The sequence below is a fragment of the Dermacentor variabilis genome, chromosome 5 (assembly GCF_050947875.1).
Source record: "Dermacentor variabilis isolate Ectoservices chromosome 5, ASM5094787v1, whole genome shotgun sequence".
NCBI lineage: Eukaryota > Metazoa > Arthropoda > Arachnida > Ixodida > Ixodidae > Dermacentor > Dermacentor variabilis.
This window is the reverse complement of record NC_134572.1, coordinates 190,928,936-191,217,293: the sequence shown is the minus strand read 5'-3', so window position 1 is coordinate 191,217,293 and position 288,358 is coordinate 190,928,936. Positions and strand designations below refer to the sequence as shown.

Below are 288,358 nucleotides of genomic sequence, written 5' to 3'. Positions count from 1 at the left end.
GTCCGGTTGCACTCCGTTCGCGTCAACGAGATGTCCAAGGACGGTAATCTGGCGACGGCCGAATTGGCACTTGGATGCGTTGAGTTGCAGATCGCCTCGACGAAAAACGTCCAGGACTGCTGAGAGGCGCTCGAGGTGCGTTGCGAACGTTGGGGAGAACACGATGACGTCGTCCAGGTAGCACAGGCACGTGGACCATTTGAATCCGTGAAGAAGGGAGTCCATCATGCGTTCAAAAGTGGCAGGGGCGTTACATAGACCGAACGGCATCACTTTGAATTGATAAAGACCGTCGGGTGTGACAAAAGCAGTCTTCTCGCGGTCGAGATCGTCCACGGCAATCTGCCAGTAGCCGGAGCGAAGGTCAATAGAGGAGAAATAGCGAGCACCGTGGAGGCAGTCAAGGGCGTCATCAATCCGAGGTAGGGGATACACGTCCTTTTTGGTAACCCGATTAAGGTGCCGATAATCCACGCAAAAGCGCCATGAGCCATCCTTCTTTTTGACCAGTACTACAGGTGACGCCCATGGACTATATGACGGTTCAATAATGTTCTTGGCAAGCATTTTGCGAACTTCTGCGTGAATAACTTGACGCTCAGCTGGTGACACTCGATACGGGCGGCGATGAATAGGAGGGGCATCGCCGGTATTAATGCGATGTTTGACAGCTGTAGTTTGGGCCAAAGGACGATCGTTAAAGTAAAAAATATCGTGGTAGGAAAACAGAACGCGGTAGAGTTCACGAGCGTGCTCGGACGGCAAGTCGGGGGCAATCATTTTCTGGAAGTCGGCGATGGTACAATTTGCCGACTGCGATGGTAGAGGAGTATCGGATGAAGTGTCGTCAACTGCAATGGATGCTACTGAGTGATCTTCGAAGGAGCAAAGGTGGGCCAGAGACATCCCACGTGGCAGCACTTGTGTCGTCAAGCCAAAGTTGAGCACTGGCAGGCAGACGCAATTCTCCGTAACAGATAAAACTGTATGAGGTACTGTGATCCCGTGTGTAAGGAGGACGTCTTGCATAGGAGCCGCGATGTAGTGACCGTCGGGGACTGGTGGGGATGACACTAGGTCAACGTAGGTCAGTGCCGAAGGTGGCAAGCGAACGAAGTCGGCGGAACTGAGGCGACTGGGTTGAGGTTCAGCAGGATCGAGAACAGGCAGGTCAAGGCGGAGAGTCCTGGCGGAACAATCGATGAGAGCAGAATGTGCGGAGAGGAAGTCTAAGCCGAGGATGATGTCGTGGGGACAGTGGGCGATGACTGTGAATAGCACGATTGTTGAGCGATCGGCGAAGGAGACGCGGGCGGTACACATACCAATAACGGGGGCTGTTCCGCCATCGGCGACACGGACAACAGGCGTCGTGGCGGGCGTGATAAGTTTCTTGAGCCGGTTACGAAGGTCAGCGCTCATGACGGACAAATGCGCCCCAGTGTCTATGAGTGCAGACACAGAAACACCGTCGACTTGCACGTCAAGAAGGTTCAGATGAGTGGGCAACGTCAGGAGAGGATTTGGCGGCGTAGGGAGCAATGCAGCGTCACCTCGAGGCGCTGCATCGTCCAGTTTTCCGGCTGGGAGCGGCGTCCGAAGGGAGTCGGCGAATAGGAGCGACGGGGCTGGGGAGAGCGAGATTGTCCTCGTTGGGGTGAAGGCGAACGAGAATAGGGGCGGCTCGTTGCAGGAGAATCAGTGGCGGCATTATCGGAGCGTGCGGCATAGGGACGAGAAGGGCCACCTGGGGAGCGAGAGTAGGCAGTGTAAGTAGACCGGATCGGGGAACTCCAGCGACTGCGACAGTGCCGAGAAATGTGCCCGATTCGATGGCAGTAGAAACAAATGGGCTTGTCGTCAGCAGTGCGCCATTCAGTTGGGTTGCGGAAACGTGGTGGGTAAGAAGACGCGGGACGGGGCGGAATGGAAGAAGCCGGGCGGGTATCAGGGCGATGGGCCGAGCAGATGGTGTGAAGACCCATGTTTTCGAACTCCTGGCGGACAACTGCCTGGATCAGTGAGACCGTGACTGCAGATGTGTTAGTGGGACTGGAGTCGAAGGCAGCCGGATAGGCGGCCTCGATCTCACGCCGGACGATCCTGGTAACATCAGCAGTGTTGTTGGGACGAGGAGCGTCGGCACAGGAAGATGTCGCTGGGGTGTTGGGCAGACGGGCAAACTTCTGGTCAATACGTCGACTTTTGACGAGTTCCAGGCGGCGGCACTCTTTTATAACAGCATCCACCGTCGCTACGTTGTTGCACACGAGCAAGTTGAAGGCGTCATCGGCAATGCCTTTGAGGATGTGGGAAACCTTGTCTGACTCAGTCATGTGGGTGTCAACTTTGCGGCACAGAGCCAAGACGTCCTGAATGTGCGTGACATAGGGCTCTGTGGACGTCTGCACACGGCCGGAAAGCGCCTTCTGCGCGGCAAGTTGGTGACCGTAGGGGTTGCCGAACAAGTCTCGAAGCTGTGTCTTAAGGGAATCCCAACTGGTGAGCTCATCTTCGTGCGTGCGATACCAAACTCTAGGTGTGCCACCGAGGTAAAAGACTACGTTGGCGAGCATAATAGTAGGGTCCCACCGGTTATTGCGGCTGACGTGTTCATACAGGCTGATCCAGTCATCGACGTCTTCCTCATCTTTGCCTGAGAATACGCCAGGATCACGGGGAGCGGGGAGAGTGATGTAGGTCGTTGAAGTGGCAGCAGGTGTCGGAGCCGGCGGAGTCGGGTTGTCGTCGCCGGGAGCCATGAAGGAAGGCTCGACGTACCGTCCACTGCGAAGCTCCGTGACGAGGTACAGGGAACGTCCACCTCCACCAGATATGTTACGTAGGAAGACACCGACGAAAAGCTATTTACAAGTATATTTACAAGGCTACAAGGCAATACGCCGCGCTTGGCCAAGAGGCAACAGCCCGCGCTAGCTTCTAATCGTCGTCGTCGTCTTCACACTGCTCGCCTTTCGTGATCGCACATATTGTGCCGTAGCAATATGCTAATTAGATATGCGAAAGTGCCTGCTATGATTTCTCACTCACACCATGCTGGATAATACCATGTCACAGGGCAAATCTAATGTCATTTCCAACAAATGACATTTGTTGCGAATAATGTCATTATCACAGCGCGCTGTCACACAGCGAAAACTAATGTCACTTGAAAATGATGACAATGACGATAGTAAAAAAAAGACACGTCTCAAACCTACTTTTGTCCAATAATTATTTTCCAATATGCTAAATTCCACTAGAATATGTGATCGCTGCTTTAACCCTTTCGGCCCTGGCGTCGTCAATTGATCCCACAAAGTAAAACGTGTTTCTCACGTGTAAAACCAAAACTGAAAACAATATTTTTTTTGGGGTGTTCCTTCGAGAGACCTATCGGCACTGCGATCAGCAGCGGAGCGTTTTGTGGACGCTCACGTGATGACGACGACGAAGTGTTTGTTCGTACCATGGCTGAGCAGCCTTCGGCTAAGTATCGACTTTCACAATGTATAACTTTTGAAGTCTCGAGTATTTGTGGCTGATATTTTTTATATTTATTTCCTACTGTTAGCGTAGGCGGCATGCGAAAAATCGTAGTCCTAACCTGCATACTTTTTCTGTTGTACCCCTTTGTTTACATGTCCACTTTTGACGACATCAGGGCTTAGTGGTTGTAAGTCGTGCGTTCCTTGCTTTAGCCGTATTCTCTTCATATTTTTTTGGTGCACCGATACTGGCGGCCTTATTTTAGTGGTGCCATGTCAACGCTCACGACGCTTGCAAGAATGCACGGATAGACTCTTTAAAGAACTGGACGACGTTAAATTATCAGACGTGGAAGGCGAGTGCGACGAGTCTGGCGGCAGCGGTGACGAGGGGGACGACGCGCTTGGAACCCCGGCGGAGAGCGAGTGTGACAGTTGAGAAGCTGATTCGGAAGACGATAGCACACAACCAAAGGCAAGCGGCTGGGCGAGAAAACCTTTCAAGGTGCCAGAGACCTTATTCAAAGGGGCCGCTCACGAAGACCTTGACATGGAAGATGACATATTCTCACCATTTGGTTATTTTAGCCGTTATGTCCCGAAGAGCGTCCTTACTGAGCTTGCTGAGAAAAGAAATCAGTATTCTGTTTTTCAGTTTGGCACGTGTGTAAGCACGGATGAAGATGAAATCAGCCGACTGGTGGCTCTCCATCTGATAATGGGTGTCCTGAAATGTCCAAGGTTTCGCCTATATTGGAATCCCGCAATGAGAATTGCTAACATTGCATCAAGAGGGATCTTGCGCAACCGCTTCGAGAAGCTGCGCGACACTCCTCACATTGTTGATGCGAACTAGCCGGACATCAATGAGAGACTCTGGAAGGTGAGACCTCTGCTCAAGAATTTGCAAGCAAGGTGCCATGATCTCAAGGTATAGGAGCATCTGTGCATTGATGAGCAGATTGTCCCTTTCAAGGGCCGTTTGGACATAACGCAATATGTGAAGGGCAAGCCTCACCCTTTGGGTGTGAAGGCCAACTCACACCGACGCTAGGGCACAGCGGTGTAAAATGGACGGTTGCGCAGCGAAAGTTCGAATTTTTTGTGAAAAGTGCAAAGTGCCCCTGTGCTTGACGAAGTCCAGGAATTGTTTCAAGGGCTTTCACATAATGAAATATTCAATATTGTGCTTAGTTTTTGTTGTAATAGCCGCATAAAATAAACTAATTTTTTTTTCATTCCTACACCCACTAAGCCCTGATGTCCCTTTTTGAGGACATGAAGCCAAATCGGTAATTACTTCACACACAAGCTTTATATTTTGTGAGCATGTCATTTGGACCTTCAAATTGAAGAAAACGCAAGGCGAAAAAATCTGCGGTAAAAATAAAAATTCCAGGGCTGAAAGGATTAAACCAGTAGCGTTCGATCACTAACTTGTCGACATTGTCAATGAAGTCGAGTCGAGGCAAGCCAAGCCAAAGCTAAGGCAAGCAACAGGGCGAAGAGAACGATAGGCGCGTCCGCTACATCTGCTAAAGTTGTACGAGAAGGGCAGTTGCATGTTATCGCCGTTCTGATGTGCATGCGGGCTTCTAATATCCTCATTCTTGGCTCGTGCCACAGGAAAACACGCGCACGCTTTTACGCCAAGTCAATTGAAGCGGCCGGACGATGCTCCGGTGCGGACCAACACGACTGCTGCAGCGAAAGCTAAAGACGGCTGTCTGGTCACTGGACTGAGAGCAGTTTTCTGTATTTACGCACGTGATGGACCTCAATGTCGTTAAAGCAATAATTAGGTAATAAAATGGATAGAATAATAGTGATTTTTTGTTAAAACAAGAAAGAAGCATGTACTGTTCGCGAAACACTGGTAATCTCTTGGTGTCGAGGATACACATTCAGTTCCAAACGAATGCGAATGAGTTTGGCGAACTCACTCGTTCGTAAATGTCATTTTCGAAAATATCCTTACGTTTTACCGCGTGACAACAAACAAATGGCATTATCTGCGAATGTCATTCGTTGTAAATGACATAAGATTTGCCGTGTGACAGGGGTATAAGATGCCTATTTCCTGTGGCTGTTTCCACTTCTTGAATACCTAAAATAAAATACATTTGAAAATTACGAAAATATGCAGGACAGCAGCAGTAGAGGATGAGATGACACAATATGGTTTCGTACAAGAAGGTAAACTAATCTTTGATACATGGAAGACGAAATTTCTTTGATTAAATTGGTAGAAGAGTACGCCGCACTTAGTTTCATTCAACGCTGTCAGAGTTTCTTGGCATAACAAACTGGTATTTTCGCATGGAAGCAGTAAAACAATAAATAGCCTTCTATGTTTACAACAACATATCCTACAACGATTAAGCCAACTACAGCTGTATATACTTAAAATTTTATATGCACATTATAATAGCCAAGGCAGGATTAACTTGGTTTCATATGCCGCTCACTAGGAGGAACAACTTTGCAATAAACTCATTTCTGTTTGCCAATTATAAACACTAACTTAAAAATACAATTCAAGGACCATTCTTTTCATAAAACACAGGACACAATATAGAAAATCCAGTAGTATTACACATTCCCCCAAAAACACACCCAGGTTTTTTTAGGCCTAGTAGTTTTTGCTATATGAAGGTTACAGCAAGTTCATGCTTTTAAATGATCACAATAGTGAAAATAAGTAAAGATTACATGAAAAAGAATGCAACAAATATCGGTTTAGATTCTTGGCTAAGGTTTTTCTGACTTGCAGTCAAATACGCATTAAATTTATTCTGTTTCCGCACCATGCCTGTGCGCTGTGCCTCTTTCGTTTTTGCATACAGCCGTTTACCGCTACAAAAATATCTGTGGGGCCTCATCAGCCCACACTCTATTGAGCATTGTTGTGCTTTTATTATTCCCGATAATATAGCTGAAGACCTATGAATGAATGTTTGATTTTTAATGGCGCAAGGACCAGGTATGTCCAAAGAGCGTCAATCTAGTGTTAATGAGTTTGTAGCGGTCTAATGGGATCTGTGAAGCTAGTGTGACGTGGCTGTAAAGGGACCTAAAAGACGTTGCTGCAAATGGCATAAAATCTACGCGTAATAAAATTATAACAATGATTAATGACGTGTACTATGAACACTAATGCGCATTGGGAAAAATGATGCAATTTACAACGGACGCAAAAAACTTTAATGGAAAAAGGACCTGCGAGGTTGCCAGGCCGGGCTCAGGCCACCCGGGCATTATGTGCGGTGAGGTATAGCCTTTCCACCGCTGCCCGGGCCCGCTGGATAGCCCATAATTGGTCGTGTATTTCTGAGCTAGTCAGAGCGCTTAGCCATCGCTCCTCGAGAAGGTCCGGTTCTATCTTGTCCTTTACATATACTGATCTGATCTGTGTGCACTTTCATAAGATGTGTGCCATGTCTGCGTGTTCGTGTTTGCAGAGCTTGCAGCTCGCGTCTGGATATTGTGTTGAATTTATTCTGTTTAAGCGTACTGGGTCTCGGAACGTTCTGGTTTGCAATCTTCTCCAATCTGTTTCTTGAGACCTGTCGAGTTGTTTGTGAGGTTGTTGGTATGCTTCTCTTTGTTTCGTGTAGTGTGTCAGTATGTCGCGGTACGTGACCAGTCTGTCCCTGTCGTCTTTTATCGCTTCTCCATCACCTCCGCCGCAGTACTTCCCCCTTCCCCGGGGGTTGCGGGGTGTTGGACCGTCACTGTCCGTGCCGCGGTGGGTTAGTTTTCGCGTGACTCGGTGGGCCTTCTCGTTGAGGTTGGGAGGGGCATTCATGCTAACTTCTCCCATATGTGCCGGGATCCATCTGAGGTAATTGGGTGTAATTGTGCCGTTCCTAAAGTGTTCTGCTGTGCGGTTCATGATTTTGGCCGCCTCGGTGGAGACCCAGCCCTTTGTGAAATTCCTAATAGCCGTTTTGGAGTCGCTGATTATTGTTCTGTATTGCTGCCCACCGTTGATTACAGCCTATGTGATTGCCGTTTCTTCCGCTGCCTCCGACGATCTGGTGCTTACGGAGCCCGCAGTCACGGTCTTTCCTTTCGTGCATACGGATGCCATTGCGAAGAGGGAGTTACCTTTGTCAGCGCCGACACTACCATTGTCGTCCCGGTTTCAGGGGTACCGCGCGGCGTCTACGAAGAGCACCCCCTCCCGCGCGCCGTGGTTTTTGAGAATCGTTTTCGTGCGGCATTGTCTTCTCTCGACATTGTGCACGGGGTGCATGTTCTTCCGGATATTTTCCGTGTTAATTGCAGCTCGGACGTCTGGGCGAATCTGCATCTTGGGGCCGTTCATTCCGTGGTAGTTTATGCCGAACTTTTCCATGATTTCTCTGCCTGCCTTGGTTCCGGAGAGTCTTTCCAGTTGCGCTATCCTCTGTGCTTCTGCGATTTCCTCCAGCGTGTTATGCACCCCGATTTGTAGTAAAATTTCGTTTTTTGTATTGGGGGAGACCTAGTGCTGTTCTGTACGCTTTTCTAATGAGCGCTTCGATCTTGTCTTTCTCGGCCTTGTTCCAGTGGACAAATGCCGCCACGTACGCGACGTGGCTGATCGCGAAGGCCTGAACGAGCCGTACGACGTTTCTTTCTTTAATGCCCCTCCTGTTGTTGGAGACTCTCTGTGTTAGCCGAATGGTCACCGTGACTTTCTTTTCCAGGCGTGTTATAGTTTCCGTGTTTGTTCCCCTGGCTTCGATCCAGAGACCCAGGACTCTAATCTTTTGGACCATGGGTATCTCCGTGCCTTTCCTCGTGGTTAATCTGATACCTCTTTTGTGTAGTTCCGCTACGTCTCTGGGTGGTTTGCCGAGCCTCCTGGGGCGGTAGAGCAGCAGCTCCGATTTCTCCGGCGAGCATTCTAGTCCGGTGCCCTACAGATGATTTTCGATTGCCTCCACCGCCCCTTGAAGTCTGTTCTCCATATCGCCCTCGCTTGCATATTTCGTGGTCCCAAATCGTAATGTCGTCTGCATAAACGGTGTGATTAATGCCTTCTATTCGGTCCAGTTTTTCCGATAGTCCGATCATGACGAGGTTGAAGAGCATCGGTGACACGACGGACCCTTGCGCTGTGCCAGCGCTGCCCATGTCCACCTGGATACTCTCCTCCTCGTCCAGTCTGATTCTGGCTGTTCTGCCCGTAAGGAAATTTCGGATAAAATTATACGTTCGTTCGCCCAGACCGAGTTCCGCGATTCTGTCGAGGATGTCCGTGTGCTTGACCCTGTCGAAGGCCTTCTTTAGATCAAGTCCAAGTATTGCCCTCAAGCCCCGCGTCGTGGTGTCTATGACTTGCTCCTTTAGTTGTATCATGGCGTCTTGGGTAGAGAGTCCTCTTCTGAAGCCAATCGTGTTGCTGTGGTACAGGTCGTTCGACTCCAGGTAGCCGCTAATTTTACTCAGGCAAGCGTGCTCCATCACTTTACCAACGCAGGAAGTGAGAGAGATCGGCCGCATGTTCTGTATTTCTAAGGATTTACCCGGCTTGGGGATGAGAATCACGTCGGACCTCTTCCATTCGTCGGGTATCCCGCCGTTCCGCCAGGACTCGTTACTGTAGTGTGTCAAGCGGCTCGTTGCCTGGTCGTCCAGGTTCCGGAGCATCTTGTTGGTCACTTTGTCGGGGCCCGGAGCTGACTTCGTCTTGATGGTCTGCAGGACCGCCTTGATTTCTTGCTCAAAGAAATCTCTGTCGAGGTCTTCGTTGGGAGAGCCCGAGTAGTTCCGGTGTTGAACGGCTGGAGGTCTCTCAAGGTGCAGCTTGACGATTTCATCACCCATTTCACGGATGTTTCCTTTGTACTTGTGTCTGAGCTTGGTCATTTCCGCTTTCGCGGGGAACGAAGAATGTAGTATACAAAATATGTGAGAAGCTAAAATGGTCTAATAGCACTACCGCCTCGCCAGAGCCCTTGAAACACAAGAGCCGAGAGGCATGTGCTATACGAAACAACTATCACAGCGCTATCCCCAGGAGAATGGAGGCGCTACGAACATATAGGGCTAATTACATGTAACACATCTTTCAGGAAACCTAGGACTGCGTTGGTGTCAAAAAGCGGTTCTGGGCCGAGTAACATTACAGGATGAAGGGGAGTGTGCTCTCGGTATGCTACGGGAAAATGTTTCTTTCACTCAGAATCGGCTTTCCGACACTCCAGGAGGACATGGATGACGGTCAGCCTCTCCCTGCATGTCGCACAGGTAGGAGGCACATTTCCAGAGAGTAAAAAATTATGTGTGCCAAATGTGTGTCTTATTTTTAAACTACAGAATAGGACATCTGTCTGGCGTGATTTTGTTACAGGAGGCCAGAAACCTAATTGTGGCTTTATTACATGCAGCTTATTATTTTTTTCCAGGTCCCACAAGCGTTGCCAGTAGTTTCGCAGTTTCCTTCTTAAGAAAGGCTTCAGGTCTGTGACAGGGACCGAAGCAGTAGGATTAACTGCATGCAATGAAATTGATGCGGCCATCTGGTCTGATAGAACGTTACCCTCGATGCCTATATGTCCAGGCACCCGGCATATGATGACATGCTGGTTGCATATATACGCTTTACATAGGACGGAATATAGTTCATTGATTACTCGATTTTCGTACTTACAAAATGACATTAAGGCCTTCACAGCACTTAGGGAGTCCATGTATGTAACAAATTTTTTTCAGTTTTGTTTTCCTTTTATGCGGCACAGCCGACAATAGTGCGTAGGCCTCAGCCGTAATGATGCTTGTTTCCGGATGCAGTACATCGGATTCCGAGAAGGATGGACCGACGGCTGGATAGGATACCCTCTCGCGTGACTTCGATACGTCTGTGCAGAACTCCGTGCAGGAGAGCTTGTACTGGAGTTCCAGGAAATGCATTCGGATTTCGATATCTGGGGCGTGCTTTGTTACTTGTAGGAAAGATATATCACATTGTATCAGCTGCCACTCCCAAGAGGGTAGTAGCTTAGCTGGAGGCATTAAACGATGTTTGAAGAGTGGAACATCCATTTCAACACTAAGTTCCCTCACACGAAATGAAAAGGGCTGTCTTACAGAGGGACGATTACGAAAGAGTGTAGCATATGTCATATCATTAACGGTATTAAAACACGGATGTTGAGGATTACAGTGAACTTTCAGAAAATATGTTTGGCTGATTTATGTTCTCTACAGATGAAGTGACCACTCATTTGATTCTACAAAATTTCAATGGAAGTTGTTCTGAAAGCGCCAGTGGCCAGTCGGATTCCTAGATGGTGGACCGGATCTAGCATCTTAAGCGCGCTCGGAGTGACAAAATGATAGATCACGGCACCGTAGTCCAACCGTGATCGAATGAGGCCCTTGTAAAGATTCATTAAACATTTCCTGTCGTTGCCCCATGTTGTGTGGGATAAAACTTTCAGTAAGTTCATTGTTTTTAAGCATTTGAACTTGTGATACTTTATGTGTGGAATAAATGTTAGGTTAGAGTCAAGTATGATGCCTAAGAATTTGTGTTCTTTGTTCACAGGTATTCGCTGACCATACATTTCGATACTGGGATCTGCAATGAGCTCTTTGTTTCTTGAAGAATGCACACAAGAACTTTTGTTCGGATCCACTTTAAATCCGTTTTCGTCTGCCCATTTGGACACTTCGTTCAAGCCCTGTTGTACTTGCCTCTCACACACTGCAAGGTTACAGGATTTGAAACCTATTTGTACGTCGTCGACGTAAACGGAATAGAAGATTGCTGGCGGTAATGCAGCACGAAGGGTGTTCATTTTCACAATAAAGAGCATGCAGCTAAGCACACCTCTTTGGGGTACACCAGTTTCTTGCATAAAAGGTGGCGACAATATATTGCCGATTTTCACGCGGAATGTACGTTTGGACAGATAGCTTTCTAGTATGTTTAACATATTTCCACGGATGCCCATTCGCGATAAGTCTCGCAGGATCTCGTATCGCCACGTTGTGTCATACGCCTTTTCCATATCGAGGAATATCGATAAGAAGAACTGTTTACGTACAAATGCATCATGGATATTTCCTTCAATGCGCACCAGATGATCAGTCGTAGACCGCCCTACTCTGAAGCCACATCGATAGGGATCAAGCATATTGTTAAGTTCAAGGAAATGTATGAGTCGACGATTGATCATTTCTTCAAATAGTTTACACAGGCAACTTGTAAGAGCTATCGGACGATAACTTGCCGCCAAGGGAGGGTCTTTTCCGAGCTTCACGACGGGAATAACAATAGCTTCCTTCCATGAGGATGGGATGTATCCGGCAGCACAGATAGGGTTGAATAGTGCCAGAAGTGTCATGCGTGTGTCGCTGTGTAAGTTTTTAATCATGTCATATATGATTCTATCAGTTCCCGGTGCAAAGCTTCTACACGTGCTCAAGGCAGCTTTAAGCTCGGCAATATTAAAAGGACGGTTATAGGGTTCACCCGCATGGCATTTGCGATCCAGTGCCTTAAGTTCAGCTATTTGTTTATACTTGAGGAATGATCTTGTTTAGTGTGTGGAACTTGATACATGCTCGAAGTGTTCGCCCAAAGCATTGGCCTGGTCTTCCAAGGTAGTCCCTTGGAGGTCAACCAGGGGCAATGTGTGGATTTGCTGCCCCTTTAGCTTTCGTACGCCATTCCAAACTTTAGACTATTGAGTGTAGGATGTGATGCCCGAGAGAAACCTCTCCCAGCTAGCTCTCCTTGCCTGTCTACGCATGCGCCTTCCTTGCGATTTGGCCAGTTTAAGTTCAATGAGGTTTTATGCCGTCGGGGAGCGACGCAGCAAACCCCATGCTTTGTTTTGTTTCTTTCGTGCGAGCGAGTCTGCACTGTTCATTCCACCAGGGAACCCGTCTTTTACAAGAGGGACCGTGTGTCTGTGGAATGAACTTTTGAGCTGCGTCGAGTATAAAACAAGTAAAATATATTACTGCTTCTTCTATGTTAAAATTCTTGATAAAATGCCGTGATAAGTAAGTGGATGCGTTAAAATGATTCTATTCGGCGGAAGGTAGTTTCCACTGGGGGGCGTGTGGAGGGCATTCATGTTGATGTATCATATTTAACGTTATAGGGAAGTGGTCACTTCCACAGAGATTTTTGGTTACATGCCATTGCAAATCAGGGAAAATTGAGATAGAGCCAATTGACAGGTCTATTAAGGAATATGGATTATGATAACTGTTAAAATACGTTGGTTCCTTCTTGTTGAAGTGGCATGTACCGGAATTCAGAAGAGTTAGTTAGTTAGTTATTTCGGGTTTAATGGCGCAAAAGCAACTAAGGCCATGCTGCGCCAGCCACAAGATATTAAGAATTCAAATGTTAAAGCAGTGGAAGCTGCGGTATTTTAGAGTCTGTGCAAAAAACCGGTTTCTTCTAGAAAGCTGAACAAGTCAGCGAAAGGCACTAGCGGTTCCTCTCCGAGTATTGAGGCGGGGTGTAAAGGTATGTGTGAGTTATAGAGATTCTGTAAAAGCTTTTGTCTCTGTGTTTCAATATTTGGACATGTCATAATAATGTGCATTGCGGTGAGTGGTTCATGGCACTTCTCGCAAGTTGGCGGGTTTTCGTTTTGAAGTAGAAAACTGTGTGTCAGGTGTGTATGCCCGATTCGGAGTCTACATAGGATCACCTCATAGAAGCGTTGCTGGTGACAGCACGACTTCCATTCTCTCAGCAGGGGTTTTATTGTGTGTAACTTGTTATTTGTGAAAGAGTCCCATTCTAGTTGCCACTTTGATGTCAGGGCCTTATGAATCGCTCGGATACTGTCTTTGTATGGAAGTGTTGTTTGCGTTATACCTTTGTGCGCTGCCATGAACGCGCATCTATCTGCTGCTTCATTCCCTGGTATCCCGACATGGCTTGGGACCCAGCAGAATCGTAAGTTTCTTCCGTATTCATTATAGGCCAACATGTTTAGGATATCACCAATTAGGGGTTCAGACGCGGAGTTAATGTTTAGAGATCTGAGTGCACTTAACGAATCGGTATATATGATAGCATTCATCTGCTTGTCGCTGGTAATTTTTTTTACTGCCGTCCATATTGCAAAAACTTCGGCGGTAAACACTGAAAAAGAATTATTTATCCGAATGCTATTTTGCCAATTTTTTGTTACGATCCCGACACCTACGTATTCTTGTGCTTTAGAGCCGTCAGTGTAAAACTCCGTGTAATTTTTATATTTTTCTTGAATGGCTCGGAATTCTTGTATTATGTGTTCTTGTGGGATGTCTTTCTTTTTTAGATGTGTTAGTGTCCAGTCACATAGCTCTGAAAAGTTGTACCATGGTTGCAACCTTGGTGGCCTTTCAGCAACCTGCAGGGCCTCATGAGGAACATCATAATTCTGACAGTATTCTTCGTGTCGTAAGATTAGTGGTCGAATCATGTTTGGTTTGTTTGTGTAGTGTATCCGTGATTTGCACTGTGTTACGATGCTGTAGCATATATGTTGTGGTGATGATCGAATTCGTAGTACATAGGAAAGTGTAAATAGTGCTCTGCGTTGCTGTAAGGACGGCTCATTGCAGTCAACATATAAACTTTGGACAGGCGATGTTCTGTAGGCACCGCTCGCCAGTCGTAGGCCAAGATTGTGAACTGAATCAAGTCGCTTAATGTAGGACTGCCTAGCTGCACCATAAACTATACTACCGTAATCGAGAATGCTACGTACAAGAGACCGGTATATACGTAATAGACATGTTCGGTCAGATCCCCAGTGCTTGTGCGATAAAACCTTAATGATATTTAGTGCTTTATTTGCTGTTATCTTAGTTGAGTTAATGTGGGCAAGGAAATTCAGTTTTGTGTCAAAAGTTACACCTAAAAATTTGTAGTCTTCTTTGACCGGCAGCGTTGCACCATACAATGTAAGAACTGGAGTGCAGTGTATACCTCGCTTCTGGGAAAAGAGAACTGTAACAGTTTTGTGTGTTGAAAACCGGAAACCATTTTTGTCAGCCCATTGTGTCAGATTATTTATCGTTATTTGTAGTTGTCTTTCGCAGGCGGGTAGATTTGAAGCGCGGGAAGCCACTTGCAAATCGTCGACATATAATGAGTGCATAACAGATAATGGGATAATTTTATTAATAGAGTTCATTTTGACTATGAAAAGTGTCGTGCTCAGAATGCAACCTTGTGGAACGCCATTTTCTTGTGTAAATGTGCGTGAAAGTATTGTGCCGAGACATACTTGAAATGTTCTATTTGACATGAAATCACATAGACAATTTAGCATTCTGCCGCGAATTCCCAGGTCAGCCAGGTCTCTTAAGATTCAGTATCGCCACGTCGTATCATAGGCCTTTTCTAAATCGAAGAAAACCGTCAGACAATATTGCTTGTGTAGGAAGGTGTCACGTATTTCCTGTTTTAGTCGCACGAGATGGTCAATGGTAGAGCAACCCTTTTTGTATCCGCACTGGTGCATATCTATTAGGCGTCGTGTTTCAAGGATAAATGTGAGTCTTGTGTTTATGATGCTCTCATAGGATTTAGCTAGACAGCTTGTTAATGCAGTGGGTCTATAGCTACTAGGGGATGTTGCGGGTTTACCAGATTTTAGAAAAGGCACTACTATCGCATTTTTCCAATCTGTGGGCATTACCCCTGACTCCCATATCATATTGAAAAACTTAAGAAGTGTCCCTACTGATGCTTGAGGTAAGTATGCCGGCATTGTGTAGTGGACACGGTCAAGACCTGTTGCCGTTTTTTTACCGGCAGAGAGAACTCTGTTCAATTCATGAATTGTGAAGGGGTTATTATACATTTCAGCTGAAGCCCCAGTGGTGGGCAGTCTCTGTTTCTCCGCCGACTCTTTATATTTTAAGAATGAATTTGAATAGTTTGCCGAGCTGGAGATGCTGTAAAAGTGTTCACCTAATGAGTTGGCCTGGTCCTATAGTGTTGTATGTGTGCCTGGGCATGTGAGTAGTGGTATTGTGTAAGATGAGTACTCTCCTCTAAATTTCCTCACCTGGTCCGACATTCGTTTCGATGTTACCGTACTATTAATTGAAGACATGTATTTTTGCCATGATGATTTTTCAGCATGTCTACGAATGAACCGTGCTTTGGCTTTGGCTTGTTTAAAAGTTAACAGGTTGCTATAGGTGGGGTACCTTCGTAGGATTCCCCAGGCCTTATTTTGTGCTTTTTTAGCGTCGGTGCACGCCTTCGTCCACCAGGGGTTTAGCTTTTTGTGCACAATACCCGATGACTGGGGTATAGCCTTTTCTGCCGCGCAGATTATAACCTCAGTGATTTTTTTATTAAGTTTGTCAATACTTAGCTCTGGCGAAAATACATCTTCTAGTATCGCGTTCTCCATAAAGACCGGCCAGTCCGCGAGCAGTAATTTCCATCGACGTGGTCTAGTTACTAGGGTTTGTGGTGATGATAGGAGTTTGATGAGTGCGGGTAAGTGGTCGCTACCATATGATGTGTCGAGAGCTTCCCATTGCAAATCAGTAAAAAGGGAAGGCGAGCAAAAAGCTAAGTCTAAACAACTAAAAGTGCGGGAAGTTGGTGAAAAGTAGGTCGGGGCGCCTGAATTTAAGAGGCAGATGTCATGGCATAAAATAAAATCTTAAACCAACTGTCCTCTTTGGTCAGTTTTGACACTACCCCAAAGAGTACAATGAGCATTGAAATCCCCTACTAAAACAAATGGTTCTGGTAACTGATCTGTTAGACTTTCTAAGTGTTTATTAGTAAAATGTGTGTGGGGTGGAATATACAGTGAGCAAATGGTGATTGTTTTGTAAGATAGAATGGTGATAGCTACGGCCTCTAAAGATGTATTTAATTGGACATTTCGTGTGGGAGTGCCTCCCTGCACGACTATAGCCACTCCACCTGACAAACGGCTGGAACATTCGCGGTCCCTTCGGACAACGGTGAAGCCTTTAAGGAATTGAGTGTGTTTAGGGCCCAAGTTTGTTTCCTGTAGGCAAAATGCGACTGGCGAAAAGTTATTTGTTATGTCTTTTATGTCACCTAAATTGCGAATCAGTCCTCTACAATTCCAATGCACGATAAAAGCCATAGTGGCAGAGTTGAGAATGGTAATTTACATATATATGCTAAGTAACTGTAGGTGACATTTGTTAGTGGGAATGTACTATTGGAAGAACGGTAACCGTTCAGGTTACCGGTCCCTTTGTTCACGTAGTTATTGTGAGCTTGTCTTTCTTAGTGCGCTCCAGAGAGCGCTGGTGTTTAGGCGTCGATGACGCCGGAGTTTTGTTGTCGACATCCATAACCTTCTCCAAGGCGCTGGGATGATCGAGAACCAGGCGCTGAGACGCGCGTCTCAGGCCTGGGAGTTCGATTAAGCCTGGGGCCCTGTGGAACCGGGGTCTGCAGGCCCGTCTGTGATGATGATGATGGAGCAGCACTGGCTGCTGCCACCAAGGGGACGGATGGAGTCACTACTGGGCCGCTGACTGCGGTCCCTGTAGACTCCTGAGACCACTGCGGTGCTGTCTCCTGCCGCACCGCACTGGCGTAGGTTGTTTGAGGTAAGTGTGCTAGTTTCTTTCTTGCTTCATAAAAGGAAATCTTCTCTTTCACTGTTAGTGCAATTATCTCTTTCTCTTTCTTTCAGCAGGGGCAAGATCTTGAATATGCTGGATGATCTCCTTTGCAGTTTGTACAGTGTGGAGCAGCATTGCAGTTCTCCGACTGATGGTCATTGGCAATACACTTTGCACATGCCGATTTACCTCTGCATGATTGCGATGCATGTCCGAATCTCTGGCACTTGAAACACCGCCTCGGGTTTGGGATATACGGTCTTACGTTGATCTTAAGATAGCCTGCTTCAAGTGTAGTAGGTACAATACTGGTACCAAACGTAAGTATAACGTGTTTGGTCGGGATTTGTTCATTATTTCTTCGGAGAGTTATTCGTTGAACCTTGATTACATTTTGTTCTTGGAAACCCTCTAGGAGTTCCTCATCACTCAGGTTTAAGAAATCCTCTTCTGATATTACGCCCCTGCTGGTGTTAAGCGAACGGTGCGCTGAAATTGTGACTTTGATATCTCCGACACTGGCGAGATCAGCGAGCTTTTCAACTTGATCTTTGGTTTCGAGTTCAACGAGGAGGTCCCCACTTGACATCCTTGAAGCTTTGTATTGTTTTCCGATTTTTTCTATTAGGCATTTAGCTATTAGGAATGGGGATAGTTTTCTCATTGGCAGGGATCCTCCACTGTGAATCACATGGTAGCGTGGGCACGTTTCAGTGTTGGTTTTCAAAGTGAAATCGAAAATTGCTTCGGTGCGCCCTCTTTTGTTAGGACGATCTGCAAGGGGGGGAATGCATTTGCCATGTATTCTTAGAATATTCAGCGGCGATGGTAGCCACCTACCACCGAGCCCAACAAGGGGACGCTACGAGGTTAGGAACATACCTGTAGACGTCAGCTATACAACGCCGCTATAACCTAATATATGTACCCAAGGCTGGGTAGATACACACGGTTAACCCTTGCTGCCTGGAAAATGAGAAGTAAACTGAAGTAAGTAGACGACAGGAAAGATTCAAAGTGAGAGAGAAAGACGAAGAGTGGAGAGGGGGACAGCAAAAGGCAACTACCGATTTCCCCCGGGTGGGTCAGTCCGAGGGTGCCGTCTACGTGAAGCAGAGGCCAAAGAGGTGTGTTGCCTCCGCCGGGGGGCCTTAAAGGTCCGAACACCCAACATCGGCTCAACCCCCAGGATCCCCTTTTCCCCGGACACGGCTAAGCCACGCACGGTTAAACGCGGGAGGGTCCAACCCTCGTGTGCTCGGGTAGGTGGTGTCGCAACGCACCAAACGCCTGCTGACGCAGACGCCCCTGCGGGGTGGAATTCAGAAGAAAATTTTCAATAAAACGACCTCTCGCGTCACATCGCGCGTCCACCCACATGGTCTTGTGGGCGTTAAGATCGCCTACGATTAGGTAGGGGTCCGGGAGCTGATCAATCAGGTTATAAAAATCGCTCTTTCGGAGATAGTAATTTGGGGGTACGTATATGCAACATACCGTGATTAGTTTATTAAAAACAATTGCCCGAACTGATACTGCCTCAAGGGGCTTCTGAAGGGCCACATGATGACAAGCTACTGGCTTGTCAACTATTGCTACACCGCCAGCCGAGGCATTCGCCTCGTTGTGGTCTTTACGATAGATTGTGTAGTGACGGAGAAAATTTGTGTTCGTAGGTTTGAGATGTGTCTGTTGAACACACAGCAACTTGAGATTTTGTTTGTGTAGAAGTTTGCTAATGTCGTCTAGGTTATGGAGGAGTCCTCTAACATTCCATTGTAGTATTTGTGTATCCAATATGCGTTATGTGTATCCATTATGTGTTGGGTGCTGTGTGTTTAAGAGACTGAGGTTAATTCACGGGCCTTTTTCTGGCGCCGTGACGGCAGTTTCGTCTCTCTTGGAGCGATCGAGAGTGCCTCGCCGCTCCTTAGGCACTGGTGGCGCCGTCTTGCTGGTGGTTGTGTCCATTGCCTCTTGCCAGGCGCTGGGCACGCGCTCTTCCGAGCGCTTTGTTTGGCGTGAAGGCCTCGGAACGTTGGACGAGGCCTTTGATGTCGCCTGCCCGCAGGTAGATCTGCTGGGTTGGCGTAGCAGCGCTAGCTGCATCCGCTAGGAAGGCGGATGGAGTCACTGCCGCCTCACTGGTTGTGGGACGGCCAGCAGCCAGAGACCGTTGTGGCGCTGCCCCCTGACGCGCCACTTCGGCAAAGCTGCTGTTAGGCAGGTATGACACCCGCCTAGGTGCCTCCTTGAACAATATATTTTCTTTCACTTTGATCGAGACAATTTTTTTTCTTTTTTCCAAGACGGGCACGACCGCGAGTACGCGGCGTGCTCTCCATCACAGTTTGCACATTGCAAAGAGTTCTCGCAAGCTTCAGACGTGTGTTCATGGGCACTGCGTTTCGCACACCTCGGCAGCTCTGCGAGCTTTGGCCAAAACGTTGGCATTTGAAACATCTCAGGGGATTTGGCACATACGGTCTTACACGGAGCTTGATGCACCCGGCCTCGATTGACTTGTGCAGGACACTTGAATTGAAGGTGACTATTAGGTGTTTGGTCACAATTTCTTTACGATCTCGCCTCACCTTGATTCTTTTGACATTTATAACATTCTGTTCACTGAAGCCCTCCAAGAGTTCAGCCTCAGTGAGTTCTAGCAAATCATCGTCCGAGACAACGCCGCGGGTGGTAGTCATCGTACGGTGCGGGGTTACTACTACTTGGGTCTCCCCAAATGATACTAGTTTAGGCAGTTTCTCAAATTGTTTCTCATCGCGGAGCTCCAAGAGGAGGTCACCACTAGCCATCCGCGACGCCTTAAAACCTGGGCCAAAAACTTCGGTAAGGGACTTCGATACAAATAATGGTGAAATTGTTCGCACTGGTTTAGCTGGTTTTTCAGAATGGATGACGTGGAAACGAGGGAAAGATTCTTTTTGCCGACCAAAAAATTGGAATAGTTCATCAGTGCGCCCTCTTTTCTGAGGGCGATCAGGGAGGGGGGGGGGGGGGAAGGAGCTAGCCATAAGGACATGTGAGATTTCAGCAGTAACGCTAGCCACCCACCGTGCCGTGAAGTCCAACAAGGGGACGCTGCAGGACCTGTGAAACATGGCCTACAAACGCCAGCTGTACATTACCACTGTAATCAAATATGAAAAAACCTAGGTTGGCTATTCACACAACGTTAACCCTTGCTGCCTGGAAAAATTGTAAGTAAAGGGAAGCCAGAAGTAGACAGGAAAGGTGGAAAGTAACCGAAAGACGAAGGTTGTAGGGAGAGAGAGACAGGAAAAGGCAACTACCGATTTCCCCCGGGTGGGTCAGTCCGGGGGTGCCGTCTACGTGAAGCAGAGGCCAAAGAGGTGTGTTGCCTCCGCCGGGGGGCCTTAAAGGTCGGAACGCCCGGCATCGGCTCAACCCCCAGGATCCCCCTTTCCCCGGACACGGCTAAGCCGCGCACGGCTACACGCGGGAGGGTCCAACCCTCATGTGCTTGGGTACGTGGTGTCGCAACACACCAAACGCCTGCTGACGCAGACGCCCCTGCGGGGACCTGAAGAGCTAGTGAATCTTCAAGATACACAAGCTATCTTAAACGTTGTCGACGCCTTGTCTTCGCCAGCGAAAGTCGCACTGGTGGTACTATTGTATCTACATTTGAAGTTACGCAGTACTTGGGAGTCTGCGGATTTTTATGGCTTGTCAGGCCGCTTGTCACTAGGATCGTTAAGAACGGCGTCCCTAATGGCAGTACAGCGTTGTTATAACTTAAGATGCTCTCCTGAGGCTTCCGTCTGCCAGTAGTTTTCCCGAACACATACGCGCGCACATGCCTAAGAAACGTCTGCTTATTTATTTATTTATTTATTTATTTGCTTATTTATTTATTTATTTATTTCCTATACTGTAAGCCCTGCCGGGCTGTAACAGGGTTGGAATACAGAGCACAAAACTCACGCAAAGAACGCACTCAAGTTTTCTTTCTTATTGCTCGGAAACACACAAGAATTCAAGCTGTTCCACTCAACAATTGTCTTGACAATGAAAGAGTGCTTAAAGACATCAACTCATGGCACATAAGGCATTATAGCGTAATTGTGGTTAGTTCGTGGTGAAAGCCTTCCAGGAGGCTTCAAATACAAACTAGAATTCAGGTTCAGCTTATCGTGATAGAGTTGATATAAAAACTTAAGGCGAGCGATTCTCCTGCGCACAGCCAACGTAATGAGACCAGCCCTGGCGAGCATGGAGGTTACGGAGTGCGTTTTGTCGTAATCAGAAAAAATGAACCTAACCGCCATTCGCTGAATGCCCTCTAATTTATCTGTTATGTATTGTTGATGAGGGTCCCAAATTATACAAGCATACTCTAAATTTGGTCTAACAATGGTAGTGTATGCCTTAAGTTTAATATGTGGTGCAGCATCTCAATTTACGCCGTAACAGACCAAGCTTGGGCTGGGTTGATCCACATATGTTTTCGACGTGTTCATTCCAGTTGAGGTTACTAGTGATTGTTACGCCAAGCTATTTCAGCTTTGTGGAACGCTTAATTACATTATTATTTATAGCGTACGAAAACATCAATGGAGTTTTCTTATTCGTAACTGTCATGGAAACAGATTTATCAAAATTGATTTGCATATGCCATTTTTACACACCAGTTATAAATTCGACATAAAGCATCATTTAGTCGTTCTTGATCAGAAACACTTTTAACAGAGCAAAACAAGAGGCAGTCATCGGCAAATAGCCGCACTTCAATCATAGGATGTACATCAGTTGCGATATCATTAATATACAGTAGGAACAAAATTGGACCCAAGACCGAGCGCTGAGGTACACCTGATGATACAGGAAGGAAAGAGGCGCACTCGCCATCTATTTCAACAAACTGTTGTCTGTTGTGTAAGTAAGCCTGCACTTCATAATTTTTGAATTTACATTATACCCATAAAGCTTTTCAATTAGCTTCCTATGGCTAACCCTATCAAATGCTTTTGATAAATCCAGAGCGATGACATGAACTTGTTCGCGACAATTAAGGGCTTCTGCAAAACTGTGTATTGTTTCAAATAATTGCGTGACAGTTGACAGACGCCTTCGAAAACCATGTTGTTTGTTGTAAAAATGTTATTGTTTTCAATATATTCTACTAACTGTTTACTAATTATATGCTCTAAGATTTTGCAAGCCGTACAAGTTATGAAAATCGGACGGTAGTTCCTAATGTCTAGCCTGTCTCCAGCCTTATAAACAGGCGCAATTCTTGCTAATAACCATTGACTTGGTAATGCACCATTTATTAATGACAGAGAAAAGATTTCAATCTAGAAGCATGCAATCCATTCACAGTATCGCTTTAAGTACTCATTCGGTATTTTGTCAGGACCAGGAGACTTTTTTACGCCCAATTTTAGCAACATGTCGACTATACCTTCTTTAGATATAAAAATGCTATCATTAGTATGGTCCTCGCATTCTAAATCTATTGCAGCACTCTCATCTCTTCGGCTGAGTACAGAACCGAAAAAAGTGTTGAATTCTTGGGCAACAATTTGCGTATTGTTGCACACGGTATCATTTACAACTATTCCATTGATTGAAGGCTTTGATCGGACAACGTGTCGCCAAAATTTTTGCGGTGATGTTTTAAGGTAATTAGTCAGTGTTGTAACAAAAAAAGACGTTTTAGACGCTCTTAATTTCTGACGAACTTGAGTGCTAAGGGCCGATATTCTCTCGGGATTTTTTGGTTTTCGTTGCCGCGCATGACGTAGCTGACGTTTTAAATGTATTAATTCACGAGAAACTCATGGATTGATTTTATGTAAACACTTAGCTCTTTTTGGGACAAAGAGAGATAATGAACAGGTCACCACTTCTGTAAAGTACCTCCATAATTTATCTACATCATTTTCTTCCGGCATACGGTCTAAAGCCAATTCTAAATAATATAAGACGGCCGTATCATCGGCTCGGTTAAAATTATAGACCTGAGCTATCCGGTTTTTGTTTAAACATTTTATATTTTTTAGAGTGGCTACAATCATCTTATGGTCCGAGATTCCTTCCACCACTTCAACATTATATTCAAATATACTCTCCGACAAAAGGACACTGGAATTTCCTTGAATTCGCGTAGGTTTCTCGACCACTTGAACCAAGCCATGTTTCACCATGATTTCCAGCAAGCGAATGTTGCCAAGAGAAGAGTCGCGCAATATGCAGCCAAACTGGAAGGGCCGATTACACGCCATTTGTAAACTCGGGAACAAAAGCTGCTCACCTGAGGCGTTAAGAGAAATATGGCACAGGTCACTCCCCGCAGGTATACGCTTTCGTATGCATCTCGCCGTCTCTCTGCGTTGCGATCTCTCATATGACAATGAGAGATGCAGTGCAAACCGCAACACTTCGGGCGGTTGTCAAGGTCCGGCGAGTTGCATTTGCTCGATGTCGGCAAAGACGAAATCGGCGCCACGCTGCTGCTGGCGGTCCTCGTCGCAGTCACATAGCACAGAAACAAGTCGCCACCGTAACTTGCCGTAGTATCCGGTTGCAGTACTCCCAAAAGCAGCGCTATCAGAACCATTCGACAACGTACTCGCGCATGATACAACCATCGATACAAAGCAACTGGAAAATGGCGTCATGCCGTAGATGGCTTAGGCTTTGGATGATTTTGGACCGGCATAACACTTGCCCTAGTTTCGTTTTTTTTCCTCGCGTTGTAAAAAAAAAATGTTTTGGGTACTGATAATATTGCGTCGCGTACATAATGTTCACGAATCAAGCAGCCTTGAATTTAAATACCTGTCTTGCAATAGCAGCTACGTTCACTGCACAGGAGCAAAAATTGCTCGTCCGTGTTGGGATACGTCATAAATGTCTATCGTTGGGCTTTCGGAGCGTGCTCGAAGTGTGAAGACGCGGCGTAATTCTGCTTATTTTGCGTAACAATTACGGTGCGGCTGCTCTCGATCTCTGTCGAGTGCAGTTTTCTTTGATGTACGGTAGAACTATGAAGACGCCCATATTACAGAATAATCTAATACACCTGAAACCGCCAGAACTCCTGCATTTTCCCCACAAGTTCTTGCGTCAGTATGCCGCTGTCACCAACTGAGAGCGCAGTCATTTGGCAGAGATTTAGCTACACATATTTTAGGAATATTGCTCACAGCTCTATCACAGCGTAGAGGAGCAACGTGGTTTGTTCCTCGTCAAATTTTTACGTTTATTGCAACAGCAATTATATGGGCCGCACACTATACGTGTCGGCGTGGCCGTGAGCTTACGTATAAAGTCCAAGTGCGATGAGCTCATAACCTGCGCCGTTGGCTCTGCGCGTGAAATGAAGTGTTCGAGGGTAAGTCGAGATGGATAGTGTCTGGATGGGCGCCCCATATATATATATATATATATATATATAGGAGGTCAAGTGATAAAACATGCTCAAGCCGGGAGGCCGGTGGAAAGGAGACGCTGGTTTAGCCCGCTTCTCCTCCTCTAGCCGTTGCTCTAGCCCAGTCTTGAGCCACCCTCGCCCTGTCTTGGAGATAATCTGCCTTGGGTGCAAAAGTGGAACGCCGAGGAAGCGCAATTTCAAGTTTCGGGGACGCGTTGAAGGAAGAGGCAGCAGAAGCGTGCGGCACCCTCTGTTCACGCCCTTCACGCCAACGCTGTCACTGCGAGTGTTCGCTGACACTGAGTGAAATCTGTTCACCTTTACAAGTGAGCGCGTGACCCCGTGCTTGCTAATTTAGTTAGTAAGCGAATGTTTACTGCAATTTATGCATCCGATGAAACTACAACCTTGCTTCGTGTAGTTGTCTAATTCATTGCTATGGCTATCAAAGGTCCGCCTTTCGGGCGAAGCTGCTACATTTTTGTTTTTATATTTCTAATGGGGCTCAAATGCAGTGTTGCGTGTGCTAATGTTTCTCTCTGGTCGTGGAACGCAAGGCACCGCGGCAGCCTAGTGGGTTTGGTGTTGCGCTGCTGAGTTCGAGGTAACGAGTCCAATCACAACCGCGGCGGCCGCATTCCAATGGGGGCAGAATGCAAAAACGTTCATGTACCGTGCATTCCGTGCACGTTAAATCATCCGAGCTGTTGAAAAAGAATCTGCACTTCCCGATAGCCGTGCGCTTCATAATAATATCTTGGTTTTGGAATTTAAATTTTCTGAATCTAATTTTACGTCGCAGAACTACATTTACCATCGACACTGTTGAGTGCGTCTACTTAACTTATCTCGTTGCTGGGCTCAGTTTAGTAGTCAATACTTTTTTAGATTTAGATATGGTCAGAATCCAGTGTGAAAAGTCTAGGTATTCCTTACCACAAAAAACCATCTATGCGAGTTCAACAGAGATGGTCAAGGAAAATGAACATTTATAGCTAGAGGACATTGCAGAACACGACAGGAACGAAAGACACTGCACTAAAACCAGGACACAAACCCTAAGGATCTACCTGAGCCAGAAGCAAGCATAAAGTCAAAATAAATTATCTGGTAACTATTCTGCATTATAACGTTTCTCTCGCAAAGACTCATCTCGAGTTACGAAGTCGCGATTTTTCACGACGACTCTTCACAAGCCAATGGAGTCAACTGACTCATGCAGGAGAGTTGGCCATTATTTCGTGACTCACGCAAAAAGGAGACTTTGCAAAGAAAAAAAGAGTCAAGTTGCTGTGACTCACTTTTGACCCGTTTTGAGCAGCTGCGAATGAACAGCGCTCATGAAGCCACTACCTACCGCGGCGCACGTCCGCATCGGCGGAAATTTGTCAGCAGTGCCCTGGCAATTTCTATTAAAAACACCAGACGAACATCGACTCTATGGCTTCACTAAAAATACAATGCGAATATGGGGATGCAACAGTCTCGTAATCTTGGCCAGCACGTCGCACACACATGTCAGAACATACGCTGACCAAATAAAAGCAAATGCGATAGGAAACAAAACTGAAGCAGCACGCTTAATCAACTGCCCTGTGTGAGCGCTGCTGCTATTGACATACAAATGCCTACAATAGTTCGGTTATTCCGCCATTCCGTGGTTTTACGATTGCGCTTGCAATCACGGTTACGGAAAGAAAAAACTCATATGGTAGGCTAAATTAAGAGACGCGGTAAATGACCAAAGGGACTTGACAGAAATTTAATTACCAGTCAACACAAAGAAACATTCTCCATTACTAAAATTTCAACGTGCGCAGGAGCAATAGTCTAAGCGTAAATGTTTCGATCGTTAAAAACAGCTGAGACGCTTAAGCTTGACCTCACCATCAAACTAGCATGCACCAGACATCATGTAGATAAATGTAAATAAGCAGAAGTTCACAAGAAGCCGTCCAAAAATCTTGTTACTTCCAGAAGTGCAAGTTTATGGAACCGTTTGGCACAAGCAACATACCGCTCTAAAATAAACGCTTGGGAATTCAGCAGCGCGGCCGGTCAACCATCAAGTGAAGAAGGTGCTCCGATCGTGATGTCCAAAAACGTTTAGTCATTTCAACCTTACGTTGATTGCTCTCGCAGTTATGGTTAGGCAACGAAAGCTCAGACGACAAACTAAGCTTGAGAGACGGTTTGTCAGTGGAGTCGCGTGACAGAAGTGTAACTAACACTCGACAGAGACATATGTTTCCCCTTGATAAAAAATTATTAGACCGTGCAAACGAGCAATAGTGTAACAGAGAAGCTTAAACGTTTGGATCGTTACATACAGCTGGGACGCAATATTGAACACAGTATCATACTAGCATGCACCCGACAACGTGTAAATAACCAGCAGTTTCAAGAATTGCCCCAAAAGTTTCGTTATTCCGCGAGACGGACGTGTACGGTATTGTTCAGCACGAACGATATAGTGGCATAAAAGAAATGTGTGGGAAAATTGAGCAGCGCCGCCGGCTAGCCATCACGTGCAGCAATTGAATCGACCGTGAAAGAAATGCCTACAAAAGTTTAGTTACTTCAACCTTACGTCGTTTTACGATAGCTCTCGCAATTACGGTTGCGCAAAAAAACTGAAACGGCAGACAATGCTTAAGCGACATGGTTAATCAGTTAGGGCGGGCGCGTGACACATATTTAGCAGTCAACTAGCACAGATGTTCTCAAATCATTATCATCATCATCATTAACATCATCATCATAAGCCTATTTTATGTCCACTGCAGCAAAAAGGCCTCTCCCTGCGCAAATTAGGAAATTTGCGGGTGCTAGTTCGAATCGGTTGGCGCAGGACAGGGGTAATTTGAAATGTTCCCAATTACTAAACACTGGGACCACGTGCACAGAAGCAATAGTCTATGTAGCGTAAATATTTCGATCGTCACGGGAAGCCGGAATCTAAGATTCATCGTAATATGATCATCATAGCATGCATCCGACCACATGCTAATAGGCAGCAGCCTAACAAGTCGCCCAAAAGTTTCGTTATTTGGAGAATAGTGCATGACACTTTTTGGCACGAATATGCCAGTCGTAAAGACAATCGTGGTGAAGTTCATCAGTACGCCCGGGAAAATAACCATCAGGTGCAGCAGCTGCTCCGACCGTGATACAGATGCCTATATCTGTATTCCACGTCCCAAGTTCGTACACAAACCTACACGCTTATTCCTTCGCTTTAGGAACAGTGACTAGCTGTTCCATCATCCTTCAAAACCACGATTTCCACTTATTGTAAGAATCCCACTCCTCTTAGTAAAGCCCTACGTGAAATTCAGAGCACTGAAATAAAAGAAAGTGGTAGGTAACGCTAATCTTTTTTTCTTAGTGGCACTCGCTCCTCGGCGTTAGAGTTCTTTAGGTTACCTTTAGACGAGCGAAACGCACCCAACTAACTCTGAGGCAACTGTTTCGCATTAGTTAGCCAGTTAAATGTCATGCCACCTTCTTGTGTGTGACGTCATTAGTGACGTCATTACTTCCGGGTTTCCAGGAATTTTGACAAAGTTGTACTCACATGGCACGTCTCTAAGCTCTACGATTCAGTGCTTTGGTGTGTGGTAATCAGTAGTTTCAAGGTAATTCTAATTGTTTCAGACAATTCAGTAACTAAGCTTCTAAATACACTTATGCTCTGGTATATCTATATATATAGTGAAATCGATGAATTTTGTACTGTACTGCTGCAGATAAGTCAGGCCCGAATGGCGCCTCTTGGTGCATGAGTACATTATCGCTCTCCCTTATCTCTCGTCTTTTACACATATTTACGAGTTGCAAATAAACGGTTTCCTTTTGCTGCCTGCTATATCGGTGTGAGCTTGATCTCGTAACTGCCGGCTTAGGCCGGTAGGCGTAGCAGTACTATACTTGTATATTTTTTTCTTATTTATTTCGAATTTCTTCCGCGGTCTCCTCAGGAGATGAACGGGAAATGCTTCGCAAGAAACAAGAGTGTCACTTGATGCTTTTGTCGCTAATAAAGGAATAAACAAACAAAGAAAGTTCAGTTAATCTACCCTTACGCAGTTTCACGATTGCTAAGGCGATCGTTACCCAAACAAAACCCCAATGCCAGGCGAAGCTTAAGCGACATGGTTAGTCACTACGAGCACGTGACAGAGACAACTCAGACATTTTTTTATTATGGGGCTTTACGTGCCAAAACCATTTTCTGATTATCAGGCACGCCGTAGTGGAGGGCTCCGGAAATTTCCACTACCTGGCGTTCTTTAACGTGCATCTAAATCTAAGTACACATGTGTTTTCATATTTCGCTCCCATCGAAATGCGGCCGCCATGACCGGGATTGAGTCCCGCGACCTGGTGCTCAGCAGCCCAACCCCATAGCCACGGAGCAACCACGGCGGCTTAGGCCAACTCAGACAAACTTTCAGAATAAAAAAATGGGACCACATGCGAACGAGCTAATCAGCGCAAATGTTTCATTGATGCAGAGCCGAGACGTGAAGTTGACCTTAACGCCACACTAGCATGCAGCCGTTCGTGCGCAAATAAGCAGAAGTCAAACAAGTTGCCCAAACGTTTCGTTATTGCGACATCCTGCGCCACACTGTTTGCCAAATATTGTACTGTGACTGGGGCAGCCTGGCCCCGCTAGCCTTTGCGCCATTAAACCCGAACTGACCAACCAAGTATCTGTTAGCCAGAAGCAATACTAGCTATAAATACACGTGCGGTCAAATTCAGCAGCGTGACAGGCCATCACGTGCAGCAAGTTCTCTGATCACCACACAAACGCCCACAAAAGTTGTTATTCCAAACGTACGCAGTTCTACGATTACTTTGGCAATCGCGGATACGCAAAGAAAACGCCAAGGGCACACGTACCGAAGTTTAAGCGACACGATTATCACTTCGAGCACGTGACAGAAACAGTGAACTGAGAAAAGCTTTCACTCTTACGTACCAAAAAAAAAAAAATACGACCACGTGCGAACAAGAAATTGAATCAGCGCAAACGTTTTGATCGTCATACACAGCTGAGGAGTAAACTTCATTTGATGTCACGACCATACTGGCATTCAATCACGTGTAAGCAGAAGTCTAACAAGTCGCCCCAAAGTTTCATTATTCCAAGAAACGTGCACGGCACTGTTTGGCAATAGCAATCTGCCAGCCCTCAAGACAGACGTGTTAAAATTCAGCAACGCATATTGGCATAACGTGCAGCAAGTGCCCAGACCGCGACACAAATGCGTACAAAATTTAAGGTATTCCAACCTTAAGGAGTTGTGCGATAGCTATAACAATCGTGGTTACATAAACAAAACTCAAACGAAGTTCAAGCAAGGCTATTCAGGAGAGTGCGTGCCAGGGATAGTTATTATTTTTAATATTGTTCACCAGTGTTCAAGAAAGATAACGATAAACCTCGCGAACTCATCCTGTGGCCCACATGGGAGGACTTGGCGGCTCTGAAGTTTCTCATTCAGAAACTTCGTTTTGGCGGATTTCGGCGCTGCACGAAAACAATATAGCACAGAGTAAGCTTGGAAGTTCGCAGAAAAGCAGTACGAGCCGACCAAGCGCAGTATTGCAGGAGCACAACGGATGGTCAATCGCGAATTGATGTTATCGTTGCCGCCAAACAATGCAGATGTAGAAAGCCCAGCATTCGATTACGCGCAGACACGACGACACGCTAGTCGAAAAGATTGCAGGGCTGCTAATAGAAAAACCCTAACTCCACGAACTCGGGAAAGGCGGGAGATGGAAATTCAAGACGATGAGCGAAACAAGAACAAGGTGAAAGCAAGAGCCAACGTTTCGACAAATGGACTTGTCTTCTTCGAGGCCTTGTTCTCGTTTTGCTCAACTCCATAAACTGACACTTACCTCTCAATGGGTGCAAGACTTACAGGCGCCTCGGAGATAGAGCTCGAAAGTGCATGAGGAGAAGTTGGCCTAGAATTAACAAACGTTCACGCTGCCCAGGTAGCACACAAAGTCTTGAAAACGTCGTATTAAGGGATTCAACGTCTGAAACGGATTTTTGACCAATATCCACGCATCAAAGACGTTCCAAACAAGACAGCTTAAAAACGAGGGGTGAATATGTTTTGAAAACGTTGAAAGCCAAACAGCTTAAAAACGAGGGGTGAATACGTTTTGAAAACGACTTCACATACCTCGCTCTATCTGTTTAGTTATCAAGCGTACCGCGTAGGTTTTCGGCAGCGCCGTTTTCGGCGAGAGAATTCCGCGCTTGTCAAACAGCTCTCGTCGTGTCAATTGCTCCTCTGTTCGACCTACATCAGAATGAGTGCGGCAAGAAAAAGAAATTCTTTTGTGGTGCTAACCTCACGTCAGAAGAGACGAAGTAATGTAAATGAACGTGGCATCCCAAGGGGAAGTGTTTTGCGCCAACAGGAAGTGGAGCGCGAGTACAGAAACATCGAAGCCGCCCTTACGACAATGGTAGCCGGCCGAGCCTTCAACAGGAAGAAAGATCTGTATGACTATGCGGTTCCTTCCAGTGTGTTTGGCATAACAAAGGTGTCATCACTAAATGTGAAAATGAGCTCCTGGAAAATGAGCAGCGTCGCATGCAAATGCTTCAAAATTCCCGCTGGACAAGACAACTTTGCCGTGTTTTCTCTTATTCGCAATGCAGTGATGTGAATACGTTACCGCTGAACGGGCTCAATGCTTTTTTTTACTGTGGAGGCACAAGTGCTCTACAGTTTTCGTGCGTGTAAAGGTAACATTTTGTGCCCAGTCGTCTGAATAATGAAAACTGCGGTTTTAATATAAACAGTCCGAGCAATTGGATATATATATATAGATATATATATATATATATATATATATATATATATATATATATATATATATATATATATATCCAATTGCTCGGACTGTTTATATTAAAACCGCAGTTTTCATATATATGTATATATATATATATATATATATATATATATATATATATAAAATGTGTGTATGTGTGTGTTTAACTCCATATGAAATTTTAGGTGATATCTTATGCATTGGCAATACAGTAAGCGTACATTATTCATCGAACGACGCGCTTCCCCGTGAGACCCATGAACAACTTGGAGCTTGGCTCCAGAGCGCTAAATCATGCAAGTCACATGCAGCATAAATAGAAGTATCGAGTTAATAAGCGAACATCACTTTTGGTGCCAACGGAGGGTCACATCCGTACAGTCGTTTCTGGTAACGGTGCTTCGTAGGAAGTGTGACAACGAATTCTTTACTGTGAGCACAATGTACATTGCACAATGTACACAATTTGCAGAAACCATCGTCTATGATTGTTAATGCAAGGGATTAGTCTCAACAAGCGAGCGAACAAAAGAACGCTAGAGAAAGCGAGTGAGAGAGAGAGCAAAATATCGTTAGCGTGAGAGCGAACGAACGAACGCGCGAGCGTTTTCCTTGCAGATCAACAGTATAATAATATTTGGGGTTTTACGTGCCAAAACCACTTTCTGATTATGAGGCACGCCGTAGTGGAGGACTCCGGAAATTTCGATCACCTGGGGTTCTTTAACGTGCACCTAAATCTAAGCACACGGGTGTTTTCGCATTTCGCCCCCATCGAAATGCGGCCGCCGTGGCCGGGATTCGATCCCGCGACCTCGTGCTCAGCAGCCCAACACCATAGCCACTGAGCGATCAACAGTCCGACGACCGGCTACTGAACTACGAAAACATCCGACGGAGAGGAGACAGAAACCTACTCGCTTTAATATTTCTGAAACTCGTCGTTATAGGCTCGCCACGCTTGGGCGCAAAGCGTGGTGTCATCGCACCTATTAGAAGCGGCGATTGTTCTTTAATATGCTGAAACCACAATGACGCGGCGCTGAAAGCGGAAAGTGTCCGAAATGAGAGAGGAAACTGAAAGGCCTTGCGGAACGCCCAGTGGCAACTTACAGCCCACCACACAAATCCGCATCTCCTAACGGCAAACGAAGTAGGAGCCCATCCAGGCAGCCGTCCAGCGCCGCACAAGCGCCAGCGCCCCCGCAGCACCAGCAGTCACAAAAGCCTCAGGTGAGCTGGGCGACGGTTGCATCTCCCAATGCTCCGCAACACGCACCAAACACACAGCGAGATCCCGGTTATGAAATTCCTAAACAGGAAAACGCGCAGCTACGCGCACAACTTCGAGACGAGGAACGCAAACGACAGCGATCCGACGAGAAAATTAAGGAGCTACAGGAACGCCTCGCACGAAAAATACAACAGCTTGAATCAGATCGTAGACAATCGGCCACAGAACCAACACAAATCACCTCAAATACGAACACTCTCACACGTAGTGAACCAAAATCACCAACACCAACACCGCAAACACCAAATACCGAAGTGCCACCCGCAATGGCCCAAATCCAACTATTATTGGCAGAAACCTCTAAATCACTAATGCACGATGATGATGATGTATGGCGTTTTGTGGCGCAAGGGCCAGGTATGGCCAAAGAGCGCCATGTCTGTGCTAATGAGTTTGCAGTGTACTTATGATTACTATGGAGTTGGTGTGAGGTGGCTGTAAAGAGGCCTTAAAATATACGCTCTAAAGTGCGTAAAATCTGTATGATAAAATTATGGCGATGACGTATGACTTGTACTATGAAAATTTAGATGCATATAAAAAGAATGATACGATAGGTAAAATATATCAGATTATGAGAAATGCCAGAGCACTACTGCCTCCTTAGAGCCCTTGAAACACAAGGGCCTGGAGGCATGTGCTATGCAAAACAATTATTGCAGTGGCATCCTCTTGAGAGAGGAGGCGCTACGAATTCATGGGACTAATAACATTTAAGACCACATCTCTCAGAAAACCTAGCACTGAGTCTGTATTAAAAAGAGGTTCTGGACCAAGAAGCATTGCAGTATGAAGAGGAATGTGCTGTCGGTATGCTAATGAAAAATGTCTCTTTCTCTCAGATTCGGCTTCCCGACACTCCAGGAGGACGTGGAGTACGGTCAGCCTCTCCCCGCATCTACCACAGGTTGGAGGCTCACTTCCGGTCAGTAGAAAGTTATGGGTGCCATATGTGTGTCCTATTCTTAAACGACAGAATAGGACATCTGTTCGGCGCGATTTTGTTGTAGAGGGCCAGAGTCCTAACTGTGGCTTTATTAGGTGGAGCTTATTATCTTTTTCCGCGTCCCACATGCGTTGCCAGTGGGCCCGCAGCCGCCTTCGCAAGAAAGGCCTCAGATCTGTGACAGGCACCTCAGCGGTAGGGTTAACGGCTTGCGATGCTATAGACGTGGCCACCTCGTCCGCCAGAACGTTGCCCTCGATGCTCCTATGGCTAGGCACCCAGCATATAATGATATGCTGGTTAGATATGTACGCTTTACACAAGACGGAATATAGTTCATTAAGTATTGAATTTTGTGTCTATAGGGTGACATCAAGGCCTTCACGACGCTTAGGGAGTCTGTATATATCGCTGATTTTTGAAGTTTCGATTTTTCTATGTGATTTACAGAAGACAGTACTGCGTAGGCCTCGGCCGTAAAGATACTTGTTTCCGGATGCAGTACACCAGATTCTGAGAAGGATGGGCCGAAGGCAGCATAAGACACCCCGGCATTTGACTTCGAAGCGTCTGTGTAGAACTCTGCGCAGGAGTGCTTGTGCTGGAGTTCAAGAAAATGCATTCGGATTTCTATCTCTGGTGCGTGTTTTGTTACTTCTAAAAAGGATATGTCACATTCAATCAGCTGCCACTCCCAAGGTGGTAACACCTTGGTTGGATGCATTAGGCGAAGCTCGAGGAGTGGGACACGCATTTGATCACTAAGCTCCCTCACACGAAGCGAGAAAGGCCGTCTTACAGAGGGACGGTTGTGGAAAAGTGTAGTAAATGTCATATCGTTAACAGTGTGAAAATATGGGTGTTGACGATTGGAACGTATTTTCAGGAAATATGTAAGGCTGATGTAAGTTCTTTGTAGATGGAGGGACCATTCATTTGATTCCGCGTATAAGCTTTCAATCGGGCTAGTTCTGAAAGCGCCAGTGGCTAAGAGGATACCTAGATGGTGGACAGGATCTAGGATCTTTAGTGCGCTCGGAGCGGCTGAGTTATATACGATGGCGCCATAGTCCAATCGTGATCGAATTCGGCTCTTATAAACATTCATCAAACACTTCCTGTCGCTACCCCATGTTGAGTGGGATAGAATTTTAAGTAGGTTCATTGTCCTTAGACATTTATCTTTAAGATATTTAATTTGCTGCATAAAAGTAAGCTTGGAGTCTAGTATAATACGTAGAAATTTGTGTTCTTTGTTGATAGGTATTTGATGTCCACAGACTTGAACACAAGGATCTGGAACCAGGCCTCTCTTTCTAGTAAAAAGAACGCAGGAACTTTTGTGGGGGTTGATTTTGAATCCGTTTTCGTCTGCCCACTTGGAAACCTTGTTCAAGCCCTGCTGTACCTGTCTCTCGCATACTGTGAGGTTGCAGGATTTGAAGCCTATTTGTATATCGTCTACGTATACGGAGTAAAAGATGGCCGGTGGCTGTGAAGCACGTAGTGTGTTCATCTTAACGATAAAGAGAGTGCAACTCAGCACGCCTCCCTGGGGTACACCAGTTTCCTGCGTAAAAGGACGTGACAGTGCATTACCAACTTTTACTCGGAAGGTACGATTTGACAAATAGCTTTCTATTAGGACGAGCATATTGCCACGGATGCCAATTCCCGACAAGTCTCTCAAAATTCCGTAGCGCCACGTGGTGTCGTACGCCTTCTCCATATCGAGGAATACGGATAGGAAATATTGTTTATGTAGAAAGGCGTCGCGAATGTTTCCCTCAATGCGCACAAGATGATCGGTTGTGGACCGCCCTTGTCTAAAGCCGCACTGGAAGGGATCGGGCATATTGTTGAGTTCAACGAAATGTACAAGTCTGCGGTTAACCATTTTTTCAAAAATCTTACACAGACAGCTTGTTAGAGCTATCGGACGATAACTTGCCGCCAAGGAAGGGTCTTTACCCTGCTTAAGAACAGGGACCACAATTGCTTCTTTCCATGTGGATGGGAGGTATCCCGCAGCCCAAATAGTGTTGAAAAGTGTGAGAAGTGTAAGTTGTGCGTCAGTATGTAAGTTTCTGATCATGTCATACATGACTCGGTCAGGTCCCGGTGTAGTGCTTTTGCATGTGTTCAATGCAGCTCTCAACTCGGCAATACAGAAAGGCTGGTTATAAGGTTCATTCTGTCGGAATTTTCGTAAGATTGGCTTACGTTCTTCTATTTCTTTAGGTTTAAGAAAGGATTGGGAATAGTTGATTGAGCTTGACACGCGCTCAAAGTGCTCCCCAAGTGAGTCTGCCTGAGCTTGCAGGGTATCGCCTTCTGTGTTTACCAAAGGGAGTGAATATGTTTGCCGCCCTCTTATTCTAATAACCATGTTCCAGACTTTGGCCTCATCTGTATACGAGTTGATACCTGATAAAAAGTTCTGCCAACTCTCTCTTCTGGCCTGTCGGTGGGTTCGCCTGCCTTGGGATTTTGCCTTTTTAAAATTGATAAGATTCTCCGCAGTGAGGGAGGCGCGTAGCAGCCCCCACGCTTTGTTTTGTTTCTTACGAGCGATCCTGCAATCGTCGTTCCACCACGGGACACGCCGTTTGCATGCCAATCCATTTACTTGTGATATACATTTAGTTGCGGCATCTATTATGAAGGCTGTAAAATATTCCACAGCAGCATCAATTCCTAACGCGGACATGTCATCCCATGATATGCTAGTTAAGGTTCGGAATTTCTCTCAATCTGCTGTGTCAGTCTTCCACTTAGGAGCCTGTGGTGGATATTCGTCTTCTTTAAGTGTTCTTAATAGTATGGGGAAATGGTCGCTTCCGTAAGGATTGTTCGTAACTTCCCGATCGAGTTCAGGCAGTATGGATGGGGAAACTATGCTCAGATCAATTGAAGAAAAGGTATTGTTTGCAAGACAGTAATATGTGGGTTTCTTCTTATTCAGAAGGCACGCACCAGAAGAGAGAAGGAACTGTTCAACAAGACGACCTCGCGCATCTATACGAGAGTCGCCCCAGAGGGAGCTGTGCGCATTGAAATCGCCAAGAACAACATAAGGTTCTGCCAATTGATCTATAAAGGATTGGAATTCATGTTTTGTTAACTTGTAGTTTGGGGGTACGTAAAGGGAGCAAATGGTGACGAGTTTATTTAGAAGAACAGCTCGAACCGCCACTGCTTCGAGGGGCGTTTGTAGCTGTAAACGGTGACAGGAGATACTTTTATGAATTAAAATGGCAATACCGCCTGATGATACGACAGCATCATCGCGATCTTTGCGGAACTTGACATACGGTCGGAGAAAGTTTGTGTGTTGTGGTGTTAAGTGTGTTTCCTGTAGACACAGCACTTTTGGATTGTGTTTTTGGATAAGCTCTTGTACGTCATCAAGGTTCCTAAGGAGACCTCTGACATTCCATTGAATTATTTGTGTAGCCATATTGGAAGGAAATAAGTGCTGTGTGTATGGAAAGGGAGGTGTTGCGTTAGGTTACAGAGCTCTTTCGAGGCCCTGTAACGGGAGTTCTGCCCTTTCTGGAGCGTTCGAGGGAGTCTCGGCGCTCCTTAGGCGTTTGGTGCGCCTTGAGGATAGGTGTAGTGTCCATTGCCTCTTGTGAGGCGCCGGACACGTGCTCTTGCGAGCGAGAAGTTACAAGGGAGAGTCCTGCCTTGGAGGGCAAGAACCCTGCGCCCACCAGCCCGGAGGTCGATGGGGCACCCTGAGGGATTTGGCTGCGCCGGCTGTTGCCAGCGCTGGAAGGGGCCGGGGAGGTTGGGACAGCCTCGGCTGCGCCCACCTTCGGGGTCGATGGCCCCGTTTGCTGAGTAGGCGGAGCAGCGCTAGCTGCAACCACCGTGGGGGCAGATGGCGTAACTGCCGACTCACTGCCTGTGGGTCGGACAGCCGCCGGAGACCGTTGTGGCGCTGCCCCCTGACGCGCCACTTCGGCAAAGGTGTTCTTTGGCAGGAAGGACACCCGCCTGCGTGCCTCTCTGAACGATATGTTTTCCTTAACTTTGATTGTGACTATGTCTTTCTCTTTTTTCCAGGACGGGCACGACCGCGAGTATGCGGCGTGCTCGCCTTCACAGTTTACACAATGGAGAGTGTTCTTGCAAGCTTGAGAATTATGCTCGTGGGCACTGCACTTCGCACAGGTTTGACGGCCTCGGCAGCTCTGCGAACTGTGGCCGAAGCGTTGGCATTTGAAACATCTAAGGGGTTTTGGGACATATGGCCTAACACGGAGCTTGATGTACCCGGCCTCTACAGACTCGGGCAGAATACTTGAGCCGAAAGTCAATATAAGGTGTTTGGTCTTGATTTCTTTGCTGTCACGCCTGATCTTAATTCTTTTAACATTGATAAGATTCTGATCACTGAAGCCCTCCAAGAGTTCATCCTCAGTGAGCTCCAGCAAGTCATCGTCCGAGACAACACCGCGGCTTGTGTTCATGGTACGGTGCGGGGTTACTGTTACTTGGGTCTCTCCAAATGACACAAGTTTAGGCAGCTTCTCATACTGCTTCTGGTTTTGGAGCTCCAAAAGGAGATCACCACTTGACATTCTCGACACCTTATATCCTGTACCGAAAACTTCGGTCAAAGACTTGGATACAAGGAACGGTGAAATGGATCGCACTAGTTTGTCTGGCTTTTCTGAGTGAATCACGTGGAATCGCGGAACGTTGTGGACTTGTCGTCGGAAAAATTGGAAGAGATCTTCGGTGCGCCCCCGTTTCTGAGGGCGATCAGGAAGTTTGGGAAAAGAAGTTTCCATGAAATATATAAAAATTCGGCAACAGCGCCGACTGCCCACCACGGAGCCCAACGCGGGGACACGGCAGAGCTTGCATGCAAGTCTGCACGACGCCAGCCGTACGCCGCCACTATAACCAAATATGGTGTACCCAAGGTTGGATAGCCACACAGGGTTAACCCTTGCCGCCAAGAAGAAGGAAGTGAATAGAAGAGAGAAGGAGACAGGAAAGGTGGAAAGTAAGGGAAAGACGAAGGTTGTAGGAAGAGAGAGACAGGAAAAGGCGACTGCCAATTTCCCCCGGGTGGGTCAGTCCGGGGGTGCCGTCTACGTGAAGCAGAGGCCAAAGAGGTGTGTTGCCTCCGCCGGAGGGCCTTAAAGGTCCGAACACCCGGCATTGGCTCAACCCCCAGGATCCCCCGGACACGGCTAAGCCGCGCACGGCTACACGCGGGAGGGTCCAACCCTCGTGTGCTCGGGTCCGTGGTGTCGCAACACACCAAACGCCTGCTTACGCAGACGCCCCTGCGGGGCCCTAATGCACGAGATGATAACATTCGTGACTCAGAAACTCCTCGATTTTCAATTATAAATGCTGGTAGAATTAGAGAAGCACAAACAACAAGTGACGGAGCAGCTAAAGTCAACACTTCAACACCTTCTTCCTACAGGCCGATTTCTCTCCCGTGTACTTCCGTAAAGCTGCTAGAACACATCATCTGCAAACACATAACCAATTTTCTCGAGGAGAATCACGTTATCGATAACCGACAGCATGGGTTCCGTCGCGGTCTTTCCACTATTACTCAACTGATTGCAACTGTCCACGACCTGGCAGCAGCATTAGATAGGCAAAGTCAAGTCGATATCATTTTTCTTGATTTCGAGAAGGCGTTCGACCGCGTATCACATCATAAATTATTGTTAAAATTAAAACCCATATTAAAACCCGACTGCCTTCTCTCGTGGATTGAAGCCTATCTTTCGCACAGGCGTCACAGTGTAGTTGTCGATGGTGTCCTTTCTGATGCGGTCCCAGTGGATTCCAGTATTCCGCAGGGCTCTGTCCTAGGTCCCCTTTTCTTTCTAGTGTTCATTAACGACATTGCTGAAAACAAACATGTTAAACTGCGACTGTTCGCTGATGATTGTATAATTTATCAAGAAATTTCTAGTCCTGACGATCAACTTCTTTTAAGCGATTCCCTATCTACAATTGAAAACTGGTGCTCGATGTGGCATGTGACTGCGAATTTGAAAAAGACCGTAGCAATGACTGTCACACGTAAAAAGAATCCCTTAAGTTTTACATATCGCATAGCCAACACACCTCTTTTAGTCGTAAATACCTTTAAATACTTAGGAATTCACATAACCTCTGATCTTCGATGGAATACACATATCTCGTATATCGAAAAAGAAGCCCTAAAACAAGTGCATTACTTGAGGAGAACACTAGCTCAATCTACTCAAGAAATAAAGCTTTTAGCCTATAAAACCTATGTACGACCGCTATTAGAATATGCTGCGGCAGTATGGGATCCCTGGACCGAAAGTAACAAAGTGAAACTAGAAAATGTCCAACGCAAGGCAGTCAGGTTTATATTTAATTGTTACAGCTGGAATATAAGCCCAACAGACCTGCTGCACACCGCAGGACTCGAACAGTTGGACATCCGACGTCACCGCGAACGACTAAAATTATTTTACTTATATTATCATAATAAAATAAAACTAGAGGAAGGCATTCTAGTTGAGCCCCTTACCCACCGCCCTACGCGTTCCTATCATTCCAAAAAAGTCGGCGCAATCTTGTGCAAAACAAATGTTTTTAAATACTCTTTTTTTCCCCACACAGTTGTTCAATGGATTGATCTGCCTGGAAACGTGGTCAGTTCCGAAACGGTGATCTTGTTTTTACAAGCCCTGAATGAACAATAGGGCACACATGCAATTTTTTTGAGTCGAGTGTTTTGTTTTTTGATTCTACTGTGTTTTGCACTCCAGCCGAGTCTCGTTGTTTGCTTCTTTTGTTGCAATGTACGTTTTCTTTGTTCCTGTTATCTCTGTACCCCACTCCTGCCTAAGGCTTGTAATACAGGCTGGCAGTATTTGCTAAATAAATAAATAAAGACTGCAGCCGAAACCACAACGACTAAGAAACGCGCCATAGCAGTCGGCGCCGGATCGGCCAAGACCAAGACGGCCCACCGCATAATTGATACGGACGGCTCGGACACCGAGATGTCAAAAGCATAAATAACGAGTGGGAACCACGGCTACTATACTTAAAGAGAAAGCAAAACCAAACAACTCAGAACAATTAGAGATCTGGCAATGGAACTGCCGATCCTTCGCTAGAAAGGCGGCAGCCCTCCCGCAGTTTATTAAAAGCTCTCAGGTAGCTCCGGACATAATATGGCTTCAGGAGGTTGGGCCCAAACCGGCCCGACCACAGGGCTATTATGTTCTGAGCGACCCCCAAAATCCTAAGGTTGCCATGCTGGTGAACAAGACAATCACGGCACAAATGATATTCGTGCCCCAACGTACCGGGGAAACCAATTCCGTAACGATCAGCGTGTGCCCGCGGAAAAGAGGCAAAGCACACAGCATCATACCAAATATTTACAGCCCTTCCAAAAGCAAAGGTCTGGACCTGCCCCAAATTTTATCGGAGACCAAGACCATAGCGGGCACCAAAGACCGGATTGTAATATTGGGCGATTTCAACGCGCCCCATACAATGTGGGGTTACGCGTCCACATCCCCTAAAGGAGCCCTACTTGAACAATCGGTTGAGAACCTCGGCATGCAGACAGCAAAACACATAGGCACGCGCACACGCACAGGTAACAGCGTGAGCAGGGACACAACACCCGATCACGCGTACACGCTTAACATCAAAGACGCACAGTGGGCATCGCTAAACGAAAACTTGGGCAGTGATCATGATCTGATTTGTATTTCACTCTCGACCCCCAAAGTACGTAGAACGGTTGGTACAACGAAATTAACCGACTGGTCAAAATACAGGGAGCTCCAACGGAACCTCGACGCAGCAAAGACTCCCGACAACATACAAGAATGGACAAAACTCATCCAATCAACACACAAGGACACTACCAAAACCATAAAGCGCACGTCGGATGCCCCCGTGGTAGATTCCCACCTAGTAAACTTGTGGGACGAAAGACACAGATTAGTTAAGCGTTGGAAAAAGCAACGCCTCAACAAACAGCTACGTGCCCGCATAACACTTCTGGCGGAGGAAGCGCAACGACACGCAGACGAATTTGCGAAAAACGAGTGAGCTAAGTTCTGCGGGTCCCTCTCGGGGACCTTGGAAACGGCTGGCACGTGGCGCATCCTTGGTGGAATGCCATTTGTTGGGCGTGTTGGTAAACTGAAAGCATATTTAGCGCCAGCAAACAAGGACGGAAGGGAGAAGACATAGCGCATTGCAGTGTCTTCTCCCGTCCTTGTTTGCTGGCGCTAAATATGCTTGCGTGGAATGCTTGACCCGGATAGCACACGCACGGAAAACAACAAACGACTCCAAATCATATCGGACAGTTTCCCAGGCACAGACGAGGAACTACTAGAGAAACTGAAAGAACGATACATAGGACCAGCACTAAACAAAGACGCCCCAAACGAGACGCGACCATAGCTTGGAAAGGCGAATTCCAAATTAGATGAACCTTTCACATATGCAGAAGTCTTTGAGGCAGCTCAACCAGCTGCCAGAAACTCAGCTCCTGGCCCTGATGCCATCACGAACGCGATGCTTCGGAACCTGGGCGCTAGAGTCCTGACTAAAATCACAGAACTGTTCAATGACGAGAGCTGGATCAAAGGCCAATTGCCCCCGGAATGGAAACACGCTAAAATTATCATGATCCCCAAACCTAAAAAAGACCCCCTCAATAGACGCTCTGAGGCCCATTTCTCACACGTCGTGTCTGGGTAAACTGTACGAACGAGTAGTACAAATAAGACTGCAGCGGTACCTTGAAGAAATAAGATGGTTTCCAAACACCATGATAGGGTTCCGTATAGGACTATCCTGTCAAGACGCATTCTTACTGATCAGAGAAGCAGTTATAGCTAACATCGCCCCCGGAGAGGAAAGACTAGTGCTCGCACTAGACCTCAAGGGAGCATTTGATAACGTTTCACACAAAACAATTTTGGAGGAGCTCGAATTGACGGGATGCAGAGAACGAACATACAACTACGTGCGGGCTTTTCTCGCCAACTGTACCGCCACAATAGAAATCGGTCAAATCACTTCCCAAAAGTTCAATATGCCCAGTAGAGGAACACCCCAAGGGGCAATAATCTCTCGTTTGCTGTTCAATATAGCGATGTGTCGCCTGGCGCGACAGCTGGACCAAATCCCCGATTTGGGCTACACACTGTACGCGCACGACATAACACTGTGGGCAGCAAGGGGCTCTCTGGGACACAATTACTACTACTCTGGGACATAATTAGTACTACAACAAGCAGCCGAGGCAGTAGACAAATTCTCGAGGAGCAGTGGCCTCAAATGTGCCTCCGAAAAATCGCAGGTCATTCGGGTAGACTCGAGGGGCTACATATCTAACGGACCTGTCAACATCGTTGTGGAAGGACACACGGTCCAAGAAGTTAAGGCGATGCGGACCATGGGTTTCTGGCTCCAAAGTAGCGCGAACGCATCCCACACCATCAAAACGTTGAAAACCACCGCAAATAACATTGCGCAAATGATCCGTCGCGTAACTTATAGGAAAGTGGGCATGCAAGAACACGACACGCTGAGGCTCGTCCAAGCATTAGTGATAAGCCGAGTCACGTACGGCCTGCCCTACCACTTCCTTAGTCGCGAGGAGGAAAGGCAGGTCGACATCATAATAACATCAGCATACAAAGCGGCCCTCAGACTACCCAAGGGGACGTCCACAGATCGCCTGCTGGCTTTAGGAGTACACAACACATTCGAAGAACTAAAACAAGCCACACTAATCTCCCAGAGGGAACGCTTGAGCTACACTCACGCAGGACGGGCCCTACTGACAAGGGCACGTATTTCTCCACACCCACAATTTATCAGCGAGCACGTATTACCACTACCAGCCTCAACACGAGCTCGAATAACAGTGGCCCCCATACCCGAAAACATGCACCCTGAATACAATAAAGCAAGGCGAAAAGCACGCGCACAACATATTAGAACAATGTATGAAAATAATCCCACGCAGCCGCGTATTCGAACGTACACTCGAACGCCACTGATGCCCAAAAGAACATCAGGAGGTACGCAGTGGCAATCGTCGACACGAAAGCACAGCAACAATCTACGTCATCCGTCAAGGCAGGTACTCCGGCGGCTGCCGAAACTTTCGCCGTGGCAATGGCCCTCGCTCACGCGGAACGCACGCAAAAGAGCGTCACCATAATAACAGATTCACAAGAAGCATGTCGCCTTTTTCTCAGGGGCCACGTGACCAAAAAATGTCACTCAATAATACCGACGAAATTCGCCCATCATCACCGGATCCTTTGGTGTCTAGGTCATACAGGACTTCAGGGGAACGGACTGGCCGATTCGCTAGCCTGAGGTATTATTAACCGGGCCGATTCGACTGGGACGGTCCCAGATAGCTACTGTAATGACCCCAATCCAATGAATGCCCGGGAGATTCTCGCTCATCAGCGTGCAACCAGGAAAAAATGCCCTCCCCCTCACCCACAACTCAGTGGAGAGGAAGCCGCCAGCTGGCGCAAAATTCAGACTGGGGTATCCCCCCCCCCCCTTAAAAAACAGAATGCCATGTTCCCCACTCGCTACAGGCCCGACTGCCCGTGGTGCGAAGGCATACCAACATTACAACACATTACTTGGGATTGTGAATCACACCCGTTTGATAAAACACACCACACAATGGAGCAATGGGAGGCACAGTTAACCAGCTCAGACCTGTCGGGGCAACAGTCCTTCATAAGACAGGTCAAGCGGGCGGCCGAGGCCAGCGGGGCCTTGGACTAAAGGGTCTCCGACCACTGCACGTAAATCGTGTAGCCAATAAAAGTTTCTCTCTCTCTCTCTCTCTCTCTCCAGCTCGCCACTCTTGCGGCAGGTGGAGTCATTGTAGTGGCGACAGAACAACGGAAGAGCGCGCGGCGTCTTGCTCTGCGCAACATGATTCACGGGTCGAGAAGTACAAAAGCGCAATGCGCACGACACGCAAGACGCGCACAACAAGGCGCCACACCACGGCGCGTCAGCCTCTTTAGCGGCTTGTACAATACTCAACAACCCATCAACGCGATCCAACCTTGCGCAAGGTGGCGATAGCGTTGTCACATCATGTGACCAAGGTGGCGACGTGATTCGTGATGCCGGGCAGCATGCCGGGCGACCGGGCGAGCCGGGCCAGGCCCCGCACACTCTTAAGTTCAACAAATGGCCACAGAGGGCGAAAAAATCGACCGCACGCTGCTGCTGAGAAAACCAGCATAGTAGAATCACTTTGGGATGCTTACGTTAGTTTGAACATTTTCCGCTAGAGGCGCCGTAATAAGCGCAGTTTTATCTTACAAACTTTCTCTTACAATTACCGAAGCATTTTTATTACGTAAAAAAGAGGGCGAAATTATCATTGCTAATTAGATATTGTACTCTTTGTAATTAAGTTTATTGTTTCTTTGTCACTATAAACGCAAATAGCGTTCAGCTTCATCGATCTTTCACGTGACCTCTGGCCTGGATTTAAAATTTTTACCGGTATTTTCGAGTGCATGGCGGCACGGATTCATTCGTTCGTGCACTCAGACTGGTTGCTTCTTTTTTTGCTAAAACTAGTTTACTGCGCTTTGGTGTCTCGCGTTATTTAATCTGGGTTGAAGTGACGTGTTTGCAAGCGGACGTGTAAGCCCTTAAGTTGGGTATCTGTTGTGAGCCATTCGGAACACGTCTGCATCGAAACGGGAGCTGGATTCTGGTGCGGCTGACAACGGCAATAACGGTGAGTCGTTTAACACCGCTGCTTGAATCGTTATATAATATTCGTCTCATTAACGTACAGGCGGAGACAAGTTAACGAACTAGATCCTGCACAACATATGGCAGTCGGGAATCTTCGTTGGTGTTTCCTAAATAAATCGTTACTCGCGAGGCTGTCGTTATACATACACAATCGCGAAAGAAAGAGCGATGTTGGAACGCGCGTCTCATTTTTCATCTTATCGTAGCCGTGGCCATAGGTGACTGGGTAGCCTTAACAACATATATAAATTTCGAGTCCGCCGGCAACTTCTTTCGTCCACAAAACCAAATAATCCTTTGATGTGAAATCATCCTTTGATGTGAAATGATGTGAAAGTACAGAATTTAATGTATTAAAGAGTTGCAAGCGGGATAATTCACTCATATTTCGTATTTGTTGGTTCGAAATGTTCTTGCTGTTCAGTTTGGTTTACCGTAGGGCATTTTTTTGCAGTAGCGAAGCAGTGCATCACGTTCGTGCAGAAAAATAATTCATCAGTTCTAATAGCTTCATGACTTCCATGCATTTGCTTGTGCAACCAACAGTGTGATCTCTTCCAGTGTATAAATGACCGCACAAATGTCCTTATTTATGATCTTAATGATACTTAAGCTGTTTACATGCATTGTGTAGTTAGGAAGACATAAATTTATGGACAATAGCAATATTTATTTAACGTGCTGCTTAAGCACCCTAGAACAGACAGGGTACATTTGCATGTGTTCTGTAGTCGCAAACCATTACAATATATATGTCACACCTTTTTGCATTTCATATTGCAAAATTGTTTTTCAATTTCTGATTCAGTCAAAATTTCTGTTCCAGACATGCAGTAATGAGGATGGCACCAGTATAAAGCAACACACTCCACACACTAAACAGAAGCTTCTGCCTGCTACAACAGGGCCATTGTGTGGACATTGGCTGCTACTACAAGGTAAACAACATGTGGTTCAGAAATAAATGTGCCTGATATATGTTGTATTGGCTTGCTAGTCTTGAGATACATGTCATTTGTTTGCAGCAGAAATGAATGTTTGTTCATATTTATGGTTCAGTGTAATTGGTTCGAACATAAAAGAAAGCACACATGAGTTTGGCTAATCTGAGCTGTATCTCATGTGTCACCGTTCTGCCCCAGCAGAGTCCATGCCAAGCATATGTTGGTCTTCACAGGAGTGCTATCCACACTAATAGAAAGGGGCTGGAGCCGAATTTGCTAGGCTTTTACACCACGAACAAAGAAGTGCATGCAGAAGAATTTGCACCAGATATCAAGTCTGCAGAGCACTGTGTCAAGACTGAAATGAGCTTCAGCCACCATTCCGCCAGCATGGACAAATTGGTTGAGTCATCCAGGTAACTCAGAAAGGACTTTACAGAAATTCTTCGTCGTCAGATGCACCTGCAACTTCTGATCAAGCACGGACGACGCTGGCCAAAAGAATTCCGTCAGTTTGCCCTGAATCAGCTTCCTGGCCATGTCAATTCCATTTGTGCCAAGTGTAATTTTTTTTCTATAAATGCAAGCTTTTTCATTGCCCATTCTCGTTAGAGATCATGCATCCTCATCCAAACATAAAGGTCAACCGATTCTTCGCTGATACTTAATACCAGTCCCCAGGTAGCACAAAAGAGATACGTAACGTTTTCGTAGCGTTTATCCAAGACGATAAAAATGGGTTAAAGAAGACACGAATGAGAGGACTTCGGCGGGAAAACGTCGGATATCTCTGCTAATGTCCGGCTTAATTACTTTCTTGAGACGATCTAGAACAGGTCTGCAAGACGTATTCGAAAAGCTGGTCTAGAAATAGGATTGGGAAAGACACAAGTAATCCTTTTGCCAAAACTATTCGTAACCAATTTCTAAACGTTTTTAGGACGTTATCAAAAAGCTGGTCTAGAAGCGGTCTTGAAAGGTTTACGATCATCTGAAGCTAATTTACGCGGGTGACGGGCGCGATCAGACATCGTTGTTCAAAACACGCATTTAGTTTCGCCTCACGCGACTGGCCTATGCCGCGCAGACGTCGTCAGCCGCACCCGTTGGCACGGCCTAGGCCAATCGCGTGAGGTGAAACTGATCGGGCGTTTCGAACAACGATCTCCAATCGCGCCCCAGATGAGTAGAAGCGTCGGTGTTGACTGTAAGAACCATGGCGCAGTGCCAAGCACTGTTCCCCGCATGGCCGGCGCATCGTCTACCAAGTCGCACGAAAATGAGCCTGTTAGGAATAATAAATCCTTAATACCGCCTTTAGTAAGCTACGATGCTTACAACCACAATGGGAACGACCTCCTGCAAAGAACAAATGGCCACGTCTTGGCAGGTGGCCAGACCAAGCCCTTCATGCCAAGAGTGCATGAAATGAGAACATTGTGACAAAGCAAGAACACTTTATTAAAATGTAATGCTTATGCAAGGTTCGAACAAACTGTGTGAGAAATGCAAATCGAAATAAAAGTACATCAACAATGGCAAAAGTCGCAGAAAGGATTCGTAATGAACTCGAAAGTGAACATTCACTAGCACATAAACAAAATTCCAAGTACACATACAAAAATGAACAGAAAAACCTGGAGTGTACTAAAGTGTCTAATTTATCATAGTAAAGTGCGCGTGCTATTAGATGGACTAGAGTTACGCAGAAGTGACATCGGAGCGAATGGAAGAAGTAGACTGAAAAATGCAAGAGTATGAATTGGATGGTAACTGCCTCCAAGCAATGTTACCAGTCATCTAGAAGCTTGAAAAGAGCACAAAAAGAAATACCACCGCATACCATCATAAAACAATCCTGTGACAGAAATAAAAAAAATGGGAACAATGCAAAATTGGAAATATTGCCTTTAGGATATATCAAAGAAGGTAATGGCGAGAAAAATAACCATACAACAAAAAAGCAATATAGTGAAATTAGTACAGAATACTTAAACGGGGGATTCAGTGTAACAAGTGAACACTACTGTAGTACAGCGAACGATGAGACAGTAATGCTGCATCTTGCCACTCCAGAACGTGAGAAATGAATATGCAAGCCTCATATTAGAAACTTACATAAACATGGAAATAAAATGGAATGCACTGGAAGCTGCATTTGTGTAACAAAGGAAGCAATGGTCATAATAAATAGTAAGTGTTTTATCTAAAAAGCCCTTTACAAGAGGCAAAGTTGTACCTCTCTGGCAAAAATAAAGTTGCAACGAATAATTTGCAAACCAGCAAATACATTAATTAGCACACTGACATGTCACACTTTGCGCACATCTCCAGTCTCCTAAAGTAAAAAAAGCACTCTGAATGAGAAAAACGTTTAACACATGTAGCCCAGAGCAAATTCTTTGCCAGTTCACTCACACTTTCACATCCAAAAACATTTGCCACAAAGTCCAGGCACAGTTCCACTGATGTTTACCAATTCACCCCCACTTTCACGTCCAAAAATATTTGGCACACAGTCCAGGCAGAGTTTCATAGATAAACAGCTTGAGAGCACCCTACTGATTATTGTGCAGTCCCGCTGCTGGAAATAGAACTGCCGCACATGCTGGTAGTGGTTTCAATCTAGACACAATTGCTGCCCTGGACAGGTATGTTCAGATATCTGCACTGGTGCTCCATTTTGTCGAAGTAGACACATTGATGCACTACGCTGGTAATTGAAATGTTTTGAATGCACAAGTATTGGCTTCACCAGAGAGACTTGCCCACATACCACCACTGGCATATATATGCACTTGCTCTTCACTCAGTAGCATTGAACTTAAAGTGTTCCCTATGTGGGAGCCATGTGTAAAACTGGTGTCACACGACCACTCTCGATCGCGATCAAGCCCGATCCGGATCGAAATTATCGATGCGACTGGCTCACTCTCGTAGCTTGCGCAGAGGAGCCATCACGACCGAGAAATTCGATTTGTAACGGACTGGATAGCGGCTAAAAGAGCCCCGTGTGAAACCGGTATCAAATTATGCAAAGACGTACGCTAGGAAAATATGTTGCACAAGGACAAAGAACTGCGACATGCCCTGTTGTGCGAAGCGCGCGAACAGAACACATGTATATATATATATATATATATATATATATATATATATATATATATATATATATAAAAACTGCGAGAGCGCTTCGCGAACTCCATGCGCACACATGGCACCCGCACGAACTCGGCAGGCCGCCGTAAAGCGCGAAGGGCGCACAGCGTACATTCCGACACATGTCCCAAACTGCAAACAATCGTACTACCTAAAGCATACAAGTTATTTTATACCAAGGGCATACTCGACTCACGTATGCAGTATGCACAAGCGAGTTATGCAGCGTACATGCTGTATCCATTCGCCAAATAGTAAAATTGATAACAAGCACAAAGCTACAAGGGACTCAATACATTACTACCATTTGAGGCGTCAAATAAAATCGAATTTGGCCGTTTCATATATTGGACAGAATATATGGACACATGTGGTACCCGGTAATACCATGAAATACCCATCACGTGGGTAAAGGGGGCGAAAACACAATCGAGAACCTGAAGCGCAAACGATAAAAGCACGGTATGGTGCACGCAAAATTCTGTCAGTGCGCTGTAGCGCGAGGGAAGAAAATAGGGCGAGCACTTGACCTCACCTTTTGGGATACCGCACTAGTAGTGAATCATTAAAAAAAAGCCTGTTTGAACCAGTTCCCTTGTCTGCAACACTCTTGCTAAACGGGAGACTAAAATACCACGATGATGGCTCTATTGCGAAGATCGGTAAGGTGCGCACAGACAGAAATTTTGCCGCCTTTCTTCGCATTCTGCAAAATGCTTTCTTGTTAGGATCACGCATAGCGGCCGACCCCGACGCTAGGGACACACAGGCACGATTTCGTCCCTCTAACTTTCGTCCTTATACTGCCCTTAACGCCTTAATTACAGCGTCAGTGAAAAGGCGCCTCACATAACATGACAATGAACTTGAAGAGCTGATTAGTGCCCTCCACTCCGCGCCCTCCAATTGAAAACACTACTGATTTCCAAATTAAACTACACAAACAGATCGCACAACCCCAACTAATCACAGAACGTCGTTTTCTTGACGGCAAAACCCTGCAACACTTACATGACAAAGGGCAGCGGCAGCACATTCAGAACAGCCGCTATCATACCACAGCGCAATGCAAGTGCGTTAACGTTATTATGCCCGGCTCAAACAGATCGCACAACCCAAACTAATCACAGAATGTCGTTTTCTTGACAGCAAAGCACTGCAACACTTACATGACAAAGGGCAGCGGCAGCACATTCAGAACAGTCGCAAACAGACCATAGTGCCATGCGAGTGCGATAACGTAACTATGCCCGGCTTCACGAATAACGTGGCCGCCTTGATCACGTAACAATTGAAAACACTACTGATTTCCAAATTAAAACCACACAAACATATCGCACAACCCAAACTGATCACAGAATATCGTTTTCTTGACAGCAAAACACTGCAACACTTACATAGCAAAGGGCAGCGGCAGCACGTTCAGAACAGCCGCAAACACACCACAGCGCAATGCGAGTGCGGTGACGCGACGACGCCATGACGACGCGACTATGCCCCGGCTCGCCCGGCTGCCCGGCATCACGAATCACGTGGCCACCTTGGTCACATGATTTGACGACGGTATCGCCACCTTGCGCAAGGTTGGATCGCGTTGATGGGTTGTTGAATATTGTAGAAGCCGCTAAAGAGGCTGACGCGCCGTGGCGTGGCGGTGGCGTTTTGAGTCGTTTGCAAAACGTATTCACCCCTCGTTTTTAAGCTGTCTGGCTTCCAACGTTATCAAAACGTATTCACCCCTCGTTTTTAAGCTATCTTGTTTGGAACGTCTTTGATGCGTCGATTTTGGTCAAAAATCCGTTTCAGACGTTGAATCCCTTAATACGACGTTTTCAAGACTTTGTGTGCTACCTGGGTCACTGTCTAGTAGCCTAACATCTCTGTAGCAGTACCTTTTAGTGTATGTTGTCATGCACAATTCCTGTCCTGAAATAGCTGATGCAACATCGACATGTGTCTTGCATTAACCTACGCACCGTTTGATATGCGCCATTTTACTTTTCTTGATGTTTTTGGCCTTCAATGCTTGCAGACCAGAGTGGCTTCTCTCTTGAATGCAAGCTTTCTCATTTTCCATATTCCTAGTCTCGTTGATGATTGCTCTTCTTACTCTATAGCCTGGGTCTTTGAGCAAGCTACACTGAATGATTGATTGCAGTATCTGGTTTTCCTGCCCCACTTGGTAGTGGTCGCCGTGTTACATTTCTCAGATGTGGGGGCCTGTTCAGTTGCATTGGTAAGCGGTCTCTCGAGGTAAGCATTTGCTCCTGCAGTCCGCACAGCGACATAGACTCCCAGTATAGACGCACCATAACTGGTGCTCCCGTTCGTTCTTTCCTGCAGCAGCCATGGACAAATTGTGCTTGTGGCCTAGCTCGGCCATGATTTGCTCAGAACGGAGACCAGCATATGTGCTTACATGGTTCGAAGTGTATGAAGTTGATAGCCGTATGGGTGAAAAGGCCCGCAAAAATGGCTGCCGAAAGTGATACCCACGAAAGCGACTTGTCCATATTGAGACAAAGTGGGACACCAAATGTGAGCCACACATTAGCGGCCCTCGACAGAAAAGAAACGTGCAGGTTGGAAAGGAGTTAACGCTAAAATGCCGGATAGTCCATTTTGCTGTGTTGGTTGCGGCAGCAGATGCCTGCGTCACCTGATTGCTTCGCAATGGAAGTTGCTCATCTTCAACGGCAGCTGTCGGTTCAAACAGGTGCGACGCTCTGCCCAATCTGTTGGTACTGCTGGTTGTCGGTCATTGCCAGACCACCACATGCGACGAAGGCAAGCATTATGCCTTTAAGTAGGCGGCTGAATCTATCCTAAGAGACCCGTGTATGTGAATGCTCACTGTTGCCACATAGTTCGTAGCCAATGTATAATGTATTCTCTGAACACTATGCCGCGAATGATTGCCGTTTATTTTTGCTGTTATCTCACTTGGTTACGGTCGCCGTATTATGCTTATCGGATGTGGGGGCCTGGTCAGTTGCATTGGAAAGCAGTCTCTCGAAGTAAGCATTTGCAGCTGCAATCTGCACAGCGACATAGACTCCCAATTTACGCACTGTGATTCGTGCTCCCCGTTCAGCCTTTCCTTCTGCAGCCATGGGCAAATTGTGCCTGTGGCCTTTCTCGGTCGCGATTAAGCACGAATGGAGAACAGCATACATGCTTACATGGTCCGGCGTGCTTGAAGTTGATAGCCACATGGGTGGAAAGGCCCGCAAAAATGGCTGCCGAAGGTGATGCCCACGAAAGCGACTTGTCGATATTGAGACAAAGTGGGACACCAAATGTGAGCCACACATTAGCGGCCCTCGACAGAAAAGAAACGTGCAGGTTAGAAAGGAGTTACACTAAAATGCCGGGTAGTACATGTCACTGTGTAGGCTGCAGCAGCAGATGCCTGTGTCACCCGATGGCTTCGCAATGCAAGTTGCTCATCTTTAATGGCGCCTGTCGCTGCAAACAGGTGGGACAGACTGTCCAATCTATTTCTGCTGTTGGTTGTTGCTCGTTACCAGACCACCACATGCGACGAAGGCAAGCATTATGCCTGTAAGTAGATGGCTGAATGTATCCTAAGAGACCCATGTATGTAAATGCTCACTGTTGCCATATGGTTCGTAGCCAATGTTTAATCTATTGTCTGAACACTATGCGGTGAATGATTGCCGTTTATTTTTGCTGTTATCTCACTTGGTTACGGTCGCCGTGTTACGCTTATCGGATGTGGCTGCCTGGTCAGTTGCATTAGATAGCAGTCTCTCGAAGTAAGCATTTGCTCCTGAAATCTGCACAGCGACATAGACTCCCAATTTACACACCGTGATTCGTGCTCCCAGTTAAGCCTTTCCTGCTGTATCCATGGGCAAATTATGCCTGTTGCCTTTCTCGGCCGCGATTAAGCACGAACGGAGACCGGTATACGTGCTTACATGGTCGGACGTGTGTGAAGTTGGGTGCAAAGGCCCGCAACAGTGGCTGATGAAGTTGATGCCCACGAAAGCGACTTGTCCATATTGAGACAATGTGGGACACCAAGTGCGAGCCACACATTAGCGGCCCCCGAAAGAAAAGTAACGCGCAGGTTGGAATGGAGTTAAGGCTAAAATGCCGGGTAGTCCATGTCGCTGTGTTGGCTGCGGCAGCAGATGCCTGGTTCACCCGATTGCTTCACAATGCAAGTTGCTCATCTTTAACGGCGACTGCCACTGCAAACAGGCGGGACATTCTGTCCAATCTGTTTGTACTGCTGGTTGTCGGTCGTTGCCAGACCACCACATGCGACGAAGGCAAGCATTATGCCTTTAAGTAGGCGGCTGAATCTATCCTAAGAGACCCGTGTATGTGAATGCTCACTGTTGCCACATAGTTCGTAGCCAATGTATAATGTATTCTCTGAACATTATGCCGCGAATGATTGCCGTTTATTTTTGCTGTTATCTCACTTGGTTACGGTCGCCGTATTATGCTAGACCGACATGTGCGATGACGACGGTGAGCCGCTTAGGAGCTCGCGTCGAAGATTCCAGCGTATCTCGACATACAAATTTTATTTCTGCTATTGCACGAGAATGTACACTGCTTGTATTCTGCCAATAAAGTCGCACGGTCTGTTCACTCACTTGTGGCTTGTCTGTATGGGCGTCAGTAGAGGCTCAATGGTCTCCTGGCAATTAGAACACACCGGCTACGCGGCAGCCGAGGCATGCCGCATAGCCGGCGGGGCGAGTACGGCGCGTACGAGCGGATACAAGCAGATAAATGTATACACATGAGTGTACACGACCGGCGAAAAGCGGCCATATTGAATATTGCTCTAAAAAAATGCGCATTTCCGCTTCCTGTTTTAGCAGCACCATCTGGCGTCCACCTAGGTAAGTTCCATGCGCTGCCGCTGCTAACTTTCGAACCACTGGGGAAGGAACAGTTTCCCTTCTCTAAAGTTGTTCTTTTTCTATGGCCGGGCATAGTTGCGTTGGTTGCGTCACCGCACTCGCATTTCGCTGCGGTGTGTTTGCGGTTGTTCTGAATGTGCTGCCGCTGCCCTTTGTCATGTGAGTGTTGCGGTGTTTTGCCGTCAAGAAAACGACATTCTGTGGTTAGTTTGGGTTGTGCGATCTGTTTGTGTGGTTTTAATTTGGAAATCGGTAGTGTTTTCATTTGGCATGGGATCAAGGCGGCCACGTTATTCGTGAAGCCGGGCATAGTTGCGTTATCGCACTCGCATGGCGCTGTGGTCTGTTTGCGGCTGTTCTGAATGTGCTGCCACTGCCCTTTGTCATGTAAGTGTTGCAGTGTTTTGCTGTCAAGAAAACGATATTCTGCAATTAGTTTGGGTTGTGCGATCTGTTTGAGCCGGGCATAATAGCGTTATCACACTCGCATTGCGCTGTGGTATGTTTGCGGCTGTTCTGAATGTGCTGCCGCTGCCCTGTGTCATGTGAGTGTTGCGGTGTTTTGCCGTGAAGAAAACGACATTCTGTGATTAGTTTTGGTTGTGCGATCTGTTTGTGTGGTTTTCATTTGGAAATCAATAGTGTTTTCAATTGGAGGGCGCCGAGTGGAGGGCGCTAATCAGCTCTTCAAGTTCATTGTCATGTTATGTGAGGCGCCTGTTCAATAACGCTGTAATTAAGGAGTTAAGGGCAGTATAAGAACAAAAGTTAGAGGGACGAAATCGTGCTCGTGTGTCCCTAGCATCGGGATCGGCCGCTATGCGTGATCCTAACAAGAAAGTCGCATTTTCCAGAATGCGAAGAAAGGCGGCAAAATTGCTGTCTCTGCGCACCTTGCCGATCTCCGCAATAGAGCCGTCATCGTGGTATGTTAGTCTCCCGTTTAGCAAGAGTGTTGCAGACAAGAGAACTTGCACAAACGGGCTTTTTTTAATGGTTTAGTACTAGCACGGTATCCCAAGAGGTAAGGTCAAGTGCCCGCGCTATTCCCTAGCGCTTCAGCGCACTGACAGAATTTTGGGCGCACCATATATACCGTGCTTTTATCGTTTGCGCTTCAGGTTCTCGATTGTGTTTTCGCTCCCTTTACACACGTGATGGGTATTTCATAGTCTTACGGGGAACTTGTGTCCTATATATGAAACGGCCAAATTCAATTTTATTTGACGCCTCAAATGGTAGTAGTATATTGAGCCCCTTGTAGCTGTGTGCTTGTTATCAATTTTTCTACTTGGCCAATGGATACAGCATGTTCGCTGCATAACTTGCTTGTGGATACTGCGTACGTCAGTCGGGCATGCCCTTGGTATAAAATAACTTGTATGCTTCAGGTAGTACGATTGTTTGCAGTTTGGGACATGTGTCGGACTGTACGCTGTGCGCCCTTCGCGCTTTACTTAGTCGGCCGCCTGCCAAGTTCGTGCGGTTGCCATGTGTGCTCATGGAGTTTGCGAAGAGCTCGCGCGGTTTCTATTTGTTTTCGATTTGTGTTCTGTTCCCGCGCTTCGCATAACAGGGCTTGCCGCAGTTCTTTGTCCTTGTGCAACACATTTTCCTAGCGTACGTCTGCGCATTATTTGATACTGGTTTCACACGGGGCCCTTTTTACCGCGATCCAGTCCATTACAAGTCGAATTTCTCGGTCGTGATTGGCTCCTTTGCGTAAGCTGCGCGGGTGAGGGAATCGCATCGATAATTTCGATCTGGATCGGGCTTGATCGCAATCAAGAGTGGTTGTGTGACACCGGTATTACACATGGCTCCCACATAGGGAACACTTTAAGTTCAATGCTACTGAATGAAGAGCAAGTGCATATATGTGCCAGCGGTGGTATGTGGGCATGTCTTTCTGGTGAAGCCAATGCTTGTGCATTAAAAACATTTCAGCGACCAGCGTAGTGCATCAATGTGTCTACTTCGACAAAATGGAGCACGAGTGCAGATATCTGGGCTTACCTGTCCAAGGCAGCAAGTGTGGCTACATTGAGACCACTACCAGCATGTGCGGCTGTTCTATTTCCAGCGGGACTGCAGAATATTCAGTAGCATGCTCTCAAGCTGTTCATCGATGAAGCTCTGCCTGAACTGTGTGCCTTATATTTTTGGGCGTGAAAGTGGGGGTGAACTGGTAAACATCAGTGGAACTGTGCCTGGACTGTGTGGCAAATATTTTTGGATGTGGAAATGTGGGCGAACTGGCTAAGAATTGGCTCTGGACTACATGTGTTAAACCTTTTTCTCATTCAGAGTGCGTTTTTTTTGCTTTAGGAGACTGGAGATGTGCGCAAAGTGTGACATGTCAGTGGGCTAATTAATGTATTTGCTGGACAGCAAATTATCCTTTGCAACTTTGTTTTTGCCAGAGTGGTACAAATTTGCCTCTTGTACGGGGCGTTTTAGAGAAACCAATTACTATTTATTATGACCATTGCTTCATTTGTTACACAAATGCAGCTTCCAGTGCATTCCAGTTTATTTCCATGTTTATGTAAGTTTCTAATGTGAGGCTTGTATATTCATTTCTCACGTTCTGGAGTGGCAAGATGCAGCATTACTCAGTCTCATAGTTCACCGTACTACAGTAGTGCTTACTTATTACACTGACTCCTCCGTTTAAGTATTCTGTACTAGATTCACTTTATTGCTTTTTTGTTGTATAGTTCTTTTTCTAGCCATTACCTTCTGTGATATATCCTAAAGGAAATATTTCCAATTTTGCATTGTTTCCATTGTTTGATTTCTGTCACAGGATTGTTTTATGATGGTATGCGGTGGTAATTCTTATTGTGCTCTTTTCGAACTTCTAGCTGATTGGTAACATTGCTTGGTGAGGCAGTTACCATACGATTCAAGCTCTTGCATTTTTCAGTCTACTTCTTCCATTCGCTCCGATGTCACTTCTGGATAACTCAAGTGCATCTAATAGCACGTGCTCTTTACTATGACTAATGGGAAACTTTAGTGCACTCCATGTTTTTCTGTTCATTTTTGTATTTGTACTTGGAATTTTCGTCATGTACTAGTCAATGCTCACTTTCGAGTTCACAACAAATCTTTTCTGCGATTTTTGTCATTGTTGATGTACTTCTACTTTATTTGCATTTCTCACACATTTTGCTTGAACCTTGCATAAGCATTACATTTTAATAAAGTGTTTTTTCTTGGTCACAATGTTCTCATTTCGTGCACTCTTGGCATGAATGCCTTGGTCAGGGCGCCTGCCCAGACGTGACCATTTGTTCATTGCAGGAAGTCATTCCCACTTTGGTTGTAAGCCTTGTAGCTTACTAAAGGCGGTATTAAGGATTCATTATTTCTAACAGGTTTGTTTTCATGTGACTTGGTATAGGATGCGCCGGCCATGCGGGCAACAGTGCTTGGCACTGCGCCATGGCTCTTACAGTCATCACCGACGCTTCTACTCATCCGGGGCGCGATTGGAGATCGTTGTTGGAAACGCCCGCCTATTTTCACCTCACGCTATTGGCCTAAGCCGTGCCGACGGGTGCGGCTGACGACGTCGGCGCGGCATAGGCCAGTCGCGTGAGGCGACACTGAACGCGCGTTTTGAACAACGATGTCCGATCGCGCCCCTGGCGCCCGCGAAAATTCGCTTCAGATTATCGTAAACCTTTCAAGAACACTTCTAGACCAGCTTTTTGATAACGTCCTGAAAACGTTTAGAAATTGGTTACAAATAGTTTTGGGAAAGGGATTATTTGTGTCTTTCCCAATCCTATTTCTAGACCAGCTTTTCGAATACGTTTTGCAGACTTGTTCTAGATCGTCTGAAGAGAGTAATTAAGCCGGACATTAGCAGACATATACGACGTTTTCCCAAAGAAGTTCTCTCCTTCGTGTCTTCTTTAACCCGTTTTTGTCGTCTTCGATAAACGCTTCGAAAACGTTACGTATCTCTTTTGTGCTACCTGGGTGGGACCGATGAGCGCATGACACAAGCACCACGTTCCGAGAAAACGCGTGAACTGAGCGTGTGTGAGCGCGGAGAACACCAACCTACAGGCATTCCAAGCCTACAAAGAAGGGCGAAGGGATCTAATAATCATACCTTGGTGGTTATCCAATGAAACGCGGCATTAAGTCATGTGAACGACTACGCGCAAACCAGCCCTAAGCGTGCAAGTAACAGGCATTGGCGATTCGACTGGGTAAAGGCAGGCACTGCTCTATTCTACGGTAGGGTTTGCAGCCGATGCAGCACTCTGCTTTCTCGACATGTTCGACGAGATTAGGACACGATTGATTCGGTTACGCCTTGCGGTAGTTGGCAAGCGCAGTTGTTCCGGTGCTGCCTACCGCTTCGTGACGTTTCCTCCCATGTGCTTGTGCAGTTTGGATTGTTATTTAAAACTTAATTTATCATCTTCATTGAAAGTGTGATCTGAGTGTGGCAGCTTCATTTGCTGTCTGACATGTCTTTTCGGTAGAGCATGCGGTAAGGCCAGCCGTGCAAGAGTCAACATTCCTCTATATGGTCACGTAGTAACGTAGTACGTCTTGGATTGTGCGTGTTGCTCTCACAACTGTCCGTCATGGGACATCCAATTAAAGACATCCTTCGCAAATCTATGGGATTAAAGTTTCGGGATTATTTTGGATGCCATAACTTCAATCCTGTGGATGTCAGAAAAATATCTGAAATATGTAGTCTCAAAATTAATGTCCTCACGTTATTCACTGGACGTCCTGAGTGGGACTTGGACGTTGGGATCTCATAGGGGCGTTGAGACGTTGGTTGGGAGCACGCCGCCATCATTACAACCTTGCGCATTCCTGTTTATCTATTCGTTGACGCACAACACACATGAATGGCTCAAAAGGAAGGTTTTATTACATCTGCATACATAACGTTTATTTATATTGATAACACCATCCACGGTAATCAACAGGTGTGATTAGCGAGGACTAGTAGGAACGCGGCAAGTAAGAAAAACACCTAGCGAACTAAGGTAAGAAATACAAAGGTGCAAACGCTAGGAAATGTACAAACTAGTGTGCGCCGATCGGAAATACGACTTGGAATGAAATATGCGTCGTTGGAATTTGCAGTAAAGATGTTGCTAGTGAAAAAAAAACTTCGAATATTTAGTGGGCCTAATACGAAGAACCTAAGAGAGGCACCTTCAGATAAATTTGTGATCGCTGCACTACAGTTTTATTGGATCTCGAGAAGTAACGCAACTGTTCCGCCTCGCGTTGGTCTCCAGGAAATGTTGCCGCGGTTGAACGCGATAAAACCATTCCCTTCGAGTGATAGCTCGGTTTCGCTTGCTTTGGGAAAGGACGGGACCATTCCTATGCAGAGGTTCAACTTTTTGTAGCAGCAACTACTGCATGTACAATCACACCACAAGACAACAAACAGACGTTGCTCGGCACTCTTGGCGCGAACCCGCAGTGAACTAGGACACAGCCAGCGCTTCTGGCGATGGCGGCACGAAAGACTGACCTTGAGCCACTGTTCGTTTTCATTGCGTACGCATTAGGCAGTCAAAGTCCCAGTTTGACCTTGGCTGAGCTTGAAGGTCGTATTTACGGAACAAAGCGTTTTCAGGGTATGTACCTGGAGTAGTAGAGCTATCGCTCTTAAAAACTGACATTTCGCAGGGTCTTTTCCGCGCGTGGTTAAGAAAGGTCCGCCACTCGTGAAACTAACGGCATAAAGTTAAGACTGGAGCTGGGTGTACTTATTGACCAGTTGCAGGAAAAGCCACAGCACCACGCATAGACCATCGCGGACCTTGGTTTTACACCTGGAAAGGTCAGTGCGTCTTAATTTTTGAGCATCAGTCACAGAATGGTGTTCTCGGAAAAAAGACAGCACTAGACAGATACGAACAGCACCATAGAGGAGTGAACCCGGTCGCCTGGTGGTACCACGAGAAAGGCGAGTGAGCGTAGCATCGGATGAAAGCAATAACACGAAATGATCACTAGTGCGTCATGAAAGCACCAATTGTGTGATAGCGCCCGTGAAGCTTAGAAAACATGTGAAATAGCCGCCGAGGCTATGTAAGAACACGCATGTAAGATAGCGCAATGAGTAGAGAACAAACGCTCCTTTCAGAGATCTGGTAACCAATCCCTGCATGTTTATATAGCTCTACGTTTTAACAGGAAATTACTCGCAGAGTTTTTTGGGTTTTCTTTCAAAGTGTCTTGTCTATGCTTGACATGAGACAAACTGCCATCGGTAAGGCAGCTAGGATATGGTCCCTCAGGTCTCACGTACCCTGAGGAACTTCCGTCCGAAACAGCAATGCATATTGCGTTATAATAATGTATGTGACGGTGTGGCCTGTATCATTATCACTAGGCACAAGACGTATTCTTCCCAATGCTCTTTCTGTAGGTATCGCAGTATAAGCGCAGCGCAATGAGGAATGTCACACTTGCTTTTCATAACGTCAACATTGTGGCCGCCTAGCATGTGCGCTTCGTCAAGAAAATTTATGAAATTTACTCATGACATTAATGACAATGTTTTTGTGCGTTATAACAGCAAAGATACATATGTCAGGCATGTGCCATTCATTCTCTATACAGCTAGGACAACCAGATCGGTGCCTAGTGATTGATACCTGCGGCTACCTCGCGATCATGTACACGGGCATAAGTCAAGTTTTTGTGTTCTCGAAGCAACTTTTCACAAAGCTGCGTGAAATAAATTTTAATCGATATTTTTGCGCTGTATGCGAGCACAAATTCTCAAATGCTAAACGTGCAAAGCGTTCTTGTACATGCGAACGAAGTCCTCCGGTATGGTATCTCAACACCATTATTCCAGAGTCCTACTATCACAAGTAATGCAAAAATCTTCAAGTACCCGGTCACCATTTTCAATGCCTCACGCCGATTCACAAGTTTCACGGTGTTGCTTGCGCCCGACGATCACGTAAGTCGCTTCGTAGCTGATGTAGGATTCCATGCACGGTAGGCTTTCTTGGCTGCTCCAGTGTTCCACTTTAAGTCCCGCCTTGGTGAAAGAGCTCTTTATTGAGCCTTCGCTGGAGTTTAGAGACGAGAACGGCTTTCTGCAGACGGTGAAGGTGGAGTTTCCTGTTACTCCGCAGCCTATGAGGATGCCGCCAGGCTTTATCAGTTCCGTCAGGTTAGCTACGGCGCGCTCGTGGGCGGCCTGGTCGACCGAACCGCTGTCCAAGCAGAGGCAAGCGATAACAGCATCGAACTGTGCTTTCTCGCCGCGACCAAGCAAAACGCCAGGCTTAGCGATGTTGCACAGCCTCACCTCGCAGATTGCATTGCGTGTCCTTGCAATAATGGCAGCTGCGGCACACTCTGCGTCCCTGTAATTAGAAACATAGCGGCCATGTAGGAACAGTAAAATGGTGGCGGGCTGACTGATGTTTTCTTGGCGCATTTGAAGAACAAGAAATTGGCAAATCCCACGCTTGTATGCGGATCAGTGTTAACCGAAGCCTTGGGTGATGTATGCGCAATTGGTAAATTGGGTGGTATGCAAACGGCAGCTAATGACTGAAATGCTTGCAGAGAGTGAGGTAATCGTAATGTTATTTGAGGCAATTAACATTTTCGTCATGCTAGGCCAATAATTATAATAACTCCTTTTTAAAAACAATTAGGCAATGGAACCAAAGTCCATAAAGACGTAGTAAAGATACCTCATAATAATGTCTTTATTCATCGTTGTAACTTGTGCTATGTGTATTATAACTTTTCATCGCATCACTATTTTCATATTGTATTAAATGCATAGTAATATCCCGTTGTTATATTCTGCTTTCTGTGTTCATATTCCTTTCAAGCAATATGTTTAAAGTATGGGCGCTATAACGTAAAACTATTCCAAACTTTTATGTTCTAATTCTGCAATCAGCCCTCCGCCATTGTTCAAAAACTTTAGTGGACCACTCCCACCTCACCTGTCTGTCACGCGACGTCACGAAAACCGCATTAGCACCCCATCTGATATGACGTGTACAGACTGATTATGCATTATGTGACCGAACAAATGAAAAATGATTATTTCTAATGCGACGCATTTTTGCCATTAGCCCTCGGCTAATGGTCAAGAGTTTTCGGGCTGCACCCACTTCACCTGCCTGTCACGCGACGCCACAAAATCGCAAAAGCTCACGGCGTCGAAGTGATGTGTACGCGTTAAAGAAGCAGTAATATGCCGAACAAAACTGAATTTTCTTCTGAATAGCCGCAGGCTGCCCCGTTCCGAAAGGAATAAAAAATGGCTGCCGCCGATCGCTCAGCCACTGGCTACTCGCACCTGCCGGAGAGCGTGGGTTTATTTGCGTGTAATAAAACTTTTTGCGTGGCCGTGTAACGTTTTCGAGCACTTTCGGCACGTTTACGACCTCGTTCTGCCAGCTATTCTTTGCTGAGGATCCGCTTTAGCGTCATTAAGCTTCCGTTGCATGCCGCCGTGATTGTCGACGAGCCACCGTAAGCTAAGTAAGAAGAAGCGGACCAATCACAGACGCCGGTACCACTCTCTTCATCTGGTTGTCAATTTTCAGTGCAGTAGCTCGGCCTCATCGAATCCCTCTCCAATTGAGCGTGCTACTCGCCTCTTGTGAGTCAATTAGACAAGATAAGCCGCTCAGTGTAGGCAATGTTATTCGTTTTTCAAGCAAACAAAAGTGACCACCCAGGAACGAGGAGAGCGTTTGATTGGTCTGTTGAGACAACCATGATGGTGGCAGCCTGATGATTGCGTCGGCGGTTGCACAAATTTGACGTCAAGAGATTGAAATAAGAACATTGGAATGATTTTGCGTTATAGAACACGCAGTGCGAACAAAGCTACGGGCAGCCGACGCACCAAGATTCTGCCTCCAACGCAAATCACTCTCGCGATACGGCCGCGCGCAGCCGCCACAAGCGCAGTTGCAGCCGGAGTAGTGACGAATGCATAATTGTGAAGGTGTCACGACATTACACTAACGAATAGCGAGGAAGGAGTGACGAAACAATTTAATGACATTTGAATGACAATGACAGACGGATGACGGCGGCGGAACGAAGACGATCGAACCAAGACTACGGAAGGACCACATCTGCGGACCACATAGTGATGGCACGCCACCGACGGCCCGCCGTCGAATGCATCATTAGGACGGCTTCACGACTGCATGACGACGGCTCCATGATTACGAAGGCTTAACGACGGCATGTGAAGAACGAATAACGACGAAAGAGAATAAGCAACGTTATGACGAAAATTGAAGTGCTGCGATGTAATGACGACGATGGAATGACGATGGTAAAATGATGTTAAGGGCCCACGACGGGTCTGACAAGGACAGAGTGAAGACGATGTCGCCACGGAGGCCTGAGGACCACGGCGTGGCCACAACGGAATTACGGCGACTGACTGGCGATGATAGAGTGCATAATGACGTAACTGTCGACAGCGGAGTGATGACGATTCAACCACGAGTGCTTGAGCACCACGGTATGGCCACAACGAAATGGTAACAGCAGCATGACAGTGACGGCATGCTTACTAATGCGTTACGTTGGGTTGACGACTGCACCACAACGTTAAGGAAACGGAATAATAAACGTGCGACAAAGACGAATGTGACATGTGATCAACTAAAGGCGACAAAGCAATTACGACACAGTTGTGACGACAGACTGTATCAGCTCTCTGGTCTGCACTAAAGACAGACCACGAAGGAATCACGGTGACGACTAAAATGGTGTTTTGTTGGCGATCATGCTTGGGTATATTATTTGCCGCCCCTAGTGCCTTGCACCATGTCCAACGTTAGCCTGCACTATACCCGAGACGGCAATCGTGCAAGACAGCAACCAGCAGGCTCAATGATGGCATCAGTACTCGACGCAAAACCAGTGCCACATAACCAATGTCCCAATTTGTTGTATAATTTGCAAGATACCAGCAGCCAGCACCCAAAAAGCGTGTAGAAGAGCGAAAGAAAGCATCGCGTTTGTATTTTTTCTTGATATAAATTTTATTGTATGTTTGCATCATGTAGTTGTCAAGCTCATCTTTATTCGCGCTGATGATTGAAAAGATTCAGAGAATGTGTCAAATACTTTTTTTCGCTTCTGTGATTGTTATCACCAAGTGTTAGCCGGCCGCGTCGTGAACGCTGAGAACCTTCGAGAACAAGTTAACTTACCATCATAAGAATTCTAGCAGTGATCTCTAAACCATTGAGGTTGTCCAAAAAATCTGACTAGTTTACTTCTGCATAGACCAGGCCTCGCCCCTGTATTCTAAGCGAGCAATCCCACCCCAACAAAAATAAATCTCAGCCTTTGCTGGATATATTCCACGAGAGGCGTACTAGAAACATTCAGGAAGCCCATAATACGTTTTTTTTCTGTTCTCATGCGACATTTCATACTATTAAATCAAAAAGGTATCGTGTTATGATCAATAAAAGATATAAATCTTGGAAATCGCGAGATAAAATCGACACGCGCGCACTCGGCATGGTGAAACTGTCATGCGATCCAATTTTCTACGCAAGAACGACTGCAGCGCCGGCGCTTCCAGTGGTGAGCCTCCCGCCCGACATGTCCAGCATATGAAAGTGGTTCACAGCAAGACAGACTACAAGTAATTACGAGTGGACGAACAAGGAAACCTCAGTTTCACGGTGATTCCTTGTTCTGTCCAGAAGTCTCCTTGTCGAAATGTTAGCTTTAAAAATATTCATTGCCCTGCAACTGTTCAAGTCTTTGTATATGGAAGCCCTAGCAAGTTCCTGTGCTTTTTTAAATCCTTGCGCTGCATGACAGTTTAACTCGGTTGAATTTTGTTGCTCTTAATAATGTCTCTAGAAGAATGACGAAAGAAGCTGACCTGCCTAGGTTTCGCAGTACCTCTTCACGACAATGGTTTGTGACTATATTGCAAGCAGATCCCAATAGAAGCGGAAGACGTTTGCAATGGGTCGAATATGTCCATACCGAACCACCCAAAGAAAACCTTTAGAAGACTTAAAGAAAAAAAAATCAGTTCGCATATTTTAATGTTGCGGCGTTGACAGTCGCGGCACGTTGTCACACAGTGGAACACACACTGAACGATGGAACGTGAGATACAAATTCTCGAAGTGGGTGTCAGATTCATTCTACAAGGTAGTCAATCAGTGAACGCAGCTGTAAGGTTGGAATTCGGCTGCTGGGTTAGACCAGCGACTGCCAGAGCAACAGGAAAATAGCGTTTTTTAAAGTTTGGTGCTGCCAGTGCCGACCGGAGTGCGAGACAGACAGACCGCGCGGTTATGTTTTTCCCGTCTTATGCACGATTGAAACATCGAATTATTTGAATTGAAGGCTCTATCGAGTCCATCCAGAGGAGCCTTTGCATTCTTCAGCTAAGAGAGGAATAGTGGTCGTTCACCGCACATAAGGTTTGGCCGTCTAGGTAATGTCAGAACTTCCTGATCGCCCACACGGTGGCCAAACACACTCACAGTTATTTCTCTACACAAATAATAGATTACGAGTGGCATACGCAAAGATCCGTTCGGCACCTTATTGCAGATGAACAAAAACAGCACCATTTTCAATGTTATCCGCATCAATGTCTAGTTCTCTATCGGTACATGAGTCAAAGTGTGCCAGAATTGGTCTAGACTGCAGACGAGCTTGGAGTTTGCGTAAGGCGTCTTTCTGTTCTTGTTCCTCAAGCAAAGAGAACGCAGTCTTTCGTGAGCCCATTGAGAAATTCAGCGAGATGTGGATAATGCTCAGTGAAGTAGCGACAGTCGGCACAAAGTCCCAGAAAGCGGTGGACCCCACGTTTGTTCGTAGCGTCGGGAAATAGCAAGAAGCAGTAGTTTTCACAGGGTCAGGTATCATTCTAGCTTAGTGACTGCGTGTCCAATAAATTTGGGCTGACCGAAGACAGTTTTATTGGAGAAACCTGTGCCCACCAAAACGCGCTACATTCAAAGCACAATGACAGCGGCGAACACTGTTGGCGAACGTCGAAATCTGATTGTGCGGGTCAAGCGCATTGGCTTCTATGTATGTGCGACCGAAGGATCCCTAGTAATTGCTGGTGACCGCGTGTCTCCCCGAAACCACTACAAAATTCGCATCGCGCATACAATAAGATTACACAAGGTGAGGTGACAACAAGCAACGGATAGAACCATCGATGAGATTTAAAAAAATAAATTATGGGGAAGCACATGTCAAAACCGCGATCTGATTATGAAGGACGCCGTAGTGGTGGACTCCAAAATTGTTACCACTGGGGGTTCTTGAACGTGCATCTAAATCTAGATACACGGGCGTATTCGCATTTCACCCCCATCGAAATACTGCAACCGTGGATATCATTCGAGAAACTTCCGATACACGCAGGCGTGTCCTGCGCTGAGCGATACCGTTTAACATTTGTTATCCGGTGAAAGGCTGTCTTCGGAAAAAGATTAACAAGTACGCATGTGAAATTGCCTCTCTTCAAGAACATCCCGATGCTGCAAAGATAACAGGACAGGAAAAGAAAAGAACTTAGTAAAGAAAAAGTAACGAAGCAACAAAGAAACGAATTTCCAATGTTCGTTATCGCTGGTAGAAGGGCTTAAGGCACACAATATGGGTTATTCAGGTCAGGAGCGGGGCTGTTGTGATTGCGAAATGCCGTCTGGCACGACCTCATAGTCCAGTGGGCCATTGGGTCGGATGATCTTGTTGAGTCCGAAATAGCGGCGTAAAAGCTTTTCACTAAGCCACCACTGGCGTACTGGGGTCGAAAAACAAACACGATCGCCGGGCTGTCGTTCCACGTATCGTCGCCGGAGATAGCAGTGCCGGCTGTTGGTCCCCTGCTGATTCTTGATGCTCAGGCGGGCGAGCTATCGGGCTTCTCGGCGCGCTGGAGGTACTCTTCGTTGGTGACGTGCGGCAGCATGGCGTTGAGAGTCGTTGTCTGGTTCCTTCTGTAATCCAACTTGAATGGTGTGATCTGCGTTGTTTCTTGCACGGCCGTGTCATAAGCGAAGCTTGCGTGCGAAGGATGGCGCCCCACGCCTTGTGTTCGACGTCGACGTACATTGTGAACATGTCGGTGAAGTCTTGTTTACGCTCTCCGTAAGACCATTTTACAGTGGATCGTAGGCAGTTGTCCTCCTGTGGCTGGCCTCGCTGTGCTGCAGATTCGCTTGCCTGAGCTCCGCAGTAAAAGCAGTTCTTCGGTCGGCGATAAGAATTTGCGGGTCAGCACATCGTAGCAGTGTATTCTCGACAAAGAATTTGGCCACTTCGGTCGCACTACCGTTATTCAGGGCTTTAGTTTCTGCGGAGCGGGTGAAGTAGTCGGTAACCACGTCGATCCACTTATATCCTTATGTTGACGTCGCAAATGGTCCCAATAAGTCCATCCCAATTTGTTGGAATGGTCGTCAAGGAGGTTCGATTGGCTGTAGCAGTCCTACTGGTCTTGGTGGTGGTGTCTGGCGTCCGAGCATGTGTTGGCGGGCTGGCGTCGGCATGTGTTGACGTAATGGGCGACGCGAGTGGTTAGGCGCGGCCAATAGTACTTGTATCCTTGCAAGCGTACAGGAAAATCCGAGGTTGTCGGCTGCCTAATCATCATGCATGGCATGCAGTGGATCTCTTGCCGCAGTGCCACAGGCACAACGAGAAGGTAGTTAGCGCTGACTGGGGAGAAGCTTTTTACGAGAATGTCGTTTTGCGGGGAAAATGAAGACAACCCTCGGCACATTCCTTAAATAAATTAAAGGAGCAATTGTATTTCACTTATGTTTTTAGTTTACTTGATTACGGTTGTACCTGTTGGGATTCGTACACGGCTGATCTCACGGAACAACTTAATAGAGTGCAGAATAGAGCATCTAGGTTTGTTCTTAATAACTATAGTAGAAAATTAAGTATGATAGAAAGTAAAATTACGTTATCGTGGCAAGCATTGCAAGACTGGCCAAAAAATCTGAGGTTGAAAAATTTTCACGCTGTCTATTTAAAAACAGATTGAGATATATATATATATATATTAAGTCGACTACTTGTACGTGCTTGTACTTGTACGTACGTCGTTGAGACGCGACATTGCGCTCAAAGTCCGCGAGTTTCCTTTTACGGGTGACGTCTTTAGGCATTCTTTTTTTGTTCGATCTATAAAAGAATGGAATGCTATTTCGGCTGACACTGTTAATATCGAAAACAATGACGCATTTCATCGCGCTTTATGTATGTGATCACTAGTTTCTTCCTTTAAAGTGCAATCTCCCTGCTGCAATGAACGCATGGGCGATGCAAGTATGTAATAAACAAACAAACAAACAAACAAACAAACAAACAAACAAATAAATAAATAAATAAATAAATAAATGCCCCAGAGACAACGTCCCTGTTTCTTTCCAAATACTGAACGAGGATTTTTACTTCCGAGTCTGCTCGTTGTCGCTCAGCGAAGTCTCTCGCACCTGTAGTACCTAGGAAGGAGTCATCTTCGTCGTCTTACGGTTACGGGTCAGTGAGGGCGCGTGATACGCAGTCAACATCACAGTGCTCGCGTCTGGATTTGTAGACGACGGTGATATCAAATTCCTGGAGTATGAGACTCCAACTTGTGAGGTGTCCTGAATGTTCCTTTAAGTTTGCCAGCCAACACAAGGTATGGCGGTCGCTTGGGACTTTGAAGAGCCTGCCGTAAATGCAAGGACGAAATTTCATGGTAGCCCAAATGATGACAAGGCTTTCTTTTTCCGTCGTTGAATAATGGGCTTCCGGTTTCGACAGCGACCAACTAGCGTAAGCAATGACTCTTTGAAATCCGTCTTTCCTCTGGACTAGGCAACTTGCGTCTGTGTGGATTTTGCTGTCGGCGTCTTCATCGAAATGAACGAGTACTGTTGGTGACTGCAGGTGTCGTTTAAAGTCTTGGAATACTTCGATTTCCGGCATTTTCCACTTAAAGTCGACGTCTAACTTCGTGAGAAAGATTACTGGCTCGGCGAATCACGAGAACTTCTTGACTGAGTGCCTCTAACAGGGACACACGCAAAGAAATATGCGGACTCCTTTGTTGTCGGTGGGCTGTGGAAATTTAGGGATGGCAGTTATCTTCTGTGGATCCGGTGGCCTCCGTATTTGCCGATGAGGTGGCCTTAGAACAGAAGCTCATCGCAAGCCAAGCGGCACTTTTCCGTCTTCATGGTGACTTGATAGCCTCTAGTATTGTACCAAGCTGCCTAAGGTTATTGTCGAAATTTTCGGTGAAGACGGCATCCAAGTAAATGAAACTGATCTGCCACTTCGACCCTGCTACCACCGCGTGCATCACGCGCTGGAACCTTGCAGGCGTCGAACGCATGGCGAATGGCATGACCTTGAACTCAGAGGCCGACCGGCTTGATGAAGGTGGTGTTCTGGTGCCTTCTCTCGTCGATTTCTATTTGCCAGTAACCAGACTTGAGATCCATCGACGAGAAGTACTTAGCGTTGAAGAGCCGATCCAATGCATCGTCGATCCGTTGGAGAGGGTGTACGTCCGTCGTGATTTTGATCAGTCGACGATCACCGACGCAGAAACGCAGGGTTCCGTCCTTCTCCTTTACCAAGATTACAGGAGATGCCCACGGGCTTTTCGATGGCTGCATGACGTCGTCGCGTAGCATTTCGTTGACTTGTTGCCTTAGAGCGTCACGTTCTCAAGTCGAAACTTGATAAGGGCTCTGGCGGAGTGGTCGACTGCACTCTTCGGTTATTATGCGATGCTTTGCAATTGGTGATCGTCGAATCCTCGATGACGCCGTAAAGCACTCGTATCATCGTAGGAGACTACTGAGCTGTTGCTGATTATTTAGGAAGAGGCTTGAATTTATGTCGAAATCTGGCTCAGAAGTCTGGATTGCGCGAGCCGCTTTAACTTAAGTACTGTCTATACATGTATCTACATCTCTCTCCCTTCTTTCTCTTCCCATTTTCCCTTCCCCCAGCGTAGGGTAGCCAACGCTGGTTAACATCCCTGCCTTACCATATTCCTCTCTTTCGGCTCGAAAGCTGTGGTCGTCAGGGTGGATGCAGCAGAATCCGAGATGATAAATACATTGCTGGTTTCCACAATTTCTTCGAGGTGTGCGATCGTCGTGCCCTTGTTGACGTACTTGAACTCCTTGCTCCTTGCTGTCAGCATTAATTTCGCTTTTCCTTCGTGCTGTAGATCGATCCCTCTTGCGACGCAAATTTCACGAACGCGACAGTAGCCGCTGGCAGCGATCGATGACGCCTTCTACGTCTGCGGGTATTTCGGTGCCCACGGGAATGAAAATGCTGGAACGAAACCGGATGCTCACATGATCTTCGAGCGCACGCAACGCGTGGTGACTGGAAGTACTCTCCGGCGGTATCGCTTGGTCTGTGGACAGCGTTATCGGTATCGACTTCAGATCGATGATTGGGCCGTGTTGGTTCAGGAAGTCCCTGCCGAGATTGACGTCTCGTGAACACCGTTGGAGGTTAGCGGAGTTGGCAGGGTAGGTCCCATTTTGAAACGTAATTTTCGTCGTGCAGACTCAAGTCGGCGTTATCAGGTGTCCTCCAGCTGTCCGGATTTGAGTGCATTCCCATGCAGTCTTAACTTCCTTCAACTGGGCGGCAAGGGGTCCACTCATCACAGACTAGTCGGCTACTGTGTCTACTATTGTGGTGACTGCGTGGCCATAGAGGAGCACGTGGAGGTGGTTCTTTGTGGTGTGTTACAGTTAGGTCTCGGCGTTGGATCACGGCTGCATCGCATTGTTCTGTAGCTGATACGTCTCGTCGTCAGGTCTTCTTTAGTCGGAGGATCCTTGGCATCAAGGCTTCGTCGGGAGCGCAGCCTGTCCTTCCTACGTCGTCGAGATATATTTTGTAGTGTCATCGTCGTCGGCAGAGGATCTTCAGTATTTCGACGTACAGCAACCGCACCTCCATCGGTTGTTTCTTTTAGTTTTCCAGTTATCAGCTTTTCCACCGGCCACGGGTTGGTCGTGTGTATGGTTGGTGCTGTGGCGGCAGGTAGCGTCCTGGTGACGGCGAGCGCTAACAACGTCGGGGTCGCCCCTGTGTCGCGGCAATGCAGTCGGTGATATCATGAGGCTGTCTGCCAAGCTGTGGAGGCGGCGCGTTAACAGCGAAGAAGCCTTGCAGACCCAGGTCGTGGTATGGGCACCGGCGGTAGGTGTGGCCTCCTCCGCAGTGGTAGGAGAGCGGGCGGTGGTCTGGAGCATGCCATATAGCTGTCTTAGGTAGCTGCACTGGACCACAGAGCTGCTCCGTTACCGGGCCCTGACGCGGGCGCGTAGGTGGAGTGTGACGGTGGGCTACGCAGCATAACTCATCGCTTTCGGCTGGGGCAGCTGCGATTCGGAGACTCCAAGTGACTGCTGAATCTCCCCTCGGACGATGTCAGCAATGGATGCTACTTGAGGCTGAGTGGAAAGGAACACCTTGTGCAGCTCTTCGCGCACGACAATTCTAGTAGTGTTTTGGAGCTTGACGGAGCCTAGTGCTTGAATCTTGCTCTTCGGCGAAAGCATTTGACGGTTGCATTGGCGGGTGCGCATTTACAGCGTTTTCTTAATCATCGTCGCCTCTGTCAGAAATTCAGCTACGCTGCGGAGAGTTGCCGATAAGTTCGATGAAAAGTTCTTGTTTTACGCCCCGCATGAGGAAGCAAAATTTTCTGAGCATTGGCGTCGCGTTTTCCGCACAGCTTGCGCTCGCTCTTTGCGCACGACGCTGGAGAAAGTCTGCAGGGAGTTGCAGCAAAATAGTTCTCACGCTGTTAACGTGGTTTCACGATTCTGGAACCACATCCTGGCGGCGTCTTCCAATGAAAAGAAGTCATGGGGCAGCTTGTAGTCGCTATTCCAGTTAAACCTAACAACCCTTTCATACTTTTAGCGCCAGTTTCCCGACTCTTGAAACGTTGATCAGCGGAAGATCGGTGCCTCCCTGGGCTGTTGCAGCACGATGGACAACGCTGGGGTGCCATTCTGGTTGTTGACATAGTGTCAAAGATTGGAGTATGATTACTTGCACTCTCCGAAACGTACGGGATGGGGCAACAACTAACAAACCCTGCGTGTATTTATGGATGGATCGACTTCTGACAGGCGATAAGGTGCACACCTGATCGACCGTGGACCAGAGGCATGAGACAAGATTCGGCGAAAAAAACAAACACTCAATTTAATGAAATAAAATCATGCCAGCGACATGATTAAAAAAGAATAAGCAAACTGCAAGCAGATGATGCCAAGCTTCGCGGAAGGCGTGCGGGTCATGCAGAACACACTCACACGACAGAAAGCCCACCACTTGTGAATTTCTAACACACGCGAATTAATAAAAAAATACGTGGTGCAAACAAAAAATACACGCGACAATAAACGCGGTAAGCACTACAATAACAGAACATACAAAATGAACACACGATGAATATTTAAATGAAAGATAAAGCGCGATTAAAAAAAGAGTTAGGCGGGAAGTTCTGAGAGCAGGTTGGGACACGAGGATTATCTGTGGCGTGTTCGCCGAGGCCCCGATCTGAAGAAGTAGCGGGCTGGTGCTACCTCGCTGCCGAAGATCTTGACATACTTGCACCGTCTGTCGATCTACCGGCAACGACTACGGCCTGGGGGTTTCAGCCTGCCGACCAAATCTTCAGCTGTATCTCGGTGCATGACCACGCCACTTCGTCTCCTAAACCACTCTCCCCGCTTGCCGCGGCTAGCTCGTTCTCGTCATGCTGTGGTGACCCACGTGATCAACCGGTCCGGCGAGGTCACGAACAATGCGGAGCTTTCCTTCCTATGGCTATGTAAGCGACGCTGCTGCTGCGGCGGCAATAATGGCTATCTCGATGGGGGCGCGGGCACGTACTTCGTGACACTTGGTTACAATCTTTCCAGTTGTCAGAGGAACGCGGTCTACGAGAGTGGCGGGATGTTTTGGCTGGGAGGACTTCATAGTTGACAGGACTTCGGCGATGAAAAACTATGCAGCGTCCAAAGAATCAGCCCAATAATTTTTATGAGCGGTCTCGTTGACGTATAGGGGTCTAGATATGCGAGATCTCCCGGTTTGTATGCTGCGTGTCGGTGGCGTATGTTGTATCGATGAGTATCTTGACTTTGTCGAAATAGAATTCTTTGCCGTGCAATGTGCCGCGCTTCTTCGGCACGCTAAAGAAAAGCGCCTTCATCTGGTGGGGTCGTTTCAAACGAAGTTGGTAGGAGCACCACGTCGACAATAGTAATGACGTCGCGTCCGTAGACAAGACGAAAAGGAGGAAACCCGGTGGTTTCTTGTAGCGCAGTGTCATATGCAAATGTCACATACGGGAGCAGTTCGTCCGAATTTTTATGATCGGTGGCGACATAGATGGAAAGCATATCTGCAATTGTTTTTGTTAAAACGCTCAGTTAACTCGTTGGTCTGCGGGTGATACGCAGTTGCTGTACGGTGAGTTGTTCCACTCAGCTGCAGAATATCTCGGACCAACTGCGTGGTGAAGGTCGTACAACGGTCTGTGATGACGACAGTGGGAGCACCATTTCGAAGGACGATACTTTTGACAAAGAAATTGGTTACATCTGAAGCAGGAGTTCGCTGAACGACTTGAGTTTCGCAGTATCGAGTGAGGTAATCGGTCGCGCAACAATTCAGCAGTTATGGGCCGAAAAATTGGGAAACGGGCGAAGTAAATCCGTCCACACTTCCTCAGAAGGTAAACAAGGAGGTTGTGCAGGCCGAAGAAGACCGGCTGGTTTCATTGGTGGAACTTTGGGTCGTTGGTAATCTTGACAACTTCTGACGTACTGCTTCACGGGTTTGGCGAGTAACGCACAAGCAGGCGCTAGGCTTTGTAACGCGGTGACAAAGTCCTGAAATGTTTCCCCGGGTTGTTGCTTTCTGTCCCTGAAGATAACACGATGCACCAGGGGATTGGTGCTTTCTTCATAATGTCGGTCGAAGAGGCGAAGAATGTCTTCGAAAGTTGCAGTTGTCAGGTCCGTTTGCGACGCCAGGTCGTAGTAGAGACGCTGCCCCTCGAAGCCTAAGTTACTGGGTACAGTGGCTTTCTTCCTCTCGTCTTGTAGTGCCTAGCATGCGGTCGCCTGGAGAGACGTGCAAAAAGAACGCTTCCTCGTGAGCCATGGTACCCAAAGAGTACCGGGGAATGCAAGAAAGACGACACGGGGGTGCGAGCGCCATGCTGGGCACCGAGAACAAAGGCGGGGGAGTTGACGTTGACGGAGAAGCAGCCGTAGTTGCGGCGTCTTGCCGGAATGCAGGAAGCAGGAATAGGACGATAAAGGCAAGTAGTAAGCAGTAGAACGGTTTACCTTGTCGCTAGTTTGTAGTAGTTTCGGCGGGGCAGCCGGCCGCGGGACCTACGGCTTGAGACCGAACGGCCTTGGCGCAAAGCACCGCAATGAAGAGCCGGACTGCTCGACTCGGGCACCAGACAAAGAATGACTTTATTCTAGCGAGGGGAAACGCAGCAGGTACACTTACTAACAGCGCCTGGCGCTGACTGGCGGCCTGGCGTAACGATTCCAAACCGAAACTAGAAGCTGACACTGGATATCCCATCAAGCTGGAAAGCGGTTTCGGTAAGGTGAAAGTTCCGTTTGTATAGGGCGTCGCTGCGTAGGCTGAAAGAGGACAAGTGACGCGCGAACTGCCGCGTAGGTTGCTGGGGGCTTCCTTCAATATATTCAACCGAGGGTTGCAGCTCGGTATCTTGTCGTGGATGTTGAGCTAGATTTATTAAAGACGGAGGGGTACAAAGGCAATTGGCACAGCCGTCGTCAGTTTTAGTGGTGCGAGTTCGACGGGGGCGCGGGAGAGACAATCGACATTGGTGTGTTTGTGACCAGACTTGTAGGCGATTGTTATGTCAAATTCCTGCCACCGAAGGCTCCATCTTGCGAGAGGGCCTGAAAGATTCTTGAGATTCGCCAGCCAGTAGAGGGAGTGGTGGTCGCTGACTACACGGAAGGGGCGCACGTAGAAATAGGGCCGGAACTTCTGAATGGCGCACACAAACGCCAGACATTCTTCTTGAGCTGCTCCGTAGATTTTCTCAGCAGCAGACAACGTGCGGCTAGCATAGGCAATAATGCGTTCAACGCCAGCTTAAAATTGTACGAGTTTCGCTCCGGGAACAACGTCACTAGCATCAGTATGCACTTCTGTCTTGCCCTCTGTGTGAAATTGACCAAGGGTCAGTGGTATCTGTAGACGTCGCTGAAGGTTGTGGAAAGCATCGGGTTGTGCCGGGCCTCCCACAAATCTGACGGCGTTTTTGATGAGTCGTCGCAGAAGTTCGGCAATCGCGGAAAAATTGGGCCCAAAACGGTCGTAAGCCCTAAAAGTCGGCGCACATCGCGCTTTGTCTTCGGTGTCGGGAACAGATCAACTGCTGTGGCTTTGTCGTGGTCAGGGCGAACACCGGTGCTACTGACAATATGACCCAGAAATTTACGCTGCTCGTATGCAAAGTGACATTTTTCGGGCTTCATAGACAGGCCGGTGGTAAGGATGGCCTGAAGAACCGGCTCAAACGTGGTGGAAAGAACAACTACATCGTCCAAGTAGACTAAACACGTGTGCCACTTGAGGGCAGATAAAGCTATGTCCATCATGCGTTAAAATGTAGCCGGAGCGGAACACAATCCAAAAGGGAGGACCTTAAATTCAGAGAGACCGTCGAGTGTCATAAACGCCGTTTTTTCCTGGTCCCGCTCGTCAACTTCAATCTGCCAGTACCCGCTACGCAGACCCATTGAAGAGAAGTACGGGCATGTCGCAAGCGAGCGGAACAGTCGTCCCCCTATTCCGAGGAAGGGGATAAACATCTTTCTCGTGATCGTGTCCAGTTTGCGATAATCGACACAGAATCGCAGTGAACCCTCTTTCTTCTTAACTAGCACAACAGGTGAAGCCCAAGGACTTGTCAATGGTTGAATGACGTCATCTTCTAGCATTTAACTTCATGGCGAATAGCTTCCCGTTCTCTCTGCGACACGCGGTAAGCGTGTTGGAGAACAGGTTGGGCGGTCAGGTCAGTGATGATTCTGTGTTTCGTTAAAAGAATCTGCTTGACCTTCGACGTGGTGTCGAAACAGTCGCTAAGTCATGATAGTAGAGTGAAGAGCCTCTCCTTTTAGGGTTATTTCAGCTGTGGATCGACGTCGATGTGGCTGGTCAAGTCCACAGCGCTATGTTCCTGAATTGAGACTGTCGTTACCGATGGACAGACGTTGGACTCGTCCACTGCTTCAAAGTATAGCATGGTGGTATCCCTCGAAAAGTGATTGTATTCGCCACTGAAGTTAGTAACTACGATCGTGGTTCGCGCGTTTTGGAGCTCTACGAGACATCTTGCCGCGCTGACTCCTCGATCCAGCAAAATGGTGAGGTTACCTTCTGCGATGCTCCCTCAACCTACTCAACGAGGACGAACATGCTACTTCGAGGCAGTAACGTCACGCAGTCATTGACCACGCGTGAAGCTATGCGATGATGTTTACCCTCCACACTCGAATCCGACGAAATATAGTCAAGAACAAGTCACGCAGATTAATGACGGCCCCACATTCATGCAGAAAATCCATGCCCAATATAACAAGTCGAGAACACTGTGGCAGCACAAGGAAAGATGCTACGAAGGTCGAAGTACAAATTGCAAGTCTGGTGGTGCATCGTCCAGAGGGTGACACCAGGTGTCCCTCCAGCCGTGATCAGACGTGGGCCGTCTGTCAGCGTCTTGCGCAGCCGAGTGGCCAGTGGGGCACTCATAACTGAGTCCCGAGCTCCCGTATCAACAAGTGCAGTCACCGGATAACAGTCAACGGAAACAGTAATAGCAGCTGAAGTTCTTTTGGCAGTTTCGAACGAAAGCGTCAGTGGTACGTTGCGAGGGGGTGGTGTCGACGGAGGATATTTGACGGTTTGCGTGAATGCGGCCTCACCCCCGGAAGTCGCCGCTCTCATTTTTTGCGGCGCGAATCAAAGGCGAATCGAGCGCGGTTTGGTGACGTGTGCCGACGAGGTGATGGCGACCGTGACTGTCTTCGATGCGAGACAGGAGGAAGACTGTTGCTTTTCATGTATTCCTCGATGCGGGTGTTCGCCATAGCGCGGGCAACGGATCTCCGGCTGGTATCCCCGCTGGCCAATCCGTCAGTACTGGCAGTCGCGATACAAGTGTCCGGCCTCCCAGAGTGGTAGCACACCAGACTTGTCCAGAACGCGCCACACCATGGACTTGCGCGCACCATGATGTGTGCACGACTCTGCTGCTTGAAGACTCGTGCGCTGGATTGGACTTGGGAATGGTTAAGGAATCCCAGCAGGCAGCTGCTCGACGGCGTAGAAACCCGAAGAGCATCCGCGTACGCAGTGGCGTACCATCTATCTCTCGAGAGGGGGGACGGCAAACCGCAAACTATGTGATCTCCCTCTCTCTCTCTCTCTCTCTCTCTCTCTCTCTCTATATATATATATATATATATATATATATATATATATATATATATATATCGCATGCTCGAAATGCTTCGGTCAGTTATATTCAACAAGCATAGGCCTCTTTTCAATAAGACATTGTGAACCACGGGGGCCCGAAAAATTATTTCAGTTTGAGTTTTTTTCTTACAACGACATTAAACCTAAAAATAATGCAGGGTCTTAAGTAAATGAGTGCCTCACAGAGGTCCCGGATACCGCCCAGTAGCAGCAGTATTATTCGTTCTGCTTGCTGCGCTATACTGTTTATACGAAGTGTTATAATAATAATAATAATAATAATAATAATAATAATAATAATAATAATAATAATAATAATAATAATAATTATGGAAAGATACAAGTACACAAAGGAAACAGGGAGGGAACAAGCTGACAACTGCCACCGAGAGGGGCACAACGCACAGCGGACATAAAAAATGCACATTTGATACAAGCAATTTTAAAAGGTAAACAAAGAATTGTGCATAGTGTTTAAGTGTACAGCATAAGTGTATCGAAAGTTTAGGTAATATTATTCAACAAGAACGATCAACATAACTTACTTGCAATATTCACAAGAATAAAAGGCAGGAGATGTTCGCGAGCTTGAAGAATTACAACCCGATTTCCAGCGAAGCTGTTTTTTCCGAACAGTTGCAATAAAACTTCGAGTTCCTCGTAATTTTATTGAACGCTTTAAATTGTTGCCCGTATATGTATATGACTATTGCATTGGAAAACTTGCCCGTATGTAATATGATTTGGAGCACTTCTTGTTGGATATATTTAAAACGCCAGTAATTCATCAAACACACATGTTACTTTGCCTCAACATTTGCCATGGTGTCGTCCCTCCCTACCCACCCCCCTCTAGTTCCACTAGTTCTGATATTCGTTAAATTCGCTGTTCTCCCAGGACAACGTATAAATCTTTTGTTCCAAAACACATTCATAAAGCTCCGGATCAGTTGCACGCGTAATTTACTGCACATGTTATGATTAGTCCCTTTATTTGAACTTTAAGAATAATTCCCATTAGGGGGAGGGGGCTTGATTTTCAGCGAATATAAACGAAATGTCGTGTCAGGTAACCGAATACATCGCTAAAACCAAGTGGGAACGTGTTCTGACTCTTGCAAAAAAGGGAAAGAATGAGGGCGGCTCAGTAATTATTTGCAACGCTTCTAACTGGACATGGAACGTAAAAATGTCGCACATTGCAGTTACCCCCCCCCCATATTCCTCCTCCCCTTTCCAAAAAAATAGAAACATGTTGTAACCTATGACTATGTCGAGACATTGGAAAGCATAGCTCATAGTGGCCATATCACACGCTCGAACACGTGAATAAGAATTCTTTTGGAACAGCTATGTTTGGTCGAACAGCATTTAACTTCGCACGAAGAGTTTCCACAGTGTACCACTAATCTTCGCTAAATTCGGTCTTGGCGACTTCTATAGTTCTGCCAGGGCAGCGGGCTCAATTCTTCCCCGCTCGTTAGACACGCCCATAACACTATAGAGTGCTTGCATACGTAATTAATAGAAAAAGCCGCAATTACCGATCTCTTTTGAACTTCAGCTCCACATCACCCATTAACTTGCCGTTGCTGTCACCAGACATAACGAAACTGCCTCGTTTAGTTCAGTAAGAAAACCAGACAAAACTAATATATCACACACAAAAAAGAAAGCAGAAAAAAGATGAGGGCTCAATAATTATTTGTAACGCTTCGAAATAAGCCAGAAAGGTTAAAACTAGGCGATACATTGCACTGAAAATGCTGCCTATTTCTTCAAAGTACAAAATATCTGAAACGTAGAGTTCTCTTGGGACATTGCGAAACCTGGCTAATAGCAGCAGCGTGTTACTTTCGAACACTTGCTTTCAATTTCTTTTAACGCTGTATTTGATCAACACGCATTTATCATCGCACATAAACTTGGCGTATTGTTCCACTTATGTGCGCAAAATTTTACCTCAGTTGTAGTTGTAACTATGCCAGTGCAGCCATCTATGTTTTACACCGCTCGCAAAACAGATTAATAACGCTATGAACCACTTGCATACATATTCATCTGGAAAATACGCATTTAAACTACGCATTTAGAACAATGCCTACACATTGGCCACAGCACGCCCCTAATTTACCCCTGATAAAGAAAACGTGCCTTGTTTAGCTCACCGACAACACAGGCGAAACAAACTACGAATTTCGTATGATGCACGAGAACACATGGAGAAAATAGGATTTAGTAGTTATCATCAACACTTCAATTTAAAGCAGGAAAGTCAAAGTTTCGCAACGCATTGCGTTTAAGATTATCTCTATTTTAACGGAGTTTCAATCGTCGATCTCTTGTGCTGTTGTTTTAGGACTCTCGGAAACATTTCGATTACCGGCAGTATAAAACTTTGAAGGGAGTAACTTTCTACAACGGCTGTAATGAACCTACACAGAATAAACATACAGGGTCTATTCTGAAAGTAGTAGGACTGGTTTTTTTCCTGGGTGAACGGGCGGACGAGAGGCGGTCTGCGTGCGCAGAATCGGTGGAGTGGGATATTGCGAACGCTGGGAAAAATTGGCAGTCGGCTCTCGGCCGTTGAAGAGAGCAGGTCGCCTGTACTGTGAACCCCTGTCGAAACGCCTCGTCACGGAGACTCATGGAGCGCTTACTGGATCAGGGATACGCAATCAAAGTTTGTGTAAGGCTTGGTAAAATGGGCAAAGAGACTCTAAACATGATTAAGCAGGCCTACCGGGATGCTGCCATGGGTAGATCAGGTGTTTTTGAGTGGCACAAGCTGTTCCGAGAAGGTAGGGAAAGAGTGGAAGACGACGACTGCTCCGGACGCCCTTCGACCAGGAAGGCCAATGAAAATGTATCGCGAGTGAAAAATTTACTGAACAATGGTCGCAGGATGAGTATTCGAATTATTGCTGATGACTTGGGCGTTCCTCAAACCCAAGCTCTTGAGATCGTGATAGAAAACTTAGCTATGAGGAAAGCGTGCGCGAAGCTCGTGCCACGAGTGGTTGTCAGAGGAGCGAAAGGCCAACCGGGAAGCAATCTGCCAGGATTTTCTTCATCATGGGAACGAGGACCCCGACTTTTTGGACAATGTAGTGACAAGACGTGGGTGTTTGATTAGGTACCAGAGAGGAAGCGGCAGAGCTCAGAATGACCCACCCCTTCTTTCCCAAGCCCCAAGAAAGCACGAATGAGCAAATGCAAGCAAAAGTCCCTGCTCATTTGCTTTTTTGATCGACATGAAGTTATTCACAAAGAGTTTGTACCACCCTAACAAACAGTTAATGCAGTTTTTTTACGTGAAAGTCCTCAAAATACTGCGAAAATGTATTGTTCGTGTGCGTCCAGCAATTGCCAATTGGCGGCTGCACCATGACAACGCGCCGAGCCACACAGCGTTCCGCGTAGATGATTGTCTTGCCCAGCACAACGTGGCAACGCTGCCTCAGCCCCCCTACAGCCCAGACTTGGCCCAACCAGGCTTCTTTCTATTCCCGGGAATAAAATTGACGTTCAAGGGGAAGCATCACGGATCGGTAGAGGCGCTTCGACAGGCCACGACGAGGGAGCTGAACAGCATTCCGATCCAGGCGTTTCTGGAGGCGTACGAAAACTGGAAAACTGGTTGGCAGCAGTATGTAGATGCGGAAAGGTGCTAGTTTGAAAAATTCTAATCGTTTGTACTATTATCATGTATGAATTTGTTTAAAAAGGTCAGTCCTACTGCTTTCACAACAGACCCTGTATATCGCTCTTCACTCAGAATATTGATTCGTACTCCAGATAAATATAAACACAGTACACCACATATGTTACCGAGGAAACCGGGATAAAACAACTAAATGTCGGGTATAACGCATAAAAATTGGGAGAAAGCGACCATTTACTAACTGTTGTCAGAGCATATAAGCAACCAAAACAGTGCAAATTTTCGGAACTCGTCGCGAAAAAGTGGTCCTCTTCAAGATAGAAAATATCTGCTATTCTTTCTCCTTTCGGCAAAAAAGTAATAGCGCAGCTCTTATTTTTAAACAGCCTGAAAATGAAATCGTCCGTCAGAAGTGACACATGCCTTTCGAAGAAATTCAATTCAGTGTTCTATTGGTATTCAAATGGTTCTGCGCGTTCTGCCGAGGTCATCTTCAAGAGCATACCTACGATATCTCATGATTTTACAGTGACATTCAATAGTTAAACCTGTAACAAATTTAATATTTTGATGGTAACAAGACACTCAGACTCTAGCGCTCTGTAGGTAATCTCTGGACAGAAATTAAATAGATCCTGCGTTTCATAATTGAATGATTTCATGACATGAGGTGCACCAGTCGTTGGGCTCGGCTGATTATAATAATTTATCGGAAGTTCCTCCCCACGCGAAGGTTAAAGGTAGCAAGCTGATTGTGTTTTCGAATACGGATATGGTGGTCCCCAAAAACTGGGCAGGATGCGAGTTGCGCAAGCCGATGTTAGGGCAGGAACTGCCCAGCGCCAGGCGTTCCACGCAACGATAGCGTGTATGGCGAATACCACGCGTCCTCCGCTACCGGGCGTCGCGAGAAGACAAAAGACAATCCTCGCTATCAAACGAGGGGATGCGTTGTAAAGAAAAGCTCTATTTATGTGGTCACTCTATTAAGAAAGAATTTAACTTCAGGTGTAGTTGTTTTTTTTTTACTTTCCAGCGTGCAGTCGAAAATGCCCGCTATCAAAAGTGTGGGGAGGGGGGGTTAAGTGACATACTTTGCCCCCCTCCCCGCTTCTGGCAGTGGGGGGTGAGTGCCCCCTTGCCCCCCCCCCCCGCACTAGATACGCCTATGCGGATACGAGAACGTGGGGAGTTCGGAACGTGTTGGTGGCGAGGGATGAACCATCTTCCCGATTTCCTCCCGAATGACGTCCGTAAGAGCCGCGGCACTCGGCGGTGCCGGAGGGGATGCATAACACTTGTGGAGTTCTTGAACAATCTGCCGTATTAGCTTGGTAAGGGATTTCCTGTCATCATTTGCAGCTACAAGAGAGCATGCAGCCGCCATGGTGGTCTGGCGTTCATACTGCGATAGCCGCTGCCGAAACAGGCGTTCCATGACTGTTGCCTCACGGACGAACTGAGGCACTGTTGAAGGGGGACTGATGGTGATGTGTGGTGTTTTGTGGCGCAAGGCCCAGGTTTGGCCAAAGAGCGTCATGACAAGTGGTAATGTTGATGTATTATGGAAGATGTGACTTTGCTGTAAAGTGGCCTAAAATAGTCGCTGTAAAGTGCGTAATATCTACGTGCTATAAAATTATGGCGATGACTAATGACAAATACTATGAACATTAAAATCCATCGTAGAAGAATAATGCAAAATAGAAAATATATAAGATGGTAAAATTACTTGGAGCAGTGCTGCCTCGCCAGAGCCCTTGAAACACAAGGGCCCAGAGGCATGTGCTGTACGAAAGAGCTATCACAGCGGCATCCTCTGAAGAGAGGAGACGCTACGAACATGTGGGGCTAACAACATGCAACACAACATCTTTAAGAAAACTTATGACTGCGTTGGTGTCAAATAGCGGTTCTGGGCCGAGTAACATTGCAGGATGAAGGGGGATCTGCTGCCGGTATGCTAGGGGAAAATGTTTCTTTCTCTCAGATTCGGCTGCCCGACACTCCAGGAGGACGTGGAGGACGGTCAGCCTCTCCCCGCATCTACCGCAGGTTGGAAGATCATTTTAAGTGAGTAAAACGTTATGTGTGCCAAATGGGTGTCCTATTCTGAGGCGACAGAATAGGAAATCTGTTCGCCGTGATTTTGTTACGGAGGGCCAAGAACCTAACCGTGGCTTTATCACGTGCAGTTTGTTATTTACTTCTGCGTCCCACTTACGTTGCCAGTGGTTTCGCAGTTTCCTTCTTAAAAAAGGCTTCAGGTCTGTGACAGGGACCGAAGCAGTAGGAATAACTGTATGCAATGAAATTGATGTGCCCATCTGGTCTGCTAGAACGTTACCCTCGATGCCCCTATGTCCAGGCACGCAGCATATAATGACATGCTGGTTAGACATATACGCTCTACAGAGAATGGAATAGAGCTCAGTAATTACGGGGTTTCTGTGTTTACAGTGTGACTTCAAGGCTTTTACGGCGCTTAAGGAGTCTGTAAATAAAATAGTTTTTTGAATATTTGATTTTCTGATATGTTTCAAAGCCGACAATAGTGCATGGGCCTCAGCCGTAAATATACTTGTTTCAGGGTGCAGTACACCGGATTCCGAGAAGGATGGACCAATGGCTGCGTAAGACACCCCGGCATGTGACTTAGAAGCGTCTGTGTAAACTCTGTGCACGAGTACTTGTACTGGAGCTCCAAGAAATGCGTTTTAATATGTGTGTCTGGCGCATGTTTAGTGACCTCTACAAAGGATGTGTCACACTCTACCAGTTGCCACTCCCAGGGCGGTACTAGCTTAGCTGGGGGCATTAGGCGTTGTTCGAGAACTGGGACATTCATTTCCGTGCTAAGTTCTCTTGCACGCAGTGAGAAAGGAAGCCTCATAGAGGGTCTGGTATGAAAAAGTGTTTCACACGTCAAGTCGTTAGCAGTTGCGAAACACGGATGTTCCTTGTTAGAGCGCACCTTAAAAAATACGTTAAGCTGATGTTTGTTCTCTGAAGATGGAGTGGCCACTCATCTGACTCTACTTATAGACTTTCCACAGGGCTTGTCCTAAATGCGGCAGTGGCCAGACGGATACCCAGATGGTGAACGGGGTCTAACATCTTAAGCGCGCTCGGTGCGACAGAGTGATATACTACGGCACCATAATCTAGCGGTGATCGAACTAGGCTCTTGTAAATATTCAATAAACACTGTCTGTCGCTACCCCACGAAGTGTGGGATAGGATTTTAAGTAAGTTCATTCTTCTAAGACATTTTTCTTTAAGATATTTTATGTGAGGAATGAAAGTGAGCGTGGAGTCAAGAATAACACCTAGGAATTTGTGTTCTTTGTTGACAGGAATTTGTTGTCCGCCCAGTTCTACACAATGATCTGGGACCAGGCCTCTCTTTCTTGTGAAGAGAACACAAGAACTTTTGTGGGGGTTGACCTTAAATCCGTTTTGGTCTGCCCATTTGGACACTTTGCTTAGGTCCTGCTGTACCTGTCTTTCGCATACTGTGAGGTTGCAGGATTTGAAGCCTATTTGTATATAGTCTACGTATACGGAATAAAAAATATGGCAGGTGGCAGTGAAGCACTAAAGTGTTCATCTTAACGATAAAGAGAGTGCAGCTGAGCACGCCTCCCTGGGGTACACCAGTTGCCTGGGTAACGGGACGTGACAGTGCATTGCCGACTTTTACACGGAAGGTACGATTGGACAAATGGCTTTCAATTATTTTCAACATATTTCCACAAATGCCCATTTCCGACAAGTCTCGCAAGATCCCGTAGCGCCATGTTGTATCATATGCCTTCTCGATATCGAGGAATATCGAGAGGAAATACTGTTTGTGTACGAAGGCATCGCGAATGTATCCTTCAGTGCGCGCAAGATGATCTGTTGTTGACCGCCCTTGCCTGAAGCCACACTGATAGGGATCCAGTATATTGTTGAATTCAAGGAAGTGTATGAGTCTGTGATTAATCATTTTTTCAAAGAGCTTACACAGACAATTCCTAAGAGCTATCGCACGATAACTTGCTGCTAAGGAGGGGTCTTTTCCCTGCTTCAGGACAGGAACCACAATCGCCTCTTTCCATGTAGATGGGAGATATCCCGCAGTCCAAATAGTGTTGTAAAGTGTGAGTAGTGTAACTTGTGTGCCGGCATGTAAGTTTCTGATCATATCATACATGACTCTGTCAGGTCCCGCTGCAGTGCTTTTGCATGTGCTCAAGGCAGCTCTCAACTCGGCAATACTGAAAGGCCGGTTATAGGGTTCATTCTGTCTGGACTTTCGTTTTATTGGCTTACATTCTTCTATTTGTTTGTATTTCAAAAAGGATTGCGAATAATGGTTTGAACTCGACACGCTCTCAAAGTGTTCTCCAAGTGAGTCTGCCTGATCCTTCAGTGTTTCACCTTGTGTGTTCACCAAAGGAAGTGAATATGTTTGTCGCCCTCTATTCCTATTAACCCTGTTCCAGGCTTTGGCCTCATCTGTATAGGAGTTGATACCGGATAAAAACTTCTGCCAACTCTCTCGTCTGGCGTGTCGGCGGGTTCGCCTGCCTTGGGATTTTACTTTTTTAAAATTGATAAGACTCTCCGCGGTGGGGGAGGCGCGTAGCAACCCCCACGCTTTGTTTTGTTTCTTACGAGCGATCCTACAATCGTCGTTCCACCACGGGACACGCTGTTTGCATGCCAATCCATTTACTTGTGATATACATTTAGTTGCGGCATCTATTATGAAGGCTGTAAAATATTCCACAACCGCATCAATTCCTTACGAGGACATGTCATCCCGTGAAATACTGCTGAGAGTTCGAAATTTCTCCCAGTCAGCTTTATCAATCTTCCCCTTAGGAGCCTGTGGTAGATTTTCGTTTTCTTTAGGTGTTCTTATCAGTATGGGGAAGTGGTCGCTCCCGTAAGGATTGCTCGCAACTTCCCATGCGAGTTCGGCCAGTATAGACGGGGAAACTATACTGAGATCTATTGAAGAAAAGGTTTTGTTTGCAACACAGTAATATGTGGGTTTTTTCTTATTCAGAATGCACGCACCAGAAGAGAAAAGGAATTGTTCAACAAGTCGTCCTCGCGCATCTATACGAGGGTCGCCCCACAGGTCGTTGTGTGCATTGAAATCGCCAAGAACAATATAAGGTTCTGGCAATGTATCTATGAAGGACTGAAATTCATGTTTAGCTAATTTATAATGTGGGGCTATGTAGAGCGAGCACACGGTGATAAGTTTGTTTAGGAGAACAGCACGAACCGCCACTGCTTCAAGGGGCGTTTGTAGCTGTAAACGCTGACAGGAAATACTTTTATGAATAAAAATGGCAACACCGCCTGATGATAAGACAGCATCATCGCGATCTTTTCGGAACTTGACGTATGGTCGGAGAAAGTTTGTGTGTTGTGGTTTTAAGTGTGTTTCCTGTAGACACAGCACTTTTGGATTGTGTTTTCGGATAAGCTCTTGCACGTCATCAAGGTTCCTAAGAAGACCTCTAACGTTCCATTGAATAATTTGTGTATCCATATTGAAAGTAAATAAGTGCTGTGTGTATGGAAACAGAGGTGATGCCTTAGGTTACAGAGCTCTTTCGAGCCCCTGTAACGGGGGTTCTGCCCTTTTTGGAGCGTTCGAGGGAGCCTCGCCGCTCCTTAGGCGCTTGGCGCCCCTTGAGGATAGGTGTAGTGTCCATTGCCTCTTGTGAGGCGCCGGACACGTGCTCTTGCGAGCAATAAGTTACCAGGGACAGTCCTGCCTTCGAGGGCAAGACCCCTGCGCCCACCAGCCCGGAGGTCCATGGAGCTCCCTGAGGGATTTGGCTGCGCCGGCCGTTGCCAGCGCTGGAAGCGACCAGGGAGGTTGAGGCATCCTCGGCTGCGCCCACCTTCGGGGTCGATGGTCCCTTCTCCTCGGTTGACGGAGCAGTGCTAGCTGCAACCGCCGCGGGGGCTGATGGCGTAACTGCCGACTCCCTGCTTGTGGGTCGGACAGCCGCCGGAGGCCGTTGTGAAGCAGCCCCCTGACGCGCCACATCGGCAAAGGTTTTCTTTGGCAGGTATGATACCCGCCTTTGTGCCTCCTTGAAAGTTATGTTTTCCTTGACTTTGATTGTAACAATTTCCCTTTCTTTTTTCCAGGAAGCGCACGACCGCGAGTACGCGGCGTGCTCTCCATCACAGTTTACACAGTGGAGAGCATTGGCACAAGCTTCAGTGGCGTGTTCGTGGGCACTGCATTTCGCACATGTTTGGCGGCCGCGGCAGCTCTGCGAACTGTGGCCGAAGCGCTGGCATTTGAAACATCGCAGTGGATTTGGCACGTACGGCCTAACACGGAGCTTTATGTACCCGGCCTCGATTGACTCGGGTAGGACACTTGAATTGAATGTGAGTATTAGGTGTTTGGTTGCAATCTCTTTACCATCCCGCCTCGTCTTTATTCTTCTCACATTGACAACATTCTCCTGACTAAAGCCCTCTAAGAACTCTGCGTCTGTAAGCTGAAGCAAATCATCGTCTGAAACAACGCCGCGGGTAGTGTTCATAGTGCGGTGCGGAGTCACTGTCACTTGAACGTCTCCAAATGACACGAGGCTGGGAAACTTTTAAAATTGTTTAAGATTATGGAGCTCCAAGAGGAGAGCTCCACTTGCCATCCCTGTTGCCTTGTAACATTGACCAAGAGTCTCAGTTAAAGACTTTGAAACTAGAAATGGAGAGATTGTGCGTACTTGTGTGGGACTTTTCCCAGTGAATCACATGAAATCGTGGGAAGTTGGGTCTTTGTCGTCCAAGAAACTGAAATACATCTTCGGTGCGCCCTCTTTTCTGAGGGTGATCTGGGAGAGGAGGGAAGGAACTAGCCATAGAATTATGTAATTTTCGGCAATAACACCAGCCACCCACCATGGAGCTCTACAAGGGGATGTTACAGGGACTGTAAAAACAGGTCCTGCAAACGCCAGCTGTACGTTATCACTATAACGAAATATGAGATAACCTAGGTTGGTTATTCACACAAGGTTAACCCTTGCTGCCTGGAAAAATTGGAAGTAAACGGAAACTAGGAGAAGATAGGAAAGATGAAAAGTGAGAGAAAGACGAAGGCTAGAGGGAGAGAGAGACAGGAAAAGGCAACTACCGATTTCCCCCAAGTGGGTCAGTCCGGGGGTGCCGTCTATGTGAAGCACAGGCCAAAGGGGTGAGTTGCCTCCGCCGAGGGGCCTTAAAGGTCCAAATACCCAGCATCAGCTCAACCCCCAGGATCCCCCTTTCCCCAGACACGGCTAAGCCGCGCACGGCTACATGCGGGAGGGTCCAACCCTCGTGTGCTCGGGTACGTGGTGTCGCAACACACCAAACGCCTGCTGACGCAGACGCCCCTGCGGGGAAGGGGGACTGCGCGCGAGGCCCGCGAATAGCTGTTCTTTTATGCCTCGCATTAACACACGCACCTTCTTGTCTTCGGGCATTAGTGGGTCTACCCGAGGGAACGATCGCGTCATGTCTTCGACGAATATGGCGATGGTTTCGTTCGGCTTTACGAACCTCGAAGACAGTGCCTGTTCGGCTCTTTTTTTCCACTCGCGGTTGCTGAAGGCGCCGCGAAGCAGTCGGTAAAACTGCTGCCAGCTGGTAAATGAAGCTTCGTGGTTCTCGCACCACACTCTTGCCGCATCTAAAAGGGAAAAGTAGTCGTTCTTCAATTTACGACGATCGTCCTAGTCATTAAAGGCGGCGACCCGGTCGAAATGGTCTAACCCCTCTTCAACGCCCTCAAAGGCGTCGCCGTGGAAAAGCTTAAGCATGCCAGGCGCGTTGACAATGCATGGCACAACAGCATGTGGGATCCCCTCGGTTTGGCTTGCGCTTCTTGTTGAGATCTACCTCGCAGAGCTTGCCAGGGGACTGTATAGCGGTGGAAGACGTTGGAGGCGACGGCTGCTTCGATGAATTTCTGCCGCCCGCGAGGTACTGGCGTCGGTAGCTTCCGGTTCAGGACCAGTAGGCATAGGGCGTATGCGTACCCAGCACTTCCACTAGCTTGTCGCGAGAGGAAAAGGCAAGCAGTCACTTCCAAGCGAAAGCTCGTTTACTGTTCATTTCTGCAGGAGCTAACACTCACACGTCTTCATCCGTGGCTTCCAGCGTTACTCGCGCGTGGCAATATATATATATATATATATATATATATATATATATATATATATATATATATATATATATATATATTCATTTATTTGCAATACTGCCAGTCTCAGTTGAGACCAAAGCAGGTGGACACAATTTTACAGAAAGAAACAAACAGGTCTTGTTACATGGTACATTAAAAGAAAAAAAAAGGAAAAACGCTTCCTCAACTACTGCAGAAATCACCAATAATACAATACTTTTGGTTAGTATGACAATATGGCCATAACAATATAACAATGTAGTTGGTATAACAATATAACAATATTGTATTACTAGAATTCATATAAAAAAATAGCGAATGAATGACACTTGTACGATTAGAGAACTTATACAGGTAATAGATAACCGCGCAGAAGCGGCGAGTTTGGGGTTTGAAATGCATAAATTCCACGCACAGAAATAAGTATTACAGATATGTGGATTAAGATTAAGATATGTGGGTGTTTTAAGTGGCGTCTTCTCTGTTTGATGTCTCCAGTAGGTTGATGAACGATGAAAGTGACGGAGAGGAAACTATGTCTGAGTGGAGGAGATTCCATTCTCTGATCGCACGAGGGAAAAGGGAAAACTTGAACGTGTCATTGCGAATACTGTACTGGTTATGTGTGAATGGGTGATTTTATCGCGACAGGCGTGATGTAGACAAAGTAACGTATTTAGTTCGGTCTATCTTATAACTGTCGTGCATTAGTTGGTAAACGAATTTTAAGCGGGCGTGTCTGGCCCTAACAGATAGTGTTTTAAGACCTGCATCAGCTAAGAGGTTTGTAGGGGAGTCATAGAGACTGTATTTGTTAAAAATGAACCTCACAGCTTTTCTTTGCACCTTTTCTAGTTTTGATATGTTAGTTGATGTGTGTGGAAACCAGATGATGTTAGCGTATTCTAAGACGGGGCGAACAAAAGTTGTATAGGCTAGTAGTCTGGTGTGTTTCGGTGCAAAGCGCAAACATCGTCTAAGGAAAAAAAGTTTGCGTAATGCAAACTTTTCTACCCTTTCATGTAAATTCCATGAAAGGGTAGAAGAGTATGTCGAACCTAGGTATTTGTGGTTATTTACGTTATTCAGGCAAGTGCCACCGAGGGCGTAAGGAAATTCTGAAGGCTTCTTTTTTGTTGTAAAGGACATGCATACCGATTTAGTGGTGTTAATTGACATTTGCCACTCTTTACACCAATTGGACACCAAATCTAGTGCTCTGTTTAATAATAAGTGGTCTGCGTAACTGACAATTTCTTTATAAATAATACAATCATCCGCGAAGAGCTTAATGTCACATTCAATGTTAGCAGCAATGTCGTTAATAAAGATCAAAAATAGCAATGGGCCCAGTACTGACCCTTGGGGAACACCGGAGGTGACAGCTACAGACCTGGAAGGGGTGTTATCTACAATAACATATTGTGTTCGATGTGATAAGAAGTTTTTTATCCATGCAGTAATCTGACCACCTCCGATTGCAGCCTCCAGTTTTGCAACTAATTTTACATGGCTTACACAATCAAACGCTTTACTGAAGTCGAGGAGGATCATGTCTGTCTGGCTTCGGTTGTTTAGGCTGAGCGCAAAGTCATGCACCACTTCGGTTAGTTGTGTGACCGTTGAGAGGCCACTTCTAAAGCCGTGTTGTTGAGGTATTAATATATGTTCTTGCTCGAGAAATATAGTGATGTGTTTGAAGATAATATGTTCCAATATTTTACAAGATGTGCTGATAAGTGAGATTGGCCTGTAGTTGGAAGGTTCGTTGCTGTCGCCGGATTTATGTATAGGAATCACCTTCGCTTTTTTCCAGTCATCTGGTAGTTGTGCGGACTCGAGTGATTTGCGGTATATAATGGCAAGGTATTGGCTACACCATTCTGCATACGTTTTTAAAAATTCGTTCGGGATATATATATATATATATATATATATATATATATATATATATGACACACGCCATCTGCGTATTGGGCTAGAGAAAACGCTATCTATGCAACTGTTTCTGCGCATGTCATGTAGGAAATAATTGTCACATAAGAGATACAGCGAAGTGTGTCTTACCAAACTAGGGCGAACTACCATTTTAAACGTTGCTGTCAGGTGGAATATAATACCTGAGAAGATTTCAGCCATTTATTTTTTGCTCTGCACCTGCCCCGTGGGTTCTGTTATGCGAGCAAGCACACTGGCCACAGTTTCCGCGCAATGTTTTTCAGTGGTGCGGTTGTTCAATAGAAATGTGCGTGGGAGTTGGGGAGACTGGGTACAATTACTTACGCGTGCCCTTCTATAACGGCCAAACGCTGGGCGAACAGCGTCCAGTCCTTAGCGTCCGGCGCAGCGTCCACCCATTTCCGGACTTCGAGGATGTTGGCAGGCACCAGGTCAGCCATGACGATGTGCTCGAACGCCACCGAGGCTGCCATTGCCGTGTACATACAGGGACCGCAGCCGACTTCGAGCAGTATGCCTCCTTTGACGAGTTCTATAAACAACCAAACGAAACATCGTAAGCAATACTGGTGAGAACTGCAAAGATTACCAGCCCTAGACTACTGCACAGTGTTTTCCTTTGCTCCTGGATCGAGCCTGACCATGTCATTCGCTGTCCCGCCGAAGCTCATCATGGTGTTTTCAAGCCCAGCCCACACCCACTCTCGGCCCAAATCTTTAGGACCCGTTCCCGGCCCGCATGTGTTCAGGTCGTTAATCTCTCAGCAGAAAGAAAGTATGGTCCAGTTCCCGATTATGGTGACGATACCAGCCTTACAAGAATTATTTCCCAGAGACAGATTTAACTGCAACGATTTCAACTGGAAGGAAGGAAGGAAAAAGTGGAGAAGGAAAGGCAGGGAGGTTAACCAGTTTAGCTTAACCGGTTTGCTACCCTACACATGGCGGCGGGATGGGGGATAAAATATGGCGAAGGGAGAGAGAGAGCACATAGCCCAGCACACACATCGTCAGTTAGAGTCCATCACTCTTGCGTGGTACGTGGCATCACTGTCACAGCCGCTTGTCCAATCCCGTCTCTTTCAAAAACCGAAGTAGTCCCTACGTCGCCTTCAGCTGCGATGTCTTCTGTCGGCGGCATGTGAAAGTCGTTTCGAGGGACAATGGTCTAGTGTCAATGTGCTCTAGAACGGATGCCAGGGACTGTCGCTGAACATTATATTCAGGAGAGTCGCACAGAATGCCTTCCAGCGTCTCCTCCCAAAGACAGGCATTGCAGAGAGCGTTGTCGGCCATTCCAATGCGAAATGAGTAAGATTCCGTGAAAGCCACCCCTAGCCATAAGCGATAAAGCAGAGTGGCCTCTCTTCGGAGGAGTCCTGTTGGCATACAAAGATGCATCAAAGAGGGCCGGTGGTATTGACGGTTGCTCCGGTTGGTCTGGCTGTTTAGTGTGCACCATAGAGAGAGCGTGATCTCCTGTGCAAGCACTCGAAGTCTGCTAGCTGCGTCGGACCCTGAAAGTGGTATGGCCTCTTCTTGTGTGTCTTCAAGAGCTGCCCGAGCGGCATTATCGGCGTCTTCATTTCCTATGACGCCGCAGTGACTTGGCAGCCACTGAAACGTCACGTAGTGTCTTTTCTCCTGCGATGTATGGAGTAGGCATCTAATACCGAATACGAGCTGTTCGAATGGCCCGCGACGCACAGCTGATAGCACCGATTGTAGGGCTGCCTTTGAGTCGCTGAAGATTGACCATTGTCGAGGTGGCTCCCGATTGACGAAACGAAGTGCCGCGCGCAGAGCAGCTGCAGATGTCGCAGATGTCGATGTTGTTGGATGGTCACTCCTAAAGCTGATGGTAATAGCTCTTGCTGGGACAACCACAGCACCGGACGAACACTGGATGTTTGTGGAGCCATCAGTATAAATATATACACTGTCCGCGTACCTCTCGTGCACAAGAAGTAGAGACAGTTTGAGCACAGGCGACGACAGCTCGGACTTTTTCCCGATTCCTGGTAAACTGAGATGGACTGTGGGGCTGAGAAGACACCAAGGGAGTCTCGATGGTTTAGATGCAGCGGTGAAGCCCTAGGGAAGTGTGTCGTTGTACTTAACGATATTTTTAGAGAATGACGGCTTGGTGCCTGTCTGAAGGTAGCGTTGCAAGGTGGTGATAGGGGGCACGTGCAAAATGTCTTAAGTGGGTTCTCAGGGCTTTGACCGTAATGTGAGTTCGCATTAGACGGCCCAGAGCAATCGCAATAGTTGCCTCTGTTGACGTGCATCTGGGCAAACCAAGGCAAACTCTGAGTGCTTGAGCTTGTGCTGCCTGCAGAGCACGAATATTTGTCTTGCAGGTGTTGTTTAGTACAGGTAGACTATATCTGAAAAACCGAGAAAGAGAGCGGTCTAGAGTTTCAGCATTGCGTCTACTGACATCCCCCACGTCTTTCCTGTCAAGTATTTAAACTGGGAAGTTGCTGTCAGGCGCCGTTTCATGTAGGCCACATGCGGGCTCTAACGGGGGTCTTGGTCAATAATTACGCAAAGAAATCTGTGGGTTCTGACATAGGAAATGGCCCGCCCATTGATCGAGATGACATAAGGCTTCATCGGTTTGCAAGTAAATGCCACTAGTGCGCATTTTTCTGGTGATATGATGAGACCTTGTTTACACTAGTAGCTTGCTATCAAAGTTGCCGCTCTTTGAAGCCGCGCACGTATCTGAGGACGTGTGACTGCCGAAGTCCAGACACAGATGTCGTCATCGTATACTGAAATTTTGATGGTATTTGGCAAGTATTCAGCAAGTACAACAAGAGCGAGGTTGCATAGCGTCGGGCTGAGAGCATCGCCTTGAGTAACGCCCCTGCTGGTATAGCGTCACGTAGTTGGGCCATCGTCAGTTAACACATAGAATGATCTTACAGATAGGTAACTTGCAATCTACAAAAAGACTCGACCACTTAGGCCAACCGCCGCAAGAGTGTCGAGAATGGCCTCATGTAATACGTTATCGTATGCCCCTTCCACATCTAAGAATAAAGCTGCAGATAACCGCTTACGGGACCTTTCGTGCTGGACATATGAAACAAGATCAACTACATTGTCGATGGAAGAGCGATCACGTCGGAAAGCAGCCATGGAATTCGGATAAATCTTGTGCTCAAGGTACCATTCCAGGCGGCCAAGGATCATCCGTTCCATTATTTTTCCTAAGCAGCTGGCCAGCGCTATTAGGCGGTAAGAGGTGAGCTCTAGTGGGGATTTGCCCTGCTTCAAAAGTGGTACCCGGCGGCTTACTTTCCATTTATTAGGAACATTTTCTTCCTGCCATGAGGAGTTGTAAAGACAACAATTCTATCCGTGCGGATTCTCCGAGATAGCACAAGGCTCGGTATGATATACCATCTGGACCCGGAGATGTTGAGCGCCTGCAGAGAGCTAGTGCCGCCTGGAGCTCCTCCATTGTAAAACGAAGGTCCATGCGGCAATCACGGGAATGGGGGACGTCAGCTCGGGCTGGAGGATCTGGACGAGTCGCTTGGTCTGCGATCCGCGCACAAAAGTCTGCGACATCGATGCGTTGCCGCCCTTGGAAAAGCGCGAGCGCCTTGGAAGGAAAATGCCGTTCCGGAAGGCAACGCAGTCCTTGCACCGTTTTCCAAATGTGAGACCGTGGCTTGCGGGGGTCGAGTGTTTGGCAAAACGTTGCCCAACATTCCGACGCTAATCTATCCATATGACGCTGAATCTTCTTTTGCATCCTCCTGGCTGCCCTAAGGTCATGGATTGATTTTGTACGCCGATATCGACGTTCCGCCCGGCAACGAAGTACTCGAAGTCGCTCTAATTCTATGTCGTAGTCATTTCGCGTGGAAGAGATCGTCATCATGCGAGGGGCGTTTTTCATCGTATTTTTAATTGCTTGCTCTAACCCATAGGGTAGGCCCTCGCGGCAGGCATCTTCCATATCAGATTTGAAGTTGGCCCATTGAATACCATTCTGATAATTTTCAACTGGAGTCGTTAAAAAGTCAACAGTGAATTAGAACAGAAAGGACACCCGTTCAGTGGGTCGGCTGTTCCTTTCGTCTTTCTCGCATTTTCAGCGCCAGAGATCCGTTGCCACTCTTCGTCACTACACTCGGCCGCGGTGCGACTGATGTACCCGTGAAAGATGAACACATGGCGCCACTTTAGATTTATCGACGAACGCAGTACTTAATACGCCACACATGCACGGCAAAATTATTCCACTTCCTTTGCCTTTGTGCGAGTCAGAAGCCGAAGGCCGTCTACGCCAAGTGTTCTAGAAAGCCCAAGCGTGTGGCAATAAATAGCCCCTCGTATTCTTGCGCACAATTTGTTCGAAGACGACAATGTACTTCGTTGCACCCACATGTCGTCGCCGATAATTTGTTGCGGTGCCAGACAGCGGCGGATGTCGTAGTGCCGTTTTTTGCGACTGTTGGGCATGCACAATCCTCTTGCGCGCCTCTGTTCAAACGCCGTGGAGAAGGGTCTGTCGTGCAATGGGGCGTCCACTTATACAGGCGTGTCCAAGCCGAATTTAGCACCCAGTTTTGGTAATTGGCCGCACACAATCTCGTACGAAGATGTTCCTGCAGCGCTCTGCAACGCCGTGTTAACTGTGTATGCTGCTGCTTGAAGATGCTCATCCCAATCGGCTTCAACTGACGTATTCCTTTTACAATACGGTGGGAATCGAGCTCCGTCAGACCTTTCAGTTGTGGGTGACAGGCTGACGCCAAGCGATGCTCAACTACCGCTTATCGTAGAAAAGAACGGAGCTCGCGGCTGTGGAAAGTGGTCGACCTGTCGGAGATGAGCTTCTTAGGGAGGCCGTGTCTCAACTCGTCGCGGCGGCAAGCGAAGCCACGGCATCGAGCCATATGAGCTTGTACAAGTAGTCCACAGCGACTATAATTTAGGTTACGCAATACCGTTGTTGGTAGAGGCACGACGTGATCTATCCCAACAGTGCGAAATATTGCCTCAGGGGGCGTGATGGGCGTATGGAATCCAGGTTGACACCCGGGACGCCATTTGTGCTGTTGCCACACCTCACATCTGGCGACATACGAACGCACATTCCTGTCCATTGTTGTTGAATAAAAGATTTCTTGTGCACTACCTCCCTGCCTTTTTTGTCTTGGAATGCATCATGTAACCGCGCAAACAACAAAGGAAAAAATTAACGACGATTACGTTACTTCCTAATGCGAAATTTGAGCGCAGCAAATAAGCTGTTTCACCTTTTCGATAGATTGAGGCAAATAAATCGAGCAACACATGTATGCGCTATCACAGAATTTTTTTTTATTTTTCACACGTATTCCTTTAACAAAGACTCCACTAACAGTCCTTGACAGTCATGAAGGAAGCTTTGTGGTCGGAGAAATAGACTGATATATGTTCGACTTGGTACACCAATGCTTGATTCTCAAAGACGAGATCTATACAAGTGCCTCGCGAGGTTGTCACAGCAGTGGGACGCGTTACGAGCGAGAGGAACGGGATGTTCTCCCGCATAAGTGTTAGGAAATTGCTGTTTGTCTTTATGTCAAGCCGCCACCGATCTGGCTCTCTGATTGCCACCGCACAGGGCGAACGGCAGCGGCAATTTCGGCTCGGGCGGTGAACATATACAGATCCGCCGCCACCGATCTGGCTCTCTGATTGCCACCGCACAGGGGTTGCATTGGAGGAGGAGCGAAGAAAGGAATTAAGTTCGAGCCGGCGCTTTGACAACCGGAGACTCGCAGGAAGAGGGGGGAGGGGGGCGGCGTGTACACCCAGCGGCAAACGATGGGGGCAGAAGCGCGCGCAGCAAGCGGACAACACGATAAAGGGAGGAGGGAAGAGATAGCAGCGACTGACTGATGCCGCTGACGCCGATAGTGAGTCAACCCCAGCTGCGGAGTTGGTTTCAGGGACAACGCCGCCGATGCCGACACAAACAATATGATACCCTCGCTTCCGCAGCGCTAAGAACCAGGTCTAGCCGTGGGAAGGTGGTCACGTATTCGTCGACGTGCCGGGGCCTACGTGAAATAACCGGCGCGTCGGCAACTGAAGAGCACCCTATCCGCCACACAAGAACAGGGGGGGGGGACCCTTCCCTCCTCTTTCTGCATGGCGGCGACGGTGTTCTATGCTGTCACGTTATCTTGACTCTCTAGCGGCGTCAGCGGCATCCAGCGGTATCAGTCGGTCGCTGCTAGCGCTGGGGGGATGAAAGGGGGGCGGAGCTGGTTACGAGGCCGACGACAACGCCGACGACGACGCGAAACCCAGGAACGGACGCCAAAGAGCTGCGCTCTAAAAGAAGGAAACACACAGGACAGGCGCGGATCCTTCGTTGTCCTTTGTTGTTTGCGCGGTTACATGATGCATTCCAATATCGACCACCAACTAGCCCGCCTATCACTGTTAAATACGTTACATTCTTCTCTTCTATTTCTGTGTGTCGTCGATGGCACGCAAAATACTTGAGTGCAAGGAGCTAGGAATAAATTATGTAATTAGTTTATGCATTTATTAATTGATAATACTTCTAGGACCCCGTACAAAGAAGAGTTTTAAATGAGGGGTGGGGAGAATTGATATTTAAAAGAGTGACTCAACGGCGGCTTTGAACTGAACAGGGTTGACGTGAAGTTACACTAGAAGCATAGCACGGGAAGGGCGAACGACAAAGACTTGACAGGACAAGCGCTAACTTTCAACACAGCGTTTATAGCGGAAGAGGAGCACATGCACGAACTGATTCCGCTAAGGGAAAGGACAGATAAGCTTAACAAATACGCCACATGCCATCATGCCATGAATTCAAGCTCTGTACTTGATAATACCACAGACGCCTTCCTGACGCATAGATCACCTGCCCGTGCAATCTCAGATGCGTTCTTGATTTCTCTTGTCAGGTATTTGCGGTGCCGGTACAAAATGACCGTCTCATCGAGCAAGGGATAGCGAGGTGGTCGTGCAACGCACTTTCTGCAATGGGCCGCCAGATGGCCGTCTGTTGAAATAGTGCCCACTTTGTTGCTGTGCTCTTGGAGGCGCACATCATTCAAAGATATGCCCGTTTGGCCAATGTAGTACCTTCCACACGAGAGTGGAATTTTGCATACAACCCCCCTCCTGCAAGGCACGTTAGCAACTGTGTTTAATTGTGCATTCAGGCTTCCGCGTTCGACTAGGGCAGCTCTTTGCAGACACTCAACAGCTTTCTTTGCCCCGTGAAAACCACTTTTATGCCATATCGTTGCCCTACCTTTGTTAGATTGTGAGACACCTTATGCAAGTAAGGTATCATGGCTACTTTTTCTTTCTTCCCTTTTTCTTCCATTTTCCTTTCCTCTTCCGCTCTCTGCTCGTCATTCATGAGTGTTAATTTTCTTTCTGCGATGCAAACCTTCAGCGACGGAGAAAATTATAAGTTTAGTATAACCCACCACCTCCAAATGCTCTACCTGCTTTTGTACACTTTCTTAGACGGCATGTTCGCATGACTTGCAGAGCGCGCTCGTCAAGACGGAAAGAACAATAGTTCCCTTTACCAGCTTTGAGTAAGCAGAGCTGAACGGCAAAGGAGGCTTGTTAGCTCTGGGCTCATACACCCAGCAAGGTGGGTGTATAAGCCCAGAGCTAACAGCCTCGTGTCTGGGTCATATTTCGGATACACAGAAACAAAACTAATGCCTTATTACGGAATACAAAGCGAAACTAACTCTACAGTTACTTCGATATCGGGAGAAAACAGAAATCGGAACTAATGTGGAGGAAAATTAATGAGCTACTATACTTGGGAACAAAAATATGCAGAGGTCGGTGAAATAAAGCTGAACAATCAGCTTAAACAAGGAGCTGAATTAGCGGAAGAATTTAATCACTGCTTCATAAATTTTCTCACCATATCTCATTCTCAGGGGCAGTAAATGGGATCTCAATAAATCCTACGAGCATATTTGTGAATCCCACAAATGAGACTGAAATAAATTACGTGTACAAATCTCTTAAGAACAGCTTACCATGTGATGTCGGCAACATTAAATCAGGCCGTAAAGTACGTTTCCACATCATACCGACACAGCTCACGCATATTTATTATCTAGCTCTCTCGACAGGTGTTTTTCCAAAAAATGTGCGAATAGCGAAAGTTAATACGATATTCAAGGGCGGAGAAAAAACAACTTATCAAATTACAGGCCGATATCCATACTGCCCGTGCTCTCCAAAGGTTTAGAAAAAATAATGTACGCGAGTATCATTGGGTTTGCCAACAAATACAATTTCATTAGGCCGACCCAATTCCGATTCAGAAAACGCAAGTCTGCAGAACTTGCCCTTCTCATGCAAAAAGGAATAATTCTAAAAGCTTTCGATGAAAAACGCCTGACAGCTGGTATATATATCGACTTCCCAAAGGGGTTCGACCGTCTAAACCACTTAACATTAAATAAAAAGAAACTTGAATTATATAGAATTAGAGGCACACCGCTCGCGCTTATAACATCCTACCTGCAACATAGAATGCAATGTGTTTGCATCTAGGGAAATTTATCTCAATGCAAAGCAATTACCACAGGTGTCCTCCAAGGGAGCATACTTGGAGCGCTTTTATTTAATTGCTATATAAACGACATCACACGTGGTAACCACGGCGCAGAGTATATAACTTATGCAGATGATACAACAATATTTTTCCGCAGGGATCATTATGAAACTCTTCAAAGTAATATTAATGAAGCTCTCCGCGATTTACACAAGTGGAGCATGATCAATTCGCTTGAAATTAAAATAGATAAAACAAAAGCTATTATCTTCACACCTCGACAGTCCCCTGCAGCACCAACTTTGAGTGTAATCTTAGGGAATTCACGTATCGAAATAGTTGACTCGGTAAAGTCACTTCGTGTAGTTTTCCAAAAGCATATGTCTTGGGACATCCATGTTAACCACACTGCTACGCAGATTGCAAAGGCTGTAGGAATTCTGCGTAATTCAAGTTCCACTTACCAGCAGCTGTCAAACTTCATATTAATAACGCACTATCTTTTCACATTTAAATTATTGCTTTCTAGTATGGGGCCCAACCACGTTAACGGACCTGAACCAGCTGCTTATATTACAAAAGAAAGCACTTTGTCACATTGCATGCATTAAAAAACTACGCACACAAAACCTTTGTTTATAATATACAATCTTGTAACTGTGCATAAATTGTACCCTTTAAATCTAGCCAGAAAATATAAATACGATTCAGACGGATTTCTACGTACACTTTCAAAGTTGACACCACTCACAAGGTCTTATAATTCACGCAGTTATGATACCTGGAAAATACCCTTTACAGGCCTTATGCTAACAAAACCAATGCTTTGTCACGCTTCCAAAGCTGTTAAACGAAATTCATCAATACGGAATTAAATTAGACACAACTGGGAAACGTGCTATCAAGGCATTTTTTGTTGCGAGAGATTGGTCCAATACTATTGGGTGAAAGCTACACATTATGTGTAATTTTATTCCTTTTTTACGAATTATTTTTTGTGCAATGCTACAATGTATTTGTAGCCTTAAAGTAGCTGTGGATGAATTGAAGCGCGTTTCCAACGATACCATAATATTCCAGTTTTAATAACAGTATGCAGTGACAGATCGCATCGAACGCTTTTCTTATACCAAGGAAGATTGACGCAGCAATGTTATTCTTGTTAAGAGCAGAGCAAAACTGCGGTTGATGTAGATCTATCTGCAACAAAGCCATGCTGCTGCGGGATGATAACGTTATTGCTTGCAATAAATGCATTTAACTGCAGCACAATGAGCTTTTCGAATAGTGTGTTAACTACACTAAGAAATGAAATAGCTCTATAACTACTCGGATGGTTGGGATCACCAGTTTTGTATACAGGGATAACCTTTGACACTTTAAGTATATTTGGGTAAACATTACTACTTATCGCATGGTTAAACACGTGACAAAGGGGCACACATAAGACATCATTATTGTTTTTCAATATCTTAACTTGAATGCCGTCAAGTCCGGATGCCTTATTAGCTGATAATTTGCCTACGATACTTTTTATTTCCTCAAGAGATATTTCACCAAACGAAAAATCACTGTCGACGCTTCTCTGGATCCTGGTTGTGGGAATTGAAAGTACAGATTGCTTAGATATATTGTCACCAATTTTTGAGAAATAATCATTGAAGGCATTAGCAATCTGAGGAGACGGATTTTCGGGAGTAACATAGTGTTTATCCTGTAATCCTACTACATCTCTTACTAATTTCCATATTTGCCTTCCATTGCCATTTAGTCGTTTAATCAAGTTCGTGTAATAGACCTTCTTTGATTTGCGAATTAGCATACCTGATTTGTTTCGAAAAATTTTAACTGGCTTTTGTAGCATTTGTTAGTTTTGTTATGTTTTAATTTATTATAATAGTAGCCGTTCCTTTTCAGTAGAGCAAGTATGGACTCATTCATCCACGGACATATGGCGTAACCATAGCTGTGTCGTGAAGCATACCGCGTTTCTTCTATCGCATTTGTAATGCAGTCAACGTTTTGACATTCCGTGTGAACGTTGTCATTGTAGAGGTTATCAAAATTTGTAGTGAGCAAGATGCTGCGTACACGTGGATAGTTAAGCCTTGTCAAATATTTGTGGTGCGTTTGGCGAAAAGAATGCAAACAATCCCGAGGCGGAAACAAAAATGTTGGACAATGACTTTAGACTAGTCCTAAATACTGATAAAACTAAGTATATCATATTTCACTCTAACAGGAAACTACTAGACTACAGTGAGTTCACTTTGACTCTAGCGAACCGAAATCTGGATTGTGTTGATTCATTTAAATATTTAGGTGTTACTTTAGACAGTCACTTGCACTCGAGAGAACAAATTAGCGTTGTCTGTAGAAAACTCGCTTGCAGCTCTTACACACTGGCCCGTGCCCGGCAATATTCTCCTCGTGCCTTGCTTCGTTGCATATACTTTTCTTCGTTTCATACCCACATGAGCTATGGTTGTGAAATATGGGGCCTAGCATATAAAACTTACTTAACACCTATAGTGCAGTTACAAAAACGCGCCCTAAGAATAATAACATTTTCCTCTGTTCATCAAGCAAGTAGCGTTCTGTTTACTGACCTTCGTATTCTTTCTTTCACGGCGTTAAGAAATTATAAGACCACTTGTTTAGTTCACATAGCACTCAACACCAACTTTCCCTTACCCAACACTATATTTAACTTCCCACCTGCCAACACCAGGCAAGCAACTAACTTTAACTTAAACCTTCCTTATTGCAGCAATGTATAGGGTGAACGATTGAGTTCTTTGGCGCTATAACTTGGAACACTGTGCCTGTGGAAATAAAAGTAACCAGAAATTTTTATCTTGTATGTAAACGCTTCTTCTTGTCTAGCCAAACGTAATAGCTCTTCCTTAAAAAAAAGTACTTGTTCATGTAAAAAATGTTCTTACTCATTGAGCAGATATGTATTTGGTTGACCTGTATACGTACTTTTGTGTATTGGACCAGCCACATAGGGTATTGGTCCAACGATTTTTGTACTCCCCCCCCCTTACTTGACTTGTTTAAATAAAGCTCACTTTTTGATTTATTGAATTGTATAAAGCATCGATTAATTTATTGTCATGGGTGCCTTAGGAAATTATCATTGTTAAATGTGTACACAAGCTTTTGTATTCCTACGCTCTCACTGTATGCCATGTAAACGGCGGCTCGAAGCTTCTCAAGTGGATAGATCAACTTTTTTTCGAGCCGTCGTCTTCCACAAAAGAACAGATGTGTGGATGGAATAAAGTTTTTCGATTGATTGATTGATGATGAACCGAACCATTATTGCGCGGGTTGGGTTGGCTCACTTTCATTTGACTGGCCCTCGTGCAATAGAAGTGCTAAGATAAAATGAAATATACAAATGTGAAGATACAACTTGATTAAAGGGAAAGAAGTGTCACTCGAAACAAAGTTCATTCACTGCACGTATACAGAAAACCTCGCAACAAGATATTTAAATATACGTATAAGTCTCCAATAAATCTACATATCTAAGAAAAAGTCATTGTACATAATACGTCAAACAAGGCAAAATAATATGTTGGGCAATCACAGATCACAGAAATTTAAGGCCCGCCCGCACCATCCCTACTCCCCCCGATGTATCACACGTGACGGAAGGCGGCGCGCTTCCTCTCCGCTTTTCTCCTTTGCGCACACAAGACTGAGCCACCATCGTCGGCTCACCCATGCCACCCCCCCCCTCTCCACGCTTTCACACGTACATGCAGCATGCTGAGCGCAGTCATGACGTTATCACCCTCGGACTTCATATGGAATATGAGGGCGACGGCGATGGCAGGAATGCGCCTGGAGTGTCCATATAATTGCTATCGCAATTGTGCGTCGCAAATTGCATCCGGCAACTGAAGCGTCCCGCGGGCCTTTACTTTCCGGAAACGAATAAACGAAATCAAACTTTCACCATGCGGCAATTCGCTGCGCCGCATAATGTTTTTTTTTTTTGTGTTTGTGTGTGTGTGTGTGTGTGTGTGTGGAGACGGCGCACCGAAAATGAAAAAAAAACACACACACAGAAAGCAAAGCATGTTGGCGACAATTGAATGCCTACTTTTTGCACCTAATGTTACTACCGTAGGAATATCGAAGAAAACATGAGACCCTTGGCCCACAGAGAACCATATGCATAGTGGCAGGTACCCTACACCGGCGAGACAAGATATTCCGGAGAGGTTGGGCTCAAGCGAACGCGTTGCAATGGGACGAGTCCCCTCACTGAAGCCGGCGAGCGACCATTGTTTCTTTTAATCGTCTGCTAGCCAGAAAGAGTCCAGAACGCTGCCAGGCAAAAATCCACTCGAGCAGACGAAAATCCACTCGGTCGGGGCAATACGAGAAAAACGCATGCGCTCTGGCTGGCTCTGGCAGTCCGCAGGTAGCGAGAACAAGAAAATTGAAGAATTGAAATAAGAATGTAGTTGCGTTTGCTTGCTTTAGTGTCTTGACATGGATGCTTTGGCGCACGTGAAAAAACATGTTGACATTCTTTGCTGTGACATGACGGTGCAAATGAACCACCAGAACGCTTCGTCTCATCGCACCTCGCTGCATGCTTTGTCAACTTGTCTGATAATGTGTTGATTTGGCTTGTCTAGTTGTATGGTCCAATGTATGACTTTAGAAATGTTAATGCACCTTTGGCGTCAAATGTTTATAACATTATACCCACAAAGATCCGGAATTCAAAATATAAATCACCACCTTAGAAATGTCAATGCATCTTTCCCATCGAAAATTTGAGAATTTTATTCCCATAATGTTTCGGAATTGAAATCCATGCGCTCTGTAGCTTGGGCGCCTCCGCGAGATGTCGCCAGGAGCCCGCTCCCCATCAAAACACCCTTGAAACGTTGTGCTCGGATGGAGCTCCTTGCGTTATGTGACTCCCTGCACATGGGCGATATCCAGCCCGAGCTTGCAATGTTCGGTCTGAAATGTCTTTTTGAGCGTGAACAAGACATTCTAGACAAAATTAAGCATGATTTCCGGCGCCAGGAATTGTTTTGGTCGGCGGTGCATGACGGCACGAAAAAATTTCAGGGGAGTCGGCTGAAGCCCTATAAGCACCCCGCTCCCCCCAACTTCGCTGCTAAACCATCTGTATGGAGTGCTTGGGGGGTGATTTTTGATTTCTATCAGGCGTTTGCAGGCCAGTCGCGTGTTAGGTGAGAAATCCTGGCAAACATTACTGCCAGCAACTTTGTGTTTTCTGCTAGCGAGAAGAATTCTTTCGTTGCCTTTGAAATGAGCCATTTTGACTAGGATTGGCTTGTTTTTGTCCAGACGAGAATGTGGCATTGGTCTTTCTTATGGCCCAGTGGCGATGTTACAACGTACCTCCACGTAAAAAAAAATTAAATCATGGGGTTTTACGTGCCAAAACCACTTTCTGATTATGAGGCAGGCCGCAGTGGAGGACTTCGGAAATTTCGACCCCCTAGGTTTCTTTAACGTGCACCTAAATCTAAGTACACGGGTGTTCTCGCATTTCGCCCCTATCAAAATGCGGCCGCCGTGGCCGGGATTCCCTCCGCGTAAAACAAACTTGGCATTATGCCTTGTATCTGTAAAGGAATTCATAAGGGACATGAAATCGTTGTCGACGCGTTGCGCATTTGAAAAAATCTTGTTGGTAGAACATGATCCTGCCTTCTTGGTCCCGTGGTAAGCTTTCCTTAGTTGGGTTTCGCGATAGAGCGTCCACAACATCTATTGTGCTCAAGCACGGTGACGGATGTCGTAAGCGTAGCCTTGTAGTCGGACGATCCATTGTTGAAACTTGTTTGGGGTATTGTTTTTGCCACATCCATGTAATAGCACAATAATCCGTTGAAATTGGGAATTGTCGGCCAAGAAACTAGTCACGAAATTTCTCGTCTACACTCCACATGACAGCATGGCACTCTAGTTCCTTCCAGTGGTAAATCTTCGCGTGCGAGACTATACGGCTGGCGTAAGCGACGACGTGCTCATGCCCGTCTGGGTCACAATGAGTCAAGACTGCCCCTACGTCAGCCTGACTCGCATCGGTGTGCACTTCTTTCACGCAATCTTAATTAAAGTGGTACAATAAAGGACTCTGTGTGAACTGGTATTTGAGGGTTTGAAAGGTAGTGGCCTGCAATGGTTCCCATTGGAATTTAGCTCTGTTTTTTAGCAAGTCCAGAAGTGGAGCAGCAGTTGGCGTAAAGTTGGGGACAGACCTGCGCAAATACGACGCTATTCCGCAAAATACTCGCAGCTGTTTAATACAGGTTGGTACGGGAGAATTGATGATGATGATGATTGGAGTTTATAGGCCCAAGGGCATCTAAGGCCAAAGAGCGCCAGGACATGTGTTTTGTTTAGTAAAATTGCGGGTTTGGTGCTACGACTTACAATAGAGGCTGTATAGAGGCCTACACGTAAGACAAATCTATAAAGACTAGTGAATGAATTCTAAAATTATGAAGGAAATATAAAGTCTTAAATGCATTGGTTATAGGCACACATGGTAAATTGTTGATTGATTGACCGAGTCCCTTGCTGTACAATTCTTACTCATGCAAGAACTGCAAGAGAGCTCAGACATACTTTTGAGCATCAGATTGTACTTCACCTGTGAGGCACAATCTGATCGTTAGCATGGAATGAGATGATATCTAGAAAGTTAGCTTGAGCAAGATAATTAAGCACTCTTTTAAAGTTAAAAAGTGCATCCTCTGATAAGAACATCGAGGGATGGGGTGGTATATGGTGTGTGTCGAGTTCCCTAAAATGAGCTACTCGCTCTCGGTGAAGTTCGGGACATTGAATGAGGACATGCAGGACGGTTAAGTTCTCACCGCAGGTGTTTGTGTGTGCCATAAGTGTGTCCTATTCTGAGTCGTGCTAGGGTGACTTCGGTGTGTATCAAGCTTCAGTGGGAAAGGTTTGGTTAATCGCGGTTTAAGCAGGTGCAGCATATTTTCCGCTTGCTTGTCCCACTCAGCTTGCCAATGGTTATGAAGCACCTTTCGTGCCGCAGGTTTCATATCTACACCAGGTACCCAGCTTACATCAATAATATTCCGATGAGCCGCTTGTCCAGCATTTTTGTCTGCCATTTCATTGCCTGCAATCCCAGAGTGTCCTGGCACCCAGCATACAACAAGAGGAAGGTTTTGTTTATATGCTTCGTGAATGTGTTTAAGGAGCACGTTAAATACAGGGTTTCGGCTTGCTTTGTCACAGGACAGGGCTGTGACAACGCTTAAGGAATCTGTGTATATTATGGACTTTTGTATCTTGTGCTGCGCTCTGTATTCAACAGTGATCAGGATACCGTACGCTTCGGCTGTAAAAACGTTGCTATGGTTATGTAAGGTTTTAGTGTTGGAGAAGTTTGGGCCATGGGCTGCACATGATACCGAAGTTGCAGACTTCGAAGCATCAGTGAAAAATGCGTCGATCTATACTTGTCTTCAAGGACCAAGAAATGTTGCTGGATGAGGGCACTTGGACAACTCTTTTTGTTCAGTTCTCTAAAGGACAAGTCACAGGTAACTGTATATTGCTCCCAAGGTGGGATGGGTTCAGCATTGTCGTTTTCGTGTAGATCTGTGAAAAGTACTCCGAGTTTTTCCGCAACAGATTTTACTGCCAACGGGAACGGCGGGGCATGTGAAGTCCTGTTTAAGTACAACTGATTTGTGCACTGATCACTTATGAGTGCTTTATGATAATCCAGTGGCCACTGATCCGATTGTGCATATAGACTTTGGACGGGGCTCGTCCGAAAGGCACCAAGTGCTAGGCGGATACCTAAGTGATAGACAGGATCGAGTAGCTTAAGTGTTGTCTTTGAAGCCGACTGGTAAAGAATACATCCATAGTCTATGCGTGACAACACAAGGCTTTTAAAAAGAGATAGGAGGCGATACTATCTGTTCCCCACGACTGATGAGATAAAATCTTTAAAAGGTTCATGGTTTTAAGACATTTCAGTTTCAACTGTTTAATACGCTGCATGAAGGTTAGCTTACTATCAAAGATTACACCTAGAAATTTTTGTTCTTTTCTATTTATCAGGTTTCTCCCATTCATCGTAATACAAGGGTCGAGACATACCCCTCTACGCATGGAAAACAGCACACAGGTAGTCTTCTCCGCACTGAATCTAAACCCGTTTCCGTCTGCCCATTTCGCGAGCCGGTTAACACTTAACTGTATCTGGCGTTCACATATGGACAGGTTGCAAGATTTAAAGCTGATTTGGATATCGTCCACATAGACAGAATAAGACACCATTGCTGGTGTAACAGAGTGGAGAGAGTTCATTTTGATGATAAAAAGTGTGCAACTTGGCACACCTCCCTGTGGTACACCGTTTTCTTGAATAAAAGTGCGGGACAATACATTGCCAATTCTTACGCGGAACTTCTTTTCAGACAGGTAATTTTGTAAAACATTCAGCATACTACCACAAATTCCACAGGACGACAGGTCTTGCAGAATACCATGTCGCCAGGCAATATCATATGCCTTTTCAAGATCAAAGAATACAGATAGACAGTATTGGCTGTGTACAAATGCATCACGTATATATGACTCAAGCAGAACAAGATTATCGGTTGTCGACCTCGCTCTTCGGAAGCCAGATGGTTGAGGGTCGAATAAACCGTTGTATTCGAAAAAGAACACAAGGCAGTGGTTAATAATTTTTTCAAATACCTTAAGTAGACAGCTGGTCAGTGCAATTGGTCTATAGCTATTAACTAAGGAAGGGTCTTTGCCGTGTTTGAGTATTGGTAGGACTATTGCTCCTTTCCAAGATGGAGGTATATGACCAGTTGCAAAAATCTTATTGTAAAGACCTAAGATGCCGTTTAGGGTCTCATAAGGCAGTTTTTGATTATTTCATATGCTATTGTGTCAGAACCTGGAGCCGAGCTACCACAAGAGCCTAGGGCAAGCTTGAGTTCATGCAACGTTAATGGTCTATTGTACCCTTCTGATGACTTTCTTGGACGCAGAGGAATATTTTCAGCTATTCTTTTATGCTTTAGGAAAATTTCGGAATAATTTTCCGAACTTGATACTCTCTGAAAGTGCTCGCCCAGAGTGTTTGCTTGGTCTCCTATTGACTCACCAGAGCCATTGACGAGAGGAAAAGGATTCGGACGTTGTCCTTTAGTTTACGTACCCTGTTATATACTTTGCTAACATCCGTGTATGAGTTTATTGAAGATATGTAGCGTGTCCAGCTTTCTCTTTTGGATATTCGGCGGATACGGCGTCCATTTGCTTTGCACCGCCTAAATTCTATTAGATTTGCTGTGGTTGAGTAGCGTGAAAATCTATTCCATGCTTTGTTCTGGCGTTTCTTTGCAGTTTCGCAGTCTTTGTTCCACCACGGTTTTGCATTGACTTTATCTGTACAGGACTGAGGTATGCAGTTTTTAGCAGAACAGAGGATATGTTCAGTGATGTTGCTGGCCAGTTCCTCTACACCTAGGTGGTCCACATCTTCCAAGCACAGTTTACATATGTTTCTGAATTTCGACCAGTCTGCACTATGAAGTTTCCACTTTTTGGGGTAAGCTGGTCCATCGTGCCGCTTTGTTGTTTCTAGGAGTGTTGGGAAATGATCCCTCCCATATGGATTACTGATAACTCTCCACTCCAGGTATGGAAGAAGTGATGCTGACCCTATGGCTAAGTCTATACATGAATACGTGTTGTGTGTAGGACTGTAAAATGTTGGCTCTGTCTTGCTAAATAGACAGGCTCCAGAAGAAAGAAGGAAGTTTTCTATTGCCCGTCCTCTCGCATGCCATCTTGGGTCACCCCAGAATGTACCGTGAGCATTGAAGTCTCCGATTACTATGTAGGGTTCGGGAAGCTGGTCAATCAGCTTTTCAAATTCTGCAATGTCAAATCGTTCATCAGGCGATATATATATGGAGCAAATCGTTATAAGATGATTGGACAATATAGCCTGAACAGCCACTGCTTCAAATAAACTGTGGAGTGATACATGCGGACATGCTACTGACTTTGGGGCTATGATTGCCACATCCCCTGAAGAAGAATTGCCAATATTTCTATCTTTACGGAAAACTACGTATTGTTTTAAGAAGTTCTCGTGTGTAGACTTTAAATGTGTTTCTTGAACACAGAACAGTCGTGGCCAATATTCCTCTAGCAGATCTTTGACGTCATCTAGATTGCGAAATAGGCCCCTGGCATTCCACTAAATTCTTTGTGTAACCATATCGAGGAACATTTTTGTTGTCTGTGTTCAAGAGCACGTGGTAAAGATAGGTAAATATGTATACAAGGACGGTAACCGTTTAGGTTACCGGTCCCTTTTTTTGAGCAGTTACAGGTATTTTATCTCTTCTAGCGCGCTCTAGCGAGCGCTGATCTTTCGGCGTCGATGACGCCGGGGATTTCTGATCGACCTCCATAACCTTCTCGGAGGCGCTGGAGGATCGTGAACTAGGCGCTGAAACTCGCGTCCCAGGCCGTGGAGTTCGGATTAGCTTTGGGAGCTGCGGAACGGGATTCTGCAGGCACACCTTCGATGTTGATGGAGCAGCACTTGCTGCAGCCGCCAGGGGGGCAGGCGGAGTGATTACTGGACCACTATCAGTGACCGCGGTAGACTCCCGAGGGATTTGTGACGCTGCCCCCCGTCGCGCCACCTCGGAAAAGCTTGTGTGATCTAAGTACGAAAGACGTTTCCTTGCTTCGTGAAATGTAATATTTTCTTTGACCTTTAATGCAATAATTTCTTTTTCTTTCTTTCATTTAGGGCACGTTCTAGAATAGGCTGGATGGCTTCCATCATAGTTGACGCAATGTGGAGATGAGTCGCAAGTGTCTGTTGGATGATCATTCGAGCTGCATTTCGCGCAACTCTGCCTTCATCGGCATGTCTGAGATCAATGTCCATACCACTGGCACTTAAAGCACCGTCGAGGATTTGGAATGTACGGCCTAACACGTACTTTGATATAGCCTGCATCCACTGTACTAGGCAACACACTGGTACCAAAGGTTAGTAGAATGTGCTTTGTTCGAAGTTGTTCGTTATTCCTGCGGATGAGAATTCGTTCTACCTTGATGACATTTTGGTCCTGAAAACCTTCAAGCAGCTCTTCATTACTAAGGTCCATGAAGCCGTCTTCAGAGATTACTCCACGGCTCGTGTTCATTGTTCGATGTGCGGACACAGTGACCGCTACATCACCTATGCATTTCAAGTCATTCATTGTCTCATATTGGATTTTATCTTTCAATTCAAGGAGCAGATCTTCATTGGACATTCTTGTGGCTTTGTAGCCAGGTCCTATCGTGTTGCGAAGGCATTTCGCCACCAAGAAGGGGGACAATTTACGTACGCTCGTGTTGCTTTCACTATCGATTACATGGTACTTAGGGAAATTTTCTACATTGTTTTTGAAAAAGAATTGAAAGGTTGCATCAGTGCGCCCTCTTTTTAGAGGACGATCAAGGGAAAGTGGTTTACTAGAAGCCATATTGAGGCCATGAGTTCGGCAGCAGCGCCAACCGCCCACCACCGAGCCCAACATAGGGACGGAGCACGTCTTACAAGACAAGCCCTTGCCAGTTGTACAGTGCCACTATAACCCAATCTGGAGTACCCAAGGTTGGCCACCCACGCAAGGTTAACCCTCGCTGCCAGGAAAGTAGGAAGTAAATGGAAGAGACGAGAGGACAGGAAAGATTGAAAGGAAGAGAAAAAGACGCAGAATGGAGAGGGGGACAGGAAAAGGCAACTACCGATTTCCCCCGGGTGGGTCAGTCCGGGGTTGCCGTCTACGTGAAGCCGAGGCCAAAGGTGTGTGTTGCCGCCGCTGAGGGGCCGTAAAGGTCCAAACACCCGGCATTAGCTCAACCCCCAGGATCCCCTTTTCCCCGGACACTGCTAAGCCGCGCACGTTTACGCGCGGGAGGGTCCAACCCTCGCGTGCTCGGGTACGTGGTGTCGCAACACACCAAACGCCTGCTGACGCAGACGCCCCTGCGGGGATGGGAGAATTTATTGTGGCCTCTATTCGTTCAGGAATGGGCTGTACGCCATCCTGAGATACCTTGTAACCGAGATAAAATATTGTAGTCATACCAAAGTCGAATTATTCGCGGTTTATTCGGTATCCGATGTCCTGTAACCTCTTCAGTATTTTGTCCAGATTTTGCAGGTGTTATTCCGTTGCACCGATAATCTCCATGTTGTCGAGGTACAAAGCGGTGGCCTGGTCTAACAGCGAGACGCGCGTGCACGTATCGGAAGATTCTTGAAACTTCTCGATGGTTCTATCCACGGCCTGTTGTCACCGAACCTTGAATGATCTGATTTCATCGCGCGACGCGAATGGTGTAGAATTTTATTGAAGACACGCGGATCCCAGTGATTACTCTGGTACCTTCGATGACTGATGTTTAAAAGTCGACACGCTTAACCCGCTGATCTGATTTCGACGATCGCCGACTGTGTTCGCCGCTAGCCTTGAGCTTTAAGTGTAGACTGTTTTTGTGGCCACAGTTTTACCCCCAATAAAAGTTAGTTTCGTCTTTCACAGTATTGGTACTGTGTTCTTTACTATCGCTACCACTTGACATCTGGTGGAAGTGCAAGTGCGTCCATGTACCGAACGCCCCCGCAAAGCCGCGATCCAAGCCCGAAGCCCGCGGAGAGCACCAGTGTCGCCCCGGACCATCGACCAAGCCGCAGATTACAAAACTTGCCCCCGGAGCATGGCCTTCTACCCAAGCAGACCAGAAAGAACATCCCCAAGACTAGAACAATGGCAGCTTCAGCGTACCCCATCGTCATTCAGCAAGCTAGGGAGCCCCCTACCTTCTGTGGAGCTTCGTCGTACGATCCAGAAACCTGGCTCGAGAGTTTTGAAAGCATTTCAGCCTTCAACAACCGGACCTCTAAGGATAAGCTGCGCCATGTATACTTCTCCTTGGAAGATGCCGCGAGAACATGGTTCGAGAATCGGGAGTCCACCCTTACAACGTGGGACTTGCTCCGCAGTAACTTCCTCAGGGCCTTCACAAACGTAGTCCGGAAACAAAGGGTCGAAGTTCCTTTAGAAGCCCGAGTGCAGCTACGAAAAGAGAATGTTGCCATCTTTACAGAAGAAATGAGCCGCCTATGCCACCACGCCGACCCGGAAATGTCCGAAAAGAAGAGAGTCCGCCTGCTAATGCGTAGTGAGAAGGAGGAGCTTTTCGCCTGTATGGTACAAAGCTTACCGAACACCGTCGAGAGAGAGAGAGAACCAACTTTTATTGAGGCCTTAGTAAAGGTTGGTGCTCGCTGGCACCAGACGGGGTGGAACTTTCTTCTCATGTCCCATGGGTCTCAGGTGTTCTCAGGCTAGGGGCCAGCCGTTCCTGGCCCCTAGCCGCCAGCGCGAGCTGGGTTGGTAGGTCGGGGCTCGACAACAAGGTCTCCCATCACTCAGCGGGGGAGGGGGTTGAAGCAGGGGAGGGGGTAGAAATGGTTAGGAGTTCTTGAGCTTAGTGCACTCTGCAAGGATGTGTGCTAGAGTGCCTTCTGATGGTCTACAAAACGGGCATGAAGTGTCATGCTCTGTTGGGAACATCTTGTGCAAGAGCATGGGATGCGCTAGCGACCCCGCTTGCGTGCGTCGCACGATCGCTTGCTGCCTTCGGCAGAGTTGCGGATGCGGACGGGGAAACCTACATCTGCCGCTTCTGTACATTTGAGTGATGTCTTTGCAACTTGTCACGTGGTGCGGTAGCTCTGGCTCATCCTCGGCCCATATTGGCAGCTCTCGGGCATAGTGGTCGGCGAGTGCGTTGCCTTCCACTTGCGAGTGAGCCGGAACCCACACGAGCTCAATGGCCCGTCCTGGTGATTTGCGTTTGGTGAGCATCGCTAGTGCCGCGGGAGAGATGTTATCCTTGCGGTAGCTTGCGTAGGCGGTCTTGGAGTCTGACCACGGTCCTCACTCCCGGTTGTCCGAGTGCGAGGGCCACGGCCACTTCTGCTTCGGCTGTATTCGTCGTCCGTATCGACGCCCCTGTGACCAGTTTAGCGATGGTGGTGATGACCGCCGTTGCTCTGGTGCCGTGCTTAGGAAGCGAGGCGTCCGCGTACAGAACCTCGCGGTCCCCTTCCAGCTGTCGAGCCAGTGCCTTGGTCCACGCAGAGCGTCTCTCGTCGTTCCTCCCCGGCTACATGTTCCGGGGGAGGGGCTTGGTTTTAATAATATCTCTCCACGTTGTGGGGAGCTGCTCCGTTGTCGAATGCTGCTCAGTTTGCCATAATTTCTTGCGTAGGACGGCACGGCCGTGCTTTGTCCGGCTCAACCTTACTACCTGGTGGGACAGTTGTGCTTCCACCAGCTCTTCCACCGTGTTGTGGGCAACCATGTCTAGCAGCTTCTGCGTTGACGAGTAGACTGGGATGCCAAGGGCGAGCTTGACTGCCTTCCTTATCGTCGTGTTCAGCGTCTCGCGGTTCACCTTCGTAAGCTGGAGGTACGAGCTGGAGTACGTTACGCGTGACACGACGAATGCCTGCAACAGGCGAAGTGCGTCTTCTTTGATCCCGCTGTTCCGGTTGGTGACTCTCCGGATCATGCTCAAGACCTGTGCTGATGTGGCCTTGTTTTGTTAACGGCTGCGTGCGCCTTACCGTCACTGCGCAACAGCCGGCCCAGCATCCGGATCTGCTGCGTTGGCTTGATCTCTATGCCGTTGATCGTGATAATTATGTTCGGCGGCGGCTCCCTCTTTGGTCTTCCGGGCTGTACCATGAGCAGCTCCGATTTCGGTGGAGCGCAGCTCAGGCCGCAGGTCGTGGCATACTCGTGGATGGTCGTTGCCGTTCTCTGCAAAGCTTCCTCCACCCAGGCATCGGACCCCGTGCGGTATGTCCTACACCGTTATAACGTCGGCATAGAACGCGTGGTCCACGCCTTCGATCTGATTGAGTAGTGCGGGCAGGGCAGTGTTTGAAAAGAAGAGGCGGCAGGATTGACACCTGTGGGGTACCCCTGTCTCCGAGCTCCACAGGCTCGGACCGTTCCTTTCCTATGCGGATAGCCGCCGTTCTATTGGTTCGGAAATCTTTAATATAGCCGTAGGTCTTGCGGCCACACCCGTCTTGCGCAGGTTCTCGAGCACGCTGGCGTGGGACACGTTGTAGAAGGCCCCCTCGAGGTCCAAAGCCAGTATACCCCGGCGCCCGTGCCTCGTTGCTCTCTTAATCACTAGTTTGTGTAACTGGATCAGGATGTCTAGGGTGCTCAGGTGCTGGTGCAATCCATACATGCTGGCCGGCATCTGACTCGTCTCGTCCAGGTGTGCTTCAAGTCTTCTGAGAATGATGCGTTCCATGACCTTGCCCACACAGGACGTGAGCTAGATCGGGCGCATGTTCTCGATCGTCACAGGTTTACCGGGTTTCGGTATGAACCGTACCTTGGCCTCTTTCCTTTCTGCGGGCAACTTCGAGCTTTCCCAGGTTTTATTGATGTGACCCAGGAGCCCGCGGGCCGCCGCATCGCTCATGTTGTTGAGCAGCTTGTATGTATGGCGTCCGTTCCGGGTGCACTCATCTTATTACTTTCGTATATGGCTGTTAATACCTCCGTGATGGTGAACGGTTCATCCAATGCAGGATTTTTCGCTCCTCCCGTACTCCTCCGGTATCGGAAATCACCCTCTCTCCGTCTTGAGGTAGATCGCCTTGAGGGCTTCAATGACCTAGATAACAACGGATGGCAACGGCCAAAGGCCATTGCCATTGTAAGCGTTCAGAACATTGGCGAGGTTGCGGTTGGTTGTGGTCTTGCTGCTCAACGGGTCGATCAGGCGTCTCAGCAGGCAGCAGGTCTTACGCGCCGACAGCTTTCCCTGCAGCTCGTAGCACGTACTCATCCAGTTCTCTCGGCACAGCTTGGTTGCGTATTCAGCGAGCTGTTTCTTCAGGAGCGCGATGCGTTTGACGAGCTTCTTGTTTCGACGTTGACGCTTCCATCTTCGCGTGAGAGAGTGCCGCGCCGCCTACATGTGTGCTAGCTTGGCGTCGACGAAGGGCATCTGCATCGTCACTATTTCTTGAGTAAATCTGTCAAACGCGATCTTTTGTTCTCGCGCCCATTCTGCATACGTTTGATGTCTGCCCTCCTCCGCGTTTTCACCGGAGGTCTCGTTTTCTTCGTCCGTGTGCTTGCGCATTCGGTCCCAGTCGGTAATCCGGGCTTTGCCGAGGGCAGCCCGGAACTTTGGTCCCTTGATCATTATACCCATAATGCTGTGGTCGGAGGCCAGGTGTACGTCTTCGTTCCGCCAGGCCACTTCTAGGGAGCCCACCATCCACGACAGGTCCGCTCTGGTGTCCCTGTTGACGCTGTTTCCCTTTCGGGTAACGACGCCTGGTTCACTAAGGGGTGCCATTTCTTGGTTCTCCATTGCCTTTGCTAGAGCAGTGCCTCGTTTAGATTAGTATTTGTGACCTCATGTAGTGTGAGGGGCGTTGAAATCGCCTAGGACCAGGAGCGGCCTGTTCCCCGCCTACCTCTTCACCTGGCTCACTGTTGTTTCAAAGTCGTACTGCCTTTGTGACAGCCTGCAGTATGCGCTCATCACAAACAGGCCTCTGGCACAGCCTATCGTCCTTGTGTGAACTGCGACCAGCGTGTGTTCGCAGCCCTTTTGCGCGTTAGGTTCTGGGTGGCTGCTATGTTGGTGCGCACAAATAACGCCATCCCGCCTTCCGTCGGATCCGTGTAGGTCCCGTATCCCGGGATTCTGGGTCTGCCGTGTGTCTCTTGCAACGCCATCATATCCGGTTTCTGGTTGAGCCCATCTATGTGAAGTTGTTACTCGGCTTCCTTGGTGCGGATTCCCCTGCAATTCCACTGATAAATGATCGTTGTTTCCCACCCGCGGATTTTCTTTTTACTGTTCGGCGTCTGCGTCATCTTCCTTTGACGCTTTGACGCGACCACGCCTGTACGCGATCGATTCCTTGACTTTATTGGCGCGTTCGTTCTTTGGCGCTCCGAACTTGTTCTTACAGTTATCGTCGCTGTCTTCACCGTCAGTCGTTCGTGCTAGGCTGACACTGTCTTTATTTGACCCTCGAAGGCCTTTAGCTTGGCATTCATATTGCCGAGCTTCTCGTTGATTTGATTCATGGCTGTGAGTATCGCTGCCAGTTTGCCCCCTTGCGGTGGTCGCTGTTGTTGATGTGACGTCTGCAGTGCCGCTGCTGCCGTCTCGCAGTCAACGGTGGTTTCAGCGTCCATCGGTTCTTGAACATTCAATGATTGTTGCATTGGCTGCGCCTCTCCTCTGCGCTCTTGGCGGGGCGAGGGGGGGGTCCCTCTGCGGCACCTTGCGTTTCTCGTTGGCGTCCTCGGGAGCCGTGCTCGTTTCTAGCTAGCGCATCTATTTTACCCAGGAGAGCTCTGATCTGCACGTTCTGTTCCTGAATCTGGGCGTTCTGCCTTTCGATTAGTCTTTAGTTCTGTACATTCGCCGCACTCTTGACGTGCTGCGACGTTTTGGTTAGAGGAGGGAGGTGTGGTAGGTTTGAGGGGTGGGAACTCTGTCGTACCATAGAGCGACGGAAGACCTGTCGGTCCAGCCCACCTTTTTCTCGGCGAGTATCCCTCGTTGGTTGGACTCCGCCCGCGTTCTCGATCTGGTTTGGGAGGTCGAACGGGATCCCCGGCGTCTTCCGCTCGAGCTTCGACTGCCTCCTTTCCCCATCGTCTCCCAGCGGCAGCCGTTCTTGGAGCCAGGTGATGGCGTCTCGTCGGCCCCGTTCGGGCCGCCCCGTGAACGGGATCGCGATGGTCGGCGGCTTTGGTGGCCGCCCTTGCGCTGACTATATCGCTGACTACCTCGCCGCTACTCAGTGGAGCTCTGGACGACCCTCCCGTTCGCCATCACCAGGCCGCTACCTGTTGCCGCAGCGCCCTCCATACATCGGCCCAGCCAGGGGTTGGTCTGCGAGCCCTTATCCGGAAAACTAAAAGCAGCAACCGATGGAGGGGTGGTTGCTATTCGTCGAACTGACGAAGATCCTCCGCCGCCGTCCCGACGAAATCTAGAAGCAATTAATACGCCGACGAAAGACGACCTGACGACGCCACGTACCAGCCACATATCAGCGCGACGCAGTCGTTATCCGACGCCAAGACCGATCTGTAACGCAAGACAAAGAACCACCGACCTCAACGTGATTCTCGACGGCCACGCATTCACCGCTCTAGTGGACACAGGAGACGATTACTCCGTCATGAGTGGACCCATTGCCGCCTACTTAAAGAACGATAAAACTGCATGGCAAGGCCCTCAAAATCGGACCACTGGAGGACACCTCATTACGCTGACTGGAATCTGCACAGCAAGAATTACCGTTCGTGACCGGACTTACCTTGCCACCTCCTTCATTATCCTCGAACAGTGTTCACGAGATGTCATTGTTGGCTTGGACTTCCTGAACCAGCATGGCGCAGTCATCGACCTGAAGTCAAAGCCAACAACGTTATCTGAAGATCAAGCGATACCGTTCGACAGCGCTCGTAGTCACCATGCCTTGAGTGTGCTAGACGATCATGTGAGCATTCTGCCTCGCTCCAGCATTGTTATTTCCTCAGGCACCGAAACATTCGCATGCGTAGAAGGCGTCATCGAAGGCGACGAACGTCTACTGCTAGACCGTGAAATTTGCGTCGCAAGTGGGATCGCTCGACTGCATGGAGGGAAAACTGAAGTGTTGCTGACAAACTTCAGCCGGGAGTTCAAGCACATCAAGAAAGGCACGACAATCGCGTACATCGAGGAAATTGCGCAAACGAACAATGCGTTCGCCCTCTTGGATTCTGCTGCATCTACCTCGACGACCATAGTTCCGAATCGACATAAATTCAAGTCTCCCCATGAGTGAGCAGCAACACCTCAGAACTCTTCATAGATGATACACAAAGAATGCTTTTCGACGTCATCGAGGATTCGGCAAAGACCAGTCGCAAAGCATCGTGTAATAAATGAAGAGTGCACTCGACCACTCTGCCAGAGACCTTACCGAGTTTCGACTTCAGAACGTGAAGCTATTAGGCAAGAAGTCGACGAAATGCTGCGCGACGACTTCATCCAGCCGTCGAAAATACCCTGGACACATCCTGTATTCTTGGTAAAGAAAAAGGACGGAACCCTACGTCTCTGCGCCGATAATCGTTCACTGAACACGATCACGAAGAAGGACGTGTGCCCCCTCACACGGATAGACGACGCATTGGTTCGGCACTGCAACCCTAAATACTTCTCGTCGATGAATCTGAAGTCTAGGTACTGCCAAATAGAAATCGATGAGAGAGATCGCGAAAAGGCTGCGTTCATCATGCCAGACAGCCTCTACGACAGCAAGGTCATGCCCTTCGGACTGTGCTCTGCTACTGCAACGTTCCAGCCCGCCATAGACACGGTTTTAGCAGGATTGAAGTGGGAGACCTATCTGGTTTACTTGGATGACGTCGTCGTCTTCGCCGGAAATATCGACGATCACCTTAGACAGCTTGCAACAGTACTAGATGCCATCGAGTCTTCAGGTCTCACTCTGGAGCAGGAAAAGTACCGCTTCGCTTACGACAAGCTTCAGTTCTTAGGCCACGTCATCAGCAAATATGAAGCCCGTACGACCCGCAGAAGACAGCTGCAATCGCAATGTTCTCGTAGCTCATCGACAAGAAGGCAGTGCATACATTCCTTGGCATGTGTGCCTACTACAGGCGTTTCATAAATGACTTTTCACGCATCCCTGAGGCGCTGACACAGCTAGCCAAATGTAATTTCGAGCTAAAGTGCGAAACGCCGCAGGCCGACGCATTTCAAGAGCTCAAGAGAAGCATGCGATCGCCGCCTGCACTTGCGGACTTCGACGAGGACTCAGATACCGAAATCCATACTGACGTCATTAGCCTAGGCCTCCGCGCCGTGCTAGTCCAGAGGAAAGACGGACTTGAACGGGTCATAGCTTACGCAAGCCTTGTCGCTGTCACAAGCGGAAGGCAATTATACTACGTCTGAAAAAGAATGCCTCACCATCATTTGGGCTAGAGCAAAATTTCGCCCTTAGCTATATGGCAGGCCATTCAAAGTCGTCAGCGACCATCACGCGCTGTGTTGGCAAGGCAACTTAAAGGACCCATCAGGACGGCTAGCACGGTGGGGCCTCAGACTGAAAGAATATGACAGGACTGTAATGTACAAGTCCGGACGAAAACACTGATGCCGGTTGCCTATTACTCGCCCCCACTGACCAGCCGCCGCAAGGCGGCGAGGGTGACGACGCTTTCCTTGGAATTATAAGCGCGGAAGATTTCGTTGAACAGCAACGAGCAGACCCGGAGCTAAAAGGCCTCATCGAGTATTTAAAAGGGAATACCGACGGTGTCCCTAGGTCATTTAGGTGCTCATTGTCTTCGTTCAAGCTTCAAAAACAACATACTCGTGAAGAAGAACTTCTCACCAGTTCACGTCAACTACCTTCTTATTGTTCGGTCAGCGCTGTAACCAGAAGTACTGCACGCCCTAAATGACGATCCGACCGCTGGGCCCCTCTGTTCTCCCGGACGCTATCGAGGATACGGAAAAGGTATTACTGGCCGCGCCTCCCCGCCAACGTCGCCCGTTTTGTCAGAACATGCCGAGACTGTCAGCGGCGCAAGACACCACCGACGAGCCCAGCAGGATTACTACAGCCGATCAGGCCTCCTTGCCGACTTTTTCAGCAGATCGGGATGGATTTGTTGAGACCGTTTCCGACGTAAACATCCGAAACTAAGTGGATCGTCGTGGTGATGCATTACCTCACCAGCTTCACTGAAGCTAAAGCTGTGCGGAAAGGTAGCGCCGCCAAACTGGCTAAATTCTTCGTCCAGAACATCCTGCTGCGAAATGGTGCCCCGGAAGGCCTCATCACCGATAGAGGAACGGCCTTTACAGCAGAGCTAACCCACGCCATTCTGCAATACAGCCAGACAAGCCACAAGAGGACAACTGCCTACCACCCGCACACGAATGGTATCACGGAGCGCCTGAACAAGACCCTCGTCGACATGCTGGCAATGTACGTCGACGTCGAACATAAGACCTTGGATGCTGTCCTGCCGTACGTAACGTTCGCTTACAGCATGGTGGTGCAAGAAACAAGACAGATCACGCCATTGAAGCTGGTTTACGGCAGGAACCCGACGATGACTCTCCATGCCATGTTGCCGCACGTCCCCGACGAAGAGAACCTTGACGTCGCCACCTATCTCCAGCGCCCCAAAGGCGCCGGACAGCTCGCCCGCCTTTGGAGAAAGAACCAGCAGAGGAACGACAGCTGACACTACAACCTCCGACGACGCTACTTCGAGTACCAGTCCGGCGGCCGTGTTTGGGTTCGGACCCCAATACGCCGACGAGGACTTATTGAGAAGCTTTTACGCCGCTATTTCAGACCCTACAAGATCATATGATGCACTGGCGCACTCGACTTAGGCCATGGCAGACGTCATTTCGTTATCACAGTGGCGCCGCTCATGACCTGGGAGTAGTCCATGTTGTGCGACTTAAGTCGTTGGAGTAGCGCTAACGAACTTTCAGAATTTACATAGCTAAACTTTAGCCCTTTTTTGGACTGTGTTAAGTTGGCCATTGCTTCTTTGTTGTTTTGTTACTTTTGTTTAATAGGTGTCATTTTGTGTTTCACTCTGCTGATATGTTTCTAGCATACAGACGATGCTTTTTTAAGAGGGGAGTTATGGCACAGCGCAGGACGCGCCTGCATGTATCGGAAGTTTCTCGAAAGTTATCGATGGTTATACCGCTGTCTGTTGTCACCGAACCTTTGTGTAATCTGATTTCATGTATGCACGATGCGAATGGTGTAGAAGTTTCTGGAAGGCCCGCGGGCACCAGCGATTACTCTGGAAACTTCGATGACTGACGTATAAAACCCAACGTGCCTGACCCGCTGATCAGATTTCGACGATCGCCGACTGTGTTCGCCGCTATCGTTGAGCTTTATTTGTAGCCTGGTTTTGTAGGCAAAGTTTCGCCCCCAATAAAAGTTAGCTTCGTCTTCCATAGTATTGGAAATGTGTTCTTTACCGTCACTACCACGTGGCACTACGGTTGTACTTATCCTCTTTGGCCACGTTGATCTGCGAGAGCTCCGCTTTCGAGTATGTAGACAAAGAAGTCTTGCATCTCGCACGCTGTCAAAGCGCCGTCAATACGAGGCAGCGCGGATGAATCGGGTATGATGTGCTTATTTAGCTCGTGGTAGTCCTAAAGTAATAGGTGCAGCCGGCAGGCTGGAAGACGGGCTGATGACGTTAGCGGCTAGCATTTCGTGTACTTTTGCGGCATTTACTGCCAGCTCTTGTTCAACATAGTGTCTCAGCGATACGGACACCGGCGGATGACTCTAAGTTGGTATACAGTGTTCAAGTCCCGGGAAGCTGCGAAGTAGTATCAGTAAAATAAAGCATTCGTGCCATTCAAGTACCACTCAGAGTATGCAGCGTTGCCGTCTCATATTGGGAGCCTTGACGCGAAAGGGTATTCGGAGCCACGGAGCGGAGGTTGACGTTTCGGCCGTCTACAGTGAGCTGAAATTCACAAGAGAGTACGTAGATAGCTCCTGGAAGCACGTCAGTGGGCAGGTCCTCAAAGACTGGAACCGCGCGAAGGAACTTGTTCCTGGTTTCGGTTTGCAGCTACAGGTACAGCGCACCGACAGGCAATACGGTACCACCGAGGCCCCGCTGGGGCATCTCGTTCAAATGCTGGAGGGTGACTGGGGAGTGGCGTCGAAGCAGCTCCGTAAGCTGGGCTCCGGTAGCTACAAGAGCCCTAAGCTCCCCGCCGTCGATGCTGACCTAGACTGTTGGAAGTGGCGGCGTTCGGTATTGGATGGTTTGACGTTGCGTTTGTGGGCAGTACTTATAATCATGTCCGAAGCGACCACACGAAACCATCTGCGTCGCGATGTAGTAGGCTCCTGTGGGCAGCCCGCGGTTACACGCCGACTAGCAGTGTCCTGCAACTCCGCCGCCCACCGAATGAACGTCTCGATTTCATCTTGGACTGTCTGCAGAGACAGAGTGGCCGCTCGCGTCAACTCCCGTATGCCATTGACCATACGCTTTCTGGCTGCCTGAGAGGTCCAGGCTATGTCACACGCTTCCGATAGACGTAGTTACTCGTAAATATAGGTTTCGATGTCTTCAGTTCCGGCTTGTCGGCATGACCGCATCTAAATGAACCAAGCGTCATAAACATGGCCCACATCTATGCCTGTTCTCTGTTTGCGTAGGTATTCCTACGTTGACAGTCTTTATTTTTTCTTATTCTGCCACTGCTGCGCTCATCAACCGTGTTTTTCCTCCTTTTGTCTACCTGAGTCTGTGTCCAGTACTCAAATCATGCCGTCAGATACAGAACTGTGGAGAAAAACTTCAGTAGCAGGAAGATAATATTGAAAACATGACAAAACCATATATGAATTCGTTTTTATCTACCTCGTCTTCTCCTGTGTTCGTTCTTTCGTAGGCGCAACTCTTCCTGAAAACATAGGCATATAAGCTTCCTTCGAAGCGACGACAGGCTCCGCCGCTCCTTGAAGGCACCGTTCTGACGGACTCTGGCCAAGTGTGTTTCACCACAATAGAGTTGACGGTGCAGGCCCAGATGGCAGGGTCGCAAATGCTGCGCCTTTGTAAGAGAAAAAAACACCCATTCACTGGGTGATGATGATGCCTTATTCAATGGCACCAACCTACTTTGAGGATAGGCAATGAACCGGGTGGTAAAATAATTTATTATAAAAAAGAATATAAATGAATTATTCAGTATGAGACAGAAAATAAACTAAATGAAATTAAGTAGTGTACGTTAAGTTAGTCGGCCTTTTATAGATATGAATATTACCATAAACTTAGTAATAAAAATACGTAAAATAAAAAAGCAGACGTAAAAAACGAGTAAACTCACTCGGTCGGCTGTTCTTCCTAGCTTGCTTGCCTTTGAAAGTGGCTCATACCCACTCTGGGGGATTTGCCAATGATTGGGTGATTTAAGAAAAAGGTTATACGAATATAAAAAGGAGCCCTATTTAAAGTTTTTTGACTAACTCAAAAGAATGAAGTGAGATCATATTTAGGAATATAGCAAGAAAATCGTCCTGATTCCTATTTATACGTCACAACAGCTGCACCAACATCCCTATATGGCAATGTCCCAAAGAAGAGGCTCCTAAAGGCTAAATATCGGTAATCGTTATACTAAATGCCGCACGATGAAATTTTCATTCTGAAGTGTGAAACGGCAACACGTCCGGAAGAAGTGTTTCCTTGTTTCCCCTTCAGCACAGTATGAACACAAGAATGGGGGCGCCAGACCAGATTGATGCAGATAATAGTTTAATGTAGGTCTAAAACTGGTACAGCGCAACATAGTGACACATGTACTTATCTTTATCGGGCGACCACGTTTCGCCGCCTAACAAATGTTATCACACAGCGCGGGACGCGCCTGCATGTATCCGAAGTTTCTGGAAAGTTATCGATGCTTCTATCCGCTCTATGTTGAGGCCGAACCTTATGTTATCTGATTTCATCGCCTGACGCGAATGGTGTAGAACTTTGTGGAAGGCACGCGGGTCCCAGTGGTTAATCTGGAACATTCGACGACTGATCTATAAAGCCGACGCGCTTCACCCGCAGATGAGATTTTCGACGATCGCCGACCGTGTTCGCCGCTATCGTTGTGCTTTAAGTGTAGCCTGTTTTGTGGGCACAGGTCCGCCCAATAAAATTTTTTGTCGTTCACAGTATTGCTACTGTGTTATTCAATGTCACCACCACGTGACATCTGGTGGAGGTGCTTTTCGTTCATGTACCGGACGCCCCCGACAAGCCATGATCCAAGCCCGGACCGCAAAAAGAACACCAACGTCGCCAAGAACCAGCGCGGTAGCCGCAGGCTGCAGGGAGTGCCCCCGGAGCACGGATTTTTGCCTGAGACGACCAAGAAGATCGCCACCAAGTCCACCCCAATGGCAGCCCCGGCGCCCCCATCGTGCTGCAGCAGCCCAGGGAGCCTCTGACGTTCCGCGGTTCAACGTTCGAGGACCCGGAAAGCTGGCTTGAGACATACGAGAGGGTCGCTGCTTTTAACTGGAGCAGCAACGACAAACTGCGACACGTCTTCTTCGCATTGGAAGACGCTGCCAGGACGTGGTTCGAGAACCGAGAAGCCACCTTAACGACCTGGGAGCTCTTCCGAAGCGGCTTCTTGCAGACATTCGCTAACGTCGTACGCCGAGAACGAGCCCAAGCGCTGTTAGAAACCCGGGTGCAGCTACCTAATGAAACAAGCGCGATCTTTACAGAAGAAATGAGCCGCTATTCCGCCACGCCGACCCGGAAATGTCCGAGGAGAAGAAAGTCCGTCTACCGATGCGTGGTGTAAAGGAGGAACTTTTCGCCGGAATGGTACGAAGCCCGCCGAAGACCGTAGACGAGTTTCTTGATGATGATGATGATGTGTGGAGTTTTATGGCGCAAGGGCCAGGTGTGGCCAAAGAGCGCCATGTCTGTGGTAATGAGTTTGCGGTGTAATGATCATTGCTATGAAGTTGGTGTGAGGTGGCTGTAAAGAGGCCTTTAAATATACGCTCTAAAGTGCGTAAAATCTGTATGATAAAATTATGGCGATGACGTATGACTTGAACTATGAAAATTTAGATGCGTATAAAAAGAATGATACGATAGGTAAAATATATCACGATTATAAGAAATGCCAGAGCACTACTGCCTCCTTAGAGCCCTTGAAGCACAAGGGCCTGGAGGCATGTGCTACGCAAAACAATTATCGTAGTGGCATCCTCTCGAGAGAGGAGGCGCTACGAATTCATGGGACTAATAACATGTAAGACGACATCTCTGAGGAAACCTAGGACACTGTTTGAATTAAAAAGCGGTTCTGGACCGAGAAACATTAGAGGATGAAGAGGAATGTGTTGGCGGTATGCTAAGGAAAAATGTCTCCTTCTCTCAGATTCGGCTTCGCGACACTCCAGGAGGACGTGGAGTACAGTCAGCCTCTCCCCGCATCTACCACAGTTTGGAGGCTCACTTCCGGTCAGTAGAAAGTTATGGGTGCCATATGTGTGTCCTATTCTTAAACGACAGAATAGGACATCTGTTCGGCGCGATTTTGTTGTAGAGGGCCAGAGTCCTAACTGTGGCTTTATTAGGTGGAGCTTATTATCTTTTTCGGCGTCCCACATGCGTTGCCAGTGGGCCCGCAGCCGCCTTCGCAAGAAAGGCCTCAGATCTGTGACAGGCACCTCGGCGGTAGGGTTAACGGCTTGCGATGCTATAGACGTGGCCATCTCGTCCGCCAGAACGTTGCCCTCGATGTTCCTATGGCCAGGCACCCAGCATATAGTGATATGCTGGTTAGATATGTAAGCTTTGCACAAGACGGAATATAGTTCATTAAGTACTGGATTTTTGTGTCTATAGGGTGACATCAAGGCCTTCACGACGCTTAGGGAGTCTGTATATATCGCTGACTTTTGGAGTTTCGATTTTCTTATATGCTTCACAGCAGTCAGTAATGCGTAGGCCTCGGCCGTAAATATACTTGTTTCCGGATGTAGTACATCGGATTCTGAGAAGGATGGGCCGACGGCAGCATACGACACCCCGGCATTAGACTTCGAAGCGTCTGTGTAGAACTCTGCGCAGGAGTGCTTGTGCTGGAGTTCTAGGAAATGTATTCGTATTTCGATCTCTGGTGCGTGTTTTGTTACCTCTAAAAAGGATATGTCGCATTCTATGACCTGCCACTCCCAAGGCGGTAACAATTGTGTTGGATGCATTAGGCGAGGCTCGAGTAGTGGGACATGTATCTCTTCACTAAGCTCCCTCACTCGAAGCGAGAAAGGCTTTCTTACAGAGGGGCGATTATGGAAAAGTGTAGTGCAGGTCATATCGTTAACAGTGTTGAAACATGGATGTTGATTATTGGAGTGCACCTTAAGGAAGTATGTGAAGCTGATGTAAGATCTTTGCAGATTGAGTGGCCACTGATTCGATTCTACATATAAACTTTGTATGGGGCTCGTTCTGAAAGCGCCAGTGGCCAGTCGGATTCCTTGATGGTGGACCGGATCTAGCATCTTTAGCGCGCTCGGGGCTGCAGAATGATAGATCACGGCACCATAGTCTAGTCGTGATCGAATGAGGCTGTTATAGATATTCATTAAACACTTTCTGTCACTACCCCATGTAGTCTGGGATAGAAGTTTGATTATGTTCATTGTTTTCAGACATTTTTCTTTAAGATATTTAATGTGGGGGACGAAAGTGAGTCTGTAGTCAAGTATGACACCTAGGAATTTGTGCTCTTTGCTGATAGGTATTCGTTGTCCACACAGTTCTAAGGAAGGATCCGGAACCAGGCCTCTCTTTCTTGTAAAAAGAACGCAAGAGCTTTTGTTAGGATTGATCTTAAATCCATTCTTGTCTGCCCACACTGAGACTTTGTTCAGGCAATGCTGTACCTGTCTCTCGCAGACTGCGAGGTTACACGATTTGAAAGCTATTTGAATGTCGTCCACGTAGACAGAGTAAAAGATGGCGGGTGGTAATGAAACACGAAGCGTGTTCATCTTCACGATAAAGAGCGTGCAGCTCAGCACGCCTCCTTGGGGTACACCCGTTTCTTGCGTAAAAGGGCGTGAGAATGCATTGCCGACTTTTACCCGGAAGGTACGATTTGACAGATAGCTTTCTATTATATTATGCATATTACCGTGGATGCCCATTTCTGACAAGTCTCTTAAGATTCCGTAACGCCACGTCGTATCGTACGCCTTCTCCATATCGAGGAATATGGATAAGAAGAATTGTTTGTGTACAAATGCGTCCCGGATATTTGCTTCTACACGTACAAGATGGTCAGTTGTGGAGCGCCCTTCTCGGAAGCCGCACTGATAGGGATCAAGGATTTTGCTCAGTTCAAGGAAATGGATGAGTCGCCGATTAATCATTTTTTCAAACACCTTACAAATGCAACTTGTGAGGGCTATCGGGCGGTAACTTGCCACTGAGGAAGAGTCCTTGCCTTGTTTCAAAACAGGGACCACAATGGCTTCCTTCCATGCGGTCGGAAGGTACCCTGCATCCCAAATGGTGTTGAAAAGTGTGAGTAGTGTAACCTGCGTGTCATTGTGTAAGTTTTTGAGCATTTCATACATGATTCTATCAGATCCTGGTGCGGAGGTGTTGCATACGCTCAAGGCAGCTCTCAATTCAGCAATACAAAAAGGACGGTTGTAAGGCTCATTCTCTCGACCTTTTCTTCTTAATGGCTTACGTTCTTCTGTTTCTTTGTATTTGAGAAAGGACTGTGTATAATTTGTTGGACTTGACACGCTCTCAAAATATTCCCCAAGTGAGTCTGCCTGGTCTTGCAGTGTATTGCCCTTTGTGTTTACCAGGGGGAGTGAATGTGTTTGCCGCCCTCTAATCCTATTTACTCTGTTCCAGGCTTTGGCCTCATCCCTAAACGAGTTAATACTCGATAGATACTTTTGCCAGCTTTCTCTTCTGGCCTGTCGGCGGGTTCTCCTACCTTGGGACTTTACTTTTTTAAAGTTGACAAGATTTTCTGCAGTGGGCGAAGCGCGTAGCAACCCCCACGCTTTGTTCTGATTCCTACGTGCGATTCTGCATTCATTGTTCCACCACGGGACATGCCGTTTGCATGCCGAGCCGCTTAATTCACGTATGCATTTAGATGCGGCATCTATTACGAAGGCTGTGAAGTACTCCACAGCAGCATCGATTTCTAAAGAAGACATGTCATCCCATGATATACTAGTTAAGCTTCGGAACCTCTCCCAGTCTGCTGTGTCAATCTTCCACCTGGGAGCCTGTGGCGGATATTCATTTTCTTTAAGTGTTCTTAATAGTATGGGGAAGTGGTCGCTTCCGTAAGGATTGTTCATAACTTCCCATTCGAGTTCAGGCAGAATGGACGAGGAAACTATGCCCAGGTCAATAGAAGAAAAGGTTCTGTTTGCTAGGGAGTAATACGTGGGTTCCTTCTTATTCAGCAAGCACGCACCTGAAGAAAAAAGGAACTGTTCAATAAGACGACCTCGCGCATCTACACGAGAGTCGCCCCATAGAGAGCTGTGCGCATTGAAATCGCCAAGAACAACATAAGGTTCTGGCAATTGATCTATAAAGGATTGGAACTCATGCTTCGTTAATTTGTAATGTGGGGGTATGTAAAGTGAGCTAATGGTAATGAGTTTGTTTAGGAGTACAGCTCGAACCGCCACTGCTTCGAGAGGCGTTTGTAGCTGTAAAAGTTGACAGGAAATACTTTTATGAAGAAAAATGGCAACACCGCCTGATGATACGACAGCATCATCGCGGTCTTTGCGGAACTTAACATAAGGTCGGAGAAAGTTAGTGTGTTGTGGTTTTAAGTGTGTTTCCTGTAGACACAGCACTTTTGGATTGTGTTTTTGGATAAGCTCTTGCACGTCATCAAGGTTCCTAAGAAGACCTCTAACGTTCCATTGAATAATTTGTGTATCCATATTGAAGGTTAAAAGTGCTGTGTGTATGGAAACAGGTGATGCCTTAGGTTACAGAGCTCTTTCGAGGCCCTGTAACAGGGGTTCTGCCCTTTCTGGAGCGTTCGAGTGAGCCTCGCCGCTCCTTAGGCGCTTGGTGCGCCTTGGGGATAGGTGTAGTGTCCATTGCCTCTTGTGAGGCGCCGGACACGTGCTCTTGCGAGCGCGAAATTACCAGCGAGGGTCCCGCCTTGGAGGGCAAGACCCCTGCGCCCACCAGCCCGGAGGTCGATGGGGCTCCCTGGGGGATTTGGCTGCGCCGGCCATTGCCAGCGCTGGAAGGGGCCGGGGAGGCTGGGGCAGCCTCGGCTGCGCCCACCTTCGGGGTCGGTGGCCCCGTCTGCTGTGTTGACGGAGCAGCGCTAGCTGCAACCGCCGCGGGGGCAGATGGCGTTGCTGCCGACTCACGGCTTGTGGGTCGGACAGCCGCCGGAGGCCGTTGTGACGCTGCCCCCTGACGCGCCACTTCGGCAAAGCTAGCCTTAGGTAGGTATGCAACCCGCCTGCGTGCCTCTTTGAAAGATATGTTTTCTTTAACCTTGATTGTAACTATTTCTTTTTCTTTTTTCCAAGACGGGCACGACCGCGAGTACGCGGCGTGCTCGCCATCACAGTTCACGCAGTGTGGAGCGTTTTCGCATGTTTCAGAGGTGTGTTCTTGGGCACTACATTTAGCACAAGTTTGGCGGCCTCGGCAGCTCTGCGAGCTGTGACCGAAGCGTTGGCATTTGAAACAACGCAGTGGGTTTGGCACGTACGGCCTAACGCGGAGCTTGATGTACCCGGCCTCGATTGAATCGGGCAAGATACTTGATCCAAAAGTAATTATTAGGTGCTTGGTCTGAATCTCTTTACCATCCCGCCTCATCTTAATTCTTCTGACGTTGATCACATTTTGTTCGCTGAAGCCCTCCAGGAGTTCCGCTTCAGTCAGCTCAAGCAAATCATCATCTGACACAACACCACGGGTGGTGTTCATTGTACGGTGAGGGCTTACTGTTATGGCGGCCTCCCCAAATGACACTAGTTGCGGTAGTTTCTCATATTGTTTTACATCGCGGAGCTCCAAGAGGAGGTCGCCGCTTACCATCCTCGACACCTTGTATCCTGGACCAAAAACATCATTGAGGGACTTTGAAACAAGGAATGGAGAAATGTTTCGCACTGCTTTGTTTGGCTTTTCGGAATGAATAACGTGGAAGCGGGGAAAATTCTGGGTTTGGCGTCCAAAAAACTTGAAGACATCTTCGGTGCGCCCTCGTTTCTGAGGGCGATCAGCAAGGGAAGGAAAAGAAGTTTCCATGGAAAAATGTATACATTCGGCAACAGCGCCGACCGCCCACCACGGAGCCCAACAAGGGGACGCGGCAGAGCTTGCATGCAAGTCTGCACGACGCCAGTCGTACGCCGTCACTATAACCGAATATGGTGTACCCAAGGTTGGATAGCCACACAGGGTTAACCCTTGCCGCCAGGAGAAAAGAAGTAATAAGAAGAGAGAAGGAGACAGGAAAGGTAAAAAAGTGGGAGATAAAGACGAAGATTCGAAGAGGGAGAGACAGGAAAAGGCGACTGCCGATGTCCTCCAGGTGGGTCAGTCTGGAGGTGCCGTCTATGTGAAGCCGAGGCCGAAGAGGTGTGTTGCCTCCGCCGGGGGGCCTTAAAGGTCCGAACACCCAGCATCGGCTCAACCCCCAGGATCCCCTTTTCCCCAGACACGGCTAAGCCGCGCACGGCTACACGCGGGAGGGTCCAACCCTCGTGTGCTCGGGTACGTGGTGTCGCAACACACCAAACGCCTGCTGACGCAGACGCCCCTGCGGGGACGAGTTTCTTCACGAGGCCACTAGCATCGAGAAGACACTGGAAATGCGGAACCGGCAATTCAACCGACGCACAAACTCGACAAACTACGCCGGAGTTGCGTCACTGGCCACCGACGACCTGCGCGAGACTACCCGAGTGGTCGTGCGGGAGGAACTACAGAAGCTGTTGCCTTCATCACAGCTTCAAGTGGCTTCGATTGCCGACGCCGTACGTGATGAGCTCCAGCAACAACTCGGAGTACGCCGTGAATCGCCACAGCCTCAGCCGCAAGCAATGACTTACGCCGCTGTAGCCCGCCGTCACGTTCCTCCTCCGCACCCACGGCAGGGCCCAGTGACCAGTGGCGTAGCTAGGTCGTCTGGCACCCGGGGCCCTTAGCTCTTCTGTCACCCCCCCCCCGGGTGTAGTCGAGGAAGGCGAGGATATCGACAATAGTCGGGTGTCTTCAGACGTATATGACACCCCCCCCCTACTGGCCCCGTGCACCCGGGGCCCACGGCCCCCCGGCCCCCCCCTGTTGCTACGCCACTGCCAGTGACGACACAGTTCCGTCGTCCACCACCACCCCCTCCGCCAGCACGCCAAGCCGTCACCTCACGCGACGTTCCAAGGAAGACTGACGTTTGGCGCGCCCCAGACCACCGCCCGCTTTGCTATCACTGCGGAGAAGCCGGGCACATCTACCGCCGATGCCCATATCGTGAGATGGGACTTTGAGGGTTCGCCGATAACGCGCCGCGACCTCAGATTGGCGAACGACCTCGCGATATCGCCGACTACCTCGCCGCCACTCAGTGGAGCCCTCGACGACCGTCCCGTTCGCCGTCACCAGGCCGCTACCTGTCGCCGCAGAGCCGACCATACACCGGCCCAGCCCGGGGCCGCTCTGCGAGCCCATATCCGGAAAACTAAAAGCTGCAACCGATGGAGGTGCGGTTGCTGTTCGTCGAACTGACGAAGATCCTCCGCCGCCGACGAAGACGACGAAGAGACCATTTCGACGACATAATGACACGCCGCCGTCATGACGAAGTCAGGAAGCCAAGACTGCACCGACGAAATACGACTTGACCACGCGACGTTCCAGCTTCAGTTCAGCACGACGCAGCCATGATCCGACGCCAAGGCCTAACTGCAACGCCAGACAAAGAACCACCGACCTCTACGTGCTTCTCGAGGGCCACGCAGTCACCGCATTAGTGGACACAGGAGCTGATTACTCCGTCATGAGTGGACACATCGTGCCCAGTTGAAGAAAGTTAAGACCGCATGGGATGGCCCTCAAATTCGGACCGCTGGAGGACACCTCATAACGCAGACTGGAATCTGAACGGCAAGAATAACCATTCATGACCGGACTTACCCTGCCACCTTCGTTATCCTCCAACAGTGTTCACGAGACGTCATTCTCGGCATGGATTTCGTGAACGAACATGGCGCAATCATCGACCTCAAGTCGAAGTCAATAACGCTGTCAGAAGATAAAGCGATACCGCCGGAGAGCCCTCGTAGTCACCACGCCTTGAGTGTGCTCGAAGATCAAGTGAGCATCCCGCCTCGCTCCAGCATTGTTATTTCGGTCGGCACCGAAACACCCGCTGACGTAGAAGGCGTCATCGAAGGCGACGAACGTCTACTGCTAGACCGTGAAATTTGCGTCGCAAGTGGGATCGCTCGACTGCATGGAGGGAAAACTGAAGTGTTGCTGACAAACTTCAGCCAGGAGTTCAAGCACGTCAACAAGGGCACGACGATCGCGTACATCGAGGAAATTCTGGAAACTAGCAATGCGTTTGTCCTCTCGGATTCCGCCGCATTCACCCCGACGACGATGGTTCCCGAACCAGACTACGACATTAATCCAAATCTCCCTATGATTAAGCAACAGCAGCTCAGAAGTCTGCTCCGACGATACAAAGGCTGCTTTTCGACGTCATCGAGGATTCGACAAACACCAGTCGCCAAGCATCGCATATTCACCGAGGAGTGCGCTCGACCACTCCGCCAGAGCCCTTACCGAGTTTCGCCGCGAGAACGTGAAGCTATAAGAGAACAAGTCGACGAAATGCTGCGCGACGACATCATCCAGCCATCGAAAAGCCCGTGGGCATCCCCTGTTGTCCTGGCGATGAAATAGGACGGAACCCTACGTTTCTGCGTCGATTATCGTCGTCTGAACAAGATCACGAAGAAGGACGCATGCCCCCTCCCAGATAGACGACGCGTTGGATCGGCTCTGCAACGCTAAATACTTCTCGTCGATGGACCTCAAGTCTGGCTATTGGCAAATAGAAGTTGACGAAAGAGATCGTGAAAAGACCGCCTTCATCACCCCAGCCGGCCTCTACGAGTTCAAGGTTATGCCATTTGGACTGTGCTCGGCGCCTGCAACGTTCCAGTGCGTGATGGACACGGTTTTAGCAGGATTGAAGTGGCAGACCTGTCTCGTGTACTTGGATGACGTCGTCGTCTTCACCAGACATTTCGACGATCACCTTAGGCGGCTTGCAACAGTACTAAAGGCCATCAGGTCATCAGGACTTACTCTGAAGCTGGAAAAGTGCCGCTTCGCTTACGAGGAGCTTCTATTTTTAGGCCACGTCATTAGCAAATCTGGTGTCCGTCCCGACCCGCAGAAGACAGCTGCCATAGCAAAGTTCCCACAGCCCATTGACAAGAAGGCAGTGCGTAGATTTCTTGGCATGTGTGCCTACTACAGGCGATTTGTCAAGGACTTTTCACGTATCGCTGAGCCGCTAACACAGCTAACTAAATGTGACATCGAGTTCAAGTGGCAAACGCCGCAGGCCGACGCATTTCAAGAACTCAAACGACGCATGCAGTCGCCGCCCGTACTTGCGCACTTCGATGAGCACGCCGATACCGAAATCCACACTGACGCCAGTAGCCTAGGCCTCGGTGCCGTCCTAGTGCAGAGAAAAGATGGACATGAACACGTGATAGCTTACGCTAGCCGGTCGTTGTCAAAAGCGGAAGGCAATTATTTTTCAACCGAAAAGGAATGCCTTGCCATCGTTTGGACTACTGCGAAATTTCGCCCTTACCTATATGGCAGGTCATTCAAAGTCGTCAGCGACCATCACGCCTTGTGTTGGCTAGCGAATTTAAAGGATCCCTCAGGACGGCTGGCACGGTGGAGCCTCAGACTACACGAATACGACATCACTGTAACATACAAGTCCGGACGAAAACACTCAGATGCCGATTGCATATCACGCCCCGCCGCCTCAAGATGACGAGGATGACGACGCTTTCCTTGGAATAATAAGCGCGGAAGACTTCGCCGAACAACAACGAGTGGACCCGGAGCTTAAAGGCCTCGTCGATTATTTGGATGGGCACACCGACGCTGTCCCTAGGGCATTTAAGCGTGGACTGTCTTCGTTCACGCTTCAAAACAACCTACTCGTGAAGAAGAACTCCTCACCAATCCGCGCCTACTACCTTCTTGTTGTTCCGTGAGCGCTGCGTCCAGAAGTACTGCACGCCCTACATGACGATCCGACAGCTGGGCACCTCGGTTTCTCCCGGACGCTATCGAGGATACAAGAACGGTATTACTGGCCGCGGCTAACCGCCGATGTCGCCCGTTACTTTAAGACTTGTCGAGACTGTCAACGACGCAAGACACCATCGACAAGGCCAGCGGGATTACTACAGCCGATCAAGCCTCCTCACCGAACTTTTCAGCGGATCGGGATGGACTTGCTAGGAACGTTTCCGACATCAACTTCCGGAAATAAGTGGATCGTCGTGGTGACGGACTATCTTACCCGCTTCGCTGAAACTAAAGCTCTACCGAAAAGCAGCGCAGCCGAAGTGGCGAAATTTTTCGTCGAGAACATCCTGCTACGGCCTGGTGCTCCAGAAGTCCTCATCACCGACAGAGCAATGACATTTACAGCACAGCTCACCCAAGCCATTCTGCAATACAGTGAGACAAGCCACAGGAGGACAACTGTCTACCACCCGCAGACAAATGGTCTCACGGAGCGCCTGAACAAGACCCGCGCCGACATGCTAGCAAGGTACGTCGACGTCGAACACAAGACGTGGGATGCGGTCCTGCCGTACGTAACATTCGCTTACAACACGGCGGTGCAAGAAACAACACTGATCACGCCTTTTAAGCTGGTTTACGGCAGGAACCCGATGACGACGCTCGACGCCATGCTGCCGCACGTCACTGACGAGGAAAATCTTGACGTCGCTACCTATCTCCAGCGCGCCGAAGAAGCCCGACAGCTCGCCCGCCTGAGGATCAAGAACCAGCAGAGGACCGACAGCCGACACTACAACCTCCGACGACGCTTCGTCGAGTACCAGCCCGGCGGCCGTGTTTGGGTATGGACCCCGATACGCCGACGAGGAGTCAGTGAGAAACTACTGCGACGCTATTTCGGACCCTACAAGATCACCCGACGTATTGGCGCACTGGACTATGAGGTCGTGCCAGACGGCATTTCGCATTCACAGTGGCGCCGCGCACGATCTGAAGTGGTCCACGTGGTGCGCCTTAAACCCTTTTACGGACGCTGACGAACTTCCTTATTTTGTTATTTTCTTTTCTACGAGCGCTTTTTCTTCATTACTTTCATTTGTTTGCAGCATCGGGTCGATGCTTTTTAAGAGGGGGGTAATGGCACGTGTACTTATCTTTATCCGGCGACCACGTTTTGCCGCCTAACAAGTGTTATCACACAGCGCGGGACGCGCCTGCATGTATCCGAAGTTTCTGGAAAGTTATCGATGCTTCTATCCGCTCTCTGTTGTCGCCGAACCTTATGTTATCTGATTTCATCGCCTAACGCGAATGGTGTAGAACTTTGTAGAAGGTACGTGGAACGTTCGACGACTGATCTATAAAAGCCAACGCGCTTGACCCGTAGATCTGATTTTCGACGATCGCCGACCGTGTTCGCCGCTATGGTTGTGCTTTAAGTGTAGCCTGTTTTGTGGGCACAGGTTCGCCCAATAAAAGTTTTGTCGTTCACAGTATTGCTACTGTGTTATTCAACGTCACCACCACGTTACAATAGGAAGGATGAGACAAACCGAGCCGGTCAGATTAAAACAGAGCAACGTGTTCTGCCATCTGGCCAGCTCGGCTTGTTTCTTCCTTTTTATGTTCCGTTGTACCACATTTAGAATGCAACACCAACTCGGACATTCCTCAACACCTAGTTAATGTAGGTACTCGACGTCGGAATTTGGTAAACAGGACTTCAGTTTTTATATTAAGGCAACAGTTTCTGTTCTGAAATAAGTTGTCTGTAATGAGTTAAATTTGTTGACGATAATGCCCAAGAGTCTTGCATGACTGCCAGTGCCCATAACCTAGCAGTAGTCATGAACGTTGATGCCGGAAGGATCAGGAGAATTGGACCACTGAGGGCAGCTCTCGCGAAGCCGTCTGCTAATTCACTCATAAGTAATCCTTTGTGACCAGGCATCCATTCCAATCGAATCAGTGTTAAGTGGGAGAGTATTAGACAATGAAGTGTACGTCAAATATGTGAGCCACTACTTGCAGTGAGAGCGGAACATAAGGAATCCATTACTACGACAACTTTCGAGATTGATGAATACGCTTTTCGTAGAGCCAATGCAATCGCCAGAAACTCAGCTAAAGATACTGGTGTGTCGTCAGGAAGTCTTAAAGACAACGACCATATAATAGTGGAACAGAAAATTCCAATTCCAGATTTTTCTCAACTGCCTGCGATGCAAATGTGGCTATGACGGAGTTTATTTTTAGCTCCAATAAGTTTTTGTGTAACAGCACATTTAATATCTTTTAAGAGAGGTGTTTCCCGTTGTTTGAACGGAGGGCGCCAGCCGCAGAATTGCATGACTGACATCTAAGCCTGCATCCTCTGTATCCGCAGCTGTCATCGTCGGCCGCTGTTTCGTCTGCGATCGTCTTCGTAGTGCTATCCTGTCGCTTTGCTTCCCTGGACGGTGCAGAATCGCCCACACAGAGTGAATCTGCGACTGCATAGCCACATCGTGGTGTGCTGCTGGCATCGGCCAAATCACCGCTGGAGATCGCTACTATCACGGCACGCCCTATAAGAAGCCAACATCGACGCCTGCACTTCACTGACAACAGTGGCATTGCATGACCCGCATTCAAGCCTGAATCCTCCGTTTGCGCAGGTATTTCTACGCTGGCCGTCTCTTTCTTCTTAATCTGGCACTGCTGATGATGCCGCCATCAACCGTTTTTCAGTTTTTTTTGTCTACCTGAATGTGTTTAATACTCATACCATGCCAACAGATAAAGAACTCTAGAAAAAAATTGAAGAGCCCGAAGCTAAGATTGAAAACATGGCTAAAAGCAAACATGAACTCGTTTTTGGTAAGATCTTTCTGAGAACGAAGGAGTCTGGGATTGATGTTTTGGAGTTAAAGAAAAGAAGTTTATTGCTTGAATCCAAGTGCAGATCACTTGACTGGACTTGTAGAAGAACTACGTAGCCGAAATGCTACACTAATCGTTGAGAATAAACAACCGAAATCTCAGAACCACTCATTGACTCCTAAGGTTGAGGAGCATGAACAGTACTCTCGTCTTGGCAATGTCGACATCAAGGGCATTCCCTGCTCCCTAAAAGAGGACTGTATTGCAATAATGAAAATAGGAGGGGACAGGATTGGCTGTCCCGTATCGCCTAGAGATCTGGACATTGTTCATAGCGTACACGCCAGAGCAAACGACAAGAAAAATATCATTGCTCGATTCCCTTCTAGAACTAAAAAAAACTGACTTTGCTAGCAAAACGTGTAAAGCCAAACTGTCTTAGCGTCAATGGATTCTCTGGCTCTGTCAGTGCTCTCGTTTTTGTAAATGAGCATCTGACCCCATGTGACAAGGCTCTCTTTTCCAAAGCTCTAACTTGGAAGAAAGAAAAACTGGATGCTCCTCTTGACTGACAGCTGCCAAATCAAGGCTAGCAAGACCACTAGTAGAAAGTTTTGCGAATTCGAGACGAATATGACTTACCCAAAATATACTACAGCTCATTGTTTAACCAATTGACATAAGAATTACGGCTTCTGTACTAAAACTCAATCAAGTGAATTATTTCTGAAGTGGATTTCATTCCACCACTCACTTACACGCGAGGAGCCTTTGTAGATACTTCGACGGAATCGATAATTTCCTCGCACCACTGACTAGTTCGTTTTAATCGATTGGCATCACTGAAACTTGGTTATGTGACGACGACAAAAAATTGTATTACTTCCATAACAAAAATTGGAATACTGCAATAGGTTAACGAGCAGTCACGGTAGTGCAGTGATACATGTTTCTTCTGATTTTGTTCATCGAAGAAGAAATTACTTATCCTGAACCGTTACTAATTGCGAATTCACTTGGATTGAATTCGTGAACTGCTTTCTTGCTCAAGACGACAATTTCATATTTGGCTGCATTTGCCGTTCTATTCATCGTCATTCAACGAATTCTGTACCAATCTTAATCATATTTTGCATACCGTATCACTCGAGAATAAAACTGTTGTTATCATTGTGGATATAAACATTAATTTAGTCGATTAAGCGTCACCCATCTGTATAAACTCTACTAGTTTCTTCCATAGCTACATTTATGTTTAATTCACGTTCCCACACGCGAAGTCTCAATCGCACAGGCGCACTTATTGATTGTGCTCTTTCTAACCTGCTTCATTCAATAGAGGTGAAAGCTTTGGACAGATATTAGACATCATTACCATCATGTCTCCTTGCCCTTACGCTTCAATTCCAGTGTACTATCAGCGTCAAATGAAACGTGAACAGCAGAGCGCGTGGCCCAAGCATAAGTGAAGATATAGTGCGCGCCGTCCAGTCATCACTATTGACAGGCACGCACATACGGTTTAGCCTCACCGCGCGATCCCTACAAAGCGAGATATTTTCGCCTACGTTCTGATTTTTTTTTTTGCTTTTCAAAGGGAGAAAATACGGATAAATCTGAAGAGAACCTAGAATATTGCAGCTTACGGCGAATAGTTTACGGCATAGGGGCGGAATCTTATAATGGTTCGAAAAACGAACCGTTCACTTCGCGGCTTACGCCATTACATGTGCTACTCCCAAGCCGGAGGTGGAAGAAGGGGAGGACTCAACCAATAGACGAGAGGGTGGTACTATACCTCTGAAGTGTACGCCATCATATGACGAGCAAATCGAAGAACTGCAGAATGTTTCTGCCTGTTAAATAAATATAAAATATAAATTAAATATTGTATGGCAACCTCTAAAGTATAAATGAGTGGGGCCGGGCGTTTACGCAATGCAGAAGTAAGTTATTAATGTCATTCGTTTTCATTCTTAGCCGACAGGTGGTATCGCAAGCGTAAATGCGTTGGCAGAGCGCAGCGCAAGGTCGTCTGCTACCAAGAGCTTGCACGATACACACAATAGGAATGCACTGCCAGCCCTTCCTAAGTAGCGAGTGCGACAAAACCGTGAACTGGTTCTTAGGGCCACATTTACTAGCCGACTATATCAATTTTCCTTCATTCGCCCTTCGTCATCGGCTCGCACATGACTCGCTCATCGTCGCGCTGCCGCTATCCCTGCGATCTGCCACACAGCGCGTCGAGTGATAGAAGCAATGGAAATTGAAATAGAAAATTGCAATATACGGGTCCTGCATTGCCTGAACAAAGTAAAATCGAAAAGCGTGGTGCTTACGGTGCGCGCTGTACCGTCAAATTGAGGGACAAAGTGCGGCACTCCCGAAGTAGAGAAATAAGGGCAGCCTAATACATCTCCACAATATCTTCCCGTCCGTTACTGTGTAGTTTTATCAGCCAAACGAAGGAAGCACTGGACCAGCCTAAGTTGAACCCTTCTGATTGCTGAACGGCGATCTGCGAGCTATTCACATTGGCGATAGCACTGGGAATTCGATCTCACCATGCAAGCATCACCTTGGCATTGGCTTTGAAGTGGAGGTCAAGGGAAAGCTGACCTAGCCCTTTTACCAGCCAACTCAGTAATTTCGAGAGCAACTTCGTGGACAGTGTGGACAGCACAGGTCCAGGCCATTCCGATGAATGCTTCGCTTCCGACCGACCTCCGGGAGCTGCAGGCCGGTGGTGATCAACCGCAGCGCGCAATTCCTTCCTCTGCGTGAAATGACCACTGGTACGCTTGCACCCGCGTCTCCTCCAGTTGATAGCGTAGCCTGCAAAAGGTCTACTTAGAAAGCTGGCAGGAGCGGTGCCAATCATTATCCGTCATTTCTTCGAAGGCGTATCACACTTCCAGCCGTGGTCGGCACCGAAAGAGCAACGCCAAGCAGACAACAAAGGCAAGTAATAGCCTCCGAAGCAACCAACGCAGGCGCGCGCGACGCCCGCGTGTCTCCGGGGCCGCGTGACCGGCGCGCGCTGCCAGGTTCGCAAGCAAACAGCCAAGCCACAGCAACGGAACCAAAAGTGGACTTTGGGTTCCGTTGGCTTGAAGCCAAAGACGGGTTCGCTTTGGAAATGATCGACAGATGCGTGACGTGATCATGATTTGCGGCGCCGCCCCGCTGTCTCTGAATGCCTCTGACGGAAGCAAAATTTCGGCCAGTCAGATGACGCCAAGTGAACCGTTCCCCTTCAGAAGCGTTGCAAGATTCGACCCCAACTCGTAAGTGCTATTGGCGCAATCAGTGATGCGCGTGGTGCAGTTTGCACCGTCATCATTACACGGATTCGCTCATGTGGTTTGCCGCTTGGACGCCACACTCATTCTTTCAATCGGCAAACTTTTGCAGCGCGGTATCGCTGGCACCGGCGAGGGTGGCTGGCGTGGGCGTGCCGAGCGCGTCTTGCCGCTTGACTCCCAAGCGAGCGCAGTACAGACAAATCGGATATGCACGCCTGTCAATGGTTGATGACTGGAAGGCGTACACTACACCTTCAATCATGCGTGGGCCACGCGATCCGCTGTAAACGTTTCATTTGATGCTGATAGTACGACCTTGCCCACCTTCACATACTAAAGATATTGTGGACAAAAACTGCTTCGTAACAGCTGTTGGTAATACAATTTGATCTAAAACCCGCAAACGCCCAACAGAAAGCCATTTCATCATTTTTGCACTAATAATATCACACTCACAAAAGTTAACCTCCAGAAAGAAATGTAAAAGAACTGTGGCATTTCTTCGCAATCCATGGATCTCACAGCAGTTATCAGCATTGCGCAAAGGGATAACTTATATAGGAAAACTAAATGGCAGTCGTTTAGCATAAACATAAATAAAGAAGCCCATACACTCTTAGTCATGTCCCGAATAGCGTCCTCCGCATAAGCGGTACTTTCTCGGGACATCCCAGACTCCGCATATAAGCATTCTTTCAGGCGAGATCATGCGTGACAAAACGCGGCCGACCGCATGCTCCGCCTGTAAGCGGCCAATGAGCCAACGCAACGCTTATATGAAGCCCTGCAAAATTTGGCGCCCAAAAAGCGCCCGGAATCATCGAGAAAGCGTTACAAAGCGAAATATGCAAGGTGTGATGAGGGAGAAGCTGCGATTAAGAAAAAAAAAAGCAAAAGGCAAAAGAACAGAGCGAATGGACTAGGGAAGAACCACGAAAAATAAGCGCAGAGGAAGAGACACACGAATAGCCGAGAAAGACAGGATAGCGCCTGTCCTGTGTCTCTCTCGGCTGTTCGATAGTGCCTTCCTGTGCGCATATTTTTCGTCAATCTGCAATTCACCATCCAGCGCGTCTGCAGGCGTTACACTGAGAAAGAAGTCGTCGCCTCTGTGCGTAGCTTTGATGGATGACGATAAGGAAAGACTGCGCCGGCCGGGTAGAAACAAAAACATCGCGTGACCCAGCGGGTGAGGCGATTCTTTTCGGTGGCAATTGTAGTCATTTATTTGTAGCAGCGACGTCATGCGACTGTTTGCGTTGTGAAGGCGTCCGGTGGCGTCAATGAACGCTCTAAGCGATCTTCAATTCCGCCGATATTGCCGGAAATTGTAAGAAGCCAGTGTACCTTCGACAACTCGTTCGAGTTCAACCGCTGGCCGACAATCAGCAGCGGTCAGCCTCCATGTGCGCTGGGTCGTCGGGGCCTGGAGTGTGTGCTGTACAGCTGCGAACCAGTGCTGATAACAGTAGGTTGATTTTTGCTTACTATACTACTAAATGCTTAATTTCTGCCATTGCATTATTATGAGCCAGCCGATAGCGGATCTCAGTGATTAAACGTCTGTTCCCGTAGTGCTAATATGGACACGCGCATTGAAGTTTTGGCGTGTGAACTACGTAGAACTGCAGGCGTAGTTCCGTTTCGGGCTCCTCAAATTGCATTATTGCTGGCGATATTTTTTGCTTACGTAGGCCGGTGTCCTCTCGTTGAAATTTCATGCGCGGATTTTCCCAAGCGCTTGCGTTTTATGGCGCTGCTAGTAATCGCCTATGCAACCGTGAAACTTCTTTTTATTCTTTGTCGCCTTCGTGGACTTTGCGAAATGAAGTTATTGCATTTCGTGCTTTCCTTGCCAGAGCATATATAGGCGAGGTTCTTCTAATGGGGAGGTGGCGTAAGGCGGGTAGGTGGGGCAACGAGCGAAGGTGTGTTAGCGCGTCGAATTGAGAATAAAGGAGTGCTGTGCACAAGGCTAGGGACCCGGCCGTCTATCAATCACGTGTCAACGGCGTGCACAAAGTAATAAAAGCATGTTGTCACCCCCGGTGCAAAACCTGCAGGCCCCTTCAAATTAATAAAAGAATGTTGTTACTCCAGGTGCAAAACCTGCACGCCTTTTCAAAGTAATAAAATCATGTTGTCGCCCCAGGTGCAAAACCTGCGGGCATCTTCAAAGTGACATTAAAATTACAAGCACCGCAAATAGATATACGAACGAAGTCAAATCTAGCTTCACTTGTGCAAGTTCGGATGTGATATATATGCTTGAATGTTCCTTCTGTAAGAAACAATATATCGGTGAGAAAGGACAATCAATGAACCTCACATTAAACGAACATCGCGCGGACGCAGCTAAAAAGCATTGCAAACCCGTTGTGAAGCATCTCAACCAACTAGGTCATAACTTTGATGAACTTAAACTCTACATCTTGCAGTAAAATTTCCGTTCTGAATGAGAAAGAAAATACAGAGAATCGTACCTTGTCCATAAGTTCAAGACATAGCAACCAATAGGCATAGCCGTTTCAAAGGGAGCTTTAGAACCCATTTCCAATTCTAAATTTCAAGCTATAGCCAACAACACTTCGTTTGGTTTCTTAGCGATTTTTTTTCTTGTTTTCGATCTTCTTCTTGCTTCCTTTCTTCTCTTTTATTTCCTTCTTCCCGTTTTCCCCCTTTATTTATTTATTTATACCATTTCAATATTTACTTTTTTTTCTTTTTTTACGAGCACCAGTTTCTGCCGCTCTTTTTATTTATTATCTCTTTCAGAGACACGATAGCCTACGTACACCAGTGAAACAGATAATAGAGGGCTGCTGTGCACGCCGTTGACACGCCGGCTGACACACGTGCGTTGACACGTGATTGTGAGACGGCCGGGTCCCTAGCCTTGTGCACAGCACTCTTTTATTCTCAATTCGACACGCTAACACACCTCGCTCGTCGCCGCACCCACCCGCCTTACGCCATCTCCCCTTTAGAAGAACCCCACCTATATATACTGTGGCGAGGAAGGCACATGTCGCCTTGAAGAAGACAAGTCCACCTGACTAAACGTTGGCTCCTGCTTTCATCTTGTTCTCGTTTTGCTCATCGTCTTGAATTTCCATCTGCCCCCTTCCCCGTGTTTTTCCTGCCCGACATGTATGACATGATGTTTTTATTTTTATGATTTGTGACATAGGCCAATGCCTTACGAAGAAAGGGTTGGACATTCTGCAGTTCCTGGAAAGCTTGCATGGGGCAGAGAACACCATCTTTACATTAGCTCGCTCGGCAATTGTCTTCAAATTATGCGACATGCGGTGTATGTAATGTAAGACGGGTGCCTTTTTTTTTCACGAGGTGGCCCCTGGGCCTCTTGGTGAGTTCAGATCTTCAGGATTTTTTCTGCTACGGAAAATGGCACATGCTGTGGGTAGCCTGCATCCATAATCGTTCAATCTGCTGAAGAAAACTCTCCGCAGCTTGATGTGTGCAGCACTTGAATACGTTCAGCTGGCACATGTTGGCCATTTTGCGTTTTACTAGATTGATTAGACTCGCTTGACTAGATTGTCCGTCATCATCTTCGCAACTTTCGCATCTAATCAGTATATATAATGCTGACACATGCTATTGGAGGAAGGAGAAAGAAAGATAGGAAGATGGGGCAGGTTAGCCAGCGTAAATACAAGTGAACTACTCAGTGCTGGGGAAAGAGTATAGAGGAAATGAAAGGAAACAGGACAACCGAGATTTCAAATAGAAAGTGAAAGAATGTGTGCACATCGATGCGATACCGCGCACTCTAGCAACAGCCCCATAAGAGCTCACATAAGAGCTCTAGGATTGTTGTCTCACAGCCTCATAAGTTTACAGGTAACAGAGACCCGTTTAGTGCAAGATCGCTGCTATATTGGCTTTGAAGAACTATTGAACAAAACATAGCCCTAATAGGGCCTAGGTGAAACAGTTTCTGGCATTGTCTAACATTGAGTGGAATTTCTTTTTCCTTCCAGGTGCAACGATCGACTAGAGGCCCAGGAGTCATCAGGGCAAATAATTCTGAACATGTACGAAGGATATCTGAGGATATCTGACATGGTTGTGATGACGAAGCAATTATGTTAACATGAAATACTTATTTGCAAAGGCTTCATTTTTACCTTATTGGCAATGAACTTCACTTGCATCTCCCTGCATTCATCCAAACACTGCGACATGTATAGGGAGTATGCTCCACAGGACAAAAAAAAAAAAAAAAGAAGATGTGTTGCTTGGCTCCCACAAGCGTTCTTCAATTCAAAAACGTACATTTTCTTGCAGCACTTTCATTCTTTCTTTTTTTCATGCTAATCATGGATAGCTACCTTTTCGTTAGCTAAGAGCACTTCACTGTCGAAGTTCCTCATTAGATAACCTATCTACAAAATATGTGACCTTACACTAAGTTGTATGTATGTAGTATGTGTGTTTTGTTCCTGAGAGTGTGCTTGTCTGCTATTTTACATAATTTTTGTTCTAAACAAACCTGTTTTAAGAAACGTGAAAGCAATCAACGGAGAGGCCCAACTTTCTTCGGTCACAACCGCAGGAAGTTCATGGAAATTCGTGCATTATGCTTGTTTCACATTTTAAAACGTGCAAGCGCAAATGCGGTCTATGTGCTCTCGTATTTCCTGTCGCAGTTTGTCTTTTACTTTTGCTGCAAGAGCTTGGTATACAAGTCCTCATTCTGTGTTAAAGGGGCCCTGAACCACCCCTCGGGCTTGGTGAAATAACATATTCCGCGGAAAGCATACGCTGTTGTGAACATCTCCGCCAAGTTCTGCTGTCGTACGCGGTCCGTGGAGCTCGCAAGCGGAGTGCGAAGTCACCCTTTTCTGAAACGCTCTCGTTTCAAAAACCCCATGATCCTCGCTCTTTTCTGTGTGGTTTATTATGTCATAAAGCACACTCCAATACGCGCCTGCTATTGGTCGCTGCGCTCGGCTACACCGCGGCCGCCGCTAGGTGCCGCCACTAGTCCAGTGGCTAAGCGCACAGCGACTCTGAGGACAGCCGCGTTTGGCTTACGTTTAGCGCGGCATAGGCACCAATTCGTAAATTTGAACTGCGCGCCACGGTGACGTCTCCGCCGTAGCCTTCTCAGTGCAAGGCATTGGAGGAGGAAGGGGAGCACAGCTGAGGCCGTATTTGATTGCCGATAACTCCGCGTCTGCTGAAGGCACTGAAGTACATTTTGCGGCAAAGTGGTTCTGAAATAGCTCATCATCACTTCAAATGTCTTTCTCCACTTCGATAACAAGTGGTTCAGGGCCCCTTTAAGCTACAGTGAAACTATGCTGCGCACTTTGTTGTACTGTAAATAAATAAGTATCCTCTGAAAAATATGTTCTGTGTCAAAGTCTGCATGAATGTACACCATGCTTTCAGGTTGCGTACACAGATGAAGTGGACATCCCGCTTAAACATACTTCAGGTGGTAAGAGAAAAGCATACTTTTAATAACTGTGTATAATGGGTGCCGTTGACATAAATATAACGAAGGCACAGGCACTCAACTATTGTACACAATACCTAAATCCTGATTCAATCGTTCCTTCGAGATAATTGCGTATGCAAACGTGCAGTCCATCTCACGTGCTTGCAACCACTGCCTGGCACACCTTACTTTGCATGACGCACAGCACAATAGCGTCATGTCCGCTTAAAGGGAAGCTGAAACACTTTAAAAAAAAAAGAGTTCTCTGCGGCATTCTACAGTTTTGAGTCCCCTGAACACGAAAATCTGGTTCAAAAAGGGCGGAAACAAACGCAAGCGGCTGTTTTTTCAAGAAAACGCGCGCCAGCGCCTCAGGGCATCCCGCGAACGCCGCTGTTGCCCGTGATTGGTCGGGGCCGCTGTGACGTCAGTCGCGGCAGTCGCCGGTCGGAGCCGCCGCATGCCGCCATTTCAGAGCGTAGCACGCTGTTCTGTTCTGGCTTCATATATGAGTTGTAAGCATTATGGAACGTTGTCGCTGTCTCGGACAGCTTGTATTTTCGCCGTACATGTTCGAACCGACAGCCGATACGGAAAACGATGGCGGCAATGGCGGTAACGGTGGCAACGACGATGTTTTTTTTTTTATAATAATATTTGGGGTTTTACGTGCCAAAACCACTTTCTGATTATGAGGCACGCCGTAGTGGAGGACTCCGGAAATTTTGACCACCTGGGGTTCTTTAACGTGCACCTAAATGTAAGCACACGGGTGTTTTCGCATTTCGCCCCCATCGAAATGCGGCCGCCGTGGCCGGGATTCGATCCCGCGACCTCGTGCTCAGCAGCCCAACACCATAGCCACTGAGCAACGACGGCGAGTAACGACGATGTTGAGTGTGCCAACAGCGAGAGCTATTTGTGCATCTTCTCGCGCGTTGGAAATCTTAGCTGGTACGTATGTCTTTTTTTTTTCATGTAGCTGCACGTTCCAATGACGGGAGAAAAAATGCGCTAAAGTGTCACTGGAAACTCGCTGCTGGAAGAATGCCGAAGCACTAACTTCTGATTAGATTGTAAACCCGGGTGCAATTCCGCGATGTCAAGCACCTTGCCGCTGCTTGTCTAAAGTCCCGTGGTTTTTTTAGTGTTGATACACGATCGCGAACATAAGTGCCGCGTTTCAAACCGCGCACATGCAGTGCTGCGAGGTACAGTCACGGAAGTTACTTATCATACACATCCAGAGATGGCCAGAGGTATTATATGTGCAATATTCATACTATGGTTCGACGACTTTGCGATTGCGGCTCGATGAAGAATCGGTATGCGTGCTCCATGCTAGTGTTGACAAAAGATATTAGGCTGTTTTAGCACCGCCGCGTGGTAAACACGATAACTGCAACCGTACGTCGAATGTCACTAGGCACGCCTATACTCAATTTCATACCTCAGGTGCAACGCTGTGGAAGCAACGCACGAAGTCCGGTCACCAAAATTTATTACTGCGCGCGTTTCCGTATATGCTTCGCAGCGTGCCAGCGGCGTTTGCTCGCGCGAGCATGCACGTGAACCTGCCGCGACGGGCAGCTTCACGACAGAACATTTTACGAAAATCTCAAAAGAAAACAAACGTGAGCGGCGGTGGCGGTGGCAGATCTCTCGTAGCGTCGTTCAGTAAAGCGCTGGACGAGGCATGCCAGTACATGCCAGCACGCCGGTCCGGCCGCTCGTTCGCCGCGAATGACATCACTTTCGCCGGTTCTCTCCTCTGGCAACCACCTCACCCGGCGCTCCGGGAAGCAATGGGGGAGTGTCCGCGGGGTGATTTAGAAAGCGATTTCCGCCCCTTGTATTAACAAAACGAAGAAAAAAAATTCGAAACCGTAAATTATTAGGTCTGTTCTTCACAATCCCAGCAATTCATGGAAATTGAAAACAGTTTCAACTTCCGTTTAATAAAGCGCGTGCACTTTAATACAGGTGGCATTTAAAATATATATATATATATATATATATATATATATATATATATATCTATATATACACATATATACACACACACACACACACACAGAAAACTGAGTTGTACGAACGTCGGTTTATGGAATATTTCAGAATAACGAACTTTTTAAAACTTCCCGGCAGTTTTCTTATAGATTCTATGCAAAGATGTTACACTTAAGGGTCATTCCATGCCAAATGTCCCGACCCCAAAAGTGACCATCGCTGAAGTTCCTGAAAAAATTTGGGCTAGATGTCTTTCGTGTGAATAAGGTTTCGCCAAAGTATTTTCGTCGAAAAAAAATTTGTGATCACGTGATCGCTCTTTGAAATTTCCGGGAAGAAGCAAAAGTTGGTTGGAGGTAATCTTTTTATTCAAGCCTCCAAAGTAGGTACAATAATAAACTTTATTTTAGAACATTGTACTGGCATCCTTCTTTCATATTACATTATAATTGAATCAATTTGACAATTTTCCGAATTTATTTGGCTCAGTAAAAAAGCAAAAAAAGTTGCGCTTTCAGACATTTCTTGCATAAACTGCGTTGACTTCTCAGCTGCAATAATTTTTCTTACTTTTTGCCTTTTGCTATATTGTATGTTAAAAATAATTCCCAATTATTAAGAAATATATTTTTTGAGAAAAATACCTTCGAAGTTGGAAAAAAATGACTTTTTGGCGAGATTCAGGCCACATTTAAGCATTAAGGCCGTCTAGATAAAAATATGTCAGATAGGTCAATATACGCACCGGCCTCTTAGGTGTTATATAGAAAGTTTCATTCGAGTAAATTTTGTTTGAAGCGGAAAAGAATTTTTTAAAGTCGGCAATCCATGTCATTAGTAGGCACTGCTGAGCTCGGTCTCACTGCACGATGCGTTTGAGCCACCAGAGAATTTTTGGGCTCACATATGCATTCCGGCTGTGCGCCGAAAAAACGTTGACTGTGTCGGCTATGTCGCTTGACGTCAGTCTCAACACACCGTAAATGGCCTGTTTTTGTCAGTTCACCTCTTGTCATTTTTGTGGCTCGGGGCTGTCAGGTTGGCGAACACGGCATCGATGTGGGTGTCTTGCAATAACTGTTAATGGCTAACTTTGCCTCCTGCAGAGCGGGAGGCAACACGGCCGCTTCTTTTCTGCTGTTCCGCACCAGAATGAAGACGGCTGTTGACAGGGCTACAGACGCTCACAGCTGGAGATTAGAGCCTGATTCAACTTGTCGGTTGCCTTCCGTTTTTTTTTCGTTCACTCATGTTCAACTCTTCACACATGAACCTTTACAGGCAAATGAAAGACTCCATAGTATTCATGCCCGCTCCTTTACTTCAACATCTTCGGTATTTGAGTATGAGGTGATACCAACCCGAAGAGTTGAAACCGTCACTGGTTTGAAGTGGTGGAATAATCGCGTTCCTTTAACACCGGTTGCTGTGCTGAATTCCAAACCAAGGTCTGTTCTTTTTCCTTGTATTTTGCAATTAGGTACCCACATTACTGTAATTCCCTTGATATTACTTTTGGCCCAGTCAAACAGATCCTCTGGAGATTGAATCTGGCTGTGATATGGCCGCTGCAAGCTTGCTCTTGCTGCCAGACGTTTGAGTGTGCCGCCGACACCATCGCATGCACTTTTGCCGTGTGAAGTGGCGAAGAAATTCCATTCTGCCGATAGATTAAAGTCCTGTTCATGGTAGCAAAGATTCAAAAAGTTCTTTTTGTTCTTATATTGCGGTGAAGCTCCATCAGAGAAATAATGAATTTTTTTTACTTCAGGCAGATATTGTTTTACTACCTCGAGCACTGCCCTCTGAAATGTGGGTACTACGACTATATCATGCTCCAGGCAGTCAGAAACAGCGAAACACCACGCAGAAACCTCTCCAGGGTCGCTTTGCGCCTTCCGAAAATAGACAACTACGGGATGTATTGTAGCTTGGGTGTTAACCCCGTGGTAGGACTGTGGTGCGTCCTGAAGTATAAAACTTTAATTTTCCGCGAAATCCAACACCATGACGACCTCGTGTTGGCTTAGGTTAAACTTCAGTTCTCGAAAGTAGCGAGCTTGCTGCTTACTGATAAAATGGTGGATCTTAAGTTGATTCAACATGTCTGTGAACTTTTCGGAAAACTCTTCTGATGTCAAAACCATGGTTTCGAGTCTACAGCGGACTCCACTTATCCATTGCCGGACAAGGATGTTGTCTCTGCTCTCTGCGACATGGGCAAGACTTTGTCGAAGCAGATTCTCAGCGTACTTTATGCCAGGGCAGGATGCGCATTCTCCGAAAATGCAATCTTGGTTATCAAGTCGACATACAAGTGTAGCCAGGAGCTCTTCAGTTGTCTCCTTGAGCCCACTCGAATGAAGCATTCGTTTAATGTTCTGATGGCTCATGCAGACACACACTGTGTGTGTGCCGCTTCCACCAGCCAAAACACAGTGGGGAGGACGCAAAGCGGCGAACGTTGAAAAGCCCCACTTTAAATTGTAAGTCTTCTTTCATTCTTCATGCATTTCCTTCAGGTTCATCAACAATAGTCGCTTTTGATGGCCTTTCAGAGTGTCCTTTTTTCCTGGTAGGCAATAAGACACAGAGTCATCCTCGTAGAAAGCTCTGACCGATGACTTCACTTCTTCACTAACTGGACGACCACGTCTTGTTTGCGGCCTGCCTAGAGTCCCACTGTTAGACTTGACTTTCATTGCCTCACGAACTTGTCGTTCCGGTGCACCACAGAACTCCAACATTTTTTCACGGGACCAAGATTGGGGGGCTAAAGTGAGGTACTGTATTTTTTTTTTCTCGGCTATGTTCTTGGGAAAACTTGTTTTTCAAGTCTTGCATCAAGCAGACATAATCATTCAGGGGGAGTTCAGCGCTCTCGCGTTTTTCAAGGGTCGATGGTTGGCACGTTTCCGGGGACGTAGCCGTTATTCCCTCAGCGTTTTCTCGCATTGTTTCCACTTTCTTTTTAGCGTGCGTCTGTCTTCCGCGCTGCAGTTTCCTTTTTACGCTGCTGCCAAACCTCTTTCTAAGGCCTCCTTTTCTGTTCCTGTACCATTTGATTCAGGCTCACTTTCACTACCTCCGACCAGAACGTCGAGTTGTTCTTCTGGCAACACCAAATTTGCCATTCTTTGAGTACTATACAAGTGCCGCTTGCAAGCTTCACAGACTCGATTTCCTGGAACCAGGCCTAGAGAAGGGTGGGCATCAACAACGGCCAGTGTGATGACGGTCGACCCCCGGCAATGCTTCGCATGTCTAAAGAATGGGTCTGAGCACAACTTCGAAGCGACTTTAGAAGCGTATCGATGAAGGTAAAGTTGTTTGTGGTGCATACAAATGGTCGCATTGTCACCCAGGCTTCTTGAGCGCAGCGCAAGAAGACGCCGATCTATGCCAGTCAAACTAACTGCAGTTGTCAGCCGCTGCTCGCTGCAGCAAGTTGTTTTGTGGCAGTTCTTTGGGCCGAAAGAGCATGGCGGAAGTTCGCTTCCAGAAAAATAGTGCCACGCGTGCCAGTAAGCCTCCAGAAATAAGCTTGTGTTAGCTGCACTGCATTCTGTTTGTCTCATTGTCTAAGATTTTGGCTTTTCTGACATACCTCAAAACATGCCGCACTGTAAAAGGGCTGATTAGATAACCTCAGTCTGTTCACGCAAATATCGCGCAATTGATATAGCAAGCATCGTTTTAGATGATGCCTTGAATTATTATTCTCGTGGAAAAATCTGATTCAGTTCAGGCGCTAGGTGAACTGCGCAAAGATTTCAAATCGCAAGTCAATGCTCGAGACATTTTCTTACCTTTAGCATTGCAAGAAATTGATGCTGGAAGGCATGATACTGAAGCTTCAATTTCGCATCCATTCTGAACGTGTTGGACTGAGTTATGTGCCATATTATTTCCGATGTTCCTTCGTTGCGACAACGTCTGTACGCATTCCCTTAAAATTCGCTCACATGAAGCCTCGTCTGCCGCCTTGTGCGTCTGTTAGCTGATCACACTATTTTCATCGGAGAAACACATGAACACAGAGGTAAGGGTAAAAAACATCCCCAGAAGGATGTAAAGCCGTTTTCCTTGCGTTTTCTTAAGCTCTGAAAAGCAAAAAACCAAAAGAACGTCAAAAATTTTAATCTGCAGTAGTTATATATACTAGCCGCCGTCTGCTGGGCGGCAGACAAGGAGGAGAAAGCAGACGACGATACGGAGACGGCAAGGAGAGCGGCGGCACGTATGCAGTGCCTACTAATGACATGGATTGCCGACTAAAAAAAATTATTTTCCGCTTCAAACAAAATTTACTCGAATGAAACTTTCTATATCACAAGCTAAGAGGCCGGTGCGTATATTGACCTATCTGACATATTTTTATCTGGAGGGCCTTAATGCTTAAATGTGGCCTGAACCTCGCCAAAAAGTCATTTTTTTCCAACTTCGGAGGTATTTTTCTCAAAAAATATATTTCTTAATAATTGGGAATTATTTTTAACATACACTATAGCAAAAGGCAGAAAGTCAGAAAAAATATTGCAGCTGAGAAGTCAACGCAGTTAATGCAAGAAATGTCTGAAAGCGCAACTTTTGTTGCTTTTTTACTGAGCCAAATAAATTCGGAAAATTCTAAAATTGATTCAATTATAACGTAATATGAAAGAAGGTTGCCAGTACAATGTTCGAAAATAAAGTTTATTATTGTACCTACTTTGGAGGCTTGAATAAAAAAATTACCTCCAACCAACTTTTGCTTCTTCCCGGAAATTTCAAAGAGCGATCACGTGATCACAAATTTTTTGCGACGAAAATACTTTGGCGAAACCTTATTCACAGAAATGACATCTAGCCCAAATTTTTTCAGAACTTCAGCAATGGTCACTTTTGGGGTCGGGACATTTGGCATGGAATGACCCTTAAACGAATTTCGGAACAGTCAATATTTCAGTTGAACGAACTTGCTCAGAAGACCAAGGCTTATTTTTGTCATCAGGTGGAGGTCGATAGCAATACTTTGAAGACTATGCACAGTGTGACATTGCACTGATTACCTGTGCTGGACAGACGGATCTGGAGATTGTTTCCAGTGTTCGTCCTGAAGAAGAAGAGTGCGACGAAGAAGAAGCAACTGCCGAGCCAGTTTCAAGTCCTATAACTCTAGCTGAGGTTGTAGGGTACATTGGAAAGTTGAGAGACTGTGTCTCAACAGCAAGCTGTGCCAGAAGAAGTGTACAAAAACATTGACTCTTTGGACAGTTTTGTTACTTCCTGTGCTTTAAAAGTACAAGTGCAGAAGAAGATTACAGATTTTTTCTAAGTGAAAAAGGCAGCATTACAACTGTTATGAACCTTGTACTTGTTGATATGTACAAATTCCTTTTCACACATTTCTAACACTATGGATGCCATGTATTTTGCTCCATGAATCGTACTTCACACTTTTGACTCTGTATGGCATTCTTTATGTTGGTCTAGTGAATATTCAGTTTAGTGAACATTCAGTTAAGTGAACTATTTCCTTCCGTCCCTTGAAGTTCACTCAAGTGAGAGTTCACTATATATATATATATATATATATATATATATATATATATATATATATATATATATAGACACAACTAAAGAACTAAAGGTAGTTTGTGCATGAAGACGGCTCGTCTTGCGCACGGAGAATTGCTTGCATTCCAGAGAGCAGAAAATGCTCATTGCGGTGCTGCTAATCATACAAATGTAGCACAAGACAATGGGCAAATCGCGATTATTCTAGGTTCAGTCTGCGTCGGAGCCATCGACATCAAAGGCTAGGAATTTAGCCTTTATCAGCATCGATACGCAGGCGAAATCGCGCCTCGCTATTTCCAAACAGCGGAATCGTTATTTTGACGACAGTCGCCGCGGTAACCTGGTGGCTCTAGCGCTTCGGCCGCGCCAGTCGCATTCCGACCGAAATGCAGAAACGCTTGTGTCACCCTTTGTTTGCGCGTTCATTAACGCCGGTGGTCACAATTAATCCGGAGCTCTCCGTTACTGTACCCCTCGTAATCTGCAGCAGCCTCTATATGCGAAGTCCCGCAATGTATTTTCTTTAACCACACCCTGCTTTATTTCCTCCCTTCCTTCTTTTAACATCGACGGCGCTGAATGTATGGCCACGGTAGCTGCGCTGACATGCACCTCGTAGGTAAATAGGTGAAAACAAGCTAGCGTGAGCAAAGCGGTGAAGCTTCCGATATTTGCAATAGAGTTACGTTAGGCTCACGAACGGACATGGTGACGCGCCTTGCTGCTTCAAAATAAACACTGAATCGATAAGTACAACGGAGCGCCATAAGAGGCACGGTTCGGAAACATCTTTTTCTCGTACTCACAAAAGCTATACCTGTCAGTCATAGGACGGGGCGTCCTTGTTGCGGCCAGCGGAAGTGAACAGAAATATTCGTCGGTTCAGCAAACTCACAGACGTGCCGGCAAAATCCCGCCCGCTTGTTCGACGTCTCAGAATAATGTAAGCGTATTGCCGGTATGACGTCGAGGCAGCGCAACTTTAAAGCAAGTGCAGTTACCTATATTTGCATGTGTGCATGTTGGCGGCGGATCATATTTGGCTGAACCTTGTGAATGAGGTAGAAAGTTTCTCAAACAAATCCCAGTTCCCAATTAAACAGCGAGTGCATGCAGCGAACAATCCACACCATAGCGAATAAAGACAAAACATTGAAGAACAAACATTCGCCTGGCGAAGCAGTTTATTTTCGCGCAGCTCCCGTGCTCGGGCATCTTACCACATTTAGCCTTACCACCGCACATGACAGCTGTTGAAAGCGTATACTGCTACTTATTTAAGTACATCTTTACTATAACCAACCACATAAGCATCGGTAAGAGTTACGCGAAATATGTATACCACATACCCAGTGGCGTAGCCAGCAATTTTGTTCGGGGGGGGGGGGGCTCATATTGCAGTTCGGCCCCCTCCTTAAGAGGAATCTTTAGCTCGGGTGCTGCTATTTAAATACATGTAGAAGGTTGATTCGTGTTTCCTCGCGACAACTGCACCAAATTTGACGAAGCTTGTTGAATTTAAAAGAAAAACTTAAATTCTAGTGAGTGTTGGTTTCGAATTTTTCATTTAGGCGGTCAATTCTTTATTAAAAATTGGCCAACATCGCAAATTTTCAGAAAACGGAACTATCAAGTTTAAAACTAAGTAACTCAACAATGAAAAATGATAGCACAATTATGTGAATTGCATCTAATAGTACATATACAGCAAAAGAAGTAGATATGTTAAACATGAATCGAAAGAATAATTAGTATTATGGAAATACGACTTTTGCAGAACCCTTGCACACAACGTAACCAATTCACGCAAGATACAAATTGACACACCAAATTTGTCCGCATTGACTTTCCTATTAGTTGCCGATTACAGAACCGAGATATCTGTTCTTGGTACATAGCTATTATTTTGTAAACGTCGTGCTTCTATATTTCCGAAATTTCAATTTTTTTAAAATCTTTATACAAAATTCAGGCCGTAAATCGAAATTCCGTTTCCAACAGACACTATAATTTACCTTCTCTCTCAAATGCAAAAAATTTCATTAAAAGCGATTAGCAGGATTATCTCAGGAAGGCGTTTCTGCGTTTTACATGTATTTGAATAGGCCGCGTCGGATTGGGCCCCAGCTAAAGCTACCTCTTAAACAATTTGACGAGGGATGAAATACATGAATAACTGCATTAGCATTGTCAAAAATGCTGTAAACGAATTCTTGAATGCTACGCACTGTCCAAACAAGTGCAATGTGTATTTTTTCATAAAGGAATATTCTCGTATGTGCCAAAAATTGTGCCCAAAGTAACTGATATCAATGCTTCCATGTTTTTGTCTATTTAATAAGTAAAGAAAATCTCACACCAACTTTAGAACTATATCAGTTCGAAGCCAGGAAAGCAGCGCATACCGCTGATATGAAAAATGAAAAGGCCATAAAATGAACAAGTTGAGCGCAAATTTGTTAATGAAACTTAGTCATGGAAGAACCGTGTTTACATTCTTGTATATATGCAATGGCCAGTGAAAAATCTCCATGACGCTGTCATTTGTTGCAATGTATTACGCAGGAGCAGCTGTCACCGGTCGTGAATCGTGAGTAATTGCACCGAAATTAAAGCCGCAACAGAGAGCACGTATAGAAAGCAGGAGTTCTGCAAGCTATATGAGGGCGAGTCAAATGAATGTGAGCGAATGCGAATATGTGACAAACGGAGTACTTTATTAAAAAGTAGTCTTCATGAGAATTTAGACATTTGCCCCATTGACTAACGTGTCGCGTGATTCCCGTCTCATGAAACTCCTTAGGTTGCTGCTTCAAAAAATCTGTAACTGACTCTTTCACGTCATCGTCCGGCACGAATCTAGTTCCTTTGAGCTGTTTTTTGGTTGCCCCAAAATGCGGAATTCGCAAGGGGACAGGTCTGAGCTGTATGACGGATGTTGTAGGGTTTCCCACTAGGACTTTGCCAGTTTTGTATTAACCACATCAACGACGTGGGGACGGGCATTATCGTGGGACCAAGATGACCCAATTCGTCAATTTTCCACGTGGTTTGTTATTTTGCGACACGCAGTGGTTGCGGCGTTTCACAATATCGGAAAGAATTGATAGTCTCTGAAGATTGAGCAAATTCTATCAGTAATGGCCCCTGACGATAAAAAAAAAAAGCCAACAACACCTTTCCGGCGAAAATCACGGCCTTTGCGTTCTATGGCCGTGGTAAATTCGAATGTTTCCACTGTAAGCTATGCCGTCATGTTTCAGACTCGTAGTAGTGGCACCATGGTTCGTCCCCGAGCACAATAGCAAACAAGAAATCGTCATTCTCATTGTGATACCGGATCAGATTATTCAAAGCAGCGCCAAACTTCTCCGTCTTCTGGCGGTGGATCAAAATCTTGGGCATCAATTGCGCACACAAGAGTGGATAACCGCGGTGATCATGAATTATGGTGTGAACCGAGCCGTGACTTATTTTCACACCCTCTGCCAGTTCATCGATGCTTGTCCTCCATTCTTGTGTCATCAGCTCATCAACCTTTGAAATTGTGCGGGATGTGATTGCACGATGGCTTTGGCCCGGTCTTGGAAAGTCTTTGCAACTTTCCCATTCTTCTTCGAACCGTTTGCTCCCACGCTTTACAGTGGCCAATGAAATGCAATGTTTAACGTACACGCCAGCCATACGGCGATTAATTTCTTTTGGGAAACACCTTTAGCTGTCAAAAACTTCGCGACACCACGCTGTTCAGCTTTTGGGGTGTTCATTATGTCAGGCAACCATGTTCAACCCATTGTATGAGAGCATTAAAGAACATTTATCCTCACACATGCGTACCACTTTTGTAAATGAGAGATGCCACTCTGCTACGCGCATGCCTCGCAGTTAATGAACCGAACCATTATTGCGACTCGGGCATTAGAAATGCGAAGATACAATGTGATATACAAATGCGAATATACAGCTTGATAAAGGGCCAAAAGTGTGACTGGAAACAAAGTTCACTGCACGTATACACGAAACCTCGCAAGAAGATATTTAAGTATACGTATAGGTCTCCAATAAATCTACGTATCTCAGAAAAAGTCGCTGTATATAATGCGCCAAACAAGGCAAATAAACATGTTGCGCGATCACAGATTCACAGAATCCTAGATTCCGCCCCAATTCCATCCAGACCCCCCGATGTATCGCGCGCGACGGAAGGCGGCGCGCTTGGTCCCCGCTTTTCTGCTTTGCGCACACACGACTGAGCCACCGTCGTCGGCTCAGCCATTCCACCCCCCCCCCCCCCCACGCTTTCACTAGCACATACAGCACGCGAGACGCGGTCACGATGTCATCACCCTTGTACTTTCTACGAAACATGAGGGTGACGGCAGGAATGCGCCTGAAGTGTCCATATAATTGCTATTGCAATAACATAATAAGAGTATCTGGCAACTGAAGCGTCCCGTAGCTCATTGCTTTCCACAAAAGAAGAAGTAACAAACTCGAATTTTCACCATGCGACAAGTCGCTGCGCCGCAACAATGTATTTTTCTTCTTTCTGTGGGGCGGGGGCACCGAAATGAAGAAACAAAACGCATAGGAAAGTATCTTGGCCACAGTCGAATGCTTACTTTGGGCACCTAATGTGGCTACGGAAGGAATATCGAAGAAAACATCAGGCTCTTGGTCGACTGAGAACCAACCATACGCATACTGCTCGGTATCCTACACCGGCGAGACAAGATTTTCTGGAGAAGTTCTGCAAAAGCGAACGTCATGCAACCCGTCCAGTCCGCACAGTGATGGCGGCGAGCGACCATTGTTTCTTTTTGTCGCCTGCTAGCCATAAAGTGTGCAAAACTCTGCCAGGCGAAAATCCACTCGACCGGAGAAAACCGAACGCCCACCGAAGTGCGCCGCGCGGTGGTCGGGGCCACGCTAGAAAACCTTATGCGCTCTGGCTGGCTCTGGCAGCCCGCGGGTATGGTAGCGAGAACAAAAAAAAAAAAAAAATTGAAGAGGCTCAATGTGTCCTCGCGAACAAAAGTCAAAGTAGAAGAAATAAATAAGAACGTAGTTACCTTGGCTGGCTTTAGCGTTTTGACATGGATGTTTTGGCGTAGGTTAAAAAAATGTTGATATTTCTTTTTATGTGACATGGAGGCACAAATGAACCACCACAACGCTTCGTCTCATTGAACCTCGTTGCGTGCTTTGTCAACTTGTCTGCTAGTGTTTTGATTTGACTTGTCTCGTTATGTGTTCCGATGTAAGACTTTAGAAAAGGCAATGGACTTATTGCGTCAAATGTTTATAACAACATTAAATCCACGAAGTTCCGCAATTGAAAATGTAAAGCACAACTTTGGAAATGTCAATGCACCTTTCACATCAAGAGTTTGAGATTTATACGCATAAATTTTCGGGATTGACATCCATGCGCTCCATAGATACCGCGGCCTCAGCGAGATGCCGCGCTGAGCCCGCTCACCACCAAACCGCTCTTGAAACTTTGTGTTCGGAAGGGGCTGCTTGGCGTTATGTGACTCTCGGTGCACGGGCGTTGCCGCGAAATCCAGCCCGAGTTCGCTATCTTCGCGTTTAAATGTCTTTTCGAGCGTCAAAAAGCCCCCCCCCCCGCCCCCATTGTAGAGAAAATCCAGAATGATTTCCGGCGCCGGGGGTTGCTTTCGTCGGCGGTGCATGGACAGGACGAAAAAAATTCAGGGGAGTCGGATGAAGCCCCATAAGCACCCCCTCCCTCCCTGGCTACGCCCCTGTAACCCAGTGATAAACACATGGGCCACGCATTTCAACTTCGCTGCTAAACCATCTGTATGGAGGGGGCTGATTTTTTATTTCTATGGGGGTGATTTCTTGGGGGGTGATTTTTGATTTCTATCAGGCGTTTGCGGGCCAGTTGCGTGTTAGGTGAGAAATCCTGGTTAACATTACTGCCGGGAACTTTGTGTTTTCTGCTAGCCAGAAGAATTCTTTCGTTGCCTTTAAAATGAGCCATTTTGACTAGGATTGGTTCGTTCTTGTCCAGGCGAGAATGTGGCGTTCGTCTTTCTTATGGCCCAGTGGCGATGTTGCAACGTATACTTCCGCGTAAAAAAATTTAATTATGAGGTTTTACGTGCCAAAACCACTATCTGATTATAAGGCAGGCCGCAGTGAAGGACTACGGAAATTTCGACCACCTAGGGTTCTTTAACGTGCTGAAGCCCCATAAGACGCCCCCCCCCCCTCTGGCTACGCCCCTGCACATACCATCACCGACGGTGACCGATGGACATTAAACATCAGCTTCGGAAGCGCAAATGTATGTACAAATAGCTATGCGAATCCTCTGTGTCAGCGTAGCGATGTTGTCTGGTGAAAGAAGACGGCGGTCCGAACGGTCGCTTTTTTTCATGTTCTCCGCTTCAAAGGATTTATCGGCGCCTGGCCGAGATGCTGCTCAGGCTTTAGCCAGCAGCAATGACTACGTGCTACCTCGTCTTTTTACCGGTAAGCTGGTTGTGGATTTCGTTTTCCTGCATGCTGTCTTAAGTGGTCGACCGCACAGAGCCCAAGACTTCAGAGATGCCATTCGGAACGTTATTGACCTGAAGGAAATAAGTTCCATTGGTCAATTTCAGATGTCGCACGTGTGGATGGTGACGTGCAAATCAGGGATGACAAAATCAAAGCTAGTGACATGCGGGGAATTATCAGTAAAAGGTAGACGCTGCGTCGTTATTGATCCTGAGCCCACGGAAGTTAAAATGAAGCTTTTGTGGCTTCCTGAGCGTTTGGAAGACGACTACATTCGAGGTGCGCTCCAGGCTTACGGGAAAGACAAGTCTATATAAGCAGAAAGCTGGAGAGTATCGGAGATGGAACAAATGCGTGCGCTAAATCGCGACGTGGTGTTGACTCTTGCCGATGGAGTCAGCGTTGGGGACGTTCTACATCTACTACCTGTTTGTGGAGTGCAGAGCCTTGTATTAATTCCAGGCCGGCCCCCACTTTGTCTGCGCTGCAGCAAGGTGGGGCACATTCGTCGCAACTGCAGAACCCCACGTTGTGAAGCCTGCCGGCGCTTGATGAAGAATGTGTCGTAACATACGCCGATAAGTTACGAAACAGAACAAGGCCTCCGGATGAAAGCATGCAAGAACACATAATGAAGGTTACGGAGGTTCTCGACGCGACTGGAGACGTTTCCTCTTCCGCGGAGACCAGCTGTGCCAGTAAAGTCCCTCTACCTGTTAAAGACAATGGCATCGCAGAACTGCCCGTGAATCTGGAAAGTAGCGAAGAGAAAGATGACCAACCGAAGCAACAACCCAAAGAAGGACGCGCTACCACGGAGCTAGTTGCTGCCCAGCAAGCGAATGATGGAGCCGGAGATGACTCATCTGATGCACCCAAGCATCTCGACACGTGCGCTGAGCCGGCAGAGGACAGACAAAGTAACGCGGATACTTCAATTCCGGAGCTACGTGCGACTAACAGATCGGAATCAAGCACGGACAGCGACAAGACCAGTACCACAAGAAAAGCACGTCGCCGCAAAACATCGAAACACTGAGGAAAGTGCCGACCATGACGGTCCAGAAGGCCTGGTGGGGATTCGGAGTGAGCCTCACCGTTGCCCTCTAGCACCAATCACATAGATCATTAGGTCCAAATAGTTGGTTGTCACCATGGCCCTGTCCCAGCAACTTCTCTTCACAACTTTGAACGTACGAGGCCTAAGGTCTTTGCAGAAACAGGCGCAGCTTCGCCAGCTTCTGTCTAGGAAGCGCCTCGACTTCATTGCCGTGCAGGAGACGAAGATTGAGAGTGATGACGAGACAGAAATGGATTTGGACCTTTTCTGTCTGAGTATAATGTTTGCGTTTCATGCGCTCTTGGTTTATCCGCGGCCCGTTTCCTGTTTCTGAAAAAGAGCCTACTTTTTCAGCATTTAGTTACGATGTCGACACTGAAGGTCGATATATATGTTGTGATTTTGTGTTGCAGAGTGTGCCATGGCGAATAGTCAACGTCTATGCATATAATGACGCTGCAAAACGAATTCTTTTATTTGATACTGTGTCTAGTTTATTGGACTGTGATCATTGCATTGTTTTAATGGGAGATTTCAATTGTGTATGTGATTCGAGCGGTCGAGGCGGCATTAACACTCAGCGGGACAGGAGTGGTGAAGTTTTGTCTAACATAATAGAAAATGCAGGGCTCGTTGATATAGGAGTGTCGGGACAGGGAGCTCGCTCTTATACGCGAATTCAAGGTCGTTCCTACGCCCGCCTTGATCGGATTTATGTTTCTTCATCACTCCTCTCTCGAGGAGTATCCTGTATTACTATCCCAGTTTCGTTCTATTATCATTGTATGGTTATAGCAAAGATTGATTAAAAATCTAATTTCCATACACAGTGGGCACTCTGGAAGCTTAACTCTGAGCTCCTAAATGATTAGGAATTTATTAATCGCGTGCGCATGGCCCTAACAAATTCTCTTTCCACTGACTTGCCATTATTTGCTGCTAGGGAACTACTTAAACAAGACGTTCATACAGTGACTATAGAAATCGGATCGGTCAAATCATTCTATAGAAAGAATGAAGAAAAAATGCCTCTTAAGAGCCTATGTAGCCTTTATGAGATGGAATGCGAAATGCCAGGCACTTACAGTGTTGACATAGAAAATCTTACATGTGAGTTACAAAAGTGTGATGCACTGCGTTACATAGGTGCGCGAATTCGATCTAGAAATGGTGTCCTCTGCAGTCTGAGCAACCAACACGTCAAGCTTCACTTGACGAGCGACGTCACGATATTTCCAAAGTAATTCCGGAAATATACTCCGAAGGTAGTCTTCTAACAAATACGAATGACATAATTTCTCAGTTCGAAACTTACTACACTGTGTTGTTTAGTGCCCCTCCGGACGATCACGATGCAAAAGTTTTAGAGAGTTTTGTATCTATTCTAAAACCGTTACAGGATGATGACTGTGCAGTTATCAGTGGTAGCCTTACGATCCAAGAAATTGAGCTAGCTATTGATCAGCTGCCTTTGTCAAATCACCCGGCCCCGATGGACTTTCAGGTGAATTTTACAAAGCTTTCAAAACAATTATCAGTCCAATATTATTGGACATTTTTATTAGAAGTTTAGAGGTCGACAACCTTCCGCAATCTTTTTGCAAAACCCACACAGTTTTAATTCCCAAAAGTTCAGATACAGAGAAACTGCGTTCTGTTGAAAGCAACCGACCAATCACATTGTCAAACGTGAATTACAAAATTTCTGCAAAACTTTTATCTAATGGATTGCAATTTGCGATGTCAATTCTAATTGGTCCCCATCAGACGTGTGGAATTAGGGGCCGATCAATTCAAACCAACATACATATCTCCCGTACACTTCATTACTGTTACAGTTCCACTGAGCAGCTTGCAATTCTCCAGGTAGACCTTGCTAAAGCTTTTGATCGTGTCAGTCAATCCTATTTATTTTCTCTTCTGGAGCATGCCAATGTTGGCTCCATTGTGCTTAAAGGCGTTAGACTTTGCTATACTTGTTGTAGTACTCGTTTAGTTATTAATGGCCAACTCTCCGAACCCGTTTCTATTTGCTCATCAGTAAAACAAGGATGCCCGATGTCCCCACTACTATTCGCCCATTACCTGGAACCGCTATGCTTAAGCGTAATGCAGTCGAGTTATATCCGTGGCTTCAATATACTGGGTAATGAAGTAAAAGTCTTAGCTTATGCAGATGATCTAGCGTTCTTCTGCACGGATAAGCCCAGTGTTGAAAAGGTGGTATCGACATTAGAACAATTTGGCAGCGTATCAGGAGCACGAATGAACTCCTCAAAAAGTTTAGGCTTATGGGTTAGCTCATGGTGCTATACACAAGAACAGTTTGCAGGTGTTAAGTGGACTGATGTCCCGCCAAAGTATCTTGGCGTGCCGCTAGACGCATATAAATTAAACGCACACTATTGGAAAGGACGAGTTTCGGCCCTACAAAGTTACGCCCAGACATTCGTCCCACAACGACTTTCTATTTTTGGCAAAGCCGAGGCCTGCAATAAGTTCTTGGTAACAAAAATTTACTATGTATTGCAAGTTATTCATTGTGCTGGACTATGCATCCAATGCTTTCACCGTATATTTGCAACCTTCGTATGGTCTTTAACTTTTGAGCCCATGAGGCGAGACAATATATTTAGGCCTCTTAGTGAAGGTGGGCTGGGCTTAGTACATCTTTATGTGCGCCAAATAGTGTCTCGTTTCTCCTTTTTTCGTGATACTTCGCATCCTATAATTCGGTAATACATGCAAGTCGCACTTGTTAATGCGTTACCCGATTTAGTTGTTTCTGCAAATTTTTCTTCGCGTTTATGCTTGTGGGGGTTCATGCAAGAAGTTTACTTGGCGGTTCGTTTCCTGACAGTTCGGTTTTCCACTGAATACTTGTACTCTGTGTCGCGCAAAACGTTGTACAAGGATTTACTGTCCATGCTATTTCCGCCTCCATTTTACCGATCACTATACATTAAATGGCCAGGCCACGATATACTAAAGCGAGTTCGGAAAATGTATTTATCCCCTTGCTGCAAAACATTTTTATAAACTTCATAGTGAAACCATACCGGTGAAAACATGGCTACAAAAAAGGGTATCTGTCTCTTCTGTTAACTGTCGCCTCTGTAATGTACCAGAGACAATTGAACATTGTTTTGTTAGCTGCACCGACGCCATCCTATTCTGGGATGTCCTCCAACGGGCTTTAAAGAAAGACTGAGATTAACGCTCATCTGTGCGGTACCTGCTGCCAACCTCTGATAATAGTGCACCTTTCGATACGTTTTTTTCTCATGGGAATGCACAGTTTGTGAAAAACGCGAATGATGAACTGAAACGCCGAAACGGTGGTACCTACAAGGGTAAATTTTGTCCAAATGACCCTACACCTAAAACATGTTTATAATTGACTCGGTATACCGCCGGACTTGTACCATATTTTGGTGAGGTGCTTATCCTTACCACCCTTCTAAAGTGAAACCAACGTTTCTACTCACAGTATGAACGCTGCCGTTTCTGTGTGACTTTAATTGTGCTCTCCATTCTCTGACTATGCAGAACTGGTGAATGTCGGGTTGACTGCTACTACAACATATAACATGAAAAAATAAAAAAAAGCGATGTTGTCTGGTGGTTACAGTGTTCGGTTGTCATGCGGTGTACCCGAGTTCGATTCCTAGCGTATCCATGTTTGTGCAATGCGTGTTATGATGTTTGTGTGATGCTTGTGCGATTATCTATAATGTGGTTCTAAGCAATATGTACGAAATCTCCGGCAAAACGCCTCTGGCTGGCTCCTGTCCATAAAAATTTTCATGGAACATGCCCGTTGGGCCGCATAATATTTCAGCCGCTTAGTAAGCCGGACAGATTTGATATGAAATGCGGAATAAACTTTTGGCGTTAGGCGTAACATTTTCCAAGGGCCCCCTTCTCTGCAACGAATAGGGCCGTTTAAATGCGGGCCGCATTCGCAGTAGGCCGCTTGTAGTGAGCATTTATAAGCGCCAAAATTTTTATCTACTTTTCGCGTTATAAGTTTTAAGTCGGTGTTGACTAAGAGTGATACACACAGCTTCGCTGGTCATCCTTCTCACAGATTGAAAGGGCACTAATTTTTTTTTTTTGATATCGTAATCGAGACTTGAGCCTCAGCTAAAGCCTGTTACGATAGTCCCTGCCACACGGATGTGCTTCTTATAATTTCGTTCAAATTTGCGTAACTAAGAATACGCTGCGCTCTCGTTTATTACGGTGCCATGCAGCTGATACGCGCTATGACAGCACTGCAGTAATCCCGTTTAGCACACAGAAAGCTCGTTTTGTAATAAATACATGCGCTTTTTGAATGCAGTACTAGGCACTGAGAAACGCTAATATAACAAACCCAGTGGTGCATACTTTTTTTTTCTTTCCGTGAGGTAGGAATATCTCCGGGACCAGTAATAGCTCCGGGTCTCAGGGAAAGCGCTACACCTGGCGTCCTTCGGGTATACAAAGGAACGTAACAGCCGGTCATTTCCGTTTGTCTAAACTCACAGGTGCAACGCTGTTTGATGCATTCGTGCAATTGTTCCCACAATATCGCCCTCCGGCCCCGAAGAAAGCGCCGCGAATTTCCGTTGCCGTCGCCGTGCACCAAATGGCAACCGGGCCGCACGGGGCTGTTCTAGGGTCTACTAGAATGGGGGATTGGGTCCAGCAGACACCTTGGCAAGCGCCGAGGGTGATGCAGAAAACGCTGAAATTGCGGTGGCGCTGCCGTCGCTTTACCCTGACGCTCCGGCGGTTGCGGCTGCGCCCATTGGCCGATGCAAGTTCAAGGGCTGAGTAGCTGCCGTCTGCTGGACGCACCGTCATTGTGGCGTCATTTGCATCGCTTCCGTCGCTCTTTCTCTATTGTATTGACTGCAGCTCGGTAATAAAAGTACTGTTTCCGCCACCGAGTATAAAAAACTGGCTGTGGCTTAGCTAAGGTTAAGCCCAGGATGCGAAGCATACTAGCCTTTATTTTAACGCGACAGCGTTAAGGAGCTCGTGTCGCAGAAAAGCCGGTGTCGTCGGCGTCGGCTCAGGCGTGCGGCGCTTGCTCAGGCGCACATTTCGTTGTCGCGCCGAACGCTGCGTTGCTCGACGCTCACCGCGTCCGATGCGGGGCACGTAGTCGCTGCGCCGTAGCAAAGCCACCTAGAAACAGTCTCTGCAGCACGCCGCAACCTTCGCTTCTCATTCCAACGAGCAGCTCTGTCTCCAGGAGGCATCTCACCTCGTGAGTGTCTAGCAGAGGCAAGCGCAGCTGCTTATATACCGCCGTGACGCCGCGAGCGACGGCGCGAGTTGGAGCCCCGTTTCTCCTCTGTCGTGACGTCACGGTGTCACGTGGTATTGAAGGCGACACCGCCGCGCCTGAGGAGCGGGGTTGAGCTCTAGTAATATGCTTCGCATAAAAGTATATTCAGCAGATTGAGATGCCTGGAAAAGCTCCATGCAGCTGGGGTAGGTTTCCAGACGCGACAAGCGTTCCAGCCGGCACGCGACGTCGCTCATTAAGGTTAAGGCGATGGTGGCGCCACCAACTGTTCAATAACAGAAAAAGAAAGCCTCAGCGGGGAGCCCGCGCTTGACACGCGGCTCCTATCTAGCGCACTCTAGCCATTTCTTTAAAGCAGGTCGACGGTTAAGAATAAACTCACTGTTCACACCACCAAGTAGCAAGGCTAGATAGAGGAGGGTGAAACACCTGTCCAAGCTATATGCAGCCGCTGCAGGGTGTCTGACGCGACACGCGCCCGGCCAGCGCGCGGGCCCTCTCATTCAGGTGAAGGTGCCTGATGCGCCACCAAGATTTCAATAAAAGACGCCTTTAGGTGCGCCAGGACAATCTAGTGCTCGCCAGCTATATTACGTTATCACCACCGTGAACGGTGGTGCTGCTATCGAGGAACCTTAGTTAGCCATACCTCGCCATCAAAAGGCTCGGAAAATGGCGCGCTCTCATTGGTCCCAAGGTGGGCATGACGACATGAGCCAGCGCACGCTAGCTCTAGAGGAAAAGCAGGGCGAAAAAAGTGGGCAACATGGAGGAAGCAAAACTTGAGGGGCCTGTAAGGTCGCTCTGATTGTTCGTGTTCTTAAGTGTCACGAATCGGCCACGTGCTTTGTGTATAGAGAGGGGGTTCACTTCCCCCCATGTCAGCCGGGCGACAGTTGCTGTGTTATGTGGGGTCACAGGCACCGCGCGGTGTTGGATGACGCGTCGCGGCAGGTGCCAGGAGGGCGAGTACCGATTCCGGGAAGTCGGCATTGTGCGCACGGTGTTGGCAGTCCGCCGACGGTCACACGAGTCCACACAGACCAGCCTTGAAAGGGACCGCTGTACAAGGTATTGTGGGTCTGGCCCCCGAGTGCCTGACTAATTGGAGGCGCCGCCGAGGTTAAGAAGGGCTTAGCAACTCTGACCCCGTGCCGCATGCAGTGAGTATGGACCTAATCTTCTACGCGTCCGGAACGCAATCGCCAGCCTTGTTGTTGGGTGCGACTGCCTATGTGGTGTCGAAGACCAGCTTACAGTGCACGCTGTAGGAATGCGGGGCACACGTAAGGAGTGCATTCGGACGACGGCGTCTTGGAAACACGCACTCGGAGAACTTTGTCTTGTAGAAAATAAGTTCGAAGGACAAGGAGGGCCATCAGTCTCCCACGCGGACAAACTTTGAGTACAACCGCACTACGTGGTATCGATGCCCCTGCTTCCGAAACAGTTGCGGCCCAGAGACGCCCTTGGGATTTGAGGTGGCCTAGCGATAACTTGTTCGGGCCTGGCGTGTTTTGCTGAGCCCGTCACTAACTACGAAGAAATGAGAGGTCATCGGAGTTTTAGGGAAGAAGGAAAAGAGCTTTGTTTTCCAATATGTTTATTTTGAAGAGTAAGCCCATCCCTGTGGGTTGTGGCTTAACAAACGGTTGACTCTGATTGGCAACTGAACCTGTGGGACGGGCCAACAGCCCTACCGCCTTTTTTTCTTGGTATATTTGGGCTATAAAAATCGGGACGACATGCTGTCCCTTAGACTTGGCTGAAATCAGGATTGCTGATAGATCAGTGAGCCTCCGTACTATGTACGTTAAAACGAGTCTGGGCTCTAACAGTCATTGAGACAGTCGAACAGTGAGACTTTGTTTCTCAATTGTTCAAGTTTGTAATGTATTTGTTTTACCTGCCATGTATATATAAAAGTTTACCTATAAATATTTCTTGTACATCTGATCTCATCGCTTCCTGCCTGCGTTTGATCAACAACTGCCGATCATCGTCCGAGAAGCTTCAAGTTCCAGCGGTGAAGCGAGGACAGAGAACGAACGAAACTTTACTGGCGCAGCCGACAGGATCGGCAAGCCCCACAACGAGCAACGAGCAGCGAGCCAGGCGCAAGGCATCAGAGGGCTACCAGCCAATTCCGCAAGGGTTGCAATTCATCTGGACGAGGACGTCAGGCGGCGCCCCCAGCTGCAACGGGTGAGCGGGATTCCTTGCGTTTTGTCTAGGTTGGCATGGCTGTTGTTCAGTGAGGTCAATGGTGTTCACGCGCAGAACAGCAAACGCGATTGAGGCTAACGTAAACGTTGATACTGCATTTGAACAAAGAGAGGGTCAGAGACGGCAGGAACTGCAACGCGTCGGAGAGACCGAGTCTTAGACGTCGGATACTGGAATGGATGGTGAGACGCAAGGCGCTGCTCAGGCTCCGAGCACGACAGATCCAGAGGCCATGGCGGCGAGACGCCTGGAGCTGGAGCTGGAAAAGGTGCGCCTACAGCTAGAGTGCGAGCGCATTGCTCTACGGAGAGTGGAGCTCGAGCAGTCGAGCAGGCCGCCTTCGGTGTCGGAAGGAAGCGATCGGCACGGTGCCATCACGGATGGAATAGCACAATGTGCTAAAGTGCTTAAGGCATACCGGTTGCCGTGTGACACTGACGTTCCGATATGGTTTGATGAGGTCGAAAAGTTGTTTGCATCTTTTCAAGTACCAGCACATAGCCGTGTACATTTTATCATGCCTGCGCTGGCCGAGCGGGTTCGTTATCTGTTGCGTGGCCTCAATGACGAGGAATGTGCAGATTATGAGACTGTAAAGAAGGCGGTATTAGATGAACTTAAGATCACGCCAGCTAAATACTTGGAGAGGTTTGAAAAGGCATCTAAACGAAAGGAGGAAACTTGGGCTCAGTTCGCGTCCCGCGCGAGAACTTATTTGGCCTATTACCTTCAATCTCGAAATGCAAACACCAAAGAAGCTATGACGGAGCTTATGGTCGCTGACCGTATGAAAGCCAGTCTAAGCTCAGAAGCCCTTGAATATGTTCTTTTGCGGGAGGGCGAAGATTGGTTTAAGCCAGTGGAGGTGGCGAAAGTGCTCGAGACTTTCGAGCAAGCTAAAGGGAAAGGACGAGCAACTAAGCCAGCCGCAACAGCCTCACTGCTGCAGCACTCAAAACTAGCTAGCCCGCAGAGGACAAATTTAAAATGCCACGTGTGTCATGTACAGGGTCACCTAGCCAGAGACTGCCCAAAAGCTTCAAATAAAGAACAGCAGGGGAAGGCGCCGACTGTGCAAAACCAAAGGGTACAGAAGGTTGTTGTTGTAAGTGAAGAACCTCCATCAGAGCAAGAAAGGGTGCTAAGCGCTAGAGTACAAGTCTTAGCTCAAAATGCTAGTTCAGGGAGGTCAAAGCTGGACCTCATCCCTATCGTGTGCGGGGATGTAGCAACAGAAGCTGTGTTGGACATAGGTAGTAAGATAACGGTGGTCCGTAAAAGTATGTTGCCCGTCGTTTTACAGGAGCCATCACGAACAGTAAAACTCGAGTCGGCATTCGGAAACACCATTCGAGCTAACCTAGCTACGCTGCCCGTAGGCATGTATCGCCCGGGGGCTGTGATACAACCGCAGAGGATTGATCTGGTGTGCGTGGTTACAGACGAACTTGCAAACGGGGTTGACTGCCTGCTGTCAAAGGGAGATTGGGAACTACTACAGGCGCAGGAACAAGAGGAGTTTGGAGGAGAAAATATTCCGCGGGTGGCCAATTCCGTTGGGGTCCGATCAGTTGAAATGGTCGATAACACTGAGCCAGACTGCGGTCTAAGTTGCGAAGAAACGACAGATGAAATCCCTAAATTGCAAGAGAATAGTTTGATACAAGATGTCAATGGGGTGCCCAGTCAGCGGGAGGAATTTCGAGCTGCTCAGCTGGCCGATGAAAGCCTGGAAAAGGCCTGGAATAATGCTAGAAACGGCAAAGCTGACATGTTCGTGTGAGACGGACTTTTGTGCCATTGGGATTCCCTAGCGGGAGTCAAAGTCAGACAACTGGTCCTACCAGAAGAAAGACGCAATGAGGCAGTGCCGCTCCGATCCCTGAGAGCGAGGGCCACATGCGAGGCTTTACTGGAAATTTTCAGTCGTACTGGAGTGCCGGAAACGATCTGTTCAGACCAAGGCGCGAACTTTAAAGCTCAGCTGATACAGCTAATGTTAGAAAAACTGGGTTGTTCACCCAGGTTCTCCACTGATGAACAACCTGAGAGCAATGGAGTGGTTGAGAGATTGAATAGAGTCCTCAAAAATATGTTGTATCATGTAATGGAGCGGGACCGAAGAAACTGGGACAAACTCATCCCATTTGTTCTGTGGGCTTATCGCGAAGTGCCGCATGATACCACCGGGGTGGCACCGTTCAGGCTATTGTACGGTAGAAACCCAAATGGGCCCCTATCACTATTGCAGCAAACTTGGACGGGTGAGATCGCGGTGCCCTCAACTCTGAGAGAGAAACCTGCCAAGTATTTGCAGCAGCTGCGGGAGCAACTAGAACTAGCCGCGAGTGTAGCTGAGTTGACAAGCACCGAGTGCCAGAGCAAATATGCTGAAGTTTACGTTAGGAGGGCACGGACTAAAGAATTTAATGTCGGGGACCAAGTGCTCCTCTTTGACACAGATCGGGAAACCAAGATAGCTGCCATAGAAGGTCTTGTGCCACCTCACACAAAGAAGGAGTTGCGAAGTCTGTTGGGGCTTTGCGGATATTATCGGGACTATGTCTCAAACTACGCCGACGTGGCTAGCCCGCTTACAGCTTTGACAAGGCGAGGGGTTCCTAATTCAATTCCATGGTCGGAAGAAGCGCAGTGCGCGTTCGAAAGTCTGAAATTAGCTCTCTGTCAGGCTGTCGCCATGAACACTCCTGAGCCTCATCAGCCGTACTGGTTATTCACTGATGCGTCGGTGACGGCGGCCGGTGCCTGTTTAGCTCAAATGTCAGCGGACGGAAAAGAAAAGCCGATCGCTTTTGCTAGCCATCACTTTAACCCGACCCAGGCGCGCTGGTCGACTATAGAGAGAGAAGCCTTTGCTATTATTTGGGCACTCAAGAAATTTGACTACTGGCTTTTCGGAGCAGTGGTGAATGTTGTCTCTGATCATAACCCATTGCCATATTTGACAACCAGCACCCCGCAGGGGGCCAAGTTAGCGAGATGGGCGCTTTCACTACAGCGCTACAATGTAACGGTGCGTCACCGGAAAGGAACATGTAACGCCAATGCTGATGCATTGTCAAGGCTCTCGAATCGTTCATGGGAGCCAATCGAGTAAAGAGCAGAAAAGAAAGGATAGACAGAAACAGCCATGCCAGCTGGGACAGGCGTGAATGTTCCCGTTCACCCGAAGGAAGTGTGCGTGGGACAGTTCAGCCTTGATGGAACTTTCGATGGTTGTTGTCGTCCATGTGTGTGAGGGTTATAAGACTGTGTACATACTATGTATATACCCTGTATATGTCACTTTTCTGCTGTTGTACAGTGCAGCGCGTTGGAAAGTGTTCCTGTACTTACATGAGTATTTCTTTTGCATGCTCACTGCCATGAATGTGTTGAGCCTTCGCCCTTTTCTTTTATCGCTGTGAGAAAATTGTTTTTTTTTCGTGGTCCTTTTAGTTGATTTTCCTGTTCCTTACGGGCTCCGCAGCACCCGTTTGGGCAGCGTATGTCAATTTTCTTTGACGGAACCTTCAGAGCCTAAATTTTACGATACAGCGCCCTTTGGCTCTTGTAGTATAGCTGGGCACATTGTGAGCCCAGTATACTCTTTAGGAGGGACGTGTAAGGTCGCTCTGATTGTTCGTGTTCTTAAGTGTCACGAATCGGCCACGTGCTTTGTGTATAGAGAGGGGGTTCACTTCCCCCCATGTCAGCCGGGCGACAGTTGCTGTGTTATGTGGGGTCACAGGCACCGCGCGGTGTTGGGTGACGCGTCGCGGCAGGTGCCAGGAGGGCGAGTACCGATTCCGGGAAGTCGGCATTGTGCGCATGGTGTTGGCAGTCCGCCGATGGTCACACGAGTCCACACAGACCAGCCTTGAAAGGGACCGCTTTACAAGGTATTGTGGGTCTGGCCCCCAGGTGCCTGACTAATTGGAGGCGCCGCCGAGGTTAAGAAGGGCTTAGCAACTCTGACCCCGTGCCGCATGCAGTGAGTATGGACCTAATCTTCTACGCGTCCGGAACGCAGTCGCAAGCCTTGTTGTTGGGTGCGACTGCCTGTGTGGTGTCGAAGGCCAGCTTACAGTGCACGCTGTAGGAATGCGGGGCACACGTAAAGAGTGCATTCGGATGACGGCGTCTTGGAAACACGCACTCGGAGAACTTTGTCTTGCAGAAAATAAGTTCGAAGGACAAGGAGGGCCATCAGTCTCCCACGCGGACAAACTTTGAGTACAACCGCACTACGTGGTATCGATGCCCCTGCTTCCGAAACAGTTGCGGCCCAGAGACGCCCTTGGGATTTGAGGTGGCCTAGCGATAACTTGTTCGGGCCTGGCGTGTTTTGCTGAGCCCGTCACTAACTACGAAGAAATGAGAGGGCATCGGAGTTTTACGGAAGAAGGAAAAGAGCTTTGTTTTCCAATAGGTTTATTTTGAAGAGTAAGCCCATCCCTGTGGCTTGTGGCTTAACAAACGGTTGACTGATTGGCAACTGAACCTGTGGGACGGGCCAACAGCCCTACCGCCTTTTTTCTTGGTATATTTGGGCTATAAAAATCGGGACGACATGCTGTCCCTCAGACTTGGCTGAAATCAGGATTGCTGATAGATCAGTGAGCCTCCGTACTATGTACGTTAAAACGAGTCTGGGCTCTAACAGTCATTGAGACAGTCGAACAGTGAGACTTTGTTTCTCAATTGTTCAAGTTAGTAATGTATTTGTTTTACCTGCCATGTATATAGAAAAGTTTACCTATAAATATTTCTTGTACATCTGATCTCATCGCTTCCTGCCTGCGTTTGATCAACAACTGCCGATCATCGTCCGAGAAGCTTCAAGTTCCAGCGGTGAAGCGAGGACAGAGAACGAACGAAACTTTACTGGGCCCTTACGTCACTCTTTGTGAAGCTTATGCTATCTTCGGCTGGTCGTTTCTGAGCACTCTGGAGCGCTCTCGCGAGCGGCGTTGTCTTCGGCTGGTTGAAAGAGGGTGAGCGCTCTGCGTTTGGCTGGTTCTTCTCGATTGCTCTCCTCTATCTTGGAGCGCTCTGAGGCGCTCCGAGCCCTGTCATCGGAGCAGTCATCGAGACTGAAACGTCATCGCAGCGCCGCGTCGCTGCTGTTGCCGACGGCCCACAGTAACCTTGGCAACCTAGGCCGCTGCATGCTGGCGGCTCGACGAACGTTCGTCCCGCCGGCACGTCCATCGGTTGTTCGGGCAGCGCCGGGAGCTCTGGATAGACGAAACATCGGACGTTGGCAGTAGCCACGTGGTTTCGCATCAGCAATTTCCTCCTCCGAGAGCGAGTCGCACGTTCCGTTTGCGCGCTTGTCCCCTACCTTTGAGCTCGGGAAACGACCGATTTACCCGACTCTGCTTCGGGGCATACAGGCGACCATTCGAAGATACCATAAGTGACTCCAGAAGTCGGCTTTACTCGGCGATCGTGTCGGGACACGACTTTAAAATTGCTAGCAAGTACAGTGGGGCGTGGCACTTCCGGAGTTTGTGAGCATGCGCGGTGAAGAGCAGGTGCGAGAGAGAAAACCTGGGGCTTTTGCTCCTAGAATATATGGCTCTGCCTAGGCACTACGGAGATGTTTCTTAGCGCGTGTTTTATACGTGTGTCCCTAGGCGTGCCGGCACTGCGGAGTGTGGTCGAGTCTGCCGGCGCGGTGAAACAGGTGAAGCAGTGGTCTCTGACTGCCCATTTGGCGACCGCTGTGTAAGACAGACTGTCTCGCACTTGCGGCGCTCATGCTAATTAAGTCAGCCGTGCCGGCTCATACTTTTCTGGCGCGTTACGGCGATGCTCCCTGAAAATAATATCACAGATGTTTCTGTGGAAGCAGTAGGGACCGCAGTAGGGGCCCGGTACATACATTGAAAATCTGGAAGGCAGAGAGCCTTAGCAACCGCGGTTGAACGCGAGTGGCTGAAAGGCCGCCGGTCATGGTCGGCGCCCCTGCAACCGGTATGAGAATACGTCGCGCTACCCTACGCGACTTGCACTAACCTAACCTAACGTTAATCTAACGAAACCTGGCCGACACACAAAGCGAATAATCTTCCCTGCCTAAGCGCTGTGAGAATACGCCGCGCGACCGTAACGCCGTTTACTCGAACCTAAAGGTTAACGCTAGGTTATCACCAAACGTAACGTAACCTAACCTAACGTGGCCGAGACGCAGACAACACGCATGGCGTAACCGCTGTGAGAATACGCGTGTCACCCTAACGCCTCTTACGCTAACCTAAACTTAACGCTAACATAGCCTAACGTTACGGTAACCTAACCTAAGGCTAGCCCAACCTAACGTTAACCTAACCTAACGTGGCCGAGCTGCAAACAATCCACACTGCGTAACTGCCGTGAGGATACGCCTCGCGACCCTAACGCCTTTTACGCTAACCTAACCTAAGCTAACCAGGGCGAAACGCAAAGCCAATGATCCCCACGGCGTGACATCAGGCAGCGGCGTTCAACCTGCGGTTGCGAAGGCGCTGTGCGTATATTTAATTCAAAGGGGGAACGCTCAAAAATGCTCCTCAAAAGCCGCAGACAGCAGCATACGAAAAGCCTGCTAAGCACGAAGATACCGCACCAGGAGACCAGGCCCGGCATCTACTGCTCCTCCGGAAAAATCAGCGATATTTTTTTTAAAGGGAGAGCGCCGTGAGGCGAACGAGGGGTTTAACCCGGCATGACTGAGTCAGCACCAGCACCGCAGGCGCGAGGAAGTATGTGACGTACCTTAAGACACAGAGATCACCAAATGAGGTGTCCGTACTCACTGCTGTACTGCGCCGGCAGCCAGCATCGGAGCGTAAACCAACTAGACCCCACTTCTCAATGCCTAGGGACAAACTCATACAACACGCGCTAAGAAACGTCTCCTCCGTAGTGCCTAGGCAGAGTCATATTCAAGGAGCAAAGGCCCTTACGTTTTCTCTCGCACCCATTCTTACTCGCGCATGCGCACAAACTTCTGGCGCCCCTGGTAGTGCCACGCCCCAGCTGTACTTAGTAGAAATTATCCTCTTTAGATTTCTCGCCTTCGGCGCGCAACCCCAGCTGCAACCATGCCGGGCTGCGTGCCGTAGCCACCAACGGTCGAATCGCGGTGCATGCCACCGCGTCACGATCTATGGCTTGCCCATCTGCAGTCTATGAGAACACACACGTATGCTGGGGCGTGGCTTCTTCAGAACCATTTTGTTTTTTTGAAGAAGTCTCGCGCGGCCACTCCCAGCGCAGGTGTGACGAGCCAAAGTGCGCCGACGAACATTCCGGCAAAGGAGAACGTCGTTAGGCGTTTAAATATGTCGACTGCAGGCTGAGGTACGCTGTTCTCGCGGTAAGTGAAGCTTCATGGAAACAAAGCTCTGCGAGGCCGAACAGTAAGCACGTTGACCGGGCATACGTACGTGCTATCAGACGTTTGACGTGCGCGCAGGCGTGCGTTCTTCCATCGAGCCTTGTTCACTCTTTCGCCGCATCCGCCAACCTTGCGCCCCTCGGGCACACAGGTAAGATTACTGCAGTAAACGGGGGGTTTGTCCCTTTATTATTCGCAGCAACCGCTTCTTTCCCATACTTCCACATGGCGAGCCATAACGGCATCGTCCGCTGTCAAAAGCAGGAACACTGCACACTTGTCACTGATGTGCAACGTCTTTATCATGCATAATCTGAAGCACAGTGGTTTCAGTACGTGATCACACGTTAGCCTGAATCCACCGAAGACGGGAAATGAATCCGCACGTCGTCCTTCCGTGGCGTGGTACGTGCATGGTGCCCGGCGTTGCATGCGCGCTCATTTCATGCTATCTACTGGGATTCCCACCTGGCCGCGGCAGCAACTGGAAAATCACAATCTCGATAACGCAGCGGACACGGCGGCTAATGCAATCCTGCACACACTGCGCCTTTGCCACGCTGCTAAACCCACGGAACAACACGTGTGAGCGCACACAACCATTACAAAGCTGCCATTGTGGCCCGAGGACAAGGCCGCTACAGCAAACGAAAGGCAAAAACCAGGTGATTTCCTCCACACTTTTCTCCAGGCGCGGGGCGTGAGTAGAGCACGGAGTTGAGCCTCTCAGTTTTTTTCCTTCCTCCATGGTGGGTAGAATGAAAGAACAATCAATAACACGCAGCGCGTATCTATGGCCAACGTGTAAAGATCATTCTGTATATTTTTCATTAAGTTTTGCATGCTACATGGATTTCTTTTTTTTTGTAAAATTTACCGTACGTAAAAGAATACGTTTGCAGGCACGTGAACTAGATGGCGGGAGCATGCTGAGGGAGCCTCGGATTCACGTTGATTACGAGTCTCGTCTGAATGTAATGTCTTGGTCTGCGCGCCTGCGCAGGGTAGCTAGCCACATGGCGGCGTCCTTGCTGTTGCAGATTTCAATGCACGGGTGCTTTGGGGAGCTTTTCCTCTTATCTTGAGCCCGAGCTCGGGCCGTTTGCACAAGAAATGGCTCACGATGTAGGCTCACGCTGCACTTGCTGAACCAGCCTCCGTTCTGTGAGAAATGCCTGAGAAGTTATCTGCCCGTGAAACTTGATAAAGGCGTATAAACAATGGCCGACCGCTCCTGCAAGTAATAGCGTTAGTACAGCGTTTTGCGAAACAGTGGGCTGCCACGTGCTCTTAAAAATATATAAAGAAGCTCTTGTCTTGTTCTGACTGCAAGGGAAACTATCACTATGAAAAAAATTCCCACTGGAAAGTATCGGTTACAGCCATTTAGTATGCTGCATGTTCAGTTGAAGTTTAAATCGTGGGGCATACTCAGCTGATAATAAGCCTGTAATTGGGCTCAATGCAATTTAGACACGAAAATCACCGCCCAAGCACTCCGGTCACATGGTTAACCAGCGAAGCTGAAACGCGCGGCCTCGGTGTTGTGACTGGGTTCGTAGGCGGAAGGTTTTCATTTTTCCGTGAGGGGAGGGGGCGACTAGCTTTCAGAACCCCATATATGTAACATTTATTAAGAGTTGCACTTGAAGAAACTTTGTGTGACCTCGAAGAACAGTTCACTGAAGGGGCGGCCTTATATGAGTATTTACAGGACCTCTTATTAGGAGACAGTTTAATTTCACAGCCTGAGTCCTCTCCCACTACCAAGAATCTAGAGTCTCTTGGTGGTGTAATCTTCTTTCGTGTAACTCTTGCATATTTCGCTATCAATAATACTGCTTCGCCTTTCCGGAGAAACTGCAGGCTCTCTCTCTTTTCTGTGAGCCCGATTATAAGCGCTACTACGCATGAATGGTGTTGATTCTAATTTCGAGTAAATCCGGCTTGGCCTCATTTCGGTTACTGAGTGAATTATACAAGGTGTCCGAACAATCATGTACAAAGATTTAAGGAAAATATAGCAATTAAGTTACTCGAAGAAAACCTAGTGCATATTGTTTCCAATGCAGTGGACTAGCCGCCAGTGATTTTATGCTCCCTAGATTTAATTGGGTAATTATAAGTAATTATAAAACTCGAATGCTGTAGTAATTATGAAAGTGTCAATGAGGCGTTTGTAGGCGCCCCAAAATGACATCTAACTATGGTGTTTTCAGCGACGTACTAATTCCGTACAATTTCTTTCCGTCTGGGGAAGAAACCCCCGAAGAATAAAAAAAAAGAATACCAGGTGACTGCCCATCCACCCGCATAATGAAGCAGCGCCCTCAAATAAGCTGATTGAAAGCAACTGCATTGCCTATCGCAAACCCGAAGAGGCAGTGCATCACCTTGATAATGACACGGAAGGAGCACCAACGAGAGGTTTCGCGGCTTTGCAGCTATTCCTTCTCGACGTCACACTTATTTGTCTCTCAAGGCCGACTGATCACATTGATAACGAAAGCTTCTTCATAACTCGGCAGAAGCGTACGAACTCGGCCACGTACGAAACGCGAAAAGCAGTGTAATAGGCATAGCATGCCTCGAAATCCAGGCTTTTGTTCTCACCGCATTGAAAGAGTGCGCGCGTAGCCATATCTCGCGCCAGGAACTTGCTTCGGGCCAAAGTCAAATTAATATGACCGTTTTATTTTCCACGAGAGTGTATATGTGCTGGAAAAACAGGTTCGCGGCAATAAAATAAACCTGAAGAGACCGCAGCAATACCTTGGTTTGGGCGAATTGGTTTATCTTGACAATTTTCATAAAAACGCACTAAAGACGAAGTCAAATGGAAAAGATACGACAGGACTTAGGCTACTTCCAACTGCCGTTTATTTGAAACGATCATCTATGCTCTGCGCATCAGGTATGTACATCATGCACTCAATAGAGACCGGCACGCGACCCACGTGTAGAGAACAGGCAAAACTGATGCGTTCAAGAAAGTATAAATACATCTAAATGCGCACAGTTGGCAATCGAGACGTCTGCACGAAAAAAATAAAAAGAAACATCAGATTGCAGTATGCCCTTGTTATCCATGAATTCGTAAGCGCCATAGAAGACCAGCTGATGCCTAGAGGACGTGTTCGAATAGGTCTCCTGCAACTACGCTGTACGAAATCCGCTTTATCACATGTTTAGTGGCTTTCTTGATGACCGACGCTGGAATTCTACGGCAGACATCTGTCATCCTTCCCTTGAGCTAATCAGACGTCCGTCTTGATCATGTAAACACGATCTTTCACATAACCCCAAAGAAAAAATTGAGTGGAGAGCTGTCAGGAGACCTAGCCGGCCAATTCAAAGGTCCGTGCCTTCCAATAAACTGTCCATGAAAAGTCACATCCAACCAGTTTCGTTCCCGGCTGCTGCTGTGTGCTGGTGCCCCATCTTTATGATACCACAGAAGTGGAAGAAGTGACAGCAGGACTTCGCTGACAAGTTCATCCACCGCTCCTTCAAGGATTTTATCGACGTCTATAGAGCTGTCTAGTCAGTGTGTAATCGAAGGTGGACCGATTATAGCACCAGTGTAAATTCCGCACAACATATTGAACGACCAGTGGTAGTGGTGCCGACTGCGTTTTACCCAATGTAAATTGGAGTCCCTCCAATAGTGTGCATTATGGTAATTCACTTGGGCGTTTCACCAAAAATTGCTTCAACGACGGCTCGGCAGGCCTGCCGGATCCTTGGTACGCAGTTGCTGCTTGCGCTCGGCTGCACGAACCTGTTCATGTTCCCGGGCTGCAGCATCGGCACGGCGTACGTAGGCGAGCTCGTTCCCGTTTCTGCTCCCGGCGTTGCTGATTGAAAGCTGCCTGCTACTAAGGAGCCCGTATGACGCGTGGCCTGTACATTCCTGAGCTGGAGAGAAAATGCTGCGCATGCTCTCGGCTGCGACGGAGAGCAACGACGTCACTACAGGAGCAGCTCATCCAACACCACCTATATAGCACAAGGCCCTTTCACTGCGATCCTTGACGTCGTGTTTCCTTGTCCGACTGCCATAGAATTTGATGGTTAGGCTCCCGAGTAGGTAGCAGTGACTTTGACGTCACCGCTTTCACCAAGCCGGCATTGTCAACAAAAATTTCGGGAATGTAGCGTGACGTCATGGATCGGAGTAAACGAGCCTTGTGCTTTCTAGGTAGGGTTGGCTAAGCGTGCGCCTCTTTTCTTTCGCGCATGCGCATGGGGTTGCGCCTAAGCAGTTTTCGGCGTACAGGTGACCGACAGATGGACGAACGGATGGACGAATCGGCCTGCGATATAAAGCTTCGCTGTAAAAATTCACCGACGATTACAATAGTCCCTAATGAGAAATTTCAGCGCAGTTATATGGGTGTATTGATTTCGCGATATATTGGCTGGCGCGGACAGTCTGTCTTGTGCGGCACGTTGCCAACGGAGCGTAGTGCGGTGCGACTGCCTCGCTAATGTGGAGATCACGTGAGCCAGAGTGAATGTTTGATATTTAGTGGCACATGTGCTAGGTATGACCAAAGAGCGCCATGCTAGTGTTAATGGGTTCGCAGTGGACTGACGGGTTCTGTGAAGGCAATGTGACGTGGCTGTAAAGGGGCCTAAAAGGGTTGACGTAAATTGCATGAAATCTACGTGAAATGAAATTATGGGAATAGATATTGACGTGGTACTACGAACATTTAAATGCATTGAGAAAGAGTGATGCAATATACAAAATTTCTGATCGTCTAGAGAAATAAAATTGTCTACAGCACCACTGCCTCACCGGGGCCCTTGAAACCCAAGGGCCTATAGGCATGTGCGAACTATCGTTGCGGCATCCTCTGGAAAGAGGATGCGCTACAAAATGAATGGGCCTGTAACATTTAGCACATCTTTCAAGAAAGCGAGGACTGCTTTGGTCTTAAAAAGGCGTTCTTTACCAAGAAACATAGCCGGATGCAGAGGGACGCAATGGCGGTATGCTAAAGGAAAATGTTTCCTCCTGCCTCTTTCTGCTTCTCGGCACTCCAGGAAGACGTGGAGGATGGTCAGCCGGTCGCCACATCTACCATAGGTTGGAGGCTCGTTACCGGTCAAGAGAAAGTTATGAGTGCCAAATGTGTGTCCTATTCTTAGCCCAGTGAATAGGACATCTGTTATTCGTGTATTCGTAGTTGGGTGCCAGAAACCTTACATCGGCTTTATTAAGTAAGGCTTATTATTCGTTTCAGTAGCCCACAATCGTTGCCAGTGGCTTCGCAGTTTTTCTTAGGAAATGCTTCATGTCTGTGGCCGGGACAGCAGAACGAATACCCTGCGATGCCATTGATTTGGCGATCTCATCGGCAAGCACATTACCCTCGATTCTTCTATGGCCAGGAACCCAGCATATTATTACATGTCTATGCGATAAATAGATGTTGCATAAGAGGGAGTAAAGTTCATTGAAGACATGGTTTCTGTACTTTTGTAGAGAAATGATTACTTTTACAAGACTAGTCTGTGAATACGATTGCTCTGTCAAGTTTCAGTTTCTTTACATGTTTTACTGCAGAAAATACTGCATAGGCTTCTGCAGTGAAGATACTTGTCAGTGGGTTTAACACGCCAGATTCAGAAAGAAGAGGGACCAAGAGCAGCGTAAGATACGCCAACATGTGATTTTGACGCGTATGTGTAGAATTCGCTGCGGAAGTACTTCGATTGAAGTTCACGGAAGTGCATAGCGATTTCGAGGTCAGGAGCGTGCTTCGTGACCTCTACAAAGACTATGTCACAGTCCATCACCTGCCACTTCCAGGGCGGTGACAGATTAGCTGGAACCATTAGGCGATGTTCAAGTAATGGGAAATCCATTTCTTGGCTAAGTTCTCTTGCACGCAGTGACAAAGGAAATCTCATATAGAGTCTCTATTACGAAAAAGTGTGTCACACGTCAAGCCGTTAACGGTTCTGAAACACGGATGTTTTCTATGAGAGCTCACCTTCAGAAAATAGGTAAAGATGGCGTATGTCCTCTGAAACTGGAATGACCACTCATATGACTCTGCGTATAGACTTTCGACAGGGCTTGTTCTAAATGCACCAGTGGCCAGGCGGATACGAAGATGGTGGACGGGGTTTACCATCTTTAGCGCACTCGGGGCGGCAGAGTGATAAACCACTGCACCATAGTCCAGTCGTGATCGAACTAGGTTCCTGTAAAGATTCAGTAAACACTTCCTGTCGCTACCCCATGTTGTGTGGGATAGTATTTTAAGTAGGCTCATTGTTTTTAGGCATTTTGCTTTAAGAAATTTTATGAGTAATACTTGTTGGGGGGCTAGTTGGTGCATGTTTCCAGAAGAGGGTTATAGCGCCGAAAAAACACAACACACAGCAAGCGAGACGGGACAGGCGCATGTCCCGTCTCGCTTGCTGTGTGTTGTGTTTTTTCGCCGCTATAACCCTCTTCTGGAAAGACTGTGTGAAATGAATGCAAGCCTGGAGTCAAGGATAACACCTAGAAATTTCTGCTCTTCGTTGACAGGAATTTGTTTTCCGCCTAGTTCTACGCAACAATCTGGGACCGGGCCTCTCTTTCTTGTGAAGAGAACACAAGAACTTTTGTAGGGGTTGATTTGAAATCCATTTTGGTCTGCCCACTTGGGCACCTTGTTTAGGCCCTGCTGTACCTGTCTTTCGCACACTGTGAGGTTGCAGGATTTGAAGCCTATTTGTATATCGTCTACGTGGATGGAATAAAGAATGGCTGGCGGCAGTGAAGCACGAAATGTGTTCATCTTAACGATAAAGAGTGCAACTGAGTACGCCTCCCTGGGGTACACCAGTTTCCTGTGTGATGATGGTGATGATGTGTGGTGTTTTATGGCGCAAGGGCCAGGTTTGGCCAAAGAGCGCCATGACAAGTGGCAATGTTCACGATGTATTATGGATGGCGCGCACAATGAATTCCTCATGGTAGATGTCACATGGCTGTAAAAGGGTCTAAAACCTCTAGCTGTAAGTGGCGTAGTATAGTTGCTAAAATAATGACGGTGACTAGGCAGGGATGTGGGCTATATGGCAATGAGCTTTCGTTAAAACATTACGCAATAAAACACAGACACCAGAGTTTCTAGAGAGCCCTTGAATGCAGGGCTGTTAGTCACGTGCTAAAATTGCCTGGCCAAATGATTTTCAGGGTGTTGGTTTTGGCTAAAAAATCTAAGACTATTTGCAGTTTAAAAAATGGTTCGTCACTAAGAAAAACTGCAGGATGGAGAGGTATATTTTGCCGATATGCAGAAGGGAAATACTTTTTCCTCTCCGTCTCTATTGCAGGGCACTGGATAAGAACATGGAGGACTCTCAGGCTATCGCCGTACCTACTACAAGTAGGAGGATCCCCGCCAGTCAAGAGGTATGAGTGAGTACTGTAATTGTGTCCTATTCTTAATCGGCAAAGAAGCACTTCCTTGTACCGTGCTGTTTTGTCACTTATCCGATTCCGCAATCTTGGTTTTATGATATGTAACTTAGTCAATGTTTGTGTATCCTACTCTGCTTGCCAATCATTCCTCAATTTACGGCGCAGAAAGGGCTTTAGGTCTGTGGCAGGAATGGGGATATTTCCGTCTATGTCACTAAAACTCACTGACGTAGCGTTTTCGTAGGCAGCTACGTTGCCTTTTATACCTTTATGGCCAGGTACCCAGCATAGTATAATCGCTTGGTTGCACATATATGCGGAGCATAACAAGCTATATAGCTCATTAAAAACCGAATTCTTATGCTTTCGTAAGCTAATTAGGGCTCTCACTACAATTAATGAGTCTGTGAAGACAATAGCCTTAGCGATATTTGTGAGCCGTATGTGTTGAATGGCCTTAAGAATGGCGTATGCTTCCGCTGTCAAGATACTGGTGTGTGGGTTTAGTGGTCTAGATGGTGAAAGTGAGGGTCCCAGAGCTGCGTAAGCAACACCAGCTGGAGACTTCGAAGCATCTGTGTAAAATTCATCACATGAGTATTTCTCCTTGAGTTCCAGAAAATGCGAATATATGTGTGCCTCCGGGGCTCGTTTCGATATTTCTAAGAAAGAGATGTCACAATGGATAGTCTGCCACTCCCAAGGCGGTGGAAGCCTTGTAGGAGCCATTAGGACATTGCGTAAAAGAGGGACCCCTGTTTTTTCTGAGAGTGCTTCCAACCGGAGGGACAGTGGAGGCCTAGTGGCTGGGCGGTTACGAAACAGCCTAGCAGTGGACAAGTCGCATATAGTAGAATGACAAGGATGTTTAGCATCTAAGTTAACTTTTAGGGCGTAGGATAAAGTTAAATATGTCCTTTGGTAGTGCAATGACCATTCGTTTGATTCGGCGTAGAGGCTTTGCACAGGGCTAGTCCTAAAGGCGGCTGTAGCCAGGCGGATACCTAAGTGGTGAAAAGGATCTAGCATTTTCGGAGCACTAGGTCCGGCAGAATTATAGATTATTGCTCCTTAGTCAAGGCGTGCTAATAGACTTTTGTACAGCTTTAAAAGGTATCGCCTGTCGCTTCCCCAAGATGTACGTGACAAGAGCTTCAGCAGGTTCATAGACTTGAGGCACTTTGCTTTCAGATACTTCAGGTGTGGTACAAAAGTCAGCTTACTGTCTAAAAAGATTCCTAGAAATTTGTATTCATGGCTCACAGATAGCCGTTCTCCATTTAGATCTATTGCGGGGTCCACCAGTATGCCTCTCTTGTTAGAAAACAGGACGCATGTACTTTTTAGTGGGTTTAGCTTGAAACCATTTGGTCCGCCCACTTAGATAATTTATTTATGCAAAGCTGTACTTGTCGCTCACAGATACTTAGGTTACATGATTTTAAACCTATCTGGATGTCATCAACACATACAGAATAAAACATGGTATGTGGTATGGCAGTCTGGATCGAGTTCATTTTGACAATAAAAATATTGCAGCTCAGCAAACAACCTTGCGGAACACCAGCCTCTTGCGTAAATGGACGAGAGAGAACATTACCAACTCTAACACGGAACGTCCGATTGGCGAGGTAACTCTGAATAACGTTCAACAAGTTGCCTCGAACTCCCATTTCAGCCAGGTCACGGAAGATTCCAAAGCGCCAGGTTGTGTCGTATGCCTTTTCCATATCTAAAAATACTGGCAGGAAAAACTGTTTATGGACAAAGGCATCACTGATATTTGTCTCGATGCGAACAAGGTGATCTGTTGTGGATCTATCCTCCCTAAAAACGCACTGTAAGGGATCGAGCATCTTGTTGCTTTCCAGAAAATGGATGAGGCGATGGTTAATCATTTTCTCCAACAGTTTGCATAGACAACTTGTCAGAGCTATTGGCCTATAACTGTCGAGTGAGGAAAAGTCCTTGCCCTTTTTGAGAATGGGGATTACGATTGCTCCTTTCCAGACAAACGGAATGTAGCATGCGGAGAACATAGAATTGAAGAGTGACAGTAGTGTTTCTTTGGTTTCAGGGTGTAGGTGTCTGATGATCTCATACATTATTCTGTCACTTCCTGGGGTGGACTTGCGGCAACAGATCAGTGAGGCCTGGAACTCAGCCATCCAAATGGACGATTGTATACTTCATTGGATGAGCCGTTCCGACCCAAATTCATCTGTTCTGCAAGTCGCTGGTATTTTAGAAATGTATCTGTGTAATGAGATGTACTGGAAATGTGCTCAAAATGTGACCCTAGACGATCTGCCTGATCCTCAAGAGCGTCTCCTTTTGTATTTAATAAAGGTAGGGGATGAGTTTCGTGGCCTTTTATTTTGTTCACCCTTTTCCATGCGTTTCGTTCGTCTGTAGACGAATTGATGCTGCTTATGTAGTTTTTCCAACTTTCGCGTTTAGCGCGGCGGCGCGTGCTTCTACCTTGCGACTTGATCGCCTTGAAATTAATCAGATTCTCTGTGGTTGGGGAAATACGGAGGAGGTTCCAAGCCTTGTTTTGCTTTTTCCTGGCTCCCCTACAATCCTCATTCCACCATGGAATACGTCGTTTTGAGGGCGAGCAATTTGTTTGGGGAATGCATACTGATGCAGCCTCAATAATGAACGCTGTTATGTATGTTACTGCGTCGTCTAAGCTAAGTTCAGAGATATCATTCCAGGGCAGCTGTGTTAGTTCGCGAAACTTTCTCCAGTCGGCTGAGTCAACTTTCCATCGAGGGAGATGTGCATGACACTCACTTTGTTTTTTAAGGTTTACAACGATGGGGAAGTGATCACTTCCATAAGGGTTATTAATAACATCCCACTCCAGATAACGCACAATTGTACTAGACGCTATGCTTAGATCTATCGAACAAAATGTTTTGTGTGTAGAGCTGTCAAACGTTGGCTTTTTCTTCAGCAAGCAGGAACTTGAAAAGAATAGGATGTTTTCTACAAGCCGTGCTCTCGCATCACAGCGAGAGTCGCCCCACAGTAGGCTATGCGCGTTTAGATCACCGACGACTATATAAGGGTGATGCAGCTCATCAATAAAGCTTTGGAATGTTGTGCTAGAGAGTTGATAACTTGGCGGAATTTATACGGACGTGATAGTAACGAGTTTATTGAATAGTACTGCTTGGATAGCAACTGCCTCAAGAGGAGTTCGGAGTTGCAGTTGCCGACAAGCAACGCCTCTGTCTACTATTATTGCTACCCCGCCGGACGATGCAACAGCAGCATCTCGGTCCTTCCGGAAAATAGTGCATTGCCTAAGAAAGTTGGTTTGCGTAGATTTAAGATGTGTCTCCTGAACACACAGCACCTTTGGATTGAATTTGTGTAAGAGTTCTTTGATATCATCGAGGTTGTGGATCAGACCTCTCACGTTCCAGTGTAATATTTGTGCATCCATATTGTTTGTGTTTACGTGCTGTGTGTCAAGAGATATATCACTTAGGTTGGCTCAAGGGACCTTTCCAGTCCCCTTGATGCGGGGTATTTCTTTTTTGTTGGCGCGCTCCAGGGAGCAACGCCGTCCCTTCGGCGTCTGAGACGCCGGATAAGTTTTTGTTACATCCATCGCCACGTCAGAGGCGCTGAATGACGCCCGCTCAGCGGGCACGCTCGGGGGTTTTTCGGGCCTGTCTGCACGAGCAGTGGCCCTGGGACCGGCAGGCTCGGAGGTCTGCTGGCCCTTTGTGGTAGGGGCGGAAGAGCCGTGGCTGCTCCCGCCAGGGGGGTTAATGGCGTAACCGCCGTCACACTCCGTGTGACTTGCGCGGCCGCCTGAAGATGTAGCGCTGCCCCCCGGCGCGCCACATCGGTGTAGGAAGGACTGGACTGATTTTGGAGTGAGAAACGCTTACGTGCCTCTGGAAATGATAGGTTTAGTTTTACTTTCAGTTCTATGATTTGTTTCTCTTTTTTTCAAGTAGGGCACGATCGCGAGTAGGCGGGGTGGTCTCCTTCACAGTTGGCACAGTGGTTTGTTGATGTACAGATGTCAGAAGCGTGTTCAGAAGAACTACACTTGGCACAAGTAGCACGTCCTCTGCAGTTCTGCGACCCATTCCCAAAGCGCTGACACTTGAAGCATCGACGCGGATTTGGGATATAAGGTCTGACGCGAAGCTTACAGTAACCGGTTTCTATTATTTCAGGTAGGTTGCAGGTTCCGAAAGTAATGATTATGTGTTTGGTAGGTATTTGCTTGTCATCTCGCCTCAATGTTATTCTTTGAACTTTGACTACGTTCTGGTCTTGCCATCCATCAAGCAGTTCACTTTCGCTCAGTTCGAGGAGGTCATCTTCTGAGACGACCGCGCGCACTGTGTTCATTGATCTGTGTGGGCCCACTGAGACGAGAATTTCCCCAAATGCTACAACTTTCGACAGTTTGTCATACTGCACTTTGTCGCGGATTTCGAGAAGATCGCCACTTCCCATCTTCGTTACCTTATAGCCTGGGCCAATTGCTTCAGTGAGAGATTTCGCTATAACAAATGGTGAGATCATTCTGACTGTTTTCTTATCGTTCTGACTATTACAACGTGGTACTATGGAAAAGATTGTTTTGGCTGCATGAAGAAAGTGAATGTTTCATTGGTGGGCCCCCTCTTCAGGGAGCGATCAGGTAGCGGAGGAAAGTTATTTTCCATATAGACCAGGAAAATTCGGCGGCGATGGTGGCCACCCACCACGAAGCCCAACAAGGGGGCGCTACAAGATTGGAAGATTACCTGCAGACGCCAGCCATGCATCGCCGCTATAACCTAATATATATATACCCAAGGCAGGATATATTACACACGGTTAACCCCTGCCGCCAGGAAATACGGAAGTAATAAGAAGTGAAGACAGGAAAGATGTAAAAGTGGGAGAGAAAGACGAAGATTGGAGAGGAGGCCAGGAAAAGGCAACTGCCGATTTCCTCCAGGTGGGTCAGTCTGGAGGTGCCGTCTATGTGAAGCCGAGGAGCTTTGTTGCCTCCGCCGGGGGGCCTTAAAGGTCCAAACACCCAGCTTCGGCTCAACCCCTAGGATCCTCCTTTCCCCAGACACGGCTAAGCCGCGCACGGCTACACGCGGGAGGGTCCAACCCTCGTGTGCTCGGGTACGTGGTGTCGCAACGCACCGAACGCCTGCTTGCGCAGACGCCCCTGCGGGGAGTTTCCTGTGGGAATTTTCACCCGAAATGTACGGTTTTGTAGGTAGCTTTCGATAATGTTTAACATATTGCCGCGGATTCCCAGCTCCGACGGCTCGCGCAATATTCCGTACCACCAAGTTGTATCATACGCCTTTCCCATGCCAAGAAATACGGATAGGAAGGACTGTTTATGTACGAAAGCATCGCGAATGTTTGATTCGATGCGCACGAGATGGTCGGTTGTAGATCGCCCTTCCCTGACGCCACACTGAAGTGGGTCAAGCATTTTGCTGGACTCTAGGAAATGTACGAGACGGCGATTGGTCATTTTTTCAAAAAGCGTACAAAGGCAGCTCGTAAGCGCTATAGGACGGTAGCTAGTCAGCAGTGATGTATCTTTACCGTGCTTCAAAACAGGGATCACAATAGCTTCTTTCCATTTAGATGGGAGGTACCCGGCAGCCCATATAGCATTGGGAAGTGCGAGTAGCGTTATTTGAGTATCGTTGTGGAGATGTTTAAGCATGTCGTACATGATCCTGTCAGGTCCAGATGCAGAGCTCTGACATGCAGCCAAAGCAGCTGTCAACTCGGCAATGTTAAAAGGCAGGTTATATAATTCGTTCTGTCTGCATTTGCGGTTGATGGCCTCGCGTTCTGCTAACTGTTTGTGCTTTAGGAATGCCTTGGAATAATGATTTGAGCGGGAAATCCGCTCAAAATGTTCCCCGAGTGCGTCAGCTTGATCTTCTAAGTTATTGCCGTCATCGTTTACTAGGGGCAACGGATAAATTTCTTGTCCCTTTAGCCTTCTAAGGCCGTCCCACACTTTTGCCTCTTGAGTATATGAATTTATAGCTGAAAGGAACATCTTCCAGCTTGCCCTCTTTGCCTGTCGTCGCGTTCTTCCCTGATATTTAAGCCATTTTAGATTCTACAAAATTTTCGGCCGTAGGGCATTTACGCAATTTGCTCCAAGCTTTATTTTGCCTCCTCCGTGCCTCTCTACAATGGTCATTCCACCAGGAGACCCGTCTTTTCAATGAAGTGCCGCTTGTTTGTGGGATGAATTTTTCCAGTGCATCAATGATAAGAGCGGTAAAATATGATACGGCATGATCTATGCTAAAATCCCTTATAAAATCCGGTAATATATAGGTGGGTTCTTTAAAACATTCGCAATTAGCTTCGGTTCGTTTCCAGTGAGGAACAGGCGGAGGGGAGCCATGTTGCGTTACTAGGTTTAGAGTTAATGGGAAGGGATCACTTCCAAATGGATTTTTAATTACATACCACTCTAAATCAGAGAAGATAGAACCAGAACTGATAGACAGGTCTATTGACGAGCATGAATTATGCTGTGAATTATAGTAGGTCGGTTCCTCCTTATTAAAGAGGCAAGCACCAGAGTTTAAAAGGAAATTTTCAATAAGTCGATCTCTCGCGTCGCGTCGTAAGTCTCTCCACATCGGGTTATGGGCGTTAAAATCTCCCACGAGTATATAAGGTTCGGGAAGCTGATTAGTAAGGTTATAAAAGTGTTTATTCGAGACGCTGGTTTGGGGGTATATAAATGGAACACACAGTTACTAATTTATGAAAAAAAAATTGCCCGCACTGACACTGCCTCAAGGAGTGTGTTAAGGGCAACAGGTCGGCAAGCGACAGATTTGAGGGCTACTATTGCTACATCGCCAGGGGCGTTAGCCTCGTCGTAGTCATTCCGAAAGATAGAGAAATTACGAAGGAAATTAGTGTTTGTAGGTTTTAGATGTGTATTGAACACACAGCAACTTTGGATTATGTTTGTGTAAGAGTTCTTTAATGTAGTCGAGGTTACGTAAAATTCGTCGTAGATTCCACTATAGTATTTGTGTTTGCATTATGATAAATGTGTTGGGCGCTTTGTGTTTAAGAGATAAGGATTAGCTTACGGGCCCTTTCGAGGATCCGTGACGGGAATTTTGTATTTTTTGGAGCGGTCGAAAGATACTCGCCGCTCCTTAGGCGCTGGTGGCGCCGTCTGGCTCGTTGTTGTGTCCATCGCCTCTTGCGAAGCGCTGGACAAGCGCTCTTCCGAGCGCTTTGTTTCGCCTGAAGGCCTTGACACGTTGGACGAGGCCTTTGAGGCCACCTGCCCCGAGGTAGATGGCCCCGTCTCCTGGGTTGGCGTAGCAGCGCCAGCTGCAGCCGGCGGGGGGGGGGGCGGATGGCGTCACTGCCGCCTCACTGGGTGTGGGTCGGACAGCCGCCGGAGACCGTTTTGTGGCGCTGCCCCCTGACGCGCCACTTCGGCAAAGCTGCTCTTAGGCAGGTATGACACCCGCCGAGGTGCCTCCTTGAACGATATATTTTCTTTCACTTTGATCGTGACGATTTCTGTTTCTTTTTTCCAAGACGGGCACGACCGCGAGTACGCGGCGTGCTCTCCATCACAGTTTGCACAATGCAAAGAGTTCTCGCAAGCTTCAGACGTGTGTTCATGGGCACTGCATTTCGCACATGTTTGGCGGCCTCCGCAGCTCTGCGAGCTGTGGCCAAAACGTTGGCATTTGAAACATCTGAGCGGATTTGGCACATATGGTCTAACACAGAGCTCGATGTACCCGTCCTCTACAGACTCGGGCAGAATACTTGAGCCGAATTAGGTGTTTGGTCTCAATTTCTTTACCATCCCACCTCAGCTTAATTCTCTAGACATCGACAACATTTTGCTCACTGAAGCCCTCCAGGAGCTCAGCCTCTGTCAGCTCATCCGAGACAACGCTCATCATCCGAGAAAACGCCGCGGGTGGTGTTCAGAGTACGGTGTGGAATTACTGTCACGGGAAAAACCCCCAATGACACTAGACTGGACAATTTTTCATACTGTTTCCGATCATGCACTTCTAAGAGGAGATCACCACTTGCCACTTGAAGCCACTTGCCATCCTTGATGCCTTGTAGCCAAGGGCATCACTTAAGGACTTGGAAACTAGAAAAGAGGAGATATTTTGTACTTGCTTATCTGATTTTTCTGAGTGAATGACCTGGTATCCTGGGAAGCTCGGCCTTTGACGTCCAAAGAACTGGAAAATATCTTCGGTGCGCCCTTTTTTGTGAGGGTGATCTGGAAGGGGAGGAAAGGAACTAGCCGTAGACAAATTTATTTGTCGGCAACATCGCCAGCCACCCACTGTGGAGTCCTACAAGGGGACGCTACAGGGACTGTAAAAACAGGTCCAGCAAACGCCGGCTGTAGGTTATCACTATAACCAAATATGAGATAACCTAGTTTGGCTATTTACACAAGGTTAACCCTTGCTCCCTGGAAAAATTTGAAGTATGCGGTAGCTAGGAGAAGACAGGAAAGATGAAAAGTGAGAGAAAGATGAAGGATGGAGGGAGAGAGAGACAGGAAAAGACAACTACCGCTTTCTCCCGGGTGGGTCAGTCCGGGGGTGCCGTCTACGTGAAGCAGAGGCCAAAGAGGTGTGTTGCCTCCGTGTGGGGGCCAGAAAGGTCCGAACACCCGGCATCGGCTCAATCCCTAGGATCCTCCTTTCCCCGGACACGGCTAAGCCGCACACGGCTGCACGCGGGTGGGTCCAACCCTCGTGTGCTCGGGTACGTGGTGTCGCAACACACCAAACGCCTGCTGACGCAGACGCCCCTGCGGGGATCACGTGAGCCAGCTCGTGGATGACGCCTGGGCGCGATTCACTACAGGCGCCGCCGACAGACATGAGACGACACGCGCTACTCTGGCGCGATCTCGTAGCCGCCGTCGCCGCACTTTTCCTGCGCTTTTCCCTTCGCCCATTCGCCATACTCTCCTCCTCCACTACCCATCTTGCAATAATCCGCTGCGCTCGTTCGCTCGCTTACGAGGGCAACGCCGACGCTTGCCGCAGGAATGGGCGCCACAGAGCGGCACTCTTGGGCCTTCGCAGGAACCTCGCAGCTATTGCCAGCGTACACCACGGCATATTTTTCAGCATTCTGAATTAAGCGCCATCGGCACAGAATGTTTACGGGTGATCCGCCACTGGTCCCCGACAACTTGTGAACAGACGTTGAAAGATGCTTTCACAGACATCTCTTTAAAATAACTTTTTCGGTATTCTGACTGGCACGAAGCACATTAAGTGCAAAAAACACACGGGTAAGAGCCCCACGAGAAACTGATTACGCGCCAAATCGCTTTAAACCTGATTTTTGTCGGAATGTCTCCGCACATACGAACAGCTGAACTGCAACAGAGTATTCGTGTACGTAAAGCTTCATGTTCTAATGGCGTGCCACTGTCTAATCATCAGTGTGTCACGATTGTGCGTTTCGTGCGCTTAGCAGAAGCAGGTAACGACTCACGGGCTACGCTGTGCATAACAGGGAGGCAAAAAGCGGGTGCCCGAACGCGGACGCACCGAGTGCGCTAAGTGCATCCAGCTTGGTGTAGGTACCGGCCCGAAATTTTGTGGCCACATGTGTCGCACTTATTTGTTGTGCTATGTAACCTGTTGTGCTATAATTGGGTAACTGGGTAGGAGAGAGGTCTGACTCCAGTCAGACGAGACACGACATTCTGGGCAAGTGGCTGCAAGTGAAGCAAACGACGGTGCGCTTTCTCTCGTAATTCCTGTAATGTCTTACCGGTGGCCGCGCACTACTCTATAAAGTGGGATTAAACAATTAAAATAAATGGGCGGCTGAAGCACACAGGTATCGGTAGTTCAAAAGCGCGAACACAGAATGGAGGAAGGGGTCAATAAAGTTGGCAACCAAGTACAGAGTAATTGCAAGCGTAAATAGACAACCAGGCGTCATCAGAAAGAAAGCAACGCACAAACAGCGAATTGGATGCAGAAAACGGAATATAAAAATACTGTGGAGATTTACAAGAATGGGGAGAAAGAAGTTGTAAAGGAAAATATACACGATAGCACCAAGGGCAGTGCGTTGTTATTTGAGGCTCGAGGTGGGTGCCCAAGAACAAGAACATACAGGAGAAAATATTCGCGACAAGATGCGGCATGTGTATGCTGCAGTGAAAATCTTGAGACCAATCAGCACATCCTAATGGAATGCGAAGGAATTCACCCAGTGAGACCCGTAGGCAACGTACACCTTCTAGATGCGCTTGGAATTAAAGTGGGCGGAAGCATCAACATGTCAGCAGTCGAGATGAGCAAGCCACATTTCAGCATTTGTCGAAAAAAAGCAGGGAAGAGATTGATACGACCAGATCCGTTACAGGCATAGGTAGCGGCAGAAACCATAAGAAATACTCAGGAAGAAAAAAATATTAAAGTGATGTATACAAAAATGCTGGAATAAAAACATATATAGCATACCTGAAAACATGAAGCAGGCTGGGTGAGTGACACAGTCCGTTTCAAAGGGGATATCAATAAATCATAATCATCAGTCGCCCCGTGACCACAAACAACGGAGTGGTATAAAAGAAGAACTTTCCCGATAATGGTTAAGAAAATTCGATGCAGTGAAATTCTTGTTTGTAAAACTATAAGATACGTAAAGTGCTTGGTGGCGCAACCCACCGCTACGTTTCAAAGGAACGCTCATAATACCCATCCTTACATCAATTAATACAGTCATCCATTAATGCACTTCAGAGACTCTCCACAAGGAGAGCGCGGATTTAGGCAGGTATTTCGGTGGACCGGAAGGATTGCGGGTTATCAGAAGCACTTGAAATGCATACAAGTACTTAAATTAGGGCGAGCTTATAAAAGATCGTACTTATAGCGCGATAAACGAGGACACAAGAAGAAAAACCAGACAGAACGAGGAGCACGGCCACGCTTGTAAGCGTGCAACTTTTGAAGCCTTGGGTGGATGCTATTTCTGGAGCACATAATTTCGCTTGTGGTAGAAACTGATGCAACTTCCAGGACTGGGACATAAAGGCCAGAGGTGACTTATCAATTGCGACGGAAGGTCTATGGCGTGCCTCAGCTGTGCTGTCACGAAAGCAAGCACAACCTCACACATCAAAACGCTTACCTGAGGTGAAAATTGAGTGCATTTCCTGAAGTATAGGGTTCAGCAAAGGTAACATTTTCACGCTATGGGCTGGATAGTTCTCCGGAGAAAATTCATCAAGTATTTTAGCGACGAGTTGTTCTTGATCCATGGTCGGGTTCTGAAAAAACAAAACAAAAGTGAGGTGAATTAAAAACTATATATAGGAAACATCATATTGTATGTTTACGCAGCAGACACATCTAGAGGTGAATGTGTACTTCTAGGTGCCACTAGGTTTTGTTATTTAACTTTAATTGCGTGTCGAGCAGTTAAACGCAAGAAGGCTATGAAAAAAAAAGGTTAGTGTCACCTGAAAGGCGAAGTGTCGACTGCGATAACAAACTATTAGAGAGCTCGCCAAGTAAAGATAGTAAATTTCTCTGTTGTAGAAACGTTTGAACGTTCTCTTACTAACTTAACAAGTATGGGGTCACGCGGGCACGGGCAAACATGAGCACATCTCACTCGATAGCCGTGTACACACTCTGTCTAAACGTTGGCCTGAGAAAGATCGGCAGCAGCGGCGAGCGAATCACTGCGTGCCGCCTCTCGCTTCAACGCGAACTACGTGGTGAGCCTCGGCGCGGCTGGTCTGTGTTACCGCGCTTGGACTTTATACGGAACATCATGGCGACGGCAACGGCGGAAATGGGCTTCCGGTGTGCATATAATTGCTATCTCAATAATAACAAAGACTTAGTAAATCAAACGTTCCACGTTTTTTCCTAGTGGACTATATTTGGTTATAAGACACCCTGTAGGGAACGAAAACAGTTGTTTGCTCTAATGAAATTGTGGAATTTCTTGCCTTACAGTAATAATATTGCAGTTTCTTTGTAACAATTTAACCGCCTGTTTCATAAACAGATAGGTAACCAATACCACGCTTTCATCTTAATCCTGTAAAGCCCACACGGTTTTGCGTAAAGAAACAACTGGAACAGAATGTTCATCTTTATTTTTAGCTGTGGAAAGTATACTCGTATCAAATTCAAAGTTGTGTATATGATACGGTTGGCATTACAGCGCTATGTATGTATTTTGTGGGATATCTTAGCTATGCTGTTTTGTTTTAATAAATATTATTTTTATCTATTAAAATCGACACCTCAAGTGCTCCTACATTTATTGTGTAGGAGTATTGATGTTCCTTGTAGTTTGCTATACGAGGGCCCGCTATTCTTTCAATCAGGGTCCTATTTCTGCCTGTTATCTGCACACATTTCTTTATATGTAACTGCAGTGAATTATTGTTTACCGCGAACCTCGTATATTCATTTACAATACAAAGGTCAAACAGGATACGCTTTACCCAGCGCATTGGTTTAGCGGATGCCGTGGCGCTGCTTATCAGGTCACAGGTTAGATCGTGGCAGCGGCAGTTGGACGGGGGAGAAATCCAAAAGCGCGTGGGTGCTTAGATACGCGTTCAAGAGCCACATGTGATGGCAAAAGGCGCGGAGTCCCCCGCTAAGGCGGGCCCCAAACCTTCATCGTACTTTTGGCACGTACAACCCCAGAATTTAAAGTTCAGCGATACGTTTTCCAGAAGAGGCGCAAATGCAAAACCTGTGAGAGGTGTTTTACTACATTGGATAAAAGAAACTTGCAGTACGAAGACATTTGAATTATTGTTATGAAACTGGTACTGACACGTACATCGTTTATATTACTTGGGTAACCAGTTTTCACCACCTAAGCGTGGTTCATAGGTTATCGCTCGGCGCAGGACATGTATTGTAACTTTCCTGAATGTTGTGACCGCTTCAATAGTGACATAATCTTGCCTAATCAGAGTGCGTACGCGAATGGAATAATAATGTACATCGTGGAACTCGTCCGAGCTCCAGCCATGACATTGGAACGCACAAAGCGCCATGTAGCCGACACACTTGACCTGCAGTTGAAATTTCGACGACCGGGCTCACCACTTTTTGTTAGGGCCAGAAATAATCAGAAGAATAAGAATGGGCTGAGGTGCGTTTGGCAGGCTTTCTCACATCATGAACAGCAGGTTGCCATTATCCCTCAAGAGCAAAGTGTATAACAGCTCTGTCTTACCAGTACTCATGTACGGGGCAGAAACCTGTAGGCTTACGAAAAGGGTTCTACTTAAATTGAGGACGACGTAACGGGCTATGGAAAGAAGAATTATGAGGGTAACGTTGAGGGGCAAGAAAAGAGCAGATTGGGTGAGGGAACAAACGCGATTTAATGACATCGTAGTTGAAATCAAGAAAAAAAAAATGGACATGGGCAGGACATGTTATGAGGAGGAAAGATAACCGATGGTCATTAAGGGTTACGGACTGGATCCCAAGGGAAGGGAAGCGTAGCAGGGGGCGGCAGAAAGTTAGGTGGGCGGATGAGATTAAGAAGTTAGCAGCGACAACATGGCCACAAATAGTACATGACCGGGGTAGTTGGAGAAGTATGGGGGAGGCCTCTGCCCTGCAGTGGGCGTAGCCAGGCTGATGATGATGATGATGATGAGTTCACCCAATAAGACTCGGGAACGTTGCACGCAATTTAGACGCAGCCTTGTTCTGCATTCTTCTCGACACATGACAATGTTATTAAAAAAAGATACACTTCAAATAAAAAAAACACATGTAGGAACATAATTTACACCACAGGTGATGTAATAAAGCTAATATTTAGCATTCAATGGGTCTTTAGCTTTTTTTTTCTGACGAAGATGACACAATACGGGTAGTTTGTTTGCCGTACTTGGTAGCGACGTTTTTTAAAAAAAATTGTTTTTTAAAGCAAACATAGTATATTAAATAGGTAATCGCTGACTTGGAAATACATAAAGGGAGAGTCGAACACGGAGGATCTTGAACTCGAGGATGACCGTACTAATTTCATACATGCACAAAACTGGCAGTGCACAGAATGGTAGGATGAGTCCAATAAACCAACCTCACGCCATAATACTATTTTATAAATAGCAGCTTGGATAAGGAAACAGTGATTTAAAAGTTACATATTATTGTTTGCATTTAGATAATTACTCCGTAAGTCATATGGGCTTAAGTGCTTCACCAGACAATAATACAAGAATAATGGTGTATATGAACAAATAAGTGATAAAAAGATATAACTGTAGTTACCAGAAATTCCTGCCATAATCTTCTCATTAAACATTTCCACCACTATAGAAAACCTCAGGATGTCATCGTCTGATGGCCCTGACAAAGTTACATAAAAAACTTCTAAAACACAAATCATTTCTGCTTCTTTCTTAGTCTTACTGTTTTCCCAGTCATTAACCACAAGTAGGCCAGCCATTGAATAAAAAGTTGGCAAAATCGTTCCGGTGTGCAAATCAGATAATAGTATCGCCCAATTTCCATAACAAGCGTCCCTTGCCAAAACATGGAAAAATATTTTTATCTCACAGTGTGGAATTTATCGACTGAAACGATTTCTTTCATTCATCAAAGCATGGTTCCTGCAAAGGACTGTCTTGTCAAACTCATTTGGCCATGTTTCTTCACGATTAGCTTTCAAACCTCGGTGCGAACACACAGGCCGACGCAATTTTCCTAGATCTTGCAGAAGCCTTTGACGAAGTAGTTCATCAACGGCAGCTTCTAAAACTTTATTCATCCTAATGTTAGAGATTGATAAAATAATTTTTGAATAATTGCTTGTAGTTTGTGCAAATCAATGACAATTAATGCTTCTAATCCGCTCCCCGTGACATCGGACGCTCCACAGAGTTTTGCGGTAGGACTACTACTGTCCTTAATAAATATATGGGTGAATTAGAACCTAGTTTCTCTAGTCATATCCGCCTACTTGCTGACAATTGTGTTGTCTACCGTATCATAACTAATATCGATCACCATATCTCGCGTCAGAATGACGAACACAATATTGAAAATCGGTGTGATGACTGGCTAATTCAACTAAATTCTTCTATGTGCAAAGTTATGTAAATAACACGCCGTCTCAATTTTCTCATTTTCCCTTATGGAATAGACAACAAGCCTACTGAATAAGTTAAATTCTTGAAATACCTAGGCATCACTATGATTCACGACCTTCACTGCTGCTTGCACGTGGATAACGTTATAACATCTGCTAACCTCGTTTTTTGAAAGCTCACTTACAAAATGCTCCTTCCCACTTAAAACTACTGGAACACAAATCAAATCAGAATCAGAACATCAGACGTAAACACAAATACGCTGCTGTCATGTAGCGCCCCCCCCCCCCCACCGGCACAAGATTTGCCTCACTAACGCCGTTGCAGTCGTACAGAATCGCCCTACTAGGCTCATTAATTCAGCATACTCTTAACAGGAAGCTTTAGCTCGGGCCCAACTCCGACGCGGCCTATTCAAATACATGTAAAACGCAAAAACGTTTTTATGAGATAACCCATGGACCGATTTTGATGAAATTTGTTGCATTTGAAAGATAAAGTTAAATTCTAGTGACTGTTGGAAGTGGAATTTCGATTTAGGGCTTGAATTTTCTTAGAACGATTTTCAAATATTTGACCGTTTGAAAAAAAAATAGAATCACGAAGTTTACAAATTGATAGCTATGCATCAAGAACTGATATCGCGGTTCTGTAAACGGCATCCATTAGATCATTCAAAGCGGACAAATTCAATATGTCATCTTAGATCTTACATGAATTTGTTACGTTGGTTACAACGGTTTTACAAAAGTTGTATTTCCCTATGATTAAATTTTTTTATATTCATGTGTAACATATCAATTTTGTCCGCTATGGATGTACATTTAGATGCAATTCACAGAATTGTATTATCATTCTTACTGGTTGAGTTACAGAGTTGTAAACTCGATAGTTTCGTTTTCTGAAAATTTTTGATTTTCGCCAATTTTTAATAAAAGATTGACAACCTAACTAAAAAATTCGAAACCAACAGTCACTAGATTTTAAGTTTTTCTTTTAAATGCAACAAACCTAGTCAAATTTGGTGCAGTGGTTGCCGAGAAAAACGAATTCTCCTTTTACATGTATTTAGATAGGAGCACTCGAGCTAAAGCTTCCTCTTAAGAGGAAGCTTTAGCTCGGGCCCAACTCCGACGCGGCCTATTCAAATACATGTAAAACGCAAAAACGTTTTTCTGAGATAACCCCTGGACCATTTTTGATGAAATTTGTCGCATTTGAAAGAGAAAGTTAAATTCTAGTGACTGTTGGAAGAGGAATTTCGATTTAGGCCTTGAATGTTCTTAAAACGATTTTCAAATATTTGACCGTTTGAAAAAAATAGAAGCACGAAGTTTAGAAATTCATAGCTCTGCATCCATAGCCGATATCGCGGTTCTGTAAACGGCATCCATTAGATCATTCAAAGCGGACAAATTCAGTATGTCATTTTACATCTTAAGTGAATTTGTTGCGTTGGTTACAACGGTTTTGCAAAAGTTGTATTTCTCTATTATTAATTTTTTTTATATTCATGTGTAACATATCAATTTTGTCTGCTTTAGATGCACTATTAGATGCAATTCACAGAATTGTATTATTTTTAGTGGTTAAGTTACAGAGTTGTAAACTTGATAGTTTAGTTTTTTGAAAATTTCCGATTTTTGCCAATTTTTAATAAAAAATTGACAATCTAACTCAAAAATTCGAAACCAACAGTCACTAGATTTTAAGTTTGTCTTTTAAATGCAACAAACCTCGTCAAATTTGGTGCAGTGGTCGCCGACAAAAACGAATTCTCCTTTTACATGTATTTAGATAGGAGCACTCGAGCTAAAGCTTCCTCTTAAGCATCAGCGCATCATGTTTAAAAGCAGACTCCTGCTTGCCAACTTTTTCGTATCACCAAATCACCACCAGCCTATCATTTCACAGTACTTTCGCCCTCCCACCACCGGCACGGATGCCACGTCGCACAGGTGTCGCCCGCCCCAAAGTGCACGCTGTCACATTTTCTCATTTTTTCCCCTCCTGTAGTTGCATACCAGAACCGCCTTCCTTACGACAAAGCTGCCATAACCAATTAATCTACATTCACGGAAGAAGTGCCAGCGATTTAACGAATATTGTTTTAAGTATTGTTGTAATCCCACCCAGGATGCAACGCTCCCGTGTTCGGTATCTACTGAAAATAGGTATGCTGAACGAAATTTATTTTAAACCAGGAAATTGAGTCAGTTGGTGTCGGTTCGTGGTTACGGGCAGCCTCATAGACGAGACAAGAAAAGAAATCTCACAGGGCGGGCGCCATACTTCAACTATGCTTTATTCATGGAAAACGTTTCTTTAAAAACGAACAAAAAATGCGTTAGCTCAGTTATCACAAAACAAGCAGACAGTAGAAAAAAAAAGGAAATCAAACGACGAGGATCACTCGCGCTTCAATATATTAGAAACTTATAGGTCAATATCGCCTAAATATCATGACAGACTAACTCAAATTACATTTTTCAAACTATTTTAAACTAATTTTTACGGTACCCATTTTATTTAGTGCATTAGAAAGCTTACCCGTGTCTAACCATGAAGTGCGAACGCGGAAAACGTCGTGGAACATTTTTATCAGAATTTTCCGATCTGCAGGGACGATGTAGTCGTTCACTGGAAGCATGCTGAAAATGGTGATAGGTGAGCGCGATAGTGATTACATGCAGGTATTGTTAAATTATTGTTAAATTATTTCTGTAATAATGGCTACGTGTTTATGTGGTTTTCTGTCCAACTGCTTTGGTATTTAACCAGTCAAAGCGAAATAAATCTGATCGGAAACCAAACGACGCCTTCACGCGTGATACGGAGTTCAGCGGGTTGCCGTAGCCACGCGTGCGTTTCCGATTTCCGAGGCATAGAATAATGCTTGCGTGCCTAATAATATACAAACTGAAATTTTAAGCAATAATTATGTGCAAATGCAGTCAAATTAGGCAGAGTAATCTCATAGAATACGTCCGAAATACCAAGATTTTACCACGATGTCTCGCCACTTACTAGGTTTTAAGACTTTCTTGGCCCAATTCAAAATTATAATTCCTACTAAAATAAGGAACAGCGTTCTGGATTGTATCACTATAAATTGTGCGAACTCCGCCATCATCGTCATCGGAGCGGAACTCATGCGTCCGGGCCACGCGCAGCGAGCCTAGTACGGGGAGCGGTGATCAGGACGCTGGGTTTTGGGCTGTTGGTCTGCGCTGCGGACGATAAAGGCGGTCATTTGCATGCATCCCGCATTCTGTGTCCTCTGAGAGCCTCAGCTGGCCACAGGCCCTGAGCCCACATTTCGCTCCACACTTTAAGCGCCAATGTTGGAACGGCGCGGTCCCTCAGTCCATGCCCCAGACGTGGCCGGCCGCGCCCAAGAGCGTGCAGCCGAACCTCGAACCACCCACCGCTCGCGCTCACGAGCTGGCTGCGATGCCGGAGTTCCGATGATGCCGGTGGCTCCGATGATGATGATGATGATGATGGCGGCAGCACAGCGCCGCCATGCAGCCGGTGTCCCCATACTGCCCCCTACCCTGTGGATCACGGATTTATGTCGAGAGAGATAGGGCCTTCTAAGGGCGGTCGAGGGTCCGGTGGAGCCAGTGCCTCTGCAACCTGTGGATGCTCCTGCTGCGCATCTAGGACTTCGTCGTGAAGAAGGTGGGGCTGCAGGGACCGGAGTAAAGTAATCGCGGCCTCCACTGTGCCGGGAACAGGCGGCTGAAGGCCAGAATTGTAAAGAGCAGCTGCGGCATGCCGGGCCCGGTGGAGAGATCCTGCGTGATGAGCGCGTCGGGAGATCTGCACGCGGCATATGGGCCGAAGGATGCGGGCTTCCTCTGGCGCCCGTAACGCGGGGCCCCGCCTGCGTTCCGCGACAGAACATGATCGGGGGAAAGGCGCGCGGCGCTCGTTCAACAGCCAGTAGTGACGCCTGCCTGGCCTGGTGTGTGCTCATCTCCTCTGTGCGAGCTGCAGCTCTGGTGTTCGCTGAGGAGCTTTTCCGCCGCTTACGCCTCTGTCACCGTCGTCCGGCCTGGCGTAGGACTTGGGGGCCTCGTGGCCTCCTGTGCTCTTCTCTAGCTCTAGACACTGCCATTGGAGAATGACGCTACCGGCGTGGGTGACGTCAACACGATTGCGTCGACATCAGCTTCGTGAGCGGTTGCGTCCCTGGGAGGTACAGCATGCTGAGTTTCACAAAGTCGGCTCGGGAGGACCTGGCGAGCGTTGTCCGGTGTTCGTGTCAAATCACGGTCAGATGGCGTAAGTTGGAGACCAGTTGCCAACGGTAGTGCCGGCGGCACCGTTGGAGCGACGATGTGTGGTCTCTATGCGGTGGAATGGCCGCGAGCGTGCGGCTCCTACTTCCGGCGAGCTGCTGCGTGCCGTCGTCAGAATGAGGTCGAGGAGGAAGGACGGACCAAGCGTGCCTCCGAGAAGGGTATAGGGCCTTCTAGTTCCTGCAAGACCTCGCCAACTCGGAGGCTCCACCACTTGATGTGCCGAATATTCGCGAAGCGTACCTCGTGGAAGCCACCCCGATTTAGGGCCTTCGGGTTCTTGGAAGACCTTGGTCACTCGGACGTTGCCTTCTATACCGATCCTCGTTCGGTGCATTCGGTCAAAGGTTTGTCCACCACCGGGGACGCGATGCCGTCGCTGCAAGTCGCGTGGGCCAGTACCGTCATCGCCTTCGCAACGGGCGGGACAGTGTGGGAACTCCGCCATCGTCATCATCGGAGCCACCGGGATCATAGAAACTCCGGCATCGGAGCCAGCAGTCGAAGTAGAGGACAAAGTGACCCGTGAGCGCGAGCGGCCATGCGAGGTTCGGCTGGGCATTCTTGGGCTCAGCCGGCCAGGACTGGGGCCTGCTGGCGTGGACATAGGGGCCGCCCCGATCTCATAAAATCAAAGTTATTTCATCTCCACCAACGTCTCACAACACACTCTGGGCAGTTCTCAGTACCATCGCGCATGCCTATAGTCATTTTTCAACAAAGCGCATTTACCCTTACTTGGGCATGCCCTCCAAGACCTGCGGTTTCACGGCAGTTTTCTGTGATGCTGATGCGCTTTCTACGCACGAAAATGAGAGGGCGCGTGAGCTTGTTGAGGCTTACCTCAAAGAAAAGACGGATCGCTTACGTCAGTCAAAATTGGTATCAGTACATAAAGCGAAGCCACCTTGTTGGAAACGTCGCATGCGCGATGTTTTTGGCGAGAAGTGATTTTTAGCAAGTGTGTCACGACCTCATGTACCTGATGTTGACATCGGTTTTCTTATATTTTTAAATCTGTGTTTTCCTGGTTGTTTGTTTGCTTTTTCGTTGTCTTTTCCTGTGTTAGCGGGGGGCAGATATTTTATGTTGGCATGTAAAGAAGTGTTTTCCCCTAGTAAAATATAGCTGAAGTTAAGCGCCCGTGCTGCGTAGTTTCTTTCGTTGTTGTTCGTCGTAAGGGCTTCCCACAACCACCATGAGATTTACCGCATTTACTCGAATATAGATCGACTGTCCTTTCCGGAAATGTTAGCGAAAATATGGTGTCTACCTATATTCGTGACCCAAGAATCTCTACGTATATTCGTGAGCACTCCGTCGCGCCCGCCGTGAGGCCATTCGGGAGATTATCCGACTGGCTTTCAGAAATGCTGCATATTCAGTGCACTCGAAGGCACCGAAGACGACGTCGTTCGGAGTGCCGAGGCATGCCCGCGTAGCTTCTGACGAGAACAACGTCTCTGGTAGTTCCAACGATGATTCAGCTGGTAGAATTGACTATCGACATTTACTAGCCATGTCCCCAAAGATTTGTCCTGCTCCAAGTGCTTCGCTTTTTTTTAAGACAAACGTATACCTATATCCGAATTATATATTTTTATTTATTGGCGAGTTCAATCTATAAGGGTCGACATATGTTCGTGTTAAATCTACGAGTAAATACGGTAATCGGAACTCATGCTTAATCAAAATTGCTGAAGGCCTGTAGCAATATGGATGCAGAAGCTTAGACAAGACTCTGAAACCACTTCCATGAATATCACTTGGTCGACTCACTTAATTTTGCCGTACTTATCAGTAATGTTAACTTTGATGTTACAAATTTTTCAGGAAGTGGAAAAGTTACAAATCAAAACATGGAATTGCACAATTTATAGGTAGTATTTCTATAGCGGGCGTATGGGTATATCTTTCGGATGATACTATAATCAATCGTCCTAGCGTTGGCATAAAGGAAACACTTGCTATAGATATTTCCTATGTGACGTTATGGGTGCAAGTTCTCACCATATGTTCCACTTGAACATGGCGGCCACGATGATATCGTTTCGCCGTATTATCATGGCCACATTGTTTTGCTTTTTTCATGTTGGCTCAGCGGACTGTCACTTATCGATTATCACTTTCTCAGACGCGACTGTCGTGCTATCAAACCTCTTGCTTACGCAGCCTCTCGAAGTGCTAATTCCTCGAGATAGTGGCCACGGTAATAACAATGCAACCATACATTAGGTAAATAACTGGGAATTATATTTCTGTACGTAATAAATAAATTGTGTGTTCCAAGTGCTAAAGACACGATTAAGTTGAGTGCAAAGAAAAACTGCGCAAAAAAGAACAAGACAGAGAAAGAACCACACGACACAGGCGCAGACTAACAACTGGTTTAATGCTCCAACGCCACTTTCCTACCAACAACAGAAGGCATATGCACCAACCGCAAAGACCAATTCCGCTATCATGTAATCAAGCCTAGAAGCGCCAACTCCTTGCGGTACAAATGTATGGAAGCCTCACTAACACATTTATCCGGCCCTAATCTCGCCATTTCTAAAGCTTCGATTACTTCACGCTCTTTCTTATCACTTGCGCGTCCGACAATCTTAGTCCTGCCGAAAAGTGGAGTACAAACATTGCCGTCATGCCTGCAGGTCTAGCAATGCTTAGGAAGATGCTTTCCTCTAGAATCATCTAGTGAATTGGCATGTTGTAATAATCTAATATTGATGCAGCGGCCTGTTTGTCCAACGTACACGTTGCCACAACTCAACGGAATCTCATAGATGACATTCACTCTACAAGGCACAATCTTGTTCCTGTGGTTAGTGCCGCACTCCATTTTCTTTTTCCTATCAGGTCTAGCTAAATTGCAACAGACTGGACAGCTTACAAGGTCCCGAAAAGAGAACCTGCATGCCGAATTTACCCGCTACCCTCTTCAGGCCGTGCGAGACCCTGTGGACATGGGGCATAACTTTATACTTCCTCCTCTCCTGTGTATCCGCCCCACGAGGCTTTGAACTTGGTCGGAAGGACTTCAACAGGGACTCGGCAACAGCCCGAAGAAGGGCCAACGGAAAACCGGCCGACCGAAGGCGATCAGCTTGGGCATCAAAACTAGACTGAACCTTGTGTGGACAGGACTTCACTAACGAAGCCCTGAGGCACGTTGACGTGATCCCCCTCTTGACCAGCTTCGTATGGCTTGAGTTGAAGGGTAGAAGTGCTTTTTACGACCTAGACAAGTACGCCCAGCAGAGGTGGTCAGGATCGTTAACAAATAATTTTAAGTCTAAGAATTGCAAGCAAGAGTCTTCAGAAAGTTCAATAGTAAAATTAAAACTGGCAAAAGCAGACTTAAAGGATGTTAAAACCTCCGATGCCACCTGAAGAGGGTAGCGGGTAAATTTGGCATACAGGTTCTCTTTTCGGCGCCTTGTAAGCTGTCCAGTCTGTTGCAATTTAGCTAGACCTGATAGGAAAAAGAAAATGGAGTGCGGCACTAACCACAGGAACAAGATTGTGCCTTGTAGAGTGAATGTCATCTATGAGATTCCGTTGAGTTGTGGCAACGTGTACGTTGGACAAACAGGCCGCTGCATTAATATTAGATTATTACAACATGCCAATTCACTAGATGATTCTAGAGGAAAGCATCTTCCTAAGCATTGCTAGACCTGCAGGCATGACGGCAATGTTTGTACTCCACTTTTCGGCAGGACTAAGACTGTCGGGCGCGCAAGTGATAAGAAAGAGCGTGAAGTAATTGAAGCTTTAGAAATGGCGAGATTAGGGCCGGATAAATGTGTTAGTGAGGCTTCCATACATTTGTACCGCAAGGAGTTGGCGCTTCTAGGCTTGATTACATGATAGCGGATTTGGTCTTTGCGGTTGGTGCGCATGCGTTCTGTTGTTGGTAGGAAAGTGGCGTTGGATCATTAAACCGGTTGTTAGTCTGCGCCTGTGTCGTGTGGTTCTTTCTCTGTCTTGTTCTTTTTTGCGCAGTTTTTCTTTGTTCTCATATAGTCATAACAACTAGCCCCTCACCGTACGATTCTAAGTTGAGTGGCACGCCGTAGGGGGGGGGGGCGGGCTCCTTGCTAATTTGCATCCTGAATTTTCGTAAGGGACACCTATATCTGAGCACACAATCGTTTTTAAATTACGCGCCCATCGATATGCGGCAACCGTGGCTGCCATCGAATCTACCATCTGACGTTCAGCAACGCCATATTTACTGAGGTAGCGGTGGGAATGTCCTTACGGGAAGTCTGAAAAAGTTATGCCTGTGTGTTCTCCCGAAGGATCAGCATAAAAAGCGATCACTGAGTGCGGAATTACATTGCATTTCTGCAATAGCCTAAAATAAGCGCTTTAATAAAAAATTCGTATTACTTGCTCAGAAATTGCGATGTCATCCGGTGTTTAGTTTACCTTAACTCGCCCAATTGGGGACAATGTTTAGATTGGTTCTCACAGCGAGCACTTCAGCTGTACAAGATGCTGGGGTTGCCCTTGCAATTGTGACCCGATAGGAAGCAAGTTGACTACAAAAAATTAGGAAAATTGCGGAAAGAAATATTCATTTTTGAAGTATGTGGAACAGCATTGCTATTAATAATGATGTTTTCTGCAGCAGTTGTAATGCTTCCTTGAAGAGACTAGTTGATCAATTTCGTTTACCGTTGCGACACGAGCTAATTTGCGTTCAGAACAAATATTTTTGCGCGTTTTAATGCATTAAACTCGAAATACCGTAACTGCTTAGAAGACGTCTCGTAATGTGTCTTAAGCCATGTTTTGAATTTTTTTATGCGAATTATTTTTTCTCAGTGAATGCAGAAAGCTGAGTCGGTCACACACGGGACAACTGAAGCCAAACGCTTTGTCCACGAAGTCTCGGCGGACTTGCGCATCCGCACCACTGCGTCAGCCTTCCTGGCGTGGTACCTCCGTCCTTGTGCCGCGTTGCTCGCTGCGCGATCGAGGGGAATGGCTCTCCGCTCGAGCCCCCGCAGCTTACGGCAGCCTATTCGGCACGCGCCTCGCTGGTTTTTGCCGCCCGCCGCTCTCGCTCACGTCTGCGGTCCCGAAGTTGGGCCTCGTGAGCAGCTTGTTCTTCGGCAGTACGCGCTACACGCGGCCTCCCCATACGATAGCACGCAATATACAAACTGCGAATTCCCTTCTCTGCGCAGGCGCGGAAATACAGCAGATGGCGTGTTAGCAACCACCTGTCACATCAAATGATCAATGTGCGCAACAATTATTAGCGCTCCCTCGACTCAGCTATACCGAGCAGCTAGCTGTCAGGAGCGGGGGTAGCTGTCAAAACCATATTGCGTTCACGATTGGTCACATCTCTAACGTTACCAATCACCACAAGACCTGTCTATCGCCCACCGCACAAATGACTCCGAAATATCTGTCCAGAAAGTCCCTCTCAAATTTCGCATACGCCCTTGTGCTCGTTGAGCACAAGACGACACCCGTTGTTGGCACCCGTCTTGTTGAGCCCGTCGCTTACGGGCAGTCTCTCGGGAACGATCTTCGCTGCTACTCGCCACCAGTTTCTCAAGCTTTCTATTGGTACGCCAGGTGTGAGCAGATGCCTTTCTGGTTCGCTTTGCCTTCTCGTAGAGGGTGCGGAAATGTTGAGGCACAGACATTGAACGATCTATGGGAGGGCACGCATACAGCTCTGCAGTAAAAAGAACTTTGGGATGTACAAATTTGCATTTTCCATCGATTCGAGAAGCATAATAAAGCTTCAGAACCTAACCCTACAATGTTGTTGGTGAAATCCGCAGACCTACAATACCGTCACCTAAGCGTTCATACCACCTAAAATGACAGCTTCCTTAAATTCTAGCTGTGTAGTATTGATCCTTGAATCTGTTAACCTTTTGTAAGATAGAGGCGATGATATGAGCATAGCAACACCTATGGGGTGGGGAGGGGACGCTGTGAAGACGTTGTCAATATTACACGTACTCGACTGCCGTTTTTCCATTTACGTATGATTAATATGGCGTTTGGCGCTCTATAGCAAGACATCGATATGACTGAAATGTTTTGATCATTGGGAGTTTACATAAAAGGCAGAAGCGTTCGCATGAGGCTCCTTGGCAAGCTAAGTCTTGTTGGCAAAGTAATTCATAATTCAACTGCTCTGTTTCAAAATTAAAATAACTTCCGAGTTTTTACGTTGCAGAACCGTGATCGGAGTATGAGGCACGCCGTAGTGGGGAACTCCGGAATAATTTTGACCATATTTGGCTATTTAACATGCACAAGGAAATGTTCAGTTGCTGCGAAATATTTACTGCTCACTTTCGCAAGAAATGCCAAAGACCTCACTGTTTTCATTTTCCCTAGTTTTAATTTCGCAGTTTTCCATCGACACGTAAATTCGCGCATTTTGACTTTTCTGTACCAGTGTTGCAAGAAGCAATCTTTTGTTCGATGCAGCAGATACCAACGAGTGTTTAGGGACAATGACAAGGGTGCCAGAAAAGCCCTGCTTTTCTGCCATGATACGTGCCTTACGGGCATTGTGAAGAAATAATGTTTGTTTAGCGTGAGAGCAGTGCGAATGATCACATTTTTTAGCCACACGCGTAGCAGTGCTGAGCACCACGTTTCTACGGCGATGCCAAAAGCTCGTCGTCCTCCGCTTCTGCTGTCTAGTGGCGCGGGAATTCCACTCTTGTCACCACTCTTTGAAATGATTAAGTATCAGTGTCCGCCTTGTGTCCAAGGGATACCTGTTATACGATTAAAAAAATGCCGATAACGTTGTTTTATACAGCGAGCTAGTAGCTTATTTTGCCTTTTGAATTTTATTTGAAGTGGCAAGGGTGGCACGTGTTGATTATGGCTCTTATAAAGAATCGTTGATGAATGGCGGCAGAACTTTCAGGCTTCGGAGCTATTGCTCTGGGGCTTTTAATTCTACTGAATTTAATAACGCTAGTTTTTTTCCTAATTAGTGAAAGCCTCAAGTATTCCCTTCATTTGCTGATTGAAAAGTGGTTGGCAAGTCCTCTAGTTTCATTGCTACTAACGGAGCAGTCGGAGCCGTGCTGCACAGGCAATCTTAGGAATTAGCGATGAAGGAAAAAAAGCCACACAGTACCTGCAGTAAGTAGGAACAAGGCAGCCTGCAGCCTCAGATCACCCGTGTTAAAATGGTGCGTAGATCTGCGAAGGCGGCTACCTGAAAAAACCCACCGAAAGGAGTCGCTTTAGCTGGGCCCCGTGGCTCTAGCGTGCATGACAACGTACTTCACGCATGTGTCGTGGGTAGATAAGGTCCGCTTCGAATGAATTCAGCGAAGCTTCGTACATGGCGATAGCTGGCGAGGCGGCCCCACGAATCTGTCATATGTAGGAGTTGTACTTGTTCGCCGCTAGAAATAAGCTAGCCTGCAGCCTGCCAGCTACAGCCAAAAAAAAACCACGCTTTGGTTGCGAAAATTTTCGGCTCTGTGTTCTAGCAATTTTCGATAACACATGCGACGCTTTATATATTTCCCGCTTTTATTTCACATAATGTTTCGAGTTGCAAGGCCACGTTTTCGCATCAGCCACATTCTTCTGTCACCAAGCTGCGCAAACATCTGCGCAGACCCTCCGTGTCAACAATGATAATAAAAGTAGCCTGAGTGCCGTTCTCTGGAGAAATGCTTATTGCAGAGCCCACCGGATAGAAATTGTATTGGAAGGCCGAAATTGTCATGAAGTAGTGTAAATACACTTAAGAATGAAGCAAGGATGCCCCATGTCTCCATTGTTGTTCACGCTTTGTGTAAAATGCACAGAAAGACAACTAGAAAACGGGCAATTAGGATTTTATTTATGATACCCGCGTGCAACAAAAGGTCCCTGCACTGATGTCTGCGGATGACATAGTGCTACTGGCAGACGATGCAAGAGATTCACAGACACTGGCCGACATGTGTGGTAACGCAACTGCAAATGTAGGCCTGAAATTTAGCACAGACAAATGGGTAATTGCGATCCATAATGAATAGACGAGTAACTGCTTGGTGTCCATTAAACTGCAAGTCAAGCAATAGTCAAGCAATATAAATATCTCGGCATATACAAAAACGAAGGAAGAACCAACTCAAGCACCCACCAAAACAATCTGGAATTAAAAAGGAAGCGAATGCAGAAATAATGAGAGATAGGGCAATTTGTGGCCACCACAAGTATTAAGGTGGTGCGTGGAATCTTGAAATGTGTCATGGTGCCAGAGCTGACGTCCGCAAATACCGCCCCGTGCCTAAAATCGGATATATCGCCGGAAGTGAAAGAACCAAAGATTGCTCGGCCGGTTGGCTTTAGGAGGCCACGCAAAAACAAAAATGAGGCAGTGCAAGGGGATATGCGTTGGGCTTCGTTTGAAGTCAGAGAAGTTTTGAAGAAAGAACCAGGAACATGGAACAAAATGAATGGGCGGCTAAAGTGCGCAAGTATCTACACCTAAAAAGCGTGAAGACAGGATGGAGAAAGAGGTCAAGAAACTTATCAAACAAGTACAGGGTAATTGACAGTGTAGATAGACAACCCGGGGGTAAACACAAAGAAAGTGAAACAAAGACAGCGAGTTTGATGCAAAGAATGCAAACGAAAAATACCATGAGTATTGACACGAATGAGAAAAAAAAGTTCGAAAGGAAACTTTGTACGAGAACACGAAGGGAAGTGCCTTGCTCTTTCAAGAAGGTCGACCAGGTTGCCTAAGGACAAAAAAACTCAGTGCCTTCCCACTGTGTGAAGGAGGATGACCAGCGAAGCTGTGTATATGGCCCCTTAATGGCGAACTGCACCTCCCACGCGGGTTGGCCCGGCATCGCACTATCTACGAAATCGGCCCACGTATGGGGAGTGCTTAACGCCTGTTTCACTTGCGCCGCGGGTCTGGCCGCTATCGCACTATCTCCGCGATCGTCCCACGTATGGGGAGTTTTTTTTTTTTGCTTACCATGCCAACGACAGGAAAATTTTCTTGGACGGTAGAGGTATACAGCTTCGCGGTAAAACATACCGGATCAAATATTAGCAATTGGGTGAGGGGTGTGTATGCTGCAGCAAAGATCCGGAGACCACTCAGGACATCCTAATGGAATGCGATGGGATTCCCCCAGCGAGAGCAGTACGTAACGTACAGCTTACAGAAGCACTTGGATTTAATGTACACAGAAGTTTCGACCGGTCAGCAGGCGAGATAAGCAAAACACGTTTAGAGAATTGGGGAAAAAAAGCAGGGAGGAGACTGATACGACCGGGTAGATTACAGGTATTATTATTTGTTTTGAACACATGTACACATATACACAGTTAACAGGAAAGGGAAAGCGAGGAGCAGGCTGGCAACCCAACCAGTTATAGCACCGGTACAATTCAGATAAGAGACGATAAAAGAGATGTATACAAGGATACTAGAAGGAAAACCATTGATAGCATACCGGAGTAACTCATGCAGGCTAGGTGACGATTTCTCCCAGCCCCGTTTCAAATGGGATGCCAATAAATCAACATCATCGCGGCGCAAGCGTGCACAACGTACTTCAAGCATGTGTCACGGGTAGATAAATCCGCTTCGAATGCATTCACCGAAGCTTCAAACATGTAGATAACTGACGATGCGGCCCCACGAATTTACCGACCTGCCGTAAGTCGGACTGGTATTTGTTCGCCACTCGAAATAAAATACCAGGGGTTAATATACGCATGGCTGCCATTGGCTGTTTTTAAGCAGACGCTCTTTCGACGCTAGCTCCAAGCTCCGCTTCAGTTACGGCCCCAGCAGGAGGGTGAGACTTTGGCAAAATGACGACGCACAGGATTGTTTACTATGTCATCGCAACAGGCACAGTAGCTGTGCTGTGCCTCCTCACCCTAGCGCTCTTTGCTTTTTCTTTTTGGTTTCATTATGATGAGCCGCTCCGCTCCCTCTCCACCCTTCCCCATGCCCCGCGCGCCTGTAGTTTTGGATTCTTTTTGCCTGTCGCGGCACGTATTTTTTTTTTTCTATCGCGCGCGCGTGCTACCCTAGGCATTGCTTGCGAACAGGTGCGTGGTGCGCCGTGGGTTCGTTATGCGTGAGCACGCACGCAGTCTTGTCCATACTTTGAGTATGCCAGCATGTGCCAAAACATATATAAATTCTGCTTCAAACACAACAGATATTTGGCCTCATTTTATTGACTTCCGTTTGCGAAAACAAATATTTTCGCATAACTTGGTTTGATACACGCTCAGAAATTAACAAAAGGGAAAAATGCATAACGTGTACATGACTATTAAACAACACAAAAGTTCAGACAGTGAAAAAAGAATAAAACTCAAGAAAACTCGGGGCCGTTTCATGTACACGCATATAAAAGATATTTATCTAATGCCCTAAAGTGCAGGAGAGCTTCTGATATGCGCACAGAGAGCTTCTGATATACTCAATATTGCACAGAACTGGATGACATGTGTGACATCGTCATGAAAACTAAATAAATGGAAAATTCACTGGTAACAGCAATAACAATGACATGCAACAACCTAAAATATAGAATAAAATGCTAACATTGTTTTATTAACAGCCATACCAAGAAAAAAATGCGTGACATGTTCACTACTACTGAAAAAAATGAAAAAAAAAACGTGGCAGCAGAAAAATAACATTGTACTAAAAACGGAAATACACATTATCACATTATTCCGTTTCCCATCACGTGTCAGACGTAATCAATGGATGGCTAAGAAAGCCGAATTAAAGACCGCCAATTCTGGCTGTATTTCCTTGACAATCTGACGCCACATAACAAGAAACTTCTCGGGCTAATGAAAGCAAAAGCTGAGGAGTATCATTATCAGTTCGCGTGGTACGAAAATGGCAAGTTTTTTTGCGCGCAAGGTGTCTGGTGATCGAGCACTGCCAATCGACAGTGAAAGTGACCTTGATAAGATTCGCTGAATGGCTTCTTTTCTTTTATCCCTTTGCATTATTTCAATTGCTAGTGTTACTGCTGTGGCTATCTTACATGAACCCATATATCATGATGTTAATTCTTTAAATCTCTTGTTCTGTGCCCCTCTTTTAAGAAGCCGGACAGAATGTCGATTTTCAATTTAAACATACGCAGTCTTAGAAACAAACAACCTGATGTGCTGCTTGATTCATTAGATCATACGTTTCATTTTTTGACCTTCACTGTGACCTGGTGCTCTTGTGCATTCGATGTAAAATTTTTCGAAGGATAAAAACATGAAGGTGTGTATAGACCGAATCGCAGGGGTAGTGGAGTGTCACTATATATCAAAGAAGATATCTTATATGAGGTGGTTCCTGAATTTTGTTGTGTTTGCACACATTATGAATCTCTTGCCGTTCATTGTGTAACATCTCTGATTACCTAAGTGTATCACCCCCCATCAGGGGATACTCAAGAATTTTTTTGGTTTCATAACTCCGGTTTTTGAACATGCGTTCTTAAGAAATTGATTTATTGTCCTTGTTGGTGATATTAATATTGATCTGCTATTACTTAGCCGACATAGTAGACAATTTTTAGATGTCACTGAGTCATTCTCGTGCATAAACTTAATAGGGTTACCCACCAGAATAACAACTGTACGTGAAACTCTACTACGCCTATGTATAACTAGCCATGATAAAAACGGCGTCAATGCTGGTGTGCTAACAACTGATCTGAGCGATCATTTATCAGTGTTTTGTTTTTTCACTGTGAAAAAGAAATAAAAGAAATGATGTTAACGATGCTCCCGTTAATATCGCTCTTTCAATGCGTGTGCCTTGTCGGCATTTCATGCTAGTATTGAAAGTATCGACTAGAGCGATGTGTACAGTGACCAAAACCCTAACGTATCGCATGATTTGTTCCTACAACATGTAAACAACTGCTATGATGCTGCTATCTCGCTGCAATACTATAAAAGGCACAGGAAGTCCAGGAAATCATGGATTAACAGAGTTCTTTACGATAAAATTGGAGAACGAGATAAACTATACCATAACTTCATTAGAATAAAAGACATATCTCTATTACATGAACACAAAAAGTTCGCAACAAATTAAATTCAGATTTGAAGAGAGCTCGTATTCAATATTATCAGGCAAGATTTTCTGGGGTCTGCTGCAATCCGAGGAAAGCTTGGAACTTGGCACGTGTGCTCATAGGGAAAACAAAGGCTAGCTTTCCGACGGCATTAACCATTGACGGCGTTGAGTTCACTGAAGCCGATCTAGCGGACGAATTCAATAATCATTTCCTAACTTCAGGTGCAGCAGGTCAGACAAATAGTACAAGAAATGACTGTGAGCAATACATTTCTTCTTCCTGCGCGCAATCTATTTTCTTGACTCCATGTAGTGAATTACAAATAGTTACCATACCTGAAATCGTTAAATAATAATACTGCCGCTGGCTATGATGACATTAAGGCTGGCCCAATTAAACATGTGTTTTTTTGCCGCAATTGAACACTCACAAAAGGAAGACACATAAAGACAACACGGGTGGAAGACACAATATGTGTCTTCCTTTTGTGAGTGTTCAATTGCGGCAAAAAACATGTCCTTTAGCAAGCACCAACTAGGCCAACAAGCAGTTCGGTTCCAATTAAAGATGTTGCTGAATTACTATGTGGCCCACTTCAGCACATCTGCAATCAAGCTTTCGCCACGGGTACCTTTCCTGAAGTCATGAAGATAGCCAGAGTAGTAGTCATTCACAATGGTGACTCTCATAATGGCTTTAAGTTGTGTTGCCCATTTGATACTCTGCGCTGGCGACGTAGAGACCAACCCGGGCCCGGATAAGCTGGACCAAGTTCGCACGCTTGTTAAAGAGTTAAAGTTGTCCAATGAAAAATTTCAGAAAAACGCCTGAAACAAACTAAAGGATATTCAAACCAGCGCCACTGACATCAAAAGGCGACTAAGCGATGTCGAAGAGCGACTAAAAGCAGTTGATAACCTGTACCATGACGTCAACGCCGTTAACTCAGTCGTTCAGGAATCGCAAGAGCAGCTGAAGACCATAGAAACTAAGCAGTTGGAGCAGGCCAATCTAGTTGTTGATGACCTAAATAACCGTATGCACAGAAATAACCTAATATTTAAGCGAGTTCCGGAAGAACCAAAAGAAAGATGGGTTGATACTGAACGCATCATCAATCAGTTTGTGTTCACTAAGCTAGGCTTCAATGCAGGCGAAATAGAATGAGCCCACAGAAAAGGTCGACCTAAAGCAGGTCACATCCGACCAATTGTCGTGAAATTTCCGAATTTTAAAGACCAGAGCATCACTTTAAGAAATGCTTCCAAAATAAAGGACCTGCCGAAGTCACACGTGTGGATTGAAGATTTCTCGGCCCGAATGCAGCTCATCAGGAAATAGCTCAGAGATTTCGCATGCAAAGAACCTAATCTTAACGAAAAATATACTGTGGTCTACAATAAATTTCTTTTCGGAAGGAAATGTTACACCTTTGATTCACCAAAAAGTAAAGTAACCTGTCTTTCAACGCGCAATGAAGCCGAAGTATGTCGCCTGAGTGAGCAACCTACTGTTGGTGCACGAGGGGACGAAACTAACCAGAATGATTGAAACAGTCATGCTAATCAAGGTCATGCAACTTTCGAAGCATGTTCCACAAACAAGACCAGCTATGTGCATTTATTGAGGCTTGTTCTGTAGATATTGTTCTTGGGACAGAAACTTGGCTTACACCCGATATTGGGGACAACGAGCTGTCGCTCTCTAGAAATTTGCCTATATTTCGAAATGATAGGGTGGGCGCACGGGGAGGCGGTGTTGTAGCTGCACTGAAATCTAATCTATCTGCTCGCGTTGTTGACGCGCAGTCAAATATTGAAATTTTGTGGATTTCACTTCAGTTCTGTCCCTCTGTGACTTGTGCAGTCAGGGTTTGTTACCGTCCGCCTGATTCTACCGCTGAATTCATCGAGAGTCTTAATCATTCCCTAACTTTAATCCAAGACAAGTATCCAACTTCACCTATAATCCTTGCTGGCGATTTCAACTGCTCCACAGTAAATTGGCAGACGTGTACACTCCTAGGTTGCGTAAGGAAAAGCGAATGCAAGGAGTTTCTCGATGTTCTTTGTTTATTTGATGTGCATCAAATAGTCTGCAAGCCAATACGTGGAAGCTCAATTCTAGATCTAGTCCTCACAACCGAACCGGAAAATGTGGCTGTGTCCTTGAATGTATTAGCGACCACAACGTATTACACTGAGAATATATTTTACAAATTGGTAAACCAGAAAAAGCAACGAAATCTATTTACGATTACTCCCGTGCAAATATCGACGTGATTCTTACAGAGCTGTCATCTTTTTCTGCGTGGTTCTTGGAAACCATGGCTTATCGCTATACAAATGATAACTGGCTCGCTATCCGAAGAAAGCTTACTGAACTGAAACAAAAGCACGTTCCCAAAATTGTAATTACCTCATCAACACATAGCACATGGTTCGCGTCCCAAGTGAAGAGAACAATAAATAAAAAGAAACGTCTTTACTCTAAAGCTGAGTCGTCCGACTCGGATTGTGATCGGCAGCGATACCGGCAACAATCAAATAAATGTACAGCGGTAATTGAAGCATCTAAAGACAAGTTCTTAACGGTGACATCGTCAGCATGTTAATTAATAATCCAAAAAAAGTTTTGGAGAGTAATTAACCCTAAACACTCTTCTCAATCCACTATACCAATCGTTAATATGGGCATGCTACTCTGACCATCTGAAGCTGCGACAGAATTAAACTCGTTTTTCAGCTCTGTATTCACAAACGAAAATCCAATACCACCTGACCTTTTTCATTTATGAAATTCATTTATGAATGACCTTATAATTACACCGGAGGGAGTAGAATTGACCATCTATCGGCTTTCCAATAACGCAGCGCCAGGTCCAGACGGCATCTGCACAAAGATGCTTAAAATTATTAAACCTATAATATCTCCTGTGTTAGGCCGCCCTTTTCCAGCAATCAATAGATACAAGAATTGTACCAGATGACTGGAAGATCGTTCGTATCACTCCAATTTACAAATCAGGTGACCGGTCAGTGCCCTCAAACTATAGACCTATATCCTTGACTAGTATTCCAGGTAAATTACTTGAGCATATCATATCTTACGCAGTTATGAAATATTTATGTGAACATAACTTTTGTTCTAATAATCAGCATGGATTTCAGCAAGGACGCTCTTGCGAAACACAACTATTTGTGTTGAGTGATCTTCGTCAAGCTGTTCCCGATTCCATAAAAAACGATGCCACATTTATTGACTCCAAGAAAGCATTCGATAAAGTTCCCCATTCTCGCTTAATGATGAAACTTATCCGGCTTAACATGCATGCTAAAATTGCTAATAATAAATTGCGAGCAAATAATTGCAATTGCAAATAATAAAATTGCATGCTAAAACTGTTAATTGGATCTCAAGTTTTTTAACCAATCGCTACCAATTTGTTTCCATAAATGATCAGTTTTCCGCTTGAACATAAGTTAAATGTGGCGTTCCTCAGGGCTCCGTACTTGGACCAATCTTATTCTTAATTTACATTAATGACATTAGTAACGACCTGAACTCCACAGTCCGTTTGTTTGCAGATGACTGCGTTCTTTACAGACAAATTATCATCACTGAAGATACTAATATTTTACAGGCCGACCTAAACAAAATTTCACTTTGGTGCGAACAATGGCGAATGGAAATTAATGTTTCTAAAACAAAAACAATGGCATTTACCAGAGCCCGTAACGTTCACTGAAGTTCATATTTTATGAACTACGGTATGCATAGAGAATGTATCTACATTAAATACTTTAATTAAAATACATTAAATAAATTTAACTTCAAACCTTACATGGAATGATCACACTGATGAAATAATTTCGAAAGCAAAAAAAAAACAATTGGATTCGTCAGGCGAAATTTGTATTTAGCAAATCAGCCGACAAAATTATTAGCTTACACAGCTCTAGTTCGGTCAAAGATTGAATACGCTTCCATAATATTGAATCCAAATCAGACTTACCTAATAAACAAGCTTGAATCTTTACAAAATAAAGCAGCACGTTTCATCACTAAAACCTACTCTAGAACATCCAGCATCACGGCTATCAAAGAGTCCCTCCAATTACCCTCTCTAGAAACGCGACGACTGGTAGCACTGCTTTCCCACATCCGCAGATTGTATCATACCCCGTCATCCTTTACAGCATCCCATATCGAACCCCCGCAAAATATTTTCCCCCGCCACGACCATCCCTTCAAAGTGCGTCCCATGTTTGCGCGTACGAATCTCCTTCGACAATCACCGCTCTTTCTTGCTATTTATCACTGGAACAAGCTGCCAAAAGTAATTGCTTCTATACATGATCATCACTCATTTGTCAGTAACTTGAAGCGCAGTTTTACGCATGTTGAGTAAAAACAGAATTTTGCGCCTTCGACGCATTGTACGTGCGTCTACATGCTCTGTACCGAGTGTTTTTTTTTATCATGCATGCATTTCTTTGTTTCCTTTTTTTCTTTTTTATATTTTCTTGTATTTGTATTCGGGGATCATTACCACGGTATTCTATATTGCCTTTCCCGCCTAATTGTGTTTGAAATATCCAGTTGTTAACCCCCCCCCCCCCCCTTATGTAATTCCCGTAAGGGCCTTTACGGTATCTGAATAAAAAAATAACTATCGGCCTATATCTGTGCTACCTTCATTTTCTAAAGTGTTAGATTATACAATAAAATCACGATAAATGAAGTTTATTGGCGACCACCAAATGCTTTCCAAGGAGCAAATTGGCTTCAGTGAAAAGAAATCACCCGAAACGGTGCTCTTAGATATTATAGAAAAATTAATTAATTATATTTATAATAAGCAATACATTCTTGGATTATTTCTAGACTTTAAAAATGAGTTCGATTCTATTAAGCGTCCCATTTTGTTTCGCAAACTCCCACACTACGGTGTTAGAGGTTTGGTATTAAATCTGATTCGCAGTTATCTATCCGACAGGGTGCAATTTACTAGCCTTAATGGTTACCGTTCACAATGGCAGATAATAAAATATGGCGTACCGCAAGGCTCTATCCTTGGATCATTATTCTTTATTCCTTATATAAATGATCTTGTGGACATACCGCGAACTCCTGACATAGTTCTCTATGCAGACGACACAAATATTTTTTTACAGGTAAACACTTAGTTGAACTTGAAAAGGCAGCTAATAGATGGTTAACTAATCTGTCAAACTGGTTGCTTTGCAATCAACTTCCACTAAATGTACAAAAGACTAAGTATATTATTTTAAAAAGCCGTAATAAGCCTGATGACTATAGTACCTGTATAAGATTTAAAAAATTGTGCTATCGAGCGGGTTTCTACTTAAAAGTTTCTTACTGAGGTTTCTACTTAGCATGACAACGACGGGCATGACAGGGAGTTTGCGCCGCTATATTAGCGCGCTCGCGTCCGTGGGATTTGCCTTTCTGCTCAACCTCGTACGCCTTGAGGACAATGCTGTCACGTGCAAATAAATTGTATCAGTTAAGGCGGGATTGTCCTTACAAAGGGGGCGATTCTTCCGCGAAGAACCACAGCCCTCATGGAAGTAAAGAAGAAAATATGAAACAACCGCCTTTCGTAGCCTTGCGCAAAGATATGTCTCTTGATCGTGTCCAGCTCTGTAGCGCTTTGCCGTGTCGCTTACGCTCTTCGTGAGCATCCGCTGATAATCTTTGCACTGGCTGACCACACACGGTGCAGCGACCAGGGGCCGAATCTTATTACGGTTCGTTTGGGGAACCGTTCTTTTGGCCTCACCTGATTGGCTAAAATTTTGATTACGTCACAGGTCGTCAGAGGCAGCGGGGCGGTATCGCAATTTTCGAATACGTCACACATCTGTCAATCATCTTCAAAGCGAACCAGTCATAGGAACCGGAGAAGGGGTAGTCCGCTTTGGGTTCCGTTCCTGTGGCTTGGCTGTTGGCTTGTGACCCTGGCCGCGCGCGCCGGTCGCGCACCCCCGGAGACGCGCGGGCGTCGCGCGCGCGTGCGTTGGTTGCTTCGGAGGCTATTACTTGCCTTCGTCGTCTGCTTAGCGTTGCTCTTTCGGTGTCGACCACGGCTGGAAATGCGATACGCTTTCGAAGAAGTGACGGATAATGAGTTGCGCCGCCCTGCGGCATTGTCCACAAAGTTGCTCTCGCAATTACTGTGTTGGCCGGTTGAAGGGCTGGGTTAGCTTTGCCGTGACTTCAGCTTCAAAGTCAATGCCAAGGAGATATTTGCATAGTGACTCACTATGCAAATTCGAATTCCCAGTGCTATCGCCAGTGTGAATAGCTCGCAGATCGTCGTTCAGCAGTCAGAAGGGTTCAACCTAGGCTGGTTCAGCGCTTCCTTCGTTCGGCTGATAAAACTTTACAGTCAGGACGGGAAGGTATTGTGGAGCTCTCTTATTTGGCTGCCCTTTTTTCTCTAGTTCGGGAGTGCCATATTTTGTTTCTCATTTTCACGGCACAGCGCGCACCGTCAGCACCACACTCTTCGATTTGACTTCGCGCAGGCAATTCAGGGCCCGTATACCGTAATGTTCGATTTAAGTTCCACTGCTTCTATCACGCGACGCGCCGTGGGGCAGATCGCAGGGATGGCGGCAGCGCGACGGCGAGCGAGTCATGTCCGAGCCGATGACGAAGGGCGAAAAAAGAAGGAAAATTGATATAGTCGGCTAGTAAAGGTGTCCCTAAGAACCAGTTCACGGTTTTTTCGTGCTAGCTACTTGAGAAGTGCTGGTAGTGCGTTCCTATCGCAGGCATCGTGCGAGCTCCTGGTAGCAGACGACATAGCCCTGCGCTCTGCCAACTCCGTGGCCAACTCATTTAGGCTTACAATACCGCCTGTGGGCTGAGAATGAAAAAGAATGACATTAATAAATTACTTCTGCATTGCGTAAACGTCCGACACCACAAGTTTATGCTTCAAAACTTGGCGTACAATATTTAATTTTTATTTTACATTCATTTAGCAAGCAGAAACAATCTGCAATTCCTCGATTAGCTCGTCATATAATGACGTACACTTCAGAGGTGGCACCCTCTCATCTATTGGTCACGTACTCCCCTTCTTCCACCGCCGGCTTGGGAGTGGCATATCTAATGACGTAAGCGGCGAAGCGGACGGTTCGTATTCCGAACCGTTATAAGATTCGGGCCCAGGAACACAAGTACGCCGGTACAGATGCCGTAACACGCGCTTGTAATTTGTGTAAAGGCGTACGACCGGAGCAAGTCGGCCCACAGTCCGCCATGTGAACAGTAGACTGCAGCCCACAGACGCGGCCGCACGCGCCACTTGAGAACTTCAGATACGTATGCGTGGCGCGAGCAAAGCATGCGATGTGCTTTTTTAAATAGGTATCGAAGAAGTCTGTAAGCTTAAATAGTGCGGCAGTATCGCACGTATTTGTATATGTTGCTTGTTCTAAATATAGAATGAGCGAGAATGCGCAACCTTTCCTTGAGGGACGTAGGCAAATACAATAAAAATTTTGCGCTAACGCAGGTGCGGCCATCTCTCGACGCTTTTTCGGCGCAGCTAGGTTTCGCGTGCGCACCAGCTGCATTCACGGGCTGTGCGTGGCCAATGGTGTGGAGCACGTGCGAACGTGCGTTTCGCAACTGTGCCAGGCCCTGAACACTCTGAAGTTCAACAAATGGCCACAGAGGGCGAAAAAATCCACTGTGCAGCGCTGCTGAAGAAACAAGCATAGTACACTAATTAAAAAGGTTCCCCCGTGAGCGCAATATATCCCGCTAGAGGCGCCGTAGTAAGCGGAATTTTAACCTACAATTACTGAGATTTTCTAGCGCACGAAAAGGGACGAAAGACAGTGGCAAGACGCGGACACTGCCTTTCGTCCTTTTTCGTGCCCTCAAAAACATCAGTTATGGAATACCAACATGCCCTAACCTACGCTCTTTAACCTACAAACTTTCATTAACAATAAACGGAGCGTTTTTATTACATAAAGAAGTGTACATAATTATAATTCCTAATTATACATTTTACTCTTTGTCGCTGACTTGTTTTTTGCCATTATAAACGCAAAATAGCCTTCAGAATCATCGATCTCTCACGTGACCTCTTGCCTGGATTTAAAATTTTTAGCGCTATGTTCGCGTGCACGGCAGGTACGGATTCATTGGTTCGTAGATCGGTTGCATAATTTGCGCTAAAACTAGTTTATTACGCTTTGATACCTCGCGTTATTTAACTTGGGGTGTAAGCCCGAAAGCTAGGTTTCCGTCACGAGCCATGCGGAACACGTCTGCATGAAATGGCAGCCGAATCGTGCTGCGAGTGGGGCCGGTAATACCGTTGAGTTTAACCTCGCTGCTTCTATCGCTATGTAATATATTCGTTTCCTCAACTAAGAGGCGGATTACGTATGGGCAGTCAGGACCCTCCGTTGCTCTTTCCAAAATAACCTTTTAGTTGTGAGGCCATCATTATATACACATTCACGAAAGAGAAAGCGATATCGGAACGTGTCACATTTTTCGTCTCGTTCTTGCCGTAGCCATGGGTGACTGAGTAGCCTCGCCAATATATTTTTTTTGGAGTCCACCAGCAACTTCTTTCGTCCACAGAACTGAATAACCCTTCCGTAAAGTGAGGTTAAAGTACTGAATTTAATGTATTAGACAGTTGGACGTATCATAATTTTCCGATATTTCGTACCTGTTGGTTTCAAATGTTCTTGCTGTCCAGTTTACTTTCCGTGAGGACATTTATTTTTGCAGTAGCGAAGCGGTGCATTACGTTCACGCAGAAGGAGAATGCATCATTTCTAATAGCTTCATGTCTTTCATGCATTTGCTTGTGAAACCAGCAGTGTGATCTGTTCTAGTGCATAAATCAGCGCGCGAATGTTCTCATTTGTGATACCAATTATACCTAAGCCTTCAGAAAGCCTACACCGCTGCAACCAAACTTGATCGAGCCGAGTTCATCAAGCCCCGCCCGAGGTTCAGAAGAACAACAACGCCTCTTCTTACTACTAAATTCTCAAACGCACTCGCAAATGTGAACAACATCCTCAGTAAATACTACTTGATTCTCACCAGCAACCAGAAACTTAAGATTTTCCCGAACCGCCCAGACCAGCCTACAGGCGCAACACTCATTTTAAAGATATTCTTGTGCGTGCCAAACTAAGGACGAAGACGAAGTTGCGAACTGGTCCCTGTGACCGCCCTAGGTGTTCTACATGGAAATATATTCAATCTACTACTACAGTAAAAAGCACCGCGTCGAATTACTCAGACAAGATAACTTCGGGTTTCACCTGCACATCGAGCAACGTAGTCTATTGTCTAGAATGTGCCGCGTATAGCAAACAATACAAAGGTGAGACTGGAGAAAAGATTCATACAAGACTCAAAAGTCACCACGCAGATACAAAACACAATTTACCTCAAGCAGTACCCAGCTACTACAATGAACATGGTCTCATATTCGACAAAACAAGGCTCTATATACTACAAACAAACTTCCGTTCACCTCGCGAAACGAAATATACGAAACCATACATCATACACAAGTTTAATTGCCTACACGAGACAGGAATTAATTTGGCACGTGGCAATTTAGAATCTTTAAAAGCGGTAACTTAAATCTGAAATTCTCATATCATCAACCAAGGCACAAAACACTTTATGCCAACAGCTAACCTTAGTTCTTAACCTCACCTATTCCTCCATTTCGAAATAAAAAATAAATTTGTTTTCGTGTCTACAACTCAATTTAAAATACTCTTTCATGTTTTTTACGTTTACATCAACTATACGACCCCCTTTTCCAAAGTGCACCTGCCCCCGCCCACTTCTGCGCACATCACTCCCCTATTTTGTTAGGTTAAGTTGTTAAATAGCTGTTGGCGTTCTTCCAAAATTCCGGTACGCTTGAGGTCATAAGGCATTGCGTATACGGGGCGGCCAGTTTTTCTAGAAAAATCTACCCACCATCCTTCAACAAATCGGCTGTTATCTGACCCTCACCAGCTGCATTCCCCCTTTGCATAGCTCCCAAGGCTTTCTTTACTTCCTGCGTTACTTGTGGGATGTCGAGTTCCTCTAGATTATTCCCTCCTGCCTTATCGTTGTGGGTGCCACTGGTACTGTATATACCTCCATAGAGCTCCTTAGCCACTTGAACTATCTCATCCATATTAGTAATGATATTGCCGGCTTTGCCTCTTAACGCATAGATCAAGATTCTTACCTATTCCTAGATTCATCTTCACTGCTTTTAGGCATCCCTGTTCCTGAGAGCATGCTGAATTCTATCCGTATTATACTTCCTCATGTCAGATATCTTACGCTTGTTGATTAACTTCGAAAATTCTGCGAGATCTAGTCTTGCTGTAGGGTTAGAGGCTTTGATACATTAGCGTTTCTCAATCAGAGCTTTCGTTTCCTGCGATAGCTTACCGGTATCCTGTCTACCAAAGGTACCACCGACTTCTATTGCACACTCCTTAATAATGCCCATAAGATTGTCATTCATTGCTTCAACACTAAGGTCCTCTTCTTGGATTAAAGCTGTATACATGTTCTGTAGCTTGATCCGGAATTCCTCTATTTTCCCTCTTACCTCTAACTCATTGATCGGCTTCTTATGTACCAGTTTCTTCCGTTCCCTCCTCAAGTCTAGGCTAACTCGAGTTCTCACCATCCTATGGTTCCGGCAGCGCACCTTGCCGAGCACGTCCACATCTTGTATGATGCCAGGGTTAGCGCAGAGCATAAAGTCTATTTCACTTCTAGTCTCACAATTCGGGCTCATCCACGTCCACTTTCGGCTTTCCCGCTCGCGGAAGAAGATATTCACTATCCGCAAATTATTCCGTTCTGCAAATTCTACTAATAACTCTCCTGCTACTCCTAGAACCTATGCCATATTCCTCCACTGACTTCTCTCCAGCCTGCTTCTTGCCTACCCTGGCCTTAAATTCGCCCATCAGTATAGTGTAGTTTGTTTTGACTTAACCTGTCGCCGATTCCACGTCTGCATAGAAGCTTTCGACTTGCTGGCGATCATGTCTTGAGGCAGGCGCGTAGACCTGTAGGACGTTCAATTTATACCTGTTATTGTTTCACAACAAGACCTGCAACCCTCTCGTTAGTGCTATAGAATTCCTGTAGGTTATCAGCTATAGCCCTATTAATCAGGAATCCGACCCCTAGTTCTCGTCTCTCCGCTAAGCGCCGGAAGCACAGGACGTGCCCGCTTTTTAGCATTGTAGATGTTTTATTTGTCCTCCTAACCTAACTCAGCCCTATTTTATCCCATTTAATGTCCGCTAATTCTTCCAATAGCACTGCTAGACTCGCCTCACTAGATAACGCTCTAGCGTTTAACGCTGACAGGTTGAAATTCTAATAGCTGTCCGTCCGGATCCAGAGATTCTTAGCACCGTCTGCTGCGTCACAGATCTGACCGCCGCCCTGGTCAGTTGCTTAGCAGCTGCTGGGGACTGAGGGCCAGGGCTTGATTGTTGTATTCATATGGGAGGTTGTGGCCAAGTACCGCACCAGGGTGCCCAATCCTGCTCTGGTGAGGGAGTGCGTTACCGGTTATGGTCGCCGAGATCAAGTCGCACTCCAGGCCTCTCTATGCAATTTTATCAACACGCGGATTTTTTCTTTAATCTGGTGGAAAATTGCGCGGCAGCTGGATTTGAACCACGGTCCTTTTGCACGTGAGGCGGATGCTCTACCTCTACGCCAACGCTGCAGCTGTTGAATTTGAGCGATTCTATATCTTTGCTCGACGCAACACAAACTGACCCCAGCGCGCCATGTACAGACGACTTGTTTGACGGAGTGACTGTATCGAACCCTTACCGACATTCTGGAAATGTATGCATCCACTGACTCCCACGATTGGGACACCGCACTGCATGTTGGTACATTCGCGTGTAACGCGTCAGTACATGAGACCGGTGGTTATTCACGTTTTTACGCGTAAGCGTAACTGGCCAACTTTTGAAATCGGAGAATGTGTGTTTGAAGCCGCGAAGGAAGCGAAAGAGGCTCGTGGCGGTGAAGAGGATCGTGCGCCGGAGAATTGTGCTACTTTGTGCGCATGATGGACATGGGTTGAAGGTTCAGGGGCAGGAAAAATGCGCTATTGGGCGAACAATGTGTTGCGGTGGTTAAGTGAGTGAAAAAACGATAGTCGAGTATGACCTACGCATGAAAAGTGCAGCAAGACTAACTTCTGCTTTTAGTGTAATGCGAAGACGTGGGTTCGTATCTCGCCCGCGGTCAGTTGTATCTTCATCCACTTTCATTTCCATGTATTTATCATTTCTTTAAGGCAATTAGGAATTAGAAATATTTTGCCCTACGCTCTCCTTCATGTCATCGTTTGTTGGCTCCTTGTGATTCGACTATGTATATTAATATGGGAACCACAGAAGAACGGAAATCGAAAGGCTCGATTTTCGCTAAGTATCATATACAGCCAGCAGACAATGTAGGCAAGGAAGGCATCAATAAAATTAGCGGTGGCTGAAATAAAAATGTTGAAAATAAGAAAAAAAGGGACATGAAAGTGTACGAAAAGATCACGTGTCGCCGGCGGGAGACGAACCCACATCCTCCGCATTACGCGTGAGTTACACTACCCATTGTGCTACGGCGACGGCCGTCAGTGCACCCACTTACTTGGGTATTTACATTCTTACTAGGTCCAGTACCGGGAGTGTTAGAGCGCTACATAGCACACGAACGCTCGTCGGTCCATCTTCTCTGCGTCGTTGTCTATTGTGAGAGCTACAAATGTCGTCATGAATACTTACCAACTCGCCCAACTATCAGGTATGCTACAAATAAGAACCTTTTGTTTAAACTGATGTGTCTTGCTCCAGGCAGAGACACAGTTTGGATACCTTCGGGGTTCGAAAACGTTAGATAAGACGAGTCTTACCATAACCGCCAGCCAAAATCTTTGCTCTCTATATTTTGAGGGCGCGTACATTGCCTAGACGCGGCAGGAGAGCGCCGATGTCTGAAAAGAATGATTGGCGCACGTAACCAACTTACCAGAAAACGGTGCAGCAGCTGACGTCCCTGCGCGGCGTCGTGGTGTGATTCTTCTCAGGTTTACGCATTTGTGGTTAAAGCAACGCACTTGGCAATTAGGTACTTCCATGCCTGTCGGCTTTGCATGAGCACATTCTGCTTTTCCTTCTGTGGACTACAGGTCGTTATGGCAGCTGATACGTTTCCTGCGAACGAAGCGGCCGGATGCGACCTGCTCCGAAGAGCACGTTGCACCCAATGAAACAAATGTAGTGAGCTAATTAACCGGTAGGAAATTGTACATTTACGAGGTCACTGCTCCGCCATCGCAAGGTGCTCGGGTCTCTAACTGCAATGTACAAACACAAGGACACCATTCGTTCAATTTGCGAGAACGTTTCTAATGCCACGGCTTCCAGTGAGTGATAAATCAGCCCTATCGAAAATTTTGCGCTGAAACCAGGAAAGTACGAAGAGCGAAAAGACACCACGCACGCTTGGAAAAGATTTTTATACCGCGCGTTTCAGAGAAAACTTTCAAAATCATGCAAAGGATGCCTGTGGCAGATAGCACCATTTTAGTTCATAAGAATAGTCTACTCAAGGAGGCGGACATTGCTAGCAAAAGATCACATGTATAATCGATCAACAAAAATCACTAATTAAGTTTTAACTAATTGCCTTATTGCTAATGTTGCAAATTATAAATTCTAGCTGTTGAGTTCGCAAGGTGAATCTTCTTTGAACGAATTCTCAGGATGACACCATTTTCGAGATGCATGTCCGCCTGCTCGAGTAGAGCACCTTTTAAACTAGAATTTTGCTTTCAGCCACGGGCAACCTTTAAAAAATGTTGAACGTGTTCGATGGAACACCCTGTATATTGAAAAAAAATTGTGCATGCGCTTATGCATAGTAAAATTGCCTCAAAATTATTAATTATTTATTAATTAATTAATAAATTCAGGAACCTTCATCACCCATTTGGACATTGCTGTAGGGGAGTCGAAACAACAACGAAAAGATAACATGAAAGTAAACAAACAAAGCTCTCCTTTGAACATTCAACATCTTGCAAAGATGAGAAAAACATGCTTTTCGGGAAGATTTACAACGCTCGCATACAAGGTTATTGCCCTCGCGAATCGTAAAAAGAAAAAAAAATAGGAACTCACAAATACATCCATATGACAGCTTATTTCCCGCATGATCAGTCACGTGTGATGTGTCGTATAAGCTTATTACGCATAAACATGTGTTATTACTTGTTTCATCTGAAAAATGAAAGGAAAAAAAATTACTCACAAACATCTTCAACACTGAGGACTTTTCACCCACTTAGTTCATTCTTAATGTTATTCATATTGGAATGAAGGTTATAATTACAACTGACAAAGCGTTTAGCACGATTTGCATGCCTCGAAGTTTATAGATTAGTATTTGGTCATGAGTATCCCATACTGCACATGCACATTCAAGGATTGGTCGCATTTCGGTGACACGCATAGCTGTTTTCAGGCTTTGTGAGCAGACTTGAAATTACGTTTTATTAGACTTACACACGATTGTCTTTACCAGTTATGTGACCTATATATTTGTTCCAATATGAGTCACAACACAAATAGACACAAAGATGTTTAATATGTTCAACGCTACCAAGCGGGTTGCCAGGCAGGCATGAATAGAAGGGTTGGAACTTAGTAAATTTCGTAAAGCGACACTCACTAACAGTGCAACACATTTTGCAGTTTTTCACCGCGAGACCAGACTGTCAACACCCAGTTGTAAGAAATAGTATATTCCGTGCCGCAAATCATTTGTAGATGACGCAATCATCCGCGTGCATCTTGAAATCTGAAGTAAACAGCTCTGGCAAATCATTATTATGAAGTAGAAAACCAAGAACAGAAGCACGCAGGCCGATATATGACAATTTACGTAATAGAAAGCATGCAAAACCGTATCGAATGCTTTCTGAAAATATCTAGCAATGCGGAATCAAGTCAGCCTCCTATTAGATAAGCTTATAACACCTTGTGAAAATTTGCATAATTGTGGAACAGACGATACAGACCAGGAACCATGCTGGCAGTGAAGAAATGATTGGATTCGAAATATTTGATAATACTGCTACAGATTACATAGAATGCAATAGCTTTATTTCCATCTACTTGATGGAGGAGGCTGCAAGTAAAAGCTGCTCCAGTAGAGGCAGCTTGACGAGGCCCGCAGCCCCCCCTACAGAATATTCGGCAACAGCATACATGCAAACACATATGCATCATACATATATATATATGTATATATACACTCTCATGAACCCACATACTCGCATATGCACATGCACACCCATATCCATACAGACCCACTGGTGACTAAATCAAAAATACTTAGGGTAGCTTGTGTGGTTCTCGTGGTGAGTAGAAATGAAACAAGAAGACGCCGCTGAACATTATACACACACACAAACACACATATATATATATTGTTACGCATGAAGAAAACGAAGACCAGTGAACGTGCTTGCGGTCCCGGGTGGTAGAAAAAAGAAGAGAACGACGCTCAGTTGATAAACCAGCTGACCGCTCTTGCGCTCACCTTCGCGACCAAAAGTAAACGGTCCCCTTCATCCGTAAGGGTTATAAACGGTCTCCTTCGCGCGTAACAAAGTGGTGGAGGTGCGGGGTATCGCTCACAACAACGGAACCATCACTGCCGCAGCTTCGTCGAAGCCGTCGACTTGCCGGCCTCCCGCCATCAGCCGTGACCATCTTCGACATGCCAGAAGAAGGAGCCATTCCGAGGGCAGCGCCTAGCAGTCCGCTGCCATACTACCGAGTTCCACCCACCTTCGGAGGCAAAGCGGGGGAAGATGCCGACGAGTGGCTCGTCCACTACAAACGCGTGAGCAAATCCAACGGGTGGGATGCAACCGCTCAGCTCACCAACGTGGTGTTCTCCCTGACCGATACCGCCCTCGTGTGGTATGAGAACCACGAGGACGCGCTTACGACGTGGGAACATTTTGTTGACGAGTTAAAGGCGTGTATTGGGGACTCAGTCGCCAAAAAGAAGCGTGCGGAGCAGACACTGTCGCAACGGGCGCAGCTACCAGGTGAGACATACACAACATACATCGAAGAAGTGTTAAAGCTGTGCAAGGTGGTCAATGCTCGCATGTCGGAAGAAGATAAAGTTGGGCATTTGATGAAAGGAGTGGCTGAGGATGTGTACAATTTTCTAATTGGAAAGGAGAGCCTCAGTTCTGTGTCCGACGTCATTCGGCACTGCAGAACTTTTGAAACGCTCAAGATGCGTCGGATTGCGCCAAAGTTTGGTCGGTTGGCAAACGTTACGACGGTTGCCAGTGTGGACACGAGTCCCTGCCTCGACCTTCCTTCGACCATCCGACAGATTGTCCGCGAGGAACTTTCCCGCCGAGAAGGCTTGTTGCATTCCACTGGTGACCACCATGGCGTGTACACGTCACGCGAGGCTATGACGGCGCCACATTCGGCCCCTTGGCAACCGATGGTTACCGCAGCGGCCGTGGAGTACAGCGCAGCCCCACAGTCGAGGATGACAACACGCCCGCCGACTCCGCGCTATGACCAACGCACTCAGCGCACGCCTTCTCGACGCCCGATGTATCGTCGTGACACTCGCCACGAACCAACCCACTACACGCGGGAAAATGATAATATCCGCTTCATCGACGAACGACCAAGGTTTAGACCTCTCCCGGTGTGTTATTCCTGTGGTGTCCCGGGTCATATATCGCGGTTTTGCAACCAGCGTTTGACCACGTGGTATGGCCAGCCGTCAGAGTTTTCTCGGCCCTCCGAACAGCCACACGGTGCCCCGTGGCCAGCACACGTATCGTCTGGCGACGAGTATTGGCCGAGCAGCTCCCGGAATCGCTCCCCAGCATCTGACAGAAGTTTGACACCCCCACCGCAACGTCGTGCTCCCCGTTCTCCCTCACCGCTGCGTCGCACCGCGTCCCCTTCGTCACCGGAAAACTAGCTAGCGCGGCCGATGGAGGTGAGGTCGCTGGAGACGTGCTACTGACAGAAATACCTCCTGTGTTGATGCTGAAAAACAAAGTGCGCGTGCTTGTAGATAATGTCCCTGTGATGGCTCTGGTGGACACAGGCGCAACAATTTCGGTCATGAGTGTCTCGTTTAAACACGTGTTAGGGCGAAAGGTTTTGTTTAAATGGGACGAAGATTCAAAGTTCTGTGGAGTGAGTGGTGAGCCGTTGCGACCTATTGGTGTGTGTAGTGCTGACGTATTTTTGGGAGGCCATGTTATTACGACAGAGTTTGTAATTATTCCTCGGTCGACCCATGATGTTATTCTCGGCATGGACTTCTTGCGGGAGTGTGGTGCTACTGTCGACTGCCGCACAGGAAAAGTATTCTTAAGTGGTAGGATTCCATCAGGACTCCTGGAGAACCCTGTGGATCGCGAAACCACACTGTGTGTTTGTGGTGATACGGTCATACCTGCATCATCTACCGTTTGCGTTCCCGTTGTCTGTTGCGGCGCCGATTCCGACTGCTTCGAAGCTACCGTAGAACCGATGCACTTTAACTGTATGAAGAAGAATGTTTTGGTGCCATATTGTGTGGTGTCGATCAAAGGCGGACGCACTGGCTTATGGACCGTAAACTGTTTTAAGGAGCCCGTTATACTATCAGACGGCATGAAATTAGCCTTCGCCAGGGAACACGCGTCCTTATCAGTGGCTGAACTTACAGATGTGCCGGCAGAACCTGACGGCCACAGTTCGGAAACGGCCCTTTTGTCGATGGTAAATAAATCGCTCAGCACGAGTGAACGCCGAACGTTAGTGGGTGCGCTTTCGAAGCACGTTTCGGTATTCGACTTTGCGCAGAAGGACAATATACCTGCAATCCCTGCGTCTCGAACGCGCCATACCATCAACACGGGTTCGGCAAATCCGATTAGACAAAAGCCATATCGTGTTTCACCATCAGAGCGCCAGATTATCAACGAACAAGTGCACGAAATGATGGAAAAGGGAGTCGTACAAGAGTCAGCAAGTCCCTGGGCAGCTCCAGTGATTCTTGTTAAAAAAAAAGATGGATCTTGGAGATTTTGCGTCGACTATCGCCGTTTGAATGCTGTAACAAAAAAGGACGTGTACCCACTCCCACGTATTGATGACGCAATAGACTGCCTTCATTCCGCCTCTTACTTTTCCTCAGTAGATTTACGATCCGGCTATTGGCAAATTCCGATGCATCCTGACGACAAGGAGAAGACTGCCTTTGTAACCCCTGACGGGCTCTTCGAATTTAATGTGATGCCATTTGGATTGTGCAACGCTCCGGCAACTTTCGAGAGATTTATGGACACCGTATTGCGTGGCTTGAAGTGGAACATCTGCATGTGCTACCTCGACGACGTCGTCATCTTTGGCCGCACCTTCAGCGAACACAACTCGCGTCTGGATATTGTCCTGAACTGCATGAGAAACGCTGGTCTAGTTTTAAACTCTAAACATGCCACTTCGGAGACCGCCAAACCCTTGTGCTTGGGCACCTCGTCGACAAGGATGGCATCCGCCCTGATCCCCAGAAAACAGCAGCCGTTGAAGCGTTCAGTGCACCGCGCTGTGTCAAGGAGCTCCGTAGTTTTCTGGGGCTTTGTTCCTATTTCCGCCGATTTATTCCTAAATTCGCCGACGTTGCGTATCCGCTGACCTGCCTGCTACGAAAGGACACCCCCTTTGAGTGGACTCCGGAGTGCGACTCTTCTTTTCGTCAGTTGAAGTTCCTGCTGACGTCATGACCGGTTCTTCAACACTTCAGTCCTGAGCTCCGACAGAACTCCATACGGATGCCAGTGGCATAGGTATTGGTGCCGTCCTAGTTGAACGCTGCGGTGACCGCGAACACGTGATCGCATATGCAAGCGGCTCATGAAGTAGGCCCGAGCAGAATTACACTGTGACGGAACAAGAATGCCTCGCGGTGATATTTGCGGTTCAGCGGTTTCGTTCTTACCTGTATGGACGCCCCTTTACAGTGGCCACCGACCACCACTCGTTCTGTTGGCTTGTGAATCTTCGTGACCCTTGTGGCCGCCTCGCGCGCTGGGCGCTCCGACTGCAAGAATACAGCTTCACCGTCTCTTATAAGAGTGGTCGACGACACGCTGATGCGGTCTGTCTCTCGCGTATGCCACTTAGTACTACGGACTGTGACGCCGACGACTTCGATCACCTCGTGGCTTCTGTGTCGCCGCGTTTTCCAGACTTCGACTGCTTCAAAACCGAACAGCGAAAAGACGATAAATTAACACCGCTCTTCACCGCTACGACCGCCTCGACGACAGCAAACCATTTCTGTGTACGTGATGGACTCCTCTATAACAAGAACTTTTCCAGCACTGGCGCACGTTTTCTCCTAGTGGTGCCGGAGAGCCTTCGCACAGCGATTCTGCGTGCTATGCACGACGACCCTACGTCTGGCCATCTGGGTTCGGCGAGGACGCTTTACCGGATTCAGGAACGCTTTTATTGGCCTGGAATGCGACAATCTGTTGAGACGTATGTGGCCAGCTGCATGCAGTGTCAGCGCCACAAACGGCCATCTACTGCTCCGGCAGGTCTTCTGCAGCCGATCCCGCCTCCAAGCACGCCTTTCCAACAAGTGGGCATTGACTTCGTAGGCCCATTTCCCAAATCAGCCAAGGGAAACCGTTGGATAGTTGTTTGCGTCGACTACCTCAAACGCTACTGCGAGACGGCGGCCGTGCCCTCCGCAACTGCCACTGACGTTTCAACATTCCTGCTGCAATATGTGATCCTGCGACATGGCCCGCCTCGCGTGATCATCAGCGACCGTGGACGACAATTCACAGCGGACGTCGTAGAGGAGCTGCTTCGTTTGCGTGATTCCCACTTGCGTCACTCGACACCATACCATCCACAGACGAATGGGCTTACGGAGCGTACCAACCGAACAATTGTAAACATGCTATCTATGTACGTTTCATCCGACCACAAGAACTGGGATGACGTACTGCCTTTTATCACGTACGCATTCGACACCGCCAAGCACGAGACCACCGGCTATAGCCCTTTCTTCCTGCTGTACGCACGGCCACCCCGGTACACAATCGACACTGTTTTCCCCTTCTGCAGTCACTAAAATTCCACTGCCGCCGAGACTCTCTGCCTCGCCGAAGCAGCTCGTCGTATTGCTCGTTTGCGCACTTTGGCATCGCAGGACAGATCAAAAGTACGCTACGACATTCGCCACCGTCCGGTAACCTATCGCACTGGTGATTTAGTCTGGCTGTGGACTCCAGTACGGAAACGCGGGTTATGCCAAAAGCTTTTGGCCACCTACGATGGACCGTTTGTGATTATAAGCAGACTCACGGAAGTCACGTATAACATAGCTCGCCTCACGGCGAGTGGTAGAAGAGCTGCCAAGACACAAGTGGTCCATGTCGCCCGCTTGAAATTGTTCACGTCAAGACACATGGATTGACTCGCCCGGCGGGCTTCGTCTGCGACGAGAGAAATGTTAAGCATGAAGAAAACGAAGACCAGTGAACGTGCTTGCGGTGCCGGGTGGTAGAAAAAAGAAGAGAACGACGCTCAGTTGATAAACCAGCTGACCGCTCTTGCGCTCACCTTCGCGACCTAAAGTAAACGGTCCCCTTCATCCGTAAGGGTTATAAACGGTCTCCTTCGCGCGTAACAATATATATATATATATATATATATATATATATATATATATATATATATATATATATATAGATATGTATGTATATATATATATATATATATATATATATATATATATATATATACATGTATTCTTATACCCGTATATGCATACACACTCGTATGCATACCTACATAGATACATACACATATACAGAAGCATATATACACACTTTATATACATACTAGCTGAGCGGATGTACACTTAACCAGAAATTTAAAAATCCTGCATATACAAGTCTCTCAGGTGTTGGGCCGTTATTTGGGTGATATCAACGCCTAGATTATTATATGTATTTAGAAGCATTGGCATTGTGTGTGACAGCTTTTCCCTTAAATAATTTGTTCTGGGTGTGACCACCCGCCATATCTCTTTATGACGGGTAACATAAAATTTGTCATTGAGTTCAAGGTTACAAAGTTCTCGTAGAAAGGAGCAGTTCTGTTTTACTTCCCGCCTAAATGCAGTTGTTAATTTGTACTGGTATAACTTTAACACAGAAATTATGTTGGCTTCCTGAAATAAGTTTATAGTATGCGAGTTAATAATATTTGGGGTCTTACGTGCCAAAACCACTTTCTGATTATGAGGCACGCCGTAGTGGAGGACTCCGGAAATTTTGACCACCTGGGGTTCTTTAACGTGCACCTAAATCTAAGCACACGGGTATTTTCGCATTTCGCCCCCATCGAAATGCGGCCGCCGTGGCCGGGATTCGATCCCGCGACCTTGTGCTCAGCAGCCCAACACCATAGCCACTGAGCAACCACGGCGGGTAGTATGCGAGTTGTAGGGGACATTAAAGAGCAGCCGAACAATCTTCTTTTGCAAGACAAGTAGTTTATGCAAATTAACAAAAGTAGTTGTACCCCATACCAATAAGCAATAATAGAGGTACGAATAAAAAAGCGAGTTATAAATTAGAAGTTTAACTTTAAACGGCACTAGTGATTTACATTTCCACGTCATGCCAATGACCCTAGATAACTGGATTGTGACTGCGTCAATGTGTTCGTCCCAAAGCATATTACTGGAAAACGTTACGCCGAGTATTCTCATACTAGTAACCATTTCTATCGTTTTTTCCCCGTACATAATGTTAATATTTGAATTCACTGGCTTATTTTTAGGCCTAAAGAGCACACCGGATTTGAAACAGGCGCTTGTGAAAAAAAAATGGTCTGTATTTAGTTACACCATTTTCTTTACCGGTCTTTAGTATTCGCACTACTTTCGCAAACTCCCACTCAGAACGGAGTTCCTGTTCTTCTATTGATTAAGAAAACAAAACAGCAAGAAATGGCACCAAGAATGTTGCACATTTCTTCAATACGTGATTGGAAATTGTGTTATGCCTTGGAGGCTTGCTTGTATTAAGGAATTCGAAAAGAGTGCACACATCTTTTGGGAAGATTGCAATCTAAGCCCAAGGTCCAAAAACATGTCGTCTTACAGGTGGCATTTCACCTTCAAATATTTCACAATGCGCCGTTGGGCAGCATCTGTTAAAGAAAGCTGCTTTTTCTGCGTCTTCCTATAAGTTTGTTAGGCCATCGAAAATACCCGGGACAGCAATTGAGCCCATCTTATTCGATTGCGCACATTTCCATACCTCCTCGGGATCGGCAATAAGTTATCCCTATAAAGAAAGTTATGTTTAGCTGGTCTTAATTGTTTTTAGCACTCTGCTTAGTTCTTAGCACTCTGCTCTGTTAGCAGACTTTGTTATCAGGAAGCGCTTGAATAGGCAGTGCTTCTTGTTAATTGACTTCCTTAGGTTTCCGGTCATACAGGATTGGTTATCGGTACGCTTCCTTTCAGTAACCTTGGAAGGAACCTGACAACTGACAAGGCTAGCAAGGTTAACCCTAAAAATGACCCAAAGACTGGCAATGCTCATGACTAAAGAACACACATGAAATGCTTACAAAAAGAACGAAAGATCGGATGATTTAGCCTCATAGTTACAAGTTTCATAAATATATATGCTGCGCGGATGCATGTTTTCAAAACGTTATATTCTCGGAAACGGTACTACCGACAACTACCTCAGGGCCCCTAATCGCCATCATCGTTTTAATTGTCCTTATAAATGATGTAATGCATGCTCGTTAATTAGTCCCTCAAGCGTCAAGTGCGGACGAGTACGCCGAACGCAACGGAAGCCCAACTTATTAAGTGAATAACTGAAAAGTTGAAGTCGCCTACCAAAGGGATGTGCTGAGTGATCTACAGCAGCCAATGCTTGAGAGAGCTTCAAGTGGTTGCACATTGTTACTGTTAGGAGTCCAATAATAGCAACCCACAGCAACGTTTCGGGTATCAGGCAGCTCAACTTTACACCACATAGCTTGCACAGAAGGTTATCAAAGGAAACTCACACTTTCAATCAGCCAGAATGGAATTGTCCCAGCCATGTGCATCTCGATATTTTGATCGACGTTCACATGAGATGAACAAAATTTGTGGATTGTAAATGCTGTCGTCGAGCCACGACTCGGTGCTTAAAATTATCTCGGCATTCGTAGAAGTCACGAAGCCTAAAAACACATCCCATTTAATTCCTGATTGCTCCTACAGCTTACTGACATGAAGACGTAAGTTCTTGCCGATAGCGCCTTCAGCGCAGCACTGATGGCTTTGTTTGTTATTGCCTTGTTTATTTCTTATCAATGGAAGAAGTATACATAAACTTTCTGCCTCCCATAACTAACTTATTTAAGCGAAGCTTGAAAGTTTCATTGTGCGCCCATCGCCACGAATTTTGCACATTGCCGGTTCGAAAATTGTGTGGAACTTCATGGAAATGCACCAGCGTAACTGAATGGGCAGAATTTTTAGGAAATTACATTTCGAAATATCCACCGACTATCAACAAGTTTCAACTGACTGCGCCGAGAAGGTAGTCTCTTCCTAACGACATATTGTTACGGTGCAACCAAGAGTGGCGCCAGTCAAAAGAGGACGATTTGACGTGTAGAGGTGGAACTGCTCGTGACAACCATCTTGTTTATGCATCGCTGTCTCTTGTATAAATATTGTAAATACATCTTTATATGTGACTTCTTCAACGTAACATACTGGTGAAAGGTGCGCGTTATCCACGAGAAATAACAACGGAGCTCCGCAGCGGTCGCAACCTCGGACTGGACAACATGAGGGCCGAAAAAGGACCCAACATGGCGCGGCTCACATCAACGCCTACAGCCCCGACTATTGTGCTGGCTCAGCCGCGCGATCCACGAACGTTCTGCGGCACCGACCACCTCGACATTGAAAACTGGATCGTCATGTCATCATCATCATCATTGTCATCATCATAATCAGACTGGTTACGCCCACTGCAGGGCAAAGGCCTCTCTCTCCCTTACATCTCCAACAACCCCGGTCATGTACTAATTGTGGCCATGTCGTCCCTGCAAACTTCTTAATCTCATCCGCCCACCTAACTTTCGACCGCTCCCTGCTACGCTTCCCTTCCCTTGGAATCCAGTCCGTAACATTTAATGACCATCGGTTATCTTCCCTCCTCATTACATGTCCTGCCCCTGCCCATTTCCTTTTGTTGATTTCACCTGAGATGTAATTAACTCGCGTTTGTTCCCTCACCCAACCTGCTCTTTTCTTATGCCTTAACGTTACACCCATCAGTCTTCTTTCCATAGCTCGTTGCCTCGTCCTCAATTTAAGTATAACCCTTTTCGTAAGCCTCCAGGTTTCTGCCCCGTAGGTGAGTACTGGTAAGACACAGTTATTATACACTTTTCTCTTGAGGGATAATGGCAACCTGCTGTTCAAGATCTGAGAATGCCTGCCTGATTGTTTCCGTCTCATGATCCGGATCCGCCGTCACTACCTGCCCTAAGTAGATGTATTCCCTTACCACTTCCAGTGCCTCGCTACCTATTGTAAATTGCTGTTCTCTTCCTAGACTGTTAAACATTACTTTAGTTTTCTGCAGAATAATTTTCCACCCACACTTCTGATTTGCTACTCCAGGTCAGTGAGCATGCATTGCAATTGGTCTCCTCAGTTACTAAGCAAGGCAATATCATCAGCGAATCGCAAGTTACTAAGGTATTCTCCATTAACGTTTATCCCCAATTCTTCCCAATCCAGGTCTCTGAATACCTCCTGTAAAGACGCTGTGAATAGCATTGGAGAGATCGCTACTCCCTGCCTGACGCGTTTCTTTATTGGAATTTTGTTCCTTTCTTTATGGAGGACTACAGTGGCTGTGGAGCTGCTATAGATATCGTTCAGTATTTTCACGTACGGCTCCTCTACACCCTGATTCCGTAATGCCTCCATGACTGCTGAAGTTTCGACAGAATCAAACGCTTTCTCGTAATCAATGAAAGCTATATATAAGGGTTGGTTATATTCCGCACATTTCTCTATCAGCTGATTGATAGTGTGAACATGGTCTATTGTTGAGTAGCCTTTACGGAATCCTGCCTGGTCCTTTGCTTGACAGAAGTCTAAGGTGTTCCTGATTCTATTTCCGATTACTTTAGTAAATAGTTTGTAGGCAACTGCCAGCAATCTGATCGGTCTATAATTTTTCAAGTCTTTGGCGTCCCCTTTCTTATGGAATTATGATTATGTTAGCGTTATTCCAAGATTTCGGTACGCTCGAAGTCATAAGGCATTGCGTATACAGGGTGGCCTGTTTTTCTAGAACAATCTGCCCACCATCCTTCAACAAATCTGCTGTTACCTGATCTTCACCAGCCGCCTTCCCCCTTTGCATAGCTCCCAAGGCTTTCTTTACTTCTTCCGGCGTTACCTGTGGGATTTCGAATTCCTCTAGACTATTCTCTCTTCTATTATCGTCTTGGGTGCCACTGGTACTGCATAAATCTCTAGAGAACTGCTCAGCCACTTGAACTATGTCACCCATATTAGTAATGGTATTGCCGGCATTGTCTGTTAACGCATACATCTGATTCTTGCCAATTCCTAGTTTTTTCTTCACTGCTTTTAGGCTTCCTCCGTTTCTGAGAGCATGTTCAATTCTATCCATATTATACTTCCTTATGTCAACTTTCTTACGCTTGTTGATTAACTTCGAAAGTTCTACCAGTTCTATTCTAGCTGTAGCGTTAGAGGCTTTCATACATTGGCGTTTCTTGATCAGATCTTTCGTCTCCTGTGATAGCTTACTGGTATCCTGTCTAACGGAGTTACCACCGATTTCTATTGTACACTCCATTATGATGCCCACAAGATTGTCGTTCATTGCTTCAACACTAAGGTCCTCTTCCTGAGTTAAAGTCGAATACCTGTTCCGTAGCTTGATTTGGAATTCCTCTATTTTACCTCTTACCGCTAACTCATTTATCGGCTTCTTATGTACCAGTTTCTTCCGTTCCCTCCTCAGGTCTAGGCTAGTTCGAATTCTTACCATCCTATTGTCTTTGCAGTGCACCTTGCTGAGCACGTCCACATATTGTATGATGCCAGGAGTATCGCAGAGTATGAAGTCTATTTCATTTCTAGTCTCGCCGTTCGGGCTATTCCACGTCCACTTTCGGCTATCCCGCTTGCGGAAGAAGGTATTCATTATCCGCATATCATTCTGTTCCGAAAACTCTACTAATAACTCCCCCTGCTATTGCCAGTGCCTATGCCATATTCCCCCACTGCCTTGTCTCCAGCCTGCCTCTTGCCTACCTTGGCATTGATGTCGCCCATCAGTATAGTGAATTTTGTTTTCACTCTAGCCATCGCCGATTCCACGTCTTCATAGAAGCTGTCGACTTCCTGGTCATCATGACCGGATGTAGGGGCGTAGACCTTTACAACCTTCATTTTGTACCTCTTATTAAGTTTCACAACAAGACTTGCCACTCTCTCGTAAATGATATAGAATTCCTGTATGTTACCAGCTATATTCATATAAATCAGGAATCCGGCTCCTAGTTTTCGTTTCTCCGCTAAGCCTCGGTAGCACAGGACGTGCCCGCTTTTTAGCACTCTATATGCTTCTTTTGGCCTCCTAACTTGACTGAGCCCTATTATATCCCATTTACTGCCCTCTAATTCCTCCAATAGCACTGCTAGACTCGCCTCACTAGATAACGTTCAAGCGTTAAACGTTGCCAGGTTTATATTCCTTTGGCGGCCTGTCCGGAGCCAGGGATTCTTAGCACCCTCTGCTGCGTCGCAGGTTTGTGGCCGCCGTGGTCAGTTGCTTCGCAGCTACTGGGGACTGAGCGCCGGGGTTTGATTGTTGCATTCATATAGGAGGTTGTGGCCAAGTACTGCACCAGGGTGGCCAATCCTACTCTGGTGAGGGAGTGCATTACCGGTTCTGTTCACAGGGATCAGGCCACACTCCAGGCCTGTTTATGCAATTTTATCAACACGCGGATTTTTTTTTAATCCGGTGGGAAATTGTGCGGCACCGGGATTCTAACCACGGACCTCTTTCTCGCGAAGCGGGTGTTCTACCTCTACGCCGCCGCTGCACCATCACCTTGTGCTCGCCATGTATGAACGTGTAAGTGAGCACAACAAATGGGACCCGACGATTATGTTGGCTAACTTGTTCTTCTACCTGCAAGGCCCAGCGAAGTTGCGGCATGACAACAACGACGATGACTTTAACGACTGGGACACGCGCAAACACGTGCTCAGGGACGTGCTCGGCCGTCCCGCCTAGTGAAAGAGCCCCGCTAAGAAAGAACTCGCGACCCGCGCCCAGACGTCCTCAGCATCATGTCTCTAACATCCAGGACGTGGCTGGTTCTGTGTCGTAAAGCCGACAGCGATATGGCCGCGTCAAACAAGGGTTGCCATGTACTAGAGGGCTTCGCTGACGATGCTTTCAATCTGCTCATGTGCAAAACTTGTGAAACAGTACCAGACATCACAAAAGAGTGTCAACGCTTTGAGAAGGCCAAGAGCCACCGCATAGCATCGCCGTTAGCGCGTCTGCCGAATACAGCTGCAGCTTTCTCTTGTGACGACAGGCTAGGAGCGCAGCAACTGATCATCAGATGACCTGCCGCGGATAGTGCGGCGAGAACTTGGAGTCATGGCACCCACAGCCATTTTTTCCCAACCCAGTGAGCCGGACAACTTGCCTACAGCACCATTTCTGCAAGCAATACTCCGCGAAGAACTGGCTAATCTTGGAGTTCATTCTGTAAGTGCTGTTGCGGCTTCACAGCTGTCTCATACTCCAGCTCCACCGACTGGTCTGCGGTATCCTGTACGCTACCAAAATCCAGCCGAGTGGCAAACCGCAGACGACTGGCCAATCTGTTTGGCTAGCTAACGTATCGGTCACGTTGATCGCCATTGCATCAACCGTACTGTCTCCTCCCCTCTGCGACCGCCATTCACCAGTTATCTCTCCGAACAGAGCGAGCGTCGTTACCAGCCTCCAGTGGCACCGCAAAAACCAAACAATTGGCCTCGTATTCCTTGGAACAGGTCCGGCTCGTCGTCATTCCGACGTAATCAGTCCCGTTCGCCACCAGCTCGTCGAGCATAGTCCCTATCGCCGCAGGCTCATCGCCCACCGTCCCAATGTAGGCCCGATGCCCGTCTTTGGAAAACTAGGCGATTCAGTTTCTGGAAATCACGCTACATTCATGACTCGACCGCAAGACCCTCTGATCACTTTGCCGACCAAACAGAACTTGATGGACACTTTAGTCAATGGCGTCAGTGTCCCAGCATTCACTGGTGCGCACGTATCCGTGATGAGTGCCTAAGTACACCGATGTCTGATGAAAGTTCTGTCTGCTTCTTGTTTCTGTCTGTGTCACTTCACGCTACAATCCGAGAATATGAATTAGTCATACCTGCCGCATCACACACCCTTCACGTCGCCGACCGAGAAATGCCTAACGGGCTTGGTATACGCACCGTTCGCATTGGGAATGTGAGCGCCTAACGTCTGTTTTGTTAGCCGTTTTGGAACAATGCCCTTACGACGTTAAACTCGGCTTAGACTTTTTATCGTCCCATTCAGCTCTCTTTTGTTGCGCGTCTAGCGACATTCAGCTTGAACTGCCCCACGGCTGCTATTGTCCACCGGCCACACAACCACAGTTATTCACCCGAATATACTCCTGTCGCCTCAAGGCACTACGTATGTCACTTTACTGTCGTTCCCATATGCTCCTGACAGCGTCTTTGTAGTTCGTGGCACCGCTGACATATTGCTTGAAAGAAATTTGGCCCTCCTACATATCGTGCTCACTGTGACAAGTAATCAGACTTCGCTCCTTCTCCTTGATTTTAACTGCTTGACTCAAATTCTTCCCAGAGACATGTCTTTGACCGATATCTCGCCTGTGAACAATTTCAAGATATCGACCCTTGATGTCGAAATTCCGTCGTCCTCTACAGGAATCTCCGATGCACCGACTCTCACCGACGGACTTTGAAAGACTGACTGCACCCGATCTTCCGGCGCAAGCTGCTGACCTCTGCCGTCCCTTGGAAGCTTACGACGATATTTGTGACCTTGACGGCCCCCATTTAGCCCAGACATCGCTAGGGACCTATCGTATTTACACCGGAGACACCAATCCGATACCACGCCGGCCGGCCATACCATGCTTCACATGCTGAACGACAAGTCGTTCAACTAGAAGTCGATAAGATGTTGACTAAAGGCGTTAACGAGCCATCTTGCAGCCTGTTGTCGTTGTCAAGAAGAAGGACGACCGTTGACGCTTTTGTGTGGCGCACAGACATCTCAACAAAGTGACGCGCAAGTATTTTTACCCCTTGCCGCGTATTGATGACGCCTTTGACTACTTGCACGGAGCCTAGTACTTGTGTCCGATAGTCCAATCAGGCTATGGGAAAATCTCCGTAGATGACATGAACCGGGGGAAAATTGCCTTCGTGACACCTGACGGCCTCTACTAATTCAAGGTTTTGCCATTCAGCCTTTGCGATGCTCCGGCAACTTTCGAAAGAATGATGGACTCCTTACTTCGCGGCTGTAAGGTGTGCTATCTAGACGGTGTCATAGTCTTTTCACCAACTTTCACGAGTCATCTAACGCGTCTATCAGCTATTTTGTTTTCCGACGCGTCGGCTTGCAATTGAATTCATCTCTATACCACTTTGGACATGGTCAAATTACCGTTCTTGGCCATTTCGTTGGTGCCGCTGGCGTTCCACCCAATCCTGTCAAGATTCGCGCGGTCCAGAACTTTCCTGTTCCGTCTTCCGCCGCAGGCGTAATACAGCTTTGTCGGACTATGCTCGTATTTCCGTCGTTTTATAAAACATTTCGCCGCACCGCTCGGCCATCACCAACTTAACAAGGACGTTCCTTTCACATGGGACCTTGCTTAAACCGAAGCCCTCTCCGCACTCGTACACTTGCTCATGGCTCCCCCTTTACTGCCTCATTAGGATCCATCTGCCGCCACCGAAATTCAGACGGATGTCAGCGGCAGTGGAAGTGGGGATGTACTTGGTCAATGGCAGCTTAACGCAGAACGTGTAATTGAACACGCCAACCGCCTCCTGCCAACCGCCGAGACGATTTTTCCAATTACCGAACAGGTGTGCCTGGCGTTAGTTTGGGCAGTTGCGAAATTCCGCCCCTACTTTTACGCCCGCACATTTTCCGTGATTGCCGATCACCACGCCTTCTGCTGGCTCTTCTCACTTAAAGACCCCACTGGACGATTGGGTAGATGTGTGCTACGGATCCAAGAATATTCATTTGCTGTTTTATTCAAGTCAGGGCGTTTACAGAAGGACGTCGACTGCCTCTGCCGTCGTCCTGTCGACCTCTCTGAATATGATGCGCATGGTGCCGACTCTTGCGTCCAGGCCATTTATAGTCTGGAAGACATCCACACTGAACAACGGCGTAATGACTGCTTACGTGTTCTCATTGATCGTCTGAATTCTTCTGGACATTCGGAGCCCAGGCTGCGCATGTTCCTGTTCCTTGGTCCTGCTCTCTACTGTCGCAGCTTATGCCCAGAACGACTAGAATTTTTACTCGTTGTACCACGCCGTCTCCGGATATCAGTTCTGAAGCAGTTGCATGACACCCCTACTGCCTGCTACGTCGGCGTTTCACGTACTTACAACCGTGTATGGCACCGCTTCTATTGGCCAGGCTTGTACCACTCTGTGCACCGGTACGTTGCAGCCTGTGTGCTGTCTGCACGGCAAAAAGCCCTGCTGTGCTGCCCCCTGGACGCCTTCACCCCATCGATGTGCCCTCAGAACCATTCTTTCACGTCCGTCTCGATGTTCTCGGCCCTTTTCCGACGTCGAAATCTGGCATTGATTGGGAGGTGGTCGCGACTGATTACGCGATCTGGTACGCGTTCAAGGCAGCTTTGAGCACAAGCTGTGCAACTGAGGAGGCATATTTCCTTTTCCGTGACGTTATTGTCCATCCCGGCGCACCCCGCATCTTCGCCCGGGCTCACACGGCACGCCCGATTGACGGCGCCTGGCTCACTGCGTCTGAGGTGCCGCAGAAGATCCGGTACGACTGCCAACATCGGGGCATTCGATTTCCTCCTGGGTCCATTGTCGTCCCATGGACACCGTGTCGCCATATCGGCTTGTCTGAAAAGCTGCTGCTGCGCTACACAGGGCCCTACACGATATTGCGTCAGCTTGGCGATGTGAACTAGGAGATCGCTTCGCTGGACTCGCGTGTCCCCGTGGACGTTGTGCATATGGCCTGGCTGAACAATACTTTGCAGCGTGTTCACCTCCCTTAAGATTAGCGCCGCGACGGCGCCTTTACAGGTAGGGGTTATGGTATGGCACAAACGAGACTGGCGCCAATCAGAAAAAGACGATTTGACGTGTAGAGGTGGAATTGGTCTCGACAGCTATATTGTTTACGCATCGTTGTCTGTCGTCTAAATATTGTAAATATATCTTTATATGTGGCTTCTGTAACGTAACAATGTGCATTTACGCCAGGTATTAGGAACATTGGTGCGGCGTTAGCAAATAATTTTTAACCTCCCGGCTAAGGACCCGTTGACTTGTAAATAAGGCTACTAATGCAAACCATAAGGCGACTTAGTGCAGCAGGCGCTGGAACGCAATGGCACCGCGAGGGTTATTCAGTCTGTCCGCGCGCGCAGGTTTGTGAGTGGCCGCAGGAAGAGAGAGAGAGTCATTATGTGCGTTACCGCCTTGAGCGTGCTTTCGTGTGCTTGTGTGTTTCGATAGGTTTTCACATTAGTGTGCGCGTGTACTCTAGTTCTGGGTGCGCTTGCGTGCCTGAATGCGTGGTGGCGTGTGAGTTTGTACATGTGCGAACTCGTGTGTTCACATTTCAGCATGCCAAGTGTGAACATGTGTGTGGGTGTGTGTGTGCGCATGCGTATCCGTGGATCTGTATTTCATGTGTGCATTTCCTTTGTTAAACCTACTCTCGAAGACTAATGAAATATCGAGTTTAATTAAACTCGTATATAAATACACAAGACAAAAATGAATGACACTGCTTGTATAGCATTATCTCTTTCTGACACCGAAACTAACGCTATAAAAGTCGTCACGGTGGCACCATCACCATCCGCAGGGACCCGTGAGGAGTTGCTCAGCGGTTCACCTTCGTTATTCTCTTTCTCTCGGTGGCAACGCAGCGCCAATTCCTTAAGGAAACTGCCTGGAAAGGTTAGTGCAGTATCATTAGCGTAAATAACAGTTTTTGATGGTATGAGTGCTGACGGAAGGTCATTAATATATAGAAAGAAGAGTATGGGCCCCAAAACTGATCCTTGTCGAACACCTGTAGCAACACCGTTATATTGATAGGAAAAGGTGCCAAGACTTACATATTGCTTACGTCCGCTTAAGGAGCTAGAAAATACGTTATTGTAATTTCGTTAAAGCCATCGACCTGTAATTGTTTTTTCGACATATAAAGTGATGAACGGGGGGGGGGGGGTGTCGGAAGGGTTTCTTGCAATCTAAAAATATTTCTACCGCAAATTCATTTTTGTGCATTGATGGGTTTATACTCAATTACTTCCAGCACTGCTGATGATATTGATCGATTGGCTCGGAGCCACGTTGGGGATCTGTTAGGAACGTGCTCATGTTAGGGTAGTGTTTTAGTTGAGCCGCAGTCACCCTCTCAAATACAGCTGTTTTAATGGTGAGCACAGAGATAGGCCAATAGTGTCAATGGTCATTGATGTCACCGCCTTTATATATAGGAGAAACTCTTCCGATTTTTAGAATTTCGGGGTAGGTGTCTCAACCCATGGAATTAAATATTTTTGTAAGCACTTGCGCAAAGAGAAATGAATTACGCTGCACCAATCCTTCGTAATGCACGCCCGCAGCACAAAGAGGGATGGCGTGGGGCCAGGGCGATTGCGACCCTCAAGAAGATGAAGGACGAACCCCAATCCGTCTGCTTTGTGGATGCGGCTTAATATGGCCGCTAATCTCACTTTGCCATAGTGGCAATAGATCCCAGAGACCATGCTGTTTCGGCAGCCTCGGTAGCTGGGGCCACTTATAATAAAGCGGAGCAGGTTGCTGTTGCTTTGGCTCTTTTGGACGTCAACAGAACGCAACTACACACAGACTCTAGATCGGCCGCCAGTGCGTTCGCCTCAGGCTCCATTTCGGAAGAGGCCCATAGTATTCTTCGGAACTGGGCAATCGCTCCATCTACGAATACTTCGTTTCCGGCACACTCGGGCCTAAATCTGGACTCAGTCACCAACCTCATTGATATTGCCCACTCCCAGACGCATGTACTAACTCTCCGTGCGGGAGGAGGAGTCTTGTCACGGTCCAACGTCCAAGATTTCCGGGACACTCTATTCACCTTTAATCAATTCACATTTCTATCTGCAGAGAAGAATCTTTCCTCCATCACATAAGAAGCTTCCAAGACCTCAGGTTATAACCCGTAGGATGCTTCAGACTAGCTCTTACCCTAGTCTGGCCGTTATGCACTGTTTATTCCCGGACGTTTTTAGCGCACAGCGCCTAGCTGCGGAGGGACATACAATTTAGATCACATGCTTTGCTGGTGTGCCTCGTTACGAGAGGATAAGGACATCACTGAACAGAAGTGGAACTCGGCCATCAACACCTCGGAATACCATTATCCGTTCTGGGCTGCCTAGAGAGCCTGCCATGTGGTGGTCAGCTTAGGCCTAAATGTTGCCACGTGGGAGTGGCCCGCGGTGCCACCACAAGAGGCGGCGCTTTTCAGGATTCTTTTAATAAAGTGCTTGGTATCCGTACTGGTTCAAGAACTTCAACATTTTCTTTCAAAGGTTTTACGGTAATGTCATCGTGACGACCAGCTTTATAGCAAGGCATGCCTGATGTAGTCGAGGTTACAGTATACTCGTTCACCTGCTCCAAGCAAAATCTGCTAGACATGACCGGGCAATTGAAATTGTTCTCACTGGCCGGAATACGATCTGCTAGCTCTGGACCAATGCTACTAAAGTATGTATTAAACGTTTCAGCACATTTGGCATTAACCTGTTCAGGGCTGATTTGTTTTTTAAATGGCTCATCAATTATACCTTTTACAATCTCTACATTTTTTAAGTATTGCCTCATGTTTGCTATATTAACAAAGTGTTCTATTTTTTTTCCGCCTCCAGCTTAGAGCCACAACATGGTTACAAGAGATCTAAAAGTTTTGAAGATAATTGTAAGCTTCCTGTTTCTTTCCATTTTTGGTACCACCAATCCTTTTACTTTATAGCTGGAAGTATAGTGTTAGTCATTCACGGGCATAAAGCTTGCTCTTAGTTGCTGTGTTTATTCAGATGCCATGTGTGCTAAAGCATTCGCAAAGTTTGCGCATTCGATATGTGTTTGTCAATGTGAAATATTTCCTGAATTCACTTGCTTTAAATTTTTCCCGCAGATGTTTAAATTAATCCTGCGATTTGTCGAGAGGTTGTTCTTTGTAACGGGATTATCTGTGTTGCGTAATCAAGCAAAAAAATATAGGCAGTGGTCAATGAGCTTATATCGTAGAAGCCAGCAAATATATTTTTGATATTACACACAATATGGTCTGCAGTCGTAGATGCACTTGACGAAATTCTAAGAGGCACAGAGATTGAGTTCTTAAAGCTGTAAGACTGCAGCAGAAGAGAGTATACACATTTTGTGTTTTTGCAAATATTGATGTTAAAGTCGCCAAAAAAAGTGATAGTACCGTAGCTCTTAGGGTGGAAAATATAGATGCAAAGGATTGATAAAAGACGAGTGGACTCGAGCTCGGTGGCCAGTATATTGTACAAACAACTGTAAGTCGATGTGAGTAAACAAAGAGAGATTCAACCGCACTGTTACCTATTTCTGCATCGGGGATTAATCTAAATGGCAATGTCTTCCCGATTAATGAAACTACGCCAGCACCACGCGATGCTAAAACTCTAGGATTGTATACAAGGTCATATCCAGAAATGGGATTGGCTCGCCCTTTCTAAAACAAGAACCAATCGGGCAAGAAGAACCAAGCCAACAACAACAAGGTGAGCCGGAATCACTCTAGTACCTCCTCCGCTCAAAATACCAGTGAGAATAGTAAATGCTCCCCAGAATGTGCGCGCATCCGGGAAGAAAATAAAAAAGAACTCAAGGCTCAGGTTAACGACCTAAACCAACGCATGCAACGCTTAGAAGCGTTGCTAAGCAAAACAAGCAACAACACACAGGCAAGGCTGCAAAGCGGAACGATAGGCCACCAGCCCGCCATCTCCATTCCTGCCCCCTCAAGAACCACCACGCCCTCATCGCTCCCCGGTGCGGCCTCGGCAGCGGCAGGCCTGTCAAGCGTAGTCACCCTCGAAGGTATTTATGCTACGATACAACAGATGCTTTGCCAGATGGGCGAATTAAACAATAAAGTCAAGGAGAACACACTAAGCGATGAAGACCTTGACAGAAGAATACGCAAGGTTGAGTTTGGCTCGCGCAAGAGGGTCGACGACGAGAGCAGCAACCCACGCATCAAGGCGTACAGGCGCATAAACAACACGGGTGACGTCAGGGACGCCGACAACTGCGACGGCGGTGCCATGAACGTCAGCAATGGCTAACACCACACGCAGCGCTCCCGAACACCTCGAGATCTGGCAGTGGAATTATCGCTGTTTCAACAAGAAGGCAAGTTCACTCCAACTTTTCATCCAAGATCACCTATACCCCCCCGGCGTCATCTGCCTTCAGGAGGTCGGGAACCAGCCGATCAGGCTACGGGGTTACTACGTAATTAAACACGCGGGATCACCGAAGGTCGCGGTTTTAGTTCACGAAACGGTGACGGCCATGGAACAACATTATCAACATCATGACATTATTCATGTGCTAGTGGAAGAGGGGTAGACGTAGCACTTTCATCCTGAATTTGTACAGTCCACCGACGGCTCAGAAAGACGACTTCCGCAACATCATTTACGAGAGCGTGAGAGCCGCTGGCTGCAACCAGCTGGTAGTGGTGGGAGACATGAACGCTAGACACACGACTTGGGGCTACCAACAAGACACGCAAAAGGGGAGGTCGCTCCTCGATGCGGTTAACCAAATGGGTCTCGAATTGATAACCAACCTCCTCCAACCAACCCAATTAGGCAACAGTGTAAGTCGAGACACGTTTCCGGACCTGTCATTTGTCAAAAACGTTAGGGAATACTCATGGGCGCACTTGGGCGAAACATTGGGCAGCGATCACTACATCCTCAGCATCTCGGTATCCACGCCGAAACTCAAGAGAACAATTGGCGAAATTAGGCTTACGGATTGGGAGGCATTCAGGCAGTACCCCCCGCCCGAAAACGGTATAAATGACATAGTGGAATGGATGCAGCACCTTCGGGACGCCCACATCCAAGCCACTAAAACCATCCAGCGCACGATCGAGACGCCCGAAGTCGACCGACGGCTCTTACACCTGTGGGAAGCCCGTGAGGGCTTCCTCAAAAGGTGGAAGCGACAGCGGTTAAACTGGAAGCTACGTCTACGAATCGAGAAAATAACAGACGAAGCCAGAAATTACGCAAATGAGCTGACGCAGCAAAATTGGGTACAGTTTTGCATCTCGCTCAAGGGTACCCTGTGTACGGCGCAGACGTGGGCCATCCTACGTTGCCTGATCGAGCCCGACAAGGCGAAATCGACAACCAGTCGGACGCTCCTAGAAATCGCTCACAAGTTCCCCGGAAACGACCAGCATCTGATTGACACCCTAAAAACGAGATACCTGGGTAGCGACCCCATACAACACTGCCTCCTAAAATATGAAGGAGAACCAAGACCAGAACTGGACGCTCCCATCACGGAGGAAGAGGTGTATGCCGCGGCACGAGCCTAACAGCGCAACACTGCTCCCGGAGTTGACAAAATCACCAATGCCATGATTAGAAACCTGAGCCCGATGCACATCCAGCACTTGACCGAATACCTAAACGATGAACTCTGGAGCAAGGGCCACGTACCGAACGAGTGGAAACACGCGGAAATCGTGACCATTCCCAAAGCCGCCAAGAAGCCCGCGATCGACGCCCTGCGTCCCATCTCGCTGACTTCGTGCCTCGGCAAGCTGCACGAGAGGGTCATCGAAACCCGCCTCCAACATTACATAGAGGACGGTGACCTCTTCCCGCACACCATGCTTGGCTTCAGGCCGGGACTTTCTGCGCAAGATGCGTTCCTAATCCTAAGGGAATAAGTTCTCAAGGGCATCCCGAAGGGAAGAGAACACCTCCTGCTCGCACTCGACCTAAAAGGGGCCTTCGATAACATCTCTCACGAGGCCATTCTCAAGGGACTGAACGACATCAGCTGCGGGGAGCACATCTTTAATTACGTTAAATCGTTCTTGACGGGCCGGACGGCAACCATCGGAATAGGCCAGACTCGATCGGATACGATCGACGTGGCGAACAAAGGAACACCGCAAGGGGCGATAATCTCCCCGATTCTATTCAACGTCGCGATGCTAGCGTTGACCAATTGCGCTGATGCTAGCGCTGTGCTAGCGCTAGCGTCGATGCTAGTGCTGACCAATAACGTATAGCATGCCGTATCACTATCACTCGCTAAACAAACGCGACCAAGAACAAGTCGATGCCATCATCAGAGGCACGTACAAAATGGCCCTGGGTCTCCCTGTCACTCACCTCAGACGAGAAGTTAGCGGCCCTCGGGGTCCACAGCACCTTCGCTGAGCTGTCGGACGCGGTTATGGCTTCGCAAAAGACCAGACTACAGAAGACGGCGGCGGGCAGAGCCATTCTCCACCGGACCGGAACGGCAACGGAGCTCCGTGCCCTCGATGGGCAACGATCACTCCCGCCTTAGGTCAGAGGCAAGATCAAGGCGAACCCGATACCGAAACATATGAGCCATGAACTCCATGAAGGACGACGCAAGGCTCGCGTCGACAGACAGCGCCGACAATTCAAGGGTGACCCGTACGTAACGTACGTGCACGTGGCGGAGTACCCGGTAGGGGGCCTCTTCGCGGTAGCCGCCGGGAACGGGAGAGACAATTCCTTGACCCTCGCGGCCTCCGTAAGGGCAGAGACCCCAGCTGCGGCTGAGACCATAGCCGTGGCGCTGGTAATAAAGCAAAAAGACAGGGTAGGCAGGGAAGCCTATGTCGTTACCGAGTCGCAACAGGCCTGCCGTAACTTTACCAACGGACAAACACCGCTGCTGGCGGCTCAGATTCTAGGCCCGAGGCTGCAAGAATACCATCAAATCACGTGGACGTCGGGCCACGCTGGTCTGGAGGGGAATGAAAGGGCGAACGCCCTAGCTCGAGCGCTAATCAACCGAGCGGGGCTCGACGAATCGTCTAATCAATCCCCACCCTTTACCTTCATGCCCCTGCCGTCCAAATACTGCGACCGACTCGAGATCCAGTGACTCAACCGCAGGATTTATCCTCCGCCTCACAGAAAGCTCAGCACTGAAGATGTCGTAGCTCTCCGACTTATTCAAACACATTTCCAAACCTACACGGATACAGTAAAATGTTCCCACATACATATCGCGGCATCTGCCCCTGGTGCAGCGACACACGCCCTACACTCTTTCAAATCTCGTGGGGGTGCGGGGGCAAACCTCAACACTTAAAGACGCCTAGCACGTCATTTGAGTGGTGGGGGGTACAGCTGACCGGCGATACCCTGGCGGGACTAGAAGCTCTCGTCCAGCAAGTACGTCGAGCAGCCATGGCAGTGGAGTCCTGAAATGAGGACACCACCAACTCGACCTCAAGAGCAACCACCTCGATGGTTCGAATAAATATTTTCTCTCTCTCTCTCTTAATCCGATCACACCAGGAGAGGCGGTATGAGCCATAGTATGAGCTGACGTGTCTCACATGTGCTCCTAGATTTTTCGGCAAAAGGCCCGGTAATTCACCCAAGCTCGTGCAAGCTCTCACAAAAAGGCATCCGTAAAGTTACAAGGACCGTGTGGATACCAAAATTTGAGGTGGGAAAACATTTTTCTCCGATTTAGGAGGATTTTTTCTACGAGCACAGTGTCGCTGCGAGCTAAGCCTGAAGAAAGCAGGGCCTAGCGGCTGTGGTTAGGCGTGCTCCCGTGGGGCCATCCACCTTGCCAGGGACCTAGAGGCGAAGTGCTTCAAGAAAATGGCGTCCGCTATGCGTGTAGAACTGGAGGGTGCAGAAATAAGGCCGAAGGAAGTTTCCGAGAAGTTTGGCTGGCGCGTCGCCGGGGGTCAGAAGACCCAGGAGCAAGAGAGCGAGCTAAATCTAACGCCGGTCAACGGGGGGCCGGCGGCTGCCGGGCATCGTCGCCTGCAACGGAAAAATTTCAAGAGCGAACTACTCAAGGCAGCGAGGATGCCTGTGTTGCAGAGGCAAGATATCAGGATCGTCATGCATCCCAGGAGAGGTCCGAACCTTGGGGAAGTATCTAGATTCGAGATCAGCCGAGCCATCGTGGCAGCTGTGAACGTGAGTGGCGAGGAGGTGACGCAAGATGTTGTCTGCCCGAACAAACAGCAAAACATAGTCGTTATGAGTACGCCTAAACGAGATAACGCAGACCGCGACTCGGCAGTCAGAAGCCTCACTATCAACGGCATGGCACACGAAGTCAGCGCCTACGAGACCGCCCTCCCCCAACGGCACCGTTAAGAGCGTCATCAGGGCTGTCCCGATGACGGACACTATTCAAGAAATCAACGACTACATCGTTCAAGAATATAATCCTACTGCTATGCAAGCCAACCGTATCGGCAAGACGACGACGGCGGTCACCGCATTCGACGGCGACAAGGTCCCGAACTACATCAGATATGGCAACCTTCTGGTCGAGTGTTCGCTGTATCGCAAGCCGATCGATATGTGCTACCAGTGTGGTCACCTCGCTCACCGGATGGACGTTTGTCCTAACCCCGAAGACAAGATATGCCGTGGTTGCGACATGAAGAATGCCGAAAAAAGCCACGTTTGCAGTATCCCAAAGTACAGCCACTGCGGGGGCAACCACCTCACTGCGGACAAGGAGTGTACAGCGAGATTCAATACGCCATATGTCGTTCGTAAACGGTGTTGGGAACGTCAGCAACGACAACAGGTGCAGCAGCAGCGGCAGCAGCTAAGGGGGCCGGCGTGGCAGCAGACAGCGTGGCAGGCGCCGGGCGGGCGTCGCAGCCGCTCCCAGACAAGGCGAGGGAGAAGCACGAGCGATACCAGGTCACCATCGGCGGCGGGGGCTCGCAGGCGCGAATCTCGTTCGAGGTCCAAGTCGAAGACCCGGCGGAGCAACGGCGCCGAGAAACACGTGGGCTGGGCAGCGGGGTCTCCCGTCGCTCTTGACAATAGCAATTTCCCTCCCCTCCCCTCCTCCCGCCCTTCCAAAGACAACCAGTGTAGACACTGTTTGGGACTCAAGGAGACGATAGAGAGCCAGAACAATCAAATCAAGAGCCAAAACAATAAGATGAAAGCATTGATGGAGCGTATCGAGACACTCAGTAGAACAAAGAACGGTGATAATGACGTCAATGTAGTTAAAAGGAAAGTACCCAAGACAGACACCACCAGCGCTGCTCCAGCGGCGACGAAGCTCATCACGCCACCGGCGCTGATAACGTCACCGGCGTTGGCGCAGTCAGTGACGCAAGCTCCACAGACAGAAACGGCAGTTATTGCCATGGAGGAAGAGAAGGCCGAGGCCGCCGTTTCACCGAGAATGAAGTCAGTCGTGAGCATGCTTACGCAAATCTCCAGCCAAGTTTCTCAAATGTCTGCGCAAGTGAACAGTCTAACAGTAAGAATGGATAATGTGGAGGCCAAATGCCGCCAACTCAGAGTCATAACGTTGGATGCGAAAAATAAACATCTCACCGTTGCCAAGATGAAGTCATCATGACTTAATCTACGGGTCAAGCCGCGAAAAGTTGGTTCGGTGCGCAAATCTACCGCTCGAAAAGTAGAAAATGACGAAGACTAAAGGAAGGCAGAAAGAGACTGCGACGTTATTTCAATGGAACTGTAGGAGTACTAAAAACAAGATAGGGGAGTTACAACTATACGTTGATAAATTGGACCAGAAACCGGATATCATAGCGTTACAAGAGACCAACGGCCGGGCCAAGCTCGCGGGATACATTACGTATACGGACCCTAGCGAAAAGGGTACTGCGATCTTGGTCCGCCGCAGCGTGGCGGCCACGCAGCACGTGACCGCTCAGCGAGGCTGCGAACATCATCATCATCATCATCATCATCATCATCATCATCCTGGTTACGCCCACTGCAGGGCAAAGGCCTCTCCCATATTTCTCCAACAGCCCCGGTCATTTACTAATTGTGGCCATGCCGTCCCTGCAAACTTCTTAATCTCATCCGCCCACCTAACTTTCTGCCGCCCCCTGCTACGCTTCCATTCCCTTGGAATCCAGTCCGTAACCCTTAATGACCAACGGTTATCTTCCCTCCTCAATACATGTCCTGCCCACGCCCATTTCTTTTTCTTGATTTCAACTAAGATGTCATTAACTCGCGTTTGTTCCCTCACCCAATCTGCTCTTTTCTTATCCCTTAACGTTACACCTATCATTCTTCTTTCCATAGCTCGTTGCGTCGTCCTCAATTTGAGTAGAACCCTTTTCGCAAGCTTCCAGGTTTCTGCCCCGTAGGTGAGTACCGGTAAGACACAGCTGTTATATACTTTTCTCTTGAGGGCTAATGGCAACCTGCTGTTCATGATCTGAGAATGCCTGCCAAACGCAGCCCAGCCCATTCTTATTCTTCTGATTATTTCCGTCTCATGATCCGGATCCGCAGTCACTACCTGCCCTAAGTAGATGTATCCCTTACGACTTCCAGTGCCTCGCTGCCTATTGTAAATTGCTGTTCTCTTCCGAGACTGTTAAACATTACTTTAGTTTTCTGCAGATTAATTCTTAGACCCACTCTTCTGCTTTGCCTCTCATCGCTCATCGAAATTCACAGCAGAAGAGTGGAGGGGGCGGACAAGAACATTTTCGTCCTGAATGATTATTGCCGACCGTCCAGCAGGGTCATTGACTTTGAGGGCACCATATTGGACTGCATTAAAGAAGCAAGAACAAGACCGATTTTAGTGCTAGAAAATGTCAACGCCGCCCACACGATGTGGGGTTACAAATATTCGCCCAAAAGAGGAAACCTGTTGGTAAAAGCTATAGACGATCACGACAGGGAGGTGGTTAACGAACCGGGCGTAACGACCAGGACAGACTCTTGCACGGTCAGAGACACCACTCCTGATGTGACGCTAGTTCGGGGGAACCTCGACGTTCCTTGGTGTAACACGGGGGAAAATCAGGGGGACCGACATCAAGGCGAAACTGGGTCAAGCCAACATTACAGACGGGGACCGGTTACGTAGAAGAGCAGACAGTGAAGGCGAGGACGACGACCAAGACACCAAGACGTATCAGGCGTGGGCCATAAAGCAACGCGAATTTCTAAAGAAAAGTTCATGCAGAAGATTACTCGACCATACAAATTCCCTTCGTAGACAGTAGGCTTAGTCACATGTGGGCGGCCAGGCATGGTCTTACTCGAAGGTGGAAGAGGCAAAGACATAACAAGAAGCTTCGCAGATGTATACACGCGCTCAACAAGCAGGTGACCAAGTATGCGGAGCAACTATGCAGGAAAAATTTAATGAAGATATGTGATGACCTGCAAGGCACACTGTCTACGAAGAAGACTTGGAAGCTATTGCGGCACCTCATGGATCCGTTAAAAAGCAAGAGCGCATGCGCTCGAGACCTCACAAGAACGATCAACAGTTACGACAGGGATGGGGAGAAGCTCATTCGTGAATTCACAAGTAAATACCTCAAGAACTAGAAGAGCGGTAACTCGACTCACGAGTATGAAGGGGATAGCAATGTCGAGATGGACGTAGCCTTCACCGAACTGGAGCTGGTTGCGGCCATCAATGAAAGTAATCAAGGCAGCACACCGGGAATTCATGGCGTTACATACAAGATGCTAACGTGAGCGACAAAAGCCGAGCTGAACTGCTGAACCTCGCCAACACGTCCTGGGAGAAGGGTTCGTTACCAAAAGAATGGAAAGAAGCGGTGGTGCATTTCATTCCCAAGGCGGGGAAACCACCCCACGTCGACAATCTGCACCCCATCTCCCTCACGTCGTGTGTAGGGAAGGTGGTCGAGCGTATGGTGTTCAAAAGACTACAGAGACATTTGGACGTCACTGATCAGATGCCACCGACCATGTACGAATTCCGGAGGCACCTGAGCATGCAAGACGTCTTGGTGCAACTACACGAGCTGGTTATCAAGCGAGCGAAGACCCCTACGCCAAGAGCTGTCCTGGCGCTCGATCTCAAGGGGGCCTTCGATAACATCACACACGAAAGTATTCTCCGTAACCTGCGCCAAACTGGATGTGGAAAGCGAGCGTTCAAATATGTGCAGGATTTCTTAAGCAATAGAACGGCAACGATCAAAACTGGAGAGGAGACGTCGAAACCGATAGCCCTGGGAGACAGAGGCACCCCGCAAGGATCGGTTCTTTCGCCGCTTCCCTTCCACCTGGCACTCCTCCCTCTCCTGGCTTTGCTTCAAGACATAGAGGACATAGATCACGCTCTCTATGCAGAAGATATCACTGTGTAGACGTCGAGGGCAGGGTCGGAGAGATGGATAGAGGAGACCCTTCAGAGAGTGGCAAAGACCTGTGTACGAGTTCGCTAAATCGGGCGGCCTGAGTTGCTCGCCACAGAAGTCAGAGTTACTCGTCATCAAGCCAAGAAGAAATAAAGGAGACCAAGAGAACGTCCGCATCACCATCGACGGGACGACCATTACGCCAACCACGCAAGCACGTATCCTGGGTGTCATCTTCCATAACAATGACAAGGCGTCGATCGACAAAATCAAGGTTTCAACGGAACAATTTCGAACATGATTAGAAGAGTCGCAAGCAGACAAAGGGCATTGAAGAAGAACGATGCACTGACGCTCTTCCAGTAATTCGTGATGTCGCGCATCGTTTACGTGGCGCCGTACCTCAAGTTACTGAAGAAAGACAGGGACCAGTTGAACGTCATTATAGGCAAGGCAACCAAGATGGCGCTGGGCATTCCGAAGCATTCTTCGACCGACAAGCTTCTCGGCATGGCCAAGCACAACGTCGTTGAAGAGTTAATAGGAGCTCATCTGTCTAATCAAAGAGTTCGACTCAGTCAAACGTCGGCGGGACGTAGCGTTCTTGCCAAGTTGGGCTGGCAAGAGGCCGAGCGGAAGGAAACGGGGCCGTTACCCAGGTTGTGGGCGTATAATATCGACAGTAAGCCACTGCCTCAAAACATGAGGTCGGGTCGTAACGACGGCCGCAGAGCGGCTCGTATAGCGGCCTTGATGGAGACGTAATAGAAGAGCAAGAGGGGGCCACTCTCTTCACAGACGCTTCGTTACCCAAGTTTTCGTCGAAAGGCACGCTGGCAGTTACGGCGTAGGATGTGCTCGTAACCTGCGCCTCCATCAAGACGTCTTTTCCGGAGGTGGCAGACGAGGTCACGATAGCGCTAGCACTCGCGCTGCCCAAGGTGGGAAGAATTGTCACTGAATCGCAAAAGGCGTATAAGAGCTACAGAAAGGTGTGGGTGTCTCTTGCGGTACTAGATATTCTCAAGAGTAAACGCGACTTACCTGAAAGGAAAGTTGAGTTGGTATATACACCGGCTCACACTGGCCTGGAAGGCAACGAACTTGCCCGCCAGTTCACCCGAGAGATGGAACACCGGGTAGAGGAAGGTGAGCCACAGTCCATAATTAGTTATAGAGACATTAGGAACCATTACAAGACGGAGAGGCGCCGTTACCCCGATGCTCACAAATGGCTTAGCAGAGAACAGCAAGCGATCTACAGGCAGATACAGGCAGGATCCTTCCCGCACCCTTACCTTCAAAACAAGATGTAACCGGAAAGGTACGAGAAGGATTGTAATTTCAGCGAAACTCAGTTCATCATCATCATCATCATCATCATCAGCCTGGTTACGCCCACTGCAGGGCAAAGGCCTCTCCCATACTTCTCCAACAACCCCGGTCATGTACTAATTGTGGCCATGCCATGCCTGCAAACTTCTTAATCTCATACGCCCACCTAACTTTCTGCCGCCCCCTGCTACGCTTCTCTTCCCTTGGGATCCAGTCCGTAACCCTTAATGACCATCGGTTATCTTCCCTCCTTATTACATGTCCTGCCCATGCGCATTTCTTTTTCTTGATTTCAACTAAGATGTCATTAACTCGCGTTTGTTCCCTCACCCAATCTGCTCTTTTCTCATTCCTTAACGTTACACCTATCATTCTTCTTTCCATAGCTCGTTGCGTCGTCCTCAATTTGAATAGAACCCTTTTCGTAAGACTCCAGGTTTCTGCCCCGTAGGTGAGTACTGGTAAGACACAGCTATTATATACTTTTCTCTTGAGGGATAATGGCAACCTGCTGTTCATGATCTGAAAATGCCTGCCAGACGCACCCCAGCCCATTTTTATTCTTCTGATTATTTCCGTCTCATGATCCGCATCCGCCGTCACTACCTGCCCTAAGTAGATGTATTCCCTTAAGACTTCCAGTGCCTCGCTGCCTATTGTAAATTGCTGTTGCGAGACTGTTAAGCATTACTTTAGTTTTCTGCAGATTAATTTTTAGACCCACTCTTCTGCTTTGCCTCTCCAGGTCAGTGAGCATGCATTGCAATTGGTCCCCTGAGTTACTAAGCAAGCCAATATCATCAGCGAATCTCAAGTTACTAAGGTATTCTCCATTAACTTTTATCCCCAATTCTTCCCAATCCAGGTCTCTGAATACCTCCTGTAAACACGCTGTGAATAGCATTGGAGATATCGTATCTCCCTGCCTGACGCCTTTCTTTATTGGAATTTTGTTGCTTGCTTTATGGAGGACTACGGTGGCTGTGGAGCCGCTATAAATATCTTTCAGTATTTTTACATACGGCTCGTCTACACCCTGATTCCGTAATGCCTCTATGACTGCTGAGGTTTCGACACTCAGTTAGGCACGCTCCAACATGTCATTGGAGTATGCGATTTCATCAAGGCAATCCCCACACCTCTTACCTGCCCCACTACCCTACCCCATCCTTCATGCACCCTTACCGACCGATGGGAGACTTTGCTAACCAGCACCGCCCTGGAAGACCAGCTCGTCCTGATCTCCAGGGGCCAGGCGGCTAGGGAAGCATATGGGTCCCCTGAAGAGGGAACCACTTCCATCGACGGCGACTAAGATGTCGCGCTCGGCTCAATAATGTTGTTTCTCTCTCTCTCTCCAATCACATCAAAGCTAAAAGTGTGCAGGGTCAAGAAACAAACCGGTATGCCTTTCTTTCTGTTGCAATGTTGTATTGAAATGCATTGGGTTTTGTGGAATTCGCGTTCAAGTTCGCCGATTGAAAACGTCATGATTCACAAGTAATAATAATAATAATAATAATAATAATAATAATAATAATAATAATAATAATAAAGAAGCCGTAATAGAAGTTTCAGCTAAACTACCTCGGTTCTTGGCATTAACATTTCGACCTTCGATGCCTTAAAAACTTCTATTCTTCTATTGTTTCTTTCTTCTCTTCAAATAACACACGAGCGACGGCCAGCCGATCCCCAGATTGGACACTAGATAAATCACTGCTGATTGAGTTTAAAGGCGGTAACCCGCAAACGGTCATGAAACTCACGTCCAAAACGGAGAACATGCTCGGCTGATCCTCGGGATGACCAACTGCAGGGGAGGGCTCAGCGAGAGCAATCTCATCAGACTTGACCACGCCTTCCTCATGAGTCACGTAAATTACGTAGCCGTAACCAAGAGAGACGCGGCCAAGATAGAGACATTGATGCGCAAGAGCATCAAAAGGGTACTAGGCCTTCCGATCACTACAAGCACGGAGCGGCTCGATCGGTTAGGGGTCCACAATTCGCTAGCACAGACCAAGGCACAGGTCGTGCGGCTGTCGACCACCAGGGCCGGCAGACGCATCCTAGAAGAAGTAGGCATAAGTGCAGAGGCAGAGTGCAACGCACGCAAGGTCACGCTCAGCGCAGTGGTCAGGGGCCCTTTCAAAGTAGAACCGCTTCCGAGAAACGTCAATCTGCAATGGAACGAGGGCCGCCGAAAGGCGAGGCCCCGAGCACTGCTGAAATCGACCTGCAACTGCCCGGGGCTGGCGGCATTTGTAGACGTGGCCCAGTACGGGCGCAGCGACCGGTACGCGGCCGTCTCGGTACGCTGATATGAAGCGATCATTAACGCGGCATCGGTCAAGGGGGTAACCTCCGAAGTGGCCGAACAGGTGGCAATAATCATGGCAATGAGGGACCCCGAACATCCTTACGTGTACACAGATTCGCGATCAGCGGCCAGAACATTCGCCTCGGGCTCGATATAGCGAGAAGCGGCGGCCATCCTCGGCAACGAGGGAGCCGTGGGTCATCAATCGTCAAGTTGTTTCCGGCCCACAGTGGGCCAACGTGCACCCCGACTTTCCCAACGCCAACAAGCGGGCGCACGGCCGTGCGCGAGGACTCAAGCCGGAGACATATGGTGCGATTTTGGGTGCGATCCGTCGTACGACCATTCACATCGGCTGCCGCACTCAATGGGTTCCCAACAGAATCCGCCGCATGCAGCGACGGATCGCACGCCGCGCATGCGACCAGCTTGCTGAATATTGTGCGACTGCCGCAGCCAATGACATTGTGGCATCGACATGACGTAGCCCCCGACCTCCGACAGCCCTGCTGCTCAAAGGACGCCATTTCGAATTTTTTTTATAGAAGCAGCGCTAGTCGGTCGAAGAAAAATCACCATGAACGCCGACCAAGTTCGGCGCAGCGAAAACGAAGTGCTCATTTCACTGGTTCGCGGGCACCGCACGCTGTGGGATTAGACAAGCGTCGACTACAGGAATTCCACACTTCGCACCACAAGCTGGATTGTCGTCGCCAAGCGCTTAGGGCTATCAGGGACGAATGGTGAATGCTCACTGTTTAACTACCAAATATCTATTCTGTAGCCCAGCAACGAGGTCACTTTGTGTGTGTGGCGCGCGTGTGTGGTATAACCGCGCGGATAATTGTCATTCCACCACCATGTGTCGTGAAAGGCGGCTGCCTGTTTCTCGGATTTCGCAAACACGTCCGTTTGTTTTGAAGGACCACTCTGTAGCTTAGACCATTCATTTAGTTGATGTTGCAGATAAGCCTAGTATTGAGTCGGTTATTATTATTATTATTCCGCGCGAATGTATCGTACTCTTTTCACGGCCTAAGATTTCGGCGGAGCTCCGCTCCGACTACTGGCGCAGCGCTAAAAGGAACGGCATGGGAGTAGAATTGGTAAATTATTCCTGCCCAGTACCGAAACAAGTAGCGGTCACATACACTCACTGAAGGAACGTCCCCATAACAAACTAATATCAAATGCACAGCTGGCCACAAGCTTATTCAGGACATGCAGGTCGCAAACAAGTTACATTCTCTAACGGTTTTGCCAGAAACCCTATATTTACGTTCATTGGTGCTTTAGTACAGGGCAGATGCATAGGTTGTAATTTTGTGTTCATTCTGTGCTCAGAAAAACTTCAGTAGCAAGTCAGAAGGATAACTCATTGAAGACCATGTGAACAGTTGTGTGCTGGTAATACTATGACGCTATTAAGTTATTTGATTTAGAGAAAATGTTTTAACTGTGCCTTTTCTCTGCAGACGAAATCTTAAAAATCAGGAAGAGATGGCGGAATCTGACAGACACCTTCGTGAAGAAGCCAAGAGATGCAAAAAGAGTGGTGCGGCCGCTGGAGAGCCCACATCCAAGTGGAAGCATTTCGGCGATATGCTTTTTCTGCAAGACATTCTGGAGCCGCCACTGTGAGTAAACAAAGCTTCACTGAACGCATTATCCTTAATGCATTATGGCTCTAAAGAGGCCGGAGGGTCACATGGACATTAAAAAGAATTGGAGCAGTCAACATATGTATACCTGCATATATTTGTGCTTTAAAATACGGACACGAAAAAGGAAAGGAACAAGGTCAGGAAAATTGCCCTGAGCGCACATTTGGGGGGGGTGAATGCACTTTATTTACTTATATACTGATATTTATATACTTAGAGGAGCAGGAAGCTCGGCGGCCCTTGTATTAAGAAATGCATCTTAACTTTAAGCTCATGCTTGACTTGATATGCCTGCAGTCATTGCACTTTGTCCAGAGCATCATGCCAGGCACCATTTAGACCAATATTCAAGGCTTCAAGTTGTATTTGTTGTTACGGTAAACTTGCTTGGTGCAAGCAATCCATTAGCATTAACATAATCCGCAGTTTCTTCCTGCAGGGAGAAGGCTGATCTTACCCGTGCTGCATTAGCTGATTATAACTTGCAGCTGCAAACTGCCTAATTTCATCTCATCACCTCATTTCCTGCTGTCCTTGACTGCGCCTTTCTCTCGCCACCCCTTCTGTAAGCCTATTCCCTACTCACTGCATGGGTTGCCCCCCAACTGCATTTTTTACCTGAAACTAAAATATCAGCTATTGTAGTTTGCTCTCCGATTTACACCCTCTCTTCCTGCCTTTTTGTGTTACGACTGCTAACATTTTTCATTCCATCGCTCTTTTCACCGCCCTTAACTTGAGCTTCATTGTTAACCTCAACGTTCGTACCCCATAGGTTTGCACCGGTACAATGCAATGGCTGCACACTTTTGAACCATTCCAGTCAGGATTTCTTAATGCATGTCATATGCATTCCAACCCATGTTTACATGTTGTAAATTTCCTTCTCATGATCAGGGATCCCTGTGAGTAATTGACCTATATTTACACTTTCTCGGTTTAATGTCCTAAATTATTTGTTGCGATTCATCCCCAGTGTTGTTGAATAATGTCATCTACAAAGCGAAAGTTCTTGAGATATTTGCCGTTGATCTTTTAATTTTAAGCCTTCCCAGTGTAAAGCTTGAATACTTACTCTAAGCATGCAGTGGATGGCATTGCGTTGTGTCTCCTTGTCTGACCTTCTTGACTAGCAATTTTGTACTTGTGCAGGAAAAAGTTAGCTGTATAATATTTTTAAATATTTCTCAAGAATTTCACGTATGTCTCCTGTACTCCTTGATTATGGAATGCTTCCGTCTAGTCCCTTGCATTGCCATAAAAGGGCTGTACAGGTACCATCACACTTTCTTTATTTGCATTTTTACAATTTCAGCAAAATTGGTAGGCATGAGTTAGGGATACAAGTCAGCCAACATTTTCACGATTGGACTTGTCATTAACATGACAACACGTTCAGCTGTTGCCCTGGCCAAGACAAGTCCATATATCAAAAAGGCATTATGCATCAAACAGTTGCTCATTCAACGCACAAATTGCAATGCAACGAAGTGAAATTTAAAGTGTCTTCTTTTGCAGAACGGCAACCAACGTCGACCTCTTTGACGACGATTCTGTGCAAGAAATGCTCAGTCAATATTCGGAGAGCCCATCACAAATACTTCTGCCCATGGGACAAGGTCATCACACCGACACAGACACCACACAAACATCATCATCATCATCATCATCATCATCATCATCATCATCATCATCATCATCATCATCATCATCGGCCTGGTTACGCCCACTGCAGGGCAAAGGCCTCTCCCATACTTCTCCAACTACCCCGCTCATGTACTAATTGGGGCCACGTTGTCCTTGCAAACTTCCTAATCTCATCCGCCCACCTAACTTTCTGCCACCCTCTACTACGCTTCCCTTCCCTTGGAATTCATTCCGTAACTCTTAATGACCATCGGTTATCTTCCTTCCTCATTACGTGTCCCGCCTACGCCCCATTTCTTTTTCTTGATTTCAACTAAGATAGCATTAACTCGGGTTTGTTCCATCACCCAATCTGCCCTTATCCCTTAACGTTACACCTATTATTCTTCTTTCTATAGCTCGTTGCGTCTTCCTGAAGAGGTGCAGCGGTGGCGTAGAGGTAGAACACCCGCCTCGCGTGCAAGAGGTCCGTGGTTCGAATTCCGGTGCCGCGCAATTTTCCACCGGATTAAAAAGAAATCCGCGTGTTGACATAATTGCACAAACAGGCCTGGAGTGTGGCCTGATCCCGGTGACCAGGACCGGTAACGCACTCCCTCACCAGAGTAGGATTGGCCACCCTGGTGCAGCACTTGGCCACAACCTCCAATATGAACACTAAAAATTATGCCTCCTCTACCTCTACTCGTCTTTCAAGATCCGTAGCACATTCTTTCTCTCCACAATCTTTGCCTGCTCCACAAGATGTTTCTACTGCCTTTTCACACAACTTGCCAACCTCTTCCCTCGAAAAGACACCAAAGATTAAACGCAAGAAAGATGACACAGATCGACGTTTCGATGACATTAACAAGGAACTACGCGTAAATCAATCAAACATTGAACACTTTTTTTATTATCTCTCAATGGTCAGATAAGTAAGGTACATGAACATCTTTTGGGATTGTGCAAAATCCACATGCTCGAGATTCTCAACCTTTATCAGACAGGAATCGTGCCCACAAGCTTGGTGCCACTCAAGCCACCTCAATGAGAGGAGGCTATGTAGACCACTCAAAAAACATGCAAACGTTGCATTACTTTATTTTTGTTTATTGATACCTGTTATTTATTTGCTATGTGTTGCAAATAAAGGCTCCCTGCATTGTGGAACAACCTACCTTTGTATGTGAAATAAAGAAAAAGTACGGTGAAATTAATCTCACGATGACTGTCAATGATTACTGCAGCCAAACAGCAGCGATGACAATTGACAACTTCCACATATGGTTGTGGCGCTTTGTGATCAACGTAGTGCTTGGCCTCTGTAGAATGGGCGACTTGTATTTTCCCCCAGAAAGCATGCGCAACTTTCCTGTCAATGCCTTTCCAAAGTATAAGTGCGGGATAGTTCAGGAAAACAGCTTTGCGAGCTAAATCGTCCGAAAAAGGACACTAAAAATGGACTGAGACAGAAAGCCGCACATGGCTGGTGCGTACACACAGCACATTTTAGGCATTTCAAATGTTGACCATTCCAGATGCCATCACATCATTTAAGTTCGATGCGACGGGAACGTGCCTTTTGTACAGCTGCAACCTTTAGACCCACCTTACTCTTGTTTTTGCATTTCTCAATGGTGCAATAGAACTGAGAAGAGAGGCCACATTTGTAAACTTTCCGCTGGTTCAGGTCGCTGCTGGCCAACTTGCTGCGAGATCACTTTACGCTTTTTGTCAGATTTCATTGCATGCTTTCATTTGCCTGCGAAGCCTGACAGGCTGCTGTGCTTGAAGTATTAACAATTTTATGCATTTCAGCATTCACAATGCTACTCTTTTCCATTCATCAATGCATTTATTTCATTTATTTGACAGACATAGGAGCAGTGAATAAAAGCTGCCATTTGGCTGCTTGACGAGCCCGCTGCCCCTGTTACAAGGTTCACGGCAACACAGCTTTATTAGAAATTGCATCAAAATGAACGCATCAGATTACATCATTAAACGAGGTAGCAAATACAATGACACGATGGCGGCATTATATATATATATATATATATATATATATATATATATATATATATATATGTATATATATTGTAAGCACTATTAACGTACTTCGTCGTTTTCATTTGTACATAGCCATGATCTTCCCGCTTCTTCGACTTCTTCGCACATGAGCTGGGGCGTTGCCTTTTTGGGAATAAACAGCGCTGGACAACTTGATCGGTCTCGGTATTATAAAGCGGTGGAGGTACGTCAAGACCCCGACGTCCTCCCGCGTTTCCGTCCTGCCTGGAGCTCCGTTCCGGTCGCCGCCTGCGCTCAGCTACCCCTACAACGATAGACACTTCCAGGCCCTTGCGGCACCTCTAATCCTACCACACAGACGACCCCGCCTACGGCGCCCTGTTGGACTGTGACGAGCTCTCAGCGCGATCCGACTGTCCTTGCGGGACTCCGTGGTGATGACGTCGATGACTGGATCGACCACTACGACCACGTGAGTTCTTGCAATAAGTGGAACGACACCCAGAAATTGAGGCACGTCGCATTCTACTTGACCGGTGTTGCCAAGACGTGGTATTTCAACCGTGAATCCGACATCGCGGATTGGTCCACGTTTACGTCCAAGCTGCGGCAAATCTTCGCGTTCTCGTCTGGCCGTGCAGAAGTTGCCAAACAGAAGCTGGGAACGCTCCTCTAACTTCCACAAGAGTCTTACACCTCATACATAGAGGATGTCTTGGATCTGTGCCGTCGTGCGAATCCTAGCATGACGGAAGCCGAACGCGTTCGCCAGATCTTAAAATGCATTGGGTCTGTCGCGTTCAACGCCTTAATCGTGCAAAATCCGGCTTCTGTCCAAGACATCACTTCCACGTGTCAACGCCTAGATGAGCTGCAGTCTATTCGTCATCCACATGACAGCAGCAATCCTCAGGTTCTTCATTCTCCAGATCTACGTGCTCTTATCCGCACCATCATCCGCGAAGAGCTTCAAATACAAGACCTAAGGCGTCCACCTGCTGCCTGCGTCCCAACCCCCGCCTTCGACTTGCGCGATGTCGTAAAGCAAGAGTTGACAGCAATGTCTACACCTACGACGCATCTTGCTCCGGTAGCGCTCCCCACACCTACCTACGCAGATGTTGCTTCGCTACCCACACCTACCGTGACCTCCGTGCCTACTGACGTCTGTGCCTATGACCATTTGGCTCCAATGGGAACCAGAGCACTTGCTGCGTCATCCTACCCTCAGTGGCGTCCACCTCGTCGTGTTTGTTTTTACTGTGGTATACACGGCCATATATCTCGCTTCTGCCACCGTCGCCAGCAGGGTGAAAGACGAGGCTATGCAGAGCACGAGAGAGACCTTACTCGCCGACTAGACGCCTACTATCCCGCATCATACTCGTTCCCTCAACACCATTCTTCGTCTCCTCCAGCTGCTCCCAATCTGCCTCATAGTTCCCGTTCGGCCAGACGTCGTTGTCCATCGCCTTACCGACGCTTTACATCACCGCTTCGCCCCACTTCCCATCTTGTCGACCAGCACTCGGAAAACTATCTGTTGCAGTTTTTGGAGGGGAAACTGCTTTTTATCGGTCTTCACGAATTCCTCCTGTTCGCCCGGCTAACATGCTTTCTGTAACTGCCGAAGGTGTTCCCGCGTCAGCTCTCATCGATACCGGTGCCGCCGTTTCTGTTCTTCGTAGTGACCTGTGTTCCCGGCTCCGGAAAGTCAAAACGCCTTATCTTGGACCTATTCTGCGTGGTGCTAATAATGCATTCATTCACACCGACGGACAGTGTACTGCTCGTGTTCTCATCGACGGCATACGCCACCATATTGAGTTTCTCATCCTTCCAACATGTATCCATGAACTTGTACTGGGTTGGGAGTTCATACATTCTGCTTCAGCCGTCATTTCATGTAGACAGGAAGTTTTCCATATCACGGATATAACGCTTTTACCTGGTACGGACTCTTCACTTTCATGCATGAACTTGGCCATCGCTGCAGACTACGTCCTGCGTCCTGGTCACGAAGGCGGTGTAGCCGTAACATCCAGTCAAATCTCCGACGGAGACGCGCTAGTCACCCCTTCTTCCCGCCGTACTTCTCGCGGGATTCTCATTGCCACCTGTCTCGTCCGGTTTTCACGTTGCCGCGCCCTTCTGTCTGCTGGCAACACGACCCCAGATCCCGTGATGCTGCCCAAAGGGACGACTGTGGCAACCCTCGCTGACACTCAACCTATCTCTATAGTTACGCTTTGCCCTTCCTCATAGCCAGCACCAACCTCAGGTTCGGATTCTTCTTTCCCTCCTCCAGCCGTTCTTCGTTCTGACCTAACAGCCGCGCAGACCGAAGCCTTAATGGGGGTCTTGGCAAAGCACAAAGGCTGTTTCGATAGCTGTTCCCCTGTGGTGAGCCAAACTTCTGCGGCTACACATCGCATGGAAACAGATGGTTCCGCTATAATACGACGACGCCCCTATCGTGTATCACCGTCCGAACGCAAGATAACTGAACAACAGGTTGTTGACATGATTGCGCGGAAGATAATACGACCTCCATCTAGCCCATGGCCTTCTCCTGTGGCTCTGGTAAAGAAAAAAGATGGCTCCGTTCGCTTTTGCGTCGATTATCGAGCGCTCAATAAGATCACTCGCAAGGACGTATATCCAATACCTCGAATTGACGACGCTTTGGACACACTACCAGAGGTGGAGTATTTCTCCAGCATTGATCTTCGATTAGGATATTGGCGAATTCCGATGAACGAGACTGACAAAGAAAGGACCGCATTCGATACGCCAGACGGACTTTATGAATTTAACGTGATGCCTTTTGGGGCCTTTTTAACGCTCCTGCCACGTTTGAGCGCATGATAGACAACGTACTTCATGGTCTAAAATGGAAGACCTGCCTATGTTATCTGGACGATATTGTCATCGTTTCGTCTTACTTCAGCCAACATCTTCATCGATTAGACGAAGTTCTCAAGTGCCTTGGAAATTCTGGTCTCCAGATCAATACAAAAAATGCAAATTTGCAAGCAAGAGCTTAAATGTATTGGGCCACGTCGTCTCAAAAGATGGCATCCAGCCAGACCCCGAAAACATTAGTGCTGTTCTTCAGTTTTCTCGCCCCCAGCGCCAGAAAGATCTACGCAGTTTCCTCGGCTTGGCGTCATATTTTCGTCAATGTATACGTAACTTCGCTGCAATAGCAGCTCCTCTACACAAGCTACTGGTCACCGGTGCCTCTGTCAAGTGGACTAGCGACTGCGAGTCGGCTTTTTAAGCTCTTAAGCGACATCTTACTTCTGGACCAGTGCTTCGCCACTTCGATAATCGAGCCCCCACCATACTCCATACTGACGCAAGCGCACAAGGTATTGGCGCAGTACTTCTGCAACGTAATGCAGCCTCTAAAGAGCAAGTCATAGCATATGCCAGTCGAACACTTTCTCCAGCTGAGCGGAACTACACCATTACAGAGCAAGAGTGCGTTGCTATCGTTTGGTCGATTCAGAAATTTCGCCTATACCCTTACGGCCGCCACTTCACCATCGTCACCGACCATCATGCCCTGTGTTGGCTGTCATCAATGAAAAACATGTCAGGACGATTAGGACGCCGGATACTCCGCTTGCAGGAATATGACTTTACAATAACGTAAAGGTCTGGAAAAAGTCGTCATGATCCATACGCATTGTCTCGCAGCCCACTCTCGCTCCCTCCAGGTAACGCGCCGTCGTCTTCCGCACCACGTGGTTCCGATGCTACGCCTGCCTCACAACAGCTCTCGATAACGCCCCTGGACCAAGTTACGCTTTCGTCACGGTCTGATTTCGTGTCGCTACAGCGGGCCGACTCCTACCGTCGAGTTCTCATGGATCGCCTTAGTGTGTTCGCCGAACCACCCAACAGCCTCTTGCGACGCCAACTTCGACAATTCCGCCTCCAAGATGGCGTGCTACATCGCTACGTTTACCACCCAACAGGGCACCGGTGGGTCCCAGTTCTGCCTCGTTGCCTTCGCCGGCGAGTATTAGAGGCACTTCACGACGACGTATCGGCTGGCCACTTAGGCTTCCACAAGACTTACGACCGCATCAAGACCCGCTGCTTCTGGCCTGGCCTATCCACAACGGTGGCCAAATACATTGCCTCTTCTGTGTCATGTAAGCACCGCAAACGCTCGACATACCCTCCTGCCGGTATATTACAACCTCTCCCTTGCCCGGACGCACCTTTTGAATTTGTTGGTATTGATTTGTATGGTCCCTTGCCGTTGACACCCTCCGGTCACCGTTGGATTATGACCTTGGTTTGACCATTTAACAAGATATGCCGAGACTGCCCCTCTGCGATCCGGTACCGCTTCTGAGGTCACCGACTTTTTCTTGCGCTCCATCGCCTTGCGCCACGGGGCTCCTCACGTTCTTCTCAGTGAGCGTGGCAAGGCGTTCATTTCCCAAGTTCTCGAGGAAGCTCTTCGGGCCGCTAATACCGTCCACAAATCTACTTCTACCTATCATCCGCAAACCAAAGGCGTTACTGAGCGCTTCCACCGTACGCTGTCTCACATGATTTCTATGTACATCCGTCCTGACCACACTGACTGGGATAAAATTCTTCCTTTTGTGACATTCGCTTATAATACTGCTTGCTATTCAACGGGCTACCGGCTACAGCCCTTTCTTCCTTGTATGTGGACGATCTCCTTCCACCATATTCGACAGAGAATTCTTTTTGGCACCTTCTTCGCCTAACGCGTCGCTTCCAGAAGATTTTGCTGCCCGAATTGCACATTGCCATCAAATCGCCCGGGAAAGCACAGAAGCTACCCAAGCTGAGCGCAAACGTCACTGCGACAACAAACGCCGTGACGTACGTTTTCACCCTGTAGACAAAGTCCTGCTTTGGACTCCAGTCCGCACTCCAGGCCTCTGTCAGAAGTTTCTTCAAAGTTACATTGGTCCATACACCGTTGTGCAGCAAACATCTGCAGGGAACTATCTCGTGCGCCCAGTACACTCCGTCACTGACCAGCGCCGCCGGAATGCCGAAATTGTTCATGTCTCGCGGATGAAGCCCTTCACTCCCCGTTTAGATCACCTCTAATCTGCGGCCAGGCTGGTCGCTTCCATGACTGGGGGAATTTAGTGTAAGCACTATTAACGTGCTTCGTCGTTTTCATTTGTACATAGCCATCATCAACTTCCCTGTTGTTCGACTTCTTCGCGCATGAGCTGGGGCGTTGCCTTTTTGGGAATAAACAGCGCTGAACAACTTGATCGGTCTCGGTATTGTGATGCATATATATATATATATATATATATATATATATATATATATATATATATATATATATATTGCGAGACAGCTGTACCGCCTCAACGGTTTATTGCCCAGGTCCCACGCTGAAGACGATGACGTTGGCCATGATGGTGAATATATACAGATGAACCCCACTTCCGGCCAAACCGAAGCGGTTGGCCGTTTCTCCCGCTTGTGGAAGCGGCCAACCTGGCCGCTGGTTATGGCGGGAAACAGCGTATGAAATGTTTTAAACGCGAAACATGCACAATCTCTGTGGAACGGCAACGGCCGTCCAAAGGCATAACAACTGTAGTGACACGATAGGTAACTGGCGAAGTCTGTTCCCGAACAATGTAGGGCCCGATAAAACGGGACTGAAATTTCTCGCACAATCCAGGAGCGCGAACTGGAGTCCACAGTAACACTTCGTCTCCAGGGTGGAAGGAAACGACACGGTGAGATGCATCATAGCGAATTTTGCAGTCTTGTTTACTGGCGTTGGTCTTGAAGCGGGCATGTTGGCGGCACCGGGCAATACGCGAAACGAACTGCTCACTCAGTGATGGGGATGAAAGCACGGGGACACCGAAGAAAGAAGCGTCGAGGATAGTGAGCGGTTGGCGACCATACACGACGAAAAAGGGCGAGTATCCTGTAGTGCGTTGGACGGCCGTGTTGTATGCGAAAGTGACGAATGGTAGAATAACATCCCAATTGGTGTGGTCAGGGTTGATGTTTATAGATATCATGTCGGACAGCGTGCGATGAAAGCGCTCTGTGAGACCATTAGTTTGAGGGTGGTAACTGGAAGTTGTTTTATGGATGGTATTGCACACACGGAGAACATCGTCGAGAAGTTTAGAGAGAAAGATCCTGCCGCGGTCACTCAAAAAGACACGTGCGGCTCCGGGCCGTAAAAAGATGGCTTTCAAGAAAAAGGCTGCAACCTCCTCTGCAGATCCCGAAGATAGTGCGGCTGTTTCAGCGTACTTGTCAAGTGGTCTACATCTGTGATGATCCATCGTTCACCACCAGTGGGACAGGGTAGCGGTCCATAGAGGTCGATACCAAAGACTGCGAAAGGAGCTTCAGGACACGGGACAGGTTGGAGCAGTCCAGGCGGAGGTGAGGTCAGTCGTTTGTGGTGTTGGCAGAGCGAACAGAAAGCCATGTATTTCGCATCGCTGGTTGCAAGTCCAGGCCAAGAGAAGCGGCTGCGAATTTGCTCGTAGGTTTTATGAAAACCAAAGTGACGTGCAGTGGGATCGTCGTGAAAGGTCTCCAATATCTGGGCCCGAAGTGATCGGGGAACGACAGGAACCCAAGGGTGTCCTTCGGGATGAAACACGTACCGGTATAATGTCAAATTTTCGATCTTGAAGGTCTTCAACTTCCGACGAAGCCGATCATTAGGTGTGCGAGATGATCTGCGAATACGTTCTATAAAGGAGTGGCTGTAGGAGTCATTACGTTGGCTAGAGGCAAAAAGATGAGAATGGTGGGATTGGAGCTGGTGAAGAGCTGCGAGCGAAGGGAATGCAGGCAACGCGCCCTGTGGTTTCCTCACGGAAGGTGGTAAGCAAGCAGCGTTTGAAGATGGTGGTAGGGGACAACGAGAGAGAGCATCGGCATCCTGGTGTTTCTTTCCAGACTTGTAGGTGACGTCGAAGTCGTATTCTTGTAAACGTAGTATACAACGGCCGAGACGCCCGTTAAATTCTTTAGCGTCGCCAGCCAGCACAAGGCGTGGTGATCAGTAACGACCGTAAAGTGGCGGCCGTACAGATAAGGCCGAAATTTTTGGATGGACCAAACAACGGCGAGGCACTCTTGCTCGGTAACCGTATAATTTTTCTATGCAGCTGTTAGCTTGCGACTTGCATATGCAACCACACGTTCTTCGGAATTTTGCTGGCGTTGCAGAAGAACAGCGCCGATACCGTGTCCGCTGGCGTCAGTATGTAGAAGAGTGGGTGCCGTGTTGTCTAAATGACAAAGCACAGGTTCGGACGTCAGGGCACGCTTAAGGACGTCAAATGCAGTTTGGCATTCGTCCGACCATACGCAGCGAGCTCCAGAAGGAAGGGGTTGATGGAGCGGCGTCGCAATGGTGGAAAAGTTACGTATGAAGCGCCGGAAATACAAAGCTAGGCCAAGGAAGCTACGCAAGGCTTTGGCGCGTTGAGGCTTGGGGAAGCGGAGGACAGCGGTAATTTTGTCGGGGTCGGGTCGAAGGCCCTCCTTGCTGACAAGGTGTCCGAGCACTTTAATGGTTTTACTGGCGAAGTGGCACTTTTTTGTATTCAGCTGAAGGCCAGCAGATGAGAGGCATGTCAGGACTTCGTCAAAGCGCTGCAAGTGCTAATGGAATTGGCATTTGTTGGGCGTGTTGGTAAATTGAAAGCATATTTAGCGCCAGCAAACAAGGACGGAAGGGAGACGACAACACAATGCGCTAACTTCAATAACGTGATTTTCAGGAAATACACCTATATAACCCATGCACACTGGCGCCACCTTATCCAAATCTTACCCATCCAAAAAAGCCGTTTCCTTATCTAACAGGTCGATTGAAGGGGCACTAACACACGTGTCTCTATCCCGCCAGATACCCTGAGCTTCAATGATCTCTCGCACGTCTTTATCTTCGTGCTTCGCAAGAACCCGGCAGGATTCATACACCGGGTTCTGGTGCTAATGGAAGGTCGACGAAAATATTATGATGCCGTCAAGGTAGCATAAGCAAGTCTTCTACTTTAGGCCCCGTAGTACGGTGTCAGTCATCCGCTCAAATGTGGCGGGAATATTACACAGGCCGAATGGCATTACAATAAATTCATAAAGTCCATCGGGTGTGGCAAAGGCGGTTTTCTCCTTGTCTGCTTCGTGCATGGGTATCTGCCAGTATCCGGAGCGTAGATCAAGGCTGGAGAAATACTCCGAACCTTGTAATGAATCTAACGCATCATTGATTCGGGGCAGTGGACATACATCTTTGCGGGTTATTTTGTTCAAGGCACGGTAGTCTACGCAAAATCGTACTGAGCAGTCTTTCTTACTGACCAAAACGACAGGTGACGACCAAGGACATGAAGATGGGCGGATTATGCTACGTCTCAGCATTTCGGCAACGTGGGTATCGATGATCTGTCGTTCAGCGGAAGAAACGCGATATGGCCGCGGGCGCACGATGGTAGTTCCATCTGTGTGTATGCGATGAGCCGTCGCAGAAGTCTGTCCCAGAAGAGGAGAGCGGACGTCGAAGCAGTCTTTATGCTTGAATAACAACGCCAGTAACTCCCTCGTCTGCTGTGGCGTTAGCTCGGAGCTTATGGTACTAGCGAGATCAGAAGCAGGGACCGGATTCATAGCTGCGGGTGGTTGTGAGACAGCAGTAGTCGAGGTAAGCACAGAAACAGGCTGAGCGTCCAAGACGCACATGAGAACGGCACCTTTAGAAAGCAGGACTGGCTCATTGGTTGTGTTGAGTACAGGCAAAGTGGCCATGCCGTTGGTGAAGTGAACAAGGCTTGGTGCCAGAGCGATCCCTTTGGATAAGCAACGGGCTGACGGTACAACTAAAACGTCACCACTGCTGATGTCAGAGTTAACTGCAAGGAGTTGTTCGCAACCAGGGGGCACCATACAATCGTCAGTAGTCCTTAAGCGAAGGCGCGGTTCGTGCACGTCGTCGGAATTGTCAGTCTCTGTCAAGTTAACGAGGCGTTGACGGCACGAGATGAAAGCCGACGCCGAAGAGAGAAAGTCCCACTCTAGTAGAAGCATGTGAGCACAGGAAGTCAACAGTGCGAACTGGATATGGTGGCGTATCCCGTCGATCAAAACTCTAATGGTACATTGGGCCGATGGCCGAATCACAACATTATTTGCACCACGAAGAAGAGCTCCACTGGGGCGGGAAACCGGCACTACTATGGCTGTGCCATTCACGTCTTTGCTGCTCTTCATGTAGGTTGGTGCTGGCTCACTTACGAGCCGCTGCCCCGTCATCACCGAAGTGGACATCGTTCAAGGGCCTTCGTCGCAAGTTACCAACCCGTCATGCGCAGCTGACACTGTGTTAGAAAACACTGACTGCAACATCGCCGAGGAATAGTGCAGTGCCGCTGCTTTTGGACGTTGCGCAACTCGGGTCGAGCTACCATGGGCTGTTAGCAAGCACCGCTTCCATGTACAAAAGGCGGCGAGCTTCAGTCTGGATTGGGGCCGTGAAACCGGCACTACTATGGCTGCGCCATTCACGTCTTTGCTGCTCTTCATGCAGGTTGGTTCAGAGAATATATGTGCGCAGTGTGTTTTTGCCTTGCCGGTTTCACCCCCTGTGCTTTTCGCGAGTGTAAATTCGCGATCAGGGGCCAGGCGACCTTCTCGTGGAAGGAAGACTCACATGCTTCGTCGCGCTGCATATTACTTTCTGCTGTTGTTATGCGGCGAAGTTGAGCTAAACCCTGGGCCCGGTGACGCGATACTGCAGCAACTCTTGGATGACCAAAATGAAATCAAGCAGAAGCTAACCGCTATTGAAAAATACCAAGCAGACAATAAGGTTGCTATGGCTAATATGAATGCGCGTATGACCATGATTGAAGCAACTATTCACAGGTTCGAAGAATTACGCAGTAGCATTGCAGAGTATAAGTCGAGCTGTGATTCCTTCCAGGCTAACTTAGCATCGTTGGTACACAAGGTGGACGATCTTGAAAACCGCAGTCGGAGGTGTAACTTAATTTTTTGGGGGAGTCGACGGAGATGACACGCGGGAACCATATACAAAATCTGAAGAGCGTGTTGTCAATCTGTGCACTTCAGTATTAGAAGTCGGCGAGGTGGAAATAGAAAGGGCACACCGACTGGGCAAATTTAACGCTGATAAACAACGCCCTATAATTGTCAAATTTCGTACATATAAGGACAAACAGAAAGTTCTGCTGGTGGCGAAGAAATTGAAAGGTACAAGAATTACCATTTTGGAAGATTTTTTCTGATCCATTACAAAAGAAAAGAACAATGTTTCTTGAATATGCGAAGGAACATCAGTCTGAGGCAGATAAAGGGTGCGTAAAGCGTGACGTACTCTACTTGAATAAAATGAAGTATGTTTATGACAAATTCATGGAGAAGGTTGAGCGAGTTTGACAAAGCCGAGAGAAACGCGCGTTGTTATCGTTCCTTATCGTTAACTGCAGAAGCCTCCGAAACAAAACAGGTGAATTTTTTTAACTTGGTTGACATGAGTAAACCATCTGTAATTTTGGGCACTGAATCGTGGTTAGATTGTAACGATAGGGATTGTGATGTCTTTCCTAGCAACTACGGTAGCTATAGAAAAGATAGAGACTGTCACGGAGGTGGTGTGTTCATTCTCGTTGATCAAAATATACAGTCGCAGATTTTACGCAAGTCAGATGATTCTACTGAGGCTGTCTGTGTGCAACTTCGTTTGAAAAAATGGAAAATCACTGGCGGTCTGTTCCTTTTACAGGCCTCCTGGCAGTAAGGTACAGGTTTTAACTAAGCTAGTGGAAGATGTAGAAGTGAGAAATTATGACTCCTTAGTGATCGGTGGTGTTCTTAATTTCATCATCATCATCAGCCTGGTTACGCACACTGCAGGGCAAAGGCCTCTCCGATACTTCTCCAACTACCCCGATCATGTACTAATTGTGGCCATGTAGTCCCTGCAAACTTCTTCATCTTATCCGCCCACCTAACTTTCTGCCACCCTCTGCTACGCTTCCCTTCCCTTGGAATCCATTCCGTAACTCTTACAGACCATCGGTTTTCTTCCCTCCTCATTACGTGTCTTGCCCATGAACATTTCTTTTTTCTTGATTTCAACTAAGCTATCAATACCTCGCGTTTGTTCTCTCACCCAATCTGCCCTTTTCTTATCCCTTAAAGTTACACCTATCATTCTTCTTTCCATAGCTCGTTGCGTCGTCCTCCATTTAAGTAGAACCCTCTTCGTAAGCCTCCAGGTTTGTGCCCCGTACGTGAGTACTTGTAAGACACAACTGTTATAAATTTTTCTCTTGAGGGATAATGGCAATTTGCTGTTCATGATCTGAGAATGCCGATTTTAATTTACTTATCTTTTAATTATTTTTTAATTTTTGATTACCCGAAATTAATTGGTTGCAAATGCGACAATACCTAATATGTCTAGTGCGTCAGGAAAGGAATTGATGAAGTTACACAACTCATTTGCGCTATCGCAGTTAGTGTGCCCATTTACTCATGGAAGCAATTTGTTAGAGTTACTTTTTACTAATTTGCCTGTAGATATGCAACCTGTGCTGATCTTGCCAGGCATAAGTGACCATAATGCTGTTTTGTGCAAACTGAAATTGGAGTACATTAATGTCGCTAATAGCGCAGGTACACGGATATACAGCTACCGAAAGGCAAAAGTCGATGAAATCTCGTTGGCACTCGACTCGTATTACGACGTATTTGAAACATTGTCAGAGTCGCTTAACGCAGACGAATTGTGGTGTGTACTTAAAAAGAAGCTTTTCGAGTTGCGTGACCAATTTGTCCCGTCATGGATAATGACGGCAACGCGAGGTAGAAGTAAGCCGTGGTTCACGAGGGAAGTTCGTAGGGCACTGGGAAAAAATCTAGTATTCAAGGCGTACAGGACGAAGCCGACACCCCAGAAAAAGCATCAATTGCAACAAGCTTCAAATGAGGCGAGTTCCGCAATTTCACATGCGAAAGGCACTTTTTATCCTTCTTTTCATTCTAAGTTAAAAAGTAACCCTAGAGAATTCTGGCAGTTTATCAAGAAAAATAGAAAAGACGAAGTGTCACTTCCCGTACTCGAACACAATGGGACTCTTGTGCATGATAGTCTAGATAAGACAGAGTGTTTTAGCTCGTTCTTCAGTTCTGTTTTTTCTGCATGCGCAACTAATACTGATTCAATGTTTCACTACGGGCTTATCTGAGTGGAACCAATGAATGACAACGTCCTGAACAGGAGAGCCATTCAACTACAACTTAAGCGTTTAACTACCACTAGTGCCAGCTGTCCCGATGACTTGCCGAACTCTCTGCTTTACGCTTGTGCAGGCCCGTTGTCTAAATACCTTTCTGTGCTCTTTGCCAAGTCCTTGACATGCGGAATGTTGCCTACAGACTGGAAAATTGCCAATGTTGTTTCTATTCCGAAGCCAGGACCTCGAAAATCTGTGTTTAATTATCGACCGGTGTCCTTGACTAGCGTACCTTGCAAGATCTTTATATGTATAAATAATTGTATAAATAAATAAATAAATGAATAAATAAACAAAACTTTGGGCATGTACTTTTTAGCAATATCATGACTCACTTAAATTTGTTTTCCTTGTTGATCCCTCAGCAACAGGCATTTCGAAGTGGTGTTTCTTGTATTGCTCAGATTACAGAATTAACGCACGACATCGCATCCACTCTTTACAAAGGGGGCTGTGTAAATTGCATCTTTTTAGATTTCAGGAAGGCTTTTGACCTAGTGCCCCATTTTTTGCTGCTTGAAAGATTGTCGTGGCACAACATAAATAAAACGGTTGTTGAATGGATAAAAGAATACTCAAATTGTAGGACACAACGCGTAGTTGTTAGAGGTAGGCTGTCGCATGGTGTTGATGCGTCATCGGGGGTGCCTCAAGGTTCAGTTTTGGGTCCGCTATTGTTTTTGTTATACATGAATGACATTACAGTAGGCATATCATCTTTCATCCGATTGTTTGCGGACGACTGCGTTTTGTATGGCGTTATGAAAGGTCCCGATGATTATAATGAACTACAGAAGGATTTAGACAAGGTTGCCGAGTGGTGTGATAAATGAGGCATGAGTATAATTATTGATAAAACTGTGCAGATGTGCTTTACGAGACAAAGGTCGCCAAATGTATATACACATAGCATTAACTGGACAAATCTTGCATCCGTGTGTGAATATAAATACCTTGGGGTTTACTTGACCCCTCAACTATGCTGGCACTGTCATGTTAACTATATAATTGCTAAGGCGTGTGGAGTTCTTGCTATGCTACATAGAAATGGGAACTGCTTTCCTTTAGAATCAAGAAACCTGCTTTACAAGACTAACATAAGACCAATACTGGAATATGTTTGTACTATCTGGGATCCGTGGACTGCGACAGACGTAAAGAAACTAGAAAGAGTGCAAAGCTTAGCAGCCCGTTGCGTGATTTAAAATTATATTCGGTATTTTAGCGCATCCCAAACAAAGGAAACATTAGGCTGGAATACACTTCAAAATCGTAGAAAAACATTCAGATCAAAATTTTTGCATAATATATATCATTCTAAACCCGGCCTCAATCGTGATAGCTACATAAGGCCACCGGAGTACAATTCTGGCAGGCGCGATCAACCACTTAAGATTAAAGAGTATAGATGTAGAACGGAGCTTTATAAGATGTCATTTTTTCCTAAGACGGTCAGTGGAGTGGAACAGGTTGCCCAGCGATGTTGTATCGCTATTTTCAAGTGATGCCTTTGCCTCAGCCGTATGAGTTGCAATTTTTTTTTCTCTGTACTTTGTGCTTGCGTCAACAGAACCGCTTTGTGTCACTTCGCGCATGTACGGTTATGCTCTGCTTCTTTTCTTTCTTCTTTTTGTTGTGTCGGCGATTTTCCCTGGTATGTAACTTTGTTTTTTCATGTGTTCTATATTAACTGCTTTTTGTCAATGATATATGTACTTCTCCCCCCGCCCCCCACTGTAATGCCAAACTGGCGCTGTGGATACTGTGACAAATAAATTAATAAATAAATAAAAGGTGTAGTAACTTTGCGTAGACGAGCGCACAAGCCAGCGTGAATAATACAAATAGCTGCTCCCGTATGAAGCAATGCTAGGACTGGTAAACCTTCTACACACACAAATAAAGTATTGGCCGGGCACGCTGGAGGAATTGTAGTCTGTGCGAGCCATGCAGCTTTCACTCCAAAAACTGCACCATCTAGTTTTACGATAGGTAGTTAGGAGTGCAGGTGGCCGGTTGCAGGGGTGATGTCGAGCATCGTAGAGGGGAGTGCGAGCGGCGGCGCCCTGGATGGTAGGTGCGAGACGCTTCGGGAGGTGCAGAAAGTGAGCGTGGCGAGAGCCAGCGCTGTTAAGGACTCGAAGGAAGCAACGGATCTCTCATAAATATCGTAGCCACGGCGTTCGTCCCGTTGTCGTCTTCGGCAAAACGCGATATGTGACCGCCAATACCACAATAATAACAAATGGGGCGGGGCGTAGGCCGGGTAGTGTAAAATCCAGTGGCAGGCGGACGGGGTGAGGGAGTCGCCAGATGGTTGCGGGCAGTAGCAGGAGCAGGAGGCGCTGTCTGAACGAACGCTGGTTGCATAGCCGACACCCGAGCATACGAGATGGATGGCGAAGGAGGGCCGCACCATGCAGCGCAGGTCATGGAGGATAGCTCCTCTTCGATGATGTCGCGCAGGCCAGGAACCGAAGGCTGAGGCTGGAGAACGGGAGGACTGAGCAGGCCACACGCTTGGAGCTCTTCGCGTATGAGACTCCGAATCAGCATACGCAGGTGGAGGCACGTCACTGGCGGCAGGTTGTAAACGGGTGGCCTGCAGTGCGTCCAGGTGTTGGCAAGTCGCGATCGCATAGTTAACGGTATTAGCGGTAACGGTATTAACATGACCAGATTTCGTCATGGTGGCGTCAACACGCCGACAAAGGGCGAGGACGTCCTCGATATAAGATGTGTGTTTCCCCGGGAAGTTGCGTGCGTCCATCAAGCTTTTTCTTGGCGACCTCAGAGCGGACGTTGGGAGCGCCAAAAATCTGCCGAAGCTGGTGTTTGAAGGCCGCCCAGTCAGGCAAGGTGCTCTCGTGGTTGAGGATCCAAGTCCTGGCAACGTCAGTGAGGCAGAATGCGACGTTGCGAAGCTTGTGCATGTCATCCCACCGGTTAGACTCACTAACGCGGTCATAATTGTCCAGCCAGTCATCGACGTCGTCACTACGAAGGCCAGCGAACATGGTGGGAAAGCGCTGCCGCGTGCTGACGGTCCATGAAGGAACGGCCGGTAGTGCAAGACGGTGACGCCGAGGCTCCTGGAAGATCTTCTTGGGGCAACCTGGCGGAAAGGTGGAGCAAGCGGCGGCCTGAACGAAGCTACAGGGAAACTCGAAGGCGTAGAGGACCAAGGGATCGAAAGCAGCCTCCACCACTTGCGAGACAGCTGTTAAGCCTCACGGGTTTATTGCCCAGGTCGCGCGCTGAAGACGATGACGCTGGCCATTATATATATATATATATATATATATATATATATATATATATATATATATATATATATATATATATATATATATATATATATATATATCAAATTATGCTCTTACGTTAGCGTTCTCGCGTAGCTTGCTTGACGCACAACACAAAGTGAAATTATTAGAATCCGTGATTTAGAACTCGTGGCAACATATAGCACAAGCCTATCAATCCAGAGATCTAAACTTGTAGTTGGCACCAACTATAGTTTGCCTCTCCATGTCTCGTAACTCCGTTATTTTCTTCTCTAAAGAAAGCGCTGTCGAATTTCAACCGCACACTTATTGTATAGTGTGGTGAAGAACGCTGTAGTGGGCCATATACTCCAGCACTTTCTAGTGGGTCAACCTTCACTGTCGAGCTCGGGGAACACCACCCATGCTGAGAGTCCGTGCCCTGCTATGACGGTCGGCCCAAACACTGGTGATAAACACCTTTACAAGTGATGACGAATGCTTTGGCTTACAAAATCAATCCTGGAACTTTGATCTTGTACCCTACGCTCAGTGTTACCTTTCGCCTCCGACGTGCGGTATAGTCGGCGCGGATGCAACGGACGACGGGGCTTCGTTCACAGCGGCGAACATTTTGGCCAGTTCAGCGCTGTCCCAACGCCTCCTCCAAGCGCGTCCAGGCATGTTTCAATGCCACGTGTCTTCGTGTGTGTGCGTGTGTGTGTGTGTGCATGTTGGTGCCCACGCTTGTCAAAGCGCGGCCGACGGGGAGAGGAGCTCCCCAACTGTGAAGCGAGGAGGTCTGACCGGTGCCGCCCGGTGAATGCGTCACTTCTTTTCACAACGTGTCCGGGCGCCGCCGTCACGTGCGCCTCTATCGAGGCGTTCCTTCTTGCCCTCGACTCCGAGAGTGTAAAAGCAGCTGCCCCCGGAAGCCACGAGAGAGGCTTCGAATTCTTCCGTCGAGTAACATGCTCTCCCGTCTCTCCACTTCGGTCGACCTGACCGGCCGCTCTTTTGCGATGCTAGAATAAAGAAGTTGTTCTGTTACCAGTCCACTCATCCTTTGCCAGGACCTTCGGATGCTTCCAGCTGTGCCCCAGGCCGCAAGGCCAACGCTACCCTTGGGGCTTGCGACCCATTTGCAACAACTGTTTGCCAGCGGTGAGATCGCGACAACGGAGGCCAGCAGCGAAGATATGTGGTCGACTGTATGCTCAGCAGCACAAGGACCATCCGGGAGCAGCGCAACGAGCCCTGTGTGATGACTGGTTGCCTGCAGCGGATCGACTGCGCTGAATTCTTGGCTGCGAGGTTTGGTGAGTGCGGGACTTTCTTCTTCTGAGTTTTGCCAGGCTTTTGTTAGTGTCAGAAACAGAGCTGGTAATTGTGGTTGTCGTTGCTGCCGGGTTAGTTTGCGGCAAGAAAATAGTAGGCAGTAGAGAAAGCAGCATTCAGAGCAGCCATGGATTGGAAGTCGTTGCGCAAACCGAAATTGCTAGAGGTTGCAAGAGAGTTGGGTCTGGATGTCTCAGACAAACTCAGAAAACCAGAACTGCTAAGGGCTATTCTTGAGTTAGAAGCTGAGGATAACGAGCTGTCGGAATGCCTTGAGACCATTGCGGAGAGGGAAACGGCAAAAAGACAGGAGCGCGAGCGTAAAAAGCGAAATGAGAGACAGGAGCGCGAACGTAAAGAGCAAAAAGAGAAAGAAAAAGAGGAGCGCGACCGTCAACACGCTCTGGAAATGAAGCGTCTCGAGGTAGAGATGGAACGCGCTCGAAATGGAAGTCAGGCACGCGGTGCAGGAGAACGAGTATCGTTCAATATGACTGACCTGATGCGGCCGTTTAAGCTTGGAGAGGACATTGGTTTGTTCGTGGTTAAGTTTGAGCGAACGTGCGAGAAGCAGGAGTTCTCTCGGGAAACGTGGCCACAGCGCTTGCTCACTTTGTTACCTGGCGAGGCGACCGACGTAGTCGCACGCTTGAAGAGAGAGGAGGCAGAGGATTGCGACCAAGTGAAATCGAGTCTGTTAAATAAGTACAGGCTGTCAGGGGAGGCGTTCCATCGGAAGTTTCGGGAAAATGAGAAAGGCAGAAGGGAGTCATGTACAGAGTTTGCTTACAGGCTTACGTCAAACATGCAGGAGTGGCTCAAAGAAGAGAAAGCGTTTGGTGACCACGAGAAAGTTCTGCAGTGTTTCGGGCTGGAACAGTTTTATAGTCGGTTACCTGAGAACGTGCGGTACTGGGTCTTGGATAGGCCAGACGTTAGTACGGTGGCTAAAGCCGCCGAGCCAGCCGAGGAGTTTGTGAGGCGTCGGGCTCGCGGAGCTAAGGCCGGTCAAAAGGGTTAATTTTGCTCCAAGTTTGAGAGGCCGAAGTTCACGCCCATGAGAGCAAGGGGGCACACACAGTGCGGATGCGAGTGAAAGCAGTCCGACCGAACGTAAGGAGACAGCGGCAGCCGAAGCCGAACGCAAAAGCGGTTCGAGACGAGGCAAGCGCGCGTGTGTTAGACGTGCCGAAAGCCGGGTCACTTTTCGGCGCAGTGTCCGGAAACAAAAAAAAGTCGTGTTTTTGTCATTATGCAGCACTAACGAGAACATCAAGCTTCTCGAGCCTTGCATGCGAGACCTCCTCGTGAACGAGAAAGAGTGCCGAGTGCTTCCTGATTCCGCAGCTACAATGGATGTAGTTCACCCCTCCTACGTAGAACTCGATATGTTCACGGGCGAGTGCGCATGGATCAAGCAAGCCGTGGAAGCTCATAGCGTGTGTCTGCCCGTAGCAAAAGTGCTTATTGAAGGACCTTTCGGAGCACTTGAGACGGAAGCCGCAGTGTCATCTATGCTGCCCCCCTAGTACCCGTACCTATTTTCGAACAGGTCCGATCACCTCCTGCGTGAGAAGGGGCTTTTGTTTGGTGAGGCTAGCGTTCAGGCCTTAACCAGATCGAGAGTTCAGGAGCTCGCTGCAAAGGCGGTAGTTACGGGGCCGACGTTGTCGAACAATGAGAAAGGGTCGGAGGCGCAGCAAGCTGATATTCAGAGCACGTCCGAACTGAATAAAATTGAGCCTGTAGCGTTGAAGGCACCAGATTCTGGAGAGGAAAGACCCGTCACCGGAAAGTTAGAAGAGGTATCTGCAGATTTGCTCATCGCGCCTACGTCAGATGGACTTAATAGGTTGCTGAATGTCAGCCGGTCGGCTTTAATAGCCGAGCAAAAAAAGGATGGCAGCCTAGAAAACATGCGCTGCAATGTCAAGGAAGGTATCGCCAAGAAAAATGCTCGTTTTGTGGAAAGAAGTGGGGTCCTGTACCGAAAGTATCTAGAACGCAGGGGAGTGGAGTTCGATCAGCTGATCGTGCCTCCGTGCTACCGTCAGGATCTGTTGCGCTTGTCGCATTGAGGTTCGTGGTCCGGACACCTATGAGTTAAGAAGACTAAGGACCGTCTCTTGCAAGAGTACTATTGGCCAGGGTGTTTTCGTGACGCAGAATACATTGTGA

At 47.2% G+C, this 288,358-nt stretch overlaps 2 protein-coding genes across 2 annotated transcripts; one reads left to right on the top strand and one right to left on the bottom strand.

The window, feature by feature from the left end:
* Window positions 1-61,200: 61,200 nt before the first annotated feature.
* LOC142583742 (nicotinamide N-methyltransferase-like) lies at window positions 61,201-196,052 on the bottom strand. The gene is made up of 3 exons (XM_075694229.1): window positions 195,934-196,052; window positions 92,205-92,412; window positions 61,201-61,826 (listed from the first exon to the last, which is right to left on the bottom strand). The coding sequence occupies exons 1-3, from the start codon at window positions 195,986-195,988 to the stop codon at window positions 61,367-61,369; spliced, it is 723 nt and encodes a 240-aa protein (XP_075550344.1). The 5' UTR covers window positions 195,989-196,052; the 3' UTR covers window positions 61,201-61,366.
* On the top strand, window positions 170,091-178,314 carry LOC142582105 (uncharacterized). Its single transcript, XM_075691510.1, has 2 exons — window positions 170,091-171,470; window positions 178,306-178,314. The coding sequence occupies exons 1-2, from the start codon at window positions 170,091-170,093 to the stop codon at window positions 178,312-178,314; spliced, it is 1,389 nt and encodes a 462-aa protein (XP_075547625.1).
* Window positions 196,053-288,358: the final 92,306 nt, after the last annotated feature.

Excerpts from the sequence above, each read along its gene's own strand:
- LOC142582105 (XM_075691510.1), top strand. The coding sequence starts at position 170,091 with ATGGATGGTGAGACGCAAGGCGCTGCTCAGGCTCCGAGCACGACAGAT.
- LOC142583742 (XM_075694229.1), bottom strand. The coding sequence starts at position 195,988 with ATGTTACCTTTGCTGAACCCTATACTTCAGGAAATGCACTCAATTTTC. Across the intron at positions 92,413-195,933 it reads GCACTCAATTTTCACCTCAG|AACTCGTCAAAGGAGGCATA; the intron begins GTAAGCGTTTTG and ends GGTTGTTTATAG. Across the intron at positions 61,827-92,204 it reads GCCGTTATAGAAGGGCACGC|GGACGCAGAGTGTGCCGCAG; the intron begins GTAAGTAATTGT and ends TTCTAATTACAG.